The sequence below is a fragment of the Triturus cristatus genome, chromosome 7, assembly GCF_964204655.1.
Source record: "Triturus cristatus chromosome 7, aTriCri1.1, whole genome shotgun sequence".
NCBI classification, from domain to species: Eukaryota; Metazoa; Chordata; class Amphibia; order Caudata; family Salamandridae; genus Triturus; species Triturus cristatus.
Window position 1 is genome coordinate 1,743,349,174 of NC_140590.1, and position 288,358 is coordinate 1,743,637,531.

At 46.7% G+C, this 288,358-nt stretch overlaps 2 protein-coding genes across 3 annotated transcripts; one reads left to right on the plus strand and one right to left on the minus strand.

The window, feature by feature from the left end:
• Positions 1-15,213: 15,213 nt before the first annotated feature.
• On the minus strand, positions 15,214-95,425 carry LOC146812976 (uncharacterized). The gene is made up of 3 exons (XM_085620000.1): positions 94,943-95,425; positions 77,672-77,719; positions 15,214-16,524 (listed from the first exon to the last, which is right to left on the minus strand). Exons 1-3 carry the CDS (start codon positions 95,012-95,014, stop codon positions 16,282-16,284), a joined length of 363 nt encoding a protein of 120 aa, XP_085476126.1. The 5' UTR covers positions 95,015-95,425; the 3' UTR covers positions 15,214-16,281.
• On the plus strand, positions 44,722-233,796 carry LOC146812977 (C-type lectin domain family 2 member B-like). 2 transcript variants are annotated; one of them, XM_085619999.1, is made up of 6 exons: positions 44,722-45,106; positions 150,256-150,372; positions 154,861-155,069; positions 170,243-170,346; positions 224,133-224,169; positions 225,327-233,796. In XM_085619999.1, the coding sequence occupies exons 1-6, from the start codon at positions 44,998-45,000 to the stop codon at positions 225,336-225,338; spliced, it is 588 nt and encodes a 195-aa protein (XP_085476125.1). In that variant the 5' UTR covers positions 44,722-44,997; the 3' UTR covers positions 225,339-233,796. The 2 variants fall into 2 exon arrangements, with proteins under 2 accessions (XP_085476125.1, XP_085476124.1); XM_085619998.1 differs by lacking the exon at positions 224,133-224,169.
• The last annotated feature ends 54,562 nt before the right edge of the window (positions 233,797-288,358 follow it).

Consider the following 288,358-nt stretch of genomic DNA (forward strand, 5'->3'; position numbering starts at 1 on the left):
GTTGTGTGTGGTTGTGTGTGTGAGTGGTTGTGTGTATGGTTGTGTGTGTTTGTGTGTGTGTGTGTGGTTGTGTTTGTGTGTGGTTGTGTGTGTGGTTGTGTGTGTTGTGTATGTGGTTGTGTGTGGTTGTGTGTGTGTGGTTGTGTGTGGTTGTGTGTGTGTGGTTGGGTGTGGTTGGGTGTGTGGTTGTGTGTGTGTGTTGTGTGTGTGGTTGTGTGTGGTTGTGTGTGGTTGTGGTTGTGTGTGTGGTTGTGTGTGTGGTTGTGTGTGGTTGTGTGTGTGTGGTTGTGGTTGTGTGTGTGGTTGTGGTTGTGTGTGCAGTTGTGTGTGGGGTTGTATGTGGGATTATGTGTGGTTTTGTGTGTGTGGTTGTGTGTGCAGTTGTGTGTGGTTGTGTGTGTGTGTAGTTGTGTGTGTGCATGTGTGGTTGTGTATGTGGTTGGGTGTGTGGTTGTGTGTGGTTGTGGGTGTGGGTGTGGTTGTGGGTGTGGTGGGTGTAGTTGTGTGGGTGTGTTTGTGTGTGTAGTTGTGTGTGTGGTTGGATGTGGTTGTGTGTTTGGTTGTGTGTGTGTTTGGTTGGGTATGGTTGTGTGTGTGGTTGTGTGTGTGTGTGGTTTTGTGTGTGGTTGGGTGTGCTTGGGTGTGTGGTTGGGTGTGTGGTTGTGGTTGGGTGTTTGGTTGAGTGTGGGGCTGTGTGTGTGTGGTTGTATGTGTGTGGGTGTGTGTGTTGTGTGTGTGGTTGTGTGTGTGTGGTTGTGTGTGTGGTTGTGTGTGGGTGTGGTTGTGTGTTTGTGTGTGTGGTTGTGTGTGTGTAGTTGTGTGGTTGTGGTTGTGTGGGTGTGGTTGTGTGTGTGTGGTTGAGGGTATGGTTGTGTGTGTGGTTGTTTGTGTGGTTGTGTGTGTGGTTGGGTGTGTGGTTGTGTGTGTTGTTGTGTGTGGTTGTGTGTGGTTGTGTGTGGTTGTGTGTGGTGTGTGTGTGTGGTTGTGGGTGTGGTTGTGAGTGTTGTTTTCTGTGTGGTTGTGGTTGTGTGTGGTTGTGGCTGTGTGTGTATGGTTGTGTGTGTGGTTGTGGTTGTGTGTGTGGTTGTGTGTGTGTGTGGTTGTGTGTGGGTGTGTGTGGTTGTGGGTGTGGTCATGGTTGTGTGAGTGTTTGTGTGTGGCTGTGTGTGTTGTGTGTGTGGTTGTGTGTGTGTGGTTGTGTGTGTGGTTGTTTGTGTGGTTGTGTGTGTGTGGTTGTGTGTGTGGTTGTGGTTGTGTGTGGTTGTGTGTGGTTGTGTGGTTGTGTGTGGTTGTGTGTGTGTGATTGTGGGTTTGGTTGTGCATGTGGTTATGTGTGTGGTTGTGGTTGTGTGTTTAGTTGTGTGGGGGGGGTGGGGTTGTGTGTGTGTGTGGTTTTGTGTGTGTGTGGTTGTGTGTGTGTGGGGTTGTGTGGTTGTGTGTGTGTGGTTGTGTGTGTGTGCTTGTGTGTGTGTGGTTGTGTGTGTGGTTGTGGTTGTGTGTGTGACAGTAATACTAAAAAGCATCTAAAAATAAAGGAACACAAACATCGAGTTTATGGAAAGAGAAAGTACATTGTAAGTCAAACGGGCGCAGCAAAGCATTAACACAACAACAAAGCAAACAAGATCACTTAGAGAAGACTGAGTGTTGATAATGGATACACACAGCCCATCATCTTAATTGTTCGATTGCAGCCAATGTGCACTCAAACCTGCCCCCTCCTTGTGAGTTGCACCCCATATTTCATGAGTTGTAACTGCTGCACCCACCTTGAGATCTAAAGCGCTACATAGGTCTAATCGATTAACCAGTTGCCAACATGCTGTGATTTTAAAGAGAATGTGCCAAAAGTTTCCAGCTTCCTCATCATGTCCTCATGAAAGCGCCAACGAAAGGACTCCCTGAATGGTGCAACAGACATGAAGCAGGCGCTGTGATCAGAAATAAACACTGTGAACGTTGTCCAGTTTCACAGTAACATTTCCTTAATGTTCTTTAAGTCACAAAACATTAATACTATTAGCATCTCAAAATAAAGGAACACAAACATCGAGTTTGTGGAAAGAGAAAGCACATTGTAAGTGAAACGGGCGCAGCAAAGCATTAACACAACAACATGTTCTAAAACAGTAATACTAAAAGCATCTCAAAATAAAGGAACACAAACATCGGAGTGTGGAAAGAGAAAGCACATTGTAAGTCAAACTGGCACAGCAAAGCATTAACACAACAACATGTTCTCTGATGTTTGATGTTCTTTGAACGAGAACATCAAAGGGGCGCCGCGAAAGTGATCGCGAGTGAAAGTGATCGCGAGTGCAAGTGATCGTGGGCGCTTAATGAGCATGACAAGGTTTGCCAGCCTCTGCCCCTAAGCGCGCGCCTGCGCACATGCACTGTAGCTCTAGGCTGGCCATGGTAGCATTTTTTGAGCCCTCACATGCGCTGGGTCAGGCGAGACCTAAAAAGGATTGAAAAGCACAAAATCTTACATGTAAGCTGTGAGAATGGCAAAGATAACACACAACGAAAGTTATAAATTGATAGCAGTGCAACACAATGCAAAATAAAATTTAAAAGGCCAATGCTTAGTATCAGTAACGTTATAAAAGATGACCAACATCAGAATCTAAAACTTTCTTGCATATTAACCCATGCAGAGGATATAAAATTGGCAACATTGATATAGATCATTTCCTCTGTATCAGTTTTCAAAATTCTCAGTGCAATTTCATATTGTCTAATTCCTAAGAGATGTAGACAGGCTTAATCCACTTCTTGCGTGGAGCTGCATAAGCATTACAAAAGAAAAGGAAGCAGTGCAAGGTTTCAATCTCAAATCTGCATGATGGACATAAAGTTCTTGTGCAATATTTCTAACCCAAGAGGATGCAAAAGTTGCTAATTGACAGGATCCTATGTCTGAACTGAATGTGCAACTGCTTGGCTAAGGGACATGTGATTTTCTCAAGAAAAAGTTCAAATAATGGAATAACTTTATGATTTAAGAATCTGTCTGTAAACCTAGTACCATCTAAGTATCTCCTCATACCACAAGAGACTCTTTAATTTCTCTTTGATCGCTAATCTTGGCACTAAAAAAGGTGTCAGCAGGAGATTTGCAGAGAGTGGAAAAATAAAGGCTGTATAACATTAATTTAATATCTATGACCCAGGGAATTTTCAAATAACCAATTGATCGCAGAATTTCCATAAGTGGAAGCCTGTAGGGGCTAGTTCATCACTGGGCCACAATCTATGCCAACAGAATAGGAATCTAAGTTTGATTACTGAAGAAATCGGATATACACCTGCATCAAGTAGCTGAGGTGGAAAGAGGTTTTCTGTGGGAGATTTAGTGAGGACCTGATGATTTTGTTTTCAGCCACTATAAGCCTCTTGTCCTTTTCATGACCTCATGGCTCCTAACCATAGACTGACGACCCCTTAGCTTTGACGTTGTATATTTCTACTGCTGGGGTAAGAATTTCGGTCTTGGAATTCTTGACTAACTTCAAAATGACTCTGGATTCCTGATGTAGCTTGAATGTGCTATTATTGATCTGCAGCAACCAAGAAAATGTATTGGTCAAGCTGACTCCTAGGTAATCAAAGTTCTAAACTTGTTCAAGCAGTTTGTTCTGAGCCTCGATACAGGTAATTAGAAATGTATAAGTGCTAAAGGATAAATGCAAAAACAACAGTTGATAGACAGAATGAAGAACAATGTCATACATTCACCCCAGTACAGAGATCTGGGCCTAAATCCATCGTTTTCTTGCTCACCATGCCATTCCAGTTTGAACCCAGCCATATGCAAATCAGTCTTGACCCTGTGCCTCATGGGAACAGTCCAGCCCGAACTGCCAAGCCAGGTCCTCCCTGGACTGGAAACAAGCATCCTAGGACCGGTTTCGGGGTTTCACCCCTCTTCAGCCAGGATAGCTTGATTCCAGTGGCATGGAGAGCACAGGACCCACGTCTGGGCATACCCTTTCCACTCGGGGTGAAAAATGCAAAAACAACAATTGATGGACAGAATGCAGAACAATGTCATACATTCACCCTAGTAAGTGTTAAAGGACATACATTTTGTCTTCTTAATGTTTAGTTCAAACCCTTTCTCAGGACACAAATTTAGAAAGCGATCCATAAGCGGGAGGTTTAGAGATGAGAAGTGTGTTAATCGCAAACAGTAGTGTCGGATTTTTAAAAGCACCTACTTTTAGAGCCTCATTGCTAGGGAAGTCTACGTAATGCACTAAGGGGCAAATTCACAAGGAGCTATCGCCAAATTAATGGCACTTTATCACAGCCAAAGTCATGATAAATTTACCTCCCCATTCACAAGCTGGTGCTAACAGCCCACTGCACCAGTTTACCTGCGATAGCAGCCACAAAAAAACATACCACAGAGGACCCCCGCAACTATAGCTAATGAGATGCAGAGTGGGCGTTCCCGTGCCAAAAGCCGCGACCACACCACACCTCAACATTCTCAACTCCCAGACAGATCGGCGATAAAAACACAAAACAGGCGATAAGGCGTGTTAGCACCAGGAAATCTACATCTGCTCAGACCTAGTGTTAAGTCAGACGGCAGCCAGCACCACAAAAGGGAGACCAGCCCAGGGCCACATCGAAAAGCAACAGATGTCAAGGAGCCACTCATCATGCGGCCAGGACACCCAAGAGGGCCCCAACACGCACCGACACCACCCCAGGACCGCAACCCACACCCGGAACTTCCCCCCCCTCGGACAACCACAGAGACAGCGCAGACAAAGACAGCGGACCCCCAGGAAACGCACCAGCCTCACAGACCCAACATCTGAAAATGTCACCGTCCACTAAAGGTTGAAAGGGACAACCATCCTACGCATCCTGACCATCATCAAGTAACAGGCCTACGGCACAAACCCAGCGGACAACCAACATTCCACCCCACACCAAGCTGCTGGCTGTGCTGCACCTGTTGGCCCCTGGTACTCCCAACCAACACCCGCCACAGTCAGAGGAGTTTCACAGCCAGCCACATCCAAGTCCCCCACACCTGTCCTGGACATCACCATCACCCTGGTACCCCTGTCCCCATACGTCCAACACAATGCGCAGGATGTGCTGGAGACCAAGCAAAGACCATACGACATAGCAGGATGCACGCAAGCGTTGGGGGCAATACACAGCACACATGTCCCACCTGTGCCCCCTGGTGACCCAGCACACAATCACCGCAATAGGAAGCACACATCTCACATCAATGTACAGGCAACATCAGAACACTGTGGAACCTCCAACAATGTCGCCTCCAAAAACACAGCCAGTGTGCATGATTCCTTCATCCTCCGACAGTCCATCATCAACCAGCCTACCCAGGATGGCAACAGTGGAAATGCACAGCCCCATGGCAAGTTTCACATGGACACCCTACTCTCCTCAACTCCACAACCATACAACTCACAACTCTGGCAATGCGCACATCACAAAATCACTACCAACATGCACAACAACATGACCATCCACCAGACACGACAGAGCAACTCACAATGGTTACCTGGCCAAGCCGCGAACATGAGCCATCAACGGCATGGCACCTCAGCCACACAACATCCAAATGTGGGGAGAGGTGGCAACCAGGCATGTGTGAAGGGTGCAAGGGAACCATGATTGGGAAAGTACACAATGCCAAGAGTGGCGGAGATGTGCCGGACAGACCACAGTATGCAGCACACACCCATATCCATGGCAACACACACCTCTGGTGTATGGAGTCTAGTGGACAGTGGACGCACCATTTCACCCCAGCCAGTGAGAGACCTTGCGGAAATGTTGCCTGTTACACCCCCCAAGTGTGACCGAATTGAGATAGCCCGGCGTACTCCACACCAGCGTAGCGGTGTGAATAAAATGCACGTAGCCCTGGGCGTGGTCCTCCTCCGGAAAGCACAACTTCGCTGTCAGGGCGACGCCTCTCACCCTGCCACGAGGCCGATGCCGTCCTTGTGAGCGTGTAGAAGTGGGCCTCAGCTAGGCCTACCAGTGCAAGGGGTTCGCCCTTCTCTGCACAGAGTCCTCAGACCAGTAGGAAGACGTTGGCACAGAAACTGGAATAGAAAATACAAAGTTTAATAAACTTTCATGAAGTGGAACCACATTCACACAGCACCCTGTGGTGCTGAATGAATGTAGCACACAGAGTAGAAGAACCATGGGTCTTTTATACCCACACAGGGGCTCAAAAAGAGGGTGGTACAAGCACACATAGGAGAATTACATACATAGAAGTCATACAGAAATGCACAGTCAACAGTAAAGGAGGAGCTAGCAGTTGCTGACTCTGGTAGAAACAACCTGACAGCTACAGGTTAAAAACAGATGTATGGACAGTTAGATTCTTCTGCACATGTGCAGAGTAGCAGAGTCTAAGTATAACCAGTCCTTTAAACACAGCACAAGGGTAAACAACAGTGAAGAAGGAAACAGCCCTTGGTGAGCACATGGCAGACAAAATGGCTGCCAGAAATACAAAATGGATTCCACAAAATTGACAAGATAGCCTCTAAATACCAGATGGATTCCACTAATGCTAATCCAATCGCCGCCAATTTACAACAGACGACCCTTTTAGCATTAGCTGAAGACATCTCCCATTATCCAGTAGGAAAACGAAAAATATGCTTATTAATTTTTAATAATTTTTTTTTCTTCATAAATTTATCAATATCCTAATTTATTGCTAGGTGGGCATTTCTCATTCTAAATATTGTTAAGCGGGTATGTATAAGGTATAAGCAGGAGAACAAAGGGAACAGAGAATTGGGTCATACAGATAGCAGGAGAGAGTAATTACTATTATCAGAAACAGAACTATTAGCTTTCTAGTCCTAAGCAAATCCTAGAACCATCCAGTAAAAACATTTTCAAGGCTCCTATGCATTTCAGTTACCATCAATTTCAACTTCAAAATGGCCAACAGCACATATCTAATAAAAACATTTTCGCTGGACTTTTCCAGTGTTTCCTTTATGAGGGCTAGAGCATTAATCAAGGAAAGGGTAACATTTTTTAACTGCTTAGATGAACTTTTTCTCTCGCAGAATAAACATTATTCCTAATACAATTATGAAAGCAGTCAGACATATTATTACAAAAATGATCCTGGATCCAGGGGACCAGGAGGACTACACAGGACCATGAGAATTAAGACGAAGAGCTGCAAAGGGCTGCTCCTCCTCAAAAATAGGACGATCAATGGGGTACATTTCCAACAAAAAAGAAAAAGAAGTCCTTGGGAAATTAAAGCCGCTGTACAACCAACCAGAGGGGAGTCTTCTCCCTGTGTCCGTTTGAGTCTCACAGGCAGGCTCTTGTTGTTCCCACGGTGGAGCTGCACAACTCGCAACTCAGGAATCATGGCCTAGTTTCAAGGGAAAAGTTTCTTCTTTCAGTATAGGGCAATCACCCACCAGGGCAAATGCGCTCAGCGATCCTGTCCAGTGTCTCAGGCAGTGCACCAGTTTTCTTCATTTCAATCTAACAGGCACCAGAGACACATCACCTGTACCCTGAACTCAAGTCCTTCCCTAACTCCTGTATTGCTCTGCTGGAACACTGCTCTTTCGTTGGGGCCATAGATTTCATTCAGTGTGCCCAGGTATCTCTTGACCAACAAAGGTGAAAACTTTACAGCCACTTTAGGACCAGGATTCAGAGGCCTGATGCTAGGATCTCTAAAGCATCCCTTGTTTCAAAGGGGGTTACCTCAAGCCAAAACTTTCTCACCTTCCTGGTCGGTCTGTGACTCTCGGCTGGGCATCAAAAACTTGATCCACGATTTCTCCTTTCTGATTTGTGACCCCGTCTTTCGCCCAAGACAGTGGCAGGGGTACACACTTCACATCCCAGTGCTTCCGGCCTTTTACCTTCACTGAGGTCCTGGTTGCCAGCAATGCCTGTGCTGGTTACCTTCACTTTGACTTCAAGCTGGACTGGTGCTGACTCCTCAAGCTGGATCTGATGTCCGCGCCCCTCTGGCAATGGTTGTAAAGCAGCAAATATCTATTGGTGGACAGAACAAAAGGTCTTTAGACAAGGCACAGAAATAATCTATCAACAGAGAGGATAGTCTTAGAATACTTCCTAGTCTAGGGGCGCCCCATATATTAGCAAGGCACCCCAGAACCACTTTCATCTATGTGAGAGTAAACAAAAAACAACAGCCTGGACCTATTGGCAAGTATAAAAGGAAGTCATTGGTGAACTGACAAGAGTAATACGTCACCCAATCCCAAGCAGCCAAGGAAGTCTGTGTTCATTTACTAATTTCTGAGGAAAAGAGAAAAACAATACAGACATACTCCAAATCCTTACATCTGTATATTCCTATCTTAATCATCTAAAGACCCTCAAGAAAAAAGGAAATGTTCTACACTTTTACTCATAGACTTTGCATTACTTGTACAGGACTGCAGACACTTCTAAAACGATTTCTCTTAATAAAAGCACCTACATTGTATGCTTAGGACCATGTTCTCATGTTATAGGAGCAACAGGAAAATCTAAAACTGCTAATTTAACGAGGTTTCCTATTACATAAAGAACTAAAAACTTCAACATAATGGGTACATTTTCTCCAGCGGAACATCTTGTTACTAACAGACGCTTATAAAACAATATTTTCCTCAAAAATATTTGCTAAGGGTCACATGGGCATCTTCCCTGCATTCTACTTTTTCACAATCCAAACTATGCAACATCAGCTCTAGCAAGGACTGTCAGTTTATTTACACAGACTAGCTAATAAAAACTAGCAATGCTCTTGCAAAAACTGTATGTAGCATGAGAAATAACAAACAATAGTGGTGTTATCACCTGAGAATTTTAGAACAAAAACCACCCACAGCTAGTTCCCCTTAAAGATCAAATAAGGAAACAGCAATCTAGACTACTCATCCTCTCATAATTTCATCAGACAGGATGGGTAGTAACATAGCAAATTTATTTATTCATTTTATTAATGCTAATAATGTTTAAAACAGTATTACTGAATAGCCAATTAAATGTCTCATGGCTTTTTCACAGACAGTTTAGACAGGCTCAAAAGAAATTGAGAAAAAAAGAGAGAAAACATAAATTTGCCTACCCTTAATTTGTAGAGGAGCTAGCCTCCTCCCCCATTTTTGACAGTAGGAAACCTGTAACAGGTTTCATTCTGTCAACACTATCAATCCCAATTTATAGCAACTGGGCATAAACAAACTCTGAGGAGCTAAATAGCACATTGAGCTAGCTAAAGGACATATTCCCTTAGCAAATGTAGTAGTGTAACATGAGGCCGTATGAATTCAAACTAAATCCCATTGCTTCCTTAATTCAGCCCTAAAAGCATTAGTGCTATATATATGGCAGAGCCATTGTCTTTTAAAGAGAGGTCACATATACCAGTATACTATGTTCATTTGAGTGCACAAAAACTTGCTTTTGCCAAAAAAAAGGTAAGCAAAACCTCTTTCTTTCCCTGCCCTGCCATTTCGTCTTTCAAATGTTGAAATGTCAAAGCTCATGTTGCGCTGAGCCTTGCCAGGCTTCTAAATGTAGGACTTCGGCCTTTAACCTATGCAGCTGTTCCATCTTGTATGCAAGGTTTTCATGTAGCCGTACCAATTCAAAGTGACCCTGGAGACTGAAAGTGCAACAGCAATTCACTCTATTCCTGTCCACCAGCAATTCAGAGTTAAGCTTAATAACTTCTGCCAGTTTTTGTACATATTTATATTTGTAAGCAGTGTGCCGAGTGCTTGTCTAGCAGTATAGATGTCAGCTAATCATTCTATGCTTACATATGTGCATTTACTGGAGCCTCAGGCAGTTTAAAAGCTGCTCTGACTGGAAAAACCTCATTTAAATAGTGAATTTTACTAAATTTCGACTTTGATGTTTAGGGCACTTAAAAATGAATACCCTACAATGGTTTTGCATAATAGCCATCCCCAGAAAGTCCTCTACATATCCCAGAGATGTGGCATCAGATATGTATAATGTATACCCTTATAAAAATAAGTTTTGTACTCCTGGGTAAAGTGACATTTCACATGTAAGTGACCCCCTATTGCTGTATAGCACGGCTTAAATTCAATTTGGATGCTAGGAGGTCACAGCATCATGATTAGGCATTAGGAATATTAAAAAACGAATTTAATGCACCTATGTTAAATAACATTTTTATATAATCAAAATATATATATTTTTTTAATAAATCTAATCATTTTAATGAGTCCATATATGAAAAGCATGCTGCATCCCTTTGCCTATCATATTTAAACGCATTCATTCACAGCCCTAAGAACAGAAGAATAACTTGAACCATCTTAAGTCTGCGCCACTTTAAGGACAGTCATTATTATTTAACATCAAAAACCACTCTTATCCTTATTTAAAAAGGCATTAACAAAAGAAATCCCTACTGTCAATCTGTCCTCTGTTTATCAAAAATAATGAAAGTACATTTCTAATTTTTAAAACAGCAGTCTGAAATGCTGGATTTTACTCCGTGTTCGAACTGACTTAAGGAGTAGTAATTTTAGCTGTTTCTGTGGCCAAGTCAGAAATAGTCTAATGTTGACACAGCTGCTTGACACGTAAAGGCGTTGAATTCACACGCCTTTCAAGTCAACCTTTCAAGCCAACACAAATCTGTTGTTCTGTATAATGTGAATGCCTTTTAATACCTAATACAGAAGGATAAATGCTGTGACATTTTGTATCTTTAATTTTATCTATTGCAAAACACACAATTTCGTTTTTTGAAACTTTTTATTCCTATTCAATGTGGATTCTAATTTTATCTTACATTGTGGCAATTTGCGCACATGTATAATGTCTTGCTCTGCCAATTTAATGATAGCGTGCAGCTATTTGGCATATATTATATAATTCATTGCTGGAATCTTTTAAAATATATTTTATTTTAATGATGTTTTGCATAACAGAATGATGACAAAAAAAAACATTGAACTCATTCCAGACATTTTCAAAACGGTATCAAACACATAATACAGGGCACTTAAGGCTAGCCATGCTTGCACCAAGAGCGCAATCGCTACATACTTACCACTAATGACAAACCACAGACATTTAAACACACATTTAACCCACAGATCAACACTTAAGACAGAAACAAAAGACAGCCCACAGACTGTACTTAAACCAAACCATTTGTAAATACTAGTTGCAAGTCATATTCACTAGATTTGGCTGGCAGAACACCAGGAAAAACGCTCTGCATCTCACCACTTATGAATGTTACTAAGTGCACAGACCAGGATCCTTTCTATGAACATATTTAGTTCCTCGGGGTACTAGTCACCAAAGAAGAAATACTTTTTTATACCTAAACCTAGTTAAGTATCCCCTCTAGGGGAGCCGGCTAATTATATACAAGTTTAAATATGGTACATCCAAGAAAGCAACACATTCATAAATTCACCTGGGGGGAAACAAAAAGACCATCACACATTTGCTTACAATTAACTGCTTTGTTCTTCAGCTCTAATGCTTTCACATAAATGTTCTTTCGCTTGTTCTTTTTTCAATCAAGGCTTGCTCACGCTGCATTCGTTCACGCACTTCTTTCTCCCACATTCGTACACAATCAAACATCTCTTGCCTAGTCGTTCGCTTAAACATACCTTGTTCCACATACTCAATCTTTTGTAAATCAAATGACCCATACATAGGCCAACGCAACTTAGGATCCTTACGAGTGTATTTATTCCATAATGCGCTGTACATTATAGAAGAAAGACCATACTTAATATACATATCCCTATTAGGCGTCCCCTCCGGGGGGCCGGTTGTGCTTCATCTAGTTTCAAATTCAAATTGGTACCACTACAAAAGCAACACATCCTATGAAGTGTGCTAAAAACAGGCATGCCAAAAATAGTGCAGAATATGCAGTATTATAATCAAAGTAGCACTTAAGGTACCTTTAGTACGATGTGCCGTTCAAATCAATTCAGATAAAGATAATTCTCCTCATTACCTGCCTATATAGGTTGCAACTTATATAAATCTTATAACAAACCAAGTTGGCCAACACCAATTCTAATATCCAAAAGCCACAGTAAGTGTTACTAAACTACCTTACCAATCCCAGGCATCAAAACCAACAGCAAGCGCCACAGAAGGACACTTACCAATCACTTGGTGTCCAGTTTCCAACTGCCAAGTTCTAAAATCGACCAAATGGTCACTGCACGGCGAATCAACAGAAGAGATCTCAGTCGAGGACCGGCACCACCTGGATGGTCAGATCAGAAGGAAAGGAAAAACGCCGTGCTTGCCAAGACTCGGGTCTCATCGGGCAGCGATCGCGTACAGAGCGAGATTCCAATCCTTCGTCGCGACCAATCCTTTGGGCATCCGAGTCACCGATGAGCCCCACTGGTTGGGCGCAAATTTTGTAGAAGGGGGCCTCAGCTAGGCCTACCAGTGCAAGCGGTTCGCCCTTTTTTGCACAGAGTCCTCAGACCAGTAGGAAAAAGTTGGCACAGAAACTGGAATAGAAAATACAAAGTTTAATAAACCTTCATGAAGTGGAACCACATTCACACAGCACCCTGTGGTGCTGAATAAATGTAGCACACAGAGTAGAAGAACCATGGGTCTTTTATACCCACACAGGGGCTCAAGAAGAGGGCGGTACAAGCACACATAGGAGAATTACATACATAGATGGTCATACAGAAATGCACAGTCAACAGTAAAGGATGAGCTAGCAGTTGCTGACTCTGGTAGAAACAACCTGACAGCTACAGGTTAAAAACAGATGTTTGGACAGTTAGATTCTTCTGCACATGTGCAGAGTAGCAGAGTCTAAGTATAACCAGTCCTTTAAACAGAGCACAAGTGTAAACAACAGTGAAGAAGGAAACAGCCCTTGCTGAGCACATGGCAAACAAAATGGCTGCCAGAAATACAAAATGGATTCCACAAAATTGACAAGATAGCCTCTAAATACCAGATGGATTCCACTAATGCTAATCCAATCGCCGCCAATTTACAACAAGCGGAGTTGCCTGTGATGCTGTGCGCCTGCCAGACCCCAGCATGCTGGACCACGAACCAGTCAGGCCCGCCCCTGCGCAGCCAGGCCACACTGATCCCCTTCCGACACCGGCATGTGTCAAGGAGGGCCCACCACGTGCCGGCGCAAGCTCCAAGCCCGAGGGCCAGCGACCACAGCTCCAGACCGCCCCCGATCAGTGAGGCATAGTTCCATATGGGCATTTTACGACATGTGATGCCGCTGAACCTGAACTACGCAGGCCGGTGAGGCCATCCAACCTATGCCGGAGACACGTGGTGCCACTAACCCTGTTCAACGCCAGCCGGTGACACATGATACCACTAACCCTGTTTAACGCCAGCCGGCGACACGTGGCACCACTCAACCTGAACTACACAGGCCGGTGGGGCCATCCAACCTATGCTGGCGACACTCTGTGAATGGCCCATGCTGACGGCTGCCTCAGGCCTACTCCACGGTCAAGTAGGTCACAGGTGTGGACCTGAACATCGATTATTCAAAGGCAGAATACATTTCATTGCACGCACGGAGAGGCGTAAGAGAATGACGGGTTGCAGTCCGGAGGGAACAGGATTATTGTTACGGAGGTGAGCGAACACTTTCCACAACTTGCCTTGTGTCACTAACTCTGTGCCTCGTGAGCCAACGACACGTGGCTGCGGTCCACTGCTGACCGCTGCCTCCAGCCTACACTGCGGTCCAGTAGGTCACAGAGTCTTGATTTAGCAATGGTGGTGTGCATATCAGTGTACCGGCCTCATCGCAGACTGCATCCCCTCTCAGCACCTGTGCCTCTAAGTCTGTTCCCCGATAATCATGGACACTCTCTGGTCCAACTTTGATGGCGTCTGAGTCTATGGACTAAGGGGCAGTTATCATCCTCATGTAGCTGATACCGAATTGGTGGTGGTAACGAGGCTGGCGCATGCCACTCCTCCATTTGCTGTTTTTTTATAACATCAAACCTTTCGGCGTCATGCCCTATAGGACACCTTCCAATGTCCCCCGAAACCCTACGCAACATACACCTCGGACTTTGATGGTGACCCGCTAAGGTCGCATGGGCCATCTGACTGCACCGCAAGTCACTGTCCCGTGCAGCACACACCCATATCCATGGCAACACACACCTCTGGTGTATGGAGTCTAGTGGACAGTGGACGCAACCATTTCACCCCAGCCAGTGAGAGACCTTGCGGAAATGTTGCCTGTTACACCCCCCAAGTGTGACCGGATTGAGATGGCCCGGCGTACGCCACACCAGTGTAGCGGTGTGAATAAAATGCACGTAGCCCTGGGCGTGGTCCTCCTCCGGAAAGCACAACTTCGCTGTCAGGGCGACGCCTCTCACCCTGCCATGAGGCCGATGCCGTCCTTGTGAGCGTGTAGAAGGGGGCCTCAGCAAGCCTACCAGTGCAAGGGGTTTGCCCTTCTCTGCACAGAGTCCTCAGACCAGTAGGAAGAAGTTGGCACAGAAACTGGAACAGAAACTACAAAGTTTAATAAACCTTCATGAAGTGGAACCACATTCACACAGCACCCTGTGGTGCTGAATGAATGTAGCACACATAGTAGAAGAACCATGGGTCTTTTATACCTACACAGTGGCTCAAAAAGAGGGTGGTACATGCACACATAGGAGAATTACATACATAGATGGTCATACAGAAATGCACAGTCAACAGTAAAGGAGGAGATAGCAGTTGCTGACTCTGGTAGAAACAACCTGACAGCTACAGGTTAAAAACAGATGTATGGACACTTAGATTCTTCTGCACATATGCAGAGTAGCAGAGTCTAAGTATAACCAGTCCTTTAAACAGAGCACAAGGGTAAACAACAGTGAAGAAGGAAACAGCCCTTGGTGAGCACATGGCAGACAAAATGGCTGCCAGAAATACAAAATGGATTCCACAAAATTGACAAGATAGCCTCTAAATACCAGATGGATTCCGCTAATGCTAATCCAATCGCCGCCAATTTACAACAGACGACCCTGTTAGCATTAGCTGAAGACATCTCCCATTATCCAGTAGGAAAACGAAAAATATGCATATTAATTTTGAATATATTTATTTTTTTCATAAATTTATCAATATCCTAATTTATTGCTAGGTGGGCATTTCTCATTCTAAATATTGTTAAGCGGGTATGTATAAGGTATAAGCAGGAGTACAAAGGGAACAGAGAATTGCGTCATACAGATAGCAGGAGAGAGTAATTACTATTATCAGAAACAGAACTATTAGCTTTCTAGTCCTAAGCAAATCCTAGAACCATCCAGTAAAAACATTTTCAAGGATCCTATGCATTTCAGTCACCATCAATTTCAACTTCAAAATGGCCAACAGCACATATCTAATAAAAACATTTTCGCTAGACTTTTTCAGTGTTCCCTTTATGAGGTCTAGAGCATTAATCAAGGAAAGGGTAACATTTTTTAACTGCTTAGATGAACTTTTTCTCTCGCAGAATAAACATTATTCCTAATACAATTATGAAAGCAGTCAGACATATTATTACAAAAATGATCCTGGATCCAGGGGACCAGGAGGACTACACAGGACCATGAGAATTAAGACGAAGAGCTGCAAAGGGCTGCTCCTCCTCAAAAATGGGACGATCAATGGGGTACATTTCCAACAAAAGAAGAAAAAGAAGTCCTTGGGAAATTAAAGCCGCTGTACAACCAACCAGAGGGGAGTCTTCTCCCTGTGTCCGTTTGAGCCTCACAGGCAGGCTCTTGTTGTTCCCACGTTGGAGCTGCACAACTCGCAATTCAGGAATCATGGCCTAGTTTCAAGGGAAAAGTTTCTTCTTTCAGGATAGGGCAATCACCCACCAGGGCAAATGCGCTCAGCGATCCTGTCCAGTGTCTCAGGCAGTGCACCAGTTTTCTTCATTTCAATCTAACAGGCACCAGAGACACATCACCTGTACCCTGAACTCAAGTCCTTCCCTAACTCCTGTATTGCTCTGCTGGCACACTGCTCTTTCGTTGGGGCCATAGATTGCATTCAGCGTGCCCAGGTATCTCTTGACCAACAAAGGTGAAAACTTTACAGCCACTTTAGGACCAGGATTCAGAGGCCTGATGCTAGGATCTCTGAAGCAACCCTTGTTTCAAAGGGGGTTACCTCAAGCCAAAACTTTCTCGCCTTCCTGGTCGGTCTGTGACTCTCGGCTGGGCATCAAAAACTTGATCCACGATTTCTCCTTTCTGATTTGTGACCCCGTCTTTCGCCCAAGACAGTGGCAGGGGTACACACTTCACATCCCAGTGCTTCCGGCCTTTTACCTTCACTGAGGTCCTGGTTGCCAGCAATGCCTGTGCTGGTTACCTTCACTTTGACTTCAAGCTGGACTGGTGCTGACTCCTCAAGCTGGATCTGATGTCCGCGCCCCTCTGGCAATGGTTGTAAAGCAGCAAATATCTATTGGTGGACAGAACAAAATGTCTTTAGACAAGGCACAGAAATAATCTATCAACAGAGAGGATAGTCTCAGAATACTTCCTAGTCTAGGAACGCCCCATATATTAGCAAGGCACCCCAGAACCACTTTTATCTATGTGAGAGTAAAAAAAAACAACAGCCTTGACCTATTGGCAAGTATAAAAGGAAGTCTTTGGTGAACTGACAAGAGTAATACGTCACCCAATCCCAAGCAGCCAAGGAAGTCTGTGTTCATTTACTAATTTCTGAGGAAAAGAGAAAAACAATACAGACATACTCCAAATCCTTACATCTGTATATTCCTATCTTGATCATCTAAAGACCCTCAAGAAAAAAGGAGATGTTCTACACTTTTACTCATAGACGTTGCATTACTTGTAAAGGACTGCAGATACTTCTACAATGATTTCTCTTAATAAAAGCACCTACATTGTATGCTTAGGACCATGTTCTCGTGTTATAGGAGCAACAGGAAAATCTAAAACTGCTAATTTAACAAGGATTCCTATTACATAAAGAACTAAAAACTTCAACATAATGGGTACATTTTCTCCAGCGGAACATCTTGTGACTAACAGACTCTTATAAAACAATATTTTCCTCAAAAATATTTGCTAAGGATCACATGCATTCTACTTTTTCACAATCCAAACTATGCAACATCAGCTCGAGCAAGGACTGTCAGTTTATTTACACAGACTAGCTAATAAAAACTAGCAATGCCCTTGCAAAAACTGTATGTAACATGAGAAATAACAAATGTTGGAGGGAGGACCACCGGGGAGTCAGGGGGACCACTCCGGGGAACCTTCCTACCGCAAAGTTGTAGCCGAGCGCCGCTGAGAGGCCTCCTAGGTGAGGTCCTTCTCCTATGATCGTACTAGGCCCAGTAACACCACCACACAAGACTCCGTCTCAGTTGCTCATCTAGGTTCTTTATCAATAGCAGTAAGTTAGAAATATTTACAGGGGGATCAGGAGATCCAGAAAGAGTCTCAATGTCTTGGTAGGGATAGGGTAGCGGGACAGTCTTAGTACCAGCCTGGTACGGGGAAGCACTGCGCCAGACCTTGCATCAGGCCGAGGTGGCTCCGGTGGTCAGAGCGGTAGGTGCCGGTCTCAAGGCAGTTCGGACTTGGAGAGCCGCGACGGTGTCTGCAGGGCTCGGGTGGTAGTTCCGCTTCGGTCGAGCCGCGACACAGTCAGCAGGGCTCTGATGGCAAGTTCAGCAAGGTCAGGCCGTGACAGCGTCAGCAGGGCCCCAAAGGTGCGTGAGGATCTTTAAGCACGGTGGAGCCGTGACGTCGTCAGCAGGGCTCAGAGCGTAATCTCAGGTTGAGTCTTTTCTCCGTAGGGTCAGCCGCGATCCGATCAGCAGGGCTCTTGACTCCAGGATACAACTACCGCCCTGTTGTGGGGTTGCCCCAGATATAGGTCCAGGGCCCTTTGATGTCCGGACCCTTGCGCCCAGGGGGCGGAGAGGCCGGGTTGGGAGCGGCCAGACGCCCAGCAGGAGAGGCGCCAGGCCCAGGAAAACTGGAGGGCGAACGCACCGAGGTGTGGGAGGACGGTTGGGGGTCCCATCGATACTGCTCTCCGCCGGGAGCGGTGAAGTGTTCACGTGGTACCCCCTGGCCAGTTCTTGGTGCCTCGATGTCGGGGCTTCGCTGGGGCCGTGGCTGGGTTGAGCGGGGTCACGTGGGCTGGTGCGCAGAGTCACGTACAATCCAAAATGGAGGAGCCCCGAGGTGCAGGGGACCTCGTGCGGCTTGGCGAGGGGGAACAGGACCACGCCACGAGGCCGGCTCCAACAAAAAACAATAGTGGTGTTATCACCTGAGAATTTTAGAACACAAACCACCCACAGCTAGTTCCCCTTAAAGATCAAAAAAGGAAACAGCAATCTAGACTACTCATCCTCTCATAATTTCATCAGACAGGATGGGTAGTAACATAGCAAATTTATTTATTCATTTTATTAATGCTAATAGTGTTTAAAACAGTATTACTGATTAGCCAATTAAATGTCTTATGGCTTTTTCACAGACAGTTTAGACAGGCTCAAAAGAAATTGAGAAAAAGAGAGAGAAAACATAAATTTGCCTACCCTTAATTTGTAGAGGAGCTAGCCTCCTCCCCCATTTTTGACAGTAGGAAACCTGTAACAGGTTTCATTCTGTCAACACTATCAATCCCAATTTATAGCAACTGGGCATAAACAAACTCTGAGGAGCTAAATAGCACATTGAGCTAGCTAAAGAACATATTCCCTTAGCAAATGTAGTAGTGTAACATGAGGCCGTATGAATTCAAACTAAATCCCATTGCTTCCTTAATTTAGCCCTAAAAGCATTAGTGCTATATATATGGCAGAGCCATTGTCTTTTAAAGAGAGGTCACATATACCAGTATACTTTGTTCATTTGAGTGCACAAAAACTTGCTTTTGCCAAAAAAAAGGTAAGCAAAACCTCTTTCTTTCCCTGCCCTGCCATTTCATCTTTGAAATGTCGAAATGTCAAAGCTCATGTTGCGCTGAGCCTTGCCAGGCTTCTAAATGTAGGACTTCGGCCTTTAACCTATGCAGCTGTTCCATCTTGTATGCAAGGTTTTCATGTGGAGAAGTGTGGCTGAATGATTAGAGCGGCAGACCCTGATGCAGAGGTCTAGCCCGGGACCAGGGTTCAATTCCCCGCCTCAGCGGGTCTTGGACTCAAAAATTCCACGGACCTGATAATTCTCGCCTAGGTGCCTATTCCAATCATGGAGTCCCACTCTGCAACTCTGGGCAATAGCTTGCTTAATCTCCACAACGGCCCCCACAACGCTAAGGATGCCTGGCCTCCACCTTGGGGGTGCCCAGGAGTGGACGCCTCACAGGGAAAGCCAGGATGGGTTCCACAGCGGTATTCGTACAAGCGCCTTGAGACCCTTGCGGGTGAGTAGTGCGCTATACAAGTATCAATTTTATGTAGCCGTACCAATTCAAAGTGACCCTGGAGACTGAAAGTGCAACAGCAATTCACTCTATTCCTGTCCACCAGCAATTCAGAGTTAAGCTTAATAACTTCTGCCAGTTTTTGTACATATTTATATTTGTAAGCAGTGTGCCGAGTGCTTGTCTAGCAGTATAGATGTCAGCTAATCATTCTATGCTTACATATGTGCATTTACTGGAGCCTCAGGCAGTTTAAAAGCTGCTCTGACTGGAAAAACCTCATTTAAATAGTGAATTTTACTAAATTTCGACTTTGATGTTTAGGGCACTTAAAAATGAATATCCTACAATGTGTTTGCATAATAGCCATCCCCAGAATGCCCTCTACATATCCCAGAGATGTGGCATCAGAAATGTATAATGTATACCCTTATAAAAATAAGTTTTGTACGCCTGGATAAAGTGACATTTCACATGTAAGTGACCCCCTATTGCTGTATAGCACGGCTTAAATTCAATTTGGATGCTAGGAGGTCACAGCATCATGATGAGGCATTAGGAATATTAAAAAACGAATTTAATGCACCTATGTTAAATAACATTTTTTATATAATCAAAATATATATATTTTTTTTATAAATCTAATCATTTTAATGAGTCCATATATGAAAAGCATGCTGCATCCCTTTGCCTATCATATTTAAACGCATTCATTCACAGCCCTAAGAACAGAAGCTTAACTTGAACCATCTTAAGTCTGCGCCACTTTAAGGACAGTCATTATTATTTAACATCAAAAACCACTCTTATCCTTATTTAAAAAGGCATTAACAAAAGAAATCCCTACTGTCAATCTGTCCTCTGTTTATCAAAAATAATGAAACTACATTTCTAACTTTTAAAACAGCAGTCTGAAATGCAGGATTTTACTCCGTGTTCGAACTGACTTAAGGAGTAGTAATTTTAGATGTTTCTGTGGCCAAGTCAGAAATAGTCTAATGTTGACACAGCTGCTTGACACGTAAAGGCGTCGAATTCACACGCCTTTCAAGTCAACCTTTCAAGGCAACACAAATCTGTTGTTCTGTATAATGTGAATGCCTTTTAATACCTAATACAGAAGGATAAATGCTGTGACATTTTGTATCTTTAATTTTATCTTTGGCAAAACACACAATTTCGTTTTTTGAAGCTTTTTATTCCTATTCAATGTGGATTCTAACTTTATCTTACATTGTGGCAATTTGCGCACATGTATAATGTCTTGCTCTGCCAATTTAATGATAGCGTGCAGCTATTTAGCATATATTATATAATTCATTGCTGGAATCTTTTAAAATATATTTTATTTTAATGATGTTTTGCATAACAGAATGATGACAAAAAAAAACATTGAACTAATTCCAGACATTTTCAAAACGGTATCAAACACATAATACAGGGCACTTAAGGCTAGCCATGCTTGCACCAAGAGCGCAATCGCTACATACTTACCACTAATGACAAACCACAGACATTTAAACACACATTTAACCCACGGATCAACACTTAAGACAGAAACAAAAGACAGCCCACAGACTGTACTTAAGCCAAACCATTTGTAAATACTAGTTGCAAGTCATATTCACTAGATTTGGCTGGCAGAACACCAGGAAAAACGCTCTGCATCTCACCACTTATGAATGTTACTAAGTGCACAGACCAGGATCCTTTCTATGAACATATTTAGTTCCTCGGGGTACTAGTCACCAAAGAAGAAATACTTTTTTATACCTAAACCTAGTTAAGTATCCCCTCTAGGGGAGCCGGCTAATTATATACAAGTTTATATATGGTACATCCAAGAAAGCAACACATTCATAAATTCACCTGGGGGAAAACAAAAAGACAATCACACATTTGCTTACAATTAACTGCTTTGTTCTTCAGCTCTAATGCTTTCACATAAATGTTCTTTCGCTTGTTCTTTTTTCAATCAAGGCTTGCTCACGCTGCATTCGTTCACGCACGTCTTTCTCCCACATTCGTACACAATCAAACATCTCTTGCCTAGTCTTTCGCTTAAACATACCTTGTTCCCCATACTCAATCTTTTGTAAATCAAATGACCCATTCATAGGCCAACGCAACTCAGGATCCTTACGAGTGTATTTATTCCATAATGCGCTGTACAATATAGAAGAAAGACCATACTTAATATACATATCCCTATTAGGCGTCCCCTCCGGGGGGCCGGTTGTGCTTCATCTAGTTTCAAATTCAAATTGGTACCACTACAAAAGCAACACATCCTATGAAGTGTGCTAAAAACAGGCATGCCAAAAATAGTGCAGAATATGCAGTATTATAATCAAAGTAGCACTTAAGGTACCTTTAGTACGATGTGCCGTTCAAATCAATTCAGATAGAGAAAATTCTCCTCATTACCTGCCTATATAGGTTGCAACTTATATAAATCTTATAACAAACCAAGTTGGCCAACACCAATTCTAATATCCAAAAGCCACAGTAAGTGTTACTAAACTACCTTACCAATCCCAGGCATCAAAACCAACAGCGAGCGCCACAGAAGGACACTTACCAATCACATGGTGTCCAGTTTCCAATTGCCAAGTTCTAAAATCGACCGAATGGTCACTGCAAGGGGAATCAACAGAAGAGATCTCAGTCGAGGACCGGCACCACCTGGATGGTCAGATCAGAAGCAAAGGAAAAACGCCGTGGCCAAGACTCGGGTCTCATCGGGCAGCGATTGCGTCCAGAGCGAGATTCCAATCCTTCGTCGCGACCAATCCTTTGGGCATCCGAGTCACCGATGAGCCCCACTGGTTGGGCGCCAATTTTGTAGAAGTGGGCCTCAGCTAGGCCTACCAGTGCAAGCGGCTCGCCCTTCTCTGCACAAAGTCCTCAGACCAGCAGGAAAAAGTTGGCACAGAAACTGGAATAGAAAATACAAAGTTTAATAAACCTTCATGAAGTGGAACCACATTCACACAGCACCTTGTGGTGCTGAATAAATGTAGCACACAGAGTAGAAGAACCATGGGTCTTTTATACCCACACAGGGGCTCAAAAAGAGGGCGGTACAAGCACACATAGGAGAATTACATACATAGATGGTCATACAGAAATGCACAGTCAACAGTAAAGGATGAGCTAGCAGTTGCTGACTCTGGTAGAAACAACCTGACAGCTACAGGTTAAAAACAGATGTATGGACAGTTAGATTCTTCTGCACATGTGCAGAGTAGCAGAGTCTAAGTATAACCAGTCCTTTAAACAGAGCACAAGGGTAAACAACAGTGAAGAAGGAAACAGCCCTTGGTGAGCACATGGCAAACAAAATGGCTGCCAGAAATACAAAATGGATTCCACAAAATTGACAAGATAGCCTCTAAATACCAGATGGATTCCAGTAATGCTAATCCAATCGCCGGCAATTTACAACAAGCGGAGTTGCCTGTGATGCTGTGCGCCTGCCAGACCCCGGCATGCTGGACCACGAACCAGTCAGGCCCGCCCCTGCGCAGCCAGGCCACACTGATCACCTTCCGACACCGGCATGTGTCAAGGAGGGCCCACCATGTGCCGGTGCAAGCTCCAAGCCCGAGGGCCAGCGGCCACAGCTCCAGACCGCCCCCGATCAGTGAGGCATAGTTCCATATGGGCATTTTACGACATGTGACGCCACTGAACCTGAACTACGCAGGCCGGTGAGGCCATCCAACCTATGCCGGAGACACGTGGTGCCACTAACCCTGTTCAACGCCAGCCGGTGACACATGATACCACTAACCCTGTTTAACGCCAGCCGGCGACACCTGGCACCACTCAACCTGAACTACACAGGCCGGTGGGGCCATCCAACCTATGCTGGCGACACTCTGTGAATGGCCCATGCTGACGGCTGCCTCAGGCCTACTCCACGGTCAAGTAGGTCACAGATATGGACCTTGTTAGAGACGGGGATCTCTGGTTGGTGCAAGGATGCCCTTGTGTCAAGCAGTGACCCTCTCCTCCACGTCAGGGCAAAGGATAACCCCTTTTGGAATGACCCTTGCTCACCCTCTAGGTGCGTGGCGTGAGCAGCCAAGGCGATTCTTCAGGCGTTGTTGGTTAAGCAATTATAATCACACACACAGTAAATACATTAATCCCCCCAGAAACGGACACCAGGCTTAGGTATGTGAAAATACGGTTTCTTTATATAAAAATAGTTATCTTAATATGTGGATTTATCACAAGACCAGTAACGTTGTTTCTATGCCACCAGATTATAAAGCAGGCAAACGGTTCTTTAAGCGGATACTTCTTTAGTTTCTTCTCAATGTCACTTGGGAGATTCCAGTCTTGACTTACTTCAGAGGAGTTAACGGGGAAATAAGGCGGTGCGGGCCCCGAGCCCGATACTGGAACTCTTGTAACACTGTTGCGAGGAGAGAGTCGGCACAGATCGGTGCGACTCTCGGCTTTGGGGAAGTGTTCGTGGATCCTCAATCAGCGGGTGTGGGCACCAGGCAGGCGCGGCCAGCGACCCTTAGCACGGCGGTGCAGGGGGGTCTCCACAGCGGGGGCGGCGCGGCCTGAGATGTCCGGGGATAGCGAAGCGGCATCACAGGGCACGGTCAGTGCAGCTGGGTGACCCGGCGTAGATCACAGTCGTCGGACGGATTCCGGCGGGAGGGGTGCCAGCGCGTTCAGCGCACTCCAGTGGCAGGCGGTGACAGGGGTGCAGGCAACCTAGCCCGGGGACAGAGAACGGCTCCGGACGGAGCAGGGCTCTCACGGGGTAAAGGCAGGCAAGCTCCTGAGTGTCACGGCCCTAGGAGGGGGCGATGAGGGGCGCAGTCTCTTTCCAGCGGGATGCACACACGGCTCGAGTTGGAGGACGAGCAAAAGCACAGAGAACCCACTAGTTCTGGGGTTCAGTTCAGGGGGCAAGCTCAGATCAAGCCCTTGGAGAATGTTCAAGCACAAAGTAGCAAAGTCTTTTCAGCAAGTCTTTTCCTCTCCTTTCTCAGCAAGGCAAGCAGCAGGCCAGCGTCTTCTTCTCCTTCTAGTCGGGCAGAGGTTCTTTGTGGTAAACAGGATTCTGATTTGCAAGGAGCGGGGCTCCTACTTTTATACCCCATTTCTTTTGTTCTTTCAGGCCAGGGGGGCCTTCGCATAGTCGTTCTCAGTCCTGAGCACTTTGTTGGTGGTACTCTGACTTCTGCTTTCAGTGTGAGGGGCAGGCACATCTGCCGCTCCACAGGAGGTGGAGCCGGCATTCAGGGGACAAGTACTTTCAGGAGCACCTTGTGGACAGCGCTTCGCCCGTCCTGGGCCAGGTGCAGGCTGAGTCATCAGTCGCTCCCCCGGGGGCGGAGCCAGCATTGTGGTGGTGGAGCACTGCCCTATTCAGAGTCCAAGGGCACCCCCACCTCCCACCAAGGTGTCCTCCTGCCATTCGCTACCTGTCATCCCTCCAGCCCTGTCACTCACATAGCCCAGACAGTCAGATAAACACACAGCAGAGGCGGCTGAGATGGTTATGCGAGTAAATACTGACTTTCTACAAGTCGTATTTACAAACCCAGGATAGTAAAATAAACTTGACAACAAGAAGTATTTTATCATTCCGAGTTCAGGCATACTAAACATATCTCTCTACCATGTTCCTTGAGCTTGCTGGGAGTATAGGATGTAATAATTCCAGCAGCTCATCTGGCCTAATGGGAACAGGTAGCCTTGCAATAGTGAGCCACGAATACGGCGGTGATTCACTATTAGGACAGGCCTCACAACCAGGGCTTGTCCTACCTTAAACCTACAACGCACCCTGCCCGCGGGCCTACCATAGGGGTGACTAACATGAGGCTAAGGGAAGGTTCGGGAGGCTGGCAAGTGTGTGCACTTTGCCCAGCCAGCGTGGCAGTACGGGACTGCACGCGGGGTCTGCAGTGGCAGACCCAGGACACATTTTACATGGCCGCTGGTGTGGGTGGCGCAACCAGCGCTGCAGCCCACTAGCGGCATTGGCAGTCACAAGCCCTGGCACTCCGGGTGCACTTTACTAGGGACTGACAGTGAATCCAATAAACCAATCGTGTATATCAATTATGAACACTTTATCTTAGGGAGCACTTGCGCTGCGGCACGGATTAGCCGTGGCGCAGCGCCCTGAGCGGACAACACCAGAAAAACAATCGAGGCACACCATCAAAAAGTGGAAGGGAAACTCACGCCAAGGTGCCAGGTCTAACAGACCTGAACATCGATTATTCAAAGGCAGAATACATTTCATTGCACGCACGGAGAGGCGTAAGAGGATGACGCGTTCCAGTCCGGAGGGAACAGGATCATTGTTACGGAGGTGAGCGAACACTATCCACAACTTGCCTTGTGTCCCTAACTCTGTGCCTCGTGAGCCAACGACACGTGGCTGCGGTCCACTGCTGACCGCTGCCTCCGGCCTACACTGCGGTCCAGTAGGTCACAGAGTCTTGATTTAGCAATGGTGGTGTGCATATCAGTGTACCGGCCTCATCGCAGACTGCATCCCCTCTCAGCACCTGTGCCTCTAAGTCTGTTCCCCGATAATCAAGGACACTCTCTGGTCCAACTTTGATGGCGTCTGAGTCTATGGACTAAGGGGCAGTTATCATCCTCATGTAGCTGATACCGAATTGGGGATGTATGACGTTACAACGCATGCTTTTACACCGCATGCCGTTACAACGCATTTTTTACAACGCAAGATCTGTTACAACGCAAGTCTTTACAACGCATGCATTTACAACGACATACACTAGATGGAGTGCTGACATTAGAAATGTATAATTTACTATTCTAACTCCAGTCCACGTTGCAGTAGGGAAGGTGTTTGGATAGTAAAACTACACTATTTCTAATGTTAGCACGCCATCTAGTGCATTTCGTTGTAATGACTTGCGTTGTAATGGCATGCGTTGTAATAGATTTTGCGTTGTAAAAGTTTCGTTGTAATGGTAGTGCGTTGTAAAAGTTGCGTTGTAAACGTTGTTCACCCCGAATTTGTGGTGGTAACGAGACTGTCGCATTCCACTCCTCCATTTTCAGTTTTTTTATAACATCAAACCTTTCGGCGTCATGCCCTGGAGGACACCTTCCAATGTCCCCCGAAACCCTACGCAACATACACCTCGGACATTGATGGTGACCTGCTAAGGTCGCATGGGCCATCTGACTGCACCGCAAGTCACTGTCCCGTGGCTAGGTGCCTGTGCCGGCCGCTGTGCCGGGGCCACTAATGTGCTGGTCCGGTCCGGGACCCCTTCTTCTGAGATATTGGATGGCCACTGAAGCGGTGGCCCTGCGCTGTACCCAGCCTCCGGCCCTGACTGCATCCTACCAGGGCGCACACATCAAATCGAGTCCGGTCTGGCCCAGATGTTGCATCACCGCAGGAGGCACACGCCACCACCACAAGGACCACCTCCAACCGCCATCTGCCAGAGTCGAAACGGTGGTCCTGACAGACTGACGGAGTTGTTCAGACCTGTCGTGGATGCCATCATCGGCATGATACCCTGCTCAGCACTCCAGGTGACAGTGACTCAGTGCACCGCAAGCCATTGTCCGTTACTGATTGAGTTTTGTGCTGTGGAGAGGTTGCGCAGTAATGTCACCTCAAACAGTGTGGGAGCCCTGGGACGTTGATGGGGAAGATGATGGAGGTCTGACACACCCCACTGAATCTGCGTCAGGAGTATATATCGAAGGGACACAATACGAGGCCTTTTCTTCAGATGAACGCGCTCATCTCTAGTGCCCCAACCCCAGTGCACTGCAACTCATGGACACTTCTGTTTGCATGTTGGCTGTCCTCTGGACTTTCTCTGTCTCCCTCCATTTGCTCAGCAGTTGACTCTTTTATGCATGTGTTTTTTGTTTCCGTTGCTCTGGTGTCTACTGTTCAAGTGGTTGCTAGCACCAGACATTCCGTGCGGAGTGGCTTACACTCAACCCACACCCATACAGCACAGGCTTCACTGTACATGTGGCCTTGCCAATAAAGGGGCTGGGCGCATGTGCCCATAGCCAGTTCAACATGGTATCTGCTTGTGTCCCTGTGGTCTTGTTGTATGCATGAGGGCCCTGGGCCCGATGCCATTACATTGTGCTGTGTACATTGGATGCAGACGTGTCACCGCAGGCAGCGGGTTGGAGCTTGGACATGTAGCTTTGTCGTCTCCCACTCAATTCTTATGGGGAGTGGCCAAGTCCATCGTACGCAGAGCCAACATGGGTGTGTGACTAGAATTTGAGCTCCCCTGCCAGTGGTTCTGTACTGTGAATGTGCAATTGCATGTGTCCCTATGGCAGTGTGGGTCTCCTTAGTGGGGTGTTGGTGGCCCCTGAAGGGTGATAGACACCTACGTATGTGTCCTGGTTCGCATTCCATGGGTTTGGCCCACACCTGTTGGGCCACCTTCATTTGGAGTGCAGGCACATGGCATTGGGGTGTGATGTGTGGGTGGGTGAAGTGTTGTGGGCCAGCTGTGCTTGCTGGTGCTTCCTGCTGTGTGGTCTGTTGCAGGCTGGGTGTTCTCCTCTGCGTAGCTTGGTTGTCCGGGTCCTGGTGGGGGGTTGCGTGGGATATCCATGTGCTGTTGTAGGGCGTCGGTGTCGACGGTGTGGTGGTCCTCTCCGGCATCACTGATGTGTTGTAACTGTGCTCTGCTGAAGGTGTTGTGTGCCCCTCTGCGGTGTGAAGGGGAGGTGCATATTGACTTTGCGTTGACATATATGTTGGAGCATTGTGCAGGTTTGCATGCAGACTGTATGGCAATGTACATTGTGACTGTTTGTGGGATGTGTAGATTTGATCTACATGACTGATGTGATGTCGTACGCATACATTTCCATTTCACAGTTTCCGGCTCCATCAGATGTAGTAGGCATGTTTCTGTGCATGTGCGGAGCCAGTTGTGTCCTCTGTTCTTCAGTGTGGGCTATGCGCGTTGTTCCTCATTGTCGTCAATGTGGGTGTGCTGTTCGTGCTATGTGTGTGTGCTGCAGGGTGCCAAGGGGATCGGGCCCATGGACCGGGGTGATTGTGGGTGTGCATTGTGCTACACCTCGTTGTACATGTGTGCCATTGTGCCCACTCCCCCCTTTCCCCCAGTCCATGTTGATGTTGTGTCTGGTCCTCTCAAGCTGTGTTCGTACTCCCTGCTCCTTGCACAGTCTCCACACTGATGACTGTGGCCTGGGTTTCCTCCAGCTCCTCCTGTGGCGCTGCAGTGCCACCTCCTGTCGCCGTTGCTGCCTTAATGTTAGCAGCGAATTTTTGCCTGGTTTAGGTAGTCACGTAATGCCGGTGCCTATTGGCCTCCTGGATTGGCCTCCTCTGCATTCTGCCTGTGTAGGAAGGTGGAATCTGACTATATGGGTGCCCCCACTTTTTTCCTGGTGTTTGAATGGTTTTTGACTAGTCTGGCTGGGATCCTGCTATCCAGGACCCCAGCCTATCTGCTTACTCCCTTAAATGATTGGTGTGCATATTAGGTGCACTAGTGATTGGATATTGTGGTACCTTATGAGCCCCTAGTATATGGTACCTTAGGTACCTAGGGCATTGGTACTTCACAGGCCTACCAGGGGCTGCAGCATGTATTATGCCACCCCTGGGAAGCTTCTCAATCTGACACCACAGGTCTGCTACTGCAGCCTGTGTGAGGTAGTGTTATCACTCCTCACTGAGGTATAGGTTCCTATATCTCACCATACACACACATATAAACCTATCAGTCACCCCTATTGCAGGCTCTATCAATCCTGTGGGCAGGGTGCTTGGATTACTTTGTGAGGGGGTGCTTCTGCCTGAGCAGGACCCCTCTGCAGCTGGCAGAGTCTATTCTCTGCTGCTGTTTGTGGATGCGGTTAAACCATATACTCTTAAGTGCATTATAACCTCGCGGTAAATGCTAACTTTGGAATGACTGCATCAAAACATGTCGTGTTTGGTGTCAAACAACTTGGAATCATACCCCCACACCAGTAACTGGTGTGGGAGTATGATCCCACCCTTCTAGAGGGGATGACATGTACCCACTGTACTAAACGGTAGAAATCTCCTAGAGCCCTGGCATCACAAAATGGATGTCACCAGCACAGACACTGGGCTGCCCTCCTGCTGCTGACCGAAACTCGCAGTGGAGGAAGCCCAACAAAAGGTTTCCTGTCACAGGGAGGTGTCACCACCTCCCAGACAGGATTTAGTGTATTGGAGCTGGGTGGGTGCACTCTTAGAGTGCTTTGAAGTCCTGCACTGGGGGAGCAGTAGGCTCCTCTGTGCATATGCCAGCTCAAACCGGTTCAGGGGCTACCTGCCCCTGCTCTGGCGCGAAACTGGACAAAGGGAAGTGGGTGTAACCACCCACTACCCTGACCCTCCTAGAGGAGTGGTCCTAGAGCTAGTCCCTCCCCTATCTTCACTATAAGATACCAAGCATTGCCAATGCAATCCAGATTACCCTGGACGACGCTCTACAAAGAAGAATCCTGGCCCTTAGACGTTCCACTATCTCAGGAAGACTGAAGAATCTCCCTTGGAGTCAAGGAGTGACTCCCCTGCTTGGCAGGCACCAAAACTCTTCATCGACGGTTGCAAACTTCATCGCTCCCGCCGGAGTCCGAAGTCCCTGCGTCCCCTGAAGCAGATTTCCTGACCTCTCGACGGCCATTTTGAGTCCCCAGCGAAGCTGTGGCATCTGGACCCCACGAGTGATGAGGAACAGCAATACCAGGGAACCGTGCACTGATTTTGAGTGCAAGCCCTAAACAACGTTCAACGAACTTGTGCTTTGGACCATTTGTAGTCCAAGTCCCTAGCAGGCATTGTTCCAAAAATCAGCGGTCTACCCCATCCCGAGTGACGGTGGGCTCCTGTGAAACTTTTCCTGCAAAGGCGTCTTTGCGGTTGCTTTCCCATTGGCTAGTGACTCACCCAAAGACTTTCTACACAACTTCAAGGTCTCTCCTGGTTGCTCCGGGCCTGCCCTCACTTACCCTCGCTGAGTAAGTCCATCAGACCTTGCTGGTCTGCACCATCGTCAATCTTCAGTTCACACGAGACTTGCAGTTGCCAAGGCTTGTTGGCTCCAATCCGGTTGCCGACACCGTCATCAGCTGCAGACGTCGTGGGACACTCCGAATCCAGCTGCTGCTTATCGTCAATCCTTCCTGGACCTCGTGAGCGAAGAGACAAAACACCATTGACGACCTGAAGCGACGCGACAGCTGTGGTCATCCATCTTGTTGGCCACCGGTCACTGGCAAGTGACTTTGAACTCTGTCCCCTCAATTTTCAGGTCCTCTTCATCTTCAATCCACCGTCGGATTCCAGCGGACACCTCTCCAGTCGTCTCAAGCAGCAAGTCTTCATTGGTCTCCATTGAAAACAGCATCGCGACCCGACACCAAGACACCTATGCACCCGGCTTCCCTGGGTGAGGTAACTCGTGCCCTCCGGTGCTCAAGTGTGTGTTGGCCCTCGAAATACTTACCCTGTAAGTGGCTTGCTTGTTGATTTCTTTGAAGTGCCCTAAAACTTTAAAATACGAACCGCGACTTGCCCCATTGTAACCTATAGGAAACCCGCTGCTGTGTTTAGACACTGCACGCGTCTCCCGTGGGCTTGTTACTTACCTGCTAACACTGCAGTAGTGAAGCCCCAGCGATTCCCAAGGCCCTAGGCTTTGTCATTTTGCAAGTCGAGTTTGTTAACCCATTTTCTTAGTATATGGTCTGGTACGCCCCTATGGCTCCAGCCATATTTGTGCTTAATTTATTGAGAACTGTTGATCTTTTGAATATTTACCTGGCTCTAATCTCATAAAGAGATTAGTAGAGTGTATCTAGAAATAAATACATATATATTTGATATGTGGTGTCCTTTTCATTTGGTAATTCAAGAGATTATAAGGTAAAACAAGCTGCTTTACATTCCTCAGAGACTTAGCCTGAAGGCTGCTCTCCACAGCTACCACTAGGATAGCTTTCTTTAAAAGGTTGTCTTAAACCTATCTACCATAAGAGTCGAATTGGACTGGTGCAAGGTAGCCACTATAACTAGTGACCAGCAGATGCCAGGCCAACTTCTCACAGCCTGCAATCCAGATGGTCTGCTAGTGGGTCAGTTGCTGGTAGTGTTCTGTCCCCTGCTGGTCTTGTTTTCCTGCGGTCTGCACCCCGTCTTCCTCTCCCTCTTCTCCTTGGCCTTCCCCGACCCCGTTGTTCCTTGCTGGTAGTCTGTGGGGGTTGTGGAGTTCGGGTTGGCCCCTGTGCTGTGTCAGGGTGCATCCATGTTGCTATGCACTTTGGATTATTTTTGTTGTATTTTTTCTGTGGTTTTTATAGTGCATTGTTCTGCCAGACGCATGGGATTTGCAGGCCAGTGGCTGGTTTGCGCTACTTTTTGTACCGCGGTTGGCCTCATTGCGTGTTTTTTTGCGTTTGCATTTATGCGGCGTGGCGTTGATTTTCACGCGGACAGTTTGCGCGTTATCTGCTGACTATCGCATGGTACCGCCTTGTTGTGAATCCCACGTTGTCACGGGGTTATTTTCCCGCGATGGGCCGCGATATTGAAAGTTGCGCTACGCTACTCTTGCGGTAGTTATCACACGTTCTTGTGAATATACCCCAAAATCATTTATGTATAATGTAAAAAGGATTGGGGCCAATACATGGACCTGTCGAACTCCCTTCCTTATTCTGAAGCAGTTTGACAGCTCACTCCTGATGAAATACCTAACTAGGGCATAATTTCTTTCATGTAGTCTTATTATAACAGATAAAATGGTGCCTGGGACCCCCATGGCACCTAGAACACATCAGAGTTTGTGGCGAGGGATTAAGCCGTAAGGTGCTTTTAAGACAACAAAAACCACATACAGAAGGCACTTGTCCAGTATCACTGTTTCCATTATGTTGCACAGAAGCGAAAAATCGGATTTATTGTGTTTATGATCTGGTGAAAACCTGCTTGAAGATCTGATAGGAATTTGTTTTTTTTTTTTTTTTTTTTTTTTGAAACCGTTTATTGCACAATGAAAAGGTTACAGGTATGGGCCTACAACCATCCGGCCGGCCGCTAGAGTAGTAAAGGCATATAATATACATACAGTGAGAGTCCCTTGGCGGAGCAGATTGGCAAATCAGGTGACATCAATAGCGTAGGCCACATAACTCCTAGCCCACAATACGGTTTCCTTTTGTCAAACAGAACAACACAAAAAACCACACCCGCAAGGCAACCCGCGATCCAAGTGACAATACGTGCTCCGTAGATGGGGGATCCTAACCAGCAGCGAAACTCTGAAGAGGGGAATGGGAGTATAGCAGGGACTGGGGAACCACGTGCCCACGGCTGAGGGAGGGGTTCGGCTAGGGGGATGGGGCTGGCGAGGCGGCCGGTAGCAGTGGCGGCTCACAAATACCCCCACGGTAGGCGTTCCAGGGGCTCCAGATTTTCACCCACGCCCCAGGCTTACCCCTCGCCACATACACTACCTTTTCACGAAACATACACCAATCCATATGTTCTTTCCAGGCCGACACCGCCGGGGGCCTCTGGGATCCCCACAATTGGGCAATGTCACGCTTCGCTATCATGTATCCCAGAGTCACCCACCGCGTCTGCGGGACCGAATAATCATTTGGTTCCCACACATTCAGCAAGCATCTCCTCGCTTCAGGCAGCAGTGCGACACGCGTAACCACACGCAAGACCTCATGCACACCACGCCAGAATCGCTCCACTTTCGGGCACTCCCACAGTATATGCATGAAAGTTGCCAAAGCACCACAGCCGCGCTTACACAATCCGTCACCAGCAAAGCCCATACGTAGAAGCCTCGGCCCCGTCACGTAAACCCGGTGAAGGATCTTAAGCTGGACAAAGCGAAGGCGAGCCGGGATGGCCACCTCCTTCGGAGAGGCCACCGCGGAGATCCAGTCCTCGTCGTCCAGCTCCAGCCCATCGGCAACCCAGGCCTCGCGGAGGCCAGTCAGCAGGCACGATCTGTCATTGATCAGTTTTTTATATATAAGGGAGATCGTGCTGTCTGGTACGTGGCCATCCAGCACCCTGTCCTCTAGGGGGGAAGACTCCGGAATGGATGCAACATCCGGGAAGACGGAGGCCAGCGCGTGGCGGACTTGTAAGTATCGAAAGTACTCACTGCCTTGCAGCTGAAACTCCATCTGCAGCGTCTCAAAAGTCTTGAAACCCCCCCTCGTCCAGAGATCTCCGACTGTACTGATGCCGATCGTGTCCCACTTCTCGAAGCCCTTCGAGGTCCACAGGGAGCCCAACCTCTCAGACGCATATAGCGGTGACGCCCGGGTCAAACGGTCCTTCCACCCCATAGCTGCATTAGCCGCGTGCCATACACGCACCATGACACGCGTCGGTCCCGTCAGACGGGAGTCGGGCGTGCCAGAGTAGAGCGCTCGATTGTAATCGCCACCGGGCAGGAGCATCTTGTCCATTTCAAATGCCGGGTTCAAGGCGGGCCCGTAAAGGCCATGATAGATTGCAGCTAGCTGGGAGGCCCAGTAATACCGTTTAATGTCCGGGAGGGCGACCCCCCCATCGTACCACGGGAGCGTCAATTTGGCCAGAGCAATACGCGGCCTCCCGTCCCAGAACAGGCGCCGCTGTAGGCCCTCCACCTCGCGGAAGTAGCGCGCTGGTACCAAGTCCATAGTGTTCTGGAGGGCGTACAGGAAGCGCGGCAAGGACATCATCTTAAACAAGGCCGCTCGGCCAAGTGGCGAAAGCGGAAGACGCCGCCAACGCGCGACATCTTCTCGCAAGCGCTGGAGGGGGGGCAACAAGTTCCGCTCATAGCGGGCCTCCGGGTCTAGAGTGATATATATACCCAGGTACCGGAACCCCTGGGAGGCAATTTGGATCGGGCAGTCACGCGGTAGGGCCGGAGCCTCCCCGGAAAGCACATATACGCAGGATTTCGCCCAGTTGATGACAAGGCCTGAGTTTCGCCCGAAGGAGCGCAAAACATCAACCAGGACAATCAGCGATTTGCGCGGGGAGGCGAGATACAAAAGGATATCATCGGCGTAGAGGGACACGCGGTCCTCATACTCAGGGGTCCAGCGGAGACCACGGATAGAAGGGTGCCACCGTAGCCACTCCGCCAAGGGCTCCAATGCCAGTGCAAACAGGAGCGGCGACAAGGGGCAACCCTGACGCGTGCCCCGCCCCAGCTCGAAGGGGGCCGAGACTCGCCCATTCACCACCACCTGCGCCAATGGGACCGAGTACAACAATTTGACCCAGCTAATGAACCCCGGGCCAAATCCGAATTTCGCCAGCATCGCCCAGATGTAAGGCCATTCAAGCGTGTCAAACGCCATGGTGGCGTCTAAGGATGCCAAGATGGCTGGCTCCCGCACAAACGGGACACGCGCGAGCACCCCGTGCAAGCGTCGCAGATTAAGAGCCGTGTTGCGATGGGGTATAAATCCAGATTGGTCTTGGTGGACCAAGTCGCCCACCACACCGACCAACCGGTTGGCCAGCACCTTGGCGAGGATTTTGGGTTCCGCGTTCAAGAGCGAAATTGGCCTGTAGGATGTGACCCGCTCACGGGGCCTCCCCTCCTTGTGTATCACCACGATCGTGGCCAGACGCTGGTCCGGCGGGAGGGAACCTTGCGAGTGGGCCGCCAGGAACATCGCGCGCAGGTGAGGCGCTAGTACATCTGGGCGCAGCTTGTAAAGCTCGATGGGGAGACCATTAGGGCCCATGGCCTTGCCGGATGCGACCGAGCGAATAGCCAGGGCAATTTCGTCCGTGGTGGGAGGAGCGTCCAGCGAATCCCTGTCCTCCACCGAAAGGGAGGGCAGCGCTATGTCCCGAAGCAGGGAATGGGAATCTTCCTCCGAGCAGGGGGAAACCGGGGAGTACACCTCGCGGAAATAATCCGCGAAGCAGGAGACGATGGCTTCCGGCTCGGTGACACGCGCACCATCCATCCTCTCAATCAAAGGCACCACACGACTCGCTCTCTCCCTCTTATCCAACCACGCAATCAATTTACCCGCCTTATCGCCCACATCATACAATCGTCCCTGCTGCTCTCTACTGAGGCCCCTGGCCGCCTCCGTGACGAGGGCCCTATAGGCCGCCTGCTTGAGGTGCAAAACATGCAACTTGGCATCCGTTACCCCGCTCCCCAGGTCACCCTCCAGTTCCACAATCTCGGCCTCCACCCGGGTCACTTCCTCCCGCTCACGCCTCCGGGCATGGGAGATAAAGGAGAGGGCCTCCCCTCTGAGGACTACCTTAAAGGCCTCCCACAGGGAGATGGCCGAAGGGACAGACCCCACATTCTCGTCAAAATATCGCTGTAAGGATTTGATCAAGTCGGCACGAATGGTGGGGTCTCGCAAGTACCATGCATTGATTGGGGCCACCCTGCCCTCCCCCCTCGGGAAGACATCAAAATGTAACAGTAATGGGGAGTGATCTGAAATACCCCGCGCCAGATGGCACACCTCTCCTACCCTCCCAGCGTGGGCCGCCGGGACCAGGATGTAGTCAAGTCGCGAGAGGCTACCATGGGCACCCGAGTGGAAAGTGTATTGCAGCTGCGTGGGGTTCTTTAGTCGCCAGCAATCCACCAGGCCCAGTGTGTCTAAAAGGCCGGACAGCCACGCCTGTGCCCGGGGGAGGTCCCTAGGGGGGTGACGATCCATAGACCCAGAAACTACCGCATTGAAGTCCCCCCCCACCACCAGCAGGCCACCCGGGAGGTCCAGGAGGAGGCGCCCCAGGTCCGCAAATGTAGTAGCTTGTAACCCAGGCGGGACGTACACTGACATGAAAACAAACACTCTACCCTCCATTCTACCCACCAGGACAGTGTAGCGTCCCCTCTCGTCATGGCGCACCTCATCAATCTCCAACGGGAGCGAGTTCTTGATCATGATACCCACCCCCCGCGAACCCGAGGTGAAGCCCGAGTGGGCCACCAAACGATAGCCTCGCCGATTCATGGCATGGAAGGAGTTACCTATAAGGTGTGTCTCCTGCAGGAAGACAACATCTGGCGATATACGTTTCAGGAACTGCAGGACCACACCACGCTTAATCCGATCCCCCAGGCCGTTAACATTCCAGGACAACACGGCCAAATCCCTACCCCCCATCATACGTAGAAGCAATCAGTCGTCCCCCACAGAGCATTTCGAGAACAGCAATACAACAAAGGGTTTGCCTTGCGGTGCGAACAAACAACACACCCCCCCCCACCCCCCCATCCCAACAGAACTCCCCCCTCCCTGCACCCCTGCATGAGCCCAGTCAGCCCCCCCAAAGTGCAGTGTGCCTGTCGCCCCATAGAGAAAGACTAACTAGTACCCCAGAGGAGGAGGGAAGCCCCCAACAGACCCCGTACGACCTCCATAGGAGGGGAACATACACGATCGAGAAATGGTAAAGAAGTATTGTCCCGAGCAGGGCCTATTATTCACCCCTTAATTCTGATCCGGCAGGCCCTCTCCACCGCCCGCACCCCCCCCACCCCCCCGGCCCCGATCATCAGGCAGAGTGTCCAACCAGTCCCCAGCCGCCTCGGGTCGATCAAAGAAGTGCGTGCGACCATCCACCTCCACCCTTAGCTTAGCTGGGAAGAGCATTGAGTACTTTAGGTTCAGGTCCCGCAGGCGACGTTTAACACCGAGAAAACTCAGTCTCTGCTTTTGGACCGCCGGAGTAAAGTCTGGGTAGAAACGCACATCCATGTTGTCAATCTTGACCGGTCCCTGTTGCCTGGAGGTCTGCAGGATAGCGTCCCTGTCCCGAAAGTTAAAAACCCGGGCAATGAGAGGCCGCGGCGGGGCACCGGCCTTCGGCCTGCCCCCAGGGACCCGGTGAGCACGCTCCACCGCAAAAAGCTTACTCAGGCCCCGGGGCTGCAGATGGGTAAGGATCAAATCTTCCACAAAAAGGTCTGCGGCCTCCGCCTCTCGTCCCTCCGGCACCCCCACAATGCGAACATTATTCCTCCTGGCCCGACCCTCGGAATCCTCCAGTCGCCGGTCCATCAGGGCGCTCGCCTGGCCAAGCCGGCGCACCTCCTTTTGGAGGGCCGCCACATCCGTCTCGAGGCCCGTTGTGGTGTGGGTCAGGGAATCGACCCGGTCATTCGTCTTAGACAGGTCGGCCCTCACCAGGCTCACATCCACAAGGACCGAGTCTATTTTTTGCGCTAGGGTGTCGAAGCGCTGGTCCACCGAGGCCTTCATCTCTGCGATGGCGCCCATGACGTCCCGGAGGGTCAGGTCCGCCGGCTGGGCAGATGTCTCCGTCAGGCCCGCCGGGGATGTGCGCGATGTCTCCGGAGATCCCTTCTGGAGAGTGTAGCGGTCCATACTGTTGGATTGGTGCGCCGGGCCACGGCGGGTCGTCTTCACCTTCGCCCGGTCGCCATCTTGTTTGGTGGACATGCTTGCTCTCCCACCGTCGTGCCAATCTCCTCGAAAGGGCCGATAAACCAGTTCACGGGGTCCGGGGGGGGGAGGGCGGCCACTGTACCACAGGGCGTCCCACAGCTGGCGGGTCAGCCGGGCACCTGGACACGACCACACCACCGCACCCCGCCTCGCGACCCTACCTCGCTGGAGGCGAGGAGGGCGCAAAAGTGAAAGTGAAAGCGCGGGGTACGCGAGTCGCCCAGCCGTGCCCGCCGCTGTTGTTCACTTTGCCCCCGGATCGCCCCACTACTCCAATCCGGGGGGCCGGCGCGGAGAAGGCCGCAACCTTCGATCGGCGCTCCCACCGGTGTTCGGGGTCAGATTCGAACGCGGAAAACGGGTGGCGCCTCAGCTCGGGTTCACCGACACAGTCCCCTCAAGAAGGACAGGATATAGCCAGGATTAATTCAGGAGGTCGCGGAGGTCCTCGGGAGCCTCGCACCTACGCGGCCATCTTGGTTGCGCGCTAGGCTCCTCCTCTCTGATAGGAATTTGAACTCAGTGTCAGGACAGGAGGGCAGTGGAAGACCCCTCAGTAGACTTTGAAGGACGATCTACCCTTACATGTAAGAAATGGTGCCTTTCTGGACATTTAAATGTCTGATTTTCATTCACAGACATGAGTCCGAGGTCAGGCAAAGGAAAACGGAACATCCTAATAATATACCGCCATAAGTGAAACTGCTCGCGACTCTTCTAACCGAGGGGGTTGTAACATGCAGCTGCTGGGTCTGACTGTGCGGGTTCACCGGGTTTTCAAAGATCGCACCCTGTGCGCCTCTCTTCCTCCGAGAGCTGCTTGCAACCCTTCACGCTGGCCCCGTCCCGCCCCGCCCCGTCTCTTTCATAAATAGCTAATCTTGAAGCTGCCCTTCAGGCTTCAGCTCGGCTGTTTCTTGTTTATGTGTAAGAGAGGCACAGCGAGGGTTTGGGCTTTACCAACATCTTCCTCTTAAGTGAACTCTTTAACTTTTTATGTTTATTCACGGTCAGCCTTCCCACCAGAGACCCTGTACACGCAGGCGTGTCGAGGTAGTGGTAGCTTCATGGGCGCTCACGGAGAGCCCCAGCACCCTGCTGCACAGACTGCGCGTCAGTACCCCTGTTCACCGATATCTGTACCCCCTCGGCGGGCATCGGACATGAGAGCTCCTGCACACTTGTGCATACACATGGAGGAGCAGCGGTGGTCGCTGGCATACTTAGCCAGGGTCACTAATGTTGTGATCTGGGGTTCTACCATGCATCAGGGTCATGGGGCATGCTGGGTGGGGGCGCGCCACGTGCGTGGGGCCTATCGCCAGCAGCGCGCAGTAAATCACACAGACACAGGTCCTTAGTCGGGCGCGAACTAAACTCCGTTCGCCCGCCCCTTTATTTTATACATGCGCTCACGTCCGTCGACGTGAGCGCAAACTACGCATTCCTCCTTGCGCTCTAGCCGAAGGCTAGAGCGCTAACTGTAACATCCCTCTCCAAGTTAGTCCTTGACAACAGTCCCAACTTCAATTCGCGGCGCCACTTACTTGACATGCAAAGTCCCGCAATCGGCTGCTGGGCCTGGGGTTTTCTCTTAGCCCATACCTCGCAGTTCCCCGAGGGGTCGGGGCTTGGGTCGTTGGTGCCGCCTCTTGCTCTGGTCCGCTGTCCGGGTGTTCGGCATTATCTGGGCCGTCCCTTGGGGGGTCCGGCGAGACGGGGCTTGGCACCCTCGCTGGAATAACCCCTGTGTCAGGCTCTTCACCCACCACTGTAGCTTCATGGTCGACCACCGGCCTCCTCACTACTTTGAACCATGAGATGTTCCGGGTGATCAGCTCGCCTCCCCGGCGCGCTGTCACCATGGTTCCGTGCCGGTCGACTACTCTCCAGTAGCCCTGTTCATACCGAGTCTTGAATTTTCCTCCGGGTCGCCGCTCTCGTATAACCACCACGTCCCCCACGCGGACCTCCCTGGGCACCGCCCTCCGCGCCTTGCTGACTTTGTCATTGCGCTCCTGGTGCCTCCGGAATGCACTCTCCGCGTCGAATGGAGGGGCTGTCCAGCCTGGGGCGACTGGTAGCCCGTCTCGGCGAGCCCCTTTGAACATCAGGGCCCAAGGTGCTTGACGAGTGGAGCAGTGGGGGGTGCTGCGGTATTCCCCCAGAAACCGCTGCAGTTCTTGTTCTAGGTCTGACTGTTCCGACACGGCGATGCGCAGTATTTTGTTGATGGTACGCATGAGCCTTTCTACCTCTCCATTGGCCTGTGGCCACTGCGGGGTGATGCGTCGATGGCGTATGCCATGAGACTTGAGGAGCTCTCCGAACTCGTGTCCTTGAAATGGGGGCCCGTTGTCGCTCCGCAGTTCTTCGGGGCACCCGAAAATCCCGAATACCTTTTCCAGGACGGGGCCCACGTGCACGAAGGCCGTGGACGGCAACGCCTCCGCTAGTGGGTACTTCGAGTAGCTGTCAATGATCACTAGCGTGACTCGCCCGTCCCGTAGGCTCCCGAAGTCCACACTGATATTCTCCCACGGGCCTTTCCCATGCTCTTCGGTGATGATGGGAGCCGGCGGTTGGGCTCCGCTGGTCAACTGGCATGATTGGCAGCTGCGAACCGCGTCGTCTACGTAGGTGTCCATGCTCGGGAACCATACTTTCTCCCTCATCCGAGCCTTCATTCTCTCTGTTCCTTGGTGTCCTTTGTGCGCCAGCTGCGTGGCCCGGGTCCTGAGGGCAGCCGGGATGACTATTCTGGATCCTCGGATGACGAGCCCTCCTCTGGTCACGCTTAGCTCGTGACGCACTCTCCACATGTGTTGGAGATCATCTCTCCCTTCATGAGACCACGAGTTCGCTGCCTGGAGAAAATGCTGCCAGGTTCCCCCGAGTATGGTGTCCTTGACCTTGATGAGCACTGGGTCTTGTTCGGCCGCCTCCATGATTTCCTCTAGGGTTAAGGCCCGGGGGCACGCCAGGGCTGCCACCATGTCGAGATGACCTTCAGCATCCTCTTCCCCATCCATCGGTGTCGGTTCGCTGTGGGTCTCGGGGTGTCGGGATAGAAAGTCTGCGGGGTTTTTGGCCCCTGGCCTGTAGACCACAGTGAGGTGGTACTGTTGAAGGTTGATGGCCCACCGTCCTATTCGTGGGGGAGGATGTGGTGCCGTCCCTCGGAACAGTGGAACTAGTGGCTGGTGGTCCGTCACCACCGTGAATGGGTGTCCACACACGTACAGATGGAAGTGACGGCAGCTCCACCGAATGGCTAGGGCTTCGTGCTCGATTTGGGAATAGCGCTTTTCTGTGTCCGTGAGGGCCTTGCTGGCGTACGCCAGGGCTGCCCACTGCCCGGGTTCCTGCTCTTGCATTAGGACTGCGCCTAGTCCTACCGGGCTTGCATCCACTAGGACTTCCGTCTTCTTGCTCGGGTCAAAGTAGACCAGTGTGGTCTGGTCCAAAAGGGCTGTCTTGATTGCCTTGAACGCTGCCTCTTCGGCATCTGTCCATCGCCACACTACCTCGGTCTTGGTGAGGTGTCTGAGAGGTTCGGCTAGAGTGGCCAAATTCGGGATGAACCGCCCACAGTAAGTGGCCATCCCCAGGAAGCTGCGGACTTCCGCTACCGATGCTGGAGCTGCAGCCGCTTTGATGGCGTGGGACTTCCAGGGATCCACTTGGATGCCTTCTTTGGTGAAGACGTAGCCGAAGAATTCGATGGTTTGTCGAAACAGTTGGCACTTTTCCCGGTGCAAGGTGACACCATGTTCTTGCAGCCGTGACAGTGTGGCACGCACATGCCGATAGTGTTCTTCCACCGTCTTGGAATAGATGAGGATGTCGTCACTCACATTTAAGACCCCAGGTAGTCCGAGCAGGATGTCTTTGATGGTATTTTGGAAAATCTCTGCTGCTGAGGAGATTCCGAAATTCAGGCGTTTGTATCTACTCAGTCCTAGGTGCGTGCTGAACGTAGTAATGTATCGGCTTTCCTTTGCCAAGGTGAGCTGGTGGTATCCTGCATTCAAGTCTAGTTTGGAGAACCACCGAGCTCCGTTTAAATCAGACACAATGTCATCCATAGTCGATGTGATGTGTCTCTCATGCTTGATGGCTTTGTTTGGCAACCGCATATCTATGCATAGACGGATTTTCCCCGGTTGTCGGGGCTTCTCTGCGATTACCATGGGTGAAACCCACGGTGTGGGTCCGGTCACCTTCTCGATCACTCCTTGCTCTTCCAACCTTTGAAGTTCCTCCTCCACCAGCGGCCGTAGGTGGAATGGTATCCGCCTGTGCCTGAGGGCCGTCGGTGCCACCGCAGGGTCGATGTGAAGATGTACCGGTGGCCTCTTGATCTTTCCTAGCCCTGAGAAGAGGCCCTTGAAAGTATCCAGCAGGTCTTCGGCTTGCTTGTCCTGGATCTTCCTGAGGAACGCGATCAGCCCGAGGTCCTCGGCCGCATGACCGCTGAGTAGAGTGTCCACCTCCTAGTCAATGACGTGAATGTCAATCACTATTTCTGCGTTTTCTGCACTCACCGCCACCGTCATCTTCCCTTTTAGCGGTAACGGCGTGTCGCTCCCATAGGCGTAGATCTTGGCCTTGGACGGTCGGAGCTCCGGTCTCGGCCTGAGCCGGTTGTACTGCTGTACGCCCATTACTGTCACGGACGCACCTGTGTCTATCACCGCGTTGACTTCCGTTCCTGCTATCAGTAGGTCGCATCGCGGCTGCGGTCGCCTGGTACTTTTCAGGGCTTTCGTGAAGGATATGAAGTACGTTTCTTCGCTATCATCAGACTCGGTGCTCAAGTCCTGGTGGCCCCTGGCTTTCTCATGCCTGGGCGGCGGTCGGGATGACAGTGATGTGTGCGAGAGCTGTCGTACCAGCTTTCTCTGCGGCTTATCCCACTTGCTTTCGCCCTTCTGTGTCTTCCTCCGGCACACTGACGCGTAGTGATTTTCGATCCCACAGTTTGTGCACACCTTCCCTCTGGCCGGGCATGTTTTGAGCGGGTGATCTTCGTACCCGCAGTACCCGCATAGCCGGGTCTGGGCTGGGGGCCGCCGGTCTCGGGGTCTCTGAGGCCTTTTCTGTCTTCACCTCCACTTGTTTTTCTATTCCCTTTACCAGGGCCTGGTCCATTTCCTCTGCCCGTGCCGCCGACAGATCATGCGTCCTGGCTAGGACTAGGATGTTGTTCATCGGGATGTTGGGCCTGCGGAGTATCAGTCCGCGAAGCGTCTTGCTCCGGATCCCAAGTATCAATTGCGCCCTAATTTCTTCTTTGGCCCTGTCACCTACGAGGTGCGTGTCCGCGAGGGCTCTTAATCGTGCATGGAAAGCGTCCACCGACTCCCCTTCGCGCTGCCTCGCTTGGCGGAGCTTGAAGTGCTCATAGTCCAGGTTGACCTGCGGGTCGAAATGTGCATTTAGAGCTGCCACCGCCGCTGCGTAGTCGTCCGGGTTCCCCGTGTTAGGCAGGTGTTTAAAAAGAAGATATACTTCTTCTCCTGCGTAGTGGAGCAGGAGGGACCTCTTCACCGCCCCGTCCGTCTCCCTTGAACCAATGAAATAGTTCTCCAGTCTGCCCAGCCAGGTTTGCCAGCGCGGGGCAGCCGTCGTGTGGTCAGCAGCTTCGCTGAATGGGGGCAGGACCCCTGTCGGGGGGTGATGGGGTAGCGCTCTGGCTTGGTCCTGTTGCTCCGTGTCGCTCATCGTGGTGCAAGAACCACGTGCTCGGTGTACTAGCGTTGTGACCACTGACCTCCTCAGCAAACTTGTCCGCCTTTATTCTGTCGCGCGCCGCGCCGCCTGCTGGGCGATGCACTCTTCAGGCCTGCAGGTCTTCTGCTGCTCCGTCAGACGGTGGTGTGGCCTCGTGACGGTCGTGCACATCTCCGGTAACAGCAGCTGTTCCGTGGGGGAGCTGCTGGGCTGCCTGTAGCCTCGGAGAGCAGTGCAGGAAGGGAGTGTGGTGGGGGCCCACTCTCATCGCCAGTGTTGTGATCTGGGGTTCTACCATGCATCAGGGTCATGGGGCATGCTGGGTGGGGGCGCGCCACGTGCGTGGGGCCTATCGCCAGCAGCGCGCAGTAAATCACACAGACACAGGTCCTTAGCCGGGCGAACTAAACTCGGCCCGCCCCTTTATTTTATACACATGCTCACGTCCGTCGACGTGAGCGCAAACTACGCATTCCTCCTTGCGCTCCACTGTAACAACTAACACATTTTACATATATTCCGAGTGCTTGTCTAAAGACGCCAACATGCTAATCGCACCCTTCACGCATTTTGACTCCATTTACAAATTCGACAGAGTTGCATAACACAGCCCTCCCCTCCCCCCTCCTCCCCCCCCCCCTCCGCAGTGGGGGGAGCAAGCTCCAGGAGGTCCCCACAAATACTGTGACTGGAGAGCTCTTGATTGAGCCTGGAGGGGGGCTCTCCACGCAGGGAGGCCCCTTCCAGTTTTGTTACACAGCCCCAGTGTTTGGGCTTTCTGAAGACCCCCGCCTGGTTTTTAATTTTAAAAAAAGCGAACAATTGTTTTCAATTTCGGTTCATAGGAAATAGTTATTACCAGAGAGCAGTGTGAAAGTGTAACTCTTGCCCCCAATGTGCAGCGTGGATTGGATGACGTGAAGTGAGGGCGTGGAGTACAGTTGGTATATAATGAGACTCTGCGGAGGGCCGCCTCCTGCACTGGACGGGGAGCGGCGGGGCTGTGAACACCTCGACGTATTTCTTACTCGCTGACTTGCAGTTAAGTGTGACGTGGTAGGAAACTTCAATTTTAATTCGGGTACCGCTTTCGTGCACAAATGAACACTTTACACAGATCCGAGTACGTATTTCACTCAGTAAAAGGACTGAGTACATCTCGATGCGTGACAGCGCAGCTGTCGTAACCAGGAGGGCGCGGGGGTTCAATCCGTCTCACCGTCGCCTCGGGTGCACTTGTGAACAGTAAGTTTTTCTCACTGGTCCGCTATGGGGGCCCCTGAAGAAAGCCCAATCCCTGGAGACCTGGAGCTCGTAATTTTGAACGGGGCCTGCGCTGGGGGCACACAACCTAAGAGGACCCTCGACGCACTGCCAGGTGAGCCAATGCCCCACGTCCAGGGCAAGTGGATGACAAAACTGTAGGGGTGGGGAGGGGTGGAGGGTCACACAGGGACGTGGCCGATTAAATGAAGGGTGTGGCTTAAAACACAAAACCGAAAAATCTGTGGTGTGCTGCCCGACTGGTATTTTAATGCCAACGTCCTTGCATCCAGATATATAATCCAGCAAGTAACGTTACAGCTACAACAAGCCAGAACAATGGGCTTTCTCAATTGTTGTTAGTTGCATAATAATAAATAAGCAAGAACTAACACTTGTATATAATATTGAAAATGCTTCAGTTCTCGAGTGATGAGACGGTGAAAACAACTAAAACGAGTGTCTTTGAAGTTACATCCAGACATGCCAACCCTCCCGATTCAGGCGGGAGACTACCGATTTGAAGGCTAGTCTCCCGCCTCCCGATTCCTGCAAGCAAAAACCCGATTCCTCGGGGTTTCAGCAGACAGGGCTGGTATTGTGTGACTGCTGATTCTTCCAGCAATAGTCAGAGTGGAGCTGCAGGGGATCTTAGAAGGGGTGAAAAACCAACAAAGCCCCATTAACAAGCGAATGGTCTTTTAAAGACCTGTGAAGTGCTCGGGGGCGGTTGTGGGTGCCCGGGAAGCTGTTTCAGCCCGGGCTGCAACAGAGGGGGGTGGGGGGGGGGGGGGGTGTATGCACTGCCAGCAACCTGCCAGGCCAGTGAGTGCAGAACAGTTGCATCACCCGGTATCTGCGCTCCGTGCTTCTGAAAGGTAAGACAAAAACGTGCATTTGCGTTTCAAATGTCCAATCCTGCAGCAGCACCCTTCCAAGGCCCATACATGACAGTATCACGATTCAAGGCCCCATTCTCCCGATTTTTTCAAAAACATCTCCCACTTTGCTCTTCTGAAATGTTGGCATGTATGCTTTGGTTTGCATCATCCGAGGCGTGCACGTGGAAAAGTCCCATGACCACAGGTGTGAGTCATCGTATCCGGGCAGAGTACATAAGAAGGGGTTGAGTCGTTTCGTCACAGGGGCCCGGTGCTGGGGAGGTTATCGCGCAATAATCAGTCCACGCCAGGTACTTTGCGTAAAAGGCCATTTTATTAGGACAGGGTTGGACAACCATAACCAGAAACATAACACAAATCCCCAACAATCCCCAACAACAACATTCCTCGCTACCCATACTCTCCAAGACTCCAACTACTCCATAGCCACTTCACACCGCAACCTTCTCACTTCCTTTCGCTTCCTCACTTCTCTTCCAAAACTCCACCACCATCTCCATTCGTCGTCCACTGCTCTGACGCACCCCCACGTTCTCCCCAGTATCCCCCTCCCCGGGAGGGTGAGTATGCCCGTCATGGACTCCTCCCCCCTCCCCAATCCGCCCCACACACACACACACAACCCGTCCTAAACTGGCACGCTGAAAACATGACCTCCTCAACTAGTCATGTGATTGCCGGGTGGGTGGGTGGCCAACGGTCCACTAACTACCCTCCCTGAGGCGCTGGGGAATGGAAGAGGAAGGACTTCCTCTTCCTGCCCCTTTTAACCCTACCTGCGACCCCACCCCTTATCCCACCCCTTCCTCCCCTGTCCTTCAATATGCGCGAACTCCCCGGGGGAAGACTAGACCGCTGGTCTTACTTCCCCCGGGGGCCTCCCTGTCTGACAGAATAAGCATGGGATGCACGTGATTTACTTTCGGTTCAAGCAGAGAAAAAGTATCCAAGCACAAAAAACACGGGGCGCTCTATAAACACCTGTTCACTGCAGAAAATGTACAGGAGAGGGTGTGTCTGCTTTGGGCAAATCAATCGCTCAGTGCCTAAAAAAGAGGATTGTGACATTGTGTATTGTAACTGGTGCTCACTTACAGCGCTCTGATTTCGTCTGGTCGCGTTCCCGCTATCGCAAAGTAAATGATCTCACATATCGGAGTTATATGGGTAGTGGGGTTTGAATGGGGCACCCGCTGCACTTCAGTGAAGGTGCCCGTCACAGTTGTGGCGTGAGCTGCTACCTAACCCACATCTATCTATGCAGAGGATGAGCTTGGAAAGTGGGTTGACGGCATTACTTTTCCTTTCTGTGTGTTTCTAAACCAATCTTTTGTGCTAATCTAAACCCCATAAGCAGTGAGTTCCTGGAATTTGTATTTGACTGGCGACTTCTGCCTTCTCACCCTCTAGGCCAGAGGTCTTCAAACATTTTTTCTCTGAGGCCCCCCAAAGCAAAATATTTTAAAGTTGCCCCCCCCCCCCCCCCATTAAACTCTATGGCAGGACAGGGGAGCGGAGGGGCAGGACTGAGCGCAGGGGGTCGGGCTGATATTAGTTCATGGATACTTTTTCAGTACCTCATAAGCCACAACAAATCTGAAACCTGCAAAGAGCGAATTCATCAAACCAAACACAGAAACTGACCAACAAATTCTGCTCCCCATAATGGGTGTGTTGTGTTCACCTTACACACCAGGCACCAATGCAACAACGCCTGTTGTACTAGTGATAGATGTCAGCGGCCCGGAGTAGAATGAGGGCTCCTGGGGGTGCCACTCGCAGAGCGTGCACCCCGGGTAGCTTCGGGCATATGGTATGGCCCTTTGGACGATTAGGCAATCGCGATTGGTCCGTTTGCCTAGCGCTAGCCTCGTGTGACGAACGTTCCATGTGGTGCGCTTAGCTTGAATACTTGAGGTAGGGTAACACATTTTTTCCCACCCAAAAAAGCAAAAAAAAAAAAAAAAAACGGTTCTTTGATTTGGTGAATCATTATTTACAAAATGTTTTGTCTAGGAGGTTTGTCGCTTGTACAGGTGGCAGAGTTGGAGGAGATCAAGACGGGCAGGAAAGGTTTGGGGGCATTAGGAATAGCTTCGGACAGAGGAAAGCAAGGGAGAGAAGTTGGAGGCAAGAGTTAGGCAGGAGATGGAGTTAGGGGTTTGGGGAGGAGGATTAGGCTGAACAAGGTGGGGGTGGTAGTTGTACGGGGATATTGCTTAGGGGCGGGGGGTGTTAGTTTGGAATATTTTTGTATTATGAGCTGATGCAATTAGATATCGTGTTGCCTACCTGTCCAATAAAGCGGCCTTTTACCCCAAATTTGAGTCTTGTACATGATTATTGCCCGATGGCATCTCTTCTGTCTCCTCCACCTGTCACCCACCAATGCCTGATCAGCACTACGGTCTTCAAACAGGCTCTGTAGCTTTTATTTTTTGTGGAGTTCAATTCTGCGCAAACTCGGCCCAAGGGTATTGGAGCGTTCCTTTACATGAGCACCCGTTACATTACACAGAGTCAGAATTTTTGTTTTTAGGCACATGGATATGGTGATTTGCCCCACGGAACGGTCAGTTATCAGAAGCCAGTATAGACTTGTAGCTCCACAAAGGTTTTTTTATTTTTGCGAGGTACTGTGAGCATGTCACCAACTGAATTCTTAAGTAGTTCTTTTAACGAACACTCATTAAAATGTTTTTAGGGATAGTCTGATTACTTATTACGAGAATATGTAGATAAAAATGATGACTTTCATATTCAGTGTTTTCTGTCACAGGCTCGTACTTTATAGCACTATAAATACGCATGCCACCATTCTCCACTGTGCCAACTAGAATTCAGTTTTGTGATTTTTCTAGCAGGACCACTGAAATTATGCAATTTGTGGAATTTTCCACATAATTATGCATTTGCCACTTAATCACTCATCTGCTGCATAATCTACAAATTTAAATTTAAAAAATGTTTCTAGCTCAAACGGATGAAAAGGTATAAAAAAAATGTAGCAACATGTTGCCACATAGTGGGACAGCCCTTCACAATAGGTGATTTGTCATCTTTCAGTTGCTGGTTGGTGTATTTTGGTGGTAATCTGATACTAATGAAGTGAAATCTTTGCCCTGACAGTATTTACACGTGTTCAAATGGAAACGCAATGAAATACTATCATAAAAGGTGCCACATTAATTTGTATTTTGCATTTTCCTGCGACATAATTTATTTACCCCTGCTGCATAACTTTGGTCCTTTCCTGCCGCATAATTCTAGTGGTGCTGCTTTCTGGTCTCAAACCGACATCTGCTTTGATTGCATTAGGCAACTGAGGTTTTGTATTAAAATTGATTAGTTAAACCTTCATTTATTTTCCACTTAACGTGCACATTTTTTTTGTACGCAATTACCTGAAGTTTGGGAAAATAGCAAACCTATTAAAGAATATATTGCTCTTCTTAGCCATATCCTTCACCCTGCCACGCCACACTTACTGACCACCACCACCTCAGGGCATCCAGGATCATAGTTCATACTGTCTTAAAGCCTTTCAGCTTCTGTATGTAAATCAAGATCTGGAAACGCACCAAATGAATAAAATCGTGCTTCCAGGCCTTCCTCATTTGCAAGTACTTAAAGAGCCATTTGCGCACCTGGGAAAGCAGCCTCGGCCCCAAGGGGGCGCATCCCACAGTTTGAAGTATTCTGCTCTAGGTTCTTGTTAGACCTGGCACCATAGGCGTGCGTCTCCCTTCCCTTTTTTTTTTTTTTTGCTGTTGGCTCCTGTGTTTTTGATTGTCTAGATGCTTTGGGCACTTTGCCACTGCTGTTCAGTGTTAAAGTGCAAGTGCTCCCTATTATAAACTGTTGCAAGGGATTAGTGACTCCATGATTGGCTATTTGATTTACTTGTCAGACCCTAGTATAGTGCACCATGGGTGCCCAGGGCCTGTAAATCGAATGCTGCAGGTGGGCTTGCAGCACTGGTTGTGCCACCCACAGAAGCAGCTTGTAAAGTGTGACTCAGTCCTGCCATTGCAGAGCCTTTGTGCAGTCTTGGACTGCCATGTCGACTTGGCAAGTGCAACCACATGCCAGTCCCTAAACGTTCCCTTTTCTACAGGTTAGTCACCCCTATGGGCTGCGTGCATTGTATGTGAAAGGTAGGACATGCTCTGATGTGTGTGGCATGTCCTGATAGTGAATTACAGCCAATTTTGTTTTTCACTCTTGCAAGGCTACCTGTTCCCATAGGCCAGAATGGGCAGTTTGATTATAATATCTTATAATCCTATCTGACCCAGGGAACAAGGTAGACCAGCATTTGCAATTCAAAAGGTCTCGCATTGGCGAAAGTTTAAGCTATTGGCATTGAAAATGACAATGGCTTTTATTTATCTGTTTTGCTTATTAACACAAATAAAAGGCATTGTCATTTACAATGCCAATAGCTCAAACTCTTGCAAATGCGAGACCTATTCAAAGAAGCGGGCGCCATTGTGCCGGGTGGCTCGGAAAGTGAAAATGTGCTCAGCGCACTGAAGTAAAAGGGCCAGTCCTCATGGGAGGGTACAAATGAAGATAAGGTGGTACTAAGGAGGGACTAACAATCCTATTAACGAATCAGAAGCCAGCATGTAAAGGACAATGATACAAGACAATGACCAATATTAGCAGAGAGTGGGCAGGGCTTCTATTCCATACTCCAATGCAGCATTCCGCAGAGCAGCGCATGCGTTGCCCAGGCTCGACCTAAAACCATAGCACAGTTCATCTGAAAGCTAAGAGGGCCAGGATGAGGGAACAACAAGGTGATTTTGTGTCATATTCTCCCACTGAATTTGTAAACTAGAGCTCATGTTTAGAGACGGATAAAAAATTGTGGCTGAAACAAGATGTGTTGTGAAAGGTTTGCCTTAAAGCTCATAAAATGACTGGACCTCTGAAGAGGCTTTGCAACTTGGAATGTCCGGCACGGTCCAAATGTAATAGTACACTCACAAAGGGTTGTTAGCTGTTTCATTAAGCAACAATTCAGCCAAAGGCTTCTAACAACTCCTGCACGCGTAAAAGGTTCAGGTATGAAAGGCACTTGGACCTCTGCAACATGTGTGAAATGTGCAGCAGGATCTGGCTTTCTAACTTCATGATTTTACATTCAGGTACTTGGATTCCTGGATTTATGAAAGAAACTTCAAACTGCAAGTATCAGAAAGCAAAAACCAGTACATGTGGGACATCTCAAACCTCAAGCTTTGTTTATGTGCACAAAAGGGATTTAGGGAGCAGCGTATTTTTACAGGGGAAGGGAATAGAGTGCTGGCATGTCGGCACCAGCTCTCCCAAATGCATTCTGGTTACTGTAGTTCATAACAGTCTAAGTACTCCCAGGTAGAAAGTGTTAGTCGTTAGCGTTAACGCAGCCAGTGCCTGCATTTCTGGATACAGGTTTATTAGTCACTTTGTAATTTGTCTGTAGTGAAATCCTATAATTTGAGCGAGAAATACAAAGCCAACCTTTCTGCCAATCTAATTTTCAGCAGATTATGTCTAAAGAGTGGATCAGTGCATATATTATTAAATGGGCGAACATCTTTTTTGCAGCCTTGAGCCACAGATCATGTAATGACATTATATGGCCAATGCATTCAAAGCACCGCAATGCATAGATCATAGCTTCCTTCTCCTGTGCAGGTTCCCTCCTCCTTTACGTTTCTCCATTTACATGCCCGGCTTTGCTTATGTTTTTCCCGGTATTAGGTTCTAAGAAAAAATTCAAAACTGAGTTTCTTCAGCTGTAGCTCAGCCTGTCCGGGCTTGCCTGTGCACAATTTCCATGATTTACCTTTAGAGGAGCATCAGTACTTTACACTTTAGGATTCTTTGCATTTTTACCAGTGCAGACTAGGACTTGGCTGGATAAGTATCACAAAGCTGCTTTGGAAAGGCTTCTCTAGATCTCCAGTGTGTCACGAGAACTTTACCAGACTTTTGCCTCTAAGCCAGCAATTTGTAGCACAATATGGTATCTGTCCAGCTTGGATTAAGTGTGCCATGGCACTCAGCCCCATATATTGCTTGAAATGGAAATATAGAAGTGTAAGTACTCATTATCCCAGAGTACTTGTTTGCTTCATGGAAGTGCTGGTACTTTCTCTTTCAAATTGCTGGAAAGAGGCCCTCATGGCAGGGCCTGAAAATCCAAAGACACAGAGAAACTGTGGGATGCCCTGGTCATTGTTACCTGGAAGGAGAGAAAAACGCGCAGCGAGATATAATAGTGAGGCGCTACAGGCCTCGGTGCGCATTTTTGATTCTTCTGTAGTGCGATGAACAAATCCCATACCCCAGAAAATATTGTTTCTTATAAAGAAATGTTTATAGGGACCAAGTATATTAAGCATCGTAGGGAAATAGGTATATTAATCTGGCTTGGACATTCTATGCTATCACAAGCATGCTTTGATAACTCTGGGGTTTTACCTGTACCTCTGGGTTTATCACGATGGTTCTACATCACAATCTTTGACGTCCATCATCTACCTATCTCACATCATGGTTCCATACGAGATTAGGTTTGGTAGCTCAGTGGACTAATGCACCCGGCAGGGCCTGTTTTTGACCCTCTTGGTCACAGGTTGACAGCCTGGCACGTCTACTGAGCCTATAATTCTTCCAAGTTTGATTAAATGGGGTACATTATACATCTTTTACCTGGAAATAGTGACAAGTCACTCCCACGGGGACATACACTGTGATGTTACTGAGCACACAGACTACGATAACTAGGCATACCAGCACTTCCGAAGCTGAGCTGTTATGGTTGGGTACCAGGACGTGATAGGATTTGCTGATGTTGACTGTTTGCTGAGGTCAGCAGAGATGAAGAGCCAGGGAAGCCTTCCTACTAGTTGACTCACTTCGTCTAGTTGAAGCCAAGACCATATGTTTAGCGCTGTGAAGCACACAAAGTGAGCTTGTCTAACACAAATCAACTACCCAGTGCTTGGTCTGGAAGCGGCACTGCTAAGTGACAGATCTGTCTCACCTCCATTTTGAATGGCATCCTCCATTTTACAGGAAGCATTCTAAATGTGTAAAGAATGCTAAGGCATGTTATATCTAAGTAAGAGGCATCTTTAACCTGTTAGATTAGGCAAGCTAATACTGGATTGGAACGTATTGTACCGTTTTAAATGTCTAACAAGAACAGCTCTGTAACAACTGCTGAATCACCTCCAGGCAGATCAAATCCTAGGTCACTTTATAGAGAGGCTTCCCACATCAGAGAGTGAAAGCAGGTACGGTGGCGCTAACAAGCGACCATCCATCGTCTACTTGACAAAAAAGTAACTACTAATACTGGCCTGCCTTCCACAAGCTGCACATCATCCAGACTCCCAGAAGATGAAATTGTGGGCGCATGGCCTTTGAAATTGGTGTTGTAGTATCGCCGCCTTGTTCTCGTATAGCTGTGTTACAGATATTAAATTTAGATTTGCAGTGTATATTAACTACTAAAGGCAGCGTTCTGCATTAAGACACTCAATAAGGGGAGTAATGTACATAATTTATTCTTCAAGGACAGCAGAAACAAAACACAACCACTTCTTTAGAAACAACAGGTTTGACTATTACACAGTCCTTTCACTTAGGACAGATGTTTCATTTGTGCTTCAGCTAGAGAAGAGCTCACACCCCGTAAATTTGCCCTTGGAAAGCGACCACCAAAACACTGTAAGAGGAAAGAAAGCTTGAATTTAGAACACAGCGCAGCGCCTATGGCCCTGACTTTGACCACAGAATAGTGCTATGGTCTACAGTTACAGCAGCCAAGTACAGTGGTCCATGAAAGTTCTTGTGAACTGCCGACACAATTCTATCAAAGTCTCATGATTGCCAAGGTAATTTTGTTGCCTGTAAAACATGGGTCTCATATTTCTGGGCCAGACGAATTGCCTAATTATTACTTAAAATAGACATGTTCCTCCTGTACATTCTGATAATGCTCAGCATGAACATGTCTGATACGCTGTTAAAATATCATAATTCATAATCATTTAGGTATTATAAAATTTATATTTTAATGTTTGTTAGCATGGCAGATCCAGGTTTAGAAAAATTATTTTTTTTTGGGTTGACCTCCATTTGCAGTAGAAATGTCATTAATTTAGATGCCGATTATTGACAGTAAATAAGTATTTACAGCTTTGACATTCATCCCACAGTTATACAAGCATTGGCATAGCCAATAGGTCTTGCCTTTGGGACCTTATAAGTGTTTAGCCATGCAATAGTTGCATAACTAAATACTTATAGGGTCCCAAAAGTGAGACCTATTGGCTTTGCCAAGCGGCCGCGAAAGTGATCGCGATCAAACATCAAAGCGGCCGTGAAAGTAATCGTGGTCAAGCGCGGCGCGCGCGCACATGCACTGTAGCTCTAGGCTGGCCTGGTAGCACTTTTTGGAGCCCTCTCAATAAGTCTCGCCAGATCAGCGCATGCGCTGGGTCAGGCGAGACCTAAAAGAACGAGTTTTGTATGCCTGAACTCCGAATGTTAAAATACATCTTTTTAGTGTGGATGATTTTTACATTCTTTGTTTGAAAATACCATTTTTAGAAAGTAGGTCTTTTCTTGTCTAACCATCAAGTATGCCTCTGCTAGGTTTGTGTATTCCATGTGTGGTTTGTGAGTGACGGGGGCTGGAGAGGGCTTTGGCTCCAGCAGTCTGAGTCGGGCTGGGCTGAATAGGACCTGGTTTGAATAGAGAGTAGGGGGAGGAGATTTCCTTTCACTTGCCTGAGCCTACATATAATAGAGCAGGGGTCTCCAACCGGTCGATCGTGAGCTACCGGTAGCTCGCCAAACCCCCATGAGTAGCTCGCGTCTCGCATCTCAGTTTTGTGTAGCCTGTTCTCATCATTTATAGTTCTTAGGCCTTTTTTCATAGCCGTTGCCTGCCATCACCAAAACCAGCTGCTCAGATTGGCCTAACTGAGTTTAGCTGGGGTGGGCAGGGCAAAGATGATGACACTGTTTCACAGCCTGGCACCGCAGTCTTGATTGTGCAAGTCAAGACATGTGCCGGAGCAAGCACCAGGTGGGTCGGAGTGGAGCAGCAAGTCCCGGAAAGCCTTCTAGCATGCTGGTGGCGCAAGCAGTATTGAACTGCTACGAACCCCACCAGCCGCCTTTTTCTGCCTGCAACATATTTCAGCAGCAGATCAAACGGTAAGCGCTGACCTGGCCAGTAAACATAATAATAATGCATTGTTCTCTAGACTCGAGCTGCGATGTGCGTCTTCTATCCTTAGCCACTGGTATGCCACGGGCTCTTGAAAGACTGGGAATATCTTTCTCCCGCTTTCCAGCTCTTGGTTATAAACAGGACAGCAGTATGTTGCCAAGTTCCAGTTTCCTTTACTGAAGGCACACGATAAATCTGCACCTCTGAAAACAGTGTAATTGTTCCTCTCTTCAGAACAGCTACGATTTTATGACCCTGATTTAACTCTTTCATACCCTCTGTGGCCAGGTCATTGACAGAGCACAGGCACGCTCATCGGAATTATGCATGTGTTTTTGACTATTTCTACCCACTAGCTGTGAAGATTGCCATCATTACAGTGTAATTGTTCCTCTCTTCAGAACAGCTACGATTTTATGACCCTGATTTAACTCTTTCATACCCTCTGTGGCCAGGTCATTGACAGAGCACAGGCACGCTCATCGGAATTATGCATGTGTTTTTGACTATTTCTACCCACTAGCTGTGAAGATTGCCATCATTTGCAGAGATTGGTAACGTTTCTATAACTCCGTTAACCCTTTTCTTTGTTCCTTGTTTTCATACTCCATGTTCCAACTTTTTCTCACTAGAATTAACCTAGCAAAGTACAGCGAACACCCTGCTACTGGTAGGTGTTTCGTGGTTTGTATGCAAAGATTATTGTTGCCTTTATTTGGCTAATCCAAGTAGGAGTCGTGACACTTGAAGGTTGTTGTAATGTTTTTTTTAGTGGTAAAAGCTAATCTGCATTACATGTAGTTTATATGTGTTCATTTTAAAGGGATTTTACCATTCTAAGGCTAGTTGTCATTCACAATTGGCAGAGAACATACAGCTTTTACGTCTGCAGGATCTGTTGGCCATTTAAGACATCAGCCTTTTTGCATGATTTTCGAGAGCTGGTTCTTGACCCCGTACATTTGGATATTTATACAAGCCCTCAATGTAGGTGGCTTACTTGAGCAGAGTGTGATCTTGCCCAGTGCCTGTTCTAAGTGGTTGCACGTAACTGTGAGTTGGATGGCTGATGTTGGCATGCAAGTCAGCCTCCTGCCTTGAAACTTTAGTTTGTAGTGGTGCCATTGACGCCATTTCCTTCTAACAATTGGTCTGTATAAGAGGGCAGCTGGTAGTGCATTGCTGCTTTCAAATTCTTAAGCAGTTGGGATCTGCGATTGTTGTCTGAGTCTAATGGCAGTCTTAATGTCCTATATCCAATATTCAGGGATAGGGATGTGTGTTTTCAATATTTGACACAGCAGCAGCTCACTTACTGCAAATAGTCTCTGTGATGCTGTCGCATTTCTAATATGTGATGTGTTTCGATCAAAATAAACTTTTTTTATGGATATTGCATGAACATTAACACCATTTCTCTGCAAAAGGTCTGTAGCAGACTCTCACATGTCATCCACATTCATAATAAATTAAAGGAAAATGATATTTAAAATGATTTGTTTAAAAATTAAAGGTGTATCGGGCAAAGCTCTCTGCAGAACTGAGCTGGCTCTATCGGGCCCCCTGAAAGGGTGGGGCTCTGGGCCAGAGCCCACTTTGCCCATGCCTTTAAACTTCTCTGTTCCTAGTGCATGTGGTAATCAACACCAACACTACAATTTTCTCTGGGTGGCAAAGTTCCGGATCATGGACAGATCTGGAGTATTCCAGTTAAATCTTCAGTTGAGTTTGACTGCCTCTTGGGACCAGAGCATAATTGTTAAGAGTGTTTTGACGCCAATATAGTAATTGAAAATAGCCAGCCCTTCTCTTTATTCAATAAACGCAGTTAAAAATTGATAGGTGTTTCCCACGCTTTCATAAAGAGTCAGGTCCCAAAATTGTTATACAGATGGATTGTGAGCCATTGCCCAGGCCTAGTAGCTGTATTGGTGAGACGGCTTTGCAGATTTTACTTGCACACTAAATGCTGTCTAAAAAAAAACTGTGTGAAACTCTGCTTTATTAATGATTACATTTATTCATTGAAATCAAAGTGTTTCAAACTCCTTTTTTTTCTCAAAAAAAATTGCATCTATCTTAGAAGTTATCCTGTTTACAAAGGAATCTATGGGAGGGTACCTACCTGCCTAAACAGAATAGCCACATAAAGAACTGGAAACCTTCCCATTGGCCCCAGGCATAGAGCATCTGACTGTTGAAATTCTATTTTTTCACAAACTCAGTGAAGCTTGTACTTGATTGGGCCATGTATTATGTCGAAAAATATGTATTCTACATAAAGAAAAATCCCTTTTCACCCCTACAAAATAAAAAATATGGTAGAAAATAAAATCCTTAATAAATCAAATGGTTTAAAAATTATTTTAATCTGAACCAGGGTGGGAGATTTTAAAACTTTACAAAAACAAGAGTATGTGGTGGAAATAATTGAGGTTCTTACTAAAATGAGTCTCTTTTTTGAAAACTAGTGACTGCACATCTAAGCTAGACTTCAACAAATCACATTTGGTAAGGAATGTATATGTTGAGGTTTAACTTTTGCAGTGTGTGAACAAGTTGATTGAGGATTACAAAAGGAGGTCATAGGCTTGTATCCCACATAGATCGTTATACTTTCCAGCAATGCTTCCAAGCAAGATGAGCTTTTGCTACGGCTGTCTGTCACTTCAAAAGAGGTAGTGTGGCCCCTTTTGTTTAAACAAAAGTAACGGTTCCGAAGAAATTAGACTTAAAGTCAATGAAACTGGGCGTGCGGCGTCTCTTGAAAAGATGCGCGAGTTGCTTGGCCTTAAGTAGCTCCCGACGATTTTCACTGACCAGAAGTAGCTCTCACTACAGAAAAGGTTGGAGACCCCTGTAATAGAGAATAGGGGGAGGACATTTCTTTTCAGATACCTGTGCCAGGTCTGCTTTCAACAATGTTCTCTCCACCTCCTGCCAGGAAGCTGCACCAGGGAGGACAGAACTGGTTTTGACTAGGTACAGACACTCTCTCCCTTCAGAGAACAAAGGATTTAGTAGTATAAATATTTGGGGCCCAGACCCCAGAAATTTAGATCACTTCTGGGAATCGAGACAAACCTTTGACAAGGAGAGAAACCAAGAAAAGCTCAAGGAGAGGACTTCCCCTGTGCTGTTTGCTATTTGGGGTTGGCCTGCAGTGGTTACTTATTGCCAAGGAAAGGAGAATTGTAACTTTGTGTGTACTTTGTCATCTTGAGGAAGATCTCCAAGGGCTTGAAGCTGAGCTTGCCTCCTGTTTTGAAGTCTCAGGGACACAAAGACCTCACCACCAACTCCCCTGAATTTCCTTGCTGGGAATTCTACCTGCAGGGAGGTGCCTGCTGCTGTTTTTGGGACCTCTAGAGACTGCGTGTCGCTGGGAGCACGACGCAACGAGGAAGAAGCGTGTCGCCGCCGCAGCTGTTGCCGTCGCATTGCCGAAGAAGAGTGCTGCTGACGCATCACCGAAGAAGCGTGTCGCATCACTGGTGAAGCGTGTTGCAGGGCCTGTCGCGGCTCTAGAGTTCAGAGTTTGCCGCACGGCCGCCGGGCGTGCACGCATCACATCCAAGCAGTCACATCGCATTAAAGACACCATTTGGTCACATCACACCGGATCGTCGCATCTCATCAAGGCGCCATCTTGTCACATCGTAACCGGAACGCAGTAAGAAACAGACACATCACATTCTCTTCGGTAAGGAACCGACGCATCACCTCCCCAGCGCTGCAGTAAGGAACCGACGCATCACCTCCCTCCAAGCAAGGAACCGACGCATCACCTTCCTTGTGACCCTTTTGTTTGTTTGCGTGACGCATCCAAGGTACTTTGAGAGTAAAGTGTTGCATTTACCATCTACATTGAACTAAGCTATTTCTACCATTTTAAAGTCATATTCTTGATACTGTATTGTTGTTTTTTGTTGTTTGGACTTGTGTTAAGTCTAGTAAAGATTACTTATTTTTCTAAACTGGTATGGTGTCCATTTGTAGTGTTTTCACTGTATTACTGTATGGTTTCACAAATGCTTTATACAAGCTACCAAGGGGGTGAGCAGGAGTTATTTTAGGAGTGTATCCCCCTCTCCCTGACTAGAAGCAAGGGTCCCTATTTGGACAACGATCTAAACAATTGCCAACTAGAAACCCCCATTACTAACCATTCTTAACCCATGTTTGCAGGCAAGAAAGAAAGACAAAGCAACTACACTTTATTTTGCTTTTACAACTTTGCACTTTGGCCTAATGACATAGGATAAAATCATCTATATATTTTTATTTAACAAGCAACAATATGTTGCATTCTGGTTCTTCTAGTTTTGCTTTTAACACTTTCATCCTAGGAGAAAATCTCCAGCATGCAAAGTGTTGTGGCTAAATGCCAGAATTGGCCAGAGGTATCTTACATGACATGGAGCTATCAGTCAGCAATGTTTTAAGTCACCTACTCTAGTTAAAAAAAACTGCTTGTTTCTTACGTAAAACCTAAGGATTCCCTCTCATTTTTTAAATCATTGACCTAAGCAAGTATTGTCAGTTTGAATCATTTGTTCTTCTTTGTAGTGTAAAGTTTTATGCCTAGCTTCACAACACAATAAAGGTAACATGGACGTCAGCAGTGCATCCTTTCCTAACACAATGTATAAGTTACATACAGGTGGCAGTATTAGAAGGAATATCACACAGTTCTCTGACACAACACAAGTGCAACTTGGATAACTAACACGAAAGAGTGAATGAGATTCATTAAAGGACTGTTGTATGCTACATGATCAAACCATTTGATATAGCGCACACATGACTCCTGAAGAAGCATCTCGGCGCTGTACTGCTTAGAGAGGGGGGGATTTCTAAAAAAGCCAAGTCTTCAGCCCCTTTTTGAAGAAGGTAAAGTCTGAACATGAGCAAAGGCTAAGGGGAAGTCTGTTCCAGTGATAGCTGGCAGGGTATGAGAACGATCTGCTCCCCTGTTTTGAGGTCCATGTGCGCGGGATAGCCAGAAGTGACTTATCACAGCTCCTAAGGCATCTGGAGGGCAGCTAGGGTTTTAATCGGAGAGACATGTTTGCAGGACGGGATTTGTGAAATGCCTTATGTGTCGGATAACAACGTTTAAAGATGAGGAGTTTTCTAATTGGTAGCCAATGAAGCTTCCGAAGCATAGGGAGGAGGGCAAGCCAGAAGGAAGATTGCAGATTAGCCTAGCAGCAGTGTTCTTGACCACTTGCAAATTGGACAGCAAGGTGTCACTTACTGATGTCAGCAGAGCATTCACACAGTCCAGGTGGCTGGTGATGAGGGCCTGGACAAGTGTTCCTAGCCCCATCTGAAAGCCATGGAGAGCCTTTTTGAAAAGCTTCATAGTAGCAAAGCAGGTGCCACAAGTGGCATTAACTTGGTCTTTCATGGAATGCGATTCATCTAACTTGACTCCAAGCTTTTTCACTACCTGCTTAGGTGAAGCCTAAAGCATAATCTCTGTCTTGCCGCTGTTTAATTGGAGATAGTTGCTAGTCATCCAAGCAGCAACTTCTCTCCTATCAGGAAATTTGCTTTTCAATTTATCTGGATCGGGGCCACATGAAATAAGGAGTTGGGTGTCATCAGTGTAAGACATTATCTCCACACCGTACGCTCTCATGATCTGTGCAAGTGGTGCTAAGTAAATATTAAAGAGGGTTGGGCTCCGGCACGAGCCCTGGGGCACTCCCCTGTTCACTCAAATCAGACGTGACTTGAAGGAGTCCAGACAGACTTGTTGCGTTTGGTTGGGAAGGAAGTCGCAGAGCCAGTGTAGTGCCCAGCCATGCAGCCCAGCCTCGTGAGGCATGTGGATTAGGATGGAATGGGAGACCGTATCAAACGCTGCTGACAGATTCAGCAGCACCATCATAATTGGTGTACCTGTATCTAGAGAGCCTGATATTATCAACCACAGCCAGCAGCACAATCTCTGTGCTGTGAACCTCTCTAAAGCCAGATTGCGAAGAGTCCAGGATGTGATTTTCCTAAAGAAAGGTGGTGAGTTGTTTAATAAGAAACCATTCCAGAGGTTTTGCAAGTTGAGGTAATGAGCAGATGGGTGGATAGTTGAAGAAAACATTTGTATTTGCTGTTGATTGTGTGTTTTTTTTTGTTTTTTTAAAGCAGCGGAGACACCAATGCGCTCTTCCATTCTTTAGGCACTTTGGCTCTAGTCCGAGAAAGATTGTATAGATCTTTAACTGCAGGTGCAGGACAGGTTGCTAACCTAGCTGCTACTCTGGGAGGGAAGGGGTCCAGAGGTGAGCCACACTTGGTGTGGGATAGCATATCCAGCACCCAAACATAAATGCAGAGTGTGAATTTACTCAGGCTACACGTGGCCGTAGGATTAGGCTGATTGAAGTCTGAATCGTACTGAAGGCAACCAGGGATAGCTGACAGATTCTTTAAAGTGACTTCATTTTGTCTTAAAAAAAGTCAGCTAAATGATCACATAAATCCTTGGAGGCCGCAATGGGAGTGATACAGGCATGATATTTCACAAAGTTATTTAATGCTCCATAAAGCTCTTTAGTGGAGTTCTCTGCTTTCTCAACTGAGATTGCTAGGAAAGCTTTCCGGGCTGACCTGATCAAATTATGATAAACTCCAAGCCTGGTCTGGTATTCCACTTGATCCTTAAGGGGTTTAGTGGAGCGCCATCTGCATTCAAGATGTTTGAAAACTGATTTCTCATGGCTCAGGGCATCTGAATACCATGGGGCAGAACTTCTTGAAGAGACAAGGAATGATTTCCTGAGAGGTGCAGTATATGCTAGAGAGATGGTTAAGGAATCATGACAAATACAGTCCTCTGTCCACATCTGCAAAGGAGGAAGGTGAAGAGGGGTTTAAAACCTCTGTGAAGTCAAAATAAGATCCAACATACAAACTGCCTTTTATGTAGGACCAGACACCATCTGCTTCAGTCCAAGAGATTCCACACCCGCTAAAATTGGGTGACGCAAGGATCATCCGAGTTTTCGCTGTGGTAATTAAAGTCACCCAATACTAGGAACTTCTGAGAGGCCAAGATATAAGGTGCCATAAATTCAATTAATACCTCCGATAAGTCCTTCTCAGCACCTGGAGGGTGATACATAGTGCCCCTTTCCAGGCTTCTGTAGCTGATAGCTTGAGATTTGCATTTTTGAGTAGTTACTATCAGGTACATAGTATGTCGATAAGCTCTACCTTAAGGGAGTTGTGAAAGGCAATGGCAATGTCACCCTGGGTGTTTGTCTTATCAGATCTGACCAGGGATTAGTGCTCAGGAATGGTTGGTGAGATGCAGGGGACAGCAGAAGCACAGAGCCAAGTACCCGTGAAGAAGCAAATCCCGGGTCTGGTTGCAAGATTAGGGTTCTATGGCCTGCTTAGCCATAGATTTAATGTTGCAGTACAGACCATGTATTTTCTTAGGATTGTATCAAAAGGTGGGCGAACCAAAAAACAATGGTCCGATTGGAAGACATGAACTGTAATGAACGAGTGAAGCACTCCTAATTTCTCTACTTAATCAACGTTTCTACAATTCTTTTCTTAGCATGCGACAGTGACTGGTATGCTGACTACACATGCCCTTGTACTCAACCACCTTATCAATTCTGAGATGACCTGACCACTGTGCACTTTATCCTAGTGCTCCTGCACCAATTATCATCACTATATCTAATTCTCTACAAATATTTAACAATCAATTCCACAACAATGTTTCAATACATTCTTATTCTAATTCTATACACAAATGACTTCATTTTATATTTCTTTTATTCAGATCCATTCTTTTGACTATTTAAAGATCATAATATAAATGTCCAACGTTTCTCATGATTCCTCATGTGCCCAATGCATTTGGGGCCATGGGCCCTTCTTCCGGGGCTCAGATCTACAATAATACAAATCCTTGTACAGAGAGTGGACTTTTTGAGTTAAACGTTTGTTTTGTATTATTGTAGATCTGAGCCCCGGAAGAAGGGCCCACAGCCTGAAATGCATTGGGCACATGAGGAATCATGAGAAACGTTAGACATTTATATTATAATCTTTAAATAATCAAAAGAATGGATCTGAATAAAAGACATATACAAATGATGTAATTTGTGTATGCAATTGGAATTATAATGTATTGAAACGTTGTGGAATTAGTTGTTAAATATTTGTAATGAAGTAGATGTACAGTGTTGAAAATTGGTGCAGGAGCACTAGGATACAGTGCACAGTGGTCCGGTCATCTCAGACTTGATAAGGTGGCTGTTTGGAAGACATACCAGGCAGGCTAAAGGGAGAAGTTGTCAGAGGGGGTCTTTCCTTAAATCTTGGCATACCAGAAGGGGCTAAGCAGGAGGATCTACAGTGCCTGCATGAGACGGGACCCTCAAGGAATGGAAAACTTTGGTTGCAGCTCAAGGGAGAGTCCGGGAGTTTGGCGTTGGCTGTCCGAATTGACAATAGTTCTGAGGAGGTACATTTCATTGTCATATTTCAATGTAGATAGCCCTAAGAACAGATGGTTAGAGAAACACAGGCAGGGGTCCTGGTGTCTGACATTGCTAGGCGTGGATGGGCGCAGACTGATTGCCTTTGTCGTGTCTTTAATTTTTTGTGTGTGCGCGCGCTGGTTAGGTGAGAAACTAGACCGCCGACCTGCCCAAAATGGCGGCAGTCGAGAGGCACACAGGAAGTTGGGGCAGACTCACAGTTCAGCTCTCTCCACAGCAAACGTCACAAACAGCCACGGTAGACTGGAGAGTAGCGAAGCAGGGGAGTGTAGAGAAGGAAGAAGCCCGATGCAACAAGTGAGCAGATAAAATTAGTCCGGCAAGAACACGAGGTCCACTAAATAGACAATGCGCTGAGGCTGACAGAGTCCCTTCCCTACCTAACAGTGGTTAAATACAGTGATTAAAAACAAGATCAAGCTGCAAAGGGTGAAAGAAATGCCCTCTTAGCAGCTATAGGTACAGATATAAACACACAAAGTACATAGCTCCTATAAGAAACAGTCCAAACTCTTATGGAATTACCACACTGTCATGTATTTAGGACGAGTGTGAGAAGTTGGCCTGGCATATGCTGTCACTAGTTATAGTGGGCACCTTGCACCAGTCCAAATAACCCCTTAGAGGTGATAGGTTAAAGACAACCTTATTTGAAAGCTATCCTAGTGGTAGCATTGGAGGGCAGCCTTCAGGCTAAGTATTGAAGGAATGTAAAGCAGCTTGTTTTACCAGTCTATAATCTCTAGAATGACCAAATGAAAGGAGAACCACACCAGGTACATATATAAAATATATATTTATTCTAAACACACCCTACTACTCTCTTTATGAGGCTAGAGGTAAAAGCACAAACGTTACACTTAATATCACACAGTAAATTAGCACAATAAACGTTGAGCCATAGGGGCGTACCAAACCATATATTAAGAAAGTTGTATAAGAACCACGACTTGGCTAGACACAAGGCCTAGAGCCTGTAGAAGTGCTGGGGCCACAAGGAACCACCAAAGGTAGTGACACGGGGGACGCGTGCAGTGTGAGAACAGCGCTGCGAATCACCGTTCACTTCAATGGGGAAAGTCGCGTTTGGAAATAAGGACACTTAGGAGAGGACTTTGAGCAAACCCCTTTAGACTTAAGGAGTGCTAGGGCCAACACCCACGGGAGCACCGGAGTACTCAAGTTACCTCACCCAGGAAAGCCGGGTGCATAGGTGTCTTTGGGTGTCGGGAATCGTCATTGATTTCAATGGCGATCTACAAAGTGCTACTGCCGACGAAGTGGAAAGTGTCCAGTGTGAATCAAGCCTGGATCGAAGATGAGAAGAACCTGAAAGCAGAGGGGACAGAGTCTGGGTCACTTACCAGTGACCAGGGGCACGATAGACGAATGCCCTCCGATGTCGGGTGTTTTCAGGTTGAAGAGGTGAAGCTTGACTCTGCAGTCATGAGGATCAGGAGGCGTCGACTATGACCAGGAGCTGGATTCGAGCTGTCCCACGAAGGATGTTGAGTGCTGCAGCGTTGGTGACCGGATTGGACCTAACAAGCTTTGGCAACAACAGCCCACGCAGAAAGAAGAAATGCTTTGCGGACCAGCAAGGTCCAGGGGACTCAACAAGTGGTGGAGAGTCAGGGCACTTCTGGAGCAACCAGGGAAACCCAATGAAAGTCAGAGTTGCTTTCTCAGGGACCCACCAGTCAACGGACCAGGGATCACAAAGGTACCTCTAGCGAAAACACAAAGGGCGGCTCACGGAACTCCCGTGGATTGTAGGCCAGCAATCTTCTGTGGAAAAGGTGCTCATGGTCTGGGCTACAAGTAACCCAATGCACAGCCTCGAACGTCTGGAAGCTGATGCACTTGCAAATGTGCACGGTGTCCGGGGTTCCGGTTCCACTGTACTCACGAGGGCTGCGGGTCTCAGCTTTGCTGGGGCTCTGGTCGGCCTCGTAGAAGTCTGGAAATCCACATCCTGGGCTTCAATTACTTTGGAGTCCGTCTGGAGCTTCGGAGATGCAGACTGGTCAGATGCGTCTTTGGTGCCTGCCAAGCAGGGGAGTAACTCCTTTACTCCAAGGGAGATTCTTCAGTCATGTAGATCGTCGAAGTTCCAAGATATCTGTAAAAGGGTTCCGTCCAGGTGTAATCTAAAGTCCTGTAGAAAGGGGTTCCGTTCTTATACCCAAGGAATGGGTTGGACTTACTCTGGGGACCCACCTATGGGAGGGTTTGGAAAGGGGGGTGGCTACCCCTATTTCCTTTGTCCAGTTTCACGCCAGAGCAGGGGCTGTTAGCCCCTGCAACCGGTTTGAACTGGGCTATGCACAGGGACACCAAATGTGCCCCCAGTGGAGACTTGAAAGCACTCCCAGAGTGCACCCACCCAGCCCCAATACACTAAAGCCTGTCTGGGAGGTGGTTACACCTCCCTGTGACAGGAAACCTATTGTCCAGGCCTCCCCTGCCGGAGTTTCGTCCAGCAGCAGGAGGCCAGACTCGTGTCTGTGGCTGCATCATCCGTTTTGTGATGCCAGGGCTCTTTTAAACTGGTACCGGGTATACCAGTGTGTACATTTCTCTCCCTCTAGAAGGGTGGGATCAAACCCCCGCCACCAGGACGGGGGGGGGGCGGTATGATTCCAAAGTGTTTGACACCAAGCGCAACATGTTTCCGTGCAGCCATCCCAAAGTTAGCATTTTCCACTGGGTTATAATGCACTTAAGAGTATATGGTCTGGCTGCATCACAGAACAACCCTGGAGAATAGATTCCAAAAGCTGCAGAGGGGCCCTGCTCATGCATGGGCATGTTCTCACCCAAAACCCAGCACCCTGCCTTCAGGATTGATAAGGCCTGCCATAGGGGTGACTTTATATGTGTAGTGATTTAAGGTAGATATAGGTAACCTATATTTAAGTAAGGGGTGCATGCATCACCTTACCCAGGCTGCAGTGACAGTCCTGTGGGGTCCTTTTGGAAGGCTTCCCAGGTGTGGCACAATACATGCTGCAGCCCCTGGTAGGCCTCTGGGGTACCTATGCCCTTAGTACCTAGTGTACCAAATACTAGGGACTCACAAGGGTACCCCAGTAACCAAACTGGAGTGTACCTAAAGTACATGGAATCAATTTAGAGAGGAAGCAGCTAGGCTGGGGCCCTGAATAGCAGGATACCAGCCAAACTAAGTCTAAAACCATCACAACACCAGAAAAAAAGTGGGGGCAACCTTGTAGTCCGATTCCACCTTCCTACAACGAGGAATATTTAATAACCCTGTGTTGTAAGCTTCCTTATCTTGCACTGGGAAGCATTCAAGAGTACTTCAGTGCACTGGTTGTACAATCTCCTTGTTGTGGGTTTCCTAATTTGGGTGTGGTTACATCACTTATGTCAACATCTATGTTTTTCCTTTGTTAAACTGTCAGACCTATATTAAAAGTGTACGTGGGTGAGCTGAAGATGTTTTACTGGTGTCTTCCTACCACAGGATAAAAAACAGGCATCCCAGCATTGGCCCTACTTTTTATTTCCATCGACATATTTTGGGCCTCAAATATTGCCCCTGTGAGGTCTGGCATCGTCCCCATTAATGTAGATATCTCACAAATATTCAAACATTGTGAACCATTTCTGCTTCAAAGGCATGTTCACCAGCCTTTGGGTGCCGGAAGGTGATGGTGCAAATCTCCCCAGGGCCCACTCCTTGAAGACGCTTTGCAAAGTACCACAGGTTCGGCTGTCACCATGTGCAGCATGTTTGCAGGGCAAGCCACTGTAACTGTAGCAGGCTTGGTCCATGCTGCCAAGCCATACTAGCAGCTGACTGGATGTGGGAAGTGGGATCTGGTAGACTTTGACACTGCAAAACACGTTTCTACAAAACTGTTCTCAACAAATAACAATCTGACTTCGAATGCAATGACAGTCAGCTGAGGTGACCCCCACAACTCTGTCTGATCGCCTACACTGTTCAATATATACATGGAGCCCCTCAGCACTATTCTCAACCAAGAAAACATCCCCATCCATCTATAAGCGGATGACCACCAGCTGTACTTGGAAATCTCCTCACTATATGACCTACACCAACTAAATGCCACCCTCTAAGAAGTTCAACACTGACTATCTCGCAACCACCTAAAACTCGCCCAAAACTCAGCAATTCTTCTCATGCCAAACCAATCCCCCATATGGAAGAATGGCTAAACTCCATAGATGTTCTTAATTTCAATCTTACCCCAGCCGGCTCCACCAAATCTCTAGGCATCAGATTTGACTCCAAACTGACCACGAAAGATATTGTAAAGAAGAATGCGTTCTACAACCTGAAACTTCTGAACAAAATCAAACCCTACTTACTGCCGAGTGACCTAAAATCTGCCACATAAGCAATGGTGTTGTGAAGATTAGACTACAGGGACACCACCCTCGCAGGCACTGTGAAATCTCACCTCTGGAACTCTCAATGCAGCTGCCGGAATGGTCACAGGAATCAAAACAAATGACCACCTCTTCCCTTTTCTGAAAGAACTGACTTGGCTCCCAAATGATGCTCGCTGCAGCTTTAGAACTGCCTGTCTCTCACACAAAGCCCTTCACACTGGGAGACCAGATTACCTTGTCTCAAAACTAAAAAAAGGCAGGCCAGTCAAGAAACCTAAGAAGCTCCAATACCTCACTCCTTATTCCACCTAAACCCCACAAACAGAAAACCCTGGCTCGCTCCTTCTAGAGCAATGCCCCTAAAATCTGGAACTCCATTCCAGTACATATCGGAACAGAGTAGTGGTAATCAGGCAGTGATGGCTGGGCCCTATAATTCTGTGGCCCTACTGTGTTGTCTGTGTCCTGTCTGGAAAAGCAGAGGTTTTTTTAGGCTGAAGAGAACAAATCTTAGCTCAGCCTAAACTTCCTGCCCTGCTGCAAGTGACTGACTTCCAGTTTATTTATACCTGCGGTTCAAACTTGTACATAAAAATGTTCACAGCAGATTATATCACTGTACCGAATGGCTTTGTTAGAATTAATGAGCCACACCCTTTCAGTGTGTGTGTGTTTTTTAATTTTTTTTTTTTTAGGACTCTAGGCAAGTCAGCTGATATATATTTTGTTTATCGATAAGACAAGATTTTATATTAAACCAAACAGTTTTTGTGTAGTGTGCATTGTGAACTGAATTATTTGAAAGTGCCCTCAGATGTGACCTGGAAAAGGAGACACAGTAAGGATAAGGAATTGCATAGGGTCGCTCTGTTTGGTCAAGCTTGGAGTCCAGGATTTAAACCAGGTTTCCTGATTCAACACTGCAATTAAGATCCAGGATGGGGATGCATTCTTCCCCCCCCCCCCTTGTTCCCGGGTGACAATTTTATCAGTGACAGAGGCAAGTCAGGTGTCTTGTGCCGACATTACCAGACGTTTATTTTTATTATAGATGAACAAACATTATGGTTTATAAAACAATATACAAGTGAGGTCTTTATTCAGTCACCATCTTGAGCTGAGATTATCATGGAAAAGTAATTGTCAAGGGTCACACAGTTGGGTCAAGTTGGGAAGCTGTGACTGAAACCAGGGTCTCTGGGTCAGGGACCCACAGCCAGTCTTTTTTGCTCTGGGCCCAACAAAAGCTTCTGACTAGCCTGTTATGATAGTGCATTCAAATACCCACCTTCATAGAACTGGTACACTGTGGGCAGAAACGTTGCAAGCATTCCAATATCAGAGGGCAGGTAGGGTAGCATCACACGGGACAGGTTCAGACTAGGCAGCCACAGTGAAAGCTTTCCTTCTCACAGAAAAAAAGAAGCAATATTTCAAACCTTTCATTTCCTACAGAACAGATGCAGCAGGGCAGGCTAGTACTAGGTACCATCTCTTACAGAACATGAACATTTAAGCAGAGCCGGACTGGGAAACCAAAGCAGCCCTGCAATTTTATTGAATCAGCCCCGCAACTTTTGTTGCGGGGGGAGCGATATTGCAGCACTGCTGCAAAACTGCCCCTTGGTAACAACCGGCCCCCACTGCTTTAAAAGCAGCCTCCACCCTTCCAGCCTCCTTGGAAAACACCTGATGCCCGCTACGGCCAGTCCGGCCCTGCATTTAAGGCACAAGTGACATTTAGGTTGCCAACAGAGCTGTGGAATGGGTGCTCAAGTCCCTGATCTGAATGCATTGATGGTTGCGTTACTGAATATGGAAGTTCTCACTCCATTCTCAATTAGGTGATATTCCAAGTCCAAGAGTCTATGAGTATAAATGATGTGGTTGGGCAAAGGGTGCGACTTGTTAAAGTTCAGGTGTACCGAGTATATATAAAAGAATTATGACGCTTTCAAGGCTTCAATATTGAGTAAAGGCAGGTTACTTGAAGTAGGTTCAACAAAGGCAGATGCACAGATCCCGTGAGAGCCATCCCTACAGAAGTATTGGTGATGCTCCATTGTGACCATGGTTCATGGTCATGTATCCTTCTCCATTAGAAAATGGCCTTCTAGTCCTCCGATCCATAGAGCATGTGCCACAGCTTTAGTAGTGCTTTTATCTAGTTAAAGAGTCTGGGTCACTCTCTTCTCTCCCTCACTCTTCAGTAATATCCTTCCCTTTCTGTCTTTTTTGTCCCCCGCAAATATCTGAGCGATCGATAGCGTCATCATCCCGCCTCTTCATGCACGTTCTAGTTTCATCCCTTTTTTAGGTCTCGCCTAGCGTTGCAGCGCGAATGCGCTGCCATCGCTTTGCGAGGCATGCAGTATATACTGTTGTGTGGAAGCTCCACCCACTCTCTGCCCATTGGCTTGTCTTAAATGCTGCCTTCCGATTTGTTTGAGGCTTGTTAGTCCCTCCTCATTCATCATTTGTATCCTTCCACGGCTATTGGCCCCTTTACTCCTAACACTATTTTCTTCCCGGTCTCCCCACCCCATCGCCCCCTCACTCAGTCTGTGACTTTTCAACCTCCCCTGCCCCTCCCCCCCCCCCACTCTTGTTCATGTTTTCTTGCCTGCCGGCACTTGCGTTTTCATCGTAATTATTGCCACCTTGAAATAAGCGAGTTCAAGATGCGTGCTGTACAAAAACTTCTCGTGTTTAATGAACTAGATTTTAATTTTACTCTAAATATAATAAGACTAGGCAACACTCGGGGTATGCATGGCAACTGACGCCTCTTAGTTCACAAATGGCATTGTTGTCGGGCAGGAGGAGTGGCAGTGTTTTAACTCCTGCTTAAAACAAGCACTTTTAATAACTTCCTCTCAATTCAGTGCTATAATCTTGTGTACTGAAGTGACCCGTTAAAAAAATGCACTTTTTTGAATTCTGAAGAGACATTCTCGCACATTTACATGTTTACTGTATGATTAAACATGCCGATCATTTTTACGTCTCGCCCACTGGCTCGTATACACTTGGCTCTTCTCCGGCTGGCTCTACCTGCTAATTAATATATTGGCTTGCGCACTTCTAACAAAGAGAGATGAATGGATACATGACAGTGAGCCCGGTAGATGGTAGAAAAATAGACTGGTGCAGACAAAATCGGTCTCAATTGACTCATGTCAGAATCATCACTTTCTATAACCTGGTAATCTGCCGGCAACTCCCGCATGCCCCAACCTCATCCCCCTCACCCATTCTTAGCAGAAGCGGCAGATTCTGAGCTGTGCCCTGCTGGTGCAGAGGAGCACGGCAGAGTCTGTAGAAGCACTAGGATCCCTAGCCTCTCCGGGCAGACACCTAAGCCTTCCGGGTGCCTTCACACTCAGGATAAATGAATACATTTTGTTCTGTGCTTTAGTCGCCCCTCTGTGAGCGCTGTCTGGTAGATGAACCTCTGTGTTAATAAACACATTCAAAGAGGTGGTTGGGTACAAACAAACAGCCACAATACCGTCCGTTTTGAACGTGTAGTTAAATAACTGCTCATCGAGTACCTCATTGGCTGATCAATCCATGGCACTACCAAAACTACATTTGGACACATTTGCTCAACTGTAAAAAACTCCCTTCTATGGGTCATTTAACAACTCGGGGCTTTGGGGGTTAGGTAACCTACTTTGGATGCTGTGTGAAAGAGTAAATACAAAAATTAATGCAATGAAACTAAGCAAACAGTACTGTCTAAAACACTGTGAAAACTGACATGCATTCTGGCATTTTGTTTAGTTAATGTTGATTTCCTAATAGATGCTAGTAAAGTACTCTTAATATCTTAATGAAATCTGCACTCTTTTAACTAATAGCACTGGGCGACCTTTGACAACTCGGCAATGAATACATTTTCATGTACCCCCGAAGCCCCCCCTGCCCCCGCCCCGTTGTCAAACTTCATTGCCTCCCAGTGTTTTGGCGATTACCGAGACGCAAGATAGTGAGTCAAATAGTCCAGAAAATGAAAGCGAAGCCGGGATTCAGATTCACATGCTCTGATCTCGATTGCGTTGTTTAGTCTGTGCACTACTTTTATTAATGAGTTTTGCATTATTAAAGCACCACGGTGTGCATGTGTGGCGACACTTCACCCATGAGGTACGTACCAAGCAATTGTTGACACAATCCACACTACGTCTTTTTCAATATATTTATTACGAAGTGCAGGACCTTTCCAAGGGATTTTGCACACTACATACATTCACTCCAAAAATAAAACGTGTAGGTAAAAAAGAAATTGCCATTTACAACATCAATAGCTCTAACTCACAAATGCGAGACCTATTTGCATTGCAAATGCTTGTTTTGCTCGTACTTCCTCTGCTCCTCGCCTTTTCTTTCTTTTATGTTCCAATCCTTATTTTCATTGCCATTGTTCTCCATCTGGCATTACCAAATATCTTGTTCTGTCTAACTAAAATCTTAACTTATTTCCTGTAGTGATGATCTTTTTACTTTATCATTACGTTGTCTTGCTTCATTATCTGCTCGTTTGCTTAGGCTGTATTTTCTTGGCATACAGGTGTACCTTTTCTTTCACTATTACCACTTTAACACATTAGACAATTCAAGGATTGTAATGTGAGTCACAGAACAAGGTGCCTTTGTCTTAACAAAAAAATCCCAGCCTTAGGGCAGTCAAGAGGGGTTTGAAACATGTTGACCTCATTATGATGAGAGGTCTAATCTAAAACTACATACCTCATCCACTTCTTAAGTCTCGTGCTGTCGCTTGCAAGATCTTGTTAACTTGTCTGAAAGGACGCTTAGAACCTGTCCATTACTTACAATTGGTTGGTTTCATTGTCCCTCTTATTTCCTCGCATTTTATTTGTCAGTGTGTCCTGCTTTCACTTTATCTTTGTGTCTTTTCTCTTCCCTGGGGTATGGACCAAGTACTGATTCATTGTCTTGTTAGTATCCTTCCCTTGCTCGGATTGAAGTATTTTTTTTTTCCCAGTACCCCCCCGCCACCACCACCCTTGCATCCTTTTTGCTTCCTGTTCTTTGTTCCCTCGTTGTTGCTTCCCCCTTCTCTGACAAAGTGCCTTTATCCATCATGTCATATTAACCAAAAGGGGGGAGGCCGAAAAGAGCCTTTTAAAGCCCAGAATTTCACAATATTGCAAAGAAAGTGTTCTCTGGAGGGATAAATCAAGCAATTCATTTGTCAACAATAATAATCTAGTATTATTGGACCGAACTGTCAGTCAAATTACTTTCAGTCCAATTACTTTATTCGATTTCATCACATGGAAATCATAAAAGTTCATAATAACATCATGTACATAGGCGTATTAACAATAATCAAGTACAAAAGATATGTTACAAAAAGAGAAACAGTTTGTCAGTGTTCTATTTACGAATACCCACTAAAGTTATAAAAATATTAAAATGTTAAAGTGTTAATGACAAATTACCAGGGTTACATTGTAGCCCGTGACCTAATAATCGCTTTCAAGTACGTTTTAACCGCCATGATCGTATCAGGTGTATCCAACATCTGTAATCTCAAAAATGCTACCCTGCAGTATTAATATTCCAACTTTTAAAGATTGGTCTAAGATACCGCTGCCTGGGTATAGAAAAGTATTTACAGAATAAAGTGCAGTGCATTGTTGATTGTAATGACACATCATCACAGGGACATACAGAAACTTGAGATGACCAGACATTTGTCACTGGAAATAAAACCATTCTGTAAAAGGAGCCAAGTCGAAAACGGGCCAAGAGCATACGACTAAAACTATCTTGGACTAGCAGCAAATATTGTTGAAGACCCGTACCATTCAAGATCAGGTGATTCGCCATAACTGAGTGCTTTACACTCTCTTGGGACCATCTTTGATCTTCAAAATATTTCAGGCATAGTGTCTTCAGATCTTTCCTGGATATATCCACCAAGGTGCTGGGGTCTGTAAAATATGCAGGATGCCCCATGGTCGTAGTAGTCAATTTTATATAATTAAGCCACGCCATATCTTTGACTCTCTCCAGCTTAAGGCAATCCAAAATTATTTCTCTATTAAAACCTGTCTCATCTGTGACCCACACCTTGTGCCACAAGAGTAAAGGCGCTATCTTGATAGTATCCGATATATAGGAGAGTCCCAATTCCTGATGGCAACTGTACGTGGCAGAAGAAATAGGGACTCCCAAAAGATAGCGGATTAAGCCATTTTCACAAATTTGTATAATGTCTGGGTCTTCGATGCCCCACAATCCAGCTCCATACAACCCCGTAGAAACACATTTGGCCTTATAAACTTTCAAGAGTTCTGGGACAGGTCTTCCTCCTATTTTTTTTTAGCAAAATTGATAACTGCCCCAGAGCTCTACTAAGGTTCAATTTTCTAGCTTTAATGGCTGATTTCCATGTTCCCTTTTTATCGAAGCTTATGCTTAAGTAACAGAAGGAACCAATATTTTCTACTTTCCTGTCATCAATAAAAATATTATATGTCGTGGCTCTGGTACTGCCCCAATCCATAGTGTATGTCTTTGTTATGTTCACTCTTAGACCCCTCTCTCTCTCATGTATATAACAAAGCTGTTTACTGCTCTTTGGAGGCCTAATTGAGTCCTTGACATGATCACCGCTTCATCGGCATAGAGTAGGACAGGGACCGGGTTGCCCCAATAGTCGGATAATCATTTTGATCTTTATCGAGGTGTTGTCCCAGACTGATGTAGAGTGTAAAAAGAAAAGGGGCCAGTATACACCCCTGTCTGACACCCTTTTCGATTGAGAATTTTTGCGAACACTCCCCCTTTTTCCCGTAGCGTACCCTTGCCCTCGCGTTCCTGCACATTTCTTTTATAAACAGTATTAAGACCCTGTCTACTTTAAGATCTTCTAAAGTATTCCACAACATGCCATGATCAACCCCATCGAAAGCTGAGCTCAGGTCTACAAAGGTAAGAAAGTTTCCCCCTCTTCGCTTTAGAATATTTGTCTATGATCAGAGCTAGATTCAATCCCTGTTCAATGGTTCCCATGCCTGAGTGAAAGCCATATTGTAGTTTTGTTAAAAAACCTGCCTCAGTCGCCCAGATTTGAAGTCTATTAAGAATTATTCTCCCAGCAATTTTCAGTAGAGCATCCAGGAGTAAAATGGGCTGATAGCAGCTAGGCTCGTTCCTGTTCCCCTTCTTAAAAACGGGGACCACTATCGCATCTGACCACGTGGGGATAAGTTTAAAAGTAGAACAACTATTCCAAACCATCGTTAATAGTGGAGCCCACAGGTCAATATTTGATCTGTAGACATCCATAGGGACCCCATCCGGGCCTGGAGCCTTCCCTGCCGCACTCTCCTTAATTGCTATTATCACCTCCTCCAGGGTAAAGTTCAGACCCAGAGGAAAAACATCCAAGACCGCTCCAGTGGATTTATAAAAGTCCCTAAAGAATTCCACCCACCTTTCACCGGTGATTGCCACGTCTATGACATCTTCCTCTCTGTCTTGGTAGAAAGGAGCGTTTACAGCCTTCCAGAAGCTAATATTGTCCCTCCTTAGACTGGCCTGATGTAGTTCTTCCCAGGCTTCTTTCTTTAACTGGCTTTTACGCTTTTTCCGGGCTAGGTGATAAGCATTCCTCACCTTTCTTATTATATTTACATTTGGGTACTATGTGTAAGGTCCTCTTAAGGTGGGTATGAGCTCTAGAGCAATCACCATCAAACCAGCTCTTTACTTTTGTTCTCTCACGGTTGCTTTCCCTCCTAAGGAGACTATGGACTTCTTCTGATATCTTTAAAAAAAGCAGAATAGACATCTGTAGCAGGAGTCCCCTGTGTAAGGCATATATCCCATTCAGCCTGAGTTTTTAATAATTAAGCTGTGCAAAAAGGCATCAGGTTCTATTCTATCCCATTTTAAAGTATACCCATTTTTTGTCGCCAGATGCACCCCATGATCATATTGTACCTGGATCTTATTTTTGGTGGAATTTGTCTGAGTAGACAACCTTAGGATAATGGGATAATGGTCACTCATGGAAATTTCCTCCGTGGTGCATTCCAAAATGCTAGAGGCATATCGCTTGGAAAGCACGACAAAGTCAATCGTTGAGGTACAGCCTCTTCCATTAAAAGTTGCACAGAAAGGTGTAGGATTAAGACATAACTCATTGGCGAAACCTAGATCAAATTGAAATAATATCTCATTGAACATCTCCCCGCTTTTGTTGTGCATAAAATGCGAGGAATTATCCTCTTTATCTTCCCCCAGGCCGCAAATGTTTAACTCTGGGCACACAGTGAGAACAATTAAAAATCCCCTACCCATAGTAGGGGCATGTCCCTTGACATAGTATCATTTATATTCTTTAATATGTTGCTTAATTCCCTGAGAACAATCTCTTGGCGATCTGTTGGGACGTTATTGTAAAAATTCACTAAGACCACCACTTTTTTCCATTTTAACCTCAAGGTCAGAATCTGGAAGAACTCGGAATAATGTCTAAACCTCACATTAGATGCCCCAGCCTCAACTGAAATATAGGTAAACAGCCCCCCCTTATTACGACCAGAATTAGTGACAACTGCTGGGGTATGGAAAGTCCTAAAACTCTGGATATGGATTTCCCTCTCCAGCCATGTCTCTTGTAAACATATAATGTCATTCTTTTCAATAAAGAGTATCCAGTCAGTATCATGTATTTTAGATTGTAAGCCTGCTATGTTCCAACTCAGAATGTTGCAGGAACTTACTACCATCTGTCTCAAATATTTCTTATTCAAGTCTGTTTGGGATATTCTTAACTGATCAGTATTAACTATGTTATCAATCGTAACTATGTTATCAATCGTGCCTGGATGGTAATCAGTGTCCGCATTATCACAGTGCATGCTAACGGTCTCCCTTGGTATCCCATCGGTAACAAGGGTATTAACAATGTTCCGGTCCCTAGTAGCACTGCCCACCTCCCTCCGTCTATAGGTCACATAACTCTCCCGATTTTCGAGCTGTCAATTCTGGTCATCCAACCTTGACAAGGGTTCATAACGATTAGGGTGTAGCCAATTAATAATAGGATCACTAGTTACTCTCCTCCCGGTGGGAACATTGTCGGCAATACTCATTACACTGTTCAATCCTGACTTGACTACTGGATAGAAGGAGCCTAGAGGTAAAATAACAATTTCTGAGTCAACCTGGCGATTCATCCCTGCCCTATACAGGATCTCTTGGGTCGCTGAAGGTCAAAACTATGCAATCCCCCTGAAGTTCTTTTCTACCATTCCCAACCCATGGAACACGTCTGGCCATTTTAAAATGCCTTAATAGAGGGTCACACAGGCCGATCCGGTTTCCCAGCCAGTGCAGCGACTTGTTACGTAATTCCCTCCATGATTCCTGGTCGGGTTGGGCCAACTCTCGTACATTAGCTAGTATGACCACATAAGGGTCGGCTGCCGGAGGTAAATTGAGACAGGGTTGCCCTCTTATATAGCGTTCTTGGAACCTGCGTGTGGCTATATATATAATAATCTAGTATTATTGGACCGAACTAATTCTTTAGCCTCCACTGCAGTCAATCTGATTTAAAGTGCACATACCTTATACTTCCAACCTGCACTGCCAGTCAAGGAATCCATCCAGAAGTTCTGTAATATAAATACATCAATTTATTTATCATTTAAACATTTATTTATACATAAGTCCATTACCACTTCATTCTTGTTGACTGGAATTTGAATGTACAGGTGTCCACATAATAGCTCTTTAATTGTTTAGCACTTTGTATCAGATTGAACATTCTTGAGGCTAAATAAATAGGCTGTTCCAAATATACAAGATGACCATTGACAAATTGCTTGATTTATCTCCAAAGAGAACCCTTTCTGTGCAATAGTTTGTTCTTCATACCTCTAGCGATGGCCCTTTGTTTTAAGAAGTGTTAGGCCTAGGAAATTATAATTGATGTATATAGCGCAGCTTATCACCCGTGAGGGTATCAAGGCGCTGTCCTTGGGCACAGGGAGATTAAGTGATTTGCCCTGAATCACAGGATGTTGAGCCAACGCCAAGACTCGAACTGGAATCCCCAGCGTCTGGTGCTCAGCCAGTGTCGCATCCTCTTCCCGGTGAACACATTGCATGGAAATAATGCTTTTTGGTGACACTGGTCAGGAGGCTGTCTTTAAAGGCAGCGCTGGAGGGGGTGGCTTTCCCAAAATGTTTTTTTTTTTTCTTTCTATTTTTATTAAAGCAATCCATGTGACAGGCCATGCTATTCCAAACCATATTGTACAATGACAGGCCATCCCATATCAGACCATACAATACAATGACTGCCATACCATAGCACACTACATAATGGCAGCCTATACAACACCATATAGTATACAATGACAGGCCATACTATACTGTACATTGACAGACCATACCATACTATACAATGACATGCCATAAATTCCCATATCATACTCTACTAAGTAATAAGCCGTACCATAGCACACTATACAATGACCGGCCTAACCATACTGTACAATGACAGGCCATACCATAATGTACAATGACAGGATTCCATTGCTATAACAAACCATACTATACAAAGACCGGTCATACCATACTATTCAAAGACAGACTTTAACATATCAAACTAAACTATACAAAGACAGGTTGCACCATACTATACTGTGACAGGCCAATCCATACCATCCTATACAACGGCAGACCATACCATCCCATATCCTAGCACACTACAGAATGACCTGCCGTACCATACCATCTCATGGTATACAATGACACACCTTGCCATACTGTACAATGACCGGCCATAACTTCCCATATTATACTTTATTATAAGACATGCCGCAGCATACCATGGCATACTATACAGACAGGTCGTATCATACCATACAATGACAGGCCATACCATATAGTACAACAGACCATACTGTACTACACTTTGTCAAGCCTTAATATACAATAACTCTGCTGCATAATTTGCATATTATAACCACACAAAAAAAATTGTTTCTAGGGATGTCCTAATGTATGTTCCAAAAGGCAGTACACTAAGCATAATGTCACTAAGGGAGAGAGAAAAGCACTTGAACCATTTAAACAACACAATGATTGTGATCAAGCTGGCAGACAAGGGCAGAGCTATCGTAGTACAGAATACCACAGGCTGCAAAGCTGAGATTTACTCGCAACTGCATGATGGTGTGAGCTACTCCCGACTAAACTTGGATCCCACGAAGGAGATAGGAAATAAATCTTGAATATCACTGAAAAAGGCAAGAAGGTAGGTTTTCTATCTGATCAGGTATTTGAGTACCATAACATGAAACAACCGCGGCTTCCGGCCATCTACACATTACCTAAGGTGCATAAGAATCTGGACCATCCACATAGACGCTCCATTTCTGGATGTGGACCCCTTCTCGAACTGTTGTGTAAATATGTTGACTTCTTTCTAAAACCACTAGGTGAATCGACGAGAACGTACTTGCATGACACGATGGAAGTGATCAACTTGATTGACAATATGCCATTTGACCCTGAACACCGATTAATGGTGACATTGGATATAGTATCACTATATACTAGCATTCCCCAATGACAAGCTTTGGAATCGATGACGAAAGCATTGGATACGAGACCACATCCCTCCCCTGTCCCGACTGAAATCCTAGTGCAGCTATTAAAGGTGGCAATGATGAAGAACTTTTTCTTTTTTCAAGGCGAATGCTATCTACAGACAAAGGGTGTGGCGATGGGCACTGGCTTCACCCCAGATTTAGCTATCCTTTACATGGATGATTTCGAGGATCAGTTCATCTTTAGCCAGACCAACCCTTACAAGGATAATGTGTCACATTGGGAAAGATACATAGACGATGTGCTACTTATTTGGACAGGCAACACGACGGATCTACAAAAATTCTTTGAATGGTTGATCACAAGATCAAATAATATCAAATTTACTATCCATCGGAACAAGAATACTATAGACTTTTTGGACATCTCGATGAAAACTGAGAATGATCACCTTTATACCACCCTGCATAGAAAACCAGCAGAACTCAACACGGTATTGAGATATTCCAGTCACCACATGAGGGGGTCTACGTGACAACCTGCCCTTCTGCCAATTCCGGCGGATCTGGAGGAATTGCTCCCGGAAGGATGACTACTTTAGAGTCCCACAATCTCATCAACCGCCTTGTTGAATGGAGCTATCCTAAAAGAATGGTTAAGCAACCGAGGAAAAGGGCTTGGTTCAACAATAGACTCCCTGCTAACACCCAAACCACGATCCACAGGCCTGAACAGAATGATGCGTGACTACATATTGCACTCAAGGTAATAACATTAAAAAGATCATAAATGAACACTGGAAACTGATTTTCAGATTTAGTTTCCAGATCCACCGATGCATTCCTTTAAAAAGGCTAAGAATATAAAATATCTTGTGGTACAATCTCTTCTTGAAACACCCCCCCCCCCCCCCAACCGTTCACACATTGTGGAAATTACCAGAGATTGTGGTCCATTTTAAATGCGGCCAATGCAAAGCATGCAAGCTAACAATAGAAACCAAACAGTTCTGTTACAAACACCACACAATAGACCTCCAGGTACACACTAATTGCAACACAACAGACGTGATCTGCGCCATTCTGTGTCCCTGTGTCCCTGCAATGAGATGTGTATAGGACAAACCAGACAAAGTCAAGACCAGGATCCTGCAACATTGTAGCAGGATACGTTGTGGTACGGTGGGTGCACCCTTGGTGGACCATTTTCTAACACAGGGACACCAACCAGACTCCATTAGGTGGGTGATCTTGAAAAAGTGTCCTTGGGAGTGAGGGGTGGTGACATCCCCTCCACCCTCAACATACGTGAATGTAAATGGATGTACACCATAGATAAGTCAACAATGGTTTAAATGAATTACATGCTACAAATGCCCAACTCTCCTTTCTTAATACTGAATACGGCCTTATTAGTGGCTCTCCAGTGGCCTTGGTATAATGCGAGACTTGACATATTATGGGCTCTGTTTGAGTGTTTCTGATGTACCTATTTAATGCTGTATCATATCTCAGGTGACCAACATTGTCTTTTCAAGAAAATAGTATGTATCTAATGTATATATGGCATCTACAGTTTACACTGTGACTAAAGTTTATCCCCATGTATGTGGTTGTCCCACTTATAATGTGACGTGAGATTTCATTACCATCAGATGTTGTTGTCTCACTTAGAATGCTGAATTATGTGTTATTTTTCATTACCACCAGATGGGCGATTTTTTTTTTTTTTTTTTTTCTGGTCATTTCTCATACCGCTGACACTTTCTTACCACCATGTTTGGATGGCTTAGGAGGCACTAAGTCATTTCTCAAACATTAAATATTTTATAGTTGCTTGCCCATTACCCCATTAAACACTGGTGTCAGCAGGTGCTATGTCCTGTTTCTCCAGTTACTTGGTTATAACTATCTCAGTAAACACATGGCCTTATTTCGCGTACAAATTGTTGAATAATCTGTATCTGATTACACTCGGGGACTCCACCGGTTTCTCTAAAAACAGACCCCGATCGGTCGATCTGGAGCCCGGTTGACTGCGTTAGGTGTGCTGTCACCAAGCGGCAAAAATAACAATTGATGGACAGAATGCAGAACAATGTCATACATTCACCCCAGTACAGAGATCTGGGCCTAAATCCATCGTTTTTTTGCTCACCATGCCATTCCAGTTTGAACCCAGCCATATGCAAATCAGTCTTGACCCTGTGCCCCATGGGAACAGTCCAGCCCGAACTGCCAAGCCAGGTCCTCCCTGGACTGGAAACAAGCATCCTAGGACCGGTTTCGGGCTTTCAGCCCTCATCAGCCAGGATAGCCTGATTCCAGTGGCATGGAGAGCAAGGGACTCACGTCTGAGCATACCCTTTCCACTTGGGGTGACAAATGCAAAAATAACAATTGATGGACAGAATGCAGAACAATGTCATACATACACCCCAGCCGCTCGTGTCTTTATCTAGGTCACGCATTAGGCCCCGCCGTACCAGTCCTTCTGATTCAGATGTCTGACGGAGTTATGTTTTCTCGAAGAGTTAACTTAGCCAGTATCATTTAAAGCTGTAATGTCCTGTGCGGCTCGACCCAGTCCGACGTTGTCATTTGTTTTTAGATTGATCACGTGAGGCATTCGATTTCTGGAAGGTAAGTGCCAACCGCGATTGGAGCTTTGTTTTTGTGTTCACGAGGTGATATTGACACTACGGGGCATGTATTCAAGACAACCCACGCTGCTACAATCTACGCAGGGACGTGTTGGATACCGCTACAACTTTGGATTTATTTCTTGTACTGGGGTTATAGCCATATTTGTCTCCTTATGGCTTAATTAGACATGCATGTTACCCCATCGCAGTGCATGGATTGGCTACCGATGCCATCTCGATTTTGCTCACGTCCTTAATTGAGGTTTTAGGATACTCTGGGTTTCCACATCCGTTTCAACCAGGTAGACCACCCCAAGCTTTACGGCCTTGATACGCTTGTGTGTTTTTCTAATCTATGTGTAATTTTCATTGTTGTAGTTTATCCTATAAGGATTGGCCCGTGATACTGTGGGATCCTATGACCCATCGTCGTATGTGTTTTGGACGGTCGTGTTAAGGTTACTGACTGCATCTTTATCTACGTTTTGAGTAAGTTCTATCCATTTCACTTAGGTCTGTTAGGCGCTGCCTCATTAGACCTTGTCCCTCCATAGATTAATGTTCGCTTTCTCTGCTTTAGGAGCCCATTCACTGCATTTATCAGCCCGATTCCCCTTGCTGGTTTCAGATTTGGTAAATAACATTCGGTTTCATTGTACTTTCACATCCAGCCACGAGGCTTCACGTAAATAATACGGAGTATTCAATTCCTTTTAGGTGCGCCCTTTCTCTGTCCTGATGAAGCCTCCACGCTAAGGACTTAACAACCTTGATTATTGGAAGGGGGTCAAAACGCTGACTTTTGCTCTCGTAAAAGACCAGCTTTGACGACTGAGATCTGTAATCAGCGTCCTCACACTGCTATGTGTCTGTGTTGTAGTAATTTGCCTGTTATAAGCTGGACATATATGGCACATTACCTTTCCCTCTTTTTCAACCCTCACAGACGCACATTTATCCTGAGCACGTTATTCCCCCCCCCCCCATCCTGAGCACCCTTTTCTCAAGTGTATAAACAGTTGTGTGGTCTTTGACAATCCATTGCTGTTTTGAGAATAAACTGCATCTTTTGCAGACTTGTGAATATGATCCTGTGAATGCTTTCATCTTTTAGTTTAACATTTTTTGCTGTTGTGACCACTTTTCTACTGTACTGCAGTTTTCACCTGGATCCGGTAGCATTACGGGTTACCCCATTGATACATAACGCTCATATTCTGAATACAGCATGTCTTGAAGAGACCGCGCAAACGCTGCCTAGGGGAGACCTAAAAATGGAGAGCCCGATAGGAACCTGTCAGTGCTCAGCACCAGCAGTTCTAAAAGCAGGAGCCCAGACAGGATACGGCCCATTTAAAGCCGTGGCGAGTGTCCTACCCCCGTCAGTGGGAAGTATGGGAGCAGTGCACAAAGGAATGCAGATAGTACTGCCACATAGCCATTTTTCTACCCGTATAACTGGTATTTTAGTGTGCCAGCAGGCAACAAAATTAGGAAAATTACGTAAACATTATTATTATTATCATTTTTTTTTTTACTCCTTATCAGTGCCTTGTGTAAATATAAAACACACTTTGAAATGTGTTTTAGGACTGTCTTAATGATTCCTGACTGATAATGAAATTAAACTAAAACAGAAAAGTCATGATAAAGATTGCAGACCATTTTATACAATGCTCTATTTAAGTATCATGTCTGGGCTTTTTCAGAATCTTAAATTGTAAAACATATGACCAGTATTTTTCTTCGGTGAAGCTGGCCACCCTTACTTCAGACCACTCAGCCACAAGCAAAATGAAATACCATAGAATGCTAGAATTGCACTATGACAGAATACCTTATTTGGAGAGAAGAACCCCCTACAGGGGTGTGGAATTTATTAAAATATCTACTTGTCCATGGGGCAGGTTGCTTCATAAATCTACTTGTCCTGTTACAAAATCCACTTGTCCCTTTGGTCTCATGTTGTGCAGCGACAAATTATGGCAGCAATCATTATATAGGAGCTCTGAAATAGCCTCTCTGATTATGCCAGGGCTCATACCATAGTAGTGTTTGAATACTAGCAATCCCTTTATGTTGCTACGTTGCCGCAGATCGACATACTGGGACTGAAGGTAGTGGTAAACAATAGTTCCAGGGTTGGAATGTCCTGAGTCTGAGTCTGTGCAAACCTATTAACTTGCATGTTTTAAGGGTTTTCAACAACTCTTCTCTAATCTTTTCCAATACTGAGAAATGTTGGAAATTTACTCCTGACAATGGCAGAAGTAATCTTTCTTCCAGAGTTGGGGAAAAAATGGTTGAAGGGAAAATAAACTTGCAAACACTCAGGTTTTCGCATGAGCAAATCTACACATGCATATTTGCTCCAGCTAAAACGCAGTTCACAAATATTTTCTAGGAGTACTATCTCTTGCCCTACTGCTGTAAATTCGTGTGGATTCACGAAAACCATATTGCTGCCCTTAATGCAAGGACATCAGTGGCAGCTGGTGTTAAGGGGCGAAAGGAGCTTTTCCCCACTAGCTTCAGGTCTAGGAACCGACGGGGAGGAGATAAGAGAATGTGTACACAATGTAGCAGCTCCCTTCCTAGAAAAAAAATTCAAATGAAGTGCTCACTGCTTGGTGTGAATACAATCTTTTTTAGGAAGGGATGAGGTCACGTCAGAGACCTCCTGCGCATGTGCTGGCCGGGGCGAGGACTATTGCTCGCCCTCTATGCAAAATCTAGAAGAGTGATGTCCGCATGAAGGGAGTGGCCAGAAAATGGTTGGTTTTCAATAGGGCGCATATACTGTCGCCCAAGCGATATTAGCACACTATTTAAATGAAAGGTAAGGGGCAGGGCTAGTGGGTGAGTGAGAGAGTAGTGGGTGGCAACAATTGGAGCACCCATTGCCTTCACAGTACTTTTAGGCCTCTTGGTTGGATAATGGAAGCTGGGGGCGTGGGCTGTGGAAGAGTTGGCTGTGCAGCTCTGATTCCGGCATAATCGCCATGCAGGCATCAGGTGTGCTGTATTACTGTTAGCTGTGTTTGATCAGGACGGACTTGCTGTGAACCCGACTGCCGATCCGGTAAGTACAACATTTGAGATAAAATCATGTTTTGAAGATCGTGATATATAAGATGGATGGGGACTTATTTGCATGCATACGAATATAGAAGCAAAACCCTGTAAGTGTGGTGTACAGTTTGTGTCTCCTAAACATAAACTGCGCGATGGCTGTAACGCGAGGTAGGCTTTTATGCTCCAAGCCTCCCCTTTAAAAAAAACACATTGCTACCTCTGAGTTAGACATGATCTGAAAGAATTCTGAACTTGCTTTTAACTAGGGCTTCCTATTACATATTATAAAGTTCTCGAGGGCATAGCAGCTGCGAGATTTCTGCAGATAAGTCACACAATTCTGATAGCGTTAAAAGCCTGGCAGTATGTTTGAAGGGCATTGGTGCACATGCACGGCCTCTTGGTGCTGTGTAATACATCTCTGGCTACTTCATTTTCAGTGCTGAATTCAAATTCGGGACGAGAACAATCCGTGCATAGTGTGTATGTTGCTCAGATTTTCAGCAGGAAAAGTGGTAAACGGCCACAGGTTCGGGGTAATGAGGTTGGGACCGGTGCAAGGTACAGCAGAGAGGTACTGAGCAGCAACGGGTACAAAGAGAAAGCGGCAGGGACAGTGAGACGTACGGAAAAAGAGAGACGCAAGGCTGGATGAGACAGGCGTACAAGCAAAGGCACTAGCTCTGTTCTTGCTACTTTGCTTCCCTTCACTTCCCTGCATGAGATCCATGTCTCCTATTTTCCTGCATGCCCGCCCCTCCCACTCACAAACCTCACCAGCCACCCCTGAAGGACATATACCAATGGTGTACTTTTGAGACTCTCTCTCTCTCTCTCTCTCTCTCTCTCTCTCTCTCTCTCTCTCTCTCTCTCTCTTTCTCTCTTTCTCTCTTTCTCTTTCTCTTTCTCTTTGAGTGACAGCATTCTGCTCTTTCACAAGGAGCATATCGGCACACAAATTTGTTTTGTTCAGTGCTAGTAACTAATGTGGCAGTGTATGCTTTTTTTGAGACCAAAAACTAGTTTTGCTTTAGCCACTGTTTGTTATAATGGTGAGGGTCCGCCAGCTCTCGCATCAATAAGATTTTACAAAAACTATGTCAAAACAAGTCACGCATTGCCAAAACTAAAGCTGACCACCATTTCAGACCTATTGGCTTTGCCAATGCCTGTTTATTTTTATGTTTACCAAAATCTTATTGAAACTGCTTACACTGATTTTCTAATATGAATATTTTGGGGAAATACTAGCATGCATCAACACATTTTACTAAATGATGCTGCAAAGAAATGGTACCTGAAATTTTACAGTAGTTTAGCAAAACAAAATGTTTCCTACTATCATTTTTTAGTAACCTTTTATATTGAAAGCAAAGAATCATTAATCTTGCTTTCAAGCTTCTGCAAATATTTGCATCTAATCAGAGAGCATTCTGGGAGCATTATGCATAGCCTCATATTGCTAAACTTTGAAACCATTTGTACACATTTTTTATACTGGAACCACTGTCAGTAGTGCAGTCAGAACTTACATTTACTGAGCGCGCTCACCCTAATAATAAAGGCTTTCAGTTAATGAACCATAAATACAAGTTTGGAGAGCGTGTCCCTGTTCACAGCCATCGGGCTGAGCGAGCAGAAGGCTCGGGAGCCGCTCAAGAACGAGGCGCTGAGCGCTCTGCTTCGGGACGCGGTGCTTCAGCGCTTCGCGGGAGCCGCTCGAGGGACTGAGACCCTGTTGCCTGCTCCCTGGAGTATCACCGGCGATTTCACCCCACGCTGCCCGGACTGCTGCGCTGTGTCTGAGATCGACGAGGGGGCGTTCCTGGACGCTCGGACTGCTGTGAGCGCCCGGCGCACTCGGGACTGCGAGGACCAGGGTGCTGCGCGTGACGCTGACCAGCTGCACCTGGTCCTCTTCCCGACTCCTCCCCCAACACCGCTTCCCATCGCCTTATAAACACTTCTTTGCTTACACGCGCTAGCGGGACGCGCGCGGGTCTCGGCACGGGGCTAAGACCGGGCAAAGAGCGGGCCCTCTAAGGCCCTCCGAGGCTGGGCTGGGCCTGGTCATTGACACTGCAGGTATTGTGGACTAACACTATTGTAATGGCCCTGAGTGAGAACCATAGGCTAGGGGATAAATTGGGGGCCCCGGTAAATGGTCCTCTAGATAATTATTTTAAGAAGATTAGTACGGATGATGACCGGGATTTTACAATGGCTGAGCGCAGAACGGAACGCCGACGCTCTATTGAGAACATGAAACGTAGGGCCCCAGAGGTCCTTAGCCCTCAGGCCCCTTCAGTTGATCGTGATAGCTGTGGTACTAATGATGTCCTTCTTTCTCAAGAGGGCGTCCCGCTATTATTACGTGAATGTTCCCCTATAAATAGTGATTCTCTCCCCTTAAATGATAAAAGAAACCCTAAAATCCTTAACACACGGCTTTTAGGTCGTGGGAAACAAAAAGGGAAGAAGGCTAAGATTTTGGCTAAGGGGAAAATTCATGGACCCCCACCCAGGAAAATAAGACGCAAGGAGGGGGTGGCCCTAGCTAATCCTGGGATTCATCATTCTGATTTTGGCCAACACACAAAGATTTTAAATGATAATGCTCTTGGGCTGGCAACAAGGCCAGAAAGTAGGCCAATTCTGGCCACTTGTACCCTTCCTATGGGCTCCGATTTAGCTGTTACTATTCCTGAGCCCGCTTTGCCCGCTGATAATATCCCGCAGACGCCTGATTTCCCTACTGCTCTTTTAACTAAACTGGGGATATGCTTAGCATTCTTATATTGCCCATCACTGACAATTTGAGGAGGTTGGAGCTTAGGCTAGAGAATATAGAATCCACACTGAGAAACATGATTGCCGTTGATAAGGCTCAAACGATTGGGACTAGTTTCCAGGCCCCAGTTCCCACTAATATTATTCTTCCGGAAATTCCCGGCTCTAGTAAAAATGTACCACTGGTCCACGATCACTTAACGTTTGACCACGCTAGAAAGGGCCCTTTGATGTCCTTGGAACACCCAACTAGCAAGCCCGCCATTGACCATGTGGAGGAGGTCATTTCTGTACCACTGGGGATTACATGTCAGGAGCAGGGAAGCTCCAGATGGGATGGGGGCCATAGGATTCATGGACCTCAGGTTGATTTACCTCCAGAAGCTGTGCCCTTGGTGGTGGTTTTGACAGGGGTCCCAGCACTGGCTGATAATAAGAGAGAAGACTTTTATCAGCTGAAAAACAAAATTATACACTGGCTAAGAATATATAGACCTATAAATAAGAACGTTAATGGTGAGATATTGTATGTCAGACGTCTCCCTTGGCTTGGTGGTAGAAGGAAAGATGTCGAGGGAGATATAGTTCTGATTAACTTTAGAGACCCTGAAGCGGTAGATTTTATATTGAATTGGCCTTTAGGTAATGGCAATAGCCAAATTAGCCCCCGAGCCCTGACCTATTCTTACCCCAGGTCTTTGGTGTTCCCTCTAACCCATGCCAGGAAAAATCCTAGAGCTTACCCGGCCATTCCCGCAGCTTTACATGGCAAGAATTTGCGAACCGACCCACAAGGTTGGAATTTGATACCTTATAGAGACCCTAGGTATAACAACCGGCAATTGGAGTACTTGAGACCCTTTACGCCCTTAAAGCTGGGGAATAGGTTCGATGTCTTCTCCGGCATGGATGACTGTGATTGAAGATTACAGTACAGGAAGGATAGGCGGGATAGTCAAAATTCCGGCAGACTAGAGGGGAACGCTATTGAGATATCCATTGAGGCTGATGAACCCCATACTAGTGAAGGGGCCCATTTGGATCAGAAAACCAGGGTTACTATTAGATCCCTTGCCAATACCCCCTCACTATCTGTGGGAGTTAGTAGCGATGTTAATCAGCTTTTAAATCGGGTAGAGTATTTTGAAACACCTAACTCAGGGGTAACGATTGGCGAAATTAGTGTTGCCCAAGCTTCGCCTACCAGTGGTAAAGATGTTATCCGTCTGTTATCTTGGAACATAGCTGGGTTGGAAAAAAAACTGGTTCTTCCAGACTGGAACAACTTTATTGAAAAATACGATATATGTATGTTCCAAGAAACCTGGAGTTTAGCTCCAGTATACAAAACTGGATATGCAACCTTCTGTGTACCTGCTTATAGCTGTGGTAAGGGCAGACCCTCTGGGGGCTTACACATATGGATTAAAATAGACCTAAATTGGAATATCTCAGTTCACGATTCGGATTGTAGGGACATTCAACATCTTTCACTCCCAGGTCAGGTGATGGGAAGCAAGATGGAATTATTTAACATCTATGCTAGAGGGACCCGGGGAGATAAAATGCCTTGTACTTTTACGATTTTAGAACAGGCATTAGCCATTTGTCCCTCAAACTCTAAAATACTTGTGGGGGGGACTTCAACTGTACATTTGAACCCTTAAGTGAGGATGACCCCCTGGGTACAGAGGAGGTTGATGCTAGCTGGTCCATCCCTGCATTGGTACTACCCCCGATTAAAAAATGGTCTGCTAAAGCATTACAGATCAACGCTCTTACTGTAGAATATAACCTAAGAGCAGTAAATGGTAGATCTCGTTCTGATCGGGACGGGGCCATGACGTTTAATAGACTCAACAGCCCGTCCCGAATTGATTATATTTTGCTGGACGTTACCTTGTGGCGTGACCTAGTTGATATGGAGGTGGTCCCCTCGCAGGATAGTGACCACAACCCCCTATGTTTGACGTTAGGGTGGATAAATTTAAAAGATGGCCCAAACCTAGCCCCATTGAAGGTAACCAAGGAGGTGACACCTTACGATGGAAACCGAAGATTGAAATGGGACAAGGTTGGCTCTCACCCAGACAAATTGGTAAAGATCAAGAGGCACATTGATGTACTGACTAGGGAGTTGGAGGACCTAGCTATGGGAACAGGGGCTGCTCAGGAATCGCTTCTTCCTGTGGTATATAACAATGCTATTGAGGAGGTTGGTAAACTATTTTTAACCCAGAGCTCTAGCACAAAAGCCCCTAAACCCAGTAATCCCTGGTACTCTACAAAATGCCGGGCTAAAAGACGAGAGTTAACTGCTGCCCTTCGTAAAAAGAACCAACTTTCAGTTAGAATAGCCAGGAGGGAGTATGCGAACGAACAAGTGCGGGCAAAAAAAGAGTAGGAGGAACAGCATTGGCAGGACCTTAAATATGCATCTAAATTGAAAAATGCTTCACTGTTTTGGGATTTGATCAATAAGGCCAGAAATGATAATAGGCCTTTGCTGGCTAACCATATTACTAGCGAACAATGGTATTCCCATTTTTCAATAATATACAGTGGACAAGATGCAAACGAATCCTCTCTTTATGATCCAGCCAAGCGGGCCCCCCCTGTCCTGACGCTTGAGAATCCATTTGTCCCCTCGGAGGTAGTAGTGGCCATAAGACACCTAACCCCGAAGAAAGCAGCAGGCCAAGATGGTATTCCGGGGGATCTTCTCATGGAAGAACCCACAGTCTGGGCCACACTTATTGCATTATTATTGAACCTAATATCCAGGGGGACACCCTGTCCCTGACTCGTGGAAGGGGGCCGAAGTGATTACGGTTTATAAAAAGGGTGATAGAGATGACCCTGCCAACTACAGACCAATCAGTCTGATTGACGTGATTCAGAAAGTGGTCGGCAGGGTCATCATATTGCGAGTCGGTGCATGGATGGAGGAGGAGCAGGTCCTCTCCCATTTCCAGGCCGGGTTTCGGCAAAAAGTGGGCACGATGGACCAGGTCTTCCGCTTTTTTGCGATCTATTGGAAAACTGTGTTGATCAACCATGGTAGTCTCTACCTGGCGTTTATAGATCTCAGGATGGCGTTCGACCTGGTCCCCCGAGCCAGGCTGTGGGATGTTTTGGAGGAGATGGGCTTGCCAGGTTACCTTCTGGACCTTATAGTTAGGCTCCATGAGGGTAACTATGCAAGAATCAGATGGGGTTCCCAAGGCCAATTGACCGAGAGGGTGCCCGTGAGGAGGGGAGTCCGCCAGGGATGTGTCATGGCGCCGACCCTTTTTTCCCTATTTGTGAATGGTGTGGTGGACCACCTGAGGGATGAGCCGGCGGATGCGCCATCACTGGCTGGGGAAAAAATACCAACACTCCTCTTTGCGGACGACACCATTCTGATTTCGAAAACCCCAGCAGGCCTCCAAAAGTTATTGCACCGCTTTAGTGAATTTTGTAATGACAGGGGTCTTACAATTAACACCTCGAAAACCAAACTTATGGCTCTTTCCCCTTCCAGAAGAATTTGGAATAATTTCTCGCTTAATGGGGAGTCCTTGGAGATGGTGGAGTCTTTTGATTACCTGGGTGTTAGGGTGAATAACCAGATGCGCTGGAATGACCACTTGGCCAAAATGTTATTAAATTTTAAAAGAGTTGCAGGGGCGGTAATGCGCGAACATAGGGTGTCTGAGCAAACCCGTGGCCCCGGCCCTAGCAATCTATGAAGGCCAAATACTGCCAAGTGCCCTGTATGGTTCAGAACTCTGGGGGTTCGAGAACCTCCCGGATTTAATTGCCTCAGAAAATAAGTTCTTGAGAGATTTGGTTGCCTTACCAGTTTCCACCCCATTGATACCATTACGTTTAGATATGGGCAGGCGCCCCTTTAAAGAAATAGTGCGCCTTCGCCCTCTACTCTTTTGGGTCCGACTGAGAAGGACAGAGGAGCTCAAGAACTACGCAGCTGCATTGGACGAGCTTATCTTGATAGACAAAGGTAACAAGATCAAGTGGCTGAGTAATTTGAGGCAATTGGTTGGATACATAGGCCTTAGTGATCTTTGGAAGAGCCAATCCCCGCCACCCAAACTAGTTATTAAGAAGCTGTACTGGGAGCGGGTCCAGCAGGAGACTTCCTGTAAAGGGGTTGGGGGGTCTCTTACTGAGCGCTTCCTAGAAATTAAGGGGTCTTGGTTATTTAAACCACTCCTTGATTACATCGAGAAACCCCTGGATAGATCACTATATTTAAAAGTTAGGTATGGAATCCTCTCTGTAAATGCTTTTACCTCTGGGTGGAACCCCCAAGGCAGCTCATCTAAGGCGTGTCCGTGCTGTGTAGCCCCTATTGAGTCCGTGGCGCACCTTATGTTTGCCTGTCCGGCTTACAAGGTGCCTAGAAGGATATGGCTAAAACCCTTATGCAAGAGCCTGGGCCTTCGATGCCATGTAATGGCCTTGCGAGTCCTCTGTACCGATTCATCCTCTTCCTTATTGGTGTGTGGGGTTGCTAAATTTATTGGAAGTGCTTGGGTGATCCGTATGAGGAGACTCAAGCTTCAACTTACCTTGTAGGCTGAAGTGGCTTAGTGAAGGAATGGCCCTAGGGTTAGGTCACTGACCACAGAGATTTACTAGTTGGGAAAATGTGCAGCTATGATGTCAATGTAGAGTGAATTAGATGAATTTTAAATGTATTTTTGTATTGTGATTTATCATGAGGCTTAGGTTGTATACATTTTAATGTTATATTGTATCTTGTAGTGTGTGTCTACACGTTATTATTATTGTATATGCACTTTTATGATCTTTTTTTATCGAATAAAGTATAATACTACTACAAGTTTGAACAGCATTGACATATGCACACAAATATTAACTTAACTGCAGGCAGTGCCCTTCCCTGATCCTTAATGGGGTACTGCAAACTGGCAGCCGAAGGGTTTGTGCTGCTGGGGGTTGGGCCTGCTTGTCCCAAGGACAAAATGCACAATAAAACTTGTTGCCCTTGACCCCAAACAATATGTCCTGGGAGTTGGGCTATAGGAATTCCACATCCCTGCCCTAACATGCTTGGGCGTCGGCAAATTGCCATGGGGCTTGAGTGATATCACGTATCTTTCTATTGGAGGTCGTACTCAAGTTGAGGTTTTTTTTTCCGCGGCAAATGTATTATGGGAGTTGGAATCCTGGTTCATCGTCTGAAACAACAAACCTGAAAAAAAAGGTTTGTTAAACAGCAGCCAGGATTGTAGTATAGTGCCGTTGGGAGTGATCTGTGCTTCCCAGCAGGCGCTTTCATGACCTTTTAGAGCATGCGAACCTCTATGATAATAGTGATTTAAAAGGAATTTACCACCACCGTTAACATAAGAGTGAGAAACTTATTTGAGATTTAAGTCCCCATGTCCCATTACTTGCTGAGCTGCACATTTATTTCTTTATTTCTGAGGGCAAAGTGCTTTGAAGGGTTCCTGGATTAGCGCTGCATGTTCAGGGCTGCCGGCGACCCACTGATCATTAACGCTATATTTTACGTCCTTTTAGAGGTTGGCTTTCCTCAATGGAAAGTGTTTTTGTTTTGAGTCTCACAGGAGAGTGCAGGACACAGGTCAGCTGTAGTGTAAATAAGTGCTTCGTTTAATTAAACCAGCGGTCAGAGGTCTCCCACGGGTATGTGTGAGAGGGTGAAAATGAAGTATTTGCGCAAACAGGATTATGTCCGATCCAATTGGATTAATTACAGCAGCGGGCGAGGCAGAGACACCAGTCTCTGCTGCCATCTCTTCAGCCTTATGGCGAGGGCTTTGGAAACTACCAGCACAGCCCTCCATCTCTGCCCACCTGGCTCCACCGTGAGGTGATCGCAAGCTAGAGCCCTTGACAGATAGGAAGGAAGGGGGAGGGAAGTCGGAGCGAGTGGGGCGGAGGAGTGGGTGTGGGCAAACAGGACAGTGCAAGCAAAACCAGTAGGGCGCTCGTGAAAGGGCACTGCACTGATAGAGCTCATAGGAAGAACTCATGCCTGCAGTTCTCCCTGAGACCAGACCAGTCCATGGCTGGGCAGCTGCGAGGAGCAGGCACGTGTAGCAGTGCGCCCTGCTCTGAGGCAAGCTGCAGCTAGGGTGACCAGATTCTCAAAACAAAAAACGGGGACAGGTCATAGACATAGAAGTAGGACTAAGGTTTGCAGTAACCATCGACATAAAAGTAGGACTATTTGACAGCTGTGATAAACATAGAAAAAGGACTTCGACAGCTCCCTCCACAGACCGAGATGAAGCATTACAGATGACAATACTTAACAAAAAATATAGAACACATACATATTAAATACATACTAAAATACATAACGCCTATTATAAATATCGATATTATTAACAGCGATAATTTAACTATCGATATTACTAACATCGATATTTCTTTCCTTAACTTCAATATTATGGTTGTAGATATTCTTGACTTCGATATTTTGTCCCTACGATATTTAAAACTCGAGAACTGTGCTTTGATATTTAAAAATCGATATTTTGACTGTCCACCCCTCGTGCATACTGGGAGTGAGACTGGCATGTCCCCTTTTAAAAACGTACCCCACAGGCAGTGCAGGCACAAGTCAATGGGCTGCCTTCTGTTGGGGTGTGTTGCTTGGCTAACAGGTAATACGGCGATCCAGTGGGCCCCACACATCTGGTTTAGAATGCAAGTTGCACACAGCTCTGAAATGCTGGTCCCACTCCCGAGGCACACTTCCATTTACCTGCTGTTGATGAGACACCGAAGGCCACTGCGTGGAGACCTTGTTGCTGCCTCCCCAGCGGTATTGCGTCATTGCGGAACAGCCCAAGGGGTCTCTGAGCTTGAGCTGCACTCCTTGCAGCTGGGCGTTTCCTCTTTTGTTTTATTCAAGGGCCGGTCCGCAGTGGCCTTGGAGACCGGGCTGCACTTGTACACGTTTTGTGTGATCAATAAGCGGACCCTAGGGGTCCTTGAGTTTGTGCAGCTCTGGGGTCACTGAGGCAGTCACACTGTGGTTTTAGCAGATGCATTACGTGTTTGCAGGCAGCTGCATTTGCCTTTTCCTACTGCGGGGGACCCAGTGAGGTTTCCCCGCCACCCTCTGCAGTGTGTGGGTGCTCCCTCCTCTCCCGTGGGCGCTGTACCTCGGGGTGTCTGTTCCTTGAATGTGCATGACTGGGTGAGTCCTCAACGGAGGCCCCTGATCCATAACTTGTTGTCTTTGGAAAACTGCAACTTACTGTCTCTTTAAAGTATTTCCCTTCCTGCTACAGCGCTCACCTCGGTGACGTCACGCGCTGTGCAAACGGAGCATGCGCGCAACCGGGACATTTCTTTGTTCAACCCGGACACTGTTCGAAAACGGGGACATTTGACACCATTGGAGTAAAGTGTCAGGACACGGGGACATTTCACCAAAAACGGGGACAGTCCGGGGAAAACCGGGACGTCTGGTCACCCTAGCTGCAGCACAACCCTCCCCTCGTCTGCCTGGCTCCGTGCTGCTTTGCTGCGATGCAGACCAGGCCGGCTGGAGCCCGGTCACTAATTGGAAGGGAGGGTATGGGAGAGCATTGAGTGGCATGGAGGAGGGGGAAGAAGACAGGAGAATGAAAACAAAACCAGGACGGCGCGCTTGAAATGGGCGCAACACTGATAAACTATGTTCACAATCTAAGAAACATGCAGGGTGGGGGGCAGGAGGAAGTCAGATAACAGAAAAGGCACCCTCCAATTGCCTCTGATATTGAGCTGGGAAGCGTAAAGCGTGCCTGCAACAGTAAGTAGGAGAAACTCATTTAAGAAAAGAGTGCTCATAGACTGTAAATGAAACCTACTGAGTAACCATGCTAGTTAACGGGCCAGTCATCAAGGGAGGTTACGAAAGCAGGCAAGGCGGTAGTACTAAGGAGGGACTACTAAACCTATTCACAAATCAATAGATCGCATTTACAATGGACAGCAACATCAGCCAATTGAAAAGATGGGCGGAGCTTCAAGTCCATACCTGAATACAGTATGTCTCGGTTAGGCAAGGTCTATTGGTATTCTCATTCTCATTCTTCTCCTCCTTCTTCTTTCTTCTTCTTTCTTCTTCCTCCTTTCTTCTTTCTTCTTCCTCCTTTCTTCTTTCTTCTTCCTCCTTTCTTCTTTCTCCTTCCTCCTTCCTCCTTCCATCCTTCTAAACAAAAGCCTGTACATGGGTTTGCACCTTGCGTCCATTGTGTTTTAGAAAAGATTCCCATACCTGAGATCATTCAGCATGGCGTTTTGTTTTATGGACTTTTAGAAGAAAGTACTGTGCAGTTATGAGGTGCCTTTTCGCTTCCCCTTGTCATTATGAACGTACTTATTTATCCACAGCACAGACAACTGTTATGTTTTCTTAAATACATACTACCAGTCCTTTAATATTTTAAGAAGAACACATGTAATATGCTTTTAAATTTCTACTCAGTTTCCTGCATAACCATTATTTATTTAGCCATTTTTAGGTGTCGCCTATGCAGTGCTTGCGCTGTCTTTTTGAGAACTGCTGAATTCAGGTATGGACTTTAAGCTCTGCTCATTTACCACCCATCTTTTCAATTGGGTCATGTTACTGTCCTTTCTAAATGGTTGCTTTTGATTCGTGAATAGGCTTAGTAGTCCTTCCTTAGTACCGCTTTTCACCTTTTCTAACCTCCCATGAGGACTGGCCCTCTTACTCGTGTTACTCAATATGTTTTATTTACTGTATGTGAGCACTATTTTCTTAAATGACTTCTCCTGCCCGCTGTTGCAGCAAGACTTGCTCTCCCACAACTGTTTTTTTTTTTTTTGTAACCAGTGAGGCGGCCGCGTGCCTTTATTTATGCCATTCTGGCCATATTGATTTTAAAAAAGAAATGCTTTTTTTTTCTTCAAAGCGCTGCGGCATCGGGCTTTAACTTAAAAAAAATATATATATATTCTGCAATGTGCCACACTGCATATTTAACATGGCGGCCGCAAACCTTTCTTTTGTGCTGTGAGCCTAGCCGAGAGATTTTGTAGGAGTGTAGATTTGAGGAATCTTCTTATCCCAATCCTTTTAGCTTCACTTTTTTTGTGAGCGGAGTTTCCGTGTTATAGGTAGGGTTGTGCAAAGTTTTTATTTAACAACTTTTGTTAAGTGCTGTGAAATTTCTTCAGGAGTCTTGTCCTTTCCAATCATCCAAACGCCACTTTGTTTAGTTTGTTGATAAGCGGCGTGACGTGGTTCTTAGCCAGACAGTTGAAATCCATATTTTATTTACATTTAAATGTAGCTGCTCAGGAGAAAGCAGGCTAAAATAAAGCTATTTTTTTTCTCGTTCGTTTCTTCTGCTTCAAGGCGGGGGCTGGGCCCCTGAAATGTGCCGTTTATTCTCCATTCTCATTGGGTTTTAATGAAAACACTGGTTTTAATCCAACACAGGCTGCGAAGAGTGGTTTCTCTTGAAAGAGCCGTGGCCTGCTGAAGTGCACAGTGCCTCATGGAATGTCCAGAATTTGCTCTTGGCACACCACCGCGCGAGCCAATACGCTGTGTCCTCGCCAGTGCTCTGAAGCGCGGATGACGTGCGCTGCTCGGAGGTCTCTTTTTTTTTATGGTGCCCTCAAAAGGCTGTTGTGAGAAAAAGAAAGGGCATAAAAGAGAAAAAAATAACCTGTCTGTAAACGAGGAAAGGGAAAGCGAGCGAGAAGGGCAGAAAAAAAAGTATTCTTGCTCCAGACTTTCCAAACGCCTCCGGGGCAAAGGATTAGGCCACAGTTGGCTCAGCACTAGCATTCACTCTCATGTGATATTTTCCCAGGCGTATTCGACTAGGCATTCAGTTTCACTTTCTAAATAACAGTGGGCACGTTTCTCGTATGGCTCCACACTTTTAGACAATTAGAGCAGCACTCCTAAACTTATTGATAAAATGGATTAAAGTTAAAAACAATAGGAGGGCGTCCAGTATTTTTTTCCTGGGGGTAGGTAGAATTTTGCCTTAATTATGATTTTTATCCCCTCCCTGCACTTTTGTTTTGCTAATGTCTGGCACTGCAAACGGCGAATTTGTTTTCTCTCTCCCCCGCTGGGGCCATCAAACCAAATACCCTCGACTAGCCCACCACTGCAAAACACGCCTTTTCATTTATAACCGAGGGCTTAGATAGAGATGTCAGTCGTAAAGAGTTCCCATGCAGACAGGCAGCTCCCCGGGCACACTGCGTGGTGATCCTCCCCCACCCCCCCTCCTCTGGCCTCTCTTGGATACAACAGGCATAGCGGACAAAGGCAACAATTTCTCAGAGGAAAGATTAAATGATGGGCTAAACTTTTAACACACGTCTCCTCTCCCCCCACTGTGCGCAGAAGCATTTTATTTCACACCACACTGATTTCACATGTCACGTGTGTGGGTATGTGTATCAGATGGCTTCGGTCTTCATCACGAGGGTCTGGACACTTTGTACTACACAGACACTAGTAGCCCGTATCGGGCAATAAGCATGTCCTCAGGCCAAAGTGGGGTAAAAGGTCGCTTTATTGGACAGGTAGGCAAATCAATACATAATCATATACAATTCAGGCCTCACTAATACATATTCCAAGCTATCACCCCCCGCCCCTAAGAATTTTCCCCAACAACAAACTTCCCCAACATTGTTCGGCCTAATCCTCCTCCCCAAACCCCTATCTACATCTCCTGCCTACCTCTTACCTCCAACCTCGCTCCCTTGCTCCCCTCTGTCCGAAGCTATTCCTAATGCCCCCAACCCTTCCTGCCTGTCTTGATCTCCTCCAACTCTGTCACCAGGAAAAACCCTAACCCAGGTGTTTTTCCTGTCTCCCTCCCCCCCCCCCCCCCATTGGAAAGGAATTCAAGAAAAATACATAGAGATAATCGGACCAGATAAGCGTTCTGTACTTTGAGATCATCATTGTGAGCATTGCCTAACCATTCAGATATCCTGAACGCCCCAAAAAGGAGTCCAGTCATGCAGAGCTTGAACAAACGATATTCAAATGTAGAAAAATAAATCTCCTATAAACTAAATGTGATACTATAGAATAATTTTAACGAAATTGGCTCTCTTTTCATAATGTCCACTCTTTTTTGTCTTTGCCCAACCCTGCAGGATTCTCCTACCCATCTGCCCTGCTGATGGCTCGTATCCCCAACAATTTGGTACTTTTACTGATGAATTTTCGATGAGCTGATGAGCAGTCAGTTCAACCAATCCCAAATCTCTCTGGGTACCTGCGTCTTCCGTAAATCTGATCTGGGCGCCAAACCACGGAATCTCTCCCACTGAAAATGAGAAAGGGCATCTGCGATGTTAGTTGCCAGTCCCACAATATGTTTAACCTTGAAAATTATGTTAAACTTTAAACATCCTAGCATAAATGTTTGTAACAACTTTAACAACTGCCTATCCTTGGGTTTCTGCCCATTTACTAAATCCACTACAGTTTTATCAACATTAAACATCACCGTTGTATTTGCCAACTTCAAACCCTAGACAGCCTAAGCAACTATCAATCGGAAACCACTCCAGGAATGATTTTCTTTTCTGCTACCCATCTGGCTGGCCATTGCTCTGGGCACCATTTTCCTTCCCAAAAGAGGCCGAAACCATCAGCACCAGAAGCATCGGAGAATAACTGCATCTGCAAACAAAGTCCTCAATCAATGACCAGATTGTGATACCATTTAAAATCTTTCAAAACCATAGCCACACCTCAAAATCGGCCCGCATGCTGGCAGTTATCCTGATTCTATGATGTGGTAGTTTAATGCCTGACATGGAAAAAACCCAGACGCCTACAAAAAGTTTTGCCTGCCCGTATGACTCTGCAGTCAAAGTTCAAATGGCCTAGTAAACATTGAGCTTCAGACAATGTCAATTTGTCCGCTTGTCTTGCATATTCTAAGAAACTGGTCAGTTCAATTATTTTATTCTCAGGGAGCCTGGCTTCTATTCTACGCGTATCTATTTCAATGCCGAGATGTTAAACATCAACTAGGTAGAGAACAATGAGAGAGCTAGGGAGGCGTAGGGTGCATCCGTATCCCCTGTGTATATATATCAGTTTTATCAAAGTTGGACGAACCCAAAGATGGTGGTACGATCACTGTAAGACAGTGCTTGGGAACCCACTAGGTGAGTTAAAAGACCCCTCACACACCAACCTAGTTGGTGTCATGCTTCATCATTGGGGTCCCAACCGGGTGGCCGAATGCCCCCCGGTTGTGCTACGACGCCTGACTACAGCGGAGCTGGTGTGGTGCAAGGGTGTGATGTAGTGAAGGTTTAAAAATATCTGAGAATCCTTGCCGTGGAAAATGTATTGTAGGCGGCTCAGGATATGTTACAAATAAAATTATGTGGTGCAACTACGAAAGAAATTAGTTTCTAATAGTTGTATGTGTTGTAGGTCTACATGTTTCAGCCCTCATCGTGATGTCAGGGGCTTTCGTCAGGACCAGTGAGTGCAGTGAGTGGCAAAGTGAAGGGTGATGGGTGAAAAAATTTAAAAGGTTTTTTACCTACACACTCGCTAAGGTGTGTGGACCAGATGTCTGCAAAATTGCGGACACCGCAGCGAAAGAGGACACTATGGCTGAGTGAGATCGCTGCTCCGGATGCGGGAGGAGTGCGATCCTCGAGTCACAGGTTTTGATCGTGGAGCAGCACCCGCCTGGCACCTACTGGGGTCTCCCGGGTCCCGGATGGGACCCCAATGATGAAGCATGACACCAACTAGGTTGGTGTGTGAGGGGTCTTTTAACTCACCTAGTGGGTTCCCAAGCACTGTCTTGCAGTGATCGTACCAACATCTTTGGGTTCGTCCAACTTTGATAAAACTGAAACATCAACTAGGGCCTTCTGTTTTGTCTTCCGCTAGAGAACCCCCCCCCCCTGTCTTGCGCAAACACTTTAAAATTTCTCAATGCCTTTCCACACTGCTGGGAACCCGCAGCTCCCATGAATAAAAAAGTATCAAAATAGTGCATCATGTCACTGTGTCCTGTTCGAAAAAAGAAACTGCACTGGTAAAAATTTGAACGCTGACTTGATGATGTCACATCTCGCTAATTCAGAATCCTCCCCTTATCATTTCTAATGCCGTATCTACAGAAGCGAATTTGACCATGGAGTCTTCCCTTGCTATAGAGTCGTTCACAGAGGAACCTTGAGGCCGTGATAGATGTTGGATCATCCTGAATTCCCCTTTTGTTTTCTTAGGTACCACGCCTAATAGAGAAACTATGAGATTGTCCAACTGCCATGAATCGAAAGGACCTGCCATCCTCCCTTCTTTCACCTCTGTCAACAACTTCTTTCTTCCGATGTGTGGAAAGTCATCAACGGACCTTAAATTTCTTGTAAATCTGCGACATCTAGGCCCCTGATATGCCAGTTTTAAACCCTTCCCTGAAACCCCATTCCAGTAATGTTGCTTAATGTGTCAGGATAAACTTTTAACCGTCTAAATAAATTGTCAACCTAAACTTGAGTAGAAGCCCTTATTTCCAGATTGAAAGTCCAACACTCCTTCCCTTGTTTGGGACCCCTCCTCCCCAATTGGATTGCTCTCCGAAACATTGCATAATGGCATGCTTCCCACCACACCTTGAGCACTCGTGCTTATTTTTACAAGGGTTTTTGCGCCGAATCCCTTATTGAAAATCCAGCAGGTGCCGGATACGAAAGTTTGTGGTCTAGTCCAACTACCCCCCCCCCCACACTTCCCCAGGGTGGGTCTGCTCTGAAAAGGCTGATTAGGAACCACTAAGCCGCATGCCATATACATGGATGGAGGAGGCTGTTGAGGGTACATCCCTTGAAACCAGAGTTCATTATGTACTCCCCCCACCCCCCCCCCCCCCATGGCTTATCTGGGATTAAAAATAGTCTGGCGCGAAACTCCTCGTCGTAGTGCAACCAGGCGTACCCCCCAAATTCTGTGAAAGCTATCCTTATTGTGTCTTAAGTATGTAAAATTGGCAACTGACCTATTGGTGATCTTTTCGCAGTATATGCTCGCGAAAATAAAGAAAGCTGATGTCCATGTATCTATATTGGTTGGCACCCTTGGTCTTTTCGCCAACTCCCACGCTTCCTCCCTTGAAACTTCTTTTGCTTGTATTTCCCTATGCAGAAGTTTAAAAACGCATCAATAAAATCCCCTTTCCAGAATCTTTCCTTTGTAGCCTTAGTTAAATGAGCACCCAATGGCATCTACAAACCCATATAAGGTAAGCACCTCAAATTCTATGTGTTCAATACCTCACCTTCAGCTTTGTTACTCTTATCCGAGCTTACCGTAACTTTCACCTTATCTGACATCTCACCATCTTTAACAACTGGACTAGCTGTATTTTGTAATGTGACTTTATTATGTTCACTGCCCGTTCCTACACTCTTATCTGCACGTAAACATTTGTGAGAAAATTGTGTGTGCGCCTCACCTGGGTTTGTAGATGTATGTTCTACCATCAAAGGTCTTTTCTTCGTCCCCTTATTTGATGTCCTGTACTGAATCTGCTCTGAGCACCTTCGCTTTCTTTGTCCTGTGAAAAATAAGTTCTGGAGACATGTTTAGCAAACCCCCCTTCTGTAAAGATTTGTGAAAGCCTCATAATAGCACGCTCCTTCAATAATTTCTTCCTCTTCCAAAGATTCATTATCGTCCTCCACTATAAAACTACCTACCACCCCAATACTCCCTACTCTACCACCCCTCCTACTGCCACTTGGATGCTCCCCGTCTCCTATACCCCCATAGTACACTTTCCAATTAATAGCCTGTGCGTAGTGAGCCGCTTTCTGTGTATCCAACGGTGAGGGAAATTTCGCTTGAAAATTTCCTTCATCTCTGCTTCCTACGTTGCAGGACGCTAGAGGCCTGACCGAGCTGTCCCTACTGCCCCTTCTTGCGCTTGACAGTATCTCTCCCTCGTTGGCTGCAAAAACGCTTGACTTTGCAGCAGCCGGATATCTGTATCCACACCCATTGTCCATCCTATGCTGATTTTATAGCGCGATACTCTTGACTGACCTCTGTCCTGTGTATGTCAAGGTCAAGATCTTTTTCGCTATCTGCAACTGCGGCTTGAACAAGTATCTGCGTCATTCTTAAACTGCTTAGACAATGTACTTTTGACATCTAAAACCATTGGTTTTGTTTTTGACGTTACAATAAAAACACCCCCCCCCCCTCACTAGATATTATGGGAGACAAACATCTATCAGTGGACAGCCCGACTCTCCACTCCTTATTTTTAAATTGTTTAAACAAATCTAAATATATCCTTTTTCTCTCCACACCCTTGCTGTTTTTGAAAGGTAGGGCTATGCAGTTGCTCTGAATATCCACTAGATGGAGTATTCTCAATTATTTATTTGTTTTTTGGTTGCATATTTATATAGCGCAAACTCGACACGAAGGTATTGGAGCGCTTTACATAGCACCGTATTTACATTACACATTCAGGCACAGGGAGATTAAGTGATTTGCCCAGAATGTGGACGCGACCTCGAGGCTCGAACCCTGGTTTCCTGCAGCAGAGGCGGCAGCGTAGTCGACTGACCGCATCCTAATAAAGATAAAGCAGCGCGTGAGTCTGTCTTTACAGACACGATTCGTTTTGATCTCACTTTATATGGGGACTGGAAAAGGCACTGCACGTGTGCGTGGCCTCCCCCCCTCTTTACACAATGCCGGTGACTATTTGGGCGGACTGGGACTGCGGGAGCTGCTGGCTACGAACAGGTGAGAAGCCTGCCGATAAACTTGTTGCACCCAGTGAAGGCTGTGGTGAGCCCTCACTCGATTCACAAGCGGTCACGGCCGCTGCAACGCCACCCGCAGCCTGCCGTATTCTCCGCTCCATGCCTCGACAAGACGTCAGGCACCATGAGGTCTTCCCTCCCAGCCGCAATAACTCACGCAGCGCTTCCCGAATGAAAGCGGCCGCCTCCGTAATGAACGAGGTTCACCAAATGCGATATTAAAAACAAAGCCACCAAAGATTTACGACCCTACCTTACCGCCGTCATAAGCAAGTGCGCAATGGGGATTTCGCGCTCTTGGCGCTCGCACTACTAGCGCCAGCCAATTGAAATTTGCCTCCTATCTTGGGCCATACTAAGTGCCCGAAGCTGCCCGGGGGTGGACAATCTGCGAATGCCACCCCCAGGAGCCCTCATTTTGCCCACTAAATTAGTGTTTGCATATTTCAAAGATTTTGTTACTTTTTATTTTCAGTCAGTATATCAGCCCTGTTTAAGATGGGTCAGTAGGTTAAAACTGTTTTAGTATGTAAAATGGCAAAAACAATTTGCACTGCCTACTTCTTTACTGTTTGTCCTCGCTGTCACTTGCGTGAATTTTTTCCTTGCCCACAGAGGCGTGCAGGTGTGTGCATGCGCAGATGACAGTGGTGCAACATGACAGATGCATGCAGTGGAAATAATGTAGAAAGGTGTGGTATAAGGCAGCTTTGCGTTGAAGTGCAGGAGCAGTGTTGACTATATTATCTCTCTAGTGCACGTTTTGGAGGTTGGGTGTTCGAAGTTTCTGTTGGTCCGGGGTAAAAAAACCCGATGAGGGACACCATTAGAAGCGTCTTCCGTTTTTCCAGGTGCCATGAGCAGCTTATTAAGTGTAAACAAGCATTGACAAACTCAACAGGTCTGACTTTAATGTGCTGATGAATGCAAACTGCATCTGTTTATGCCAATATTTCGATGCGTTCCCACATTAAAGCCATTTACTTTGCCGTTGAGTGTTTTGTTGTAAAGCAGGTGGGTTGTGTGGTTTTAAGGCTGTGTCAAACATATGTCTATTTGTGTGTGATGTATTTCCTGACTAAAACATTTAGAAAACTCTGCTGTTGTAAAAAAAAAAATTAAGAAAAAGAAACCCGGGTTGATTTCAGTATGCAATGTATGTTATACTTTTGAGATGTCAAATACCTCATGCCTACACAGGAGGCATTAAAATACCTTAGGCTGATAATCTAGCATGAGCTGAAAAGAATAATAGTTGTCTGGGCAGAGCCAAAGTCCTCTTCATGTATTTTAAAACATTGACAACAATAGATCTGCAGTCCGCTAGGCTGTCAGACCAGACTTTAAAACACACATCCCCCGGGGAAAGAGCAAGCCCAGCAGCTCTGGCATATGGAGCCATCTGGCAGTATGGCCATGTATGCGGCCTCATTTTTAGGTCGAGCCTGGGCAGAGCTGTATTCGAGAATGGACTTGAAGCCCCGCCCATATTTTCCATTGGCTTTTGTCACTGTCCTTCATAAATGCTGCCTTCTGATTAATTAACAGGCTTGTTAGTCCCTCCTTAGTACCACCTTGTCTTCATTTGTAACCTCCGATGAGAACTGGATCGTTTTCTTCTGTTACACAGTAGGTCTTATTTATTCTGTAAGTACTATTTTCTTTATGTGTTTCTTCTAAAGCAGGCATGACATGCTTTCCTGCAACATTCAGTGCGCCATGCACGCTTTCACTTTCCAAGCAGCCTGGAACAATGTCGGGTGCTTCTTTGAAGTAAAATAGGTCTTGCATTTACAAGAGTTTGAGATATTGGCATCGTTAATGACAATGCCTTTTATATATGTGTTAATTATCAAAACAGATAAATGAAAGGCATTGTCATTTACAATGCCAACAGCTTAAACTCTCGCAAATGCGAGACCTATTGCATTGCAAATGCTTGTTTTAGAACTGCAGCAAAATACTGCACTTTCACTTTAACAATTGCTATCGTCAGCTGTTCAGCTTCTAATAATTTTGCCCGCTTTGCATACGTGACCACATTGGCGCAGTTGTGTTGCCTGGACGTAGCTCCGAGATCCCTAGAACCGCTGCAGAAATGACAGACCGCGGCAGCAGGTTTGTTTACTTGCTAACTAAGCATCACGACAGAAATGCAACGGGCAGCAGAACCCAGAGTGGGGACAGCAACCTAGAGCATAACAGCCCTGGGGGGATTCACAGCAGGCGGCATGCAAGGCGAGGGGGCACCATGCACTCCACCGCAGCCAGCCCGGCTGACAACCTGGCCAAAGGTGCTTTTTCATTCTCCTCTGCCCCTTCTATGCATGTGTGTACCTGATTTTTGCTTTATCCTTCATCAAACTCTTGATCATATATTTATTATTTAAAACTGTTGCATCTTTCTAATTGCCTTAAATAGCTGCTCGTTCTGACCTGGAATTCTGGGGCGCTGTCTCGCCTTTTATTATCACTGTCGCCTTCTCTCCTGCTTATTTCATTTGTGTAAACTTAGTCAGCTGTAACAAGTTGAAACCAGCATTTCTGAGAGTTTAAATGAAAGTTTGTGCTGAACTCACGCCTTACTTGAACTGCTGCTTCAGCTGTGTTTTCCAGAAACAACGAGTTCAAGCATTGCTGAAGGGCGCCACCCCTCCTAGGGGGCGTGGCGCCGTTAGTGGCAACAAAGGGACGACAGTGTAGAGATCCCTTCCGGGTCGCATAACCCGGAAGGGAATACTAATCTGCAAACCGGAAGTGCGTAGGGAGGAAGGAAGGCAGGCTGACTCCGGAAGCAATTTACCCTTGGCACGAGGCTTGAAAAGCCAGCGAGCTAGTAGACGCCCCCTCTTTGTCCACTCTCCTGCCGGGGTCGGAGGTCGCATTGGAAGTTCCTGCTGGGACCGCGAGCGGCATCTGACGTCGAAGAGTCCAAGCGACTCTAATTGCAGGTGAGCGGGCCTCACAGTGTGCTTGTCGAAGGGATGTTGTATATTTTTGCCCGGGGGTCTCCGAGTGTGAGGGTAATTTAGTGCAAGCGGTGACTTTTCCATTTCGAGGTGGCCCGGGGGGGAGGGCTCCGTGTAGGAGTGCGGGCCATTTGTGTTGCAGAGAATCAATAACGCTGTGGGTCGCATGTGGATGCGGGGGGAATAAGCAGCGGAGTGGAAATTAGGGATTGGAAATTATTCCCATCTGTCTCGTGTCGACGCAGCTATTTTGATTTTGTGCCCAGAATTATCATTCCTTTCCTGGTAATCAGGAGGATTTGGATCACGTTGTGCCACATGTAGTTTTGAGCATAGTAAAGGTGGTACATGCCTAAGACTGATAATCGTTTTTATTTCTTGTGGTTCGGAATACGGTCCTTGAGCGGCGTACTCGCCTAAGGACCCAATCTTAAACGTCACGTTGCGGCGCACTCGCATATTGGAACAAGGCGTAGGGGGCCAACTGTTGGAAATATAGGGATAATGCACACATACCGGGGATCATCAGACCAGGAGGACGGGATGGGATGGTCTGTTTTCCTTTAGTGAAGACCATATAGGACCCTGTACAGCGGGAAAAGCGCAAAGGAGGTCGTTAAGTCGCGGGATTACCTTGCGGGCCCCATCAATCTATTCTCTGTATGGATACGTTTGGGACAAAAGTTAGCTAACTAAGGCATGTATCGGACCGGGGTGTGCGAAAAGGGGCATGTCGAGTATAAAGAGCATGATGCAACAGACAAACAGGGTGCTGGTTCCATAGCACATTGGGCATTTATAAGGGGTAGAACTAACTTTTTTATTTTCATTAAGTGCAGAATGCCGCCTAAACGGGCAACGAAGGGCAAAGGGGCCCAGGCTAAAAGAGACGATTATCTGGCGTTGACAGAGCTGTTAGAGTTCACGAAAGAAAAAGGAGTCGATTGGGCATTTAAGACATTAAAGGAAGGGGCAGGAACGGATGCCCAGGAAGAAACAGGGCGGGGCAAGCGAGCCCGGTGCACACCCGAAAGATTTAAAGAGGCATCAAGAGGAAAGCGTTCCAGAGTCGGGGATTCTCAGGCAGCATCCTCAGGTGGGAAAAGGGTGCTTGAGGACAACAGACTTGGTTTCGAACATTGGGCAAGATAGTATTGTCCCTCCCACAGGTACAAGCGGGAGACCCAACACACAGAATAATGTTTTGCCGGCGGGCGTGACACCCGTCTCAAATGCGGGAACACCTGGGGCTCAGATAGCTGCGCCTCCAGTAGTCGCACATCCAGGCAGCGGCATTGCGCAAGTGTGGGTTCAGTCTGGGGGGGTAGCACAATCCCCAGGTGTACTGGCAACAACATCACACGGGCAGGCGCTTAATAATTGCCCAGCTAGCGCAATGGTGCCCTCAGCGGCTTACCCCGGAGTTTTGGGGCCGGTGATGATGGGGCAATCCCCAAGCGTAGTGACTGCAACGCCACAAGGGCAAACGGTCAGCAATGGCGCAACAGTCTCCGGGGCAACAAGTAACACGATTCAAGGGGCCGGTGGTGATGGGGCAGCCTACACTCGCTTACAGCCCTCTGATTTACGGATCAGCCTCCATGGCTCTATCACCCTCAGCCGGCATCACTTGGCATGTGCCCCGGGAGACCAAGGAGAAGATCCTGAAAGGAGAGTATATTGATGTATTCGACCTCATTAATGCCGGGGTAGTCCCGGGTAAAGCCAGGGTAGGTAAAGAGGGGGAATACAAGCAGAAGAAGGTATGGGTGGATTGGTCGATAAAAAATTGGATCACAGGTTTCGCTATTTATGCGGCCATCATGGCAGAGAGGTACCCCGCGGTGGCACCCCAGTTGATTAGTTATATTTCCTTGATTCATGGGGCGGCTTCCGAATTCCCAGGGACAGGTTGGTTACAATATGACAACAGTTCCGGCAAATGAAGGCAGTACACCCTGAGATAGCATGGGACCAACGTGAAAATGTGTGGCATGCGGTATTTTATTCTACGGTGCCTGCGAATAAGACTAGTTACCCGAGTCAGAATCCCTCCTTTCGGGGTGACAGGGGAGCAGGAGATAAGAAACAGGCCTGCTGGCTGTATAATAAGAATGTGCACCAGGGGCGCAGCGTGCAGATAAAAGCACTGTTGCTCCTTTTGTGGGGAACCGTCTCACCCAGAAATCAGATGTTTCAAAAAGTCAGGAAGACCAAGAGAGCAGCCGGCCCCTAATGCGGCCAAAGGACGGCCTCCTCAAACATCCGAGAGATCTGCCAACTCCCATTAGGATTCATGTGCTGACACACCTCCTTAGCAAATATGACAAATTGCAAGATGCCCAGTTTTTGCATGATGGTTTTATGTCTGGTTTCCGCATCCCATCCTCTGCTACCCCCGCCAGTGCTCCCCCACGCAACCAAAAATCAGTGCTTCAGAACATGGAGGTGGCGGAGCAAAAAATCATGAAAGAAGTCGCCTGAGGGAGGGTGGTGGGACCCTTCAAACAGTTGCCGAAGCCTGATCTAGTATGCTCACCTCTAGGGTTAGTACCTAAAAAAAGAGGAAGGGAAGTACCGCTTGATTCACAATTTGTTTAGCCCTCCTGGTTTATCGGTTAATGACAAGCTTAACCCAGATCTATGCACGGTGCGTTATACAACGTTCGACACCGCGATACAGAAGTTACAGGCGCTGGGTGAGGGAGCCTTAATGGCTAAGTCAGATATTGAAGCAGCTTTTCGACTCTTGCCAGTGCATCCTGAGGATACAAGGTTCTTGGGCTTCACGTTCAAGGGCGAGTTTTTCATTGACCTTTGCATGCCCATGGGCTGTTCTATCGCTTGTGCAGTATTTGAGACTTTCTCTAGGTTCTTGGAATGGGCAGTGCAGCAGTTCCTAACAGTTACATCTTATGGGGTCGTACACTACCTAGATGACTTTTTGTTCCTGGGCCCCCAGGGGTCGCAGTCTTGCAGGAAGGCCCTGCTGCCCTTCCAGCATCTGGCTAAAGCACTGGGCGTGCCGCTGTGCGCAGAAAAAATGGAGGGGCCAACCACTTGTTTAACATTCCTGGGTATTGAAATAGTTACTAGAGAAAGTGTGTAGGCTTCCAAATTCAAAGGTGACTGCATTCAAGGCAGCCATCGACGCCTGTTTGGAGGCACGGAAGGTGACATTACACCAATTGCAAGTCCTTGTGGGACAGTTGAACTTTGCCTTGAAAGTCGTACCGATGGGCAGGGCCTTCTCTAGGAACATCGCAAGGGCAATGTCTGGGCTTCGCGCCAAACACCATCGCACTAGGTTGTCAGCAGAGGTAAGGAATGACTTGGCCATTTGGAAAGATTTCTTGGAAAACTTCAATGGGTCAGTGATATGGCAAATGCCGAGTAGCTCCAATGCCGAGTTGGAATTGTTTACCGATGCGGCAGGCAGTGTAGGTTTCGGCGCAGTGTTAGGTCACAAATGGTGCATGCAGCATTGGCCAGAGGAATGGGTAAGGCACGGATTGACACGGAATATCACCTTTCTAGAACTGTTTCCGATCGTTGTATCTCTGCATTTGTGGGGGGATATACTGGCAAATCGGCACATTGTGTTCTGGTCTGACAGCATGTCTGTGGTGATGGCAATCAATAATCAGAGAGCGAAATGCACCTGGGTGCTGCGCCTTTTAAAGGAACTAGTGTTGCAATGTTTACGGCGCAATGTACTGTTTACTGCTAGACATGTTCCGGGGGTAGACAACTTAGCCGCTGACGCCTTGTCCCGTTTTAAGTTGGCAGAGTTCTGCACCCAATGGCCACAAGCAGACAGAGATGACGAACTTCCCGGCGGGGCTATGGAAGCTTGGTGCCCCACAGCCCCTGAATTGATAACAGCGTCTCTGGCCCCCAAGACTAAGTGTATGTATTAGAGGTCGTGGCAGTTATACCAGGATTATTTAAAAGGGGCGGGGATAGTTGAGGTGTTCTCCCCTGCGAGTGTCCTGACGTTCATAGTACATCAGAAATCCAACGGGAAGTCAGTAGCAATGATGAAAAGACAATTATCGGCAATGGCTTTCTTTGCTGGTTTAGGGGGGGCCGCAGACCCAACAAAGGACCCGAGGGTGAAGAGAGATGTGAAGGGCTGGGAACGCTTAACCCCGGGAGTCAAGGACAGTAGGAGACCCATAGATGTAAGCAGGTTGGTAAATATCCTGGAGATACTGCCCAAGATTTGCTTCTCACCATACGAGACTCAATTATTTAGAGTAGCATACGCATTAGCCTTTTTTGGGGCATTTAGGATTTCAGAACTGATCCCTGCCTCTAAGGCAGACAGGGAAGGGGGCATACGGTGCGAGAATTTAATCCTGTCGGGGGAAACTCTGAGAGTTAGGGTCCGGAGATCAAAGACAGACCCTTTAGGTAGAGGTACATGGTTCCAGTTAGGTGCAGTGTTGGGGGCTACGTACTGCCCAGCAAGACTAGCAAGGGAATTCCTACAACTTAGGCCACAGGGAGGAGACAACAGAGTTCTGCTGCATAACGACGGCAACCCCCTCACTAGATTCCAGTTCACCAGGGTATGCAAGCTTGCTCTGATAAAGTTGGGCGTAGACTCAACCGATTTCACATCTCATTCATTCCGCATCGGGGCAGCCACAACAGCAGCGGGTTTGGGGCCATCAGAAGAAACAATTAAGAGGGTGGGCCGTGGAAGTATGCGTGTTATGAGCGTTACGTTCGCCCGCAATTAGTTTGAGTCTTGCTGGTTGCCTCCTTTGTTTTCCATTGCCCCGCTTTGATTGCGTTCCATCTTTAATTACTCTAGGTTCCACGTCTCAGAGGCCCCAAATATGCTGGTGTGGCCACTCTTTTATTCGTAGGGCGGGGCTTGCCTTCAAGAACTCGCGCGAGGAGAAAACACAGGAGGCAAAAGGATTCTGCCACCATTGGGTGGGGATAGGCGGACAACACTTGGCTGAAGTGCCGAACGATTTGCGGGGGGCCTTGAACAGAGGCATGCCTACCCCTGATCTATTAGTGTTACATTCAGGAGGCAACAATATGATTCCGGAGGGAAGGAGGGGCGTGAAAGAGTCCTTGTTTTCAGTTCTAGCAGCGGTCAGGAACATGCTGCCTAATACGATATTGTTGTGGTCTGAAGTTATACCAAGGAAAGTGTGGGCGCGGGGAGCGCCTCCGAGGGCAGTGAATAAGTCAGTGAGGAGATTAAATCAGTCGGTGGCGGAGATCCTAAAGAAATCAAGCATCCGGACCATAAGGCACAAGTTGATACAACCATCAAGGCTAGAACTTTATGCGGCGGATGGGGTACATCTGTCCGACGCAGGTAATGAGTTGTTCATACAGACAGTGCTAGGAGCCATCGCGGAGGCATTCGAGCGCGGGGGGGGGAGGTCGAGTCTGCCAGTAAGCACCTCGCCCTGTGGCGGGGTCCTGGGCAAGAGGAATGACAGGGACTCCGTTAGTCGGTGCCATTTTGACCCCAGAATAGGTCTTGGAAATCATCATGGGCTCCGGGCTGGCGAGAGATTTGGGGCTGACCTGCTGGTGGCTCTGGATTCTCTAGCTCTACCCTGGAAGCCGTTGGTGGTCACAAGTGGTGGCAGATTATTTACCTGCGGCTCTGTTGACTGGAGGGCGGACAACTTAAGGAGAGCAGGCTATCTTGGTTGTGGCCTGCTGGCACAGCCCGAAGGTCAAGCAAAGGCCCCTTGAGAGCGGGTCGTAAATATAATGACAATGTGTAATTTGAGATTTATTTGAATGCTGTGGTGTTTATAAGAAAAGTATTTTAAAAGATTTTACAAATAAATAAGAGAGGCCAATGGAGTAATTGGCCAGAAAGGTAATATAATAAACGTACACACTGTGAAGACCAAAGCTGACTCGGGTGTCTCTATGAGAGTGGAGAGTGGTGAGAAGGGGGACAAGTGCACTTTGTATGCCATCTATGAAGGGCGCCACCCCTCCTAGGGGGCGTGGCGCCATTAGTGGCAACAAAGGGACGAGTGTAGAGATCCCTTCCGGGTCGCATAACCCGGAAGGGAATACTAATCTGCAAACCGGAAGTGCGTAGGAAGGAAGGCAGGCTGACTCCGGAAGCAATTTACCCTTGGCGCGAGGCTTGAAAAGCCAGCGAGCCAGTAGACGCCCCCTCTTTGTCCACTCTCCTGCCGGGGTCGGAGGTCGCATTGGAAGTTCCCCACCCACCCATCCCTGAGGATAAGGTCCTAGGTTAGGCGGGGTCCTGGGCAAGAGGAATGACAGGGACTCCGTTAGTCGGTGCCATTTTGACCCCAGAACAGGTCTTGGAAATCATCATGGGCTCCGGGCTGGCGAGAGATTTGGGGCTGACCTGCTGGTGGCTCTGGATTCTCTAGCTCTACCCTGTAAGCCGTTGGTGGTCACAAGTGGTGGCAGATTATTTACTTGCGGCTCTGTTGACCGGAGGGCGGCCAACTTAAGGAGAGCAGGCTATCTTGGTTGTGGCCTGCTGGCATAGCCCGAAGGTCAAGCAAAGGCCCCTTGGAGAGCGGGTTGTAAATATAATGACAATGTGTAATTTGAGATTTATTTGAATGCTGTGGTGTTTATAAGAAAAGTATTTTAAAAGATTTTACAAATAAATAAGAGGCCAATGGAGTAATTGGCCAGAAAGGTAATATAATAAACGTACACACTGTGAAGACCAAAGCTGACTCAGGTGTCTCTATGAGAGAGTGGAGAATGGTGAGAGGGGGGACAAGTGCATTTTGTATGTCATCTATTACAACTATGTGTCCTTGTGTGTGCGGCATTAACATTTATACAGCACACGTGTGTGCATACACAGTGAAGCCACCACAATGTTAAGTTGGAGATCTGGATAGTGTTTTGCAATAAACAAACATCTGCTAATCCTGTCGCGCCCCGTTAATCCTACAGCATTTAGAGCACTCTTCTTGTGGCAAAAAGCAGTGCTCGGTGCGCGCAGTGTGTAAACCACGCCACGTTCACTGCACCCATGTGTGTTTTATAATGTTTTGTTATTTAAAAACATTGCAATTTTTATATGCTTTGGCACTGTTCACCGTACCACATACTGTTAAATGTACAGCGCCCAGAGTACGTTCCTTGTGTCATACATGCCTCATTCAGTGCACCCTTGTGTTCATAATGTTTTGCTTTAAAAATAATTTAATATTTGTTTATCGCTCCCTATAATCACGTAGTGTTAAACATAGTGCCCAGAGCGCACTCCTTGTGTCAATCATGCAGTGCTTGGTTCGCACCGTGTGTTAACCATGCCGCGTTAAATATACAGTGCCTAGAGCAATCTCCTTGTGTCAATCATGCAGTGTTTGGTTCACTCCGTCTGTTAACCATGCCGTGTGAAATACAGTGCCTAGAGCACTCTCCTTGTGTCGAACATGCAGTGCTCGGTTCACTCCATGTGTTAACCATGCAGCGTGAAATACACAGTGCCTAGAGCACTCCTTGTGTCAAACCTGCAGTGCTTGGTTCACTCCTTGTGTTAACCATGCCGCGTTAAATATACAGTGCCTAGAGCACTTGCCTTGTGTCGAACATGTAGTGCTTGAGCACTCTCCTTGTGTCAATCATGCAGTGCTTGGTTCAAGCTGTGTGTTAACCATGCCACATTCATCATCATCGAGTCTTTATTTCGATTATAAAACCATAATAGACATACAATCAATTAAAAATTAACAAGTTATAAATTACTTGATTAAAATAATTGAGTCATGGCTAAGTAGCGTTGATCTAACACACACAATGATACAATTAAAAATAGGATATTAAAATAATTGAGTCATGGCAAAGTAGCATTGATCTAACTCACACAATGATACAATTAAAAATAGGATATTAAACCACAGTTCAACAATTATTATATTTTAAGACCATTATTTAACAAGCATTTGCAATGCAATAGGTCTCGCATTTATAAGAGTTTGAGCTATTGGCGTTGTAATATTACAATGCCTTTTATGTTTTGGTTTTAAAACAAATAAAAGGCATTGTCATTTACAATGTCAGTAGCATAAAGGCAGTGTGCGGCACTGTGCGGCGTGCAGCAGTGTCGTGCAGCATGCAGCAGTGTGTGGCGTGCAGCAGTGTGTGGCGTGCAGCAGTGTGTGGCGTGCAGCAGTGTGTGGCGTGCAGCAGTGTGTGGCGTGTGGCGTGCAGCGGCGTGTGGCGTGCAGCAGTGTGTGGCGTGCAGCAGTGTGTGGCGTGTAGCAGTGTTTTGTTAGCAGTGTGTGGCGTGCAGCGGCATGCAGCAGTGTGTGGCGTGCGGCAGTGTGCGGCGTACAGCAGTGTGTAATGCAGCAGTGTGCGGCATCGTGCGGCATTGTGCAGCTGTGTGTGGCGTGCAGCGGCGTGCAGCTGTGTGTGGCGTGCAGCGGCATGCAGCTGTGTGGCGTGCAGCGGCATGCAGCTGTGTGGCGTGCAGCGGCATGCAGCTGTGTGTGGCGTGCAGCTGTGTGTGGCGTGCGGCAGTGTGCGGCGTACAGCAGTGTGTAATGCAGCAGCGTGCGGCATTGTGTGGCGTGCAGCGGCATGCAGCAGTGTGTGGCATGCGGCAGTGTGTAATGCAGCAGTGTGCGGCGTGCAGCAGTGTGTAATGCAGCATTGTGTGGCGTGCGGCATTGTGCGGCGTGCAGCAGTGTGCGGCGTGCAGCAGTGTGCGGCGTGCAGCAGTGTGTGGCGTGGTTTGTTAACAACAAGAAAAGCGGACATCAAAGAAGGGTGTGAGGGAACGAGCATATTGGGTGTGAGTTATAACGAAAGTTAATTGTTGTAAGAGGGGATGCAGGAAGTGAGGCCGCGCGCTGGCGAAAGCAGTCTGCTTCTTTCAAGTCCGATGCCAGCTTCGCGCTTGAATGCCTCACATGCACTGGCCATAAACCGCATTCCTAAGGTCTTGTGCCCCTTACTAAATCTCTCTGAATGCGTGAGGCGGCGCACGCGCAGGAAGTAGCTGGTGGCAAATGGAATGCGCGTGGTTGTGCGCGTAACCGCCACCCGATCCGCCTGGGAAGCCTTTGGGAGCATTTTCTGAAGCCCCTACATAAGTCTCGCTGGGCGATCGCTTACGCGATAGCCAGGCGAGACCAAAAAAAAGAATATAAAATCGGATAAGCCATACGGCATCTACCACATTATACCACAGTGTATCAGATTCGAGCTACCTCACATCCCACAACAGTTTAAAACAGATCAGGTCAGTGTGCCCTAAGTTTATTAGCCCGAATCACCCATACCCAACTCAGGAATTTTGCGATGGCAATAACAAGTTTCCTGGGTACATGTCTGTAAAATCCTCAGGGCCTCAATGGCAACTCTTGTACCAAGAATAGTGCAGATGGGTTTGAGCCATTTCCTCCTTGGTAGGGCAGACAAATAGTATGTGGGGGATGGATTCTGACTGTGCCAAGCAGAAGGGGCACAATTCTGTCATGAGCTTGTGCCATCTACTGGTGAAAGCTCTAGTCGGTAGGGCACCTACCCTAAACTGGTGGTAGTTTCTTTTATATACTGGAGCCACTTGATCTTACTTAGGGTCCCGGCCCCCTTAAAATCCAAAAGGGCTTTGGCATATAGTGAGAGCTCAGGGGTGGCCCACTGCCTTCTCCAAAGGGCTATAGGCCTAAATCGAGCCAGGTCCTCAATGTGAAGACATCCCAGATCCAGAAATAAGGGCACCAATGGAGTAGATTGCGGCAAGGCGATTAACGCCCTCATAAATTTATTTTGGGCGACAACCAGGGGTGTGATATCCTCATGGCCCCTTAATTCAGCGCTATATAAGGTTAGCACTTACAACTTTGGAGTTGTATATTTTAAGGACAGGGGCTATGGGTTTGTTGAGTGAAAGCCTATGTTCTTTTAGGAGGGCCCCAGCCAATTGTGCATGCTTCAAAGCAAGCATGTCGATCTGTGGCTTCCAACTCAACTTCCTGTTTAAGGTTATCCCCAGGTAGGTAAACACTTCAGTCTGCTCTAAATCAACATCATTCATATAGACTTTACCCTTGATAGCTTTAAACTTGTGGAGAACCATACATTTTGTCCTATCCACATTGACCGCCAGCTCATGGTCACGGCAGAACTCCTCCAAACGGGACAGAGCCACCTGTAGCCCGGATTGAGTCTTGGACCTAATCAGCGTATCGTCCGCGAACATGAGTAGGGGGAATTTCAGGCCCCCTAAAGTTGGTGCTTCAGTGGGGCATGTGGAATAGTACTGCACTACCCTGTCAATGAATAAAGAAAACCGGGTAGGAGCGAGAACGCATCCTTGGCACACGCCCTTTAACACCGGAAATGTATCTGTAACCTCTGTGTGTACCCCATCGAACCTGAGCGTGGTTGGAGTCATGCAGTTTAACTGTCATTGCTAGCAGCCCCAATGGCATCCCCTTTTCTAAAAAGGATCTCCACATTTTATTACGAGGGACCAAGTCGAAAGCAGACTTTAGCTCAATGAAGGCCGCATATAGCGTACCCCCACCTACGATAACAACCCTCCAGTAAATCATCACAAACCTGAGCACCTTGTCAGTTGTGCTGGTATGGGGGAGGAAACCTGCCTGCAGAGGGGATAGTATCTTAAAATCCTCTATCCACAGCTGGATTCGACTTAAAACTAATCTGGCAACTATTTTCTGAATAGAATCTATAAGGCTAATAGGCCAATAGTTGCCAGGTAATGCTCGATCCCCCTTTTTATATACCGGAATCATAACTGCACCGGACCAGGTATCAGGGATACACTCACCGCTGGCAATGGCATTGGAAAGATAGGTGATATAAATCACCCAGTTGTCCTTGTCGTGGGCAAATAGATCCGCTAGCGCACAATCTGGGCCCGGGGCCCTTCCTCTCGCATTAAGGGAGAGGACTGTCTCAACCTCAATGTTGTTAAATAGTAGGGTGGGAATCGGTGGAGAGATTTTGAATTCATCCAGATTATTATTGGTGGTAGAAAACTGGGCCGTAAAATACAAGGGCCACTGTTCCGGTGGAACATAGTTAATGGGTTTATAGGGTGTTCCGTCACTCCCCCACTTCAGTAGCTGCCAGAATTCTACCACGTTCTTCTCATTACTAGCTAGAAGATCATGCCAGCGATTGTCATCCCACTCCTTTTTGGCTTTAAGTTGGATTGCTTTATAATTTGCCCTAGCATATTCAACTTCTCCCATATCTTTGGATCGAATAGCCCTTGACAAGAAGCGATACGCCTCTCTCCATGTTTTGGTATACCAGGAGGCCTTTAATGCCCCTACCTCTACCTTCTTTTTACTGGTCTTGATAAAAAAGGTTTTAAGATTGGAAAACAGATCTCTATGGACCCGGGGGGCAATTAAATTAATATCCCCCTGTGAGGCACAACTTTGGAGACGGGATGTTGAGTGAGCAACCAGGGCCTTCATTGCACCTAAATCCCCTTCGTTCTCGGTAAGTCTGGTCCATTTTTTTTACTCTCCTCATGTCATTTGAAAATGAAACTATGGGTGTTTCTTCTTGCCCTGCGTCCTGGTGCTGTCTTCGGCCTCGCTGCTCTCCGGACTTGCCCTGGTGGGATCGTGGTCCCAGGGTTGGGTTCTTGCTGCTGGTGTTGTTGGCGGGGACTTCATCGCCCAGAGTGCACGGCGCTCCGCCCAACTGCCGCCAACGAGGGGGAGGCGCTGTAGTAATCTTGCGCATTTAAGCGCTGCCTCTCCCCCGCAGCGCGGGATGATCCCGGATGAAGCGCGGACCAAGGGCGGGTGCGTCTGAGTCCGTCCGAGGCTGGGCCGCCTTATGTACATTTGTCCTATTTTGTGTTTTTCTTGTTTTTTTTTTTGTGTTTTTTTTTTTAGTAAGGTTCTTTCCAGCTCCTACTGATCCGTGGTTATGCCTCCTGTGGGGCAAGGTCCCTCTTGTAAGCGCAAAATAATGGTGGGGGGTGTTGTGGGAACGCTTGATGCTTTTCTGTCAAGGGCGGAATCTGCACTGATGCATAACATCCAGCTAACTGAACGCAGGTTATCCTTAGAACCCTTATTGCCACACCCCAATGGTAGTGTGATCCCTCACACTGATCTAACAACTTTAGATACACCCTCCACCCCTTCTCTATCGGTCCTAAGCCAGCACACTCCGGGCTCAAATACTCCATCTAACATTCTACCTACCCCAGTCACTAATTCATGCTTACCAATGGTTATAACAAGGGGTAAGAAAGCAATGCAGGCTGGCAAAGAGGAGCCTCCCTCGAAGAAAAGGAAAGCCCGGGGTCCATCCAAGGCTACTTTCCAACCTACAGCTGGAGTTAAACGGAAGGTAGCTCAAAGGGGGCATGAAGGATGTAGCCAATCTATTACCGCTACCGCAGCAGCTATTAGTCCCCTACACCCATTGAGGAATCCCTCTATACACGGATAATGCAGAGAGTCTCTAATCTCCTTGACCCCCTGATGCAAAAACTGTGCCTGATAGAGGGCAGATTAAACAAACTGGATCAGGACTTATCACATTCCACCTCGAGTACCATTAGAGCTCAGATGGTTGGTGGGTGCTGCTCCTCACAGGGGGGTGGAAGAGGCCAGGATGCTAAAGGGGTTGTTTCCAACGCACCGAACTCCACTGAATTAGCCCCCGTTGCCGGCCATCATACTTCCTTGCCACAGGGGGGCTCCAGATTATTGGGTTTGTAACCTGCTTTGAGAGCAACTCGGACATGTTCTCCCAATCGACCATGTCCGGTAGGCACTCAGAGTGCTCCTACATTTTTACATCTTCCCCCGGAAGCTACCCCCTACACTGTAGTTTTAGGCAATGTCCCCAGGTAAGTGTCGCCGGTATCTGAGGATTGGCCAACTTTAAGAAATAAGGCTCTACACTTACTGAGTCTAAGGACGGGGATTAAAAAACAATTGTTTAACGAATTCAAAATGGTACGTAGAGTATCATGGATAGGGAAGTCCCATAAGTCTCTCAGGGGTGAATGTGAGGTTTTAAGTTTTGGGTCCCATCGTTTGGTTCAGCAAATTTTGGAGAGGGCGGGGGATCTCGCCGCTAGAGATGACATATCTGTCCTTCCTCTGGGGTACTTTTATCGCCCAATGAACACTCCCAGATTTGCTGAAAGGAGATGGCATTCTCAAACATACATGGTCAATTTAACTACTCTGTCCCCCTTAACAATCGATTTAATGCCCTGTCCTCATTAGAAGATATTGACTGACTTGCAGCCTCTGACTGTATTGCCTCCTCTGGGTCCAGTATTTTTGAGGTCCCAGGGGTCTATGGCAATGGTTCCTCCACCTGCATTACATCTGACTTCCCTAATCTCCGGGAGATTTGCACAGAGGGGGATCTATCATGTAACGAGCCTGGATGCTTCGGGGGAGCCTATTCTATCCAAGCAAGACAGAGAAGGGAGGAGCAGAAAGATATGGCCAACATACATCTTTTGGGCCGCATTACACATCACAGCCCTCATGGTCCTGACATGCAGTTGGAGGAGATTGCCCCTCCCCCCCAAGAAAGTGTACTTCAAGGCCACAATAAGTCTGTTATGACAGTAGGCTCCTGGAACATCGCACGACTCTTACCCAAAACTGCATCATGTGATTGGGCAGCGTTTATTGAACAGTTTGATCTTTTGGCATTCCAGGAGACCTGGTCTATTGATCAGGTCTACCACCCTGGGTTTTTTAATATTTTCAAACCTGCCTAAGGGGGGCGGAAAGGTAGACCCTCTGGTGGTCTCAGTTGTTGGGTGAGACAGCAAATTGGTTTTAGGGTTGAGGAGATCCCTATTGATAGACCAGATATTATGGTATTATGGCTTCGGATGAACCATGCCTTGATAATAATTGTTTATGCCAGAGGGCAATCGGGTGGGAAGCTCTCTGAGATTGTAGACCTCCTTGACCGCTTTCTGGATAACCAGAGGGATTGGTGCAATTTGTTAATAATGGGGGATTTTAATTGCACCTTCGAACCTTTGGATTTAGAGGATGGTGATTTGAGTTCAGATGAGGACTTGCAGTGGAACATTCCGACCTTTGATCTGCGCCCAATTAAAGAATTGTCAGAAGCTGCATTGCAACTCAAGGGGCTATGCTTGGGAAGGGTTGTGCGAGTAGTGAATGGGAGGTCCCATTCGGATAGAAAGGGTGTGCATACTTTTAATAATGGTATAAGGAGCAGCCGCATCTATTTTATTCTCCTTAATGTTGAATCATGGCATTCCCTAATTGATATGAAGGTCTAGGAACGCACAGAAAGTGATCATGACCCGTTGGTTTTGACAATTAAGGCTCCGACTCTACTGAACCCTTCTAAAAAGGCTGTAGATGATTTCCCATGCCACATTCAGTTCACCTGTGTTTGTTTGTAATGTTTTGCTTTTTACAGATATAGCTACTTTTATGTGCTTTAGTACTACTCCCCTTTTACCCAGTGCTAAACATATAGCACCCAGAGCACTCTTCGTTTGTTCAGACATGCAGCACTTTCTGCAGTCGTGTGTTAACCATGCCACATTCAGAGCATCCATAAAAATATGGCAATATTTATATGCTTTGGTACTGCTCACCATTACATAGTGTTACACTCCAAGCGCCCACAGCAGTCTCCTTGTATGAAAAATGTAGCGCTTGTTGCACGCCATGTGTTAATCATGGCATATTAAACATGCAGCATCCAGAGCATTGTCCTTGTGTCAGATACTCTACTCGTGAGGGCGAGCCTGCTTACACCCACATACACAACCCCACCGTCCCCTCGCATGGGCTTTGCTGTTGGGAAGCTTTACAGGCATATGTGGCAAGAAAAAACATGCTGGTTAGAAGGACGATAATCTTTCCAGCTATGCACAGCTACAAAGGATTCTTCACATTGTAATTAAGGGTGGGCGACAATTTCCGTTCCGCTCGCGGAAATTGCGAAATTTGGACATTTTCGCGTTCTACGTGGAACGCGAAAATGTCAAACTCTGCGATCCGCGGCGGAACGGAAATATGCAGGGCAAGATTCATTCTGGTACAATGCTCCTGTCATTAAACCTCAACAGAAAGCACTTACAGATATAAATAAAGCAGGTGCCCGAGTTGAAGCTTAAATTCAGTAACGCATTAATCAGCACAAAAGGTTCGTGAGCACGGTGGAGGCTAGGCAGGTGTGCTTTCTCCCCATATCTACCGTCAACAATTTGCTGTAATCCTTGATGGAGGTCTGTGCATCCATGAGATTCTCGAGCGCAATCCCCGTGTAGTTCCTGACACCAGGAGGTTTTGTCTCCTCCTCTTCTGCTGCTCTAGTCGGTCTCTGACCCTTTATAAACAAGAGGCATGTGAACTGCATAGAAGCTCCACTTGTTTGGCCCCGGCCCCCACCCCAGCGGTGTGCAATGTCTTCCCACCCTTTCCCCACTATGATGAACAGCTCACTCGAGGGACCCCGGCGCCCATCGGCGCGGTGGCAAAAGTTAGACACGCATGGTCGCTGGAGACAACTCTTCTGGCCCTTTACGCAGCTGTAGTGCAGGAAAAGCACTATACATTTACCCAACGAAGTAGCACTTACTGATTAGCCAGTAGAAAGTACTCCTGTTGATGTTGAGTAGAGGTATTGAACAAAACGGTGGCATCTTCTTGGATAAATATGCAGGGCAGGATTCCTTCTGGCATGATGCTTCTGTCACAAAAATTAAACCTCAACAGGAAGCACTTACAGCTATAAATAAAGCAGGTGCCCGAGTTGAAGGTCAAATTCAGTAACGCATTAATCAGCACGAAAGATTTTTTTCGTTTCGCGAAAGGCAAATTCGCACATTTCGCCCGCCCCGTTATGTGCTTGCACCTTACATTTTATTCAAAGCGAGAAGGATGCGACAAGGAGTCTGCAGTCCCGGAAGAACGTTAAATACTTTGCAGTTTGTTAAAAAGGCGATAGTACACTATATATAAAGGAGGACATGAGCATAACTGTTGTGGAAATATGGATTTTTATGATCAGTTATGTCCCCTATCTTGGACCCCAACGGTTCTATGTGCATGTTACAAGTACATGTATGTTCCCTCCAGTTCCAGTTATGAAGACGCAAATACATGTGCGTCCACCGTCAACATGTCCTCTTTCAGATCCGCCATGAATGGGCTGGATATTCGATTCCTAAGTACGAAAGGCCACCGACTTTATATGGCTCAGTTACTCCATTTTGCAGTTCAGGCGAGTAGGCCCTGATTCTGCCATCAAGCCTTTCCCTGCTTTCTGCCTCTGACAGCTTCAAGCTTGAGCTCGCATCTGTATCCATGAACTTTGTCCTACTCCCTGTGCGGCTAACGGTGCCTGCCTCGGCCGGTCTGCCTGCCTGCCAAAAACTGTATTTCACCTTCGAGTTATCTGCTTCACTCCTCAGCCGATGCATTCCTGTCTAGTAGTTTAGGTAAACATTTCCTTCAGCTACTGAGCAAAGGGCCCGGCTTCTCTGTCTTCATGCAAGTAATTCATAGCCCGTTACTATGGAAAGATTTCTGCCCCTTGCATCTCATATAGACACTTAGACGCTTGTGCACGCACACACAGTCAGTATAGAATAGATTGTGTCCAAAGAGTCCTTCCTTTTGGGATAACATAGTTCTTTAAACATAGGATGTTAGATATGATTTGGGATTAGGTTGACTTGACCCCCCAGACTTCTTGTCTCCACATGTAGAGCTAAATGTCAAGTCCCCTTCACCCCCTAGTTGCACGTCAATTACACGTCATGCTGCTGCGCGCGCATCTCTGCCAAGTATTTCTGCTGACATTGCGAAATTATTCCATAGGTCCACCCATATGTGACATCATAACCAATGACGTTTCTTTGTTACTCCCAATTACGCCTCTTTTCATTACGCATGTGAAATGTTATCTTTGCTATCAATTGTTACGCCTCCTGCATTTGTTTCATTGTAATATATGTTCTATAAAAACGATTACGTGTCAATAAAATGTTGTACTTCACTTCCTGAACCCCCGTGGTGACGGAACATGGAGGCCACGACTCGAGTCGTCCATTTGGAATAAAGCCCATTCTGAAACCTCTTATACCACGGATTCTGCCTCTTATTTTACTGAGCTATGTTTAATAAGATTCCGTATCAAATTCAGTTCCGGTAATTAAATTATTTACCACATGATTGGCGCCCGAATAGGGACACTTTCTCATCTCACGCGCCGGTGGTGCGTTGCAGGCCCGGTCTCCTGCCACAGCTGGACGGACAATAACGCGTACCAGCAGGATTTCCTGTATCTCCCTCCGGTCAAGCGGGGGCGACTGAGGCTGCGATCAACCCAGACGAGGCGGTGAGAAGTGCGAAGTATCCCGACCAGAGCCTAGCTGAGAAGGCAAGATCCGAGGTATACAGAGGCCCACCAGATTCCGAAGTCCCGACGTCCCGAAGTTTCCGATGCTCCGAATTTCCGAAGTCTTTCGAGTCAAGTTCAGTTCAGTTCCGTTCTGAGGCCTTCCGTTCCGAGCTACCCGGTGAGTACCATTGCTGGGGAGGCGTTCTGACGTGCACATAGGTTGTGCCGGTCAAGACGGGTTTGGGTACACAAATCCGGTCTGCACTGTTTTAGCAGTGTATATGTACTGTTTAGCAGTATATCAAGTATTCCAAGTATCTAGTTATTGTCGAGAAATTATGCTTAGTGTCTAGTTCCTTAGACTCTCATCATTTTTTTGTTCATTTAAATGTTAAATGTTAAATGTGTTAAACCGTTCTGCATATTGTGGTGTGAATGATTGTTCATTATTGTGCTTTTGTATTAAGTGTGTTCAAGATTAAGTATCAGATCAGTTGTCAATATGCCGCTCTTTTCGAAATTAAGACAGATCACGACTAGAAAAGGGGTACTCGAAGATGCTGTTCCTATTCCTCCTAGGGACACTCCAGGGCACTTCATGTATCACAAACATGGCTTAGACGCCATATTATTTCTTGATTTATGGGTGGACTACACCAAGGAATTACCAGAAAGTCAGAGGTGGCCCGCAGCTGGGACCTGGGATGCAGAGTGCATTATGAAAGTAGAAGAAGAGTTATGGAAAAGGAAAGCTAGACAGTCACAGAAAGACGCCGTTGAGTTATGGCGTAAAGAATCGCATAGACGTACCGAAAAAGCACTAAGACAGGAAGAGAAAAGTAAGGAAAATTCAAATAAAGTTCGAGAAAATCTGTTAATAGAAGAGGGTACACGAGTAAAATCAGAACAAGTAGATAGACAAAGACATGCCCTCATGAATGGTATGTATCCCCTTCTGGCCGAAGGATTACCTAAGGCTACTCCGGAGATACCAAAAGACTTGCCACCCCCATTGTTTCCGATAAAAGCACATCCAAAGGGGCATCCCAGAACAGCAGAAGATGTTTTTCTTTCCTCATATTTAGACGACGCTGCTCCCGAGTATGCTAACCCCGCACCACATAGACCGTCTGCTGGGAGGGTTCAACGTCAAGACCAAGTATCTGTATCTGTGCAACAACAAACTCCGACACAAGCTTCGGCAAGCACATCTGTTTCTACATCTGTTCCCACAACTGTTTCTACAGCTGTGTCCACACCTGTAGTTGCTGTAGCACGTTCGACGAATCCTTTTGTGCCCAGTACCCCAGATGGGGCTACCGGAGGTGCTACCAGCGTGTATTCTACGCCACCCAGAATAAATAAACTTACTTTTCAAGAATCAGCACATCCACGCACGCCCAAACTTATAAATACTCGCACGCTCAAGGAACTTCTAGTAGATTGTAGATATGACCCGGTGCCCGGCAAAGAGGACGAAATGGTCCTGGCATCATTACGTATCAGACGAGCTGCGATGTTTCTAGGGAAGCTACCAGGAATGACTATGCATCTAGATAATATATATCATTTTGTCCAAACAGGGAGAGATTCTGAAAGTATCAACAGAGCTATGGAATACCAGAAAGTGGAAATACAGGGGGAACTGTTACGTTTCCTCATAAATTGTGTGATCAGAAATCAAGACCGACCGGGGGTAAACCCGGAAGTAATGCAAATTCTTACGAGATGGAGTCAGAATATATCAGACGGGAAACATGATAAGCAAGCATGTATAGTAGCCATGTGCCGTAAGATCAGAAAAGAAATAGAACGAATACACGAAGAGAGATTGGAGGTAGATGAGTTTGAACAAGACGAGGGGGGGGAATCAGAATTATCCGCAAGACAGTCAGACACTATAGCCTATGTAGGTAGAGGGAGATCTTGTATTAATACTAGATGTTTTACTGATCCGATACGTCCGATATGTCCAGATAATAACAGAACTTATCCAACACCTATAATAAATATGAGGTCTCCCGAACATTCGTTCCAAGCCGCTGACAAAGTACTCCGAGAACGAAGGGGTTACCACCTACTCGATTCTATGGATGAACAAGAATTAGCCAGGTCAGCCGTTCACTGGATTGACAGTCCCGGAAAATATGGTGATGATACAGTAGCACACACGTTTTTGAACCTCAGCCCAGATGAACAGCGTTTAGCTGGAATCTATATGATTCAACAACTTCTTATATTATATAAGCACCAACATTCCGATCCTGGTCCCTTGCCTGATATATTAACTGAATTACTCACGAATAGATGGAGAGGTTCAGGTACTAAGTTAATTAGAGAAATACTGGAATCCAGAAAGCAGTACATTCTTTTTGTATGTCCAGAACATGTCTCACTACCCATCAAGGAAAGAACGCCGTACTACATAGATAGACAGAATCCTTTGCGAGAAGTGCACCCAATAAAAGGCGATGACAATGAGTTTAAACGTGTATTTGTATATACGCCCATATCTAAAATAGAATTGTTAGAAATGAAGAAAGTGGTACCCAGTCATGACAAAGACCCAGCGGGTTTTCACAGAGAAATTGAAGACATGTTACTCATGGGAGAGTATACCTATCCTGATATTATGACAATATTAAAGGTACTAATGCCCGCTGGCATTTATGAAAAACTTAAGGAAAAAGAGTGGGAAGTGGGAGACCAAAAGATAGACTGGACAGCATTAGAAGAGAAGAGAAGGCCCGAACTGCAGGAGCAGGGCTCGGGGATAAGGTTAAAGCACTACCAGGTTTACTAGTACAGGTACTGCCACGTTTATTAACTACAAAAAAGGAAGATTGGGGTGCAATCTCAGCCTGTAAGCAAAAACAAGATGAAGACACTAGTGATTTCTATGCCCGATTCGAAAAATGTTTTGGTATAAATAGTGGCATAAAAGCAAGTAGTGAATCATATCCACATCTGTTTGTGACAAAATTAGTGGAGAATTCCTTGCCTCAAGTGAAGAATAGAGTATTGAAATTCGAAAGTACCTGGCAAGGTAATACACCGTCACAAATGTTACAAATGTTACAGTATCATCACAACAGAATTAGAGAAGAACAAGAACATGAACAAAGACGTATGAAAGACACGAAAATGAAAATGTTAGTTTCCCAGACAGTTCCAGCGGATGGTCACAAAAAGGGTGTGACACATTCCGGAGATTCAGCAGTTCCTGTAAAAGGGACATGCAATTATTGCAAACAGCCAGGTCATTATGTACACGATTGTCCAGTCCTGAAACGAAATATCGCCGTACGTCTTGCAAAGGAAAGACCACGACCACCTAGACAGGATCAGAATGAACAAGGAGCTCCGCCGCATGCACAGTCCATGCAAGCTCCGCAACAGTCTATGCCAGCTCCACAACAGTCTGTACAGTTTGTGCCAGCCGCGCCAGCACTGCTGGTTGCTGCCACACAAACCACGACACGACAAATGTATCAGACAGCACAGTATGAATATCCCGAGTATCAACGATACGCATGAAACAGCCTAGAGAGGGAAGTTGACTTACCCCTTATCGAGGTCCCTGTAGATCAAGAAGGACCTTATGTGCACAGTGAATTATTGGGTCAAGATAGAAAGTTTTTACTTGATACAGGGGCAAGTCGAACAACAATAAAACGTAGTGAAGTTCCAGGGGCACCCCTCTCAGGCTCACAGAACATTTCCCTTGGTTTTTCGGGAAAACCTATTGTTAATGAAGTATCACAGCCTCTTCCACTTACGATTGGACCCTTGACACGAACTACAGATTTATTGCTCACTAAATCATGTCCAGAAAACTTGTTAGGTATAAAGACATTGAAAGCTCTAGGAGCTATTATATGTTGTTCTCCGGAAGGAGTAAGATTGTTTTTACGTGATTTCAAAGGTCACTATGTATCCCGAGACATGGATCCCCGACTGCAGACTTTACCCACACATTTATGGGCACAAGGCCCTACTGATGTTGGTTGCATGAACATTACACCATATCGAGTCACACTAAAGGCAGGAGTGGTACTACCACGAATGCGACAATACAAGTTACCACCAGATGCTGTAGTGGCCTTACTGCAAATCATTGACGAGCTTATTGCCCAAGGAGTGGTTGTGGAAACCGACTCCAATGTATGTAATTCCCCGATAATTCCGATTCTTAAACGAACTGATCCAAAGGCCCCACCAGTATATCGATTGGTTATTGATTTGCGCGAATTAAACAAATGCATTGTGCCACAATTTCCTGTGGTCCCCGATATCTCATCATTACTGACAGCCATTGATTCACAAGCAACGTTCTTTACTGTAATTGATCTCAAGAATGCCTTTTTCAGCGTCCCAATAGATCCGGAGAGCCAATACTTGTTCGGATTTAGTTTAAATGGACGAAGTTTTAAATTCACACGCGCACCTCAAGGATTTACAGAAAGTCCCAGCATCTATAGCCAAGCACTGAAACGAGAACTTGACCGTATACACATGCCAGTTAACACTGCTTTGCTTCAGTATGTCGATCTGCTGATCACCGCCCGAAGCGAACCTGAATGTGAAAAAGCATCACTGACGGTTTTGAAATTTCTAGCCGAAAAGGGGCACAAGGTGTCCCCTTCTAAGCTGCAATTCTGTGTCCAGCGAGTTGTTTATCTTGGACACTCGCTGTCCAAGGAGGGAAGGCAGCTTACACCCGACCGTATTCAGTTAATTGCTAACATGCCAATACCCAAGACACAAAAGGAGGTGCGAGCTTTCATAGGCCTCACTTCATACTGTAGGCAGTGGATCCCTCAATATGCATTTTTAGCAAAACCACTCATTCAGTTGACAACACAGGAGGCGGCCACATCGACTGTCCTCCCTTGGACTCAGGAACACACACTAGCTTTTGAAAGCTTAAAGAAAGCTCTATGTCAAGCACCTGTTTTAGCAACACCATGTTACCATAAACATTTTACACTCTTTGTTACAGAACGCGAAGGTACTGCCTTGTCAGTACTCACTCAGGAACAAGCAGGATCACGCAAGCCATGTGCTTATTTCTCTAGTACATTAGATCCCGTAGCCCAGGCTTTACCTGCGTGCCTGAAATCAGTGGCAGCAACAGCTTTAGCAATCAGACAAAGCGATGCCATAGTGTTAGGACATCCGTTGACAGTACAAGTACCGCATGCAGTAGAGGTTCTTGTGAACCGAACGCAAACACAACATTTGACCATAGCAAGACTTACAGGGTACGAATTAACATTGTTTCAGCCACATATAGAAATCAGACGCTGTAATACATTGAATCCTGCCACACTTTTACCTGTAATCGGAACAGACCCACTAGCTCATGATTGTGTTGAAGTTATTACAGTAACGACGAAACCCAGACAAGACTTGACAGACGTTCCACTGTTAGACCCAGACCTGACGTTGTATGTAGATGGTTCATGTATGAGAACAAGTACAGGAGATTTAGTGGCCGCGTATGCAGTCACAACAGATACTGAAGTCATTGAAACAAACTGTATAGATACCTTGTCAGCCCAAGCAGCAGAGCTTATTGCTCTGACACAAGCCTGTATTCAAGCCACAAATAAGAAAGTCAACATATACACTGATTCACGTTATGCATTCGGAGTTGTACATGACTTCGGCGTGCTGTGGCGAGAGAGGTTATTTAACTTCTCACGGTACCCACATTCAGCACGGATCCCTCATTCATGCTCTGTTAGACGCAATTCATCTGCCCACTGCCATATCGATTATGAAATGCAAAGCGCATACGAAAGTTACTGATATCATGATATCATTTCTCAAGGCAATGATTTAGCTGACAGAACAGCTAAACAGACTGCTCAGACCCGCACATCCGACATGACAAAGACAATAGTTCCGACACCAACACATTGTATGACGATTAAGGATCCCGCTCTTGACGTAATTGACATACAGACACATGCTACACCAGACGAGATAAAGAAATGGACTGAATTAGGAGGGATCCAAACAGACCAGGGATGGATGACAAAGGAGAAATCTGTATGGTTTCTTCCTGACTCTATGGTCCAAGCTATCATAACTACAATACACAGTCCAGCACATCTAGGAGAGAAAGCTATGCTAGACAGCATTCAACACATTTGGTTCAACAAACATTTACGAGCAGCAGCTAAGCAAAAAGTCCGTACCTGTATGATATGTTGTCAGTTTAACCCAGGTAAAAGCATCCCCGTAGAGCAGGGTGGATTTCAGCCTCCTGATCACCCTTTTGAAGTCCTCCAGATGGATTATATCCAGATGGAACGATGTCGAGGATTCAAATATGTTCTCGTAGTTGTTTGTGCTCTTTCCCGTTGGACCGAAGCGTACCCAGTATCAGATTACACTGCCCCGACCACTGCCAAGCAGCTAGTTCGAGAATTCTTCCCACGGTACGGTTTACCACGTGTTGTCTATTCAGATAACGGCCAGCCGTTCTCATCCGAATTGATGAAACATGTTTCACTCCTGCTAGGATCAGTTGAAGTTTCATTGTGTCCGACACCCCGAGGCAGCAGGTCTCGTGGAACGACATAATCAAACTTTGAAAATCAGATTGTCCAAAATATGTAGAGAGAAAGGTGTTGATTGGGTAGTAGCTTTACCAGTTGCACTCTTTTACATGAGAATGGTAGCACACTCTCGAACAGGGCTATCCCCTTATGAGGTGATCTTTGGCAGACCACCAAATATGTGGGGGACGCCTATACCCCGTAAAATAACTGATGTTGACTGTAATATGCTGACAGATTACCTGGCTTCCTTGATGTCTGCACTACAATCTTGTCGTTCACAGGTAGCTGCAGCCTTTCCTGACAACACTGAGGTGAAACCCCATGACGTAGTTCCGGGGGATCTCGTTTTAGTGAGGAACTTTGACCGAAAGACTCAGCTGGAGCCTAGGTGGAAGTCGCCACAACTCGTTTTGCTTACCACAAGGACAGCCGTGAAGATCGAAGGCAGAAAAGGCTGGGTACATTCAAGTCATATCAAGAAATTTCATGGACTTCCATCGGATGTAAATACCACACCTCGTGTGTCTTCACCCATTGACTCAAAGCTCCCTTTGGTTGAAGCCAGTAGCCAGGAACAATATAAACAAAAACTCAGGTCTAACAAGTCGGACAGTTTGATTGTTTAAGTCCTCTCCAAGGTGAAGCGGTTGAATTTGTCTCTGACATGTATCCCTTAGACCTGAATAGAGGAAAAACCCGAAAAATGTTGAAACGACATGCGTACTGTAAATCACTGCGTAGTCATTGTATAGTAACGTTATTAATTTTGTTTTTCTTGAGTCTTATAATAATCACTGCAAGTATATTGTTGCACATATATCATCCTATTTCTAAACATGTTTTCAATGTTACTACTGAACATTCTTTTAGTGACCTACCCCCGCATGAATTGTCCTATAGATTTGCGCTGCGCAATAACACTTTCATTAGTATGTTACATCATTCCCATCAGACTAGTAATGCTACCAATTGTTGGGTATGTGGCCGTCTCCCTCCCTATCAGAATTATAAGGGAGTTCTGCCCCTCTTTCCATATCCGTTTACACACAATGGCTCCTGTGGAGCATGGTTTAGTTTAATAAATTCCCTAGATTCAAACACAGCAGTTTATCAAGACAATTGGGTATGGGGAAATCTGAACTTAGTTTTACTCAAAGTCTGCTACCCTGACAAGGAGGGTCGTCCCAAGAGAACAGGAACTGATCTAGAAAATGAAGTATATGGATTAGGTAATTTTACACTTAATCTCATGATTCTGAATGTCGAATCCGAAGTTGCACCAATTTTGCCTGCCATGTCAGTATTCCCAGCTAAGGGCGAATTGTGTGTAAGAAAGAATGGTTCCATACATATGGGCCATAGTAAATGCATTACTGTAATAGAATTCAGTGATCAAGGCAAGTCTTCCTTTAGAGCCTCTCGCCATTCCTACTTCATATGTGGTCAGACTGCATATATGCGTCTGCCTCTAGATTGGGATGGTACTTGTTACATTGCATTCCTTTTGCCACCTGTTTTCTTAGCTCCTCCTGATTACCACAGAAATATTCATTTAGTACATAATAGAGAACGGAGAGATCTCCCAATTGTCGATTACACTGAGACGGCATGGGAAAAGTATGTAGATTTTAATAAAGGCCTCTTTCCCTATATAGGTACAGTTACCAATAGTAAGCTAATACGTAGATTAACTAGGACTCTTGAAGCCGTAGTAAATGAAACTATTGCCGCCCTAGGCAACTTGACAGAGGAGCAGTCTGCGATGAGGATTGTTGTTCTTCAAAATCGTCTTGTCCTTGACGTCATCTTGGCCGATAGGGGCGGAGCTTGTAGGGTCATCGGATCAAGCTGCTGCGTATTCATACCAGAAAATTCGCCATCTGTATATAAAGCTATAACCCGCCTTCATAAGATTGTGAGCCAGATACACCAGAATCCAGGCACTTGGACGTGGTCCGGGTGGTTTTGGAGCGTGATATCAGCCTGGGGATGGAGAGTTCTATCCTTCCTGGGTATTGGCCTTCTTATACTATTCAGTTGCTGCTTATGCCTGCAATGTGGACCAGCGATTTGTGGTCTGTGTGCCACCTCGTGTATTCCACATCAAGATTTTCACTCAAGATCCCGGAAGAAGAAAGAAGAACAAATGATGCTATATGAACAGATCAATGGATTAATGAAGATTGATATCTCTTGAAGGGCAAGTAGGGGACAAGGAGGGAATGTGGAAATATGGATTTTTATGATCAGTTATGTCCCCTATCTTGGACCCCAACGGTTCTATGTGCATGTTACAAGTACATGTATGTTCCCTCCAGTTCCAGTTATGAAGACGCAAATACATGTGCGTCCACCGTCAACATGTCCTCTTTCAGATCCGCCATGAATGGGCTGGATATTCGATTCCTAAGTACGAAAGGCCACCGACTTTATATGGCTCAGTTACTCCATTTTGCAGTTCAGGCGAGTAGGCCCTGATTCTGCCATCAAGCCTTTCCCTGCTTTCTGCCTCTGACAGCTTCAAGCTTGAGCTCGCATCTGTATCCATGAACTTTGTCCTACTCCCTGTGCGGCTAACGGTGCCTGCCTCGGCCGGTCTGCCTGCCTGCCAAAAACTGTATTTCACCTTCGAGTTATCTGCTTCACTCCTCAGCCGATGCATTCCTGTCTAGTAGTTTAGGTAAACATTTCCTTCAGCTACTGAGCAAAGGGCCCGGCTTCTCTGTCTTCATGCAAGTAATTCATAGCCCGTTACTATGGAAAGATTTCTGCCCCTTGCATCTCATATAGACACTTAGACGCTTGTGCACGCACACACAGTCAGTATAGAATAGATTGTGTCCAAAGAGTCCTTCCTTTTGGGATAACATAGTTCTTTAAACATAGGATGTTAGATATGATTTGGGATTAGGTTGACTTGACCCCCCAGACTTCTTGTCTCCACATGTAGAGCTAAATGTCAAGTCCCCTTCACCCCCTAGTTGCACGTCAATTACACGTCATGCTGCTGCGCGCGCATCTCTGCCAAGTATTTCTGCTGACATTGCGAAATTATTCCATAGGTCCACCCATATGTGACATCATAACCAATGACGTTTCTTTGTTACTCCCAATTACGCCTCTTTTCATTACGCATGTGAAATGTTATCTTTGCTATCAATTGTTACGCCTCCTGCATTTGTTTCATTGTAATATATGTTCTATAAAAACGATTACGTGTCAATAAAATGTTGTACTTCACTTCCTGAACCCCCGTGGTGACGGAACATTGAGGCCACGACTCGAGTCGTCCATTTGGAATAAAGCCCATTCTGAAACCTCTTATACCACGGATTCTGCCTCTTATTTTACTGAGCTATGTTTAATAAGATTCCGTATCAAATTCAGTTCCGGTAATTAAATTATTTACCACACTGTTACAATTGTCATCACTGCTAAGACTGTTCTATGTTTGTTCTGTTGGCAGGTAAATAGGGCGGGAATTCATCTAAATCACTGTCTGTGAAGCTTTCCGCAGCAGTGGAACTTACTTTTCAAGATGCTTAGTTATTGGGTGTTGATTGCAAATTGCATTAGTGTTTGGGTTGATTAAAAGTTTTAAATTAATGTCGGAAAATGAAATATTCATACTATAATTTTAGTGCATGGGACATGCTGCAAAATTGCAGTAATGGCAAAGGTTATAGATGTATGTCCGCTACATTTTTAAAACATGTTTATTAGGTGATTTATTTCTGTGTTTTATTCTTTTTTCAAATCTGAAATCAAGCAATTTCAAAACAAGTTTTTGTCTGACGCACATTCTACTGTATCTTTTATAGCATGTCTTATTGTGATGCAAATGTTTATTTTTACAAATGTGTCCTTGTGTGTAGGGTATCGACACAAATTATATAACGTGTGTGTGTGTACCTAGTGAAGCCACTGCAATTGAAAGTTGCATAGGTGCATTTAGGGGGTAACGTTTTGCAATGACCATATATATCCACTGATAGTATCATGCCGCGTTAAACATATAGCGCCCACAGCACTCTCCTTATATCAAACGTGCAGCGTTTGGTGCACGCTGTGTTTTAACCAAGCCACGTTCAGTGTATCCAAGTGTTTAAAATGTTGTGTTTTTAAAAAAATATTGCAATATTTAAATGCTTTTGGATGGCTCACCGTGCCGCGTAGTCTTAAATAGCGCATAGATCACCCTCCTTAAACATGTAGTGCTTGTTGTATGCTGTGTTAACTGCGCCGCGTTCAGTGCACCTGTGTGTTTATTTTGCTTTTTAAAAATATTGCTATATTTGTGCTTTGGCTCACGATACCACGTAGTGTTAAACCTAAAGCGCCCAGAGCACTCTCCTTGTGTCAAAAATGCAGCGCTTGTTACACCAACACTCCATCTTTATACGTCTATGGCCTACTGTACACTGCATTCTCTCTTTCTCACACAATATTTATACTACTCTGCCTAAACTTCATTCCGCACTTCGTTCACAAACTACCTAGCCCTCTCTTCATCGCTATCTATTCTCCGCTGCTCTCAACCACATCTATTCACCATGCCACATATGCCACTACACAAATACCACCACACACAATTCCAACTAGCAATTCCAATACAGCCCACATAATTTCACTGCATTCCACATACAAGCAAAACAAAAACACAATGTCTTTTAACTATCATTAATAACTCCAATAGCTCAAACTCTCGGAAATGCGAGACCTATTGCAAATGCTTGTTATATAGTGCAAACTCAACCCAAAAGTATTAGAGCACTTTACACATGCACCAGTTACATTTCACAATGCCACATTCATTTATTTTAGGATTACTTTGAAAATAAGGGATTTGCTCAGAATCACCGTATATTGAATCGAGGGATACTCCAGTTTCATGACTTCCAAAGCCAGCAGCTCGGACCGTAACACCACATCCTATTTAAAAAAGAGCCCAGTGTTCATTTTCCAGTTGCCTTAAGGTGTTTGCGTTTCCTCGAGTAGATGTTTTTTCTTTTTAGATATTTTTTTAACAAAGTTTATAAATTGATTGCAAAGTAAATAGCTTGACACAGGCATTTTAAAGGTGCTACTAAATGCCTTTGCCAAGCCAATCAATCAATTCATTCGTAGAGTGCACTACTTGCCTGTGAGGGTCCCAAGGCGCTGGAGAGGGGGTGGGTATGGTGCTTCTGCTCGAACAGCAAGGTTTTGAGGAGTCTCCTGAAGGCCAGCAGGTCCTGGGTCGGTTGTAGGCGAATGGAGAGGGTGTTCCAGGGTTTTGTGGCGAGGTGGGGACAACGATCTGCCGCCGCCGGCAACTCGACGGATGCGGGGGGACGGTGGCGAGGGCGAGGTGAGCGAATCTGGTGGTTCGGGCTGTAGAAGGTGAGTCGTTCGTTGAGGTACGCTGGTCTGGTGATGTAGAGTGTTTTGTGAGCGTGGATGAGGAGCTTGAAGGTGATCGTCTTGTTGGCGGGGAGCCAGTGCAGGTCTTTCAGGTGGGCTGTGATGTGGCTGTGGTGGGGGGTGTCGGAGGCGTGCAGAGTAGTTGTTTCCGGAGTTTGGCTGAGGTTCCTGCATAGAGAGCGCTGCCGTAGTCCAGTCTGCTGCTGACGAGGGCATGGGTGACCATCCTTCTGGTTCCGGTGGGGATCCATCTGTAGATCTTGCGGAGCATGCGGAGGGTGTTGAAGCAGGAGGAGGAGATGGCGTTTACTTGCTGGGTCATTGACAACGCAGAGTCCAGGATGACCCCCAGGTTGTGTGTGGTTGGTGCAGCTCCCAGTGCGGCTGGCCACCAGGAGCCGTCTCAGGCGGAGGGGGTGGATCCGATGATGGGGACCTCCGTCTTGTCCGAGTTCAGTTTCAGGTGGCTGTTCATCATCCATTCGGCGATGGCCTTCATTCCTTCGTGGAGGTTGGATTTGGCAGTGATGGGGGGCCTTGGTGATGGAGAGGATCAGCTGGGTGTCGTTGGTGTAAGATTATGTTGAGGACGTGTGATCAGACGATGTTGGCGAGCGGTGCCATGTAGACGTTTAAGAGTGTCAGGCTGAGGGATGATCCTTGTGGTACACCGCAGATCTTGGTGTCTAAAAAGCGGAATAGGGGGAGGCGGACACTCTGGGTTCTGGCGGTGAGGAAGGAGGTGGTCCAGTCCAGGGCTTTGTCGCGGATCCCTGCGTTGTGGAGGCGTGTGCAGAGGGTGTTGTGGCAGACCGTGTCGAAGGCAGCCGAAAGGTCCAGGAGGATGAGGGCCGCGGTTTCCTCGTTGTCCAGCATGGCCCTGATGTCGGTGGTGGCAATGAGGGCTGTTTCGGTGTTGTGCTTGCTGAGGAATCCAGATTGGGACGGATCCAGGATGTTCTTTTCGAGGAAGGATGTCTGTTGCCTGTTGACTATCTCCTCGATGACTTTTGCTGGAAACGGGAGGAGGGAGATGGGCCGGAAGTTCTTGAGGTCCTTGGGGTCTGCCTTGGGTTTCTTGAGTAGGGCGTTGATCTTCCAGCTCGCTGGGAAGGTGGCAGTCTCGAAGGAGCTGTTGATGATCTTGCAAGGATGGGATGTGATGGTGGAGCTTGCTTTGTTGAAGATGTGGTGCGGGCAGGGGTCAGATGGTGAGCCAGAGTGGATGGTGTTCATGATTTTGATGGTGTCGTCGTAGTTGATGTGGGTCCAGGAAAGCAGGGGGTTGATGTGGCTGGGGGGGGGGCGGTGAGTCTGAGGTGTCTGTGTCGGTCGGGGTGGGGGGCCTGGATGCTGAAGCTGTCGTGGATGTCTGAGATCTTGCGGTGGAAGAAGGTGGCTAGGGAGTCGCAGAGGGCTTGTGATGGCAGGATGTCGTTGGAGCTGGGGTTGGAGAGTTCCTTCACGATGTTGAAGAGCTCTTTGCTGTTGTGTGCGTTGTTGTCCATGCGCTCATTGAAGGAGGTCCTTTTGGTGGTTCAGATGAGTTGGTGGTGTCTGCAGATGGCGCTCTTGTAGGCTGTGTTGCTGTCCGGTGTCTGTTCGTGGGGCCACTTCTCGAGCCTACGGCAGGCCTGCTTGGATGCCTGGAGGTCGGCGGTGAACCAGATGGCTTTTCTGTCGGTGCATCTGTTCGAGGGTTCCTTGATCAGTGCGAGAGTGCTGGCGCAGTCGTCGATCCATTGCCTGAGATTGAGGGTGGCGGAGTTGGTGTCAGTAGTGTCCGTTGGTGGGTTCTGGGCAAGGGTGGTGACTAGCTGCTCTTTGGTGACTTTGCTCCAGCTGCGGTGGGGGGCCCATTGTGTGTGGTGGTGCGTGGTATGCTTCGCGAAGGTGAAATGGACGCAGCGGTGGTCAAGCCAGTGGAGTTCGGTGGTGTGGCTGAAGGTGACGTGGTTGCTGGCGGCGAAGATTGGGTCGAGCGTGTGTCCGGCGGAGTGGGTGGGAATCGTTATGCGCTGTTTGCGTCCGAGGTTGTCAAGCAGGGTGGTAGAGTTGCTGTCGTTGGCGTTCTTGAGGTGGAAGTTCAGGCCTCCGAGGAGGATGTAGTCCGTGGATGGAAGGGCGTGCGTATTGACTAGGTCGGCGATGGTGTCGCTGAACTGCGTCCGTGGCCCGGAAGGTCTGTAGATGAGGTTTCCTCTGAGGGTGGTGTTTGGGTCGGTGTGGATCTGGAAGTGCAGGTGTTCGGCGGCGATAAGCGTGTCATTGGTGCTGGTCGAGATACTGGAAGGGTTTCTGTGAACGATGGCGATCCCTCGTCCTGCGGTCCCTGTGGGTGATCTTGTAGCTGTCGGGGATGGCTTTGGCGATGTCAGGAGCCGAAAAGGAGTTCATCCAGGTCTCCGTCAGGAAGGTGACGTCTGGGGAGGAGGAGTCCAGTAGGTCCCAGAGTTCGATGGCGCATTTGCGGGTGTTGAGTAGAATGCATTGGAGGCTGTTGCGTCCTACTTGGTGGACGCGGTGGTGGTTTGGAGGCTGGTGTAGTTGCAGTTCTGGCAGGAGAAGGGTCCATGGGTGCGCTTCGGGGTGGCCCGGAAGCAGATGCTTGATGGGCTTGTGTTGAGTGCATGTAGGGTGCTGGCGTCATAGCGGCGTGGGGTATCATGGCGTTCGTGGGGGCCAAGGGGGGTCTGTTGCTGGGCGCGGCCGCTGCGCGCAGCCGCCTTAAGAAGGGGAGGTGGGAGGGAGGAGCAGCTGGAAGGCGGTAGCGAGACGAATGGGCGTGCGGGGACGCAGCGGCCGCAGGGGACGCAGCGGCTCCATGGGACTCAGCGGCGGGAAAGGGAGAGTGGAAACGGGCAGGAAATGCGAGGCACAATACAATGCTACAACAGAAGAATTACACCAGAAAACGGAAATACAGAAAGAAAAATAAGAGGCAGACAGGCAGAAGGGGGCACAGGGGGTACAGAGAAGGATTGCACTAAATAACCAAAATACGGAGAATTAAACAGAAGGCAGACGGGCAATAACAGTGGCAGACAGGCAAAAGGGGGCACAGGGAGCAAACAGATCCTTACGGCTCCCCACTGGGCCGCCAGGGATGAGGCACAGGTGGAAGCCTGCAGGGGGAGGAGGGCCTCGAACTCACGGCAGCAGCAGCGAGCGGGACATGGGCACACAGTTGATAACTGTGCTGCGTGGGGAGCTACCTGCCTGAGAACAGGGTCTCGGCCAATGCGCGTTTACCTCTCACATGATCAAACCTCATGGATACAAGCCAATATTGAGAGAAGTTATGTCGGCAGGGGCGTTCTCTCTGAAAACTGGAATAGAGCTGAGAACGGTTCCAGTGTTAACAATTTTCCACAATGTCCATTGGATTACGCTTCTCTTCTCCCCACCCCCCCCGTAAGTTTAAAATTAGTTAACCTGTGCTTACTTGAGAGGGTGGAGAACCCTCACAGCGACAACAAGCAACGCCTGTGCCTTATTAGTGAAAAATAATCGTGCAGGTGCCCAACGTTTTTCTTGAAGCCCCATATCAAACAGCAGGGTTGCCGAACGCTATGACTGCATAGTTTTCAGTCCCGCTCACGCTTCATTTATGCACCACGCTGCTCTTCCTTTCTCTGTATCTCACATGTGCATGTGTTTCCATCTCTGCTTTCTCCCAGTCTTCATATACTTTTCTTCCTCCTTTCTCTTTTTTTCTGCCTTTCTCTCTTTCTCTTGGTTAAAGACCTTGTTGAAAAATAACCCGGGTCCCCAAGAATGTGCACCGTCACAAATTAAGCCCAGTAAAATGATGTAGAATTTTGAGTGATTATGGAACCACAAACATTTTTGATGCAAATAAAACTATAGAATGGCCCCAGTGTTCCTTGACTGTCTCCATTGCACTGATGTTCTGAAATGTATCGATGTGAAGCTGCACACCCCTGCCTGACACCTTCTGGTTACTGGGGCTGCCCAAAAAGAAGCATTTCTTTTGGTACCACCTTCAGGGGCGTAGGTAAGTCGGTGAGATTTGTGGGATGTATGTCTCACATTTCGCAACTAAAAGCAGGGGCTGCAGGGTGGTGGGATAAAATGACCAAGATTCGTGATGGACTGTTTCCATGAGTCGGTACTGATTTGCATTAGGTGAACCTCTGTCAAGAGTGGCACATTTGCAGAAAAACAATGGGCTGAAACTCTACCCCAGCGATTGCCACTGGTTGAACTGTTTGCCAGCATTCATCCCGTCACTTTTTGGTGTTTGATTGCCAGTAATAGGCCTGGAAACTTGAGTCTGGTGCAGCTTTCTAAGACTACTGCTGCTGTTAATGTTTGTGAAATCTAAAACTAGTAAACCTCAACTAATTCAGGTAGTACTTCCATGGGTGCAGAGGCCCTCACCTTTTACTAATCATTTTATCAAGTGACTGATGACCCCATGTACTGAGCCCCTGTCGCAAACAGAACAGGGCGAGCAGGCAAATTTAGACCGCGCCCCGATCTACGGGTATGACTTGCCTCTAAGAGTGCGTTCATGAGCCGAGCCCTAAAATGTTTGGCATGTATATCGTGCAATAAACACAAAATTAAAATATGATACAATCCCTTTAAAATAAAAAAAAAAAGTGTCATTCTTTAACAGGCAGATTTGTTTCAATTTACTACATCAGATTAAATCACTGCATAGACAGACATCTATTAAAAGTGGTAGTTTTAGTTTTCGCCTGCACACTTGTGCTGTACTTGTGAAATCTCTTGTATTTAATATATCATAAAAGGGGGCTCTTTTCAGTTCCCGTAGCCAAATTATTGTGTTCATTTGCTTTTGTGTGGAACTTTTTTTTCCTTCTTGTTCACGTCCCCCGGCTGCATGCATTTATGATACTGCTACTAAAGCTGTTCACTCTGTTTTAAACCCCATTCACTGTCAAGATAAGATCTCTCTCCAGGAAAAAGGGAGACCGCTTCTAACAGTGTGTTGGAATACTTGCTTTTTAGGTCTCACCTACGTAGCGCACATGCGCTGCTTATGAAACAGACCTGTTGCCTTCGAGTGCCTTTTTCAGGCTAAGACGTGCACGTGTTCCATTGCCTTCAATGGCAACACGTGCACGTGTGTAGATTCACTTGCGGGAGCGCGAGGCGCCATATGGTAGAAATTATCACTCCTGGCGCTGCACGCTCCCGCAAGTGAACGCTTTCACTCGCCTCCTCCTCTCGCCCCTCCCCCTGCTGCCTCCTTTTAGCGCGAGGAACGCGCTTGTTTTTAATATCGCTGTTTTTTTTAGGAAACACTCATGCTGTATACATCCTCTAAGTACCGTTCAATTCCAATTGAGCCGTGAAAGTGAAAAACAAGACCGAGGGGGAGGATTTGCGAACCGGCAGTTAGACTACAATAAATAGCACTTGTTCTGATAAGATTATGAAGGTGAATCTACCGTTAAGTGAGATAATCCTGTTTATATTTATTTCTGAGTCTGAATGACTGTTTTGTCATATCTAACGCGCGCGCAAAACTATGGGGTATGGGGCAAGTAATCGCGATTTTCAGACCCTTTGTAATATTCAGGGACTATCCGCACTAGGTGTGAGTATACTAATGCGCAGTGGTTCAATGTTCTCCGTTCCCTTGCTCTGTCTCCTGAGTGTAAAGGCTGTTGTGGTTCCAGCCAGTGCCATGTTGCGATGTTTAAGCACAAAAATAGCATTTCCCTTTACTTGAGTTAGTGTGTACTACATCGACGCCCCTTCATGGTGTTCAGAGAAACACTGAAAGGAGGGCCGCCTATGAGTTAACGCTACAACAAAGCTACAGTGGTTCTGTCTGGTATGGGAAGAATTATTTCACAACATTATGCAATTTTTCAGCAGTACCATATAATTTAGTAGTGCTTGAAAAGAACACATGCAAAACCCACTTCATGTATATTGAATTCAATCAGAATATTTATTTAAACTAAATTTATAGAATAATCAGGCTGTCAACAATACAATAGTGACATGTGAAATATGTGCTCAGTGACTGTGATCAAGTGAATGCAATATATACAAGTGCAGGTAAAATATATACAGGTAGTCAGGTATACACAGTAAATGGAACTTTTTAATCATAGAGGAGGTCAGTACAAGTCTAATCTATATCTCCAGTGGTGTGCAAAGGTACACTATGTTCGAGGGCTAGGAGATTCAATGATCCTGAGCCAGCAGATTACGCCGACGTTTCGACCCTGAAGACAGCTTAATTCTTAGGTGTCATGGCGGGTCTTCCTCAAGGCTATGGAAAGGATGTGGACAGCCAAAGTCTGGGGTCTGACTACCCAGGGGAGATCTTGTTCCTTGTACGAATTAAGGTGGAAGACTGGAAACTCAGTTAATCATTTCTTTACTGGTTTATGACAGCGGGCTGATTCTACTTTCACGTCCTCCACTGACAGTTAACGCTGGCAGGTCTGTTGAGTGAGTGACAGCCTCACTATCAACCATGAGTTGGCAGGGTATGCTCAGACGTGAGTCACTTGCTCACTTTGCCACTGGATTCAAGCAAGCCTGGCTGAAGACGGCTGAAATGCCAGAAACCGGTCCTAGGAAGCTTGTTTCCGGTCCACGGAAGGCATGGTTTGGCAGTTCGGGCTGGACTGTTCCCATGAGGCACAGGGTCAGACTGATTTGCATATGGCCATGTCTGAACTGGGGTGGCAGAGTGGGCTAAAGAACTGTGATGGATTAAACCCAGATCTGTTGACTGGGTGTGAGTGTTTGATTGGTTCTGATGCTCCGTCAATCACCACCCCCTTTTGTATCACTATCAACCATAGCATGATGCAGCCAGCATGCCACCCGTTCCCGGGTCACTGCCTTGTATGCTGTTTTCCAGCAAAGACACCACCCACAGGCACCAGCACAGGTACAGATTAAGCCTGGCAGAAACACACCAACAGCCTTGCTTTTTTTGCCATCAGCAGTGGCACCTCCCTTGCACCCTCGGAGTACTTCCCCCCCCCCCCCCCCCCCCCCCCCCACCGCGGTGAGGGTCATGTTGTGCAGGCAGTCACAGGATGTTGCTGTTTTCTTATCCTGTCACTGTGTTAAGCCCCCACCTTTCACAGCCCCCTTGCTAGCCTAGTCACACATTGCCAAGGGCACACCGAAGATTGTTGACAAAGAAAGTCAACTTCTCACCTCCTGTCCTCGGGCCACGTGTACTTATTGAAGTTAGTGAGGGGCGCAGTCTTACCTGTCTGATCCTGGGAAGCTGCAGGCGCAGGAGCACACAATAAGTATTTAAGCCCTGTTAGAACCGGAGTCACCGATTTCCGACACGGTAGCTTGGCGCGAGGCAGGAAGGCACCTGAAGGCAATGTGTAAAGCAGTTGTGCAGCATTCACTCACACGAACTCAGTAATTGCACACGCAATGAAAAGACACCACACCTGGCTGATTTGTAAATCTAGAACCTTTATCTCATTCAGGTCATGGCAAAGGAATTCATTTCAGTGGAAGAGCAGATCATCTACGGGCAACATTAAATTCATTTCAGGAAGAACATGCATGAATTCATTCAAGTAAATAGAGCGGGTAATCTTAGGGCAACAGTAAATTCATTTCAGCACAAAACAGGCGTAAATTCATTCAAGTGAATAGCACCGATAATCTCAGGGCCTCCGGGCGTGAATATAACATCAAAACATTTCCTAGAAAGGGGGACATCAAGGTAACATGCACAACATTCATGTGGTTCTCACCGCATAAAGGTAGGACTTCCTTTAGGCATGGTCCTCAAGGTAACACTCCCAGGGCATGTATATAATGTCAACAATCTCTTGGGGCTTATGATGCATACCAGTACTCAGCATTGGGAAGGCAGTTCCATACCTAATTTAGACCCCAGCTCTTAGCAGTTCCAGGAGGAGAGGGGGATAATTGGGGCCTTTTGGGCCCAGTAGCAGTCTCTGAGGGGAGGGGCGGTCACGGGGCTGCCACTCTAATCGTAGGAGGCTCCTCGGCAGTCCCCGCTATCCCCGCAGACTCTCCGCCCTCCCCCAGGGGATTACCTGATGCTGTGGGCCTCCGCTCTCATTCGGGAGTTCCAACTTCAAGCGGGAGCCCGCGCAGGCTTAGCGAGCCCCCACGGTGATGTCGGAACCGGCCTTGGCTTACCGGCTTCGTTTTCGCCTTAGGACCAATCCGGGCACGGTCCTTGAGGCGTGCCCGCAACAGCCAATCCCAGTGCGGCTCGCTGGGGGTGCAGCAGCTTCCACCAATGGCTGCACGGCGCTAACGGGGTGCGGCTAAAGACGCGGCCGGCGCCCCGTCACGTGACGAAGGACACGCTGGCTTCTTCGGCTCAGTACAGGCCTCACCAATACTGCGGCGGCACTCTCCAGGCTTCGGGGGCTGCGGCGGTGTCTTCTGCAGCGGGTAATCCTTGTTGGCAGTAAGCTCCGGGGCCGCGGCGGGGACTTCTAGGCCTCAAGGTGCACTTCGCAACAGCGCCCGACTCTCGCACCCACGTGGGGGGCGCAGGCATCGCCAGGTGGCAGCGGTGATGGCAGATAAGCGCCTCATGGGCTCAGCGCTGTCATACAGGTACCAGGCGGCGGCAGAGACTGGCAGGTAGCGCTTTACAAACACAGCGCTTAAATAGCACAGCACAGGGGGGCACAGTTCTTGCAGCAGCAGTCATTAACAGTCCTAGGCAAAATAGTGCTTCAGGGTGACACAGCGCTGATTACCTGGTTGATCCCCCAGTAGTGTTCACAGCAGGCAGTCCTCTGCTTCAGCTCAATGCTTGTCTCTGGGGGAAGGTTACACAGCAGGTCTCAGTGCAGGTTCTTGGGGGGGGGGGGGGGGGGGGAAGAAGGGTGTTGAGTTGGCAGGCCTCAGAGGCAGCATGGTTCCCTGCAGAACACTGGAATTGGTCCGCTGGGTTTCCCCCTCACTGGGCAAGATCAGCAGGCTGGCAGAGTCCCTCATCTAACTTGGGTACAGCAGGGCCTAAACTCAGTCAGTCTCAGTAGTGTAGGTTCCTCCACTAGGCCCAACCGCCTGTACACCGGCAGACGTTCCCCCAGGTCCAGTGGTGCCCCAACTGTCTAGTTCAGTTTCCCTCCTTTCCTCTTATACCCTTAGGTCATGTGACCCTTCTGTAAAGGCGGCAAAGTAGAACTCTTCCCTGGGCTGGAAGGTTCCAGGAGTTTCTACATGTCTGTCTATGGGACAAAATGGCGGAATGGCAAAGATACAGCATCAAGATGTCCCAGCCTGCTCCTAACTACTAGTGCGTGTATTCAATGGCCACTCCGCAGTAGCAGGGGCCTGTGGCAGCCATGTTATTAGGAGAGAGAGCACCTGCACCTCCGTACTGTTTGGTAGTGGTAAGGTGCCCAGAGGCCTAGGTCCAACAAAAAGATGGTGGCAAAAATGAGGCGACAAGGTCAAAAAACGGGGTAAGACCACCCTAGGGCTGACAGGTCTAACAAGCCCAACTACACTCCCCTGTCTGTCGACAGCTCCAGTGCTGAGAACTCTGCTATAGGAATGACACATACGCAGTCCCAGAAAAGTCTGAGACAGACACAGCAATTCAGACAATTTGGGAGAGATCGATCATCCTGAGGTAACAGTGCAGCTGCAGTGGTAAGTCTAGTACCCAGCTGCAGTCAGACCGCTTGTCGCGGTGGTGGTGTGGGATGGGGGGGGGGGGGGGGGGGGTAGAACTGCCGTCATCATGATAGTGTACACCATTTGACCTGCCCAGTTAGATGTTCCTTAAGTGGCCAGTGGTCTGAGACTTGGCATTATTGTGGGAGGAGACCTTACTTATAAGGTGATTTGTTTCAGAAGGTGGCTGAGTATCAGATGGCACCAAGGTGTGTAATGTGGCCAATCCCCAGTGGCCATTAAGTAATTTGTAATACTCTCAGTGAGTCCTGACTTTTTAACCCTAAGCACTCTGTATCCTGGGACACGTGGTTTTCTCTTTTTCCTATGATACTTCATATCAGGGTTCTCAATTGTTTTACAATTCGATCACCTTCCATTTCAGGTGCTTTGCAGCAGTTTCAACATCTCTTTAGATATTCTCGTCACTCAAAAGGGTGTCGTATCTGATATGTATCTAATTTAGTAGACTTGATTGCTTGGTTTTACTGGAGGCACATTGTCATTCTAAGTGTCACACATTTTGCCATTGAATGTCACTCATAAGAACACTGAAACCATGTAAATGTCACATACGCAATCTGAAACCTTGGCAGCTATGCTAGACGGGCACCTTCTGTCAAATGTTGACGTTGAGTAGAACTACGGCTAGCAACGACCTAGCAGAACTATTGTTTTATAGTAAGTTTTATGTCGTTTTTGGTAATACAAATGTTTGAATTTCGCTGCTAGATTTACAACTCACGAGGAACGCTACTTTGCTTACCAATGAACATTTTTTGACGCTTTGCACATTTAAAAACTGCCAACGAAAGACCAAGGATAATTTCATATTGAATCTTCCAATCCAAACCATTGTTGATTTGTTTAGTATTCTTGCTCTTCTTTTTTTTATTTTTTATTATCCTAACCATAAATGCATTCCAACTCTCGTTTTGGACTTTATCCAAGTTGTAATAAAGGACTGTTCTTTGAAAAGCATTTAACTAAAGGAATGTTTTTGACATTTATTGTGGGTAGTTGGGTATGTTTCGAATGAAAGTCATTTGTTGTTCACTATGCATTTGTGTGTCAAGAAACCCAAGCGTCGACAGATGTCACACAAAGTCTGCACTACAGTCCGGTCCAACTTTCAACTCTTCTAAAGGACCAGACATTTGGAAATGTAGGATGGCGCCAAACCTCCTTCCGTTTTCCCAGTATGAAAACAGATTAAGGACAAAATAAGTAACATTCCTGCAATAACTATGCAGTATTTATTTTCTATGTAATACGTTACTACTGTTGCGCTCTGCCATCCTTATCCAGTATGCAAGGCCCGACTTGGGTACATGGTTGGTGTGATGAATATAACAGTTTATTAATTTACCACACCGCACATAACATTAAAGATAGAGTAGTGCCTCTTCACTTCTGTTGCTTAACCAGCATTTGCAATACAATAGGTCTCATAATTGCGAGATTTCAAGCTATTGGCATTGTCAATGACAATGCCTCCTATTTATGTGTTTAAAATACCAGCAATAATAAAACATTGTCATTTACAATACCAATAGGTCAAAGTTTCTAAAATGCGAGACCTATTGCATTGCAAATGCTTGTTATTACTTAGTTGTGTAAAGCACATGTTTTAGCCTTAGAACATATGTTGCAATTCCTATAAATGCCTCAGTACCTTTCTTTGCCCTTTGTAGGCATTATCGGATTGATTTTTTTCAACTTAATCTATTCGGTCCCTGGTTAATAGTACAATTTTTGTAGGCAGTTTATCAGATTTTGTATACTTACCCTTACACGAGAAAGGCCTATTTGAGCTTATGTTAGCTCTAGCTTTTCAACAAATTACGTCTTACTGGAAATGTTCATCCAAACTCTTGGTCAAGTCATGGTAGAATAATGTATGTTATGTATAAAAGCTTTATTCGATACAAATATATCATAATAGCAGAATCCTTATACAATTCATAAAAAGGATTTAGTATAGAACTAACTAACAATTCATTTACAGAATGATAAAAAATTTGATTCATTTTTATAAAAAAACGAAGAATAAAAGTGGGGAAAACCCATAAAATTTAAATATCATAAAAATAATATACAGCAGTATAGTGCAAAACAATTCGTGTGGACCTAGTCCATATTTTTTTGTGTCAAAAACTTGAACGTAACGCCCATGCGCATCCCAGGTATTTGGCCACCCCGCAGATCACAGTAAGGGAGGTGGTATCTGTCCTGAGGATGCGTAAAACAGACAAATAGTTTCTTGAGCCCAACTGTATACAAACAGGTTTTAACCACTTACTACTTATGTCTGTATGCTGGGCAAGCCAACATAAAATGGGCATTGGACTCCGTGCAAGCTCCACATCCTGGACATGGCACTGCTGCGGATACTAATGCCAATCGTTCGGTCCTCCTCCAACTTAATAGTAAGTCATTAATAGGGAGGGTTCCAATTCTCATTTTCATATATGCCTCCAACTTTCGGACCGGCTTGTGTTCCATGAACCACTCAGTGAGGGTTCCCCTGTCCGTGTTGGTCTCTTGAACCACCTCCACCCAATTCCAATAAACTTTTTTTTTATAACCTGTTTGGGAGGCGGGGTCTGGCTAACCCATGCCTCCCCTAAACCTATGTCGGTTAATAAACGCCTGAGATCTGAAGTCCATTTAACCCTCTGGCCTGTATCTGCTTGAATAATGTCTCCAAAGGCTGCTGCATAATAAGACAGCTCTGGGGTCGATCTGATGCGGGCTCAAAAAAGTAGAGGGCGGAGACGTACAATATCTTTAATTGAACGTCTGCCCAGATCTAAATACAGGGGCTTCAGTGGTGTAGAAATTGGAAGGGAGACCAGACCTCTAAAAAACGTATTCTCCGATCTTACTAGGTCAGTGGTATTCTCAAAACCTCAAAGTTCAGCCCCATACAGGGCTGAGGGGAGTGCTTTGCCTTCATATACCACAAGGGCCGGGGATATTGGTTTACTTATAGAGGGTTGTTCTCTTAAAATTTCCCCGGATACTTGCTTGTGGTTCAGAAGCATTTTTGTCAAATGGGAATTCCACTTCATGTCACTAGTGACCCGTATACCCAAATAATCAAAAGACTTAACTAGGTCTAGTGGTTTCACTTCAAGGGTAATGTTTCTAAACCGCTTTGAGGGGGATAAAACCAACAATTTAGTTTTAACAGTATTGATGATTAAGCCTCGACCAGAACAAAATAGGCTAAATCTGTCTAACAGCTTTTGGAGACTACTTGGGCTTTTTGACAGCAGGAGGGTCGGGATCTTTTCAGCCGCCAGGACTGGTGTGTCGGGCGGAAACGCCCTCAAATGGTCTGCCACCCCATTCACAGAGGGAGAACAAGGTCGGCGCCAATACACAGCCCTGGCGTACCCCCCTGTTTACCTCGATCCTCTCTGTTAGCTGTCCCTGAGTTCCCCACCTAATTCTGGCATAGTTTCCCTCATGGAGGCAACTAATAAAATCCAAAACCACGGGGGAGTATCTAATGTATGTTATTATAATCATCTGGATATTGTTTTTGCTTTCTCCTATAATACTACTGTTAATAGAGAATTGTACTGGTTACCATTAATTACCTATTTGAACAAAGTTGTAAAAAAAGTTGTTTATACTATTAGGTCTGTAAATATTTAACCTCCGTAAATTGTTGTTTTGCTACCTTTTTACTCTAGATTATATTATCTTATTATTATACTGCTTTTTGATATGTTAATTTCTTCTTCACTTATCACTAGGATGCAATTTTACTCGATCTTCAGTTCCTGAATCATATTATACTCTTTTAACCTTCCCTTCCCCATAAATGTAAATAGCTTTCTACTCTGTTTAATTTGGCTTTAATTTTTTTTGTTACTCATGTTATGATAATTTGTAGGCCTTCTTTTTACAATTCTATTTTGTTTCAATAAAGCTTTTTAAACACAAAAATCCAGTCTCCACATGGATATCTGTCTCGCTCTCCAGTTTATTTCAAAGGTCACTATTTTTGTCTTTCGTTCTTGGCTCTCCATGAAAAAAGAACACCGCGAAATCAGGTCCTACTTAAGGTCTCCAGACCCAGCTACCAAGCCAAGAAAGCATCTATTTTTGGGAGGTGTCCTACCCCCTGAAGCTACGCCCCCTTCTGCCTGATCAACCAAGTTGCCCCACCTCCTAGTCACTGAGCAAGCCACAGTCCTCATGTTAGTTGACAGTAGTTTATTTAATTGCATTTTGCTTACTAACCAATATGTTGTGTTTACTTCCTTAAGGAAGAAGAAGAAGAAAATTACCCCACCTGTGGGCGCTCGTTACCAGACCTACAATCCTTTTTACCATTATAGGAATTCTGTGCATTGCTGTAATTGCCCTGGCTGTTTTTTGTGGTGGTAAGTTGCCGTCATTTTTTACGTAACCAATTTAGAAAATTCAGATGTAGGTTAAAAATGACAGACCCAGTGGACTGCTGCTTCCTCCTTGTGCTTTCCCTCTCTGCATTCAAGATCATCCCATAAATATGGGCTGGAGGATAATGTGCATCTAATGGTTCTCGGAGACAAGCGTCAGATTGCGAGGCATGTTAGTTTTGCGAGAGTTTCAAGTAATACAGGAACGGGCCCTGATGAAAGTCGGGGCATGACGAAAGTCGGACCCTTGTGACTGATGTGAATTTGAATGGAGCCAGGCAGACCTAACAGTTTGTCTTAGTTTTCAGTATTCACATTCGTACACTAACCCGTTGCCCCAAAGTTATCCTTTTTGAAAAAAACATAACAAAGGTGTGTCTTGAAAAGCCCGTCTTAAGTTTAGCACATGAAGGCTGCCGAAATTACACTTCGTGGAAAGGCAGGCTATCTAGCTACAAATATAATTGTGTAATTAAAGGTAGGTAGGCCCCATATTGTGTGGCATTACCTAAGTGTTTTGTAAATGGAACATAAAGCATTACAGTGCTAAAAAAAAGTGGCATTTGTTTCATAAAGGAAACCTTTACTCTTTAAGCATATTCTGAGCTAAAGCTTATTAACATGTCTAATTTGAAAAGGAGCACGGGAAGGGCACACAATTATCAATTCTCCCCTCCCCAGTAATAGGTTTTTTTGTAACACAGGTAACAAGCATGCATGTACGCATTAATTATATTAAAAGGTGTGCCTCATTGATGTGGCATGTTCCAAGCCCTGTTTTATGTTCCGGGTTTACTCATTAATAATCACCCTTTAAGAAAGAGTCCTACAGAGAAGCCTGGCACATTTTGTATTTAACAAGTAAGTGCCTCACTAGGAAGCACTTTAAGATGCAAGACCTCTGATCTTGAAAAGAGGTGCAGCAGGACTGGGCTATGTCCAAGCTGTGAAAAGAGGTGCAGCAGGGCAGGGCTATGTCCAAGCTGTGAAAAGAGGTGCAGTGGGACTGGGCCATGTCCAAGCTGTGAAAAGAGGTGCAGTGGGACTGGGCCATGTCCAAGCTGTGTAAAGAGGTGCAGGGGGATTGGGCCATGTCCAAGCTGTGAAAAGAGGTGCAGGGGGATTGGGCCATGTCCAAGCTGTGAAAAGAGGTGCAGCGGGACAAGGCTGTGGCTAAGCTGTGAAACTATAGAGAAAGAGGCATTGTCTTGTTTTTGGGCTACTAACCATTTCAAATATTTTCTTTGGGGTATACAGTTTGTGCTCAGGACAGACCACAAACCCCTGGTGTCAATATTTTCGTCTAAAGACATTGAAAAAACCACTCCTCGTATTGGTAAATGGTTAGTTTCACTACAAAATTTCAATTTTAGGATTGAACATGTTCCAGGCAACAAGAATCAGGTAGCCGATTGTCTTTCACGGTTACCTTTAGATAAACATGTTGATGATAGCAATGGGAATTGTGATATACTACAAGTAAACATTCCTGCCATTCTAGAAGAGGATTGGAACAGGCTAATGTCTAAGGATGGCTCGTTAAAACAGGTTAAGGAAAAGATTATGAAGGGGTGGCCCAAGAAATGTAGTGACCTGCCTAGTGAGTTACAACCATTTTGGAATGTAAGGGATGAGTTATCCATTACAGGTATCAATGTGCTCAAAGCAGACAAGGTTGTTCCCCCGGGAGAGCTCAGGGAACGCATCTGTGGAATAGCTCACGAGGGCCACCTGGGTAGGAGCCTTACCAAAAGCAAACTTCGTTCAGGATATTGGTTTCCAGGCATGGACAACTCCATTGAAGAGTTGGTCAAAGGATGTCATGCTTGTGGTCTCAGTGATAAAACCAAGAGCACAAGGAAAACACCCTTGGAACCGGTTCATGTACCCATAAAAGCGTGGGAGAAAGTAGGTTTGGATATTATTGGCCCACTGCATATTCAAGGGTTGCAAGAGAGGTTTATCATTGTGCTGGTAGATTATTTTTCTAAATGGATAAATCTTAAATTTGTCAACAAGGTAGACACTAAATCGATCATACTCCATGTCGGATGTGTTTGCCAATGAAGGGATTCCCCATACCCTCATCACGGATAATGGGGTACAGCTGGTTTCTGAAGAAATGCAACATTTTCTTACCAGTCTGGCAATAAGTCATATCCGTACCCCTTTATACTGTCCACGCGCTAATGGATTGGTGGAACGGTGTAACAGAATGATCAAATAGTCCATACAATTGGCCATGGCTGCAAGTAAACCTATAGTTCAGTCCATCAAAGACATGATCTGGTCATACCACATCACTTCTAACAGTGTATCGGGGTATTCCCCTTTTTGTCTGCTAAGAGGTCGCAAACCAGGATCAAAACTAACTCCCAACTGGTTATTTGAAGACAGCTCTTTTGTAAAAGATGACCTTGCAATCAAACAAAAAATTGAGTGCAACCAAAATAAGTATAAAAGTGAGTATGATCGCAGATGGGGAGCTAAGTCACGTGATTGGGAAGCTGGTCAATTGGTTTATGTTAAAAGACCTTTGGATGGTACCAACAGGTACAATAGATATTATGGGCCAAACAGGATAAAGGATGTCAAGAAAAATGTAGTTACCATGTCTGATGAGAAAATGTGGAGTAAGGATAGATTAGTTCCTTATTCAGAAAAAAATTATGTAAACAAGTCAGACGCAGGAAACAGAATACATGACAGTAATCCTGTAGTTAAACACAGCGACAGGAACATGAAACCTCCCAGTTGGCATAAGGACTATGTCATGAAATAAACCTTCAGGGTACTGTGTAATCGATTGTTTCTACACAATTGTGGGGAATGTAAGGTGTCTTTTGGGAATGTGCTTTTGTACAATTTCTTTGTCATCTTCACTATCTCTTTTGTGCCTCCACTCCTGTCCATGAGTTTTCTATGGGAAAGGAGATGTGTTATAATCATACACTGTTTCTGTAAATTTCCTTTTTGGTATCTTCCATGTTTCCCCCTTCCCTTTTGAGGTCTTTGGTATAGCCTGCTTAGGGACGAGGAGTGCACCTTGGAATGTTGAGGTGACTGAGGGCGCAGGCTAGGCACTTTGGGATGTGTAAATAAAGCTTCTTCCTTTCACTTGGATTTTTGCCTGGAGATTTATTACAACAGATACCAAAGGGGATGATGGACGAAGCGTTTGAGCAAATCAAACACTCACCCCCAGTCAACTGATCTGGGGTTAATCCATCATCATTCTTTGGCTCACTCCACCACCCAGTTCAGACATGGCCATATGCAAATCAGTCTGAACCTGTGCCTCATGGGAACAGTCCAGCCCGAACTGCCAAGTCCTGTCTTCCCTGGACCGTAAACAACCTGGTTCAACAAGGTTGTCAGGGCAAGATTGGTTTTTCGTACTCCTTTTGGAACAAATTCCAATCAGACCATGGTTCATTTTGTTGGTGGTTTATATTAGTGTTGTCACTCTATCCGTGAGAGTGAGTGAAAAAACAAACTAACAGCCAACACATGTATCACCCCTTTACACGGCCATCCGGATATCCACATCCACTGACTGAGAATAACTGAAGCGGCATTACGCCCGATATTAAGAGAATTACCAGGAACCTAATCAACAACAGACTACCTTTTTGAATCTATACCTTAAACGCCCTGAGGAAGCCCCAGGCTGGATGGCCGTGTAAAGGGGTTGGTTTACTTTCTTGTATACTTCATATATTTAAATGCCCTGACTTTTTGATTTAGGATAAGATTTTGTGCAGCACAACGACAACATGAATTATCATATTATGCACAGCATATACACTAGAAGCAATATTATCACACTACTCCCTTCCAAAAGTAAAAATACTGAGGTGCAGCTTTTTAATTGGGACAGCAACATCACTGTTTTTGGAAAGGCAAAGGGGGGTGTTGGAACTTGGGATGGTCTAGACCGTTCCAAAGTTCAATAGCTACTTTGAACTGCAGCTATAGGCACTGTGGCTTTAGCGCCAATGCAAAGAACTAGATTGATGATGCCGACAGCTGAAGTCTCCCTTTGGGAGTGCATGGTTTTCAAAGGTCCTTGTGCCCCAAGCCTGTCGAAGGCTCAGATGGGGTCTGGCAGCAGGACATTCAGACAATGCCCACCACCCCTGTTCGAGAAGTATTTCTGAGGACCAAGGTTGGTGAAGCATGAGTGAGGGGGTGCCTCAACAGACGTCTGAGTAGACCCACTGAGCTTTGCTGCCGGACAGCTTCGGAGTCCAGATAGGAGCCCCTATGATGGCTTCTATGCTGCTGAGAATCTGAGCTGAGTCCGTATGTAAAATTGATCAGAACCGAATTGAGATGATAGACTGGTTTTACCATGAGGCCCAACCATGTAGCCAGGCAGTCATTCTCATGTTGAATATTCTCTCAAATTGCTCATGGATGCCAGTGCCTTCCCAGAAACCTCCATATTTAACTTTCTGATCTCTGCAGTGCTGAAAGTAAGGGAGTGCCCCGATCACCAGGACCCAACACCCCTCAACGATTTCGAGCCCCCATGTGCTGACAGCTGGCTCGGGTACCTTGGAACCTGCTACTTTTTCTCTGAGGAGGAAGGCAGCTGGAACTTTGGCAATAAGTCATGTTGGGAGATGAACTCCTCTCTGGCTTGGATTGATTCAACACAGTCAAGATTGAAACTGGTAAGTGATGCACAAATGTAAACATCTTGCATGATTCTCTCCGCTTCCCTTGAACGCCATTTCCTTTGGATTCCTAAACTGTTCTATTAAACCAAACACCCACCTTTTGACACTGTTCCTATTGATACCTTGTTGAATTTCCTCTTATTAAATGTTACATATTTCAGGAGCACTAGTGTAATGTATTCACTTTAAAGGTGCCAGATACACATCAAGTAACGTAATTGCATTAAAGAAAATGTGCTGGAGACTAAACCGTATCTGAACGAGTAAGTGAAATAAAGTGACGAGTTTAAAACCGAAGTGGCAGCTGGAAACGTGATTACATTTTCGGACCTATCCAGGGGCATGGAGTTGCTTAGTCTTGGCCCTAATTAGCCTAATTCTGCAAATAGATCAAAACTGTTGGAGCACAGCAGGCAAATGGTGAAGTGACTGTTTGTGTTGTGAGTCTGCAGACACTAGAACCTGCAACTCTCTTGTGCACCAAGCCTATATTTTTAAAGACGACTGCTTTGATGTGGGTCCAGTATCCCTTGGAAGTAGTAGTGCTGTCTCAGGGGCAATGCCTTACTTATATATTGCTTCGCTCACTGATCCTTTTAGTGTATTATTCCAAAAACACATTTAAGTTGCTGTGCTCCTACAAAGTGTGTCTAATCCATCCTATTATGTCCACTGTGGTTAGGATTTAACTGTAAATGTATGTTCGAGGCATGTGGGCTGCTGAATTCATATCTGTGCATAGATCGCCGCCTAGTGTTGGGTCCGGATGATTGCACATTGTTGTCCTGGAAGAGTCTTTGAAGTATCACGAGATAGGTGGCTCCTCCCCTGGACTACAGTGTGCATGGGCATCCTCTCCATCCTTAGATTGTTTTTTTCTGCCATTGGGTTCGGATGTGCTTATCTTAGCTCAAGTTAGGAAATTTTAGTTTAAGGCCAAAAGGCCTTTAGATCTCGTCGGTACTGTTCCCGTTCGGTATCGACCAGTTTCTTTAATGTTTTAGCACCTTCTTCACGTTTTTCGGATCCGCTTTGGTCCGAACATCGAACTTCGATCGACGATGGAATCAAGGACTCCCTTCAAGAGATGTCCCTTATGCCACGCGAAATACCCACACATCGACATCCATCCGGTATGCAACAAATGTCTCTCGCCGGATCACGACGAGTCGAAATGTATGGCCTGTGCCCGGTTCTGCTCGAAGAAGACTCTCCGGAATCGACTGGCAGCGACATTGGAGGCACAACAATCGGCGCCTGCCCCGGCTAACATCTTTAGCACCGAAGACGAAGACGCCGAGAGCATCGAAGACGTAGACTCCAGCCACGCTTCCGAACACGACTCGATCGGAAGACTACGATGAGGTGATCTTTGAAGGTGAAGACGTTGTCGAAGAGGTAGGAGACTACAGTGAGGCCCTTGGGGCCGAGGAAGATAGCTCCAGCGAAGAGATAGGCCAACCCGTCGATACGGAGGCCGAGAGACTACATCGTCATAAGTCTCAGGTCGAGGGATCGCCTGCGGGCCTTACCCAAGAACACGGTTCTTCGGCCCCGCCTCAAGGCCCGGCCTCGAACATTTCACAGGAACCAATATTATCGAAGACGACTGTATTCCCTTCATCGAAACCGTTTGTCGCACCGGTTCCAACGAAACCGAAAGTGAAACTGGTTGCGCTCGGCTCGACGGCCTTGAAGCCCTCCACTCCTTCGACGCCGGCAAAGGTCATCGGCACCGACCGCACCAAAAGAGATTTCGGTGCCGAGCTCACCGCAACGGGTTCGTGCGTCGAGCCAAAGAAGAAGGCCCTCGGTCCCCACAAGGCGCCTCAGCCTCTGGCACCGAAGATCACGGCCAAACCAACCAAGGTCAAGGTGGCCAACCCGTCTGCGTCGACGTCGAAGACGGCGGCGCCTGCCAAATCATCGACTCCAACGAGCGTCGATACCTCCCTTCGGATCGACGACCCAAAGACTGGAAATAAGTCGGATGCCGCCTCGACGCCTACCTCCAAGGTGCCGATCGGTTCCAAGGCGCCGTCTGTGTTCACCATGCAACAGGTCTCAGCATCGTTGCAACGCATCAGAGACCGGGCAGCCCTCCATTCTACATCGGGTCCCGAAACGCACAAGGCCGCAAAATCACACTCGGTGCCGGCGCACATCACATTTGGACTGCCGCCACCCACGGCACCCAAAATGTTCGAAATCCGGACGCGTGTCCGACAAACACAGTCCCTCTCCACTGGACAAGCTGATATTGAGCCTTCGCAGGCCCACTTTATTGACGCCGACACGGGTAGGTTGATACTCCGCAAGCGGAAAATCACGCCAGAGCAGGGCTTGGACTCATACAAAATCCCTCTGAAGCAAAAATTGCCGGCAGGTTCACAACCAGTGCTTCATGAACACTTTCAACCCTTCCATTACGATCCGCCATCCTTTTCTCCTACGCATTCAGAAGCAGATGCAGGAGACGACTATATAGGGGATGATACCACCTACCCTGGGGATATCGATCCTGATGATCACTTGCAAGACCCAGATCAGGCATGGGATGACCCCACCGACCAGGGTAACGCACCAGGTACTCAGGACACGCAGCTTTACACTACAAAGAAATCTCCCACGGAGGACACTGCTGCCTTTAATGCCCTCATAGAACGTGCTGCTGCCAATCATGGAGTGGAAATCCATTCTGACACTGTAATAGACTTCTTAGTGGACACTTTCGCCTCCTCGGAAAAAAACGTCAAAACTCTGCCAATGTTGAAGGGAGTTCTAAAACCTGCAAAAGACATTTTTAAAGAAACAACCAGGGCACGGGTGCTGAACCCCAGAATCGAAAAGAAATACAAACCTGCACCCGGAGACCCCATGTACATTAGGGGTCAGTTACCTTTAGACTCCATGGTTGTTGCTAATGCTCGCAAACGAGCCCATTCACAAACGACAGGTGATGCTCCTCCCCCCGACAAGGAGTCCAAAGTGCTGGAAACATCAGGCAAAATAGCAGCGCAAGCCGCAAACATCTTGCGCATTGCCAACACACAGGCACTCCTGGCCCGTTATGATAGGTCCCACTACAACACACTAGAAACACTGCTACAACATTTGCCAGATGAATATAAAGAGGCAGCGGAGCTCCTTATCAGAGAGGGACAACTCCTTACCAATGCATCCATCAAATGCGCACTGGCTGCAGCCGACACTGCAGCAAGGGCGATCAAGACCAGCGTCATGTTGAGGAGACACGCATGGTTAAGAATCTCAGGCTTCAAGCCAGAGATTCAGAAGAATATCTTAAAACAACCGGTCAACCCAGACTATTTATTTGGCCCTGAAGTTGACACTACCCTCGAAAAAATTAAAACACACACTGACTGCAAAATCAATGGGGGCTCTGCAGTCGCAGCAGTTTCGTAGTGGCTCCATTCGTCGCCCCGGGAATAAAGGAGCAGCTAGAGGCCAGGGGTCCCAGCAGCAGTACAATAAAGGGGGCACACAAAGTAACTATGATAAAACCACCAGAGGTGGATCCAGCACCAAAGGCAGAGGACGTGGGTACGGCAACACCAGGTCCTCCCCCAAAAACAAACAGTGACGCCTTCTCCCTGCCCCCCGACCACATAACACCTGTCGGGGGGAGACTCCAGCAGTTCCTGTCAATCTGGAAAACCATCACCACAGACAGGTGGGTCAGGGACATTATCCAGTACGGTTACTGTCTAGAATTAACGTCCCCTCCACCAAACATACCGCCAAAGCACCGTCCTATGTCCGTAGAGCACTTGGCATTATTGCAGCAGGAAGTAATAAGTATGCTGCAAAAAGGTGCAATAGAAGTCGTGCCCTTCGACCAACAGGGAACAGGGGTGTACTCTCTGTACTTCTTAATCCCAAAAAAGGACGGTTCTCTCAGACCTATACTAGACCTGAGACCCCTCAACCACTACATTCTATCAGAGCATTTCCATATGCTCACCCTACAGCAGGTTCTGCCACTACTCAGTCAGGGAGACTTCCTAGCCACACTGGAGACTTCCTAGCCACACTGGACTTAAAAGATGCGTATTTCCACATACCCATACACCCATCACACAAAAAATCTCAGGTTCACTATTCAGGGGCATCACTATCAGTTCAAAGTTCTCCCCTTCGGTGTAACGACGGCACCCAGGGTCTTTACCAAGTGCCTAGCAACAGTGGCAGCACATCTACGAAGACAGCACATTCACGTCTTCCCTTACCTGGACGACTGGCTTGTTCAGGCAAAGTCAGCCCAGCAATGTGCCAGCCACATGTCCTTCACCATTCATCTTCTTCACAGTCTGGGATTCTCACTAAATTACCCAAAATCACATCTTCAACCCGCACACGTACGACAGTACCTGGGCGCGACCATAAACACTCTGGCAGCCACAGCTCAGCCAACTTTGGTGAGAATCAACAGCATGCAACTGCTAATCACAAAATTCAAACCTCAACACTCACTTCCTGCGCGAGTGTTCATGCAGTTGATGGGCATGATGGCCTCCTGCATTTTCATAGTCCCACACGCGAGACTACATATGTGCCCGCTTCAGGAGTGCTTAGCACGTCAGTGGAATCAGGCTCACGGACAATTGAAGGACCTAGTGTTGGTGAGCGGTCGGGCATACAACTCTCTGCATTGGTGGAATCCACAAAACCTTTGCAAGGGCCGACCGTTACAAGAGCCTGTTCCACAAATAATACTGACAGCGGACGCCTCTCTCCAGGGATAGGGAGCTCATGTACTCAATTATACAGTGCAGGGACTATGGACGACACAGCAAAAGATGCACATCAACATTCTGGAACTGATGGCAATCTTCCTAGCCATGAAGGCATTCAAAGTACACTTGTGCAACAAAGTCGTGTTGATCCGAACGGACAACATGACTGCCATGTACTACATACAGAAGCAGGGAGGAACACACTCTCCACAGGTGTCTCATCTGGCTTGGAGCATGTGGAAGTGGGCCATTCAGAGGAACATATTCCTCATGGCGGAACACCTCCCGGGCAAGGACAACCAGATGGCGGATCTGCTCAGCAGACACAGCCACCAAATGCACGAGTGGGAGCTACATCCCTCAGTACTCCAACCGTACTTCCAACAGTGGGGTCATCCAGAGATAGACCTATTCGCCACAAACGAAAACGCAAAATGCCAAAGCTTTGCCGCCAGGTTCCCACATCCGCAGTCACAGGGCAATGCGATATGGATGAACTGGTCCGGCAGATTTGCGTACGCTTTTCCCCCAGCGCCATTAATACCTCTAGTGGCACGCAAACTGCGACAGCACTCACTGACACTCATCCTAGTTGCTCCCACATGGGCACGCCAACCATGGTACACCACCTTTCTAGAACTCTCCGTGGTGCCGCATCAAAGGCTGCGGATCAAACCCGCGCTTTTAACGCAGAACCATGGCGACATTCAGCACCCAGATCCGCAACCGCTGAACCTGGCAATCTGGCTCCTGAAGTCTTAGAGTTTGGCTACCTAAACCTGCCACCTGAATGTATGAATATCATCAAGGAGGCCCGAAGACCCACTACCAGAGCTTGCTATGCAGCTAAATGGAAAAGGTTTGTCATTTACTGCAACAATAATGACATTAACCCGCTGGACGCATCCATTCAAAACATCATCTGTTATCTCTTACACTTATACCGATGCAATCTGGCATACAACTCCATACGTATCCATTTAACCGCAATAGCAGCCTATCTTCAAAACAGGCAGCACCTCTCTTTATTCAGAGTGCCTGCCATCAAAGCGTTCTTAGAGGGACTCAAACGAGTGATTCCCCCAAGACACCCACCGGCACCAGTGTGGAACCTCAATGTGGTCCTCACCAGATTAATGGGTCCACCTTTTGAACCTCTCCATTCATGTGAGATTCAATTCCTCACCTGGAAAGTAACTTTCTTAGTGGCAATAACTTCGTTAAGAAGAGTTAGTGAACTCCAGGCACTAACCATTCAAGAGCCATTCATACAGGTTCACACAAACAGAGTTGTACTACGTACCAACCCCAAATTCATGCCTAAAGTGATATAGCAGTTCCACATGAATCAGACTATCGAACTGCCTGTTTTCTTTCCAAGTCCACAAAATGTCGCAGAAAGAATGCTCCATACACTTGATGTGAAGAGGGCCCTCATGTACTATATAGACAGGACAAAGGAATTTAGGAAAACAAAACAGCTTTTCGTTGCCTTTTCTCCACAACACAAAGGCAACGCCATTTCCAAAGCAGGGATAGCCAGATGGATCGTTAAATGTATTCAAATTTGCTATCAAAAACCTAAACGCACATTAACGATTCCCCCACGAGCCCACTCAACACGAAAGTTAGGGGCGTCCATGGCTTTCCTAGGAAACATTCCTTTGCAGGAAATATGTAGAGCAGCCACATGGTCCACTATACATACATTTACCAAACACTACTGTGTAGATGTACACTCAAAACAGCAGGCAGCTGTAGGACAGGCTGTTCTCAACTCTTTTTCAGACTGCTGCAGCTGGCACGGGCAGCCGCCGCTAATAGAGGGACTGCTATATAATCTATGCACAGATATGAATTCTGCAGCCCACATGCCTCGAACTGAATATGCTACTTACCAGTATGCATCTGTTCTTGGCATGTAGGGCTGCTGACATTCATATCGCCCACCCTCCTCCCCAGCGCCTGTAGCGGCTGCAGCACTCAGAGTTATTGTATAGCATGGTCATTACTTACTGTATCTACTCAATCACTGCCACAATGGCGAAAAACAATCTAAGGATGGAGAGGATGCCCATGCGCACTGTAGTCCAGGGGAGGAGCCACCTATCTCGTGATACTGCGAAGACTCTTCCAGGACAACAATGTGCAATCATCCGAACCCAACACTAGGCGGCGATCTATGCACAGATATGAATGTCGGCAGCCCTACATGCCAAGAACAGATGCATACTGGTAAGTAGCATATTCAATTTACATCCAGAGCGATCAGACGTTTCAGTGAGCAAAGTCCATTCTAAATTGTGCTTCAGCCAGAATGTGATTTGCTTCTTTTGATCTGTAGTTGTGGGGCTTCCTCAAGGTGCATAAGTTACTGTTTTCATTTAGTAGTCAATTAAATACATAATTATAATGAATATTTATTTGACGACAAAGTTAAAACCATAAAAAAATGTTACTTGCTTGTTGTCGTTGGTGTCATACATGTTGAAATAGGTATCAGAGTGTGTGTCCATTTGTCCTTAATAATATAAACAGCACTTTGTAATAGCCTATGGAATCTATAGAATGAAACGTTTTCCTGGAAATAAACTGATGATCCCCATATCATATATTTCTTGGCGCCTCAGAATGAGCAGGGGACCACCAACATTCACCAGGCAGTGTTTGGGAACGGCAGGAGTGCAGCAGACCTTCAACACCAGATCATCTTTAAGGAATTACCCGTATGACCCTCATTACAATGGTGGGAGGACCGCCACAGGCCGTCGGTGGTGGTCTGACCGCTGCATTACAGTGCAGCTGGTTGGACCTCAGAGTTCGGGGGGGTGGCGGTGGGGGGGGGACTAGGGCTGCTGCCTCCAACAGGATCAAATATCCTGTTGGGACAGCGGCCGGATTCCTAACCCTACAATGGAGGGGGTGTCTGCATGCACCGCTGTAGAGATTAGAATATCCCTTTCCGACTGCCTAGTCATGGTGGTCCCAGCACCATGAAGGCAGAAGGAAAGGGACTTTGGGGGTTCGAATCAGGCCCCTCGCCCCTGTAGGCCACTGTTAAGTGTCCCTGAGGGCACATGTAGTGCCCCCCAAACATCCATTCACTGTGTGCTAGGCACCATGTGGTGCCTGGCACACTGTCCATGGATTTGCAAAAAGTGCCTTTTTCTACTACATCCCTTTTCCAGGGCCGTAGCACAAGCCGCAGTTGAAAAGAGCACTTAACAACCTCCTGCACGGCAGTCGTCTCCTTATAGGGCAGATGGGACCGCCAACTCATTGTCAGTCGGTCACCTGCCCAATACAATGGTGGTTAGGGGTCCAGCTGACCACCATCATAATGAGCACCTATGTCTCCCAGGTCAGAGGATGCGTGACCTGGGAGACTTTCCTTCACTTTCAAGCACTTCTAAAGCTGGAAGTTTGTTCTACAGCTTGGGAGTGAAGGGACCTCTAGTGGTTGCTCCTTTGGCTTCATTTTATGTGGTGTAAACAAGACTCGGACATGTTATGTAGATTTTCAACATTGTATTGAGAATGGATTGCTGACAGTGACTTTTGATAAACATTGCAATGCTTATTGACCGTAATGATTGTCCTAAACATGGTTGTTTATTTCAGTGATAACATGGTTATTTTTTAACATGTGATTATTGATAGTTTAATGTGGTGACATTACCACCCTTATATTGTGATTTTCTATCTGGTATAGGTGGGAGGAGGGGGTACTGTGATTTTGTTGGTCTTGAACCATCAGGGGAAAAATGTTTTCGAATTTCACAAAATATTTTTTATCTTCCGTGTGCGTGTGCGTGTGTGTGTGTATGTATATATATATAATATATATATTTCACTAAAAAAACCATAAGTTTCAGGGACGTTATAGTTAGTTGGACTTTTCACTCATACAAAACCCTAGAAATTCCCCTGTTATAGTTAGTTCAGCTAACTATAACTCGCGCCCCCGCAATGCACTGCTGATGACATCACATATTACATAACTCATGACATGGTCAGTGACATCACTGATGACATCTCAAATGACATTACTGATGATGTTATCCAGTGACTGTGTTTCTGTAAAGTTTAAATATGTTTTATATATTTATAGTGAAAGGCCTATGGAAGAATGAGTGGGTGTATAAGTGTGTAAATCGATTATTTTTTAGGTGCGTAACTGACTCTATGTGAGTCATTAAATGTATCTTACTGCAGACTAGTTACTAAACTGTGTGAATGTCTGTATGTGTCTGTGTGTTGGTGTATAAGTGGCTGCATGGTTTTGTGAATAGCTATGAGTGTCTATATGGGTTATTGATTGGTTGTCTGAGTATCTGTATGGGTGCCTGAGTGTTTGTGTGGGTAGGGTATGTGTGACTCTGTGCGTAGATGTGTGAGTGGGTGATGCTATGGGTGCATGGTTTTAAGAGTGCAACTGTGATGGACTGTATGGTTGGGTGACTGTATGTAAGGTGTGTTAGTGATTGAATGTATATCTCAGTTGTACATGTGTCAGTAACTACATATGTGAAACGCAGTGTATATGTGTGTAAGAGTATATAACCATCTATATGTGAGAGTGTGTGATTGCGGGAGTGGCTGTATGGATGAGTGTGTGCTTGTATCAGTAATTGTATAAGAGCGTCAGAATTTTAGTATTTTTGAGTAAGTGAACTTGAGTGTGTTTAACTGTATAGGTGAGTAAATTGGACTGTGATTAATTATTTGCATGACTGACTAGGTGTGTCAGTACCTCAATGGATGATTGGCGGTGTGTGAGTGTCTATATAGGTGTATAAATGCATATGATAGTCCTGTACAGCGTGAGTAAGTATGAGTGACTGTGCAGGTGAGTGAGTGGAGATGTATGTTGACCTAAGTCAATGAGTGGGTGTGTAGTTATTGGTTTTGGAGTATCAATGGTTTTCAAAATGGCCGTCTGAAATTTTGAGTCGGTGTATCAAAGGTTATATTAGGGTGTGAGAAGAAGCACTAATTTATCACATGGATGACGTCATCAGTGATGTCATCAGTGATGTCACTGACCATATCATGAGTGATGTAATATGTGACGTCATCAGCAGTGCATTGCGGGGGCATGAGTTATAGTTAGCTGAACTAACTATAACACAGGCATTTCTAGGGTTTTGTATGAGTGAAATGTCCAACTAACTAGAACGTCCCTGAAACCTATGGTTTTTTTTAGTGAATTTCTAAGGTTTTTTAAATGCTAATTCCTATCTATAGCTTATCTCTAAAGATATCATGTTTAATGATTTTCATTGGATTTCTATATTTTTCAAATTCAGTGTCAATTTCATTAATTATGTGTTTTTGAAATTCTTTTTATCACCATTTTTTTAATTTATTTTTTTAAATTAATTCTTTTGTTTTTATTGGGTTTTTCAAAAAATTGTTTTATATTTTTAAAAATATTTCTTTAACTATATGTTCAAAACTTTATTTTATATATTTTTTTTTCCATGTTTTTTTAATCCGCGCACCGTTCTCGATCCCTACGCATTAGCATCAGTGCATGGTATGCGTTGGGTACGTGTTTAGTGCGCGATTGCAATGCGACCGGTATGCGACTCCCAGCCTATACGCGACACGCTCGATGTATGTAACGCGGCGCTTCCGCGCTTCCGTGATGCGTCATCTGCGTCTATGACGCAAGAGGTGCGCGGATCCCGCGAAATATTTAACATTTAAAAAAAACATATATGTATTTCATGTGAATATTAATTGAAGACAAACTCTAAACTAGTCTTAAAAGTAACATATTTTTACATCTAATCCTATATTTTTTTTTAATTCAATTTTGCTGATGCGCGCTGGGTGCGTGATGCGTAAGCGCAGGGTGCGCGGATCCCATGTGACCTGCAAAAAAAGAGATTTGATTGGTTCATTACACTTCCTGTTCTAACTATTGAAAGACCCCACCCATTCAATCATTCTTCTTTGACCTTCTTTGGAGGAGCATCTCTTTGCGGAGAAAAAGATTTGTTTAGACTAAGTTTACACTTAGCTCTAACTTTTTTCAACTAAAAATGGCTTCAGGGCAGCAGGCATCACCTGCATCTCCTAATTCATCTGAGAATGAATTTTTGGAGGAGGCACCACGCAAAGAACGTTTTTCTTCAGTGGTGTGGAAATGTTTTACTTTTCCCGAGTGGCAGAATAAGACCAATGCCACCTTGGTCACATGCAAGATTTGCAAAAGTGCTGTCGCGAGGGGATCCTAACAAGAAATACTTGTGCGGCACGGCGAGTATGATGAAGCACCTAAGGACCCTTCATCCGAACAATCTTGCACGAGAAGAGTGCAAACGGATGAGAAACACTCCTGCGCCTTTCTGAGTTTCTTTTCTTTTTTTTTTTTCTGGCATGATTTCTCTATTTTAACGTTGAAAAATAGTATCTGTAAAAAAGAATTACAAATAAATGTATATTAATAACTTTCAAATGTATACTATTCCATTACTGTACAAACACATTTTATATAAAAACTGACTAAAACTATAGCCCTGAACCACAAGTGTGACGATGGTTAAAACACTACATGCATAGTGCATACTACTTTAAAGCAGTTCATGCCCTAAAGCCTACCTCACTAAAAGACTACATGCTAACTGACTGAATGATTACAATACTATAAGAAGACACACTGGGTGAGTGACAGGGTGTTTGCTAGAAGTGTATGAATACTGATTGGGGAATTGAAGGTGTGAAAGACAACTGGGTAGGTGATTAGAGGACTGCATCCATAGTGAATAGGCATTTGAAGCAGTCTATGTGCTAAGGCCTGGCTCACTGCATGAGTACTTGGGTACTGACTGAATGATTAGAGTACAGCAAGGAGAGTGCCTGGGTGAATTTATAAGTGGTTGTCTTTTGACACAGTGAATGGATTAGTACTTGGTACTGAATGGGTCACTAGAGGAGTGCTAAGGGAGTGACAGGATGTTTGCTGGACTGTATGGATACTGACTAGGGAATTGAAGGTGTGAAAGACCAGTGTATAGTATGTTAGAAGACTGCATGCATACTGCATAGACATATGAAGCTGTCTATGTGGTAGTGTATGGTTCACAACATGAGTACTTGGAAACTGACTAAATCATCAGACTACTGCTAGGACAGTGCCTGGGTAAAACTTTTACATTTTGAGTTGTGGCACAGTGAAGAGAATAGTACATGGTACTGCACTTTAGTGTCAAACCCTGACTCATTTTGTCAATGCATAAGCAAAGACTGGCTTCTAAAGCTACTAAAACTTGACAACATGACCGGTTTTAAAACCGTTATCTGTCAGCAAATACACGATGCTACCAAATGCTTCTCTCACTATCCTTACCCAAATGCACACAGACTCAGTGTGATTTTAGACAAGCAACACTATCCTAGTAGTTTACCAAAACTCATTCACTAGTCTAGAAGAGGTAAGGGTATTGCACACAATCTACATATTTAAGTATAGCACATTAGTGTCAAAGCATGACTTATTTTATCAATGCATAATCAAAGACTGGAATCTAATGCTACTAAAACTTGACAACATGACAGGTTTTAAAACAGTTATCTGTCAGAAAATACACGATGTTACCAAATGCGTCTCTCACAGTGGTTGCCAAATGCACAAAGACTCAGTGTGATTCTACACAAGCACCACTATCCCTAGGAGTTTACCAAAACTCATTCACTACTGTGGAAGTGGTAAGGGAACTGCACACAATCTACATATTTCAGGACTGCACTTTTGTGTCAAAGCCTACCTCATTTAATCAACGCATAAGCAAAGACTGCCTTCTAATGCTACTAAAACTTGACAACATGACAGGTTTTAAAAGAGTTATCTGTCAGAAAATTCATGATGTTACCAAATGCTTCTCTCAGTGGTTACCAAATGCACACACTTTCACTGTGTGATTCTAGACAAACACTATCCCTTGCACTATACCAAAACACATTTCTTCATCTAGAAGGAGTACTACATTTTAGTATAGAAACATAACTCATTTCACAAATTCATAAACAATGACTGGTTTCTAATTCTACCAAAATATAGAAACCGCACAGTTATCTGTCTGCAAACACATGAAAAACACAAATGCTTATCACAGAATGGTTTCTACATGCACACACAGTCAATAAGATTGTAGAGAAAAAAAGTACTCCCTACACTTTAGCAGGAGAAATACATTAGTCTGATTAAAATCAAATTAGTCTACATACATCACCTCACAATTAAATACCTCACCTTTCAAGTTGTTTTGTAGATTAAGAAGTATATCAGTCACACACCAGATATCCGTCACACACCACATTTTCTTATAGAGAATCTCTGCACTGTGCACCTCTCAGCAAAACAAAAGAATGGCAAAGTTTCCCTTTCATTTTTTCATTTTCCACACATACATGTAAACATCAAATCACATTCCTTCACACAAATTCAAAAGCAAACGCACATTTCTATTGGTTAAACATTTCAACCCTTTCCAAATGAAATAAATTTGAACCCTTCCCCCAATCTGCCTTCTGCCTGTTACCATAGAAACAGGTCATGGAACACTGTACTGAGCACACAGGTCACAAGTTCAGCACACAATGTTGCTAATCAAGACCGCAAGTGTGCTTGACTTTTCAACATATCAGCTTATCATATATAATGTTCCTTACAATCTGTTTTTGTTAACCAATAAGAATAATGCGTCTAAAAAACAGAAATATACACCCTACCTTTCAGTGTAAAAGGTTGTCAAACAACCAATGATTTCTTGTCTTTTTTCAATTTGTTTTTTCCTTGGATCCGCGCACCCAACGCGTGAGGATCCGTGCACCCAACGCGATAGGATGCACACTCCCTGCGCGCATTTCACTGTTTTTAAAAAAAAAGGGGGGGCCCTAGGGGGTCCTTCTGGGACCCCCTAAGCACCTCTAGAGGGTCAGAGTATTTCCACTCTGCCCCCTTTATATGTTTTACACACTTAATTCCCCTTGCTTCTTCAGCATCGCTTCTTCCGAGGCAGAAAATGGCCGCCAACAGTTCCTGGTTTCGAATGTAGACACACTTGACAGCCAATTACCATTAAGCCCTCGATCGGGAGGGTGCGCGCTCGGTTCGGGAAGGGTGCGCTTACGGTGCGGGTAGGGTCCGCGGATCCTCCCCGGCCATAGATATCACTAACTTTTTTACCCTAATTTTCTCAGGAACTACTGAACAGATTCACACCATTTATGCAAAAGGCATGAGTCTGAACTGAGGACTACCTCTTTGCCAAATTTGGTGTCATTCCATTCAGCGGTTCGGGCTGTAGCTGCGACAACAGATCCTATGGAAAATTGCGTGGGGAAAACGCTTTTTGGGACCCCCTTCTTTCTCAGCCCCCGCTTGACGAATCACCACGAACCTTTCAGGGTCTGAGCGGAGCTGGCCAAAAGTTTGGAAAATTTTGCGAGGATTCATCAACCGGCGCCAGACTTATTGGGAATAGAATGTTGCGGATTTCCAATGGAAAATAGGTCCTAACTATAACTATCTACTGGCGACCGCCAGTAGATAATATATAAATATATATATTCGGTAATGTGTGTAAGAAATGTACTTTTACTTTTCCAAAGAAAAAGCACTGACTGAGCAATCATTTATACAGTGTTATTATCACGTGCCAGCGAATGGCAATGTCTAGCCCACATCCCCTCCTTGAGAAAGTCAGTGGGATTCTTGGTTCCCAGTAAGAAGACAATTGTGGACCTATTACTTGTGCAGGCCTCGCATACTCTACAACTAATAACCCAATTTCCTACAATAGTGCAGAAGAAATTTACAGTGCCAGAGGTTTAGTCGAGTCTCTCAACCCCGCATACCGCCAAGTGACCTATGACAAATAGGACAATGTTTTCTAGGGCACTTAAAGTGCTGAGCAACTTTTCAACAAGATAATACTGACAAGAGTTGAACGATGATGGGTCAATCGAAAAAAAGAGGTTATACACCTTCCATGTGTTTATATATAAAAAAAAAAACTTGCACACACTCCATGTGGTAGAAAATCATTACTACTGGGGCCTCCAGGGGAAGTAGAGTTCAGAGTACTTCCATCTCATTGGTTGGAGTATGGGCCATTTTCTGGAGCTGGATATACTTTCTCTGTACTTAACTTTCTCTACTTAACTTTCTCTGCCAATTGCTGTTCTGCACTGCTACTTTATGTACCAGAGGGTTTCACCTCAACGAAGCATGTAAATGTATGAAACCTCCAATGCTGGAGAATTTTCATTATTTCAGGTACTTAACAGTTTACCTTTGACCAATCGTGTTTCTCGCCGATTCTCATAAATGGCCGCTCTTCTTGCAGTGTTTATCCAACCAGGCTCATTCATGAATGTTGGTTCTCTTCTCCTGTTTAGGCCTTCATGCTGCGCTACAAAGGGAGCAGTGATCACTGGATCGGTTTAAGGCGGCTACATGGGAAGTTGTGGCAGTGGCCTGATGGCAGCAACTTTAACAACCAGTGAGTTTGGTAGTTCTTTATGTGATTGTTAAATTTGATACCATGTTCCTAGGGTTACTTAAAGATCATCCATTGAAATATTTCTGCTAACCATAAAAACAAACTTTTCCTCTTTTGCTGTCTGAGAGAAGTTAAATCTCTGCCCTAAACCGCAAAGTTAAATATGAAATTTGTCTCTTACACTATTGGCTTGACATGTGCCCTCCATCTCTTTCGGCCTTTGGAAATCCAACAGAAAACTAAGTCTCTGCCATTAATCTCCTGTGTTTTTTACTTTACAAAACTTTGTTCCCCAGTTAAATGGTTTTGGTTTCATTCTTTTTAGAGCGGTGAATGTTGTGGTTGTGGCCCAAGCCTTAACCACATATCAGTCTATGATGATCGCTTGCCTGTTTCTTATCTTGAAACCTCTTTTTTGCTACATATTTATATACCAAACATGAATAAGCTGTCTTTTGTTTGGTTTGCTAAAGAAAACATGACCTCAGGGCTGCCTAAATAATCCTTTTCAGCTCTTAAGTGCACAACAGTATTGCTCTTTTAAATCTGAATTCTCTTGTGCAGTGTGTTACCTCAGGCGGGTGGCTGTGCTATTTGCTGAAACCAGTTTTTCAACTTACATTCAGGCCTCAAGTTGCTCTGTTGCTTGTTTGATGTCCGTGATAATGTTTGACAGTAAAAATATAAATACTCTGAAAATCCAATTCAAAGTGTTCCAACCCCTTTAATTTCCCTCTCCTAAAAATGAGCTTTTCAAGTTAGTGGAAGAGGAGTGTGGATTTATAATGTGCAACAGTGAAATATGTCTGATCTTCTTCACACCTACATACCTGTATTAATAAATTAGGCCCAGAATCCGCCTCCATACATAAGTTGGGTGTGAGAGAGCTCCCCTGCAGCAAAGTGGTCACCCTCCATTTTTGGTGGACTGATCTTGCTGGTTTTGAATTCTCTGCCTCTGCACATAGAGGCACATAGTAAAACGGCAGGAAAAAGGCTATACAAGTTGCTCTGGAGACACCAAGCCTGCACTTTTAAACCTACAAGTGAACTTGTCAAAGTAACCATTTTTGACCAGAAAAAACCCTACTTCTATTTTTTTTTTAAGTGGGCCTTGGAGTCCACAAGGTAGGGTGACTAGTCTTTAAAAGTGGTACATGCAAGAATTTGATGTTAGCATCTACCTACAGTGACTAGCCCCCAAAAGCTAGTTTCACTGTCAAGAACTTCAGTTGCCCTATTAGAAATATCAGAATTAAATTACAACTCTAGGTTTGGTCTGAGACAAGCTACCATAATAGTTCAAACACTATTTTTGTTTATTAAAAGTCCAATTCAATAGTGAAGTCATATTTTTATAAATAGATAGAGAAAGTGACTTTTAAAACACTACGCTGTGGCTACCTCAACCTCTAGTGGGCTAATTGTCCTTAGTCTGCAAGCATATGGGCCTGCCTGTTCTTCCCCCTTAATAAGGTGTGAAAACAGCTTTCAGAGCAGAGACAATGGCTTGGGCCTTTTTGCAGGAAGACCTACATGTGAGGTATGGAATAATGTGGCTTGTATCAGCTCAGGAAGGGCAGCTGGAGAGGGTTCAGTAATAGCATTAACTTGAAAGGGACAAGGGTCTGAAACATCAGCTGCCTCCAAAGGCAGAGAGATGCACTATCTTGGATTTTACCTAGAATAGAAGCTTTCACATAGTGCAATAATGAGGCAAACAATATCTGCTGCAAAAGGGGGCAGTGTTGCCCCTTGAAACTTTCACCTAATCTTTTAAGGAGTGTCCAGGATTCACCTCCACCCATTGGCTAGTGAATCCTACAGAAGTGGCACCTCACCCACAGCTCAGCAGAACACTCTCTGGACCTGAAGATGAACAGATTAAGACTGGCTTTCCTGTTTTGTGACCTGTGTGGGGATCAGAAGGGCTGGACCTTCTCCTACTTGTACCCAGGACTAAAAAGTGGACTCCAAGGGCCAGGTGACTAACCTCCTGTGTGACTACAGGGACACAACAAGTTGCAAGAAGCCTTTTTCCTGAAGTGTCCGACTGACCAATTACATATGAACCTGGACTAAACCCTGCTGGTGACCTGTGCTGGACTGGGTCCTGGTCCTATGTGCTGTCCCTAAGCTCCTGGGACCTTTAGAAGTGACCAAGGAAAAACTGCACCAGAAACTCTGAGAAGTTGGGACTTCCAAGACCTCTGAAGCATCAGAGGGTCCTTGCAGCAAGGGTGTCTGATTTCAAAGAGACTTCATTGCACCTGCCTCACTGGAGGATTTGTAGCATCATAAAACGACTGAATTCCAAAGGCAGAAACCTTGTCTGGGCAAAGGTGAGAAAAATATCTGCCTGATGCAAGGTCTTGAAATTTGAATTTCTCCCGTTGAGAGCTTTTCCTGCCAAAAGCCATGGCTTCAGCGGGAGCTCTTTTCTGCGGCGAACTGGCTTTGTGAAGAGTTCGGGGGACACAGCCTGTAACCGTCCAAACTGGAGGATTTAAATTTCCTTTTCAGAGACTAGGGGCCTGATTTAGATTTGTGAGAGAGGGTTTAAGGGTGATGGTGTAAAACACTCCTTCACCCTGACATAGTACCAAATCTTAATCTCTCAGCAGACCTCTCTGCCCTCATGGTGGTTTCTATCGATGTATTAAAAGTTTGAAATGTGGCTCTGTCAAAAGAAGGGTACCATCCATCAAACATTACATATTTTATTTTTTATTTAAAAAAAAAAATTCCAAAGCCTGATGTTTTTCAAAATAAAAGTTATGATGCCCACACCATGGGGATTGTCTCCCGTGGTGAGGGGTTCATTCTGCCGTTTTCACTGCCCCATACCATTGTTCCTGGTGGTGGCTGACATTGAAAACTGGCCAATTGACAGCTCACTCTAAATCAGGTGGGCACTCGAATGGCTAAACGTCTGACAGTCCTTACTCTGTCATGCCGTCGGAGGTGTATGTACGCAACGGCGTTGGAGTAGTCTCTGCCTCTGACATACTGAAGTTCCACCTAACTTTAAATGAAGTGGGTAGGACTTCAGTTTGGTGTAGAGTGTACCATGTCGCCTTTATGACAGACTACCCTCTGACAAACAAAATCCGGGGCAAATTCAGAAGGTAAAATCATCAGCTGGGAAAACAAATGAAGCACATTTTTGTAATTCTGAAGTGTGATGGAATCAAAGATTTTAATAGGATCAGAACAAATCAATACTCTTTACTTGGTGATGCACAAATGATAATTAATCACTGAAACCTGATTATCACATATTTGTGTGCAGTACGGTTCCATAAGTAAAACTAACTGCATGTTTGTGCTAATTTAGTGCCATTTCAATGGAAATTCGCTGTCTATAAATAACAATGCGCTACCACACGCTGCTTTAGTTAAAATAAAAAATTGCACACTTCATGGCCAAAAAAGCTAGGTGGGTCATGAATGTTTGTCGTACTAAAACATGGGTTATATTTCGAAAAAAGTTTGGGAAGCACTATTTTATAAGGTTCCTAATTCCAACAAGCATTGAAAATGCAATAGGTCTCGCCTTTGATTAAGTTAAACCCATTTGCTTTGCTAATGGTTTTGTATAGCAAAGCAAATCACTTTAACGTGATGAAAGGTGAGACCTATTGCATTTTTAATGCTTGTTGATATCAGCAGCTGACTGTCAGCAGGGTGGGAACCCGGACCCACTGATACCTCTCAGATGTTGTACTGGAAACACCGCCTTGTGTGATGCGCAGGTAACACGCGGGATTATCAATTTTCTGAAGAAAATATCTGTTTTTTATAAATTGTTAGGTACCTCACTCTGGATACTGTTTCAGCGTCCGCGATTGCACAATTAAATTCAAACAGCCAAAACTAATACTTGAAATGCTGGCATGCCACAGACTGCGCAGTGCCGTTTATTTGGCACGTTCTGCCAATGTTGGGCATGCAACTCCCCTCAAAATTCAAGAAACAAACCTGATGCAAACCCCATCTTTAATATATGCATCATTTATAAGACTTATCTGTGGTAGAAGTGGGCGAGCTACTGAAAGCTCGAGCCAGGCATGAGACTGCGTACAGCGCACCGTGTCCTCTATGTGCTTGAGTAACTACCCCCACAAAGAAAGTTTCCGACCGGAAGAGTGCACATTTGGGAGGTTTAAAAACACAACTTTAAGGGGAAGCCGTGGTATACAGCTATGGTTTAACAGAGCGCACAATGATGCGTCGTGATTAAAGCTAGGTCTAAAGAGCACACTGGTAAGGAAGGAGATCCCAGAAGATGCTTGCACGGAACCGAAGACCAAGCATGGTTAAAATGAACTTGACTACAGAACCCATTTCTTAGGTACACGTTAGAGGTGGGCAAGATGTAGTCCAATATTGTCCTGAGTGACGGTCCCTACCATTTCCAGGAGGATTTTTGAGGGGCATTTACGTCTCTACGTATACATGGTGCGTGTTCCACTGGGCTATGTGCCAAGCTGCGTAGAGGATGATCTCACACACATACGAAAAGCAACCCTTAGTCATTAGCCCGGCGGGGGTTCCATGACCCAGAGACCTGGTTCCTTATCACAGAGCACGCACTAATGGGGCCAGTTAGAGATCCCACTCATACAGACGCACTAGAGAGCAGTGTTAAACAGCACCCAAGCACAGAGCAGGATTATGTGGACCCAGACTAAGGCAATGGCTACAGTGACCCCAGAACACTTCCATACACAGGATTGTCACCAGCCACAGAGCGAACAAATATTAAGCAGCAGATACCCAGCGCCTCCATTCACTCTTATACAGACCCCAAAGTCAGACCTCGGTCATATGGACACCGATACACAAATGACTTATACGGCCTAACTACTGACCATGATGATAAAGAACACCAGTGCAGAGGGCTAGTAAGGGCCCTAGTGACAGACCACGCTTACACGGTGCCAGGCTGTAAACTGCCCTCATTAGTCCCTGCTGTGGTGCTTGCTGGAACCTGGGCCGTGCACCTGGGTCACACGGACCTCCACCTCACAACTCACTGCAGGAACCTGGCGTATAGCACAGGCTCGCGGGACACTCGCTGTGTAACACGCCACAGAGGACGTGAAGGCGGAACGTGTGTTGTATCCAAGTTTTCGTCCCAAGGGCCACACTTACCGGTGGCCCGCAATGTAAGTCAAATAACGAGCAGTTGGCAACGTAGAAGGTTCAAGCGTTTATTGGCCAAACAGGAAACTCTACATAGAGGAGCCTCGTCGATCCTCACCCAAGGGGTGCGCCGAGGAAGACTGCTGGCTCCTTGTCAAAACCACACTTTTATACATTACAGTGCAACATACAAAGCCTTATAAGTGGAAAAGTACCCGCCAGTCTAGGCGCTCCTAATGAGCTCATCCTATATCTAGTTTCAATGATACAAAAAAGGCTACTATCTTTAAGAATAGAAGGTCGACCGGGTGACTCCCTTCTCGTCCCAGGTTCAGAAGGAATTTGCTTGGTACTCCCTTTTGGCAGATGTGACCTTGCTTCTCGGTCATAAATACAATTCAGCCTGTCTTCTGAAACTAGTGTCTGCTGAACAAGGAAAATATGGGTTCAGGGAATCACGTGACTGTAGCTCCTTTAGACGGAGAAAGAGCCGAGGGCCAAGATGGCCGCGGTTCTGTTTTCGGCCCTTTCCGCCGTACTAACCAATGGATGCAAAAAAGGCCTTCTTACAGGGCCGAGTCAAACTAGTTAGTTTTAGTTACACTGTGCTAATCATATTCTGAAATTTGGATCCTACAGAACGGCCCTTTTAGCATAGTGTAGCTAAAATAAGATGAAAACAAGTATGACTAATCCTCAAAGATACCCTCATCTATCTGCATTAAATCATGAATTTCTTTCTGGGTCATTTGAGCATGAGCTTGGGTAGGTGGGGATTTAGGTAGTGCAGAGCGAAATTGGGTGGCACAATAGGAACAACAGACAGGGCCGCACTGGATACAAATGCAGCAAGTAAAGAGGAAACCCACTATACCCAATAGAACCATGAATAGTTTCCACCCCCAGGTGGTCAGAAGGTCCCAGAACCAAGTTGACAGGGACCAGGTACCAGTCTCGGTATGGATTTCTGATGCCAGTCGGTGGAGCTTCTGAATGGCTAAATGTTCTGAAGGGGCGGAGTCAGGTATATATACACAACAGGAGCTCCCGATCACCCGGCATGCTCCTCCGCGGTCGGCCAGTATGACATCCAAAACAAGGCGATTTTGAAGGGTCACAAGCCGGGTCGCCTGAAGCTCAACAGTGATATTAGTCAATATTCCGGCCGTGGTATTGACTACTCCCTCCACCACCCTGGACAGCCTTCTGATTTCCTTGCTAGTGAGGATAGGGCCCCATATAGGTAGATCCCCCTCGCTGTCCAGAGAAACGTCCCCTTCCTCGTCCTCTCGGAGCACTGTTCTGTTCATATAGTAACGGACACTGGGCTCGCCAATGCCCCTCCTGTTTACAGAAGGCGCATTGATTTATGCCCAAATCTGTCCGTCCCATCGACTGCGGCAGACCCGCCCCTCTCGAAGCAAAATTCTGTGACCCTCTACCTCTTCCCCGTCCTCTCTCTACTTGCTGTAACAATACCCGAGTCTTCAAGTCCTTCGACTTCTTTTCTATCTTGTCCCTACTTTCATTCTCCCGATGTTCATAATATTGAGCCATACTCAATATTGTCGACGGGGTGGTGGTTGTCCAGGTGCTTTCAGCGGCCTGTAATCGAGCGGACACCTCTGGCAACAGATTGGTCACGAATCGATTCATGAACAACCGTACCCCCCCTTCAGTGGCTAGGTCCTGTCCACTGAAGTCAATGAAAACCCCCTCAAATCTCGTAAAGAAATCGGATACACTCTCATCCTTCTTCTGCTTGCAGGCCGTTAACTTATCCCAGTCCACTTTTCGAGGAGGGATCAGCGAATGCATATAATTTAATATCCTATCAGGAAGGGCCAATATTTCCGCCCGGGGCTTATTCCCTGGCTTACGGTCTCTATCCCATCCCCGTAGCTGTTCCCAAGTCCCCCCAAACTCGGTTACATGGTCTTGATCATGCACCTGGCGCCAAATGTCCACCGGTACTAGTAGAGCGAAGAATAGCTCAATGTCTGCCAACGTCATTACTGCGGAGGAAGCTGCCTCAGTAAGCTCTTTGTAATACGCGGTGGGATTCTTCCTAGGATCAGGTAACTGACTTGTTCGAGGCATATGAGCTGCAGATCACACACTGAGGATAAGATCGCCATCTGGTGTTGGGCTCGGATGATTGTAGGTTGTTGTTGTCTTCGGAAGAAGCCTTTGGTCACGAGGTTGGTGACTCCTCCCCTGGACAACAGTGCGCATGGGCATCCACTCCATCGGCAGATTGTTTTTTTCCGCCATTGGGTTCGGATGAACTTTTTTCCGCTCCAGCAGAAAACTTCCAGCAATCGATTTAACTCTTTAATCTTCATTCCATCGACGTCGACATCAACTCGGACCGGTTCCGGAAGCGGCTGATGGACAGGACACCCTTCAAAAAATGCCCCCAGTGTGGAGCGAAGTTCCCCCACAGTGACCACCACGAGGTTTGCAACCTCTGCCTGTCGCCGGAACACAACGAGTCCACCTGTCCAGCTTGTTCCGCTTTCCGTTCGAAGAAGACCCTCCGGGACCGAAGAGCTCGACGCCATATTATGGCCAAACCAGCTCCAGAACCGGAGGACATCTTTGCTCAAGATGTTCCCGAAGACGACACCGAAGATCTCGAGATCGTGTCCGAAGCCGACGATTCCGATGACCTCATCACTCCAGGGCAGCGTGTGAGTACCACCCCCCCTGCCCCTGCCCCATCCAAAAAAGCATTGGTCAAGACTCCGCCAGTTGGGCCCAGTCGCGACCGGAAATCCTCTTCAGAAGCCCCGCCCTCGGGCCCGGCTCCGAAGACATCTAAGCCTGTGGGTGGCTCGGGCTCGAGCAAACCTCACCTGATTGTGCCTTTAACACCCTCGGCACCCAAACACCCACTTTCGGCACCGAAACAGGCTCCAAGACCGAAATCTCCTTCGGCACAGAAACGTTCCTCGGCACCGAAGTCTCCACCGGCACCGAAACGTTCTTCAACATCGATGCCTGAAAGTCCATCGGCACCGAAAACTCATTCGGCACCGAAACCTCAGTCGGCACCGAAACCTCAGTCGGCACCGAAACCTCAGTCGGCACCGAAAACTCAGTCGACACCGAAAAATCAGTCGACACCGAAAAATCCATCGGACCCGAAAAAATCATCGGCGCCGAAAACTGCGTCCCCGCCGAAACAAGCTCATAAAGACCCGAAGCGGACGTCACAGACACCACCTTCGGAGCCAGATGAACTTTTTCGACCAGATCCTACTCAGAAGCGGATCTACATCAATCCTAAAACGGGACATGTGACTGCCATCCCATATAAAAAGCGGAAGCTGGACACTACACCTCCCCCAGCTCCCATACGGAAAAAGGACTGTGCTACCTCACCACTTCGTCCTTCCTCTCCTGTTTTACCTCCTAACCCGTCCCCCCCTCCTCCTCCTGATTCTCCTTTACCTTTACCTTTACCTTTACCATCTCCCTATCATTCACCTCCTCCACAGGATGATAATGATGACTTAGGGGGAGGGGCGGACCCTGATTTATTTGATAATCCTGTTGACCCAAACGACCCTTTTACGTTCCCAGACCCAGCACCCATGGATGACTGGTCTTATCCTATACCTGACATGCCTGACCCCACTACCTACCCTTCCAAGCCCTCCCCTCCTGATGACCACCTAGGGTTCGGCCAACTTATAAATAGGGCAGCAACATTCCACGGCGTTACAATGCACACAGACGCCATTGAAGAGGACTTTCTCCTTGATACCTTTGAGCAGTCACAAAAGACTGTTCACATACTGCCCATGATCAAAGGGGTTATAAAGCATGCTACTGAAGTCTTTAAGGACCCTGTTCGAGCTAGGGTTCTCAACCCACGCATCGAAAAAAAGTACCGACCAGCCCCGCAAGTCCCTGCATACATTAAGGCCCAGCTCCCTTTAGACTCCCTAGTCGTATCAAATGCCAGGAAGCGCGCTAACTCACAGACAACTGGAGAAACGCCTCCCCCAGACAAGGAGTCTAAGCTTTTAGAAGCCTCGGGCAAACGGGTCGCCGCGCAGGCGGCTAACCATTGGCGTATTGCGAATACCCAGGCCCTGTTAGCCAGGTATGATAGAGCGCATTATGACCAACTTGAGGACCTTATGCAGCATCTGCCTGAACCTTTTAAGTCCCAGGCCTCTGACCTCATCCAAGAAGGCAAATTAATATCTAATGCCTCCATTAAATGCGCCTTAGATGCAGCAGACACTGCTTCTAGAGCGGTCAATACTGGCGTCTTACTCAGACGACATGCCTGGCTCCGTATTTCCGGTTTTAAACCGGAGGTTCAAACCGCAATTCTAGCTCAACCTTTCAACCAAGAGCAGCTATTTGGCCCTGCAGTGGATACTGCATTAGAAAAAATGAAAAAGGATAATGAAACTGCCAAGTCTATGGGAGCACTGCAGTCTCATCAAAACCGGGGTTCCTTTCGTCGCTCCTTTTATAGAGGAGGCTCCAAAAACACATCAACTGAGACCACGTCCACCTTTAAAAATTCTGGACAAACATCCCCTAACAGAGGTTACTTCCGGGGAGGTTATAGGGGAAACAATAACAAAGGTCGAGGACGGGGCAACAACAACAACACCCGCACCTCACCAGCCACCAAACAGTGACTTGCCACCACTCCCCCCAGACCATTCCACTCCGGTCGGGGGGCGACTCCAACAATTCCTGCCTGTCTGGACTTCCATCACCACAGACAGGTGGGTAAGACAAATTATCCAGTCTGGCTACTGCCTCGAACTCATACAATCCCCCCCAAACATACCGCCCAAACAACGTCCAATGTCCTCGCATCATCTCTCTCTCCTCAAACAAGAAGTTCAATCCCTGTTACAAAAACATGCGATAGAACCAGTCCCCCTTCAACATCAGGGAAAAGGGGTATATTCTCTATACTTCCTCATTCCCAAAAAGGACAAAACACTAAGGCCCATACTGGATCTCAGACTACTAAACCAGTATATACATTCGGATCATTTTCACATGACCACTCTCCAACAAGTCCTCCCACTTTTACAACAGGGAGACTTCCTCGCCACATTGGACCTCAAGGACGCATACTTTCACATCCCTATGCATCCCGCTCACAGAAAATATCTACGATTTGTGGTAGATGGGCAACACTATCAATTTACAGTTCTCCCATTCGGAGTAACAACAGCACCCAGAGTGTTCACCAAGTGCCTAGCAGTCGTGGCAGCGCATCTCAGAAGACAACAGATCCATGTCTTCCCCTATCTGGACGATTGGCTCATAAAAGCCAATACATACCAAAAATGCGTTCTCCACACTCATCGCACGATTCAAACTCTCCACGATTTGGGATTCACTATCAACTACCCCAAATCCCACCTACAACCTTCCCACTTACATCAGTATCTAGGAGCAACCATAGATACATCCAAAGCCATTGCCTATCCCAGCACAGCCAGGATAGCCAGTATACAAAATCTCATCTCTCAATTTCAAACTCATCCATCTCTTCCAGCAAGAGTGTTCATGCAGCTCCTAGGCATGATGGCGTCGTGCATCTCCATAGTCCCACACGCACGACTTCAAATGCGTCCCTTACAAGAATGCTTAGCACAACAGTGGAACCAAGCTCACGGACAACTTACCGATCTGGTGTTGGTGGACAGTCGCTCACTTCGATCACTGAAATGGTGGAACACCATCAACCTGTCCAAAGGGAGACCATTCTTAGAGCCTCTTCCACAAGTTGTGCTAACTACAGACGCATCTCTCACGGGGTGGGGAGCCCACCTCCTCCACCATACCACTCAGGGCAGATGGACCAGCCAACAAAAACTGCTCCACATCAACCACCTGGAACTCTTAGCAGTGTTCCTAGCACTAAAATCCTTTCAAATTCACCTAAAGAACAAAACTGTCCTCATACGCACAGACAACATGACGACAATGTATTATATACAGAAACAGGGAGGGACACACTCTCTCCAACTGTCCCAACTGGCACAGCAAATCTGGAGATGGGCAATTCCCCAAAACATCTACCTGTTAGCAGAACATCTCCCAGGGATCCACAATCAAGTGGCCGACCTCCTAAGTCGCCACACACAACAGATCCACGAATGGGAACTACACCCCAAAGTTCTACTCCCCTTCTTCCGAAAGTGGGGACAACCAGACATAGACCTGTTCGCCACCCCCGAAAACACAAAATGCCCAACCTTCGCCGCCAGGTTTCCACACCCACAGTCGAAGGGCAATGCCCTATGGATGAACTGGTCAGGCAGATTTGCGTACGCCTTTCCGCCTCTCCCACTAGTTCCATTTGTGGTACGCAAACTGAAACAACAGTCACTAACACTAATACTAGTGGCTCCCACTTGGGCACGTCAACCGTGGTTCACCACACTTCTGGAACTATCTTTAGTTCCACATCAAAAGCTACGCCTCTCCCCGGATCTATTAACCCAGAACCATGGAGAAATCAGACACCCAGATCCTCAAACACTGAACCTAGCGATCTGGCTCCTGAGGTCCTAGAGTTCGGTTACCTCAATCTCCCTCCAGACTGTATGAATATCATAAAGGAAGCCAGACGACCTACTACTAGAGCGTGTTATGCCGCTAAATGGAAACGATTTGCCATCTACTGCGCTAATAATGACATACATCCATTGGATGCTTCCATCCAAAACATCATTTGCTATCTACTACACTTGCAAAGATGCAATCTAGCGTATTCCTCTATACGTTTACACCTAGCAGCCTTGGCAGCCTACTTGCAAAATAGGCAACACCTGTCCCTTTTTAAGGTACCAGCCATCAAAGCGTTTATGGAAGGTCTCAAAAGGATTCTTCCCCCAAGATTGCCACCTGCCCCAGTGTGGAATCTCAATGTGGTTCTAACAAGACTCATGGGCCCCCCATTTGAACCTATGCACAAATGTGAATTGCAATTCCTAACATGGAAGGTAGCCTTCCTTATCGCAATCACTTCCCTGCGCAGAGTAAGTGAAATACAAGCCCTTACACTTGAGGAACCTTTCTTACAACTACACCGTAACAAAGTGGTTCTTAGGACAAACCCTAAATTTCTTCCAAAAGTGATTTCCCATTTCCACCTTAACCAATCAGTAGAACTACCGGTCTTTTTCCCAAATCCAGACTCGGTAGCTGAAAGGGCCCTACATACCTTAGATGTTAAAAGAGCCTTGCTTTATTACATCGACAGGACAAAACCTTTTCGAAAGACAAAACAACTCTTTGTTGCTTTCGCGCCACCACACAAAGGCAACCCGATCTCCAAATCAGGAATAGCCCGGTGGATAGTTAAATGCATCCAAATATGCTACCTCAAGGCTAAACGTACACTCACAGTTCCCCCTAGGGCGCACTCCACGCGTAAAATAGGGGCTTCTATGGCCTTCTTAGGCAATATTCCCTTAGAAGACATTTGCAAGGCAGCCACATGGTCTACCACGCATACCTTCACTAAACTCTATTGTGTTGACGTGCAGGCCAAACAACAGGCCTCCGTGGGCCAGGCTGTCCTAAAAACTTTATTTCAAACTGCTGCAACGGATACAGGCGACCACCGCTAAGGGGAGCACTGCTGTATAATCTATCCTCAGTGTGTGATCTGCAGCTCATATGCCTCGAACGGAATATGCTACTTACCAGTATGCATCTGTTCTTGGCATGTAGAGCTGCAGAGTCACACACGCCCGCCCGCCTCCCCGGGACCTGTATCTGTTCCAGCATCCGTCTTACTTAGACATTACACATGGACATCCTTTCTTTCTTTTCTATATACTCCATCTTTTCCCATCATGGCGAAAAACAATCTGCCGATGGAGTGGATGCCCATGCGCACTGTTGTCCAGGGGAGGAGTCACCAACCTCGTGACCAAAGGCTTCTTCCGAAGACAACAACAACCTACAATCATCCGAGCCCAACACCAGATGGCGATCTTATCCTCAGTGTGTGACTCTGCAGCTCTACATGCCAAGAACAGATGCATACTGGTAAGTAGCATATTCCTTCAGTGACAACACCTCACTACGTTTCCAGGGTGTGTACACCCATTGCTCCTGGAAACGCGCCTCCACTCTGGGACGAGTAACTACCCCCTGGGCATCCACTACTTCCGTGATCTCGGGATGGTAGATGGGGTGTACTTCCCGCATAGGGTACTGGGATAGCCCCGTAGGATTGGTGGACTGCAGGCGGGTTCTATACGGCACCAGGGTCTGCACATTCCCATACACTTCTTCGGGGGTAAGGTGGGATTTATGGGCTTGTGTGACAATATCGTATAATATGGCCGGGGCCCTTCCGTCCGTGTGTGCTTGCTCCCACAAGGATATAAGGCGGTTTGCCATATGTTCTAATGCATGCTGCTGCATTACCGGCTCGTAATCCCTCATGGTGCTCCAAATATCTGACAATAAATAAATGGGTTGCCGCATCCATTGGGATGCCTGTACAGCTTTTCTTCGGTTCCCAAGGCCGAACGAGTAAACAACCTCTTACCCTCAGTCAGAGGAACCGGACGTGTCGGAGTGGTGATGGCTGCTACTGGCGTAGTACTCGCGGAGGAGGGCAAGGCAGAAGGGGAAGTCATTGACCCGGGTGGCAGCTGTGTTGTCCCAGCTGCTGCAGCATTTAACAGGGCTGGTAACATAGTAATCACCTCTGACATAGATGTAGACAGTCGGGAGAGTTCCGTCGAAGGAGGGGGACTGGGGGGAGCTGGAGGGGCTGAGGCTCCCGAGGTTCCTAAGGGTGCGGCCGTGGTTGGAGCCGAGACTCCGGCCACCTCCGGATACAGCTGTTGCGGCACATAAGGAGGCGGTGGCCGTATATCCAATAAGTCCTCTATCTCATCTTCAGCATTTGGCCGAGTCACATAGCTCTTATCTACCTTCAATCGAAATTCACGGTTCATACAGTCTATTCCCTTCTCCGCTCGAGACCTATCATATGCTATGGCCTTCTGAGTCACATTCTGTCCTGCCTTAGCCCTAGATCACTTCTCCTCCCTTATCCGGCGCTGCTTGGATTCTTTCAGCCACGAACCCAGGGCATCGAACATAGCCTGGCGGCTGCGCCTGGAGAACAGTTGTTCCTGCAAGAAAGCAATCTTTTTCTCGTCAAACGAGCCAGTTTTTGGCCATTGCAATTCTTCGTTACTTTTAGTATATTTATGCCACAGAGTACAAAACAACAAAGGGGTAATTCCATGCTTCACATACATATAGTGGCTGGGACTGCCTTCCGGCGGGGCGGGCTGACTCTCAGCTAGCCGAGAGTCACCCGTCCGACAGCAACAGCTGAAACAATTCAACTTACTAAAACAGGGCATGGTAACTTAGTCCAATACAAACACAAATGACATAAACCACAACCAAGAGGTTACAACGTATTCCACCTAGTCAGTGAGCCAGTCCCCCACTAATCGGTAGCATCTCCAACAATAGACATCTCTGACTACACCATGGATCCTCTCACTGCCTTTCCGGTTCACCACTGAGGCTTGTCCCGGGGAGGTCTGTGCCTCACCGAGGATATGTCTCGCGGCTATCCAGCTTGGGTCGTGAGTCTCTCAGGTGCAATCAGGCTATATTCCGCGCGCGGTTCATCAAGTCAGAAAAAGGGCCCTTCAAATCATACCATATGTACATGTACTTTCAAATCAATGCCCAGCCGTACCAATCTGGCTTCAAACCAACAGTGGCACCGCTTCTCAGTGCCTACTTCAAAATCAATGCACCTCCCTAGAGCCTGTGCTTCAAACACCACTACACGCTCCACCTCGCGTGTTTCAAAACCAAAACGGGCACTGCATGTAGCCAGTGCTTCAAATCAACAATGCACCGCCCTAGAGCCTGTGATTCAAATCAAAATCCTACTCACCGGGTGCACCCTGGTACGAATGTCCGTTCTTCGCTGCCAACTCCTCTCGACCAACCCGGTCCGTTTCCTGAGTTGAGCCCGTAGGACCCCAGTGAAGGGTGACTAGCAGCAGAGGGCTTCCCGCACGAGCACGCGGAGCAGAACCCTTGAGCTCGTTCTCCGCTCACCCGACCGAAACGCCCTCGGACCTACCGGCCGATTACGGGGGAGGCCGGACCCTATCACGGGGTCCCTTCGTGGTCGCCAACTGTTGTATCCAAGTTTTTGTCCCAAGGGCCACACTTACCGGTGGCCCGCAATGTAAGTCAAATAACGAGCAGTTGGCAACGTAGAAGGTTCAAGCGTTTATTGGCCAAACAGGAAACTCTACATAGAGGAGCCTCGTCGATCCTCACCCAAGGGGTGCACCGAGGAAGACTGCTGGCTCCTTGTCAAAACCACACTTTTATACATTACAGTGCAACATACAAAGCCTTATAAGTGGAAAAGTACCCGCCAGTCTAGGCGCTCCTAATGAGCTCATCCTATATCTAGTTTCAATGATACAAAAAAGGCTACTATCTTTAAGAATAGAAGGTCGACCGGGTGACTCCCTTCTCGTCCCAGGTTCAGAAGGAATTTGCTTGGTACTCCCTTTTGGCAGATGTGACCTTGCTTCTCGGTCATAAATACAATTCAGCCTGTCTTCTGAAACTAGTGTCTGCTGAACAAGGAAAATATGGGTTCAGGGAATCACGTGACTGTAGCTCCTTTAGACGGAGAAAGAGCCGAGGGCCAAGATGGCCGCGGTTCTGTTTTCGGCCCTTTCCGCCGTACTAACCAATGGATGCAAAAAAGGCCTTCTTACAGGGCCGAGTCAAACTAGTTAGTTTTAGTTACACTGTGCTAATCATATTCTGAAATTTGGATCCTACAGAACGGCCCTTTTAGCATAGTGTAGCTAAAATAAGATGAAAACAAGTATGACTAATCCTCAAAGATACCCTCATCTATCTGCATTAAATCATGAATTTCTTTCTGGGTCATTTGAGCATGAGCTTGGGTAGGTGGGGATTTAGGTAGTGCAGAGCGAAATTGGGTGGCACAATAGGAACAACAGACAGGGCCGCACTGGATACAAATGCAGCAAGTAAAGAGGAAACCCACTATACCCAATAGAACCATGAATAGTTTCCACCCCCAGGTGGTCAGAAGGTCCCAGAACCAAGTTGACAGGGACCAGGTACCAGTCTCGGTATGGATTTCTGATGCCAGTCGGTGGAGCTTCTGAATGGCTAAATGTTCTGAAGGGGCGGAGTCAGGTATATATACACAACAGGAGCTCCCGATCACCCGGCATGCTCCTCCGCGGTCGGCCAGTATGACATCCAAAACAAGGCGATTTTGAAGGGTCACAAGCCGGGTCGCCTGAAGCTCAACAGTGATATTAGTCAATATTCCGGCCGTGGTATTGACTACTCCCTCCACCACCCTGGACAGCCTTCTGATTTCCTTGCTAGTGAGGATAGGGCCCCATATAGGTAGATCCCCCTCGCTGTCCAGAGAAACGTCCCCTTCCTCGTCCTCTCGGAGCACTGTTCTGTTCATATAGTAACGGACACTGGGCTCGCCAATGCCCCTCCTGTTTACAGAAGGCGCATTGATTTATGCCCAAATCTGTCCGTCCCATCGACTGCGGCAGACCCGCCCCTCTCGAAGCAAAATTCTGTGACCCTCTACCTCTTCCCCGTCCTCTCTCTACTTGCTGTAACAATACCCGAGTCTTCAAGTCCTTCGACTTCTTTTCTATCTTGTCCCTACTTTCATTCTCCCGATGTTCATAATATTGAGCCATACTCAATATTGTCGACGGGGTGGTGGTTGTCCAGGTGCTTTCAGCGGCCTGTAATCGAGCGGACACCTCTGGCAACAGATTGGTCACGAATCGATTCACGAACAACCGTACCCCCCCTTCAGTGGCTAGGTCCTGTCCACTGAAGTCAATGAAAACCCCCTCAAATCTCGTAAAGAAATCGGATACACTCTCATCCTTCTTCTGCTTGCAGGCCGTTAACTTATCCCAGTCCACTTTTCGAGGAGGGATCAGCGAATGCATATAATTTAATATCCTATCAGGAAGGGCCAATATTTCCGCCCGGGGCTTATTCCCTGGCTTACGGTCTCTATCCCATCCCCGTAGCTGTTCCCAAGTCCCCCCAAACTCGGTTACATGGTCTTGATCATGCACCTGGCGCCAAATGTCCACCGGTACTAGTAGAGCGAAGAATAGCTCAATGTCTGCCAACGTCATTACTGCGGAGGAAGCTGCCTCAGTAAGCTCTTTGTAATACGCGGTGGGATTCTTCCTAGGATCAGGTAACTGACTTTTCAGTGACAACACCTCACTACGTTTCCAGGGTGTGTACACCCATTGCTCCTGGAAACGCGCCTCCACTCTGGGACGAGTAACTACCCCCTGGGCATCCACTACTTCCGTGATCTCGGGATGGTAGATGGGGTGTACTTCCCGCATAGGGTACTGGGATAGCCCCGTAGGATTGGTGGACTGCAGGCGGGTTCTATACGGCACCAGGGTCTGCACATTCCCATACACTTCTTCGGGGGTAAGGTGGGATTTATGGGCTTGTGTGACAATATCGTATAATATGGCCGGGGCCCTTCCGTCCGTGTGTGCTTGCTCCCACAAGGATATAAGGCGGTTTGCCATATGTTCTAATGCATGCTGCTGCATTACCGGCTCGTAATCCCTCATGGTGCTCCAAATATCTGACAATAAATAAATGGGTTGCCGCATCCATTGGGATGCCTGTACAGCAATGGCGTCCTTTTCTTCGGTTCCCAAGGCCGAACGAGTAAACAACCTCTTACCCTCAGTCAGAGGAACCGGACGTGTCGGAGTGGTGATGGCTGCTACTGGCGTAGTACTCGCGGAGGAGGGCAAGGCAGAAGGGGAAGTCATTGACCCGGGTGGCAGCTGTGTTGTCCCAGCTGCTGCAGCATTTAACAGGGCTGGTAACATAGTAATCACCTCTGACATAGATGTAGACAGTCGGGAGAGTTCCGTCGAAGGAGGGGGACTGGGGGGAGCTGGAGGGGCTGAGGCTCCCGAGGTTCCTAAGGGTGCGGCCGTGGTTGGAGCCGAGACTCCGGCCACCTCCGGATACAGCTGTTGCGGCACATAAGGAGGCGGTGGCCGTATATCCAATAAGTCCTCTATCTCATCTTCAGCATTTGGCCGAGTCACATAGCTCTTATCTACCTTCAATCGAAATTCACGGTTCATACAGTCTATTCCCTTCTCCGCTCGAGACCTATCATATGCTATGGCCTTCTGAGTCACATTCTGTCCTGCCTTAGCCCTAGATCACTTCTCCTCCCTTATCCGGCGCTGCTTGGATTCTTTCAGCCACGAACCCAGGGCATCGAACATAGCCTGGCGGCTGCGCCTGGAGAACAGTTGTTCCTGCAAGAAAGCAATCTTTTTCTCGTCAAACGAGCCAGTTTTTGGCCATTGCAATTCTTCGTTACTTTTAGTATATTTATGCCACAGAGAACAAAACAACAAAGGGGTAATTCCATGCTTCACATACATATAGTGGCTGGGACTGCCTTCCGGCGGGGCGGGCTGACTCTCAGCTAGCCGAGAGTCACCCGTCCGACAGCAACAGCTGAAACAATTCAACTTACTAAAACAGGGCATGGTAACTTAGTCCAATACAAACACAAATGACATAAACCACAACCAAGAGGTTACAAAGTATTCCACCTAGTCAGTGAGCCAGTCCCCCACTAATCGGTAGCATCTCCAACAATAGACATCTCTGACTACACCATGGATCCTCTCACTGCCTTTCCGGTTCACCACTGAGGCTTGTCCCGGGGAGGTCTGTGCCTCACCGAGGATATGTCTCGCGGCTATCCAGCTTGGGTCGTGAGTCTCTCAGGTGCAATCAGGCTATATTCCGCGCGCGGTTCATCAAGTCAGAAAAAGGGCCCTTCAAATCATACCATATGTACATGTACTTTCAAATCAATGCCCAGCCGTACCAATCTGGCTTCAAACCAACAGTGGCACCGCTTCTCAGTGCCTACTTCAAAATCAATGCACCTCCCTAGAGCCTGTGCTTCAAACACCACTACACGCTCCACCTCGCGTGTTTCAAAACCAAAACGGGCACTGCATGTAGCCAGTGCTTCAAATCAACAATGCACCGCCCTAGAGCCTGTGATTCAAATCAAAATCCTACTCACCGGGTGCACCCTGGTACGAATGTCCGTTCTTCGCTGCCAACTCCTCTCGACCAACCCGGTCCGTTTCCTGAGTTGAGCCCGTAGGACCCCGGTGAAGGGTGACTAGCAGCAGAGGGCTTCCCGCACGAGCGCGCGGAGCAGAACCCTTGAGCTCGTTCTCCGCTCACCCGACCGAAACGCCCTCGGACCTACCGCCCGATTACGGGGGAGGCCGGACCCTATCACGGGGTCCCTTCGTGGTCGCCAACTGTTGTATCCAAGTTTTTGTCCCAAGGGCCACACTTACCGGTGGCCCGCAATGTAAGTCAAATAACGAGCAGTTGGCAACGTAGAAGGTTCAAGCGTTTATTGGCCAAACAGGAAACTCTACATAGAGGAGCCTCGTCGATCCTCACCCAAGGGGTGCGCCGAGGAAGACTGCTGGCTCCTTGTCAAAACCACACTTTTATACATTACAGTGCAACATACAAAGCCTTATAAGTGGAAAAGTACCAGCCAGTCTAGGCGCTCCTAATGAGCTCATCCTATATCTAGTTTCAATGATACAAAAAAGGCTACTATCTTTAAGAATAGAAGGTCGACCGGGTGACTCCCTTCTCGTCCCAGGTTCAGAAGGAATTTGCTTGGTACTCCCTTTTGGCAGATGTGACCTTGCTTCTCGGTCGTAAATACAATTCAGCCTGTCTTCTGAAACTAGTGTCTGCTGAACAAGGAAAATATGGGTTCAGGGAATCACGTGACTGTAGCTCCTTTAGACGGAGAAAGAGCCGAGGGCCAAGATGGCTGCGGTTCTGTTTTCGGCCTTTTCCGCCGTACTAACCAATGGATGCAAAAAAGGCCTTCTTACAGGGCCGAGTCAAACTAGTTAGTTTTAGTTACACTGTGCTAATCATATTCTGAAATTTGGATCCTACACGTGCTTAGGTGCACCCGTGCTCCGGGACACCACAATGTGGAACGTACTCCCAGGGACTGGACTGCGCGACCCCATCCGCAAGAGCTGAGAGTGCAACACAAACTCAGGGAGCCGGCTTTGTTCCCTGGGGCCACGCTGTGGGGTGTGTCTGGAGGGAGCAGACTGTGTAACATGACCCTCGGGCTATCGGTTGTGGACTGTGCTCCCAGGCACCAGACCACGGATCACTCATTCAGCCACAGACTGTGAGCTGGGATCTCCTGGCCCGCTATGGGACGTGCTCCCGGGGACCAGACCTCGCAACACAAACCTAGGGACAACACAGCGCAACGCGATCTCAGGGAGCAGAGATGCCAGGCTGTGCTCCCAGGGGGAGACACTGTCTATCGATCGTGGACTGTGCTCCCCGGGACCAGACTATGGGCGCCGCTCCAAGGGGCTGGACTAAGTATCATGGACATAAGGGCAACACCATGCAATCCAATCTTAGTGGACAGACCGTGACCTGTGCACTCCGGGACTACACTATGGGACAAGATCCCAGGGGTCAGACCACGGAGCTTGCGCCTAGGTGCCTACCAGGCAGTGCCCTGTGAGTTATGCCCTAGGTGACGGACTGTAGACGTTGCTATCAGGGCGCACCCTCTGCGACGTACTCCTAGGGGACAGGCCGTGGACTGTGTTCTCAGGGACCGGTCTATGTAACACGACCCCTGGGGGCAGAGCATGGAACAGGCTCCTATTTGGTGGGCTGAGGGCTGAGCACCCAGGGGCCAGACTACGGTGCTTGGAGTGACCCGACCACGGATGTCCTCTGGGCCTGCCTACATGTTTCTTGACCATACAACTCGCCCCCAGAGACCGTACGATGGGACACACTCTAAGGCCCCCTGACCTCCCCAGCCCTCAGCAAATTGATTCCAAAAGGTACTCGCAATAGCGAGTGCAGTGCATGCATTGCTTTCGCTAGGCGAGACCTAAAAAGGGGCTAATGTTCCTGGAAAGGATAGAGTGGGAGGCACTGTCTCTCAGAAGGTGAAGAGTGCCTGGGTCAGAGTACTGAATAGGGACAGTCAGACAGTTTATGGTGCCCTCACACATCCCCTAGGGGATGTCATGCTTCATCATAGGGTGGTGCTCCTTGTTGCACTGCAATGCCCTACAGTCCCCTGAAGGGTCACTTTGGCTGAGATCTTTTAAGAGGCTGCTGTATGATGGTGGTATGTAACGTGAAGTGGTGGGTGTGTAACGAAGGATTAATACTGGTAAGGGAGATCCTGCACTATACTTTAATGAGGGGATTGCCCTTCCAGGGTTAAAAACCTATGGCAGTTGGGTGCTACCTTAGTGTTTTAAAGGAACCCTGGTAGTCAGGGTGCTGAGACTGGATAGGGGGAAGTTTCCTACTGTCTCACGGGAGGAACCTTACTATGGTCACACCTTCAAAAAACAAGCGTTTGAGCTATTGGCATTGTAAATGACAATGCCTTTTATTTATGAGTAGTTTTAAAAAAAGATAAATAAAAGGCATTGTCATTTAGAATGCCAATAGCTTAAACTCTCATAAATGCGAGACCTATTTTATTGCAAATGCAGTCAGCACCCGTGCTACAAAGATGTTTAAAAAAAGCATTAGGAGAGAGCATGCCCTGCCTGCAACAGCAGGCAGGAGAAAGGTATTTGAGAAAATAGTGCCCGGAGTGCAAATTGCCATTGGTGTGCAGTGGAGAGGTAGGCCACCTTAATGTTTTTCCAAAGTCTCTTTATTCATGTGCCCCTGTGGTCCGTTACTGATGCCTGCCCCTGTCAACTCTTTGCTTTCCGACACTGATGTGCTTGGACCTAAAAAAAACAGAAGTAATTTCCTTTGATGTTAATCATGGTGGGCCAATTCTGACTCCCAGGTTGGCAGACGGTATACTTTGATAAATGAGAACTGACTTTCATCACTTGTGAGGCATATTTGCTGTGCCTTTGCCACAGACCTAGGTAATACATATGACATGATCTGTGGGTGGGTTAAAATAAATAAATAAACACACTGAAGCGACGGCAACATAATATTACGCTCCCAAACTCTGAACTGGAAATGGTTGTTTTCCTCCTAAATGCTGTACTTTATATATGTGTACCACATTTAATTGACATGCTATACGGGTCAAAACGGGCGGAGTAGTTTGGGTGGTTGATGTTTATGTTGCTTATCTTTCCGTTGTGGTATATATAACAAGTCACTGACAGAGCACGCGAGTATAGGTGGTCCAAAGGAGAGCAGGAGGGGCTGGGGGAGATATGGTGAGGCACTGCAGAGGTATGCAGTCTCTCAGCGCAAGCTGAAAACTAACAAGTCATGAAATGAAACAAGCATTTGCAATGCAGTAGGTCTCGCATTTATAAGAGTTTGAGCTATTGGCATTGTAAAATTACAATGCTTTTTATTTATGTTTTGGTTTTAAAACAAATAAAAGGCATTGTCATTTACAATGTCAGTAGCATAAACTCGCATAAAAGCAGTGTGCGGCGTGCAGCAGTGTGAGGCATGCAGCACTGTGGCGTGCAGCGGCGTGCAGCAGTGTGCGGCATGCAGCAGTGTGCGGCGTGCAGCAGTGTCGTGCAGTGAGTAATGCAGCAGTGTGCAGCAGTGTGCGGCGTGCAGCAGTGTGCGGCGTGCAGCAGTGTGCGGCGTGCAGCAGTGTGTGGCTTGCAGCGGCATGCAGCAGTGTGTGGCGTGCAGCAGTGTGTGGCGTGCAGCAGTGTGAGGCGTGCAGCAGTGTGAGGCGTGCAGCAGTGTGTAGAGTGCAGCAGTGTGTGGCGTGCAGCAGTGTGTGGCGTGCAGCAGTGTGTGGCGTGCAGCAGTGTGTGGCGTGCAGCAGTGTGTGGTGTGCAGCAGTGTGTGGCGTGCAGCAGTGTGTGGCGTGCAGCAGTGTGTGGCGTGCAGCAGTGTGTGGCGTGCAGCAGTGTGAGGCGTGCAGCAGTGTTTTGTGTAGCAGTGTGAGGCGTGCAGCAGTGTGCGGCGTGCAGCAGTGTGCGGCGTGCAGCAGTGTGCGGCGTGCAGTAGTGTGAGGCGTGCGGCGTGCAGTAGTGTGAGGCGTGCAGTAGTGTGAGGCGTGCAGTAGTGTGAGGCGTGCAGTAGTGTGAGGCGTGCAGCAGTGTGTGGCGTGCAGTAGTGTGTGGCGTGCAGTAGTGTGAGGCGTGCAGTAGTGTGAGGCGTGCATACAACTCGCCCCCAGAGACCGTACGATGGGACACACTCTAAGGCCCCCTGACCACGGAATGCCAGGCATTCCAACCTTGCAACAGCTCGTGCGCACCTACAGTGTGTTGGCACACGTGAGGGGTCCTCTCCATCCAAGGACCTACAGCTCCCAACATGCTCGCAGGGGTCCGAGCCAGCGAACGCCTCTCACTCAGACATCCCCACTGAGCAAACCACCTGCCATAATCAAGAAACAGGAACCAGTCACTCCCAGCCCATGTCCCAGCACTTGCAAAGCCAGAAAGCGCCTAGAGTGGGCTCAGTCGCCTATGTCCCGCTAGACACAGTGCGGGTGACAGTATGGACCGTCCATTCCCCCAAACTGACCTCAAGGCAACCGCTGCTCCCGGGCAACTTCGTCCTGTTCAGTGGTCCACCGGGACTAAGAAACGAGTTACAGACCGGGAGATGCGCCCCATGGTACCGGTCTGACCTCTTTGGGAAGTCCTCCCCTGACATCCGAAAGCGCTGCAAAACCAATCTACTGTCAAACAGTGTGCTATATAAGTGGTAAATACGTGCAATAACAATACGGTGGACTCAATTGCCCTGTTCCCTCCCCCAGCAGGTCTCTCCGCTCATCCGACATCCCTCCCCCAGTTTTTAAATCGGAGCAAAAAGTCCCTTTGTTGTGGACTGGGGGGGATTGGGGAGGGGGGGTCGAAGGGGATGGTGAGAGGGTCATGTCACAACCACTTTGTGAGAGGGTCAGGACAAAGTGGTTGTAAGATGTTCACTACGCACAACTGTGCGGTGAATTCCACTAGGCACGACACTAGATCAAAAAGTCTGCCGCTCGACCCCTCACCCCCGGCCCCAAAGGCAAGCCCCTCGCACTGACCTGTGGGAGTCCCTGTCTCCAGGGAGCAGACCTGCAGGGTCAAGGCCAGGAGGAGGGGGGTGCAGGCAGGCATGCTGGCATGGTACTCCTCGCACCTGTGGCGGAGGTCTCCTGACCTGTGAGGGGGAGGGGGGTCCCTCCCCTGCGTGCTCCCCTGAGCAGAAGAGGAAGGAGATCTCCTGTCCCTCGTGGTCTCTTGATCTACAACTGGTCTCCGATCCTAAAAAGGGGGGGTTCTCCCCTGTCCTGTGTAAAGTGCCCAGTCCCGCGCAGGGTATCCCAACTGCTGGGGACTCCTGTGCCGCAGAGGGGGGGTGGTTTCCCACAGAGAAGTCTCCGGCCCGGCCGAGGGTCTCCTGTCCTGAACGGGAGGTGTCCTGTGCAACAGTTAGAAATCTCCCATCCCGCACTGGAGGGCTCCTGTCCTCTAGATACAAGTCTCCCTTCTCCAGGCATGAGACCTCCGCTTCAAAATAATGTACGTCATGTTGAAATGTGGAAATGAGAGGAGTAGAGACGCAAATGTAGCCGTACAGCTTCGACTTCCAACAGGGTGCTCAAAGAAACAGAGAGCGGACTAAAGAAACAATTTGAGAGATATAAAACAAGCTGCATACGCGAAGTTATGACAACGAAAGCTTCGCCAGATGGTGGCGGACTGTCCACTGTCCCACGGGCATGCGCATGCTGTCTGCTATGGACAAATGGCAAGAGCAACCATGTTTGTCCATGCAGACGCGTGCATTCAAGCCCTCAGCAAATTGATTCCAAAAGGTACTCGCAATAGCGAGTGCAGTGCATGCATTGCTTTCGCTAGGCGAGACCTAAAAAGGGGCTAATGTTCCTGGAAAGGATAGAGTGGGAGGCACTGTCTCTCAGAAGGTGAAGAGTGCCTGGGTCAGAGTACTGAATAGGGACAGTCAGACAGTTTATGGTGCCCTCACACATCCCCTAGGGGATGTCATGCTTCATCATAGGGTGGTGCTCCTTGTTGCACTGCAATGCCCTACAGTCCCCTGAAGGGTCACTTTGGCTGAGATCTTTTAAGAGGCTGCTGTATGATGGTGGTATGTAACGTGAAGTGGTGGGTGTGTAACGAAGGATTAATACTGGTAAGGGAGATCCTGCACTATACTTTAATGAGGGGATTGCCCTTCCAGGGTTAAAAACCTATGGCAGTTGGGTGCTACCTTAGTGTTTTAAAGGAACCCTGGTAGTCAGGGTGCTGAGACTGGATAGGGGGAAGTTTCCTACTGTCTCACGGGAGGAACCTTACTATGGTCACACCTTCAAAAAACAAGCGTTTGAGCTATTGGCATTGTAAATGACAATGCCTTTTATTTATGAGTAGTTTTAAAAAAAGATAAATAAAAGGCATTGTCATTTAGAATGCCAATAGCTTAAACTCTCATAAATGCGAGACCTATTTTATTGCAAATGCAGTCAGCACCCGTGCTACAAAGATGTTTAAAAAAAGCATTAGGAGAGAGCATGCCCTGCCTGCAACAGCAGGCAGGAGAAAGGTATTTGAGAAAATAGTGCCCGGAGTGCAAATTGCCATTGGTGTGCAGTGGAGAGGTAGGCCACCTTAATGTTTTTCCAAAGTCTCTTTATTCATGTGCCCCTGTGGTCCGTTACTGATGCCTGCCCCTGTCAACTCTTTGCTTTCCGACACTGATGTGCTTGGACCTAAAAAAAACAGAAGTAATTTCCTTTGATGTTAATCATGGTGGGCCAATTCTGACTCCCAGGTTGGCAGACGGTATACTTTGATAAATGAGAACTGACTTTCATCACTTGTGAGGCATATTTGCTGTGCCTTTGCCACAGACCTAGGTAATACATATGACATGATCTGTGGGTGGGTTAAAATAAATAAATAAACACACTGAAGCGACGGCAACATAATATTACGCTCCCAAACTCTGAACTGGAAATGGTTGTTTTCCTCCTAAATGCTGTACTTTATATATGTGTACCACATTTAATTGACATGCTATACGGGTCAAAACGGGCGGAGTAGTTTGGGTGGTTGATGTTTATGTTGCTTATCTTTCCGTTGTGGTATATATAACAAGTCACTGACAGAGCACGCGAGTATAGGTGGTCCAAAGGAGAGCAGGAGGGGCTGGGGGAGATATGGTGAGGCACTGCAGAGGTATGCAGTCTCTCAGCGCAAGCTGAAAACTAACAAGTCATGAAATGAAACAAGCATTTGCAATGCAGTAGGTCTCGCATTTATAAGAGTTTGAGCTATTGGCATTGTAAAATTACAATGCTTTTTATTTATGTTTTGGTTTTAAAACAAATAAAAGGCATTGTCATTTACAATGTCAGTAGCATAAACTCGCATAAAAGCAGTGTGCGGCGTGCAGCAGTGTGAGGCATGCAGCACTGTGGCGTGCAGCGGCGTGCAGCAGTGTGCGGCATGCAGCAGTGTGCGGCGTGCAGCAGTGTCGTGCAGTGAGTAATGCAGCAGTGTGCAGCAGTGTGCGGCGTGCAGCAGTGTGCGGCGTGCAGCAGTGTGCGGCGTGCAGCAGTGTGTGGCTTGCAGCGGCATGCAGCAGTGTGTGGCGTGCAGCAGTGTGTGGCGTGCAGCAGTGTGAGGCGTGCAGCAGTGTGAGGCGTGCAGCAGTGTGTGGCGTGCAGCAGTGTGTGGCGTGCAGCAGTGTGTGGCGTGCAGCAGTGTGTGGCGTGCAGCAGTGTGTGGCGTGCAGCAGTGTGTGGCGTGCAGCAGTGTGTGGCGTGCAGCAGTGTGTGGCGTGCAGCAGTGTGAGGCGTGCAGCAGTGTTTTGTGTAGCAGTGTGAGGCGTGCAGCAGTGTGCGGCGTGCAGCAGTGTGCGGCGTGCAGCAGTGTGCGGCGTGCAGTAGTGTGAGGCGTGCGGCGTGCAGTAGTGTGAGGCGTGCAGTAGTGTGAGGCGTGCAGTAGTGTGAGGCGTGCAGTAGTGTGAGGCGTGCAGCAGTGTGTGGCGTGCAGTAGTGTGTGGCGTGCAGTAGTGTGTGGCGTGCAGTAGTGTGAGACGTGCAGTAGTGTGAGGCGTGCAGTAGTGTGAGGCGTGCAGCAGTGTGCGGCGTGCAGCAGTGTGTGGCGTGCAGCAGTGTGTGGCGTGCAGCAGTGTTTCGTTTAGCAGTGTGCGGCGCGTGGTAGTGTGAGGCGTGCAGCAGTGTGCGGCGTGCAGCAGTGTGTGGCGTGCAGCAGTGTGTGGTGTGCAGCAGTGTGTGGCGTGCAGCAAGGTGTGGCGTGCAGCAGGCCAAGTCCGTTATTTACATAACGCTATATAAGGAGCATGTGACACATTTCTAAGCACTCCTAGTGCTGACATACAGGCACTGAGGAACAGTGAGATGATGTCATTTGTCCAGATTCACACGGTGTGTGGGCATGATGCAAAGCCTGAGCTAGCACTTACGCCTCGTGGAGACACATTCACATGTTAGACGCTAGCACATGCCATGTGATAGTAGTCAAAGCTTTTTATTTTTGAGGCGGAACCAACCACCTTTTCCTGTTCTGGTTCCTAAATTCTGTTAAATATACACTTGGATAGTGAACATGAAGTATCTTGGTAATACAGAGGGGGGGGCTAAGGACCGTTCGAAGACATGGAGGCTCAGTCACATCGCGTTGTAGGAAGTTCTAAAGATCGCCAGACTGCGTCCCTTGGAGCCTTTCATCAGGATAAAAGGCGGCTGGATCGGAGAAATCCGCAATGTGTAGTTGGGGTGAAGGACGCAGTGGCATATTTTACTCTCAATAACCAGCCAAATGGCTCCGCGAACTAAGTGTAATTATCCAATAAACAAGTGCGGTCTTCAAGTCACGAGCTCTGATCCCCGCAGGAACAACCAAGAGTTCACACTGGAGTCCGACACTTTGAGTCCTTTTGCATTGTCACCCACTTTAATGCCTTCTGTTTCAGTAGTCTTAGTCGATTCATCATCCCTCGAAGAGTGAAAGCAGTATTCAGTCGCTCGAGAGCCAAGTGCCTAAAGACCTCTGCTGCAGGGTCTCCACCCACTGAGCTAGAGTATTAAAGGACGGCTTCTGCGAGCATCAGTGTCTCTGGTGCAGAGTTACTCCCACGAGAAGGGCCTCTGAGGCTCTGAAATGATGCACCCTTCAGAGAAATATTGGAAAAGCCAGGTCACTCGATCCTGGTCTCCCAGCTCCAAGGTCGCCGCTCTGGCTCACTAGTCTTTGCGGGGTTTTAGCAAATAACATTTTGCGTTTTCAGCCCTGTCAGCCTATACCGCTTAATGAAAAGTTAAACTGCCAAACCCAGTAAGGAAAAAGTGGATGGATTAATTTAAATCAGAAGCAAACTCAACAGAGGGCGAGCTGGAGGAAGGAAACAGACCGCCTTCGCACGAGACAGACCCAGAGTTGCTGTGCCATTTCTTTCATAAACCCCCCAAGGACAGAATTGGCACGATGGCTTGGACTGTGCTGTCTACAGGACACTTGGGCAGGAGTCCAGCATTTTCCGGTGATACAGACGGGCACCCTGGCAGCGCATTCTCAGGATGCCCGCAACAGCCAGGCACAAGAATCCAGAGCAGACATGGCGAGTAAGTTGGCTGAAGAGGTGGGGGTGGCAAATGGTGTTCACGGGCGCTTTGATGTCCTCAGCGGCCGCTCGGCTCACTGAAAACATCAAAGCGCCCGCGAAATGTAAGTGATCGCAATCGCGATCACACTTCAAAGCGCGGCTGTGTGACAGGCGAAAGTGAAAGAAAACGAGTGCTTTCAGGCCTCCAAATGGTGCGCGCGCCCGGCACACATGCACTGTATTTGGAGGCCTGAAAGCACTCGTTTGCACTTCCAAAACTCGCTTACTATAAGTCTCGCCAGAGCAGCGCTAAAGCGCTGTCTCAGGCGAGACCTAAAAATGAAAAAGCTGTCCCGCATCGGGCATAATGGGCACTGAAAGCGCTAAGAGCGAGCGGTTACCTCACACAGTTAGAGTGTCGAGGAAAGTGACTGCTCGCTAGGAAAAAAAGACATTGCAGTCAAGAAGAGTACCTGTGTGGATGGGTGCCTCCGGGCTTCAAATTTGTGCCTTGGAAAGGTAACTCCTGTACAACGCGTTCTGCTGTATCTCTTCCTAGACGCGGCTAAGCACCGCCCACTAGTCCGTAACACGGCGGGATGCCGCTAGTGAAGACAGACTGTCTGTTCCACCGGGGAATGCCTGGTGCTGCACGGTATTACCAAGCTGTGGAGTTCTGGGTATTGTAATTCGCCACCATTGTTTAAGAAAAACAAACAACCGGAAGGATATCTCTGATGTTTTGTGCCATGGCAGGATAGCAGCTCTAGACTTAAGAATAAACTTGACGGTAAATAAAAAGTCATCAGTCCCAATTACTGCGGACACAGAGAATCTACTTTACCAGTGTCCAATAGAGGCGGAGGTGTACACCTCACAAAATTGAGATGCTTTTACTCATTGTATTTGTTAGAAAGGTTAGACGGACCGGGAGGGTCGGCCGAGGTCAGGGGGAGAGGTCTCCGGGGAGAGCCGTCTCCAGCGATCGTACAGACAAGTAACTTCCCCCCCCACAGACAGATACCACACAAGGATAAGATTCAGCGTTCTTTATAAGCACTTCTTAAGGTACGGTTGAATGGTACAAGGAGGTCTGGACTCAGGGGTCCCCTTGATTCAAGTCTCTCAAAGTAGGGAAGGGGGTAGCGGGACAGTCTGTTTACCAGTCAGGTAGTTCGGATGAGATGATGATTAGCTCACAATCCTCGAGCTTGGTGGTTTAGCTGGTACGGGCCGCGGCAGCGCCAGCAGGTCCCGGTCGAGATGGTCGGTACACGGTCCGCGGCAGCGCCAGCAGGTCCCGGAAAGATGGTCGGTACACGGTCCGCGGCAGCGCCAGCAGGTCCCGGAAAGATGGTCGATGTACGGTCCGCGGCAGCGCCAGCAGGTCCCGGTGAGGATGGTCGTTACAACGGGCCGCGGCAGCGCCAGCAGGTCCCGACGAGGATAGTTGTTGCAGAAGGCCGCGGCAGCGCCAGCAGGCAGGACGATGGTTCGCAAGATAGGGCTACGGCAGCGCCAGTAGTCCGTCAAGGCTGAGTTCTCTCGGTGTCTCTCGACTCCAGGATACAACTGCCTTCCTGCTCCGGAGTTGCCCCAGTTATAGGGCAGGCGCCCTTTGATGTCCGGACCCTCGCGCTTGGAGGTCGGAGGGCCCGGGATGAAGGTGTCCAGACACCCAGCAGGGGGTGGAGCCAGCGCCTGGGGGAGCTGGAGGCGATCGGCACCTGGCGGGGGAAGAGCTCTTGACGCTTCGTTCTCCCATTGACCTGCCAAGTGGTCCGCTCACCTCCTGGGTGGATGGTGGTGCCGGGATGTCGGGGCCGGCCAGGCCCAGGGTTAGGGTCGGGGCGAGGCCACGCGGCCTCGTGGTGCAGGGCCCAAGATGGCGGCTTGACCCGGCCGGGGGAGCCGGTGGGGCTGGGGCCCGTGATGAGTAGAGGTCCGAGGGCAGAAGATCCGTCGGGAGACGGGGTGCAGGTGCTTTTCGTGGGTTATGCCTGGCGGGACGGAGCTCGGGCCCTGTCGTGTGGGGAGGGAGCAAGCCCTTCGTGTGGCCTGTCCAACATGCGTCCCCCCCCAGCTGAAGGCGGGGAGAGTCACCCATCTCCTTGGGGACTCTCTTCGTCGAGGCGGAAAAAGCGGGACAGGCCATCCGCGTTGGCGTGGTCTTGGCCTGGTCGGTGCTCCACAGTGAAGTCCATTCCCTGCAGGGAAATGGACCAGCGCAAGAGTTTTGGGTTCTCCCCCCGCATCTGCATCAGCCACTGCAGGGGTCGATGGTCGGTTTGTACCCGGAAGTGGGTACCGAAGAGATAGGGCCGGAGCTTTTTGAGGGCCCACACCACTGCGAAGGCCTCCCTCTCGATGGTGCTCCAGCGCTGTTCTCGGGCCAGGAGACGTCGACTGATGAAGGCCACCGGCTGGTCATGACCTTCGGGGTTTAACTGAGAAAGGACGGCTCCGATGCCGTGGTCGGAGGCGTCGGTCTGTACCACGAATTCCCGACTGTAATCGGGGGCCTGGAGCACAGGGGCGGTGCACAGGGCGGCCTTCAGCTTCTCGAAGGCCGCTTGACAATCGGGGGTCCAGTTAATCCGCTTCGGTTGGTTCTTGGACGTGAGACCCGTGAGGGGCCCCACGATGCTGCCGTAGTCCTTCACGAACCGCCGGTAGTAGCCGGTGAGCCCCAAGAAGGCTCGGACCTCGGTCTGGGTGACGGGGGGCTGCCAGGACTGGATGGCAGCAATCTTAAGTTGCAGCGGGGCCACCAGCCCGCTTCCCACTTGGTGCCCAAGGTAGGTTACGGACCCTTGGCCAATTTGGCACTTGCCGGCCTTAATTGTGAGGCCGGCCCGCTGGAGGGCATGTAGGACCTCTTGGAGGTGACGGAGGTGGTCGGACCAGTGGCGGCTGTATACAGCGATATCGTCCAGGTAGGCGGCGCTGAACTCTTCGAGCCCCGCCAAGACCTGGTTCACGAGGCGTTGAAACGTGGCGGGGGCATTCTTCATGCCGAAGGGCATGACCTTGAATTGGTAGTGGCCATCGGGGGTAGAGAAGGCTGACCGTTCCTGAGCCCTGGGTGTGAGGCCGATCTGCCAGTAGCCCGCTGTTAGGTCGAAGATACTAAGGTAGCGGGCGGCCCCCAGCCGGTCGATCAGCTCGTCTGCTCGGGGAATCGGATGAGCGTCGGTCCGGGTGACAGCGTTCAAGCCCCGGTAGTCGACGCAGAATCTCAGTTCAGGTGCGGTGCCGGGGGCAGCGGCTTTGGGAACCAATACAACCGGGCTGGCCCAGGGACTGTCCGAAGGCTCGATGACCCCGATTGTGAGCATCTTGGCCACTTCCTCCTGTATGCAGGCCCGTACCCGATCTGGTACGCGGTAGGCCCGGTGTCGGACAGGGGGACTGTCCCCGGTGTCCACGTCGTGCAAACACCAAGGGGTGACCCCGGGGGTGAGGGAGAACAGGGTAGCGAACTGCAGCAGGAGGTTCCGGCAGCCCTGGCGTTGCTCCGAAGTGAGGGCGTCAGAGAGCCGGACCCCGTCCACGGAGCCGTCATTCTCCTGAGTCTTCAGAAGATCCGGGAGGGGTTCGGAGTCTTCCTCTGCCCCACTGTCCGTAGCCATCAGGAGGCTGAGTTCTGAGCGCACAAAGTGTGGTTTGAGTCGGTTGGTGTGGAGGACCCGAAGGGGGTTCCGGGAGGTCCCCATGTCGATGAGGTAAGTGACGGGGCTTTTGCGCTCGACCACTTTGAAGGGCCCCGTCCACTTATCTTGCAAGGCACATGGTTCGGTGGGGGACATCACCCATACTTGTTGACCAGGCTCGAACTCAACGGAGGAGGCATTGTGATCATACCACCTCTTCATGTCCTCCTGGCTGGCCTCGAGGTTCGTCTTGGCCATCTCCCTGAAGCGCCGGGTCTGATTGCGTAGGGCCAGGATGTATTTGAAGACGTCTGGAGGGGTCTTTAGGGAGGCCATCTCCCAACCTTCCTTGACTAGGCTGAGGGGCCCTCGCACAGGGTGCCCGTACAGGAGTTCGAAAGGGCTAAAGCCGAGGGACTTCTGGGGGACTTCTCGGTAGGCGAAGAGGAGGCACGGGAGTAGTACATCCCACTGGCGACGGAGGGGCTCTTCCAATCCCCCAATCATCCCCTTGAGAGTGCGGTTAAACCGCTCCACTAGTCCGTTCCCTTGGGGGTGATAAGGGGTCGTGAATCTGTAGGTGACCCCGCATTGTTGCCAGAGGGACTTCATGTATTTGGAGATAAAGTTCGTGCCTCGGTCGCTGACGACTTCTCGGGGGAAGCCCACCCGGGAGAAGATCCCCATTAGGGCCCGGCCAACCACTGGAGCTGTCACGGTCCGTAGGGGCACCGCCTCGGGGTAGCGGGTGGCATGGTCCACTAGTACTAAGATGAACCTGTGTCCTTGTGCCGTGCGGGGGTCCAGAGGCCCCACAATGTCTATCCCCACCCTCTCGAACGTGGTGGTGACCACAGGGAAGGGTTGCAGAGGGGCTTTCAGCTTCCGACCACTCTTCCCGCTGGCTTGGCATGTGGGGCAAGATCGGCAGTGGTTCAGGACGTCGTTCCTCATTTTCGGCCAGAAAAAGTGGGTCACTAGGCGGCTGTATGTCTTGTCCTGTCCCAGGTGTCCAGCCAGGGGGACATCGTGGGCCAGGTTGAGCAGAAAGTCTCTGAAGCGGAGAGGTACCACCAGTACTCGACCGGCCCCCAGCTCGGCGATTCTTTGCTCGCTGTATAGCAGGTCGTTATCCCAGTAGACCCAGTGAGTTCCGGTGGAGTCCCCTGCGTTCTGGGCGCTGGCTTGTTGGCGGAGTCCCTCGAGGGAGGGACAGGTCTTTTGTTCCTGGCGGAACTGTTCTTGGGTGGGCCCCCCTTCTTGACGCCACTGAGCCAGGTCAGGAAGGTCCTGGGGTTGCGCGTCCCCTTCGGTCGTCGGGTCTGGGAGGCTGGCCTCGTCGTTGTCTTCTACTGGGGCAACCGGGGGCGGAGGTGCTGGCCATTCCGGCTCTTCTGATCGGGGGACGGCACGGGCGGCCATGGACCGGGTGGTTATGCAGGCCCAGTCCGGGAGGCCCAGCATCCCCAGATGCTCTCTTCTCTCAACGGTGGCCCACGGGGAACTCTCGAGGTCATTCCCCAGGAGGCAGTCCACGGGGGCATCGTCCCGGACCGTCACCTTCAACAGGCCGGAGACCCCTCCCCATTCGAATGGGACGCAGGCCATTTGACACATACTCTCAGAGTTGTCTGCCGAGCGGACGGGGCAGAGAATGTTCGGCAGGATCTGCTCGGGCTTCACCAGGTGACAGCGGACGGCCGTCACACTGGCGCCTGTGTCACGCAAGGCCTCGGCTCGCTGTCCATTAATGGTCACCCACTGACCGTATTTCCTGGTGTTAGCGGGTAGGGGAGCCCGCGGGACCATGTCTCTTCCCCCTAAACATGCCAGGACCATGGCGGCCGGTTCCCACTCTTGCTGGGCCGGCTCATCCTCTTCTGGTTCCTCCGATAATCGCTCTTCCCCCAGGGCGGCGGCAGCTACCTGGCGGGGCTTGGGTGTTTGGTTCTGCGGGCAGCTCGGGTCATTGGCGTAGTGGCCGACTCGCTGGCATCGGTGGCACGTGACGTTGGCCCGGAACCCAGGATGCAACGGGGGGTTGCCCCGGCCGGCCGGAGGCGGGGTGCTGGCCACGGGTGTTGCTGGCAAGGCGTCTCTCCCTCGCCCCTGGCCTCCTCCTCCTCCCCGAGGACGGTGCTGGCCTTGGTTGCTTCTGTTCTGCTCGTGTGGCCCTTTCCGGCCCACTCGGGTGCTTTCCCATCGGTCAGCTTCGGCGGCGAGCTGCCGGGGGTCAGTCAGCTTACTGTCGAGGAGGTGCTGCCTGAGCTCGACGAAACAGTTGTTCGACAGGTGCTCCCATACCATAAGGTTAAAGAGTTGTTCGTAAGTGGTGACATGGCTCCCCTTGATCCAACCCTCGAAGGCACGGCTGAAATAGTTCACGTATTCTACCCAAGTTGTACCTGGGATCCGGGTGCAATCTCTGAACCTCTGGCGGTACATCTCGGGTGTGAGGCCGTAGCGGGTGAGGAGGGCAGCCTTCATGTGGTCGTAGGACGACATTTGGTGATCTGGGAGCTGCAGCAGGGCATCGCGACCCTCGTTGACGAACCTCCCCCATAGTCCGGCTCCCCAATCGCTCCGGTCGATCCGGTGGGAGGTCATGGCGATCTCGTAGGCTTTAAACCACTGTTGTATGTCGTCTTCTCGGACATACTCGCGGACAACATCCTTGGGGATGTGGACTTTTTTATCGGTTGGCCCCGGGGTGTGCGGTCGCTCAGGCACCCCCAGTTCTTTACTCTGTTTCCGAAGTTCTATTTCCGCCAGTTGGCGCTCGTGTTCGAGTGTTATTCTCTTTTCCTCCAGCTCTCTCTGTCTCTGCTTTTCTTCTCGTTCTTCTCGGAGCCGCATGTGCTCTAGGTTGAGTTTCTGTTCGGCTAACTTGAGTTCCTCATCCATCTTGAGTCGTGCCATTTCCAACTCGTGCAATCTGGTTCTTTCTCTCTCTCGGATCTCCTCCTGCGAGAGGCCCGTTCCCCGCTCCTCGGGAGCCATGGCGTTCCCCTCTGGTGCGACACTGTTTTGGTCGGAGGGTCCGGCGATCCCAGTTTCCGTCCACGACTCAAGGGCGTGCTTTAGATCCTCTTTGGTACTCAGGCCGGTGGTAGCAATGCCAAGTTCTATGCAGAATTGTTTCAGTTCGCGGTGGCTGTATTCTTCTAACTTCTCCATTTGGAATTTTTCAGTGGAACCGCTATCTTTGGCTGACATCGTGGTTTTGTTGTGGGGTGAGCTACTCTCTGTACGATTACGCGTTGATTCGGATCGTGCCGCTGGCCACCAATGTTAGAAAGGTTAGACGGACCGGGAGGGTCGGCCGAGGTCAGGGGGAGAGGTCTCCGGGGAGAGCCGTCTCCAGCGATCGTACAGACAAGTAACTTCCCCCCCACAGACAGATACCACACAAGGATAAGATTCAGCGTTCTTTATAAGCACTTCTTAAGGTACGGTTGAATGGTACAAGGAGGTCTGGACTCAGGGGTCCCCTCGATTCAAGTCTCTCAAAGTAGGGAAGGGGGTAGCGGGACAGTCTGTTTACCAGTCAGGTAGTTCGGATGAGATGATGATTAGCTCACAATCCTCGAGCTTGGTGGTTTAGCTGGTACGGGCCGCGGCAGCGCCAGCAGGTCCCAGTCGAGATGGTCGGTACACGGTCCGCGGCAGCGCCAGCAGGTCCCGGAAAGATGGTCGGTACACGGTCCGCGGCAGCGCCAGCAGGTCCCGGAAAGATGGTCGATGTACGGTCCGCGGCAGCGCCAGCAGGTCCCGGTGAGGATGGTCGTTACAACGGGCCGCGGCAGCGCCAGCAGGTCCCGACGAGGATAGTTGTTGCAGAAGGCCGCGGCAGCGCCAGCAGGCAGGACGATGGTTCGCAAGATAGGGCTACGGCAGCGCCAGTAGTCCGTCAAGGCTGAGTTCTCTCGGTGTCTCTCGACTCCAGGATACAACTGCCTTCCTGCTCCGGAGTTGCCCCAGTTATAGGGCAGGCGCCCTTTGATGTCCGGACCCTCGCGCTTGGAGGTCGGAGGGCCCGGGATGAAGGTGTCCAGACACCCAGCAGGGGGTGGAGCCAGCGCCTGGGGGAGCTGGAGGCGATCGGCACCTGGCGGGGGAAGAGCTCTTGACGCTTCGTTCTCCCATTGACCTGCCAAGTGGTCCGCTCACCTCCTGGGTGGATGGTGGTGCCGGGATGTCGGGGCCGGCCAGGCCCGGGGTTAGGGTCGGGGCGAGGCCACGCGGCCTCGTGGTGCAGGGCCCAAGATGGCGGCTTGACCCGGCCGGGGGAGCCGGTGGGGCTGGGGCCCGTGATGAGTAGAGGTCCGAGGGCAGAAGATCCGTCGGGAGACGGGGTGCAGGTGCTTTTCGTGGGTTATGCCTGGCGGGACGGAGCTCGGGCCCTGTCGTGTGGGGAGGGAGCAAGCCCTTCGTGTGGCCTGTCCAACAGTATTGTGTTGTAATTGCATTTGTATAGCGCTTACTACCCCTGACGAGGCGTCGAAGCGCATTTTCGGCGAGTAGCACACTACTCCGGGACCCGTAAAGGATTAGTGTTGAATTAGTATAGTGAAATATGCAAGTACATTTTAAGTGGTGGATGTGTTAGTCAGTTATTTGGATCCGGAAGGATAGCAGAAGGATAGAAGAGGAAAGAAGGTTTGTATTTATATAGCGCTTCTAACTCCTGATGGGGTGTTGAAGCGCTTTTTTGGGTGAGTAGCACACTACTCCTGAAACCCATAAAGGATTAGTGGTTAATTAGTATGGTGAAATATGAAAGTATTTTGAGTGGTGGATTTTAGTCAGTTATTTGCAGTGAGAAGGATAGCGGAGGGATGGAAGGGAAAGAAAGGTTTGCATTCATATAGCGCCTGCTACCCCTGATGGGAGATAAAAGGTCTGTTGGACAGCTACGCTGTCAAACCCAGCCCGAAGGATCACGGAAGCCCGAGTCTCGGTGCCGGTTCAGTGTGTGCTTCGTGAAATACGCCACAGACTGCCTTTCCTCAGCTTTGCCACTTCTGTCCTCGAAGGCGCCATTTTGAAGCTTCACACCCAGCAGCAATGATTCATGATGACAGCAGGTGTCAGACAAAATACAAGCGTGTGCCTCGGGGCGCAATTTTGGTTAACAGAGTGTGTCTCTTAAAGATCAACACAAAGAACCTTTTCCTAACACTCAAAATTGGAAAAAAAAGGTCCATGTGAGAGAGCTTGCAAACTATTGTTCAACTATTTGAACATAGATAGTGCTGCTACTAACAGGAGGTCTCACTGCGTTGAACAAACTGCAGACACTCAAGTATGAACATGCTTTATGATTGAGAACATGCTGGGGTTGGGGTGATGTCCAGGAGAGTACACCATGAGGCATTCTATGCCAGGGCCTGTTGTCTAGCACTGTATGTCCACGAGGCCCCCGGAGAGGCACAGGGAAGGGCATCGTGACGTCAGCCGAGAGAGTAGCCTGCAGGTGCGCTCCAGCCCTACTTAACATGGGTCCAGGGTTTACAGCTGCACAAGGAAGCTCCTTTTAGACCCACCCAATCAGGCGTGCAAAGCAGACACCTGCAGCCCCTCTAAACCTTTAGGAGAACCCCATTTAGCCCAAAGTCAATGAAATATGGGAGACTAGGGGTCCGCTCTTCACATTATGTGGGGGAGGGGGGGGGCATAATTTTGTGTTATGCCACTAGATCTGATATATTTGCCTTCCAAGTAAGCAGAAATTCCCCTGATCTCTTGTGCATCTTCCTTCTCAAGTTACCCTTGGTGCAGTCAAAGCCCAGAATCCCTCTCCACAACTCATGGCAAGAGGGAGCCCATGGAAAGTTTCCTTTTTAGTTGGTGCTTTGTTGAGGTGGTCTGACACCTGCTTTTGGAGGTGGATACACCATGAGAGAAAGTGAGAACTTGATTAAAACTGAAAACATTTGGGGCTTGTACTGTTCCTAAGTGCTTATAGTTTTTATAGGTCAGGGGGCCGAGGTGAATTAGACAAAGATCTTCACAGTATCACACAATTTGTTAGCCCGGAAGCTGGGACTGGAACACTGGCCTCTTATTTCAATTACCCTTAGATCGCTTCGCCTCCATATGGCTCTGGCCTTGCCCAGGTGGGTGACGGTTCAGTGGAGAGAGTGGTGAAGTCATCCTTCTCTTCTCCTGCCTACCTCTGAATGTTTGTGTTCGCCACACTTCATGGGTGCAGGAATGTAACATATACATGCACAGCTTGCGGTGCAGCCGGGCCATGGCCTTGGATATGTCAATACCACCCAGGGGTACAATACACTTTCAGTTAGTTACAATCCCACTGTTGTGCCGAGAATAACAGGGAGGACGCTGGTGAAGGTGTGATAACAGCGTGTAGATTTATTGATAATACATCCACATATAAGTTATATTACAGGGCCCACGAGGAGCGGCGATGTACACTCGCCGCCAACGCTCTCCTTCGAATGTCTCGTCCCCCTCCGCGTCACGGAGCCGCCCGTCCTGATAGGACGGGGCGTCACGTGACACAGACGGCAACGAGACACTCGTCTCTATGATCCAGGAACACTAGAACGTACAACATCTCCCCTTCAACAATATAAACAGCAAAACATTATTCATGTCATGACAAAATCTTCAAAACGCTTGGGTGCCCTAACAAATCTGGTAGACCTCCTCGGAGTCACAAACCGAGGTTGCCCCTCGGTGCATGGAGTGCTACTATATCTGGTACAGTCCTGGACACCCTGGTTGCCTTCACACTCTCGCACAGACTTCGTTCCACCCCGCCCGCCGGCACCACATGTCTCAAATCGCACCTCTTCACGACATGCTGATTCGCCTTTGCTAGCTCTATCAATAGGCGAGGTGTGCAAACATCCATTATCTGCCCTTTCACTCCTGTCCGCAACCTCATACTCTTGCCACTCAGGTACACTATCGTCATTCCTGGACCCACTCGCACGGCCTCCATTCATGATGATGTTTTCCTGGCCTGCTTTGAGCTTGACGATGTCATCTTTGCTTCTCCATCCTCCACTTTCCAAACACACTGCCCCTTTCCTAACCTCCTGCACACGTACAGGAGTTTGGAAGGCTGACTCCCCCTTCATCACCTTATGCGGCTTCTTTACTAGCACCCAATCTCCATGTTCCACGTCCTTTGCTTTGGCTCTATTCACAGTATCAGCGTATCGTTTGGCACACTCTTGCTTGGCCATGATACGCTCCCTGACTCTCAGCGCCTTCTCTTGCACACCCTCCGTGTCTTCTCGTACAGCATACCACTCGTTGTATTTGGGAGTAAGCTCACTGGTGCACCTTCTCCCCCTCATCAAATAGAAAGGTGTGTGGCCTGTAACAGCATTTGGGGTGTTATGGTAAGTGTGCACCTTGTCCGCAAGAAACATCTTGACATCCAAATTGGACGCAATGGCTAGCTGAATTCCTTCTTTGAGGAACCTGTTCATTCTTTCCACCTGCCCATTGCTCTTCGGGCTGTACAATGGGGTCTTCTCCTGCTTGATCCCTGAGTGGGTGAGAAAATCCGTCATCTTTCTGGAGACCAGCTGTGTGCCGTTATCAGAAACCATGACCTTCGGTTGCCTTTCCTGAGCGAAAATTTTTCGTAGAACTTTAATCACCCGGTCCGTTGTAACTTCTCGGACAAACTTGTACTGTATCCACTTGGAGTAGTAGTCGGTGATCACGATGAGAAATCTGCAATCCTCCGGCAGCAACGAGAACGGACCCGCGAAGTCGATGGTAACCTTGCTCCATCGGCCAGCCGGAATTTCTACCCTCTGCAGTTCCCCTCTGCTGGTCTTCCAATGTTTGTCCGCCTTCAGACACTGCTCGCATCTGTCTATGAAGTCGCAGACATCGCTGGTCATCCCCGGCCACCAGAAGTACATTTTCAGTAGATTCTTGGTCGCGGTGCCGCCAGGGTGACCCTTGTGGGCAATCCTTATCAGCTTGCTCCTGAGGCCTTCCGGAGGAACGAACAGCTCGTGCCGTTTCAAGAAACCATTCTCGAGAGTGAGTTCCGCACTCACCTGCTGGAAGCTTTGGAGCGAACCGTGTAAGTTCCGAACAGGAGGCCAATGGGATGTCATGTGACCCATCACGGTGCGTAGAACCACGTCCTTCTCCTGAGAAGCGAGTCACTCCTCCTCTGATATGGAACCTTCGCACATCGTCGTGGCATCCACCAGAGCCACCACACACTCCGCATCATCGAGGGACACATCATCGTCCCCTGTCACGGGCAAGCGGGACAGGCAATCCGCTCTGCAGTTGAGGCCACCCTTGATGTGCCGGATCGTGAAGTGGTATTCCTGCAGCTTGGACAGTAGGCGCAGCAGCCGCGAACTGGCCTTCCCATTGCCACGGCCCTCGCCGGCCATCATGTAGATCAGGGGTTTGTGATCTGTGACGATTTCGAACACCTTGCCCCACAAGTAGTTCTTCAGTTTCTCCACCGCCCAGACACAGGCGAGCGTCTCGCGCTCGATGGTGCTGTAGTGCTTCTCGGCGTCGCTCAAAGAGCGGGATATGAAGGCGATGGTGTTTTCTTTCTGCCCGTGGAACTGGCAGAAAACCGCCCCAATGCCCTTTGCACTGGCATCGACAGTGACCACATTCCGCAAGTCCTTGTTGTAAGGCTGCAGCACCGGAGCCTCTGCGATACCCCTCTTGACGGCCTCGAACGCCGCGTCCTGCTCCGCTGCCCATACGTACTTGACATTCTTCCTCAGCAAGGCCCTCAGTGGCTCCACCGTGGTCGCGTACCCCTGCAGGAACTTCGAATAGTACTCGCTGAGCCCCAGGAAAGACCGCAGGGCGTCCTTGTCGCCAGGGCACGGAGCTTCTCTGATCGCTTTCACCAGGTCCTCCTTGGGAGCAATACCGTCCGGGGTCAGGACATGCCCCAAGTACTCGATCTTGGTCTCCATAAATTTACATTTGTCTTTGGAGACTGTCATCCCCTTCTCACGCAAGACCTCCAACACCTTTCCCAACACCACCAGGTGCTCCGCTTCGTCCTTGGTGTGAATCAAGATATCGTCCTGGAACGCTTCGACCCCCTCCATGTCACAGAACAACAGATCCATCAACTTTTGGAACACCCCCGAAGCAGAGGCGAGTCCGAAAGGCAGCCGGACATACCTGTATGCCCCAAAGGGAGTGACAAACGTGGTCAGCTTCTTGGAGCCGTCGGTGAGGCAGACCTGGTGGTACGCGGACTTCAGATCAATCAGGGTAAAGAATCGGGACCCGGACGTCGACGCCAAAATGTCCTGAATGTTGGGCAGAGGGTGACAATTGACCAGGATATTGTTATTGAGGGAACGCAGGTCCACGCATAGACGGATGTCTCCAGACCGTTTCTTCTTCGACACGACAATTGCGGACACCCATTCCGAAGCACCGGCACCTTCTATCACACCTTCATACTCCAACTTGTTCAGCACAGCCTTGAGTTCCGCCCTGACAGAGGCACAGTCCTGACCTTGTGTTTGATCGGCATAGCCCCCTCCTTCAGCTGTATGTCGTGCACAAAGCCTTTCACACACCCTACTTCATTTGCGAAGACCGAACTAAATTTTGCAAGGACTCCGGACAACCCACCTGGCTCATCGTCCGCCTGAATAGAGTTGACCCAGTCAGCTCTGAGGACTATGGGATCCGCTGCCCCTGGGATTAGCATCACTCCCAACTTCGCCAGATCCTTCCATCCCACAAGGCTTCTCCCTTTCTCGGCCACGTAAATCTTGGTAGTGATGGCCCTCCCTTTGAAAGTGAGGGTATCGGAAAAATACCCTTTCATCACTATGTCCTGCTCCCCAAACGCTTTCGGATTCACATCCGTCACACGCAATTGCACATCTTGCCACTTCGCATCAAACGTTGTGTCGGAAATCAGGGTAATAGGGGAACCTGAATCAGCAGTAAACGGAAGCTCAACAGAGCCGATCATAACGGAGCCTATGGGCCCCTTCACTCGCCCATCCTCCGCATCAATAGAGAGTACTATATCCCCAAGCGCCTCGAGATCACTTTCGCTCACAGAACTCACTTTCACACTGCTAGCTGACTTCCTGGTCTTGCATACAGCAGCAAAGTGGCCCACCCTCTTGCACTTAGTACACTTCCTGCCAAGTGCAGAGCAAGCCTTACTGTCCGCCAAGTGATCCAGCGCTCCGCACCTGAAGCAGGCGAGCGGCTTCCTACCCGCCCCCTTATCATTCGCCCCTCTGTCAGGAGGCCTCTGGACGGACTTGCTTCTGTCCTGCACATAAAACACATTGGCAGCGTGGCTAGTATTAGCAAGTTCCTTTGCAGACACCAGTGATCTCTCGATGGCCTTCGCAATCGCCACCACCTCCTGCAGCGTAGGATCACGGCATGTCAGTAATCGTTCCTGCACTTTCTTGGAGTGGCAGTAGAACACCACCTGGTCCCTGATGTAAGTGTCCGTCGTGCCCGCAAATTCACAGTCTTGGGCCAGAACGCGCAAGCAGGCAATATATTCCTCTATAGTCTCCCCTTCATCCTGCTTACGAAGAGCAAATTTGTGGCGCCCCACCATGATGTTAGTCTCTTCAGCATACTGCAGCTCCAACCTCTTCACCGCCTCCTGGAACACATTGAGCTGAGTGGTAACACCAGGCGGATTCACGTACATGGGCAAACTGTCGAAGACCTCTTGCCCCGCCTTCCCCAGCAGTCCGAACAACAGCGCCTTCTTCCGCTCCGCCGCGTACCCTGCGCCATCAATGGAGACAATATAGTTCTCGAAAGCCCTCAACCAGCTCTTCCATTTCATGCACGGCTTGCCGGGAACCTCCAAGAAGAGAGGCGGGACACAGATGTTGCCACCGTGCGCCATCGTGAGCGACGCACACTCCCCACAGACGTGGCGCGGAAGGCAGGCACCCCCACGCAGCGGCAGCACCCCAGGCCTGGCAGAACGTGAGCACAAAGGAGGAGCACCAAGCAGGGCGCAAGCACCGCTAGGCGAGACCCCGCAGCAACAGAAAGTACCTGGCACTCCGGGCCGGAGACAGCAGCTTGCAGGAAGGCCAGGGGGGGGAGGAGCACCAGCACAGAAACGTCCCGGGAACAGCACCAGCAGGCAGGAGCACATGGCCAGAAGACGGTCGAGGCAGGCAGCAAAACGGGAACTAGAGGCTGCAGGGAGGGGCTTCAGCAGCAGACACCCACGTGGGAGGGCTCCGCTTCAACCGGCAAGGACAGCAGGGCATGGAGAGACACTCGTGGGCCCAGCTTCCAGAACCCTCGTCGCCATTTGTTGTGCCGAGAATAACAGGGAGGACGCTGGTGAAGGTGTGATAACAGCGTGTAGATTTATTGATAATACATCCACATATAAGTTATATTACAGGGCCCACGAGGAGCGGCGATGTACACTCGCCGCCAACGCTCTCCTTCGAATGTCTCGTCCCCCTCCGCGTCACGGAGCCGCCCGTCCTGATAGGACGGGGTGTCACGTGACACAGACGGCAACGAGACACTCGTCTCTATGATCCAGGAACACTAGAACGTACAACACCCACTCTCCCGAAAAAAAGGCCCTGAGCTACTTCCAGCCATCTAGACCCTCTGTCAGTGCAGCTTAGGGCATTGGAGACCAGCAGCAGGCCAGAAACTGGCTGCTACATCCGAGGGTGCCGGTCACCACTGCCGGCCAAAACAACACAGCGAGGACACGGGCAACAGGCCGGACCGGCAGACCCCCGTTGCAAGTACAACCGAGAGCCTCTGATAATGGCAACAGGCTAATCCCCCACTGTCGGTAAAATGGATGGCATTAGACCAATGCAGCAGAACAAAGCCCCACTGGCAGTACAAGGGAGGGCCTTACACCACGGCAGCAGGCTGAACCCCTATTCATCGCTATACTAATTCACCACTAATCCTTTATGGCTTTCTGAGTTGCGTGCAACTCGATGAAAAAGCACTTCGACGCCTCATCACGGTAGTAAGCGCTATGCAAGTACAATTACAACTGAGGGCCTTGGACAATTGGGGTGGCCCCAACACCTCTGCTAATACAACTGAGGGAGTGGATAAAGGTAGAACTGAGGGCCTCCAAGTTCATCCGTGGACCAGAACCCTGCTGTGGGTAAACGTATGTTCTTTGCGGATAGAGAGTAGTACGATTATGAAGGAGTAGGAATATCTTGAGGCAAAGGGTCTCGGGACCCCTTCACATCCAGAGGGGGCAGGTTATTTTGCGTTAGATGAGGAGAGGCGAGAGCGCCTTGAGATGGGGTGGGCTTCAGTCTGTGAATCAGTCAACGTCCATCTGCTTCAGATGCATTTACCATGTGCTTTGCTTACAGCCTGCTTACTGCTAGTGATGTCACTGCCCTGGAATGTAAACAAGCCGGCTAACACCGACACACCCTAACAGATGCGAGCAGTTAACTCCCCGGGCCCGCATCTCACTTACATACAGTTCAGGAAAAATAAACTCCCCGCTTGGGTAACTTCGTTAGAGAGTACGTGAAATGTAGATGTGGGGTCTGTGGGAGGAGCCCTGGGGGTGATAGACAGGCATTTGTGAAAGATACTGATCCAATCCTATCTGGCCGTATCTTTAGGCGCAGAGACATTATTCACGCTGATAGCAGGGCTTGCGAGGCCTTCCAAAGAGACAAAGGCTAACACAGAAGGCGCCATATTATTTCCAAGACGAACTGTGCCCACCGATCTCAAAAGGTGACGTGTCAAATCTTACACCGAGTCGACGCTGCGTGGGGGCTCGGCGGCTCACGTGTGACCAGACCGCAACATAAACAAACAAAAAGAGCCACGTCCTAGCTGTCGTCCTCCAAACAGGCCTTTAGACAGCTATTCTTGGCAGCGCTGGACTAACCGCAGCGCGAGCGTCCCGAAGACGCTGCTCGATTGGGTCGGATCTGCTGGCTCAGCTTTTCCTGGTCTTTTGCAGTCATGGGTGGTTTTTAAACCCCAGGCACCGCACGGAGACCCGCAGGCACGAAACCATGTCAAAGCACGGCTGCATTTAAGAGCACCGAAAAAAGCATGAATCTGAGCTTGCTGGGATTTAGGCAATGTGTTCTGTCCATGAGACGAACACAGGCAGCTGCACAGTATATAAGCTGTGTGCAAAATGAACACTTACCACAAACAAGTGGCGAATTGGGAAAAGGGCACGGTTTTGTTGCGCATGCGTACGATGTAAGGCATCGTACGCATGCGAGACAAAGAGTGCGACCTCATCAACCAATCACACGACCAAGAAGCATTGAAAATGCAATAGGACTCAGATTTACCGGAGACCTATTGCATTTTAAATGCAAATGCCGGCATGAAAGAAGGCACGAACAGGAAGGGATGGGGGATGGGGGGGGGGAGTTGTGGTACAAAGAGTTACGGACTGCGGGAGAGAACAGGGAGAGACAGGGAAACAAAACTGTTTTCCAAGTAAAGGGGCTGAAAAAGGGAACAAGCATTTGCAATGCAATAGGTCTCGCATTTACGCGAGTTTAAGCTATTGGCATTGTAAAGGACAATGCCTTTTATTTATGTTTAAAAAAAAAAAGGCATTTTCATTTACAATGCCAATAGCTTAAAGTTGTGTAAATGCGAGACCTATTGCATTGCAAATGCTTGTCTTTACTTGAAACCGGATTTAAGGGATATTACAACAATATCCAAGTTCTCACAGGAGTAGCCTCCCAAAAATGTTTTCCCATATCAACGGAGAAAACAGGCAATAAGCCATCAGAAATTATTTGGACTCACAGAAATGCAAGCCTTTTTTGTTTATCGCAAACAGTAAATATCTGGGCTCTAGAACTTCTAACGCGACACCAGATGTGAGAAAAAGTTTGCTAAGCAAAGGGATAGAGGGGTCATAAACCCCCCGCCCCCACTACACTTCAAAAGCAAAGACAAGGAATTCTTCGGGTCGAGCAAAGGGACCCCATAAAACATGTGCTTATCTCAAGGAAGCACATTCCTCAAGACAAGCAGAACAGAGCAGGGAGTCCTCAGCAACAACACAGATCGTTCGTTTACTATTACCAGGGCTCTCAGAGTGAGTCCAGCCTCTTTCCCAGGAGAAGAGCACGTGCAGCCCTTTCACCCAGGTCAGGTGACTAGAGCCGACAAATAATTCAGAGTGGCTAGTAGAAACAAGCATTTGCAATGCAATAGGTCTCGCATTTGCGAGAGTTTGAGCTATTTTTATTGTAAGTGACATTGCCTTTTATTTATATTTTGGTTTTGAAACATAAATAAAAGCCATTGTCATTTACAATGCCAATAGGTCAAACTCGCGTAAATGCAAGACCTATTGCATTGCAAATGCTTGTTTTAGTAGATATGGTTTTGCATCGAAAAACCATGAGGAGTAGGTGCATCGGAACGCCCATGCACATCCCATGGATCACCCTTTTGGCGCTGACTAATACAAAGCAGTGCAATACACTGCTTTGTGTTATTTTCAAGTGGCTTTCCAGCGCAAATCAAGTTTTGCACTACAATGTAAATTGGGGGAAAAAAGATTTTGCATCGATTTGTGTCACAAAACAGCACAAAATGTTATTAAATATACCCCTAAGTAAGGCAAAGCAGTGCTTTGTACTGCTTTACATTAATTTAAAGTAGCTAACAAAAAAAACATTTTATGCCGGTTTATGTCACTTTTGTGATGCAAATACAGCGCATAATGTTGGTTAATCTGTCCCCTTGTGCCTATCCTGTAATGGACATTGCCCCCCCTTTCTGACTTAAGCCGGCAGCTCATAATTTGCTCCTTCACTACCCTAGTTAGGGAAAATCATATGTGGTGTCCCCCAAGGGTCTGTTCTAGGTATCTGCACTCGTGTGTCCACAGCAGAAATTGGAGTTTGAGACGTGACCCTCAGAAACAGCTCTAGCATAGAAACAGGCTCACCGGTTGCCTGAGGCACATCTGATTATGCATGCGTGACATGCCCCAGTGCCTCCCCGGGACCGACACGCGATGCTGGTGACTGGAAGTACACACGAGGAGAGGCTGCCATTTACCTGGCCACAAGAATAGGAAGTGGCAGCAACACCCACGCGGAAGGTAAAAATGGCGGCGTCTGGTTGGACGTGTATGTCATGAAGCCAATCTATGCAGTAATACAAACCACCAGCCGCCCACTTGTGGTGCACAGAAGATACACCCACTTCTGCATACAGATCACTGAGCGGACACAACAAGGGCACTGATGCATCCCAGCCTTACTGTTGCAATATAGACTACGTCAACACCAAAACAAACCAACACAAACACTCCTAAGAATCAAAACCATCCAACCAGCCTGCTGGATCTAAAAACAGACAGCAGCACCACCCCAGCCCTCAGTAACATGTGCTCGCTTTCGGAGGAGCAAAGTGTCAAGTTTATACAGAAAGCCTACGGAAGTAGAATCTGTGAGTAAGCGAGTGAACTGCCTCCACACTACACACCCGGCTGAATACCCAGGTCCGGCAATGCCAGGCTAGGCCTTTATGGACTGGTCGGTAAGAAAAGGGTTCTCCTGTCTGTAGAACGCTCAGGTGTTTTTTTGCACTTTAAAAAAGGCTTATTTACAAGCCCCTTGCGCCGCCTGTACGTCACTTTACCCCATGTTAAAAGTGACACACCAGCGGTGCAAGGGGCTTGTAAATAAGCCGCGATATTTATCACAGTGGCCTCAGAACAGCAGGGGGCATCAATGGCAAACTCCCTAGGCATGAGTAGAATTCGGCATACTGCCCCGCGACAGTACCACAGAACAAGCATTGGCAAGGGACATCGGGAATCGGAGGGGGAGGGACCGCTGCATAGCAGGAAGGGTTGGGAAGGATAGGGTCGTGGAAGCAGTGCTCCTGTGCAAGGGACGGGGGAGGGGGTGCGGCTTAACAACCAGAGCTGCCAACTTTGAAGCTGGGAAACTGGGTTCGAGTCTGGTGGGAGGCTCTGACATCCCATGATTCTGGGCAAATCACTTCATCTCCCGGTGCCTAAAATGAATGTGTCCGTCTGTAAGACAACTGGAGCTCATGTAAAGCACTCTGATACCTTTGTGTCGAGTTCGCCCATTGTAGAACTGTTAGAAGAAAAAAACACTGTGGGGGTGAGGAGGGCATTGCACCGGCCAGGGGGCATTGCACCGTGTGCAGCGCCAAGCGCATCACGGCTCAGGAGTGAAGGTGTGATCCGTGATCTGCATACAGCGCCCATAGCTGTAGTGTTGAGACTGCTTATGTGTGACATTTCCATGTTTTGTGTGTGTCTGTATGCGACAATCACGTTTTACGAGTGACACTTTAGCACGAGTAGGTGCTAGTTATGCCTATGTAATGAGATACATTTCAGAAATTATTGTGTAAAATGACCAGAACAAGAATAGCTTCACACACGTTTGCTGTGTGCTCATAACCATATGCATATAAAAACATGCTTCCAGCGCCGCAGCATTATTTAAAAGAACAGCCAGACGTGATGCTGTAACGGGATCTAATAAAAGCACGGTATATTCTAACTTCAGGTAGATCTGATTGATGAATTACTCATTGAAACTACATCCAGCCAAAACCCACGGAGATCGCTGCTAGCACTTCGCCTCTTCTCCGCCTCAGACAGAGGACCTCTCGCTGGCTGGCACACTGTCATGCGAGAGCACCTGGAGCAACTTGAAGGCAGAAAAGCGATATAAAAGTGGCGCGACATGGCATTTCAGTGCAGTGATACGGAGATCTGCACTAAAATGCATTTTTCTAAAATATGATACGTGGCACTTGGCAGTGCTAAGTGCAGAGTGCAGTGAAAGTGTGATCATGATCAATAATCCGCCACAGCACCAAGTGCAGTGAAAGTCTGATCATATGATCTGCATACAGCGTCGTGTGCGGTGAAAGTATAATGATGTAGTTAGTTATCCCTGTAAAGCGCGAGCGGGCCGTGTGTTGTACAGTCAAAGTATGATGATTGGTGTGCTCAGTTATCCGGGCTGTCTTTGAAGCTGTGTCTGGCTGGAGGTTCAAGCATCCAGTGATTCGGGGGAAAAAAAATCACATTATCTACATAATGTCCATCTGTAACGCAACTGGTACTCTTGTAATGCGCTCTGATATCTTGGGATCGAGTTCCCGCTATATAAAAAAAGAAAAACAAGCCCGGCGGAGCGTGGCGCGCGCGCGCTTGGGGGCGGGGGAGCGCATTCCAGGCGGGGAGCGGACCCTTTGAAGTGCTCCCAAAACGCGGATTGCATGGCGGCACGATGCACGTGATTGTGCGCGTGCTAGCAATGCAATCCGCTTTTTGGGAGCACTTTTCAAACCCGCTTTCTATAGTCTCGCTTTGCGATCACTTACGCGAGAGCAAGGTCGAGACCTAATAAATGCACCATTAACTGCACGATAGATGGTAAAATACAATACTAGTAACTGGAAAACCAAAGCTTCTGCCGTTTTGAGCCAAATATGTTAAACTCTAGCCCGGTCACCAGCCTTACCCCCTTAGTATTGCTGTTTCGTGGCAGATAATGTCCAAAACACGAAAACGACAATTTCAAAAAGCCACTGTACACAAACTTCCGACTAGACAGTAATCGGGCAGTCGTTCGATTTTATCACCCAGAAAAGATGCCGATCAACAGGCTAGGTTCCTACAACGTAAACAGCGCCATCAGAGATGGAAATTAGATCAGAAGCGCGCGCCAGGCTGTGCGCCTCGGAAGATGGCCGAGCAGGGCTGGCTCCACGGAAGCCATTACTTTTATGGGGACGCTCACGCGCTGCGCACGCGGCCACCATGTAGAAAGTGTGCGCAATCCCGCTGGCCTCATCACGGAAACGTGGAAAACAAATGTCACCAAAAAGGGCAGACACCGCAAACATCAGCTCTGCTGTCGACGACTTTCATTTTTAGGTTCTTTTTAAATTTTATGTCAAAACCTCTAGGTTTCTGCTTAGGAAGCATCTGTTCCTAATAGTTCAGCGCAGTTTTTAAATAAAGGTGCGTGTAAAATCTTGAACTATTACGAACAGATGCTTCCTAAGCAGAAACCTAGAGGTTTTGACATAAAATTTAAAACAAGCGTTGGCCGCTTTCGCAGCGATCACCCGGGAGTGGTGCGTGCGTGTGTGTAGCAGGAAGTGGGATAAGGGAGGGGGTAGCATGGTGTGCACTTTCGCGTCAGATTTGATGTTCTCAGTGGCTGCGTGGCTCACTCAGAACATCAAAGCAGCCGCGAAAGTGATCGGATGGATGACAAATGGTGCGCGCGCCCGGCGCACATGCACTGTAGCTGGAGGCCTCAAAGAAGCACCAGTTTGCACTTCCAAATGCCTCTTTCTATAGCTCTCGCCAGAGCAGCGCTAAAGCGCTGGCTCAGGCGAGACCTAAAAATGACGCCATGGCAGTCAGGAGGCGGGACTAAGACAGCAACAACCAATGGAAATGCAGGATTTTTCATTGTAACCAATCAGATTTATGGCCTGAAAGCGGGCGGAGCATTCCCCCACTATTGTGTATACAGCATCTCTCGCCGAGACAGCTCATGCGCTGCCTAGGCGAAACCTAAAGAGTCAACTTGTTTTGCACCTAAACTGGTCCTAGGGATCCGTGGGGCTTCATCAGGACAAAAAACATATATTAGGTGGACAAACCACCCCACACTGTGTTGGTGCCCCTGGGTGCTACCTACTGTGTGCATCATTCTGGGTCCGACCTGCAGGGAGGGGAAAGGAGAAGATTCAAAATCTGGTAGAGCAGGCAGAGATCCCCCCCAGTGATGTCCCTTAGTCCTGGACCCATGTAGTCGCACCCCAACCATATAGAAAAAGGCACAAAGAGAGCGCATAAAAATGCAAAAACAATTGCGTTTGTGGATCAGAAAGCATAAAAGACACAGGTGAGTACCGCTGTAGAGTGCCCACAAGATGAGCCACCACAGTGATGTCCGCAGGAGACGTTGTCAATGTGACTCTGGTACCCACTGTCACCGATTGGCTCACTCCTTATTGTTATAGATATGTATCTAGGGCAAGAAAATTCAATCAATAGATCGTGAATGTCAAAACTAACGATAGTGTTAGTCTGTGTATATTATAGATTGTCTGGAACTTTGGATGTGTGGGCCGAAGCAGGTCGCTGGAGAAATTGCCCCATATGGAATGTGTAGATCATGGGTACTCTCAAACTTTCTGTCTGGGCCAAAATTACAATGTGGTTTGTGGCTGAGGGCCGCACCGGTGGGGGTGGGGTCTAAGGGGGCCGGGGTCACTGGGGGGGGGGGGGGGGGGGGGGCTAGAGTAATAAAAATCAAACCGGTTTCAGAACATTAGAAAATGTGACAATGCTGTATTTCAAAAGCAGATGTAACTGCAAAGAGCACATTTTGATAATACATTTTTATTAGCAGACAATAGCAATCTTAAGAGGCATTGCATAGCTTTGTAAACACTTTGACCCCAATTCCATCATAGTCTCTCTCTCTCTGTCATTCTCTCTCTCTCTCTCTCTCTCTCTCTCTCTCTCTCTCTCTCTCTCTCTCTCTCTCTCTCTCTCTCTCTCTCTCTCTCTCTCTCTCAGCCTCTCTCTCTCTCTCTCTCTCTCTCAGCCTCTCTCTCTCAGCCTCTCTCTCTCAGCCTCTCTCTCTCTCTCTCTCAGCCTCTCTCTCTCTCTCTCTCAGCCTCTCTCTCTCTCTCTCTCAGCCTCTCTCTCTCTCTCTCTCTCTCTCTCTCTCTCTCTCTCTCAGCCTCTCTCCCTCTCTCTCTCCCAGTCTCCCTCTGGCAGTTTACCTCTCTCTCGCTCTGTCAGTCTGTCTCTCGCTCTGTCTCCCTCTCTCTATACTCTCTCTCCACAGTCTCTCTCTCTCTCTCTCTCCCTCTCTCTCCTCTGTCTCTCTCCTCTGTCTCTCTCCTCTCTCTCTCTCCACTCTCCACTCTCCACTCACTCACTTTCTCTCCACTCACTCACTCTCTCTCCACTCACTCACTCTCTCTCCACTCACTCACTCTCTCTCCACTCACTCACTCTCTCTCCACTCACTCACTCTCTCTCCACTCACTCACTCACTCTCTCTCCACTCACTCACTCACTCTCTCTCCACTCACTCACTCACTCTCTCTCCACTCACTCACTCTCTCGCCACTCACTCACTCTCTCTCCACTCACTCACTCTCTCTCCACTCACTCACTCACTCTCTCTCCACTCACTCACTCACTCTCTCGCCACTCACTCACTCTCTCTCCACTCACTCACTCTCTCTCTCCACTCACTCTCTCTCTCCACTCACTCTCTCGCTCTCTCTACACTCACTCTCTCTCTCTCCACTCACTCTCTCTCTCCACTCACTCTCTCTCTCCACTCACTCTCTCTCTCCACTCACTCACTCTCTCCACTCTCACTCTCTCTCTCCACTCTCACTCTCTCTCTCCACTCACTCACTCTCTCCACTCTCACTCTCTCCACTCTCACTCCCTCCACTCTCTCTCCTCTTTTCTCTCTCTCCTCTTTTCTTTCTCCTCTTTTCTCTCTCCTCTTTCCTCTCTCCTCTTTTCTCTCTCTCTCTCTGAAGAAAATGAAAGAATAATGCCCCCTGACACCGCGCTCGTAACTCACTTGTGCAGTTTTATTCATAGTCCTGCTGCAGTTTTTAATCACAAAACCGGGTCAGGAATATGGTGCTTACCTAAGCTAGGACAAATGTTTGCATCATCAGGTGTGCATGGGAGGGGGAAGCAACATTGAGGTCGAGGATGGGAGAGAAACATCATGGAGGGCATGGGCAAAATAAGAGAGGGAGAAAAATGTGGGGCACAGGGGAAGCAAATGGGCGGGAGAAAGTAATAGGTGCAGAGTGCAAGAACATTATGCATTGGGGGCAACGTAGAAGCACACAGGTGTTAGAGCAGCATAGAGAGGCATAAACAAGCATGAAAGGAAGACCTGGGGAAAACGTATGCACTCTCAGAGACTGCTTAAAGAAGACAAAAAAGTAGGACCTGTCAAAACAAAACAGTTGAAGGACACAGTGATGCATCCATGCTCCAGGGGAGGGACAAACACGAGAAAAGGAAGGATAGCCCACATATGCTAATGAAAAGAGAGTGACAATGAAGCCAACCAATGGGAAGCAATGGGTGGGCTCCAAACCCAAATGATTGCTTTGTTGACTGTAAAGATGATAATTCATATTTATTTTTTTTAGCATCAAAGATACTCCTGTTGAAAATGTTTCTATACAGGTTAGTAACTAAATCATTCGGTCTTTGCTGCCTATGACCAGTCGAAGGCTACTAAGGCGGGTCCTCTGGGAATGAGCATACTCATGCCTTCACATCCATTCAAAGCACATACCAACGTGAAATTTCAGATCATAAGGGAACATGGTCACATTAGCTGCACAGTAGCTATTCTTGTTCTATTTTGGTCTAAGTTACAGAGATCTGAATCTCAAATCATTTGAGCAAATAAAGGCTGAATGTAACCTGTTCAGGGAATACTTTTTAAAATATTCGCTCTCAACATACAAATGCTATCAAGGCATTTCATTTATGAATCTTATTCTTGCTACATAAATTCCATCTAGGTTATACTTTTAGATCTGTCTGCTCAACGGCAGACTTGGTGATACACAACTATGGACTGGTAACTGATTGGAAGGGAATGGCAAGAAAATAACAAAAGCAGGTGTTGTCTGTCACATTCCCAGGAGCTGCAACAAAGCTCAACATTACTGCATATTTTTTATTTTATGATTATCTGATCTCTCCATCTAGAAAAGTGAAATGGCAAAAGATTTTCAGTGCACCAGATGTTCTAGAGCGTCCCTAAATAGGATACACTTCTTTGCAATCTGCCCAGCGCCAGCTGAATTTTGGGTGGGAGTCCTCACCAAACATGGATGATAATAGACCTTATTTCACTGCTCCGGGTTATGACTTTGTCCATCTTCAAGGGAATATGAATCTGCATGTGGCTGCTCCACCTCAGGCCTTAAAGGCTAGGCAGTGGGGAGATGAGAAACAACCTTCTCATTGGAAAGAGGTGGAGGCGGAACGTTAAAGCGTATTTGAGTATCCAGACGGTTAGTAATAACACTAGCTTTCATAACCCCAACAAACCTGCAGCCAATTTTAAGGCCACAGCTAATTCAAATATGGATGATTTGCTCTGTCTGACCAGTGGTTTTCCAATGTCTTTTCTCTTCTTTCCTTCACTGTAAATGTTTTGCCAGCCCCCAATTCTGTGCTCTTCATTAATTGCTAGCAGGATGTAAGATTATCTTGTTTTTTTCTATTTCTTTGTTATCAGTTATGATTCTCAAGAATTGAGACAGTAATGGAGTGTGGTCACATGATTTGGTTTGACATGAACTTTTCTTATTTTGTTTTTGTTCCAGGTTTGCTGTTGAGGGTGATTCAGACTGTGCATACCTAAATGAGGTAGCTGTTGGCTCTGGTCGCTGCTATAACAAGAGGAACTGGATTTGCACCAAGAAGCAATGGAAGAATTGAGGATGTATTGGTTTCAGCTATCCACCTTCGAGATCTGTAGGATAATTGAGCAAACGTTGGTGTGGTTTGGCCATCTGTTCAGTCTTGAACACCATGTCTATTTTTAGGCCACACCAAAGAAATCATCGATGTCTTCCATTTCTGCGTCTTAAAGGAGATTCAAGTTTATCTCTCTTAAATGATGAGAATCCATATATGACTATCTCCTCCCTAAGATCCTTAACTTTGGGATATTAAGTCTTACTAATATGTGAAAAACTGATTGTGGATTCTGTGCATATATTTGCAGTTGCTCCATTTGTACTGGATGTTCCATTGCTTATCTTTACTAGGATTATCTGCTGGTGTGAAGAAAAAAAAATAGTTTCAAACTTCTTTTGCCCCGAACTAGGGGGCTTTTTTACAAGTCCCTTGCACACCTGGGCGTCTTTTTTATTAATACAGGAAAAAGTGATGTGCCGGCGGCGCAAGGGACTTGTAAATAAGCCCCTAGGTTTGTTCAGACTGTTCTTGGTTGTGCTTTGCCTGTTTTTAGCAAGTCTGATTTCTGGTAGAGTCTGTGTTCTTGAAATAACCACAGGTTTGCATTGAAACTAGATAGGCTGGTCTGTCTGTCGTACAGTGTCATTTGTGCAGTCTGGTGGTTAATGTCAGACTGAGAACGTCAGAGTATTCTTGACACTTCTCTACCTGTGTGGGAAATGGAGTAAATTGTTTCCTTTCTCCTGCACAACATTAGAGCACTATAGTGCCTGAAACTGAAAGGACATGGGAGTCATTTAGAGTTTAGCAGAACAGTAGCACCACCACAAATACTCCTTCCTCTTCAGCCTCACTGTTGCCCCATCCCATTTAAAGATGGGGAACCACTGGGTTTCTATTGAGGTCCAATGGCAGAAACCCTTCACCTGTCAGTCCGTGCACCTTTGGACTGACCGGTTCGCTGGGCACTTTTCCTGCCATTTGGGCCAGGTGAACACATCGCTGTTTTTCCTTACTAGGCATGGCTTTCCATGGAAGGAAAATGTTTAAATGTTCATGATGCACAGGGCTATTATGCCAGTGTGTCAGGGACAGTTGTGTGTTGCAGTGGGAGTTTGTTTCTGCAGCGTAAAAGAGAATACTAAGTGGGGCACCTTAACATGGTAGCTCCCTTGTCATTCAGCAGTAATGAAAGTGCATCTGTTATACCAGTAGATGCACGCTCATTACAGATATTCCTGCACAACAAGAGTGATATCCCCTTAGTGGCCTTTCTTTATTGCAAAACTACCTATGTTTTAAAACCAGTCACAAACTGGTTCCAAAAACATAATCGTCTAATGAAAAGGTACACAGCCTGTTGCAAAATACACCAGTTCATTAGAAATAATCCTAAACTTTTTTCTTCCACCACAACATAGCCTCTAGAAAGTTATTTTCTGATGGATACTTCTAACTGCAAATTTCTCATCTTTTCGAAAACCCTGTGGTGCCAGTCTGGATCTGTAAAATGTTCTCAGCCATTCCCTTAGGGATTGGTACAGTGCAGTTGTGCATCTGGTCCGCCTTTCCCCAGAAGTGATGTTGGCACCCCTACATAGCCACCACCTATGCACGCTGATGTCAGATTCTTTCTTTCTCCACCTTCCGAGGTGGATCCGGAACTCTCTCCCCCAAATTCTGTCTGACAAAAATTTAATTTTACTATTTTCAAAAATTTTCCAGTGTGCAAGGGATCAAGTCAAACCATGCACGGGTTGCCACAAACAAATGTCAATGAGAGACCACATGAGGTCTGTCTTTGGTGTTTGTACTCCTCTGCGTTGTGCAGCAAACAGTTGAGGTTTCGAGGTCACAGACTTATTCTCTTTCCTGGGGTCAGTCCCACAAGCGATCTCAAAATCATGACACCATTCAAAGAAGCCCAAGAAATCAAGGCACAGCTTCCCCTCATCCTGCCATGAGGAGTGTGTGGTGCTCACTGAACCTTTAAGATATGATCTCTGTTTTGGACTTTGGAACTGATCTCGGCTTTATTACCCATTTAATCTGAGTTCCTGGGTTCTTCAATGATTCTGCAGCCTGCAAAGAGGCCACGCTGCAAATATTCAGTTGCCTACCCTTTGAACTGCCTTTAGGTCCTAAGGTGCCAAAAGGGGCCTTCATTCGGTTTCCCTCTCCGGATCTATTACATTCTGTGCCCCTTGACCATGACTCCAGGACCAAGGCACAATCCTAGGCCCCATACGGCGCTACACTATGTTTGAACTCAAGGCGTCACCTGTCGCAGGAGGTGGAGCCGATAGTCCTTTCAGACCCAGAAGTGAATCTGCTGCAACAGCTACCGAAGTTGCACCCATTTTGTCACTTAGAATATTCCGAGTCTTCCACTAGATATATCCTGCCTGACCCCAATGATGACGCTAACTGGTTTCTGATGATAACTTGTTTCTGGATCTCCAAGTTGCCAGTGGCCTCAGTACCTCCTCAGACACTGGCCTACCATCTCACACTCAGGATACAGCCACAGAAGAGTCTGTCTCCTTTGCAGTGTTGATCAAGAAGGCAGTAAACCTTCTCGAACTACCTGCCTATCACGGAGGTCAAGGCCAATGTCCTCTCATAGGTCCTGCAGAGAGGGCAGACCTCATAGGAGCCTTTTACTAAAGCTCTCACTGATATACTGCTGGGAACCTGGGTGAAGCCATGATCTTGCGCACCAGTTAATTGACAGTGAGGAGACACAGACCTGCTCTGGAAAATCCTGCCTTTTTTTGCAACATCCCACACCAGGCAGCCTGGTAGTTCAGGCTTCTAGCAGCAGGCGTAACTCCAATGCGTTTCTCACCACTGTGCCAGATAGAGACTAAAAGCGCAGGGAGAGGTTCACAAAATATTTGTTCTCCTCTGCTAGCCTTGCCCTATGTTTCATTAATTTAAGCTGCCGCCTGGGTTGCTACTCGCATGCTTTGTGGGACAATGTGGCAGAGATTTTTACAGCAGTCCCGGAGCACCTCTGGACAAACCTTTAGCGGATCAAATGCAATGGTCAAGAATCAGCAAAGTATGTGCTTTGCTTGGGCTCGGACAATACAGACTGCTTGGGTAGGACAGTCCAGACAAGTAGTGCTTTGGCTTCACACTTGGATTGGGGCCACAGGATTCTTAAGTGATTTATAACAATCCCTCATGGACATATTATTTTGTGGCACAGGTCTCTTTGGAGACACAGTGGATTCAGCGCTGGAGCACTTCAAAGAGTAATTTAACAGTGTGCTCCATTGGATTGGCACTGCCTACACTGCTGTTATCCTACAAATTAGCCCCTTTTGAGCCTTAGGAGTAGGATTTTTAGCAGAGGCCACACCAGACTTTGACTCAGCAATAGCAGACACCCCACCCCCTTTGAGGCAGAGGCTGGGTGGGGGTCTGGCTGACGGTTTCCAGACACCCAGAGGCAACAGACTGCCCAATAACTTGGCCCTCCCTCCGCAGCCACTGCAAAAACCAATTTAATTTGCCCTTGCAGCATACGGTCACCCTTGTAGGAAGTAGGCTCGCCTTTTACCTGCACGTGTGCCAGGGCCTTACATGGGACCGATGAGTGCTCCCAAATGTCCAAAATGGATATGCCCTCACTTTCATTTCCTAGTCACCTAACATGCCTCCTACATAACTACACCTTCCAGAGGACCATTTCTCCTTTCTGCAAGTAGACTTCAAGATCGCTTGGATAAGGGAGCCATAGAGGGATTATGTGGACTAGAAGCTGTGACTGGTTGTTCCTCCAGTTTCTTCTTGGCACCTAAGAAGGGCAGATGCCTCTTAAGTCCTCACTTGCTGACCTCCTTCCTCATGAAGGAGAAGTTCAAAATTGCCAAAGGTCTGCCTGACCTTGATCCAGGAGACCAGATGATTGCACAGGATCTGCGGGACGCCTGTTTCCACATTCCCATCCTGCAGTCCCACAGGTGTTACCTGCAATTTCACGTAGGCCATGCGCTTTCAGTGCTCCCCTTTGGCCTTACCAGTACACCTCGTTGTTTACAAAACTGATGGTGGTGGTCACTGCGCACATTTTGGAGGTTGGGAATGCCAGTCTCCCCATACCTCGATAACTGGTTGCTGAAATCTGGCATGCCTCAAAGACTTGTGGACACCCTCCATACAAAAAACAACCTTTTGACATTGCTAGGGTTCTCCATCAATGTACTGAATCATACCGGACTCCTTCACAGCTGGTCCTTTTCATAAGAGCCCTCCTAGACATGGTTGTCTTCTGGGCCTTCCCTCTGTCTCAATGAATCCAAGACGTTTGGGTTATGATCCCAATGTTTCAGCCTTTGACCTGGGACTCACTGAGAGAGGCTCTGAGGTTTCTTGTCCTCCTGAATCCTGCTTGTGGTCCACTCCAGGTGGCACATGCAGGCTCTGCAAAAGTTTCTGAAGTTTCAGTGGCCTTAACACCAGTGGAATTCTTCAGATTCCATTTAGGTGTTGGAGGCAACTGCAAAAGATCAGCAGTAGTGGCCGTTAGACCAGTGGCAGATCCATTTCCCTACCCCCTGAGCTAACTATTGTGATGGCAAATTGTTGCTGGCCTCTTGTCTTTAGTGGAAACCAGCTACACTTCAGCTTTTTTGAGCTGAAGTCGATTCACTTGGCATTGAAAGCATTCCTACTGTCCATCAAGGGGTAACATCTCACAGGCTGCACAACTGCCATGGGATACTGCAAACATAGGGTGAAGTTGGGTTGTCGGTCTGCTTCCAAGAGGATCTGTGTCTTCAAACATTTTTTAGGGCACCTCCACGATCATACAGCACCTGGCAGGATTTTTAAACACGGGGACAAACTCTGCTGGCGTTGCCTACAGTATCATGTATGCTGGCTGCAGTCAGAGGTGGCACAGGGTGTCTTTCAGCAGTAGAGAGAACCCTGGCTCAATTATTTTCACCCCATCAGAATGTGCAGCCCATGGTTTTGAACATGGAGTTCCAAGGCTGTTATCGCTCAGATTCCCTTTGTTTTGATTGGAGTCCGGCACATCTGTACAGCTTCCTGCCTGTACCTTTCCTGCCCTTGTTTCTGAAGTAGATCAGGAATGACCAAGCATAAGCATAGCGGCTCCGGATATGCGGCGAGGAGAATGTGGTACCCAGAACCTCTGGCTATGGGCATCTGTCCTCTGATCCAGCTGTTCCTTCATGATCTGTCACAGCAGCAGGGCAGAGACCTGCAGATGAGCCTGCACAACGCACACCACCATGCTTGGGGTTTGAGCATCGACAGTTGTTTATTTTTGATCTCCCTACCAAAGTAGTGAGTATCGTCTTGGCGGCCTATTGTCTATCAACTAAAACAGCCTATGCTGGACGCAGGGAAAGGGTTGTTGTCTTGTGTTCTTCCTGAAATTTCCAACCTCTACAGGCACAGTTGTCTGATATAATACTGTTATGTCTCCTCTTTCAACCTTGTTATGTTTACCTAATCAGTCATCATTATTTAAATCACTTACCGTGATGCGCTTTCTCAAAGGTGTTCAGGTCAACACCATTTTTGAGGCATCAGTGGAACCTCAACTTGGTTCTCACTTTCCTCATGTGTACTCCGTTTGAGCCAAGGCCCCGCTGTTCTCTCGACTACTCACCGTAAATACAACGTAACTCACTGCAATAAATTTAGCTTATCCCTTAGGTGAATTACAAGCATGATCTGTTCTGCAACCGTATTCCACCTTTGTCCCGGACAAGCTAGTTCTCAGGACAAAGCAGCCTTTCTTCCATATTGAGCACTCTATCACCCTGTCAGCTTTTTTCATTCCACCACACCCACCCAAAGATAAAGGACTCAGAGAGCCCTGAGGCTTTACATTGATCGTACCAATTAACATTGGGTGGCCTATCTGTTATTTGTGGCCTTCACTGGTGGGAAGAAAGAAAAAGCTTTCAAGAGGCGGACTATCTCCAGAAAGATTTTCCTGTTCATCAAAATCTGATACAGATTGGCCAAGAAATAGTGTCCAGAAGAATCACATGTTCATTCCAGCAGAGCAAAGGCTGTTACCACTGGGCTGATGTGTTGTGTGCCTGTCTCTGACATCTGCCAGGCTGCTACATGGGTGTCAGTTCACACATTCACAGAGTACTACTGTTTGGATAGCCATGTCTGATGCATGGGGTGCTCTACTCGCTCTGTCCTGCATGTTTTCCTGGTCTGAGTCCACCTGGGAAGGGACTGCTTTGGTATCTATTAATAAGGTGAGGAACATGCGTTTAGAAGTATCCATCAGAAGAATAAGTTACTTACCTTCGGTAATGCTCTTTCTGATTGACATTCTGTCTCATCAGATTCCTCACAGACTCCCCATTCTCCCAGTGCTATGGATTTGACTCCTCTAGTCATGCTAATAATATTCCAATCTACAAATTAGCACACTGGCACACTTTGATTCCTAAGGGCTCAACTTTCGACGGCGCTGCTAGATGTAAAAAAGAAACTGACAGCAGCACGCGGAGGCTGTGGCTATGTCGGGGCCTAGACATTGCTACCAGGGCAGGATCATCCCGCTTCAGAGCCACACGATGCTACCTACCAAATATGTGAGGTAATTGCTGAGAAAATTCTCCAGATCCATTCTGGCACCTGGTAGTATTGATAAGGTGAAGTGAGTGAGATTAGATGGAGTATCCACCAGAAAGAGAATTACTGAAGTTAAGTAAATTGTTCTACTGGGCATTGATCTTTGTTTTATAACAGTGTACTTGAACTGTTGCACATCTGAAAGAAGACATGTTACTGAAAATGTAGTTGTGCAACTTGTAGTAAGTACTAAAGGCATGCCTCAGTTATTGCTTATTGCCTTACTCAATCCTACCTGGGTTTGAAGTATTGAATGAGTAGTCATCTGCCTTCTTCTCCTAGCGACTTACGTTGCTTGTTAGTCTGGGGGAGAGTATAATCCTACCTTACTTGCCCATGTCCTTTAGATACATTTTCCACATCAGAAATACTCAATATCCGCTTCAAAATCGAATCTGGAGCCCCAGGAACTGCTGTGTGTATTGTCTGTGACATGGATTGGATTGACCAATTTATGTGTTGCAGGATTCACTTCAGAAGTGCTCCTTCGGAATAAGGGTCCAGTACATTTAGGGAGGAGACATGAGGGTGTCTGTTCTTTTGTAAAGAGCACAATCTCCGTATTCAGCTCTTTTTGGAAGATTCCTGTTTAAGGATTTATTTGACTTAAGTGATGTCTGAACATGCCTTGTGGCTGATTATTTCACACTCTATTTATGATCTTTAAAGGCAAGTTATGTTTGTGTTACTTTACTGCTTTGTAGCCATCATACTCTTATGTTTTGCAGGCAATATGTAGGTATTTGATCTCCCTTGGCTAGCCAGGTCACACCTTCCCTCCCGTTAACCCAATGAGCACCAGCGTTTGTGGTGCTATGTTAGTACTAATTAATTGGAGGTTTGACATGGACTAAGGGTAGAAAAGCACTGTAGGGACCATGAAAATTCAGTGCAATCGTTGCGAGGGAGCTACACTGCACTGATGAGCCTCTAAGAAGGCGAAATATATGCTGTACTTGTTATTATTAGTAGGAATTTTGAATTTAATGATCTAGAAATAACTTCTTTAAAATTGGATGAGAGACGGTGCACTCAAGGATATAAAATTCATAACGAGTAGGGGTTCATCAAAAGGATTCATATTTAAAGAGCAGTGCATAAGTGGATTCAAGGACTCTTGTGGCCATTTCGTTTCCTTCCTATTTTATAGGCATTTTATACTGATAATGTTATGTGTTATGGTAGTACATAGTCATTTGTAATGTATGTGCTTGCTTTGGCTACTTACTTTGTCATGCTGTTTGGCAAGTAATGGAAAATATTTTTTTAATTGATATATTTTAGTGGCATAAGATTCTTGCCATTTAAAAAGTCAGATAAAGTAGCTCCCAATTATGTAGGTAGCAATTCCTTTAATTTGGTGATAATCCAATAGAAATCTCAAGCTCTACTTAAGTTTTCAATTCATTCACCTGTCAACCAAAGGTGATCTTTCTATTAGCTCTTAATTATAGAGATACAATATTTGCATACTTTAACATTATATATGAGAAGTTGGTTTTAAACATTGACAAGTACCCAATACAGTACATCTTGGAAATCCAATTTGTGATATTTTGCTAATTCGGTTTCATTAATCTTCTGTTCATATAAATCATGTTGAAGTGTTTTTGGAGTCTCTGTATGTTATTCTCACCCAAATTGGTATTGTTTATATTGGGTGGGTTTTTGTTGTCTGCAGATTAAATTCTTGTTGCACTCGTAATATGTCAATAAACGTTGATCAAGCAATTATGTAATGTGTTGATTGTAGTGCTACAGACTTCGTTGTGCTCATCAGTTCACCTCTGTATTTTGGGCCAGCAACGATTGTGCTCTTGATGACACCAGTGGCTGATTACATACTTAGATGTAGCTAAGTATGGGTGACAGAAGTAAATGTTATTTACTTTTAATACAAGTTCTGCATCAAAGGTGTCTTCATTGAAGTCATACACTTAGAATATTCCCACCCCATTTGCGGGTACCTCAAACACTTTCTTTTAAATATTTAGAGTCTATCTCTAGATGGTAGTGAACACCTTAATGGCTCTAATTTGGTGATACCTCCGTGATCAGCAACACAAGCCAGCTTTTACTGCATTTTTGTAAACCAGAAAAATTGTATCCTTTAGTATTACTTTGCAGCACCAGACTGAGGGCAATACTGAACTCTATCCAATATCGCCTATAACCTACATACAGTGAGGGGAGAAAGAAGGGAATGGTGTCTACCTGGTCAGGAGTGCACAAGCTGCACAGGGAAATAAACCAACCGCTCTCCTTACCAGCTGCAATATACAGGCAGTTAGCCTCACGGCCTCGGTTCGTTTTTAATGTAAATATGAGATGTATGATACTGGGCACAATAATAGTTGTGATGACAACTGGGGAGGCGGGAGGATTGTTCATGAGAAATAGGACTACATCCTGCATCTTGTGATCCTCACTGATAGTCATAAACTTAGAATACAGTAATAAGCATATCCTTAAACTACATATGTCAAAACAAAGCTATAAGCAGAGTTAAATGTACAAATATTATAACAAGGATCTCCGAATCTCCCTAACTAAAATGATTTGTTAATGTGCCCAACCTAATAAAGTGTCATTGCTGGATCACCATCCAAGCAATAAGTCTTGGAAAAACTGTGTATTGATTTCTGTGTGGCTGCCATGCAGATTTATGTTAACAGAAGATTCATTAATGGGTCAACAGATGCTGCTTTGCTACATGGAAAGGTAAAGAGGACAGTAATTAGTCGAACCATCTACAAAAGGGCATTTTACATGCATGACGTATTGTCTCACTAATCATTCCTATTCCTCCCTGAATCATAGCACTTATTCCTGGCCTAAATATACAAAAATGTCCCATATCTTTCTCAGAGACCTTCTCAATCCCGCTGTACTGTTTGAAGGCCTGTAAAAGTCGTTTATAGTATGCATGAACTGACTCAACTCTTGTAGTCCTTTCTATTTTCACCCCACCCCTTTTGGCAACATTTTCCATTGCAGATAGGTAATAATCTGACTATATTTTTTCATGACTTCATCTGATGGGGGCTCCTGTTTTTGGACCTCTCGGATATTACTCTTTTGGCCAATTGATAGTAATTTTGCATTCAACCCACAAATCTGCATGGACTACAGTGTCAAACAAGTCATCTAAACCTTTCCACAAAACCTTTACAAACCTTTCCACTTGCTTCTACCATTCAACAGGTTTTTATCTCAACCTGGGAATATCATTTGTGAATGACAATATATACTGTCTTGTCCATGGAGCATGAACATACCCTCCTCCTGGTACCTCTCTGATAGTATATACCGTTAAATTAGCTTTCCCCGTTTCTGCCTCCCTCACAGGATACAGAGACAAAGGCACTATTGCTTCCTCTTTCCTTTTAGTCCATCTGCCTTCCCATCAATCCACTTCACCCCAACGCCTTGGTGTAAATCAACTCTTTAATTTTTAATTATTTTCCTGAGACATTCAAACTCTCTAAATCCTTGTCACTAAAATCCAATCGATTTTAGTTTTTTGTAAAGCCTTGGACTTCTCTATGTCAACCTCGTATTTTTGTGCAATCTCAGCAAATCTCTTGTGTTTTTTCCACTTTCCGGGTAATATTCTTCAACCAAAGAGTAGTTCTTCATCCCAATATTTTCCTAATCTCTCTGGATTTATAGTTCCCAATATCATTTCTTCTATTACCACCTTCAATCTGCTCACATCTATGCCCAAAGCCAGAGAAAAATTACTCTGTATGCTACAACCAGGTGCAATTTCCCTGATCCAATCAAGTAATTATCGGGAAGGTCCGAAGGATGTATTTTGTCCTGACCTCTAATCCCTCACTACCTCTACCTGTCTTTGACCCTGCCGATGACTGTGACAACTAGTTTGAAAAACAGGAGGTCCTTCAAAAACAATACAATAAGCGATAAATATAGACCAGAATCGGCTCTATATAATTTGTACAATGCCCAGCCGGACATTGAGGTTTTAATGATCAATAAAAGTAATTTTTAAACATACGTTAGAATGTAGAGTGGGACACAGTCCTGTGTCCTTACACACTAAACAAAAGGTACAGACAGTCAAACATATAGAACATTTATCAGGCTGAAGAGCGAAGCTTGTAGCCAATACGAGATACAAGGGCAAGCTTTCATGAAGGTACAGTCTCATGCACAATTTTTAACATATGCGTTTAACATGCATGTTTGTACATGGGGTCGACGACGTTTCGATCTATTCAACCAATACATAGATCATCATCCGGACAATCCAAGGTCCACCAGCAACAAGGGGAACTGCAGTTCCCCTTGTTGCTGGCGGACCTTGGATTGTCAAGCCGCTACGCTGGGAAGTGGCTTTATCTCTTAGCTTCCCCCCACACGCCACGGCGAACAAGTGTTTTCAGCTGTGCCATCACATGGAATTGTCCGGGCCGGTTGATCCCCGCAACTACTTCCTCATCTGGATCTGTGTTAATTAATTCTAGGAGTTATTCGTCTCCGTTTCGGGATTTGTACTTTCAGGCTTCTATTCTCTCTAGTCCTGATGATGATCTATGTATTGGTTGAATAGATCGAAACGTCGTCGACCCCATGTACAAACATGCATGTTAAACGCATATGTTAAAAATTGTGCATGAGACTGTACCTTCATGAAAGCTTGCCCTTGTATCTCGTATTGGCTACAAGCTTCGCTCTTCAGCCTGATAAATGTTCTATATGTTTGACTGTCTGTACCTTTTGTTTAGTGTGTAAGGACACAGGACTGTGTCCCACTCTACATTCTAACGCATGTTTAAAAATTACTTTTATTGATCATTAAAACCTCAATGTCCGGCTGGGCATTGTACAAATTATATAGAGCCGATTCTGGTCTATATTTATCGCTTATTGTATTGTTTTTGAAGGACCTCCTGTTTTTCAAACTAGTAAGTACCCTGGGTCCTTCCTACCTCACGGGTTTCCCCTTGTCAAGTATTAATATATGATGACTGTGACAACGGCCTTTGAATCTGAAACATCCTTCTCGAATACATTTGTGAACCTCTTTTTCGGGTTTTAGTCACTCTGTCCAACTCTCCTTTCGTGTTTGAATTTCTTCTACTATTCCCTTTAAACCCACTCATATTATTCCCATCTCTTTGTGCCATTCCCTGATCTCTCGCACCCACTGTTCTCTCCGGATCAGTGTGGATTTCACTTGTATGTCTATTGGGAACTGTTACAGCATGAACTTGTGGAACTCCTTGTCCATCATTATATAATGGAGCAATGGGACCTATAGTTACGGGGACATACAAAGCATCTGGGTTAGTTGGCATTATTATTCTTGGCAACCCTTCTCTATCTGGAGTCTGATTCTGATTGTAATTTGTCCTCTTGTGTGTCAGATCTAAATTTATGATCGGGGCATTTGGTTTTAATCCTACAAGTGGTCTTGTCTCCTCACTGTTGTGCTCTTCATGATAAGGTGGAGGTCTGTTCAGTAAAAAACGCACTCAAATTCATCATCTACATCCTCAACTCCTTCGCAAATTCAGTCAGTGTCTCTCGACTTCGACTCCTCAACATGTTTCTTCTTCTCTTTACATTTCTCTTCTTCTTTAGTCTCGGCTACCATTAATGGATACCTACTTGCCCCTTCACTTACATCCTTTCTCCACATCTCTTTCTATGCTTCCCATTTTGCTGCAGCATATCGTCTTATGACCTTCCTGTACCTATTCTGATTAGTCTCCTTTTCTCTTATAGGCTTCAAGTTCCTGACTCCTCTAGAGCTTCATACTGCATAGGTCTAGGATTGGGGCTCAAATCATTCATTTGATTTCTTAGATTTTCCTGAATCCGGGTGTTAAAGGTTCCTAATTTGGGAGGTGCCAAGTTACCACCTCACTCAGTGTATTTTATCCAGTTCTGCAACCAAGTACACATATGGTATCCTTTCTCTAATGGCCTAAACAAAGCAGGGGTTCCTTCTGGAGCCACGGAAATTCCTTCCCTAATTGCCTCATCTTTGCAAAACAATGTTTTCAATAGTTTAAAAAATGTCATTTTCTTTTATGCTAAATCAAAACCGTTACAAGATAATCTTCAGCAATTTCATTTCCGTATTATGATTCTCTATTCACCAATCAAGTAGTTCTCGTCCACCAATACCAGCGCGACTTCCATAAACCGACCAGTACCAGCGCAGCACCTGATGACGTCAGCCTAACTCCTCACTGCGACTGACCCTCCATTTATAATTGTTGTCTTTTACAAAGTCTTTTTAACAAGCAAATAACCTAAAACAACTTCGTCTGCTCAACTAAAAGAAAAACGATAGAACCGTACAATCTGAGAAGTTTTCCTTTGCTTCCAGCAAAATCTCGACCAGCTGAATTCCGCCCTCACTAAGTTAGAATCTTCAAGATCTCTTCAGATGCACTTTCTGAAGAAACTTTAAAGACTCCTACTTGTCAGGCTTCAAGTTTTCCTATATTAGTACTGGTAAGGTCTATCTATGCACAGCACTTACTTCCACAGCAGACAACCAACACGCTTAGTGTATGCCACACTAAGACTGTCCTTAGGATTTATCCCGGGATCTTAGGTCAATGACAGACCCGTTTACTTCCAGTGAGACCAAGGATGGACCACAACGTGAAACACAAACTTTTTCGTAGTCAGTCAGTCTCAGTGCAAAAACGTGACAAATTATTTATTTTAACTCCGTCACTTCACTACCCAATATCAGTTACGGCTCGTAGTGGGAGTGCTGCAGGGTGGTGGGGCGGCGCGGGGGAGAGGCAGGGTGAGGGATAGTAAAGTCCGGCATACGCCGACAGGAGGTAAGTACATAAATAAAACTAATTACATTGCACGTGCTGCAACGCAAATGTAATTTGTTTTATTTATTTATGTACTTACCTCCGGTTGGCCGTATGCCGGACTTTACTGCCCCGCAGCACTCCCAGTACGAGCCGCGACTGCCCAATATATTTAGTCAAACTAACCATCGATAACGCTGCCAGAAAACTGTTGCAGTAGAAGACATTGATATATTTTCCAATCAACAAGTACATACAACCTCTGCTACCACAATATTTCAATACCTCCGTGATTGGCCCTTAAAACTCAACATCATTAAACAAAAAGTCATTTTACCACAAGGGTCCTCTGGATCTTTTGATCAAGCTGATAGGGACTCGAATATTAGAGATGGGTGGCCACCCCTTCATTGAGGACGTGGAATAAAGAATTGCCCTCCTCACAATTTCATAAACCCACACAAGTTTGATCATCAAACGCTTAGAAGATGACGTACACATGAACTGTTATTTCAAGCAAACTTTATCTCGACTTGAAATTGAATGGTCAAAGCACAAAAATACATTAGTTTCATTTAATATTATCGATTAAAATGCAGGTAAATCGCAATACTTCAGTTTCTGAGCAAAATACATCTCAACATAATACCTAATGGGGGGGAGAGAGAGAGAATGCAATCCACTATCATACAAACCAAAGAATCATTTGTAGATTAACAGGAACGGGGGACTCTGGGCATGCCCAGGGAGGCTAGAGCGTGCATTAGCTGGAGTCAAATCAACCCTTCAGCCGAAAGCTGTTGGCCTGCACAACTTCACCTGCCGGCAAAGTGCAGGGAAACAGGAAGGTTTAGTTCAAGGGAAATCAGAGTTCAGTAAGACAGCATGTCAGGCCCATAGGAAATTTCCAAAGTAGCCGGGGGCGAGTCCTTTTCCCACAGGGCAGTTATGCTCCCAAATCATCATAGTTCCTTCCCACAAAAGTAACTTTTCAGTTTGTAGGGTTTCCATAGGTCAGAGTCTGTGGTTTACCCATGGGGTGATCGTTTCCTTACCATAATGATCCCGCAATTGTATGTAATGCCATTGTTCATTAATTTGCTGAAAGTTCATTTTCATCCCTCCTCGGAACTAGGTTTCATTTGTATCCATCATGTCCATTCCCAAGCGCTCTCTTCGGAGCTTGCAACAAAGTTGACCGTTTCGTAGCAGTAGAGAGGGAGTCCATTATTCGAAAACTAGAGAAAGAAACTTTAGCAAAAGTTTTCACCTTCGACTGAAAAGTCATGTCAGCATGTTCTAGTCTCGCTCAAAGGAAATTATGAAGAAATAAATGCATTTTAAGGCCTGCGAGAGAGCCTGATAAAACGTCATTAATTACTGAAGGATATCAAAACATTTAGTTGCATACCGATGATTCTGTTTCTCATGCGATTTTACTATACATTGAAATTAACAGGCAAACACCATTTTATTCTTCAATCATCATTAACTCAGTTGCAAACCTTTTTGTAAATGACGTTTCTCTCGACATTTGAAATTGAACGTTTTCATGTCCGAGCTGCTACGTGAGCAGAATCCATTTTATTAGCCTTCAAACTAAGTTAATCATTTTATCTATTAAATGAGCACTTATCTTGGCCTTTTCATAACCACATTCGTTAAAAGCTACATCATTACGTCTCACATTCTAAATATTTATAGGTGTTCATAGCACATTATCAATTGTGAATTTCATTAACATTATCAGTTTCTCTCTCTCATGTATAATTTTATCAGGAACTGGTTTGCGACCTTAGTGCATGCATTTACGATGCAGGTTGAACTCTCACGTGATTTGAGTCACACTGGTAGTCACGTTTCTTAAGTATGTGTTAATATCACACTATCTAATGAGCAGGATTTGATCGAAACAAATCATGTTACGAGAATTGTGCGCCACCAGTTTCATATGAAAATGTGCATTGGGGGCTAGGGAGATGAATGATGCTAAGGAATTTTGGGCCAGATGTATCAAAGGGTTTTTGCCCATTCTGTGTCTATGGGGAAATGTGTTGATACATATGGCCCCTAGTGACGCTAAGATCTGTCAAGTCATTGGGTGCAGAGTCTGAAATAACTGGTTACATATTTGTAAAAGGATGCACACTCTTTCCTTCCTCTTTCTTCTTCTCCCTTTCGAATATCTCGTGCGGCTCCTAGGTAGTCAAGAAGTTGTATTAGGGACAAGATCAATTTCTTCTGGTTGATAGGAAAACTCAGTTTTATTAGTAAATTGGTTTGTATTGTTGAAGTCCAATTTAGCTTGATGAGAAGATTATGCTTTTATCAACCTATCATCCAGCTAGGTATAAATGTAGATCTTTTTCTTTGGAGGTGGGCTGCCACCACAACCATACACTGGGATAATGTTCTCGGTTCTGGCTTTAGGCTGAAAGGAAAGATCTTGTATTGAAAATGAGCCTCGGTTATTGCACATCTTAAAAACGTTGTGTTTTACAGCAATGAGTATGTGAAAATAAGCATCCTGAGGTTCTACAGAGCACATTCAGTCTCCCTTCATTAGCTGTGGATATATCTCTTGAATATGTTTTCTTCTGATCCACTTGTTTTCTTGCCTTAGAACGAGGAGTTTCGTGAATTGATCTTTGGAATTTTTCTTCTGAACCAAAAGATATCTTAAATAGATTCTCCTAGAGATGGAGGAGCTGGCTGTATTGCTGGTTTTTGGAGTGGAAAGCTTTCTTCCTTTTTTAGTTGCAGCAACTGGTGTTTTGGTGCTGATTCTGGAGATATTGATTGAGGAGGAGATTTAAACTGGACGGCATAACCATTATAGATTATCTGTCAAATCCCTTTGTCAGTGATTATCAGCACTCTGCCAGATGGCGTGATACACCCAGACATTAATTCAAGCATTCCATCCATCACCATGTTGATTTTGCATTTGTCTCCTTAAGTGCACCGGGTATGCCCAGACGTGGGTCCCAGGCTCACTTTGCTACTGGAACCAAGCTATACCTGGCTGATGAGCCCTAACTAGGGTGAAATGCAGTGACGGTCGGTGCAGGTTCGAGTGGTGGGGTGAATGGGCGGGGTGGATGGGCGCTTCAACAGATGAGGGAAAATAAAATAAAAACACTTACTTTGCGCTCGCTGCATCGCCGACTCGGTGATGCGGCGAGCTCAAGATAAGTGGGGTTTTTTTCTCTTTTCTTTTCCCTTGCCATGGACACCAACATACTCATGTTCACAAACATTGTGCAGATATTTATTAACCACATACAAATTACCTAGTGAAAGTCTGGAGCAACTTGTGTTTTTTCAGTGTAAGTAATGGTAGAAAACACCCTTATATACCGGCGTGGTCTAATAAAAGTAGTTTCTTTACAATCTCCCTTTGAGATATGTCTCCTAATGTGTGTTTCTGCATCCTTTATCCGAGCAGATGTTTCCATCAGGCAGTAAATCTTCATGATTAGTATTTAGAAGTTGGAGGGACTATGAATGACTGTAGTAGATAATCTAGGATTGCATTTGGCATTTTTTGTGAATGCTTCAAAAGTCAACACCTCCGAACCCAAAGAGACAGATTACCAGTTTTTAAAACCTAGGCTTTGCGAATTGTAACCAAGCATTTTAATAGTAGTAGGACTACGCTTACTTTTGATGGGCTTCTTTTATAACATGTTTTATCCTAAATTCTGAATTGCAAGAATCCTGGAAAATAAACATACCAGCTGATTTCAGAAAGAGTATTCTAGGACATTAAAAATGAATTAAAGAGGCATTGTGAATCAGCTCATCTAAAATAAAGGCTTCCAGGATCACTCACAGTAAATTCAGTCAAATTAAATATAATTATCTATCACCATGACTTACTTTGCGGTAACTGGTTTACTTTATTGGCACTCTGTTTATTTTATATTTTTGTCTTGTAGTTGTACATAAAACGTATAGGGTTCTGCTTGTGTCAGGGAAATTCCTAGGGGCTCTCTGATTTACATTTTTTCTACTTTGCTTAGCTTGATGTGAGGAAATCTTTTTTCTGATTATTGTTTTTTGCAGTGAAGATGGATTAAACACACTATCCCCAGAAGCCATGGTGATCAATTTTGTGACTGGGAAGATGCAAGAGTCTTGTTTCTTTTGGGAAATAACAGATATGATGAACAGAAGTGTCTCCATTTATCATTCTCCCACTAGCTCACAGTGAGATTCGCATAAGCAGGTGTGAATCTAGTTTCCATTGCTGTTTCTCTCGGTTGATCGAGTATGTCATTGCTAAAAAGAAAGATATTCTTATTATCAGTCAAGTGTCAATCCGTTGGTAATAGCATTTTTTAAATTATTTTCTCCACTAAGGGTTGCATTATTGCTGTTCTCAACTCAGCAATATACCATAGGGAAACCTATGCACAGTTTATTGATGGTGAATCCTATTTGAAATTAATAAGTAATTAATTAAAAATGATAAGAAATAAATCATATCCTTCTAGACCTATATTTCTTTACATCAGGCTATGATAAGCTCTTATTTAGGGTGCAAAGAATAATACTCTTTTGTACACGTTACTATTATTTCTTTCTTTCACATTTTTTCTTTTTCATCATTTTTTAAATCATTCATATCTTTTTTTAAAATATATTGTGAACAAAACCATTAGAAATATCACCAATTTTACAAATATACTTTGGGTATTGACAATTAGTTAAAATAGCCAAAATCACAAACCCCCATACTCATTTACACCTCTTCTCATTCCGCATTCATGTCACTTTCACACTCTGCATACATACCACCCGCCCCAGAACCAGACTGCATGCACAGATGGAACCACTGGGGTGAGGGACTCAACCCTCAGATGCTGTGCTGAGAGCTAGAGCATATCACTCAAGCTGGTCGACGCGCGTTTCGATGGCTTGTTTCACTTTATATGCCATCTTCTTCAGGACCTGTTACTTTGGGATTTTGTAACGGGTATGATGAGGGGGGAAAGACCGGTTATCTTATGCTGTGAGAGTATCTGGAGATACTTCTAATACGTTTGTCGTTGTGTATTTGTTCTCATTTGTCCAATACTGTTCTCTTACTCTATTATACTACTGTGTTTTCCTTCAATTTAACAGGGATTCACTTTTACTGGACAAACTTCACTTCGATATTGTTCTTATGATTAAATGCCACAATACATGTCATCACTCGATCTCTATTTTTGCCACATCGATGTCTTTAACCTTCCTTTTCTCTCTTTTAATGGTCATGGTGCGTGGATGTTGCTGTAAAAATTTCTCTTTTGTTGACCCTTCAATTTGCGGCAAAATCATACATCCGGCATGACCCCACGTTATCACGTCTTTGCAAAAATGATGAAAAAGAAATAAAATGTGAAAGAAAGAAATAATAGTAACGTGTACAAAAGAGTATTATTCTTTGCGCCCTAAATAAGAGCTTATCATAGCCTGATGTAAATAGTATAGGTCTAGAGGGATATGATTTTTTTGATGCCTCTTTCCCCCTTTTTCCCTGACCTTTAAATTGTTCTGTTCTTTAGGGGGTCGCCTTATTTATCCTGATTAATTAAAAATGATAAAATGTATATCAATGAAAAGTAGGCTTTATTAGAATCTATGTTTTACATAACACATATAGGGCAACACTTTGTCTAGTCTAAGAACAACGGAGTTAAAATACTTTTTTTAAAAACTGTTTCATACACTCAAACACTCAGATAATCTTCTAAAAAATCTATGTCCATTAATAAAATAATGGTTCCTGTAAAACGTGCTAAAACTTCTCCCTGTTCTTCAGAGTTAAAATTGACAAGCTTAAACTTTCATTCACTCAGATTCCCTGAGTCCCGTAGTCCATATCAACATGGAACCAGTACAAAACAAGCATTGGCAGAGCTAATAGGTCTGGCATTGGCCGCCAGCCTTTTCGCAATTCTTGTTTTGTCATGTTGTTTGCAAAACTTTATTGCTCGGGAGGCTGCTGGGCCTTCATCAATCTAAAAAAGAAAACCCTTAAAAACATTGGTGAAGGTCAAATGTTTTTGGTCTCAAAAAAGCATACATTAGCCTAGTACTCGCTCGCACTGAAGGGAACTATTTGTGTGTGGATGTGCTCTTTATGAAAGGTCGCCATTACAAAAATGGGAAGACCCAGTAAATTGAGGACCTGGGTGTAATCTTGATACAAAAAACAGTGTATGTTGTAATGTCATATTTGATATTGTGAGCTACCCCAAACCTTCTTTCGTTCAGCTCACGACGTAGTAAATTATTTAACTAAGTAAGAGCTTTTTGCTCTTGTGTATCAAAAATCTATTCAGGACCACTTTATGAAAGGTCAGCATGCCATTACTCCGAGAAGTCAGCCAATGGAAGAAGCGAGCTGATGCATTGACCCTCGATTTACGCCAGACACAACTAGAGACGAAAGGATGAAGTGTGGCTAATAACCACTAGAAGTATTTATGTGTTACAAAATATTTGAGCAAAATTAAAAGGGCTTGTTTAAGGCATGACAAAAAGCATTTCTTCGGCCATTGCCTGTCAGCCTCTTGTATTTCAGACAGAAGGAATGAAAAAAGGAAAGAAAGAAAACAAATTGGAAGAAAGTAGAAAAAGAAGAAAATGGACAAGTAAGAAATAAGGGCATTAAGAAAAAAGGAAATAACTAAGGCAAGAATGAAAGAAACAAGAAGGAAGGAAAGAAAAAAGATAGAAGATGGAAGAAAAGAAGGAAAAGATAGTAAGAGAAGAAAAATATGAAAAAAGAAGGAAGGCATGAAAGAAGAAAACAAAGATGAATGAAACAAAAAAAAGAAAATAAATAACGCATGAGAGATGTAAGGCAAGGGAAAAAAAGGAAGAAAAAACTGTTATAACTGCTACAAATTAAACAAAATCCAGGCTGTTTTTCTTCCTGGGAAAAGTTTATTGTAGAACTATTCGTGAACCTGAGTCCAGAATAAGCATGTTATGAAGAATTGTTAGCTTGTGAATTCACACCCTATGATATTGAAGATTTCGGTATGTGTACTCTATGCACCGTACAAAGAGGAAAACTTAATACAAAACAGTATCAAATGGAGACAATCTGATGTGATGTGAAATAGATAAACAAGGGACAGTCTAAAAGCAATATATAAAGAGCATTGGCAGGAGAGGGGAACTGATAAATCTGGAATGTACCATGTGCTGGTATCTGTTAACCCGTTGAGTGTGCGCGTCGGCCAACGGCCGTCGCGAGCACTACCTCAGAAGTGCTGCGCACGTCCGTTGGCCAATACGGCCCCGCCCACTCAATAGAACTCCCGCACCGCGGCAAAATTTGCGCCGCGGTTAAGGAGTTAAAAAACAGTCCTGCAATTACACCAGGCTCTAAATGCAACAGAAAAGCAATTATAAAGTAAAAACAAAGACACTGGCACTGAAGTTAACTACCTTGTGTATGGATGTGCTCCTTGTGGAAGAGCAAAATGCAGCCACCCAAAGTGAAGTTAACCAGTGACTGAAGTAGGCTGACCCATTGCCCTTGCTGTATGCTGTTGTAGGCAAAATGTGAATGACACAACAGACCAATAGAGGTGACTGAAAGCCCCTTTAAGAAAGTATATTATACATATAATTGTAGGGGGAAAAAAGTCTTGGCTAATGGCAGACCTAAAAATGGGAGCACTAGGTCTGATTCATAGAAGTCTCAGTTGCCCAAAACTGGACCCCACTTGGTTTATTGATCTCATTCATTATCAGATATATCAGTTCTACCTTGAAACGTTTCTGTTAAAACAGATAAATGCCTTATTTTATAACTGTGATGTGGATTGCCTAAAATTAAGACAAGTTGTTTCCTTCTAAAAAAAAATGACCGGTATAGAAGACAGAAACCAAGTTGTATACATAGTGCTCATCCTCTACAAAGTTTCGCAAAGATGAGTAGAGCAGCAACTCAAAGAACCATCTGACTTTGATACTGTCCTTGGCATCCAGTCCCTGTGTACCAGTTAAACTACTCAGGTGGGGATAAACCAATGGAAGGAAGCGGAAACTGCTCCCTCGCCTCAGCTTGTCATTCGAAATAAATAACCTGGTATTTGTAAAGCGCAAACTACTCACCCCTAAGAGTCTCAAGGTTCTGGGGGCTGTCTGGGAAATTAAGGGAGCTATTGCCCATAGTCACATGGTGCTGGGCTGAGCTGCCGCCGGCACGGGGATTGAACCGTGAGCTCCATGCTCTGGAGTCAGCTGCTCTGGTCGCTGTGCTACACCTCTCACCTTTATATACACACTTAATAGTGCACAGCTCCATACCAAATATCAACGGAAGGATTTCTGGTAGTTTTTGTTCGACATTCCACTGGTGACAGAATCTTTGCCAAGGAAACTCGAATCCCCAACCCTGGAATGGCGTTTCCAGTCAGTTAATCCGTGGGAACGATATGGTGGGGAAAAAGTGTATTGGGATTGCAGTGATTTCAAGGGCCTCTGAGTGTACATTTTTTTAAACAATTGTTTTTTGTTCTTTTAAAGAGCTACAATAAATGTTTATCTGATAGACTACCAGCCGCAGATTCCTTAACATAGAATTATCACTAGACGTAAGACTGGATCAGGAAAATGTTCTTTGCCACAGCATCTCTGCGCACCGGGGGGGCGGTACCACGTGACTCCGCCCTGACGTCGTCCGCGGGCGTGACGTCAGCAAGATCAAAAGCCCCACCCCAGCGCACCAATGTCAGTTTTTTCTCTTTTCCACGTGCAACGCGTATCCGGATCGTGTCCTGGCCTATTTTCAGGTCTTCTTTTCACGCTTTGCATTGAGGAACAGTGTGCGAATGCCTCTGCCGTTGTCTGTCCCTCGGGGATTTCTGGCAGATGTCCCTGGTACCTTGGCTGGGCTTGGGGTGTCCTGGCCTCCCTTTGCTTCGTCCTTGCTTCCTTCTGCTTGGTGGGTGCTGGGCCGCCCTTCTTGTCACCATTACACATCCCCTTCTGGGGCCCTGTGTTTCTTTCTACTGGGAGGCTCTCTCGCAGGCCCTCCTCCCTTCTGGGTATGGCTAGGGTATCTATTCTACGTTAAGGAATCTGAGGCTAGTAGTCTCTATCAGATGTACAAGTTACTTACCTTCGGTAACGATGTATCTGGTAGAGATGATTCTAGCCGCAGATTCCTTCACGACCTGCCCCTCCTCCCCGTTCTGCGAAGATGTTCAGATTGGCCTTCTGCACTCGCCTGCCTCCGGGTGGTTTTGTCTTCTGCCAGTGCCTTCTTTCACGTCCTCCCTAGTGGGATGCTCGTTCTGTTTGTTTGATCCACTCCTTCCTTTCTGTGGGGCCTACTCATGCTCTTCCCCTTTTTTTATTGCTTGAAATTTCTGAATCCTCTCCAGTTCTCGGAGTTGGGGTCCCTTGGCTGTGCCTCGACCCCTAGCGCTTTTACAGGGAATGCGCCTCTCCTTGCTGGTGTTGCCTTGGGGTAAATTGTTGTTACTCTTCTGTTCTGGCCTTGTTTCCCTCACTGTTTATGGGCTGGGGTTGCAGGCCTCTTTTGTCTGTGTGACGTTTTTTCACATGCTTTTCTGTCCCCAGGGAGGATGTCGTATTTGCTAACAGGGTTGCTTCACAGTAGCTGTGCTCTGCTCTTCCCTTCTATGTCTTTCGGTGCCACAGGGCCCGGCACTCTCCCGGATGGTGCTGTTCCTCACCATTCGTTTCTTTCCTTTTCTGTTTATCTGATTTTTTTTTTCACACACTTTTCCCATATTCTCACAGTTTTTGTTTGTGATGGCTCCGCGTTGTGGTGCGGAAAAGTTCCCCGAATAAAACTGATGGTGCGCCGGGGTGGGGCTTATGTGACCTTGCTGACGTCAGGCCTGCGGACGACGTCAGGGTGGAGACACGTGGTACCGCCCCCCCCGGCGCGCAGAGATGCTGTGGCAAAGAAAGTTTTCCGGATCCAGTCTTACGCCTGGGGATAATTCTACGTTCAGGAATCTGCGGCTAGAATCATCTATACCAGATACATCGTTACCGAAGGTAAGTAACTTGTACATCACCGGTATGTCAAATCGGACATATGAAGCACCTAGCACAGTATTATTTAACCAGTACATAGTGGAACAAAATAAACTAGTTTCCATGATCATATTCAGAAAGTTGACTGTGCATGTCCTAACTAACACTGGCAAACTGCATGTACTAATCAAAGCAGCACAATAAAGTAATCATACTATACAAGACTACCCATCATTAAGAAAAGTACAGCTAAAGAGGCTCCCTAAAGGTCCCCAAAAATCAAACGGGACCGTGGTGCAAGTACTGTTTGTAAAATAACTTGTATTATGTAAAACAAGTTATAAGAATACCCTAGTGACCTTAACTTTCAGATCGGGTAACGACACTTGTGACTTTCGTGTGGTTCTCTTCCCCTCTACATTCAGCCTTGTAAATTCCCTCAGTCCATATCAGGGAAATCAGTTTGGGTTACAGAGTACATAATGAATCACTTCCAAGTACCGATTCCTTAAGGTATACGTTCATATTCTGCGACTGAAATCCGTTTGCAAACATTTATATTTTACCACAAAGTCAATGGAGCAGGAACAACTCCTACTCCTGTAGCACAGTTGTAAAGCGTTTCATATATTTTTTTTAAACACATCCCGTTTTCCATTTAGGAGAACGGTCTGCAATTGTTTTTTTTTCTTTTTTTTTTATAAACGCAATCACGGACATTGTGCTCCGCTGACCCCAGCAGGCCACCTTACCTCTGACTGTAGCCAGCCAGAGTTGGTCACAATTGGTGTTCTAATTCATTAATATTTATGACGTAGATCAAATTGAGACCATACGAGTCAGGATTTTTTTTGTACATCAACCTATTAGAACATAGGTCAGTTTTCCAAAAATACAAGTGCATTCGGTAAAAGTCGATGTGCAAATTGCGACCACTTTAAGTAAATGTATTATTAATAATGAGGCCCCTCATTCTGATCTGGTGACTGAAAAGTAAAAAATATTCAAAATGTTTCTTGGAAAACGGAATATTTCAAGACGCAAACTCTATAAATCACTGTATAAAGAGCGACCGCATCAAACTGGTTATGGAAAACGCGATGAGGTAAAATGTATGTGCGTCTTTGATAAGAAATATGATTTTCGTTTCTGCAAATGTTATTATAGAACAAACCCGCTGCAGACTATTTTTTGTAGAAATCAGGATATTTTGGGGCAATCGTCCTACCCTCCATGTTGCTTTCGTCCATCTCGAGCCATTTGACTAAACCACAATCTAAGGCAGTGAGGCAAAGACACCCTGAAAATTGAAATAGAGAACACATTGTTTGCTCCTGGTAAGAAAACGAAGGCCTTTCCACCCAGATTTATTTCTCAATATATTCAGAAACAGTATCTCCCATGCAAAAAGCTACTAAACGAAAAAAAAAAGGTCAATGTGGGCTGAATATACTTTGGTTAACATTTCTTTTTCCCCTCACAATGGAGTAATGTTCCTACCAGTTCTACTAACATCTCCAGGATCAAAATATAATGTAACTGGTGTTTCTTGATCTATGTCTTTTATCAAGTCTGCACTTCAGCTGTGGTTTTTCGGACTAAGGTCGCCAGACTCCATGTCCTCTACCCGGCCTCACCTCAGTGGCAGATTGAACTTTGGGTTTTCGACTCTGCTTTTCCTTCAGTAAACCGCGAATTAAAGGCGGGAAAAGGAAAAGGCGGTAGAAATGCACAGGGCTTACCTTAACCGACACATCAGGTGATGACACCCAGACAGAATAGGTGCAGTTTCTGGCACAATAAAATGATTTCTGTCGCGGATACTGTAAATAAAGCAAATAAATGTGTTTTGTCCAACCTCTTCTTTGACTTGTCTCTTGCTTCTGACGCTATTTCTAATTCTAATTATTTGAATTCCCTAATTCTGTAACACTATGGATAAATATTTTACATCAATTTGGATTTTGTGTAATGAAAGATTATATTCAGTTTTGCTAATTAATACAGCACAGGTTTAGCCTTGGAAGGAGCCATGCAAGCCTCTCTATGATAGAGCAAAGATGTACAGCTCGGGCATGAGCAGCAGTAAGAGCTTCGCTCATTCACAGCACAAGTGCATCATGTAGGGTAGCACCATCTTTGCTCACGCGCACAGAGGAGTGCTTGTCACCGTCGGGCAGATTTACAAGAAAGTGACGCATTTCTAATGATGAGTCACTTTCCCTGCGCCACCCTGAGAAACCCTTGCGCCACCATGGATGCGCTGTATTTCCAATACGAAGCAACATGGTGCAAGGATTGACATATGCGCCAGAAATTCTGACACATCTGTTTACGCAAAAGTCACGCATTGCTGGATTCGTGTCGCAAGCACGATGCAACTCCAGCAATGCATGTTGAGGCCTATCCTCGTTGTGGTGCGTCACTTCTTAAGCCTGCTTCAAGGAGGCGTAAGGTTTTTGACGCAGTGGCATCCTAGAAGTGGAGCAGTGAAATCTTGTAGATTTCACTGGGTCACTTTTACGAGGCTTTCCTGCATGGGAGCGCCCGACCTGCATTTATTATACCTGACGCAGGTATAATGTGACGTAGGGCTTTACAACGTGACGCATCTCCCTAGATGCGTCACATCGTAAATGGTAAGCATTTTTACGCTGCCACAAAAAGTGACGCGACGGCGGCGCATATATTATGCAAGGGGATTGTAAATCTGCCCCTCAGTTCTTTCCTTGTATGCATTCTGCACTGGCGAAGGAGCAATTGAATGGTTCAGGCTGAGAGAGAATTGGGAGCGCCACAATCGTTCAGCACAGGAAAGAGGGTGGCAGGAGCTTGTAGAATGTTAACGCCCCCTGGCAGCTGGGGGGACGGAAGAATGAACTGTTAGAGCACACCCTCCTCCGTTATTGACATGAAACAAACATGGAGTGGCCGAAACAAAGGAGACCATTGTCAAAATGATTATCAGTACTGAAACAAATTCAATTTAAAAGACGAATGCCCTCATCCACCCAGAGGTGGCATGCTTCATCATTGGGCCCCTCCACGCAATGGTGGAACATGACCAATGTGGGCTCTGCCCCATGGATCGCAGATGACCTCTGAGAATAGGACAAGGGAGCTCCATGAACTGATGTGAGTGCAATATTTAAGCGGTGTAGAGGCAGTGTCATCTTAAGGATTTTGTGGGCCCCAGGCGAGAAATATTCTGGGGCCCTCTTTGGGACAGCTCCGAAATTGTATTACCCATTTCTTCCTTGCCTAATTTTCCCATGCCTTAGAACGTCTCTGATAGAGAGGGTAACTCTAATAAAGTTTTTACGTTCACCAAGAGCTACTTTTAACAGTCCCAAGTGATTAAAGTTGCAAATGATCAGGGCAATGGTTCAGTCCTTGAAAGTAGGTCCACATGTTTCAGCCCTTGATTGGTTTAGTGGGCTTTCTTCAGGACCATACCTCTTTTATGGTGACCCCCAATGGGTGTAACACAATATATTAGTTATTGACAATAAAATATAAATATATATTTACACAAAGCCTAGGCCACCACATCTCCAGTTCAACTTCCAGTATTGTATGGACCTGAAGGAAACAATGAATTTTCAATGCAATGTTATGTTATCTGGTATTTATAAAGCGCACGACTACTCACAAGAGTGTCCCGGCGCTAAGAGAAAAGACCACAGAACATCGCTCCACTACAGAAATCGATCAAATCCTACTGTCAGAAAAGCCAGGTCTTAAGCTTCCTCCTGAATGTGAGGAGTTCCAGTACCTGTCTCAAAGAGAGGTAGGCTGTTCCAAAGACATGAGGCCACCACTTGAAAAGATCTTCCTCCTATACGGGAGAGCAGGACCTTTGGCGTAGAGGTCAAAAGCTGAGCAGAGGACCTCAAGGTACATTGAGGTATATAGGGTTGAAATCTTTCCCTAAGGTAGGGGGCTCCAATCTTGTGGAAAGCTTTGAAGACCAGAAATGAATTCTTTACCGCACCGGAAGCCAATGGAGGGAAGACAGAAGGAAGGTCGTGTGAGTCCTAGGTCCTGTCAGAAAGATAGCCCTGGTGGCCACTTTCTGGATCACCTGCAATCGGCCAAGAATGTAATCAGGGAGGCCCAAGTACAGGGAGTTATCATAGTCCAGTCTTGAGACCACCAGGGCCTGGACCACTGTTTTCCTATATGAGACTGGGAGAAGGAGGAGAAAGTTCCTCAACATTCTCAACACCTCGAAACAAGCCTCTGCAACCGATTGGACTGGAGCCTTCATAGAGAGTGGCAAATCAAATTTGACCCCCAAATTTTCCCCAGTGCTCACAGAAGACCAGGGGGAGGACATGTCCGACGGCCACCAAGAATGCCAAGCTTTGCATGGGCGTGAACCGAAGAAAAAAACCTCTGACTTTTCAGAGTTGCATTTCAATTGGTTTAATCTAAGCCAAGAGAATAGCTCAGAGAGGCAGGTGTTAATCACCTTTAAACTCTGCCCCCTTCTTGCAAGTGAACAACAATTGAGTGTCGTCCGCGTACGACACTATCTTTGCGCCGTGTTTCTCGGCAAGGGTAGCAAGAGGGGCCATGTATAGATTAAACAACGTTGGGCTCAGGATTGAGCCCTGCGGGATCCCAACATTCATGGGGGCAATTTCTGCGGCAAAAGGCGGAGACCAAATTGTTTGTGAATGGTTGTTTGAAAAAGAGGCGAACCAGCTCAGTGCCGTGCCTCCAACACCGTACTCCCCAAGTCTTCGCAATGCTCTATTGTGGGGTACGGTATCGAAGGCCACGCAAGGGTCCAGCAGCACCAAAACCGCATTGCCTCCTCTATCCAGTGTAGTTTTAATAGTTTCAGCAACCTCTAACAAGGCCATTTCGGTGCTGAAATTCTCTCTAAAGCCCGACTGCCTCGAGTGCAAAAGATGGTTATCCTCCACATACTTCGTGGTAGCTAAATTGACATACTAATCCAAAACCTTGGAGAAGAAAGGCAGGAGGGAAATAGGCCTATAGTTGCTGGCAACCTCCGGATCAGCCGTGGGTTTCTTTAGGAGTAGGAGGATTTTAGCGTGTTTCCAGGTATGCGGCATCTGCCCCTCCCAAAGAGCGAAGTTCAAAATCGAGTTTACTACGGGATTAATCACTTCTGCAATAGAGGCCAGAACTTTTGCTGGACATGGATCAGATGGTGAGCCAGACTTAATGGATTTCATAAGTGCCAAGGATTGCTCCAAAGTGATGAGAGGAAACTTCATAAAGGAGGAAACCATCCTGCAGCAGGCCTCCGGGGGCGAGCCTATTTCTACCCCTAGCCCAGACGACTGAGCTTTGAAGGAATCCTGGATAGTTTTAATTTTGTCGTGGAAGAAACAGGCCATACAACTAGTCCAGTCGCTCGTGGGAGCAAACGGGCAGCCGATTGCCAAGGGAGAAGCGAAACTTTTTTACAATGGTCAAACTTTTAAACTTACAGTGTCCATGTTTCAGTCACACTGCAAACTCAAAGGAGTGAACTACGGTGTGTATTCTTCAGGCACCAAGATAATAGACTGGAAACGTTTAGCATTGGGTTATTGTGGTTACCTAACTAGTCATAACTAGTGTCTACATCCTAGGTATAAGAACCAAACATGCCTGCTGAGAGTGCTAAGTAATCTTACTCCACAAGAAAAATGTGAAAATGTCATGTCCACATTTAGTGGCTGTCTCAGAGAATCTCTAAGGAAAAAGTGTGAGGAGGCAGAGGCCTGACCTATTTCAGTCAAGTGTTTCAGTCTGTTAAATAAATCTAAGGAAATCTTTTTGATACTCCTTCCATCAAAGTTTTTGACGTTAATTTGAGAAACTTCAAAATACATTTTAGTATCGATCTGAAGATTGTTTAGCTTCTCCCTGTATGTTTGAACCACATTTCTAGCAGGTAATGAACACATTCATGCAGGTTTTCACATATTTTCTGAAGATTTTGACCGCCTCCAGTGACTGTTTCTCTCCTTGTTGGTCCTAGTTCTGCCTCTATTCTGTGGACACCTCAGTCCATTAATGCTCCAGGTGATGCAATGTAATTGATGCCTACATCGCGACGGAACCCCAGTGCGTTTTCTAGCACCCTGCTACTACTTCACTGGGTCAGAGACTGAACTAGAATGAGCGTGATGTGGAAAATGACATTACACTATGAACGATTTGCCTCTATATTTTGAAACAAGTAGATAAACTAGTTGTCAATGGAAAACACCCCTTTCCTGAGACAAAAATCTTTCTTCTACAAATAATGAATTTGGTTTGAGCTCAAAGAGCCACAGATTTCCATTGATTGACTCACCATTTCCTTATGGTCATTGATCGCCAAGCGACGTGACTCCTTCGACAAACGGTCTCCCCCGCTCCTGTTCCAGTCCTGATACTCCTAAGAAATAATCCGTATTTGGTGGAGTATGGTGCACTTTCTTCTTGCATGGGGATGGCAACTGAGGTGGAAGTTAGAGGGGTGGAAATCTGACTGCTGTGAGCGATGGGTTAGAACTATGTGGTAGTGGGATCGCTTTTTTGCACGCCTTAATTGTTTTTGGTGCTGTTTATGTTAGAGGTTGTGTTGGGGCTCTAAGGAGAGAATACATTGAGGTTTTGATTTGGGGTCCCTTATATATAGAATGGGTGGGCACGTCAAGCAGAGGCGAGGAGATTTAGAAAGCAGCTGGGCTTCGACACCACTTGCTTACAAGTGAAGTGGCTTGGGAAAGGGGAAATGGTTGGCAAAAGTTACTACAAAATTTGGACGCTTTGTCACATGGCACTTTGTCCAGGGTCCGTATTGCACATAGTGGTCTGGGGATGCAAAAGGGCCTGTTTGCCTGCTGTGTGCACAAGTGGGGCGCTATGTTGTTAGAGAAGGGGCCACTTGTTCAGCCCCTTCTGTAATACTGATTACGCTACAGCACACTTACCTTCCTGTAAAGAGCACAACACCCTCAATCGTCTTCTCTCCTCGAGGCAGGCTCCCATGCCAATCCTGGCCTGCTCTCATGCAGTTAACCAGCATGAGAGTAGCGTCCTGATTGGAGGGAGCGGCCTGTCTGTGCTTCACTGCGTATGGGAGGAATGCATCTACTCTCAACCCAGCTGTCATAAGACAGCTGGATTGAGATGTTTAAAGTGTGCTTGTCTGGCTGGCTGCCGCAAGACGGCCGGCCAAAGAGACATGCGCATTTTAAACAAGAGCAAAGAAAGCCCACCCTCCTCCCTGCTGCTGTTGCCATTCAGCAGGCCCCACCCCATCCAGACACAACCTTGGGATAGGTTGACAAAAATTTCAATGGCAATGTATTAACTTAATTACCATTTTATTTTTCTTCTCTTGGGGCATTTCAGAGGGGTGAAGCTCCTCCGCTATAACGGAGGAGCTGCCCAAGGCCAGTGCTATCTCATTTCCCTCAATAAGGGAATCACTTTGCCTCAACGCCTGCATCCATAATACTGGTGGGCAAACAAGCATTTATGAGGTGCACTGACAATGCACCACAAAAAGGAGGTGAGCTGTCAGTGTGCCTCCTTAAGCCAGACATCTGGAGGGGGGTAAAAGGAGTCCCAAAGATATCCCCCTCCAGGCAAGGGCAGTCACTGCCTGAGGGCAACACATTAATTGCAATAGGGTACACTTATCCTGTTTGTCACCCTGTGCACCATTTGAAAGGTGTGCCGTGGCACAAACGGTGGCAGTGTGCCCTATGTGTATATGGGCCTAGATGCGCTGTTAATAACCTAGGAGAGAATAACTTAGTAAAATGAAAGATTGGCAATGTTAAAGCGCACTAGGCAGATTTGCTGGAGGTAAAAAGGGTGTGGGCAGATACATCCAACCGCGGTTCGTGCAGGTAACTGCGGTGGGGCCATGTTGGGGGGGTGATTTCGAGGAACGATGCCAAGGGAAAATTATTTATTGAAGTTTCCCTCTGCATCGTCCCTCGAAATCCCCCCCACCTGGCCCCACCGCTGTTACCTGCAAGGACCGCGGCTGAAAACATCTGTGTTGTGGAAGTTTTTGCTCAGAAGAGAATGGTGTAACTCTAGAATTGAGTGTCAGGATGTGGTGGTCCCTGCTGAATGGCAACAAAATACTGGAAGAAATTGCATGAGAATATCAAGTTTTTTGATGCAAAGTTTGGTAGGAAGCGTAGGTGGCATCAATCAAGAAAATGGCGGATGAAAGAATTGACTAAGAGCAAAAACATATTGCCACCTACGTTTCATACCAAAACTTTGCATTATGTTCTGTAGTCATTCTAAATTGGTGTCTCTTTATTGCTCTCAATCATGCCATACATATGCTTTTCTAACATCATGATCATATTTAATAGCATGAACTTAAATGATTTAAAAAAAACCTTGATTTTCTCATGCAGACAACAGTTGTTTAATAATTCAATATACATGAAATATGACTAATATTTGCCACCCAAGCAATCTTATAGCTTTGGGGGACTGGGATGGTCTGAATTGACACACACTTAAGAGTGTGGTAGTTAGTAGCTGTATTTGTCCTGTCATTGGCAGGGGCAATGGGTGGTGCGAGCTGAAGTGGCCTCCTGAAGGGGGCCTTGGGACTTATTTTGTTTACATATTAGGCACTAGTAGCAAATTCCACCTTTCAACATTTCCATCACTTTTAGTCTCAGAATAGTGGTTGCACCCCTCCATCAGCCACCAATCAACCAACTAGAACATGGAAAATCAATAAAATAAAGGAGAGGTAACATCAAACCAATCAATTCATAGTATTTAGTTCCATGATCAACAGAACTTGAGAAGTGAAGACCATATCAAGGAGATGGAGAAAGTTGGACATTTGAGTGCATGATTAAAATCCTTTATTTTTCAACATAATTCTTCTTAACACACAGAACAGCCAATGCGTGTCCTTCCTACATAAGCAAAACGTTCTCAGGACTGTAAAATGCATAACAATGTTTAAAAATATTCTGTACAATTAAAATCTGAAGCTCTGCTGCATACTTTATCGAATATCAGGATGCAGGTTTTGTGATTAATTCAACCTACCCTGGAAAGTTATTTTTGGACATGTATTTTGTTTTAGTTTTTAAATAGGACTTTTAAACAAAATGGTCAGTGAAAAAGGTGCGAGTCTTTGGTTTCTGAGACCAAATGTTGCAACAGAAGCTTGGGGCAGATTTATCATCCTTTGACTCAGCACAACATAGAAAGACTACTTGCTGCACTGGGTCAATAGAGACGGCAGAAATATATCATATTTATGCAGAATGCAGCACACGTAGAAATAACGAGGAGAAATACAGATATTTCTCCTCATTGTGCATCCTATCAGGAAGACGTACCATTTTTACACATTCCCAGGTTTACCAGTCTTGGTAAAACTGGTAATGTGTGAAAATATATGGGTGGCTCTGTGGAAACACCCGCACTTCACCCATGCAAAGCCTTCCCGGCGCAGAGTAACGCACGGCAGTGACTTGCGTTACTCTGGTTTTACCAAGCCACGCAGGGCCTTGCTGTCTGTAAATGACAGTGTGCTACCACAGCATGCATTAGTAATACATTTGTGACAGTGGGCTCCAAAACCTGACACCAGCTTCATATTAGACCCTTACCAGTCTCTTTATGAATGTGCTTGTAACACTTGTCCCTTGAGTCAACTTCAGGTTTTTCTCAATCCCTGTGACTTCAGTGACATAACATTGCTGGCACCATATCCAGGCTGAACATTGTTCCAGCACTACTGGTTAAGTCCATGCTTTGTTTTTTATCATCACATTTATTAGGCCAAAGTGGAAGACTGGAAGGGAGTGTCAATGAAGAATGAATTGCTGCTGATGAGACCCGCTGGGCTCTTGTGTAATTTATAAAGACAACCACTAAGGGAACGGTGGATGAAGATTTAAAATAACAACTGAAATCCTTTCTCAATCCAGGAAAGATATCACAAATTTGGATTTTAGTTCAACCCACAAGTACTGCCTAGAATTTACCTGCATCAGGATTGAACTTGTTGTTCATCCAATAGAGGAGACCCCCTGAGGTGAGAGGGAGGGGCCAGTGTAAAAGAAACCTCCTGCTATAACCTTCCCCAGTTAATTCCCAGACGAAAAGGTCAATCATTCAACATTGCCTTTTGCATCTACAAATGACCTCAAGGATGACCTTCAGGCCTGGTTGGTGAACACTGATGGAGGGGATGTGTGGGGAAGGCTTTCGATCAATTTGTGGGGTGCCTCCTCAACTCCTCCCAGCAAGCTAGCATTTGGAGGACTCTTGACTTGCACTGCTGTCACTCCAGCCCCCTTTTGTGCTTAGACAATATCCCAAAAATGTTCACCTTTTACCGGCATTTAAATTGAATTGGCTGAAAACAGATGTTGATTCACAACTCAAGGAAAGTGTCCCTCATGGCATGCCTGCTGTCTTCTCACAGATCCAGTTTAGCTTGCTCCGGCAGCTCTCGGAGTTCAGACTCCCTCTCTTTGCAGTGCCACAGCTGGTTTCCTCAGGAGCACGGTGGACGCTGAACCTGCAGACAGAATTAGTTAAGAAGCTAGATAATTGTTCGCCCGAAAACCAAGTCACCCTTACTAAATAGCGCTGGCTACCTCTGATGAGGCCTTGCGGTGCTTTATAGCAGGTAGCATGCTATTCCAGTTCCCAAGGTTAGTGGTTAATCCAGTGGTTATGGGTTATTGTTGGTTAATTGGATTAGTTGCGTGCCATCAAGGAAACCATCTGGATATTTACTTTGTGGTAAATTAAATAATAGATGTTATGTGTGATCATTAGTGTTGGTTCATGCAGATAGTTGGTACAGTGAATAGACCGGCTAGAGGAGATTAGTTATGGTTAGGTTGCAGGGATATAGTTTTAAAGAAGGGTAGGTTGTGATGTACGAGGGGAGGTGTGAGCAAAAAAGAATAAGGCAGACAGGCAAGCGATTTAGGGTAGAATATTGTCAGAGAGCGTAAGGCACACAGAGGATTTATGGTGATAAATGAGTAAAAAGGTGCCAAAAGGGCAACAATGGGAGAAGGTGGCATGTGCAGTAGCCTTTCACTTTTTTTAGAGGCAAGGATACTGCCTGCTGCTGAGCCAGTATTCCTCATGAACGAGAAAGGAAGCGGTAGAGCAATCAAAACTGGAAACCTGAGTCGAAACTACTCCATCTTTAAAGCCAAAATTCCACCTGCTCTTGCTAAGCTGAGTGAAACAAAAATTCTGAGCAGGGGTTCATGCCCCAAACCCCTCTCATGCTCACAGTGGCGGGCAAGCTGTAGTTGGGTCTTGGCTCAGACCCTAGCCAGGTTGCCACGTGTGAGATGAAGCCCTTGGTAAGTTGCTGCCTTTACAGCAGAAGATCAAATGAGCTGGCCTCATGGTACCATTCTGCCCTCAACTCTCCTTGTGAGCTCAATACTTATCTTAGATCCCAGAGACCCTGGTTCTTCTCTCTATATATAAGGAGCCATACACCTGAACTTCCAGAATTCCTGGGATTTATTGATCTGTGTCAGGTAGACGAAAATTGAAATTTGGGGGCAGAAATATCGATGGAGGGTTTAATGCATGATAAGTTGAGTATTTAACTTGTACTTACGAGGCTCTTATACTGAGGCATTGTAGGTGAGAGGGGTAACAACTCACCTGTGTATTTGTAGTAGGTTTTGAGAACAGCTTTCAAATGTACTCCTAATTTTCCATGTGTTGAAATCCTAGACCACTGACAGCACACACCAATGTAGGTTCATGCCGGTTCTAATGTCAAAGTCATTGAGCTCACAAATTGATATTTGTTATTTATTATTGATGATGAATAAAAAACCATGTGGAAACAGTAGACGTTAAGGTCACCCAGCTTACATCCGTTGTGTTTCTCTATTATGGTTGAAGCATATGGAAAAGGGGTTTGTGGCTTTACAGTGTCTTTTATTCTAACTTTCTTTTGAAATTATAAATGTTTTCCATATTTGAGAGTATCTCAGTGTTGGGCCTAAAATTCCAATTCATTACGCATCTGCCTGGCCTAAATATGTGAGGGCAGTGCACTTAAAACTTTGATACCCACACTGTATTTAATCCTGCCAGCTCACTGCATTCTGCTTAGTGTGGCAGATGTGAGGACGCGAAGGTCTAAAAACATTTAAAATGGAGGAAGTCAACAAAAAATAAAGATACTGTTGCAACTTTACACCTTTCTTGGAGATGCTACTTTTTACAATATTCAAACTGAGTGGATGAATTGATGAGGTCCTTCTTTAAAAGAGAGAATGACACACACTTGTGAGCTAGGGGATTGGCGATATGGGACCCTCGTCCTGGGCACATATCGTCAACCCGAAACGATTGAGCCAAAAGCTGGCAAAGTTGATGGTACACAGAGACTGAGTAGAAACGGAGAAAGAGGTAGGGTCATGTCTCATAGAAAGCAGAACAGTGTCCCTAGTGGGGGAATGGTTAGGTAAATAGGGTCTTCTCGATGTCTTTGCACATTGCTTCCAGGTGTGAAGAATCAATAAGAAGGATGTGGGTTTAGACTCTGCGGATCAGCGTTTTTCTAAAAGCTATGTTCCTTTTTACGAGAGAGATTCGGAGAGCTAGAGATGTTTACTTATGGATCACCTCTCCGACCCACCCCTCTTTTACATTAAGGGAGCATTTGACATTGGTCAGAATGCAGGTCTACTGGCACCTCTTTGGATTCTGGGCACTTAATATTGAGAAACGTCTCTAGGCACCCTACCGTAAGATGTGAGGGGCAATCAGCAACCTAGCTCATTGGTAGATGTTTCACTGCATCTTCTCCAAAGAGCTTTGGGCTACTTGCCATACCCAGCCGTGTGCATATTTGTTACCCTGTTGCAGTCCTTCGGCTGCTGCATCCTTTGCTGATTGGCTGAATAGGAAAGATGCCATCCTTCCTCCAGCGGACAAGTCGGTTTGTGTCCCGGATGTCCATACACTGATTAAGCATGTAATCAGGAGGGGGGGACACGAGAGCTGGTTATTTAAAGAGGTCCTGTTCTAATGCTCCCAGGGGTCTACGTAGGAAAAGACAGGTAAGAGCAGTTCCTCTAAATGGCCAATTAGAAAAAAATAGTAGTGATTACTCTGATCTGAGAAGGGAAAGTTCAAATTCAGATCTTGTTGCCCTCACACACCTGTTAGGGTGTCATGCTTCATCATTGGGCGTGCTCCTCGTCGGACCGGCGCTGCAATGTCCGACGGGCCTGGTGGCATTTTTATCGGAGATCTTTTGATCTGAGTACGCCGTTTTGTGTGAAGACCATGTGAATGATTGTGGAGGGTAATAGCTCCTAAGAATGTGGGGATTCAAAAAAGATTAAAATAGGCCCTGGCCCCTCGGTAGTTTTAATAAGGTTAGGTAGGGCTGGGACTAGGTAAAACCAGGGAGGCTACTTAGGTGATTCAAGGTATCAGGGTAGCCTATAGTTGACAGGGGTCAACATGTTTCGTGTCACAGATGCTCAAGTTCGAGCGACACTTCTTCAGGACCGTGGGACCAATAATAAGTACGTATACCTCAGTTTCTCATAACGGGGTGTTAGAGGTCAACCACATAAAAGCTGGACCTACGTATGGTACAGAATAAATGGCTCCGCCTAAACAGAGGGAGACAAAAAATATATAGAGGACAAGCATAAGCCACCCATTCGTAGCTTAATCAAAAGTAAAGGGTCCAAACATCATATAGAGGTTTCAATTATCTCCTTCAAAGGACCATCAATTCTACTCAAAATAACGAACTCGTTAGAGAGAGGACAATAAAAGAAGTTGTAACTAGTACATATAAAACACAACTAAGTGATCTCAAGCAGTGATACAAAACTCAATTCTCCTTAAAATTACCAATAGAATGGAACAACCAATATTCGGAATACAAATCTTACCTCAGAATGAGGGGTTCAGAGCTTCATAGGTAAAGGAGTAGCAACCGGACCACTGGAACGGTCCCACTGTGGCAAAGATATAAGCATCGCAAAATATCATGCTATACAACATGTGAGTGAAATACTCTATCTCTATCAAGAGCGTGAGATGTGTTTGCTCAAGGTGGTTGATAAGCTACTTTGTGCCAATCGGCTCACTCCTCATAAAGGGCTGTCATGTGAAGTGCTGTGGGCTAAGTCGTCTAGTACACTGTGATAGCGGTTGGTATCCAGAAATGGCGGTGATAAGCATGGAAATCCATGGCTGTGAAATAACACGATATGACAAGGACTGCCGCGGTGGAATGGCAAATACTTGTACAGGTTTTTTAAAAATATATATACTCCAGATCGTGACTAAATCTGATCTCTATCGAATAATCCTAACACTATGTGCGAGGTTGATAGGAGGTGTGTTTAATGTTGTGGTGGGCCTCCGTCTATACGTGCATAATAATATACTAATTCGTGAGTAGTTACTCCTTAAGGGTAGCGTGTTGCGGCCAAACCGACCCCTAAGACGAGTTCGTAGTGCTCGTATCACCCACGGCTAGAGTTCCGGTAAGGACTCGGTGGCCAAACCGACTTATACGTCGAGTGCATGGTGCTCGTATCACCTACAGCTAGAGTTCCGGTAGGGACTCAGTGGCGAACATATTGCAAGCAGTTAGCGTAGTCAAACACTTACCCAAACGCTGGCGGGGGGCAGGCCAAAACAGGACGTGTCTGCTCCTCACCTGAATATTACCGGTGTTGGATTCACTTCCTGTATTTAACCTAAAGTCGATGGCGTGATCTCGCGACCAAGTGGATCTCCTAATGACATTGGACGTGGAGGCACTCTATACTAATATCCCTCAAACTGAAACCCTTAGAGTGATTGAAGACCTGCTTCTTAAAGAAGACTGGACCTCTACTACACCAGTGTCGTTCATTATGGAGTGCGCAACAATAGCTATGTGTGAGAACTACTTCCAATTCAAAGACCAGTTCTTCCACCAAACCCAAGGTACTTGTATGGGCAGCACCTTTGCTCCAAGCCTGGCCTGTCTCTATGTAGCAAATTTCGAACATCTTCACATGACAGATAACATCTTCTGTGACAACATTGTATTGTGGAGACGCTACATAGACGACATCCTGATCCTATGGAAAGGCGACAGTGAGACGTGTGACAGATTCTTTATATGGGTGAATTCTCTGGACCCATACTTAAAGTTCACTCGTTCTGTTTCATCCACAGAGATCCACTTCCTAGACCTGACCATAACCTTACAAGATGGTGGGTTATCAACCAAGACTTTTAAAAAACCAACAAGTCTTTGGCATTAAGTTGAGAAACAAAGTACTTTTTGGTATCGTTCTGGAGAATTCTTAGCTTTTCTATATATATTTTGAACCTGAATCTGGTAACATACTCTGAGAGCCCTAAATCTGATAACATACCCTCAGTGCCCCAATTGTGATAACATACTCTCAGAGCCCTGAATGTGATAGCATACTCTCAGAGCCCTGAATCTGATAGCATACCCTCAGAGCCCTGAATCTGGTAACATACTCTCAGAGCCCTAAATCTGGTAACATACTCTCAGAGCCCTGAATCTGATAGCATACCCTCACAGCCATGAATCTGATAGCATACCCTCAGAGCCCTGAATCTGGTAACATACTCTCAGAGCCCTAAATCTGGTAACATACTCTCAGAGCCCTGAATCTGATAGCATACCCTCACAGCCATGAATCTGATAGCATACCCTCAGAGCCACGAATCTGATAACATACCCTCAGAGCCACGAATCTGATAACATACCTTCAGAGCCCTGAATCTGATAGCATATCCCCAGAGCCCTGAATCTGGTAACATACTCTCAGAGCCCTGAATCTGATAGCATACCCTCAGAGCCCTGAATCTGATAGCATACCCTCAGACCCCGAATCTGATAGCATACATTCAGAGCCCTGAATCTGATAACATACTCTCAGAGCCCTGATTGTGATAACATACCCTCAGAGCCCTGAATCTGTTAGCATACCCTCAGAGCCCTGAATCTGATAGCATAACCTCAGAGCCATGAATCTGATAGCATACCCTCACAGCCATGAATCTGATAGCTTACCCTCACAGCCCTGAATCTGATCAAATACCCTCAGAGCCACGAATCTGATAACATACCTTCAGAGCCCTGAATCTGATAGCATATCCCCAGAGCCCTGAATCTGGTAACATACTCTCAGAGCCCTGAATCTGATAGCATACCCTCAGAGCCCTGAATCTGATAGCATACCCTCAGACCCCGAATCTGATAGCATACATTCAGAGCCCTGAATCTGATAACATACTCTCAGAGCCCTGATTGTGATAACATACCCTCAGAGCCCTGAATCTGATAGCATACCCTCAGAGCCCTGAATCTGATAGCATAACCTCAGAGCCATGAATCTGATAGCATACTCTCAGAGCCCTGAATCTGATAGCATACCCTCAGAGCCATGAATCTGATAGCATACCCTCAGAGCCCTAAATGTGATAACATACTCCCAGAGCCCTGAATGTGATAGCATACCCTCAAAGCCCTGAATCTGATAGCATTCCCTCAGAACCCTGAATCTGATAGCATACCCTCAGAGCCCTGAATCTGATAGCATACTCTCAGAGCCCTGAATCTGATAGCATACCCTCAGAGCCATGAATCTGAAAACATACCCGCAGGGCCCTGATTGTGATAACATACTCTCAGAGCCCTGAATCTGATAGCATACCCTCAGAGCCCTGAATCTGATAACATACCCTCAGAGCCCTGATTGTGATAAAATACTCTCAGAGCCCTGAATGTGATAGCATACCCTCAGAGCCCTGAATCTGGTAACATACCCTCAGAGCCCTGAATCTGATAGCATACCCTCAGAGCCCTGAATCTGATAGCATACCCTCAGACCCCGAATCTGATAGCATACCCTGAGAGCCCTGAATCTGATAGCATACTCTCAGAGCCCTGAATCTGATAACATACCCTGAGAGCCCTGAATCTGATAGCATACGCTCAGAGCCCTGAATCTGATAGCACACTCTCAGAGCCCTGAATCTGATAGCATACCCTGAGAGCCCTGAATCTGATAGCATACTCTCAGAGCCCTGAATCTGATAGCATACCCTGAGAGCCCTGAATCTGGTAACATACTCTCAGAGCCCTGAATCTGATAGCATACCCTGAGAGCCCTGAATCTGATAGCATACCCTCGGAGCCCTGAATCTGATAGCATAACCTCAGAGCCCTGAATCTGATAGCATACCCTCAGAGCCCTGAATCTGATAGCATACTCTCAGAGCCCTGAATCTGATAGCATACCCTGAGAGCCCTGAATCTGGTAACATACTCTCAGAGCCCTGAATCTGATAGCATACTCTCAGAGCCCTGAATCTGATAGCATACCCTCAGAGCCCTGAATCTGATAGCATACCCTGAGAGCCCTGAATCTGGTAACATACTCTCAGAGCCCTGAATCTGATAGCATACTCTCAGAGCCCTGAATCTGATAGCATACCCTGAGAGCCCTGAATCTGGTAACATACTCTCAGAGTCCTGATTCTGATAGCATACTCTCAGAGCCCTGAATCTGATAACATACCCTCAGAGCCCTGAATCTGATAGCACACTCTCAGAGCCCTGAATTTGAAAGCATTCTCTGAGAGCCCTGAAACTGGTAACATACTCTCAGATCCCTGAATCGGATAGCATACCCTCAGAGCCCTGAATCTGATAGCATACCCTGAGAGCCCTGAATCTGGTAACATACTCTCAGAGCCCTGAATCTGATAGCATACTCTCAGAGCCCTGAATCTGATAGCATACCCTGAGAGCCCTGAATCTGGTAACATACTCTCAGAGCCCTGAATCTGATAGCATACTCTCAGAGCCCTGAATCTGATAGCATACCCTCAGAGCCCTGAATCTGATAACATACCCTCAGAGCCCTGAATTTGATAGCATACCCTGAGAGCCCTGAATCTGATAGCATACTCTCAGAGCCCTGAATCTGATAGCATACCCTCAGAGCCCTGAATCTGATAGCATACCCTCAGAGCCATGAATCTGATAGCATACCCTGAGAGCCCTCAATCTGATAGCATACACTCAGAGCCCTGAATCTGATAGCATACTCTCAGAGCCCTGAATCTGATTGCATACCCTGAGAGCCCTGAATCTGGTAACATACTCTCAGAGCCCTGAATCTGATAGCATACTCTCAGAGCCCTGAATCTGATAGCATACCCTGAGAGCCCTGAATCTGATAGCATACCCTGAGAGCCCTCAATCTGATAGCATACACTCAGAGCCCTGAATCTGATAGCATACTCTCAGAGCCCTGAATCTGATTGCATACCCTGAGAGCCCTGAATCTGGTAACATACTCTCAGAGCCCTGAATCTGATAGCATACTCTCAGAGCCCTGAATCTGATTGCATACCCTGAGAGCCCTGAATCTGGTAACATACTCACAGAGCCCTGAATCTGATAGCATACTCTCAGAGCCCTGAATCTGATAACATACCCTCAGAGCCCTGAATCTGATAGCACACTCTCAGAGCCCTGAATTTGAAAGCATTCTCTGAGAGCCCTGAAACTGGTAACATACTCTCAGAGCCCTGAATCTGATAGCATACCATGAGAGCCCTGAATCTGGTAACATACTCTCAGAGCCCTGAATCTGATAGCATACTCTCAGAGCCCTGAATCTGATAGCATACCCTCAGAGCCCTGAATCTGATAGCATACCCTGAGAGCCCTGAATCTGGTAACATACTCTCAGAGCCCTGAATCTGATAGCATACTCTCAGAGCCCTGAATCTGATAGCATACCCTGAGAGCCCTGAATCTGGTAACATACTCTCAGAGCCCTGATTCTGATAGCATACTCTCAGAGCCCTGAATCTGATAACATACCCTCAGAGCCCTGAATCTGATAGCACACTCTCAGAGCCCTGAATTTGAAAGCATTCTCTGAGAGCCCTGAAACTGGTAACATACTCTCAGATCCCTGAATCGGATAGCATACCCTCAGAGCCCTGAATCTGATAGCATACCCTGAGAGCCCTGAATCTGGTAACATACTCTCAGAGCCCTGAATCTGATAGCATACTCTCAGAGCCCTGAATCTGATAGCATACCCTGAGAGCCCTGAATCTGGTAACATACTCTCAGAGCCCTGAATCTGATAGCATACTCTCAGAGCCCTGAATCTGATAGCATACCCTCAGAGCCCTGAATCTGATAACATACCCTCAGAGCCCTGAATTTGATAGCATACCCTGAGAGCCCTGAATCTGATAGCATACTCTCAGAGCCCTGAATCTGATAGCATACCCTCAGAGCCCTGAATCTGATAGCATACCCTCAGAGCCATGAATCTGATAGCATACCCTGAGAGCCCTCAATCTGATAGCATACACTCAGAGCCCTGAATCTGATAGCATACTCTCAGAGCCCTGAATCTGATTGCATACCCTGAGAGCCCTGAATCTGGTAACATACTCTCAGAGCCCTGAATCTGATAGCATACTCTCAGAGCCCTGAATCTGATAGCATACCCTGAGAGCCCTGAATCTGATAGCATACCCTGAGAGCCCTCAATCTGATAGCATACACTCAGAGCCCTGAATCTGATAGCATACTCTCAGAGCCCTGAATCTGATTGCATACCCTGAGAGCCCTGAATCTGGTAACATACTCTCAGAGCCCTGAATCTGATAGCATACTCTCAGAGCCCTGAATCTGATTGCATACCCTGAGAGCCCTGAATCTGGTAACATACTCACAGAGCCCTGAATCTGATAGCATACTCTCAGAGCCCTGAATCTGATAGCATACCCTGAGAGCCCTGAATCTGGTAACATACCCTCAGAGCCCTAAATCTGATAGCATACCCTCAGAGCCCTGAATCTGATAACATACTCCCAGAGCCCTGAATCTGATAGCATACCCTGAGAGCCCTGAATCTGGTAACATACTCTCAGAGCCCTGAATCTGATAGCATACCCTCAGAGCCCTGAATCTGGTTACATACTCTCAGAGCCCTGAATCTGATAGCATACCCTCAGAGCCATGAATCTGATAGCATACCCTCAGAGCCCTGAATCTGATAGCATACCCTCAGAGCCCTGAATCTGATAACATACTCTCAGAGCCCTGAATCTGATAGCATATTCTCAGAGCCCTGAATCTGATAGCATACCCTCAGAGCCCTGAATCTGATAGCATACTGTAGTGATCAAGTCCACTCAGATCAGATGTTTCAAAGAAATTTATTTCAGGTTGGTAAATGATCACAAGTAGATCAAATCAAGACCAAGTCTAGATCAGATAAAGACCCCACCAGGAGCAGCCGGCAGGCAGCTCAGCCCAGTCAACTGTCCCTTCTCTGACAGACTCCCCAACATTCTGATAGCATCATCACTTTAACATTCCACTTGTGATAGAATAACATTGGATTGACATTAGCAGGATATAACATATCTCCCTTTCTTATACGGGAAACAAAAAAACTAGAAATATCAGGGTTAAGATTATACAAAACAAAAGGAACAACAAAAAACATCCATCAAAAGAAGAACAATGTCAAAACATGAATCAAAAAGAGAACAATGTCAGAACAACCATAGAAAAGAGAGCAACCAAGAGAAATCAAAAAACAGAACAAATGAAACATAGAAATCATCCTCCCTTCTCACACCACAGGGAAAAAAACAACAACGTTAGAGGATATAAGAAAGTCCAAAAGACTTCCCCAAAACGCACCCACTGGCCAGAACAGGAATGAAATGGGGCTGAAAGTGGAAAACCAACAAAGCATAGAGCTACAAGCTGCGACAACACAGAGGAAGAAAACCCGACAGAAAAACAAAAGAAAGTCCAGAATCCACAAGAGACAGGAAAAGAAGACCTCAGAAGGAAACAGAAAAGAAGAAAAAACAAGGAAGATGAGGAAAAAATAAGGGCGATCCTCACCTACAAGAAACACCATCATCAATAAAATCTTTAAAAATATAATCCAAAGACAACAGTGTATAATAAAATTCCTAACTAGATGCAATAGAACTGTAACCTTTGCATAGATACACCCTGAAGACAGGTACAGTTGAAAATGTATGGGTAAGAACCCGCAAATTGATTCATGCGAAAGGACTGTAACCTTTGCATAGACGCACCTTGTAGACAGGTACATTTGAAAACGTACGGGTAAGAACCCGCAAATTGATTCATGCGAAAGGACTGTAACCTTTGCATAGACGCACCTTGTAGACAGGTACATTAGAAATAAACAAACATTGTTACCTTTTGAAAATACTCCTAGCTTGCATAAATAATAAGTATATAGAGATAACCATGCTGCCAGCGTAGATGTTATTGTGTGCGAGAAAATCTTACCAAAAAACATGTACAAGCAAACATTTGAATACCAACATAACAACAATCTGCACCATGAAAAAAAAATATAACGTAATAGACACTGGTGTGCCTGTCACCAAAATAACAGACGAACGGCATAAATTTGCACTAAACACGTCAGGTGTGCGTGTCACCGCAGAGTAGCTGATGTGATGACACGCTGAGTCTAGGATTTTTGCTTGAAGAGACAAAATCCTGGCATCAAAACCATGGATACCAGGACTTGCACAAAGTACTTTACAGCAATGACTGATTGAAGATAGAACGAAAGAAAAAGATTTGAACTCACCACACAACCTGAAAAGCAAATACCATGTCCATGTCATGGGCAGCTGAAACATGCACCCGATATCAAGCGCGATATGCATAACATTGAATCATAAGTGATGAAGAACCAGACCGGTGCTGCTGGCATTGACACACTGAATTATTCCCATAGTGACAAACTTGTCTCATCACGCATGAAAATTGAGAGCCAGCAAGTTTGTAGTCCACAAAATAGTAGCTTGCATCTTGACACGACATTGGAGTTGAGCATCGATGAGCACGAAAAAAAAAAACAGGCGCATTCTGACTAAACGTGGTTGGCAAAACAGGAGACTGACTATAACAGAGTGGGTGCCAACCGCAAGATGGCGATACGTTTTTTTTGACGCTATGCTGGGTGGCTCAAGACACGCTGGAGCATGCGGGCGCAAAATGACAGCAGAACAGGACACGGGGTGACGGCGTCATCAAGAACCGAGGAAAGGACGACGCAACCAAACCACACTGCCTGCACGCGACAATAGAAGTCAGGTGAGGCGCGCGCATGTAACTTTGAATATGAAAGATGCACTGCCATTTGTTGTAGTGAATATCCGCCTCAAAGATTTAAATAAATTAAAAAAAAATGGAAACTCACTGTAGAAAAAAAACAGTCCTTGCCCTCACAATTATGCACATATGTTCACCCAAAATGCCAGTCCTCCTGCAACAAGCTGCACGGCCAGTTTCTCTAAGAAGGCCCCAGAGCTGTTGAATGTAAACACCATCACCAGTCCCAAACAGATTTCTTTTCGACAAACACTGAGACCTCCATCTCTGAATGAAAAACCAAGCCCGCTATCAGAGTCCAAACAACCAGAAAAACACAGCAGGTTGATCAGGCCAGCTGCATCTCTGATAAAGTTGAATCTGAAGAGGCTGCATATAGTGTGATAGACTCGAGATGCTTAACACAAAAATGACGATCCCAGTGTGAAAAAACAGCATTGAGGGTAAACTTGTATGTAGGACAAAAGCTTCTTGTTCTGGATGCACACTTGAAAATTTTAGATTGATAAAGAAAACTCACAGAGCACAAGAAGAACAATGTCAAAACATGAATCAAAAAGAGAACAATGTCAGAACAACCATAGAAAAGAGAGCAACCAAGAGAAATCAAACAACAGAACAAATGAAACATAGAAATCATCCTCCCTTCTCACACCACAGGGAAAAAAACAACAACGTTAGAGGATATAAGAAAGTACAAAAGACTTCCCCAAAACGCACCCACTGGCCATAACAGGTATGAAATGGGGCTGAAAGTGGAAAACCAACAAAGCATAGAGCTACAAGCTGCGACAACACAGAGGAAGAAAACCCGACAGAAAAACAAAAGAAAGTCCAGAATCCACAAGAGACAGGAAAAGAAGACCTCAGAAGGAAACAGAAAAGAAGAAAAAACAAGGAAGATGAGGAAAAAATAAGGGCGATCCTCACCTACAAGAAACACCATCATCAATAAAATCTTTAAAAATATAATCTAAAGAAAACAGTGTATAATAAAATTCCTAACTAGATGCAATAGAACTGTAACCTTTGCATAGATACACCCTGAAGACAGGTACATTTGAAAATGTACGGGTAAGTACCCGCAAATTGATTAATGCGAAAGGACTGTAACCTTTGCATAGACGCACCTTGAAGACAGGTACAGTTGAAAACGTACGGGTAAGAACCCGCAAATTGATTCATGCGAAAGGACTGTAACCTTTGCATAGACGCACCTTGTAGACAGGTACATTTGAAAACGTACGGGTAAGAACCCGCAAATTGATTCATGCGAAAGGACTGTAACCTTTGCATAGACGCACCTTGTAGACAGGTACATTAGAAATAAACAAACATTGTTACCTTTTAAAAATACTCCTAGCTTGCATAAATAATAAGTATATAGAGATAACCATGCTGCCAGCGTAGATGTTATTGTGTGCGAGAAAATCTTACCAAAAAACATGTACAAGCAAACATTTGAATACCAACATAACAACAATCTGCACCATGAAAAAAAAATATAACGTAATAGACACTGGTGTGCCTGTCACCAAAATAACAGACGAACGGCATAAATTTGCACTAAACACGTCAGGTGTGCGTGTCACCGCAGAGTAGTTGATGTGATGACACGCTGAGTCTAGGATTTTTGCTTGAAGAGACAAAATCCTGGCATCAAAACCATGGATACCAGGACTTGCACAAAGTACTTTACAGCAATGACTGATTGAAGATAGAACGAAAGAAAAAGATTTGAACTCACCACACAACCTGAAAAGCAAATACCATGTCCATGTCATGGGCAGCTGAAACATGCACCCGATATCAAGCTCGATATGCATAACATTGAATCATAAGTGATGAAGAACCAGACCGGTGCTGCTGGCATTGACACACTGAATTATTCCCATAGTGACAAACTTGTCTCATCACACATGTAAATTGAGAGCCAGCAAGTTTGTAGTCCACAAAATAGTAGCTTGCATCTTGACACGACATTGGAGTTGAGCATCGATGAGCACGAAAAAAAAAAACAGGCGCATTCTGACTAAACGTGGTTGGCAAAACAGGAGACTGACTATAACAGAGTGGGTGCCAACCGCAAGATGGCGATACGTTTTTTTGACGCTATGCTGGGTGGCTCAAGACACGCTGGAGCATGCAGGCGCAAAATGACAGCAGAACAGGACACGGGGTGACGGCGTCATCAAGAACCGAGGAAAGGACGACGCAACCAAACCACACTGCCTGCACGCGACAATAGAAGTCAGGTGAGGCGCGCGCATGTAACTTTGAATATGAAAGACGCACTGCCGTTTGTTGTAGTGAATATCCGCCTCAAAGATTTAAATAAATTAAAAAAAATGGAAACTCACTGTAGAAAAAAAACAGTCCTTGCCCTCACATTTATGCACATATGTAATGTAATGTAAAGGTGAATTTATACCGCGCGGCTACCACTCCAAGGAGCATCTTGGCGCTAAATCAACCAGCTGGAATAGTTGAGGGGGGAAGACATAATTCACACAGGTACCAAGACTACACCATTGCTAGGCAAGCCGCATCAGTAAGAGAAAAGATCCATGTTTTCAGAGCCTTTCTGAATTGAGCCTCCTGCGACAAGGAACGAATGAAGGAGGGAAGACCATTCCAGGCCTTAGCGCCCAAGACGAAAAGAGATTTGCCACCCTTGGTGGCTAGCTTGAATTTAGGGATGGTGAGCAGATTCAATCCTGAGGATCTCAAGCAACGTGCCGGATGGTAACGTTTAAAGCCATTACACAAATACTTCGGGCCTTGCTGATGGAAGGCCCTAAAAGTAAGTAGAAGGATCTTAAAAAGAATCCTTTTACCAATAGGGAGCCAGTGAAGTGTGTTCAGTGCGGCTGATGCAGATGATTTACGAGGCCAGCGTAGTACTGGACGAGCCGCAGCGTGCTGGACTATTTGTAGTTTACGTAGAACTGTTTTAGTGGTTCCAGCGTATAAACTATTACAATAGTCCAGCCTGGAGGTAATCAGAGCAACTGCGACTGTCTTCCTAGCTGGCAATGGCAGGAGGTCAAAAAACTTCCTCAGTGATTTTATTATACCGAAGCATGAGCCTGCTACCGTCAGAGCTTGTTGTTTGAAGGATAGCTGGCAATCAAACCTAATGCCCAAGTTCCGGGCAGAGGTGATGGTCATAGGGGGAACTTCAGCATCCTCGGGCCAGCAAGTTGTTGGGGAAAACAGATTTTGTTTACCAAAAGGGATAATTTCTGTTTTGCCAGCGTTGCATTTGAGGTGGTTGTCCGCCATCCAATGAAAAGTTGCAGCTAGGCACTGTCTGAGATTGTCCTCACTTTCTAAATGGTCACCATCTAGTACTAAAATAAGCTGAGTATCATCAGCATATGAAACACTACTAATCTGGAAGCTTGTAATTAGTTTCATCAGGGGGACCATATACAAGTTGAAGAGCAGAGGACTCAAGCTTGATCCCTGAGGAACTCCAGAGCTAAGGGGTCTGGCCTCCGATTGAAAATTACCAAGCACTGTAACTTGTTGTCTGTTAGTAAGAAAATTTTTTAGCCAGGCCAGAACCGCCCCACCTACTCCTGCGGCAGCCAGACGGTTCAGAAGGATGTTATGAGAAACCGTATCAAAGGCTGCCGACAGGTCAAGTAGGATTAATACGGCTTTCTTACCCCGGTCCAAGGCCATCCGAAGGGTCTCTGCTGTATACAGCAGGGCAGATTCAGTGGAATGATTAGATCTGAACCCTGACTGATTGGAATGCAGAATGTTATTATCTTCCAAGAAACTCGTGAGCTGGTAATTCACGAACTTCTCAGTCATTTTGGATAGAGCGGGGAGCAGGGATATTGGCCGTAAATTGGAGAGGGTGGTCGGGTGTGCCAGTGCTTTTTTTTGAAGAGGCTTAAGAGCAGCAAGTTTCCAGTCGTTTGGAATATCCGCTGTGGCAAGGGATGAGTTAATGATCCCATTAATAATGGGATTCATTACTGTGGCTAGGGTATGTAGGACTAATGCGGGACATGGATCAAAAGGTGAGCCCGATTTGCAGGCAAGAATGGCCTTTAAAGAGTCTTCTAGCGTTACGTGAGAGAATGTTTCTAGGGAAGCAGTACTTTCCTTGCTCTCAATGTTCTCCATAATATCTGTGAATTCTACCGTGGACGAAGTTTGGGGGAAGGTCTTAACAATGTCCACGATCTTATTTTCAAAATACACTGCAATTTCATCACAGAGTTTCTGGGATGGCGGGATTTCCTGCCGAAGAACTAACGGATTGGTAAAATCTTTAACTATTTTAAAAATTTCTTTCTCCTTGTTGCCTTGAGCTGCCATAGAAATGGCCTGGAGAAAATGGGCTTTCTTAGCTGATTTTATATGAGCATGATAGGTTCTTCTTGCTTGTTTGTAGATGTCCGGCGCAGAGGCTTCATATAGCCTGCGCCATCTCCGTTCCAGTTTTTTTAGCTCTGTCAGTTCTAACCGAAGGGCAGATGAGAACCAAGGGGCTTTCCTCTTTGTTGTTCTGGTACTAGAACTTGAGATCCGAGACCTAATGGGGTCTAATTGGTGGCCTATCTTATTTAACCAATCACAAAAACCTTGATTGTCTCCAGTAGTGTTCCCTGTTGTCCTAGGAGCAGTAGTTATAAGCGATTCAATCAACTCGGGTCTCATAGATAAATTCTTCCAATTAGGTTTGCACATAGACTTGGAAGTGAGAATCTTGTGACGATTCGGTCTCATAGTTTTGTGATTTAATAAGATATAAAAAGGTATGAAAAAATGGTCAGACCAGATCTGTGGACAGGGTGAATTTACAACAAGACTGGTGGAGTTGGAGCAAATACAATCCAAAACGTGACCTCCTGAATGGGTACTTTCATGGGTCAATAAAGTGAGTCCCAGAACATTGATAGTCTCCATGAAGCTATCAACTCCTGGCGCAGAAGGAGTGTCAAGGTGCAAATTTAGGTCTCCTAACACAGTAAAATTAGAAAATCTAAGCACTAAATCGCTTAATATGTTTCCCAAATTGTCAAGGAATTCCTTCGCTGGGCCTGGGGGGCGATAGATCAATATCCCAGAGAAGGTAGACGAGTCGTGAATGGTCAGGGAGAAGACTAAAGCTTCAGCCCCTCTGATGTCAACCAGCTCGTAGGAAGAACATTTTAAGGTACTGCGGTGAATAATAGCAATGCCTCCACCTCGTTGTATGGGTCTATCTAACCGCTGAATGGAGTAGTCCTGAGGTAAGGCTATGGCTAGGTCAGGATTACACCACGGCTTCAGCCAAGTTTCGGTAACCAACACCCAATCTAGCATATTTTCAGAAATCAAATCATGAATATTCTGGGCGTTCTTACAGATGGAACGGGCATTGATAAGGCCACCTCGAAGTGCTGTTGAGTGAGCAGGAATCTTAGAATGCGTCCAATGGGGTGCGAGAGGTGGCGAGGCATCCCTGGGCAACATGTTCGGCATACACAAAACAGCAAATGCAGAGATTAAACACCCACGATAGGGGTCCGCCTCCACGCCTCCGTGACGCTGACGGGCGCAGACGGGCAGGACTCTGGCCTGACTCAGGCACGAGTCAGGCGCGACCGCTGCGCGTTACCGCTGCGCGAGCTGAGGGAGGGTTAAATAATGACTCCCCACACGCCCAGCTGATCACTAGAGCTGATCACTAGAGCGCTCAGTGCAATGGCACCACCCGCTTAATCCATTCCCCCAAGATGGCGGCCAAGGTGCAAAGATACAGTGAAGCAATCCGCTAAAATAGCGGTGAAATCTCAAATTACAGTGCGGGAGTGTGGGCGACTGAGAATGCAGTTAAAAGCAAGGTATAAACAAGCAACAAACAGAAATACAAAACAAGGAATATTGTTTTAAAAAACGCTTAGTAAATTGCGTTACAACAAGCGAAGCGCTAGCGAGTACAAAGCGCCGTGATAGAATGTCTGGCTGTCCCTTAGTACGCGAGACCAAGCGGTCAGCTTAAATAATGACTCCCCACACGCCCAGCTGATCACTAGAGCTGATCACTAGAGCGCTCAGTGCAATGGCACCACCCGCTTAATCCATTCCCCCAAGATGGCGGCCAAGGTGCAAAGATACAGTGAAGCAATCCGCTAAAATAGCGGTGAAATCTCAAATTACAGTGCGGGAGTGTGGGCGACTGAGAATGCAGTTAAAAGCAAGGTATAAACAAGCAACTAACAGAAATACAAAACAAGGAATATTGTTTTAAAAAACGCTTAGTAAATTGCGTTACAACAAGCGAAGCGCTAGCGAGTACAAAGCGCCGTGATAGAATGTCTGGCTGTCCCTTAGTACGCGAGACCAAGCAGTCAGCTTAAATAATGACTCCCCACACGCCCAGCTGATCACTAGAGCTGATCACTAGAGCGCTCAGTGCAATGGCACCACCCGCTTAATCCATTCCCCCAAGATGGCGGCCAAGGTGCAAAGATACAGTGAAGCAATCCGCTAAAATAGCGGTGAAATCTCAAATTACAGTGCGGGAGTGTGGGCGACTGAGAATGCAGTTAAAAGCAAGGTATAAACAAGCAACTAACAGAAATACAAAACAAGGAATATTGTTTTAAAAAACGCTTAGTAAATTGCGTTACAACAAGCGAAGCGCTAGCGAGTACAAAGCGCCGTGATAGAATGTCTGGCTGTCCCTTATGCTCACCCAAAATGCCAGTCCTCCTGCAACAAGCTGCACGGCCAGTTTCTCTAAGAAGGCCCCAGAGCTGTTGAATGTAAACACCATCACCAGTCCCAAACAGATTTCTTTTCGACAAACACTGAGACCTCCATCTCTGAATGAAAAACCAAGCCCGCTATCAGAGTCCAAACAACCAGAAAAACACAGCAGGTTGATCAGGCCAGCTGTATCTCTGATAAAGTTGAATCTGAAGAGGCTGCATATAGTGTGATAGACTCGAGATGCTTAACACAAAAATGACGATCCCAGTGTGAAAAAACAGCATTGAGGGTAAACTTGTATGTAGGACAAAAGCTTCTTGTTCTGGATGCACACTTGAAAATTTTAGATTGATAAAGAAAACTCACAGAGCACAAGAAACGCTTTAGGAACAGTAGGAACTGCATGTAATAACGTCACTTGTCGGTTGAAAACGCTGTTCAGCATGTAAGAATGAACACTTGTAGTAGATGAACTAGTTCTTGCTTGTTTTTGGTGCTGCTGTCGGAACCAGGCAGAGGCAGGAGTCGCTTAGAAAATAGAACTGACACTTGTGATGTTAATAGAAAAAACAAGTAGTGGCAGGAGTTGCTTATATATTGGCACTTCGATAAGAAAACACTCTGTGATGTACAAACAGGAACTGGGACATTGAGTTGAAAGCAAATCCGTGCTGTATAAACTGGAACAGGCACTTTGATTTGAAGGCACTCTGCGCTGTGCAGACAGAAACTGGTACATTGAGTTGAAGGCAGTCTGTGCTGTGTAGGCTGGAACAGGCACTTTGATTTGAAAGCACTCTGCGCTGTGCAGACAGAAACTGGTACATTGAGTTGAAGGCACTCTGTGCTGTGTAGACTGGAACAGGCACTTTGATTTGAAGGCACTCTGCGCTGTGCAGACAGAAACAGTTGAAGGCACTCTGTGCTCTGTAGACAAGAACTGGTACATTGATTTGAAGATTGCTAATAGACTTGAACTGGCACTTAGCATTGAGGGCGACCAATGGGAGGTCACAGGAGGGGTCTAGAATGAGAGATGAGAGTGGTGCCAGCTTGAGTTGATTGAAGATTGACGATCTAGAATGAGAGATGAGAGTGGTGCCAGCTTGAGTTGATTGAAGATTGACGATCTAGAATGAGAGATGAGAGTGGTGCCAGCTTGAGTTGATTGAAGATTGATCAGGTTGAAGTAACAGGTTCTTTAAGTTCAAATCGTCGCCAAAATTCTGTAGTGATCAAGTCCACTCAGATCAGATGTTTCAAAGAGATTTATTTCAGGTTGGTAAATGATCACAAGTAGATCAAATCAAGACCAAGTCTAGATCAGATAAAGACCCCACCAGGAGCAGCCGGCAGGCAGCTCAGCCCAGTCAACTGTCCCTTCTCTGACAGACTCCCCAACATTCTGATAGCATCATCACTTTAACATTCCACTTGTGATAGAATAACATTGGATTGACATTAGCAGGATATAACACATACCCTCAGAGCCCTGAATCTGATAACATACTCTCAGAGCCCTGAATCTGATAGCACACTCTCAGAGCCCTGAATCTGATAGCATTCCCTCAGAGCCCTGAATCTGATAGCATACCCTGAGAGCCCTGAATCTGATAGCTTACCCTCAGAGCCCTGAATCTGATAGCATACTCTCAGAGCCCTGAATCTGATAGCATACCCTCAGAGCCCTGAATCTGATAACATACTCTCAGAGCCCTGAATCTGGTAACACTCTCAGAGCCCTGAATCTGATAACATACCCTGAGAGCCCTGAATCTGATAACATACCCTGAGAGCCCTGAATCTGATAGCATACGCTCAGAGCCCTGAATCTGATAGCACACTCTCAGAGCCCTGAATCTGATAGCATACCCTGAGAGCCCTGAATCTGATAGCATACTCTCAGAGCCCTGAATCTGATAGCATACCCTGAGAGCCCTGAATCTGGTAACATACTCTCAGAGCCCTGAATCTGATAGCATACCCTCAGAGCCCTGAATCTGATAGCTTACCCTCAGAGCCCTGAATCTGATAGCATATCCCCAGAGCCCTGAATCTGGTAACATACTCTCAGAGCCCTGAATCTGATAGCATACCCTCAGAGCCCTGAATCTGATAGCATATCCCCAGAGCCCTGAATCTGGTAACATACTCTCAGAGCCCTGAATCTGATAGCATATTCTCAGTGCCCCAATTGTGATAGCATACCCTCAGAGCCCTGAATCTGGTAACATACTCTCAGAGCCCTGAATCTGATAGCATACCATCAGAGCCCTGAATCTGATAGCATACCCTCAGAGCCCTGAATCTGATAGCATACCCTCAGAGCCCTGAATCTGATAGCATACTCTCAGAGCCCTGAATCTGATAGCATACCCTCAGAGCCCTGAATCTGATAGCATACCTTCAGAGCCCTGAATCTGATAGCATACCTTCAGAGCCCTGAATGTGATTCCATAATATACTAACCATCAATGTGATTTCATGTTATAGAAGCTCTGAACGTCAAACATTACTGCTCTTATCATGAATCTAACACCATAACTTTATAGTGTTGAAAGTGATTCCATGATATACTGACCAGAATGGGATTCACCTACAACTTTCCCCACATCCAGACCCTCTTCCAGAAGGGGCATGCAAACCGCTTGTAACCAGATATCCTTCTCTGATAAATATTGCACTGCCCTCAAGCACATGCGGCATCATTAGCCTATTCAACCTTCATGACTTCATTCCCTTTCACTACCGAGCAGGTCAGCTGCATCATGTTGTCCCGGATATTGAACTGTAGCCTGATTTACTTAGATGGGCTGTCGAAGTGTTGGTGTTTGTTTGAAAGCTCATCTTCATTTTGAACTGAGTCTGGTGCACTAATAAGTTGCGAAGCAAAATACGCATTTGCAGAGAATACCAAACACTCTGGGCTCATTAATATTTATGAGGCAGGAGTACATTTTCAGCTCCATGTGAATGCAGAGATAGAGGCCTAGGAGGGCTGCAGGCCTATGACCCAGCATTTGCATTTCCTGAATTCTGTCATATTTTCTAAGGCAACCCCTGTCCCTCAAAGAGGCAAGAGCCTGTTTTTTCTTTTTTTTAAATATAAGCTGTTATTCAATTAAAAGTTTTAGAGCATTCAGTGATCTTATCAACCACTGCCTGATCACCTGCAACACTGACAGCCAACATTGCTAAGGATGAAAGGTGTCCCTTCGGACATAATGCCAAAATACCCCTTTAACGGAGTTATTTATATCATTGATGTGCATATTTTGGAAAGCGCATGGATACCTAAAGAAGGTTTCCCAGAGCTAGGCTCAATTACAGAATATGGGTCAGACCAAAGTGCTATCTAGAAAGAGTGCAGAGTTAGGAAGATTCCGAAGGTTGAAAAAAGCCAGGTTTCTAATGACACATGAAACAGAGAGAGTGAATGCCATTCTCTCAATGTTGGAGGCAGATGATTCCAGAGTCTAGGTCCAAGAAAAAAGAATGCTCGACCTCCTTAGCGAAATTTCCTAATTCTAGGAATTACAGCCAGTGTAAGATGACTAGACCGCAACGAGTGTGTGGGAGAATACAAGGAGACAAAGATCTAAGATACCCGGGTCCGGTGTTTGATAGGCATTCGTGCATACAGCACAATTCCTTGAATTGCACACGTCACTCAAAAGTAACCAATGTAAGGTCCGTAACATGCTGGCTGTGGAGGTGGATTTAGGAGGGTGGAGCTAAAGACGTGCAGCAGCATTTTGAACAATATGGAGGAGTTTGAGTAATGTTTTTGCTGCCCTCAGATAGGAGACATTCCCATAATCTAGTCTAGAAATTACTAGGGCCTGGACCACAGTTCTTCCTTAGCCATTTCAAGATCCCATAACAGATAGTGGCCACCTTTTTGATTTAATGGCTCATGATCAGTTTATCGTCAAGCCAAACTCTCAGATTCTTTCGACTAGTGCTGGACTGGGGGGACTGCCCATGGTCGCAGAACACAAGTGGGCTCTCCAAGGGGCAGAGGGATTGGCCACAAACAGAACCTTGGTCATGTAGCTGTTTAATTTCAGGGAGTTGGTGCACATCCATGCCGAAACTTGGGTGAGGGAAGAATTAAGGGCCTTTACCTTCTGATTGTCTTTGCATGACAGAGATACTACAATTTGTGTATCATCCACGTATGAAAAAAGTGTGAGGCCACAATTGTCCACTATCTCTGCTAAAGGTCTAACATATAGGTTGAAGAGCAGTGAATTTGGTTGTTGGTTACCACAATCAGTGGATTTCAACAGTGCAGTCAAAAAGTGTTGAAAAGCAAATCACAAACGAGAATGATGCCAATTCCATATATCTTGTCCTTCGCATGTTGTTATGGGCTGGAAATATGTTGAGAGCGGTTAGGAAAGATCAACTGTTCCTTGTGAGCCAGGCTCTTGCTGAGCCTCTACCCACAGCCCGGAGCTGTGTCATACAGAATAGCTCTTTTCACAGTGGTGTATCGAAACCTAAGCCCCCCCTCCCCCATTAATCACTGAATATCTCATTGAACACTTGATATCTCTCTGCAGTTATTCTCTTAATTTCAACTTTATTCCTCGCCTTCTCCAACTATCATCAATCAATGCCGCTTTCACCGCCATATCTGCTAATCTACTCGTGTCTGCATCTCATGTTTTCCAACTACCCCAACCTTTACCTCTCTCTCATGTTTAAACTCATATCACATACGTTTTATGTGCTGCTACCACTCCCACTGTCTTGCATCTTCTTGCTTCTCATTTCTCTCTTTTATCACTCTCAGTTTTGCTTTCAGATCTGTAAACTTCCTGCTACATTTTTCAATGGATGTCTCTCTCCCTTTTGTGTTTGTCTCCCACTCTTGCACATTCTCACTCATGGGCTTCTGCTCATACTCTTTGTCATTGTTCAGTCTTTAGTCTTACCGTCTCTATTCCTTCTGCCCCTCACATTCTTTCCTCCAACTCCTTTATTCTTAGCTCCTCTCAATTCTTCTATGTATATACCTAACCTCTTTACCAGATCACTATGAATTCTCCAAACTATGTTTTTTTTAGGTTTCATTTTAATTGCCCGAATGGGTTAAAGATAATGTATAGATACCAACTAAATCCACTGACCATAATGTGAACTGTTCCCATTAGTAAAAAACAAATAAATGATCTCTAAAAAACACATTTGATCCTGCAGATAGCTCAGAAATGCATACATTACACATCTCTAATCATGGCTACCAGATTAAAAATAAGCTTCTTAAATGTATAACACCAATTTACCTGATGGCACACGCAGTGTATATTTCATCACCTTTTAGCATTAGTTCCTAGCTCATTTGACACACACACAAACACACACACACACACACCCTGCGTCATGTGAGAAACCTCCAGCCATTTCTAGCTTTTAATTCAGCATCACTGTGAATTTTGGTACTTGTAATTTTGTGTTTAGATTTTTAAACATGGGATTAGAAATCCCTGTTTGCACAGTCCTTTGGAATAAAAGCCAGGAATGACTGAACGTGTCACATGTGATGTTGCCACTTGCTATTCCTTCACACAGTATCACCTGTTTTTCACATGGGCTTGGACAGCTGATGTGGTGTTCTACTCGTTTGGGTGAAAGGTGCTAGCACAGCCCTGCCCATACAATGCCCCTTTTCTGAAGGCATCCGTCATTTCTCTATATTTCTCATGGTATATCACTGCTGTGAGGGATATTTGCAGTAGTCCTGTTTCTGGTGCTGTATCTGTTTCATGTGGGAGACCTCTACTGCTGCTGCTCATCTTTTTCATGTTTAGTGTGAGAGAAGCTTGCACAGCTGCTGCCCATGCTGGAGCTGTTCTACTAGGGAGGCTTCCACACTGCTTGCTGTAATGCACTGGCTTGAGAGTGATTTCAATGCTGATGTGCATCCTGCACCTTTTCTGAGGAACGTTTGCATTGGTGTGGTGGTGTGCCTGTTCTTTGTGTGAAGGAAGCCTGCACAGCAGCTGCCTCTGATATGCCTGTTTTGCATCAGAGAAGAATACAATGCATATTCTCTTTGTGCTCTTTCTCTTCTGCATGAGGGAGACTCACACAGGTACTACTGTGCTTAAGCTGCATGGGCATATCTTGCCCTCCTTTGCAAAGCTGCTAGCCGCATAGTGCCGGTTGGGAGTGTGTGAGTTAAGGTTGCACTGCTGCTACCCATGGACAGCTGCTTGTGAGTGTGAGACACTGGAACTGCTTCTGTCCACACTGTTCCTGTTCTTTAAGCAAGAGCCTTGCTCTAGTGATGCTTTGGCTATTGTATCTTATAGCAGGTGCTGAAAAGAGTCCTATGCACTTATGCAGAAGGTCCCAGTGAGGAGAAGGAACTGAGGGTGTAGGGTATATGGGAGTTAGGACTTGGTATGGTAAAATAAAATGACTAAGAAAAAGAAGGGAAAGGAAAGCAAAGGAGTAGCAAAGGAGAAGGAACAATGAAGTGGGGGATAAGGGAGAGACTATGAAACGAGAAGGCAAGGGAGGGAGAGAAAAGAAAAAAATGAATAATGCCTAGCAGGGAAAGAATGAAAAGGATGGGGATAATGAATGACACAGAAAGCAGGTGATAAAAAATTAAAACCAAAAGAACTATCAGAAAGCGTGAAATAACCAAGAAATGCAAGATGATGAAGAAATAAGAAAGGAAAACGTAAGGGAATTTACATATATAAAGTAACTGAAGTGAAAAGAACAAAGTTGGAAAACAGATAATAAGGGGCACGAGGAATAAAGACAGTAAGACCAAAGGCTGAACAGTGACAAAGAGCAGGATCCCATGAGAGAGAGACTTTGCAAGAGAGGGAGTCAAACACCAAAAGGAGAGAGATATCCATTGTGAAGTGGTAAGAAGTTGAGATGGACTCGCCATGGATGGTAAAGGATGTGTGAAGTTATGGAATGCAAAGAGAGGTGACAGGTTAAAAATATGGTGTGGAATTAAAAATGGTGAGAACTAAGGGTAGCAGCAGAAAGTTGAGTGAGCTGGAAAATAGTAAGTTATAAAAGTAAGAGGGAAACGAGAAGTGAGAAGATGCATGAAAATGGGAGCAGTAGGAGCGAAGGGAAGGTGTGTGATAGGAGTTTCAAAATGAGAGAGAGAAGTAAAGATGGTGGTAGTTGGGAAACCAGAGGTGCAGAAGTGAGGAGTTTAAAGATTACATATCTTTTTAAAAGAAATGTGCATCCTTACCCCAGATGCCCACGGCTACCATCACTCCTGTTAGTAGGGTGCAGAGAGCCCCTCCAGCCCCAATCGCCATCCGATGCCAGCGCGGGCATTGAGCTGTCAAATAGAACATCAAGCACATTAGCCCAATCCATTGCTTTCATTCCATTACAGAAAAAAACAGATTGGAACTATATACAGTATAGTACAATGTGTATGTAAGCAATGTGCAAGAAACGACATTAAATACACAAATAACATGATCCCTATAATGTGGTGCGAGTAGCATTAAAGGGCATCAGTGCAGTGAAGCTTGAAAAATATTGATGTGGACAAGAAGAAGGAGGAGCTGTAAGAGGATGACATCAGCCCGACAAACGCTTCGCTGCCTTCCTATAGCTACATGACCAAGGTTCACCCTACTCTTTGCATCGTATACAGAACCTCAGAAGAAAAAGTCCAGTATACCTGCAACTTACATGTAAGCTTCACATAGAAACTAGGGAACTGTGCTCAAGGCTAGCACCACAGATCGTCACACTGCCTTACAATCCATGGGTGGCTCAACCTTCTTGGTACAAGTCACTGAGTTCGGGAACTCATTGCAAACCAATGGTTGAGCCGAGGGTGCCCCCCATATTGATAATGAGTCCTATTGGTCTCAATACAGTGTTATGGACCATTACCAGCCAGACACCACGCCCAGAAGACAGACTCAGGCACTGTACCTAAACTGAGGACCTCCTCCAACATAGCCTCACAATGATCTTGACGTATGGATGGAACATCATGCCTACCCCATTGCAAGTGTAAGAGATGCCTCTCTACTCAGTACTTGAAGATCCCCAACCATAGCCCCCCTGCTGCACATCACAGGCATAGTAAACAATGCCTTCCCAACCTACCTCTAACCACAAGATGGAAGACAGTAGATCTATTCTTTCTGAGGCTACTCCCAGTCTCAATCTGATATAATCCATGACACAGTATGAAATCCTGCACCAATTCACTACCTGATCACTGATCAAGGAGACAGGCTCACCATGTTTGAAAGGACCTATGAAAAACGGCTGGTGACTGTAGGGCACAGATACAGGCTACACCAGCCCACTTAACTAACCACTCATTGCCAACCGGACAGGCCTGCAAAGACCAGAGTCTGCCATAAACTGCTGGTCAACAGGAGACTGTGCCACATACCCAGAGCACCTGTATCCGAAAGACAAGAAGGATGATTATAACACAGTGCATCTTGGCAAATCTCCACACTTGACGCCTCATAATGGCACTCTTATAAAGGGGGACTGTAATTCACTCTATTGGACTGATCTCTGATCCCCCCCACTCGTTCGCTACACATTTTACATTCCTGGAGTCATAAGATCTCAGCATGGACGGGCTCCTGCTACAGCCAGCAAAGGTCACTGGATTGAGAACATAAAAGAACAGCAATTGACCTGGTGTAAGCTGCTAGACTTTTAAAGTTGTCAATGCTTGCTTTGTTTTGTGAAATGTTATTACTCAATGAGCAGCCAGGACCTCGCCAATATTTAAAAAAAAATAACATTGCCTAAAGCAAATGATTTTTGGGTCTTAAAAAACACACATTGCCATCGTCACCCTTGGCACTAAAGAGAACTACTTTTTGCATGGACATGCTCTTTGTGGAAGGGCAGAATGCCATCACTCACAGTGAAGTTAGCCAAGGGCTGAAGTGGGCTGACCCACTGCCTCACGCTGTATGCTGCAGTGGGTGGAAGAACAATGTGAATGACGCAAGAAGAAACCAATGGATGAAGAGGACTTGCTGAAAGCCCCTATGTGTAAGTATATAATATGTATCTCATTAAAGTAAAAGCAAACGATCTTGGCTAATGGTTGACCGAAGTAGCTACCAACATAATAAAGGAACCTACAGAGCTATTCAGAGCTGACTGCACACCACTGACACGTGTTTTTAACATTTCAAAGGCAAATACGGCCCAAACTTGGATTGCCCAGCCCTCTACGCGATGCAGGCTGTGCCAAAGTGCAGTTATAAGAAAGGAAATCCGGCTGTCCGTCACTCAGGTTCCCTCCATCGCCTGCCTGGAAGGGATGTGTCCTAGGCAACGATCAGTCCTGTGAGACGACTGGATTACCTATAGGTGAGATCTAAAGCCTTCTACCCCATGGATGAGCCCCACAAGAAATCCACGCCGCACTTTTGACAATGCTTTAACAGGCTAAACGCTAGCCTAGTGCACAACATGTGAATACATATTTTACAGCAAAATTATCAGAATTGTTATAGCATACATTGAAATCAAAGTGAAAACTCGACAAATGGCAACATATTTGATGGTATTCTGCGCAAACCATCTTGAAAACCCCTCTCTAATTTTATAGCTCTAAGATAAACCTGCTCTGCTTCAATGCACTATACCTCAAGTGCCTTCAAATGACTTGCACATAGGATGTTGTTTTAAAAAAATCTGCTTAGTGTACACTGTGTGTCAGACAAGGCCCTCTAGTGCCCTTAATTTCCATTCTATGCTCAGACAAGAGGCAATGAATACCAGCCCTGGGCCTTAGGTCTGCAGCAAAGCTTTGGTTCCAGGCCTTCCTTCTCCATAGAAGCTCGATGGGTCCCTTTCCCATTACAACTGTGAATTCAGGGCTTATTTATGAGCCCTTGCGTCACTTTTGCGCTGCCGGTGCATCACATTCTGTGACGCACCAGCGGTGTAAAAAATGCGTCGTATTTAAAAAGTGACGCATCTAGGTAGATGCGTCACTTTGTAAACCCATGCGCCACATTATGCCTGCAACAAGTATAATGTATGCAGGGTGGGCGTTTTGACGCAAGTAAGCGTCGTAGAAGTGACGCAGTGAAATCTATCAGATTTCACCGCACCACTTCCAGGACGCAAATGCATCAATATCTTACACCTGCTTCAGGGCAGGCATAAGACTGGTGCAGGCACATTGAAATGGGACTTGCTCATGTCAAATGACCCATTGCTGAAGTTGCGTCACTTTCATGACACACTCCAGCAATGCGTCATTTTTGCACCTACAGATACGTCAGAAATACTGACGTATCTGTAACTCCTTCCGACATGATGCGTAATATTGTAAATATGACTCATCCTGCATGTCGCAAGGAGGGTGCCATGAAAAGTGACGTATCGCTGTTTTCACGCAATAATGCGTCACTTTTCATGAATGAGTCCCTCAGTTTTAAAGTATTTCACGGCACTACCCTTATACGTCAAATCTTGTTTTGCATCATTTAAAATACAGAATGGGGCAGAT

Bases quoted from the DNA above. Each gene is read 5' to 3' on its own strand.
- LOC146812977 (XM_085619998.1), top strand. From the start codon at position 44,998: ATGGGGGCCCCTGAAGAAAGCCCAATCCCTGGAGACCTGGAGCTCGTA. The intron at 150,373-154,860 runs GTAAGTTGCCGT...TGATCTCTGCAG, and splicing joins CCTGGCTGTTTTTTGTGGTG to TGCTGAAAGTAAGGGAGTGC. The intron at 155,070-170,242 runs GTAAGTGATGCA...TCTCCTGTTTAG, and splicing joins CACAGTCAAGATTGAAACTG to GCCTTCATGCTGCGCTACAA.
- LOC146812976 (XM_085620000.1), bottom strand. From the start codon at position 95,014: ATGACGCAATACCGCTGGGGAGGCAGCAACAAGGTCTCCACGCAGTGG. The intron at 77,720-94,942 runs GTAAATGGAAGT...TTTATATTACAG, and splicing joins CGGTGTCTCATCAACAGCAG to AACTTCTGGATGGATTCCTT. The intron at 16,525-77,671 runs GTATGTGCACTT...GTCCACCAATAG, and splicing joins GTGCAGGTTGGAAGTATAAG to ATATTTGCTGCTTTACAACC.